This window comes from Momordica charantia (genome assembly GCF_013281855.1).
Source record: "Momordica charantia cultivar OHB3-1 chromosome 6 unlocalized genomic scaffold, Mcharantia_2.0 BLBB01000006.1, whole genome shotgun sequence".
NCBI classification, from domain to species: domain Eukaryota; kingdom Viridiplantae; phylum Streptophyta; class Magnoliopsida; order Cucurbitales; family Cucurbitaceae; genus Momordica; species Momordica charantia.
In genome coordinates, this window is record NW_028275164.1 from 16,135,712 (window position 1) to 16,424,069 (window position 288,358).

Consider the following 288,358-nt stretch of genomic DNA (forward strand, 5'->3'; position numbering starts at 1 on the left):
TTTTTTTTTCAAGTGATTAAAAAATTAAATGAAAAATAAAAAAAGCATCATTTGTCATTCATGACATTGGGGCAGTGCACATTTGCAAATGTACCCATCATTCTTATAAACATCATTTACGATAAGTGCTGCATACTACCATTGGAAGTTCGCATTCTCATGAACACATGGTTTTCATTAATCTTATCGTCATGCGTCAAGTGCGCATCTCAGCATTTAAGTAAGTTTGGGAGGATTTCTAATCATCCAAAATGGGAAATTACATTTTAATCTGTTGGAGCTAGTTTTCTACCTCACACGTGGCACATCCTTATTGGAAGAGAAAAACATGCATGGCTTAAGTTTATGAAGTCAAGTTTTATCACCTCAGTATTTCGACTGTCTATCGAGTCGATGCCTATTATGGTCGAGTGGACCAAGATCTCCTTTGGTCTCATTCCCATTATTTGTTTGAACTGACCTAGATGTGTCTTGCTCAACCACATATTTCGACAAACTCAACGACAGCACGCATTCACGCTTACCTTAAACAGCCGTTGAGGCCTTCTCGGGAATCCTGTCGGAGGCCTTGCCTATATATAGAAACCATTTGCCTCTATCTTAGGTAGTGAACAATGTACTTTCTCTTGTATACAGCTCGGATTCTTCCTGACTTGGGCGTCAGAATGTTTTCTTTTGCAGGTCTCTTGATCAACACGTTTCAACTCATCCTCAAGGTCGTCCTTCCATTCGAGCCAAGTTCGCAAGCTTGGTCATTTTTGTGATCAATCATTCATTTTCGGTTAAATCAAACCCGATCCAAGTTGAGGTCGAAGCCTGTATTAAAGCCAAATCCATTGCATTCTCTCTTTTGGTTAAATCGAGCCTGATCCAAGTCGAGGTCAAAGTCTATGTTAAAGCCAGGTCCGTTGCATTTTTTCTTTTGATTAAATCAAACCCAATCCAAGTTGAGGTTGAAGCCTGTGTTAAAGTCAGGTTCGTTACATTTTATCTTTCGATTAAATCGAACATAATCCAAGTCGAGGTCGAAACTTGTGTTAAATATAGGTCCGTCGAATTTTATCTTTCGATTAAATTGAACGTAATCCAAGTCGATGTTGAAGCTTGTGTTAAAGCCAGGTCCATCATTTTATCTTGCGGGTAAATCGAACACGATCCATAGTCGAGGGCTAAGCCTGTGTTAAAGCTAGGTCTGTTGCATCTTTCGGTTAAATTGAACCCGATCCAAAGTCGAGGTCGAAGCCTGTGTTAAAGCCAAGTCCGTTGCATCTTATCTTTCTGTTAAATCGAACCCGATCCAGATCTAGGTCGAAGCCTGTGTTAAAGCCAGGTCTGTTGCACCTTATCTTTGGTTGAATCAAACCTGATCCAAGTCAAGGTCGAAGCTTGTGTTAAAGCTAGGTCCATTGCATTTTATCCTTTGGTTACATTGAACCTTATCCACAGTCGAGGTCGAAGACTGTATTAGAGCAAGGTATGTTGCATCTTATCTTCGACTAAATCGAACCCGATCCAAGTCAAGGTCGAAGCCTGTGTTAAAGCCAGGTCTGTTGCATCTTTCTATTAAATTGAACCTGATCCAAAGTCGAGGTCGAAGCCTGTGTTAAAGTCAGGTTCGTTGCATCTTATCTTTCTGTTAAATCGAACCTGATCCAGATCTTGGTTGAAGCCTGTGTTAAAGCTAGGTTCGTTGCAGCTTATTTTCAGTTAAATCGAACTCGATCTAAGTTGATGTCAAAGCCTGTGATAAAGCTAGGTTCGTTGCATTTTATTCTTCGGTTAAATCGAACCCGATCCACAGTAGAGATCGAAGCCTATGTTAAAGACAGGTCTGTTGCATCTTATCTTCAGTTAAATCGAACCTGATCCAAGTTGAGGTGGAAGCTTGTGTTAAAGCTAGGTCCATCATTTTATCTTTCGGTTAAATCGAACCCGATTCGAGTCGAGGTCAAAGCTTGTGTTAAAACTAGGTCCGTTGCATTTTTATCTTTCAATTAAATCGAATCATATCGAAGATCAAGGTTGAAGCCAGTGTTAAAGCCAGATCTATTGCATTTTTATCTTATCAGTTAAATCGAACCTGATCCAAGTCGAGGTCGAAGCCTATGTTAAAGTCAAGTCCGTTGCATTTCATCTTTCGGTTAAATCAAACTCGATCCTTATGGAGGTCGAAGCCTATTGTTAAAGTCAGGTCTGTTTCATTTTATCTTTCGGTTAAATCGAACCCGATTCAAGTCAAGGTCGAACCTGTGTTAAAGCCAGGTCCATTGAATTCTTTCTTTCGATTAAATCGAACCCGATCCAATTCGAGGTCGATGCTTGTGTTAAAGCTAGATACGTTACATTCCCTCTTTTGGTTAAATAAAACTCGATTCAAGTCGAGGTCGAAGCTTGTGTTAAAGCCAGATCCATTGGATTTTATCTTTCGGTTAAATCGAACCCGATCCAAATCGAGGTCGAAGCCTCTGTCAAGTCAGGTCCATCCCCCTTATGATGTTGGTTAAATAGAACCCGATCTAAGATCGAGGTTAAAGCCTGCGTCAAGTACAGTTCCTTTGCATGTTAAGATCATGCCTAGTATCAAGCTAGACTCACTATATCGTGCATTCTTTGAATAAAATTTCTGTCTTCCCAATACTTTATTTTTTTGCCCTTGTCTACCCTTTTAGTTCTGCAAGGATACACAAAAGGGGCAAGCTGTAGACAGTGTATTTGGTTCGGCTTAATTTTAATTTTTGTTTATTTATTATTATTTATATTTTACTTTATTATTAGTCTTAAGATAAAGTTCAAATTAACTTTTAAATTAAAAAATGTTAGATTTATTTAAAGGTTTTATTAATAAGAAATTAAAAAATGATTTTATTTAGATTTTGTTTAAATAAAATTTGATTTTATTTAAAGGATTTTATTTTTTTTAAATAAAAAAATCTTGTTTTGTTTTCCTATTTTCCCTAGTCAAAATTTCTTTCTTCCTTCTTTTCCTCCCTCTTTCCCTCTTTTTTTTATTTTTTACCGTTACATTATGTGTGTATTTAAGGGAGAGTAAAGAGCACATATGGAGAACATAAAGAGTATAGAGAGAGAACAAGAATAGAATGGAGCAGAGAAGAATCAAAGAAGATTTTCATTTTTCTAAAAGCCCTAGCCTTCTTCCTCTTCTTCATCTCATTCTCTCCATAATTTTACTATTTTAGTTAAAAATAACATCATTTTTCTAAAAGCCCTAACTTTCACTCTCCAAACACAATATACCCTCAATACTTCTTTTAATAATAATTAAAAAAAAGTTTCTTTTTAGCAAAAGGAACCAAGTTTTTCCCTTTAAAAGATAAACTTCTTTAAAAAAAATAAGTTTTGGAAAATAAAGTAAATTATTTCACAATAAAAGTTTTGGTCCAATAGGATAATTTCTGATAACATATGGTACCGTTTTCGAACGGTTGTCGTGGGGTGCTAACACATTCCCTATGCTAAGTCGACTCCCGAACCAAAATCTATTTTTCGCAGGCCAAGTTTTTTAAAATAGGTGACCAATCACACCTCGTAGATGATTGGTGGCGACTTTAAACCCTTATCTCAAAAGAGACCCTTTAGGGGATGACATCGTCACTCAGCATCGCGATGATGTTGCTACAATTTACATTAGAACTTTGCAATAACTATTAAAACCAATCAAATTTAGCAAATTAAGAAATAATCAACCCTAACAATTAAATATTTTTCAATGATACTTCAATGATTTAGAACAACCCCGCCGAAGGGTAGTCAGTTATTCCTGCACTAAATTTAGACTATCTCAACCAAGCACTATACTAGGATAACTCTTACCCCTATAATGATTAGCTACCATTTCATTTGGTCTAAAAATCATTAACTAACTTAATAATTTCTTGTAAGTGTAGCACTTTCATTTTAGACCCTAAAATTTTGCCCCAACATGCCCACCGAAGGGTAGGACAATACCGTCATAAAAACTTTAGAACCCTATCCATTTCTAGAGTTTGTCATAGCATTGATCTCATGTAAACACCTTTCGAATGGAGGAAGCACCCAAGACACCATGAGGCCGAGCATGAAACCCTTGTTTTGTAAACTAATAAAGGAGACCATAGAAAGTGTTGTCACACGACCTTCTCCCACTTATTTTAAATACTTTCTCCATTCACCTTGATATTGACCCATGCAAACACCTTCCGAAGGGAGGATGTAGCTAAGGCACTACGAGACCGAGCATGAATCCACAGTGTGAACTTCACAGAGAGCGTGAGAGCAAAGGGTATTATACATTGAAGGGATGTGAATCCCGGAGCGGAAGCGGACCATTGTACGTGAAATTTGGGAAACAAAATCAAAAAAGTTCAAGATAAAAATACAGAGGGAAACCATTACCTTTGAAGAACTTTTCTTCAATGGTTTCTACCCGAACACCACCACCGAGTCTTCCTTACTATCCTCTTGAGTTTCGAGAACACGCTTGTGGGAGCGTTTCGTTTGGAAGAATAAGGGATTTTTGAGAGAGATTGAGAGAGATTGAGAGAGATGGGAGTTCTCTGTCTTTTTTTTTTTTGCATGTTTTTTCCTTGGGTGAGCCTTAGCAGAACACTTCTGTTGTGTACCAAAAAGAAGGTGATGTAAGATACCCACATCACCACTCCCCTACGTTTTTTGGGGAGAGGTGATGTTTGGTTTTTTTTTTTCTTTTTATTAATTAAAATCAATTAATTTAATTAACTAATTTAATTTAATTAACTAATTAAAATTAATTAATTAACATTTAATTAATCAATAATTTAATTAATTATTAATCTAATTAATAATTAATCAAATTCAAATATTAATTAAATATAATTATAAGTTTGAATCATATTCAAACAACTCTCTCTCATATAACCTATAGTTTTAATGTACATCGTATGCACATTATTTTTAACCTATAGTTTTAATATGAATCTTATTCATATTAATTTTATTTGAATCTCATTCAAATAATTTCTCTCACAATATATAGTTTTAATTTAGAATTAACTATATATTATAATGAATCAATATACATATAATCCCTTATGAAATTTGAACAGTTCAAATTCTTCCAAAAACTTGATCCTCGTTTTACCCGTTATGAGCTAGCAAGGGGACCTAATAGACCTACAGATTAGAAGCTCCAACGATGCAAGATTAATCGGTCAAACTCATTGACCGAGTTAATCAAGATTCGTTAACTACAGGTCATTCCACTAAAGACCTGCAGTAGCACTCTTCTCACTGCAGAATGTTTTCATGTCCATGGATATACGACCATTAATGACAAGTCAATCCTTCACGAGTGCTCGTAACTCAAGTTGGATCAAATTACCTTTTTACCCTTGAGTTACATCTTACTCCTTAAATACCACTGCTGCTCTAATGAACAACCCGGTTATGGTCCAACCAATAACCGGAAGTCCCTCTCGGGCCAATGAGAGGGTGGGGCCCCTTGTTCAAATCCCGGAGTCAGCATTTAAGAAAGCACTCATCTACTCCCCTAAAGTCGGGCAGGAGTGAATTCCATCTTGTGAAGTTATGTTCCCAGCTCCCCACTCGGTCTCAACCCCAAAATGGTAGGAATATTGAGTCGGCAACTTGGGCCACTTTCACCCATACATAACAAAGGACGAGCCCTCACGGGCAGGAGTCCATAACTCACTCAGGATTGAGAATGAGTTGTCTGGTCATCCTAAGAAACAACAATCTATTAGTTAACGGTGTTACATCTAAAGATTGGCTATTTCGTGGTCCAGTCTTATACAAACTCATTGTATAGGATACCCCCACTCGCATGTCTCCACACGAACGTCCTGGATCGAATCGTCTGTAACCTTTACAGAGTGGGTCGTATCCATAGTGTTGCCAGGATAAGGTACCCAGCCTTATCCATATACTATAGACCCTTTAGGTTATTCACGGGACATTATCCACTTGTATATCAGGGTATATCAAATATATACCTCGTATATCAGGGGTATATCAAATATATACCCAGTACATATACTGTCCCGGTTACACTAAAATAACCTCAGATGTTTAGTTTATTGGATTTTGGACGATGCAATGCTATGAATTCAACAACAAATTTATTGAATAAAACTTTATTGAATATAGATTTGTTTTTATACAAAATACAAACTACGAGTTTAAGGCAACACACCCAACATACATACCTCGTATATGAAACAACTGGTATGTTATAACATACAGTAATCCTCCCACTGAGTATTTTATAACTTAGGGTTTATTATTTAAGAAAAATCGGCTAAAACATTTTTCCTTAAATAAAATCATTTGCCCAATACAACTTGTTCATATTAGATATTTTTACACTAATGTTTTTAGTTTATGAAACGATTTAATAAACTATAACATTGTTTGCATGCTTTTCTAAAATATTGACTAATTCAACCCCTAGGTAGATTCCCAGGTAGAGGTATTTCCTAAACGATCAGCTTAAATACCTCAACCTAGACAGAACATTGCTAAGATAGGATTCCCTTATAGGCAATATTTTATAATCAAGTTTTTCTTAAGAAAAAAACTCTAATCTTATTAGAAAAAACTTAATGTAAGGTTTAATTAATTAATTTTAAAACTCTTTTTTAAAACAGACCCTAAACCTACAATATTAAGCTTTAAACATACATATAACAAATATACATATAGTTAAACTTATAAGGATGCATCAAATGACATCCATAAATATAAGAATTATACTTACTACATAAATGTCATGCTCAATACAACTTATTTTTCCATTAATTAACATAATAATTATATTAATTAAAAGAAAAATACATCATGCTTCATATAATATAACACTTACATTAATACAATGCATGATCATGCTTTAAGGTGGGATTTTAATCTAAATGACATGCTTTTTGTATCATATATTTAATTAAGCATACATTTATAATGCATAATAATTAAATAGAAAAATTGGACCGAATTTTGACATCCTAAGAAAGCAAAATTAAAAAAACATTTGAAACAGATCGAACCCGCAAACCGATGCCTCAGAACCACCAGAGAAGTGCAACACCATAGCGCTCCCATCGCAGAACTTTGTCGTCTTCTTTGCTGTTTTCTGGAAAAAAAATGTCTAATCCGTCACCACGAACACCTTTCAATCGACCTGAACTTACAGACTTCATACATAAACGAATGCCTAAAACAACAGGCCCTTACATGATCAAAATCAAGCAAAATTGCAATTCTAAACGACAAAATTTGAAAACGCCCAATTTGAAAAACCACGTTCATAATGCAGTCAAAAATCCACCAAAATCTGTGTAAATTTAAGCAGAAAATTCATAACGAAAAATCACTCTCTGATACCAATTGAAGGGATGTGAATCCCAGAGCGAAAGAAGTAGAATGCGTTCTTGAATTTCTTTTGAAAATTTAAAATACAGAAAAATATAAAACAGGGAAGAATGTTGGATTTTACCTTTGAAGTTTCTTCTTTGTGTAAACCCAATGAGACAATACGACTTGATCTTCCATGCTAAGTCTCTCGGTTGAGAATCCAGATTGTGGGATCCAATTGCAAGGGATTGAGAGAGCAAGAGACTTGAAAGTTTTTTTTAACATTTCCTTAGGGTTCAACTTACTGGGAAAATCCTAAGACTATGAGGATATCATCTTCTGAATCTAGGGAAAATCACAAGACCATCACGATATCTTCTTTTTTTGAATTCTTAAAAGGAATTCAAAATGTAGAAAATAATGATTTTTCTCATCTATAACATTAGCCCCCACTCTTAAAATATATAGTATTAATTTTGAATCTTTATCCAAATTTAACATATATTTATATAATGCATCAAAATACATTATATACATTCACTTATATAATTTGAATATTTCAAGCTATTTCATAATTCTTGATCCTCGTTTTACCCATTGTGAGCTAGCAATGGGACCTAATGGACCTACAGATCAAAACTCTAACGATGCAAGATTAATCAGTTAAGCTCATTAACCGAGTTAATCAACATCTGTTAACTGCGAGTCACTCCACTAAAGACGCGCAGCTGCACTCTTCTCACTACAGAATATTTTTGTGTCCATGGATGTACGACCATTAACGGCAAGTCAATCCTTCACGAGTGCTCTAACTCTAGTTGGGTCAAATTATCGTTTTACTCCTACGTTACATCTTGCTCCTTAACTACTACTTCTCCTTTAATGAACAACTCGGTTATTGTTCGACCAATAACCGGAATTCCCTCTCGGACCAGTGAAAGGGTGGGGCCCCTTGTTCAAGGCCCGAAGTCAGTATGTAAGGGAACACGCATCTACTTCCCTAAAGTCAGGAAGGATTGAATTTCATCTTGCATAGTTATGTTTCTAGCTCCCCACTCGATCTCATCCCCAAAATTGTAGGATTAATGAGTCGGCAACCCGGGTCACTCTCACCCATACAAATCAAAGGACGATCCCTTATAGGCAGGAATCCATAACTCGCTCAAGATTAAGATTACTTGGTCATCCTATGAAATAACAATCTATTGACTAACTGTGTTAGAGCCAATGATTAATTATTTCGCAGTCCGATCTTATATAAACTCATTGCATGGGATACCCCAACTCACATGTCTCTACATGAACGACCTGGATAAAGTCGTTTGTAACTATTACTATTACAAAGCAGGTCGTATCCATAGTGTTACCGGGATAAGGTATCCAACCTTATCCATGTACTATAGACCATTTAGATTATTACTGGAACATTATCCACTTATGTATCGAATATATACTGTATATATCATATATTTAATATATACATTGTATATTAAATATATACTGTATATCAAATATATATTATTTCAGACTTCTATATCGAATATATACTGTATATATACTGTATATCAAATATATAAATTGTATATTAAATATATATTGTTCAGTTACATTAAATAACCTTGGATCTTAGTTTATTATAATACAAGTAATGCAAAGAAATAATAAAAATAACTTTTATTAATAATAAATAAAATGTTTACAAATTACAAACTCACGAGCTCAAGGCACTAAACCCAACAGCGTCAATGCTCACGGTTTTGGGAGCAAAGAGGAAAGCTCAAGATTATTTTAGTTTATCAAGAATCCAACCTCTCAAATGTACAAGAAGAAGCCTATATTAGGCAACTTGATTTTCCTAAAATAAAAGGAAATGAAATTTAACTAAACCTAGACTAAACTAGTTACAAAGGTACGTAACTAAGTTACACAAATTGAAGGAGTTTCTCTAAATGGGCCTCAAAAGTGCATAAAACCTCATTCTTGGCCTAGGACCTATTAAATAAATTATACATGAAATCCAAAAGAATATTAAAAAACTAATTACCTGAAAACACTACTTTAAGACTCAAACCCTAAATAACCTCTAAATTGGAGCTCTCATGTTTAGTGTCTTCATATTTCCTTGAAGTTCCTTTCTCTACTTGTTCTCCATCTTTATGAAGCTTGATAGTTCTCATCATGTTGAAGTGGAAAGCCTCTTCTTCATTGGTTGACCCTAATGCCATGATGTGCATTGCTTGAAGCATATCACTCTCCTTTTTTAATGTGGCAGCAGATCTTGTGGTCGACGCTGACAAGAACTGGACCGCAAGACGAACCGACGGATTGGTTTGGTTGAGGCGAAACGGGGCAATGTTCGATGTTGTAGTTGAGTTTCGGCGGCAACTGGCCGGAACGGGACAGCATCCGGGCGACGTGTGGACTGAAACTTCTTGGCAGCGACTGGCAGACAACGACAGCAGATGGAGATGAAATCTTGGGGGTGTGGGAGCAGCCTGTAGATAGGGGCGGCGTGGGGGCTCCTAGTGCAAAAAGAAGGAGGCTCTGCAAACTCTAAATCACAATGTTAGAATCCTAGTTTTTCTTTAAATTTCCCAATAAATAATAATATTTACCCCCTACTATCTAGGAATTTTAGTTTTTAAATCTACAAATTTCAAAATCTACCTTAACAAATTTTTAATAATTTAAAAATCTACTTTCAAAATTTGAGTTCAAAATATAGAGTATCAATTTTAAATTATAGTTAAGTTGGTTAAATTTGATTTTTCATTATTATATTGTTTTATTAGATACAATTGATTCCCTACAATTAAGACTCATTGTTTTTTATATTCGTTCTATCAAATAAATCTCTAAAATTAAGCATATATACCTATAGTTACAGGAGTACATTGGTCTAAAATATTTATTTATTTTTTTAAAGAAAAATCCCACTTAGTCACCATTTATGCAATATCTGATATGTTTCGCCATTTTTTAAAACGCGTTATTTATTTTGGTCATTCCTACCATCGCCCTTTAAAATAAAGCACCCACGTGATGGGCTTAAACAACTAATGAAGATCCATTTGAGATATTGTTTGAGATAAAAAAAAAAAACATCTCGCAACTTGATGAATATGCCACCAACATCTTGAGATGATACATAAAAAATTAATCAAACATTTGCCTTTTTCAAGATTGAATAATATTTGAGAGTAATAATTTGAGAGATAAATAAATAATGAAACTCTAAGTGTTGTGAAAAAAAAAATGGTGGAAGGAAGTCTTTTTTTAGTAGCAGAGAATGAAAAAACAAAACTTTAAAATTCTAGTATGAATTATAATTAAGAAAAATAATTTTTTTTCTACAAAAACCATTTGCATTATAACCTTTTAAATTATATACATTTACTAGCATTGATAATTAATAATTAAATATTATTTATAATAATTATTATTATAACTAAAATAAAAATTTTATGTGGTAGGAAAACTTTTTAGCATGGTAACATTTAGATCTTATACATTTATTAGTATTAATAATTATTAATTAATTTAATATTTATAGTAAATTATTAATAGTATACGTTAGTAAATTAAGAAAGGGATCAAAGTGTCCAAAAATATTTTTCCTACATCTTACCCTAAATTATACGTAGTGTAATAAAATAAAACAATTATTTATGTTAATTAAAACTTCATTTATTTAAATGTTTCAATAATATATGATTCATACATCAGGTTCTTCAATAACTTTTTTTTTGTTACTATATCTTCTTTTGTCTTCTATTGCTTCCTCCATTAATTCTTCAATGTGTGTGACATCATTTAGACGACTACCACATCAGGACTCAAGTCAATCAACACGAGTCCAACCGTCATAGAACAATCATCTCAGGCCTGACCACCCTAGGCCGACCATCTTGGTCCCGACAACTTCGAGCCTACCATTGAGGGTCGAGGGCAAGTGCTATTTATAAAAGAGAACCAATAATTGCAACTGGCTGCAATTATTGATTTTCTTACTATTGTCTTGACACTTGTCTCAACTTAATTTGATACAATAACAGAGATAAAGATTAGCCGACAAGACAAGTCCTTGACTGGCATCTTATCTCTTTGGAATCTACTTTATAAAAGCAAAGATAAGCGTGGCCGACATGGGGCATCTTATCTTTTAAAAAGTAAGAAAAGAAATAAAGTAAAGCAAAAAATTATTACAAACTAACAAATTAAAGTAAAGATAGAAAGTGAGAGCTGATATGACTGTTTTGGACTGGAATCTTGCTTCAGAAGTTTGATGAAGTCACCCGGCTTCTTCTGATTTAGCAAGGATTGCGGATTCTGTATATCATCGTATAAGCTTCTCCGGCGTTAGATTAGGTCGTTCCATCCAGGGTCTTACTCACGGCCTCTCGCCTAAACTGCCCAAGGAACACCTTCGATTTTCGACCAGGGTTGCTTTATGAGATATAGAATCCTCTCAACTGAGTCAATCCTATACGCTAACTGCGCTGCCTCGTGGTTGGTTACTTCACATCAGAAGCTTGCCATCTACTGCATCTCAATTTCTTCTGCAAGTCCTTCACAAAAACAGACTGGGATAGTGATGATAAGATCGGAATACAATGATGTTATCCAAAAACAAAATTTAAACAAATTAATTTACATTAATTTACAATAAGAAAAATAAATTAAACACTTGAAATATCTAGTTTCAGTATCAGCTGGGCTGTGAATCTAGATATGGATCATTGATGTCGTAGCCTTCGAAGGGATCGAAGTCGTCTTCGTCGTCTTCAACATCATTGTTGACAGAGGCGGAGGAATCAACATCCGTCTGAACATCGTCTGGATCAGAGATCTGAACCGCGACTGTATTGAGAACTGAGTTGAAGTCGGCTTGAGATCCGGCTCCAGCTAGTGAGCTCATGACGGCGTTCTTGGCTAGAAGGAAACTTTCGTCTTCTTGCCTCGTCATGTCTTGAAGATGAACATCGGTCTTGAACCAGTTCTTCATCTTCTCAGCTTCTAGGTAGGAATAATCAAATTTTTCCCACCATTTGATGCGTAAAGCTTTGCTTAACGCTTTAAAATTTCCATTGGGTCCTAGCTGAAAATTCCAGCAAAAGATCCATGGTATTTGGAAATACAAAGCAAATCTAAACGTCTTAGAGAAGGGAGACAAGTAGATACTTTGTTGGAAGAGATGGTACGATCTTTGAACTTCAACCAGAAAAATTTCCTCGGAGAGTCCAAAGTATGTCCACCAACTTTGAAACCAGTTCAGGAAGTGAGATTTGTAAGCTTGCTTACAAAAAGTCACAAACCAAGAATGGTTGTAACCTTGCAGCCAAAAAACAACATACCACGCTTTCATGTAGTCGCGATAGTTGTAGGTCTGAGGCTGGAAGGTCCTCGTCAGTTTCTTACCTACAAACATACCCTTTTTCCAGGCGGAAGGGGTAAGGATGTGGAAGATTCTGAGTTTTGAGTAAATCGTCATGGAATGATCATTTCTATCTGGAACATGAGTGATTTCTACTGATTTTGAAGATCCTCTGGCAAAAAGTTAAAGCCATGAGGAAATATTTGCTTACAGACTTCTTGGACCGAAGGTCCGTCGAATTCTGGTTCGATGGTTGAGTCCACCAGGGTAGTCTTGGTGAAATAACCATTAATTGGAGGCCTCGGTTGAAAAACTTTTGGCCTTACGATTTGAGAGAATGAGGAAGGATTCCTCAGAACCGTAGGTTTTGAAGAGGTGGCTGCTGTAGCAGGGCGCCTATTTCTCGTTGTATTGCCGAAGGACCGTAACAACGTGCTTGAGGGAATGGGAAGGCTAGAAGGGCCTGATTGAATAGACAAGGTTTTTTGTGAAGAACCTTGCTGACGTCTGGATACAATTTCGAACTGGATATCCATGGCGTAGTTTTCTGCACTCATCGGAGATGGTACAGATGATTGAGAAATGGGCCTTTTGCCCTTTGAGGTAGCTGCTCTTGAAGAGGATGCTACAGTTTGAGGAGAAATGGTGGTTTCATTTCTCGGCGACGGGGTCGCTGGTTGTTTTGCGGCGGCGGCCGCTGGGTGTTTGGCCGTCTTCGGCCGGGAGGAGGTTCCATTGGGAGGAAGAGAGGTCAGAGTTGATTTAGGGGTTTTCAAGAGGTGTTCTCTTGAGAGGAAATCAGCAAGGGAATTCTCGCTTCCTTTTATAGGCACGATTTTGAAATCGAAGCAAGACAGTATGGCCTGCCACCTAGCAAAGATTTGTTTTGAGACCAGATTCTTTACATCTTTTTCAAAGATGAATTTACTCGCTTTTGAATCTATTCGGTTGGTGAAATCTTTGTTGATAAGATCTCCTTGGAACTTTTGAACGCAAAGTGCTCTTGCCAATACTTCTTTCTTCACCGTGGAATAGTTTTTCTAGGCACTATTCCAAATGCCTGAATGGTAACGGATAATCATAATTTTTCCGTTAACTTCCTGTTTGAGAATACCGCCGTAACCGATTTCTGATGGATTGGACTGATCATCCACTAGAGATAAGCATGGGATGCTTTTCGCCAGAGATTTGACGGATTGGACTGCGCGTGTATGTTCTACAGTCCATGACTTTGGATTTTTCTTCAATCTGTCATATAGTGGCAGACAGATTGTACGGAGATCTTTAATAAAGTCTCCAATGTAATTTACACAACCAAGAAATCTCTGTAGCTGTGTTTTGTCTTGTATGATATCTGGGAATTTATCCACGAATTCTAGAGACCGTTGGATTGGTTTGATAATTCCTTGATTAATATCATAACCGAGGAATCTAACCTTCGTTTGGAACAACTTGATCTTTGGCTGGGAAACCACAAGACCATTTGATCTGATAATATTGAGGAATAACTGGAGATGCTTGAAATGCTGATCTACAGTATTCGAGAATACCAGAATATCATCAATGTAGACTATTGTGAAATCTTGGTATTTGCTGAAGATGTCATTCATAATCTTCTGAAATTCAGAAGGAGCATTCTTCAATCCGAATGACATTACGTTCCATTGAAACTGTCCGAATGGAACATTAAAAGCCGTCTTGTAACGGTCGCTTGGATGAATCTTTATTTGCCAAAACCCAGATTTTAAATCGAACTTTGAAAACACTTTTGCTGAAGTGATTCTTTTCAGCAAATCTTGTCGATTTGGTATAGGATACCTAATCCATTTGAAAACTTTGTTAAGAGGCTTGTAATTTATCACAAGCCTGGGAACTCCCCTCTCTTTCTCAGCTTGATTGTCGACATAGAAAGCTGAACAAGACCAGAGGCTCTTTGAAGGACTAATGAGTCCTTTTTTGAGTAGATATGTTATCTCGTCAGTACACGTCTTGACCAGATCTTTGCTCATTTGAATAGGCCGAGCTTTAGTTGGGATTTCGGCTTCTTTGAATCCATCAACATATGGCAGATTAACCATATGCCTTTTCCTATCCCAGAACGCATTCGGGGATGTTTGAACAAACTTCCTTTTCAAGCTTTTCCTGGAAGTTTTGAATTCTTTGTTGGACGGATGGCGTATTAATTTGAATTGCCACCTTGCATGTAACGCCCCGAGTCCCTCAGGTTAGTTAGTCTCGACTATTTAAATTTATTGTTAATTAAAATTATTGATTGTTAATTAAATTTATTTTTACTATCGGGCTCTAAACTCCAATTTAAATTTATATTCGTCGGACTTCGGGTAGTGGGCCTTGTTTTAAGGATGGAACGGACTCTTTTCTCCTCTTGGGCTTGGGTATGTTGGGCTTTTGGGTTGGGTTGATTTTAAAACAAAAAGAAAGAAAAACAAAAGGGGAAAACAAAATAAACCCTAAGCTCCATCTTCTTTTCCCCCTCTCCCTTGCCCAGTCGCCCCATTCGTTTTCCGGCGACCCAGCCCCCTCCGACGACGGCATCTTCAGATTCGGCGACACCCAGCAGGCCGCGGCCCTTCTCCGACGTTCCTTGTGCGTGCGACGCCGCGACATTCCTCCGCGAACGGTAAGTCCGATGAGTAGCGGCGGCGCGACCTGGGTTCCACGAGCAGCGGCAGCGCGACCTTCCCCTTGGCGGCGTTCGAGCAGTGGCGGCCGGACACCCGGCGCTTCAGCGGCTGCAAATAGGTACAGCGGCGAGCACGACAGCGTTCTTCATCCCCGACGTTCCGACAGTCTGCAGCGGCAGCGGCGCCCCCAGCGATCTACAAGAACCAGCGTGGCCTCCTCCTCGCGGCGGCGCACGGCGAACGGCGTACAGCAGCGGAACGGCGGCAGAGTTTGAACGTTACAGCGGTGTTTTGGACGTTTGGCGGCGACCCACATCCGTTCGAAGCTCGATTTAGGCTACCCACACCTTGGCGAGTTAGATCTAGGTGACCCACATATATACGAAGTCGGTTTTTGTGGTAAGGCGTCATTCGAACCCTTTTAGAGTTAATTTCGAAGGATAAATAACGTACGTAACATGCTTTATTTTCTGTTTTGGTGTGCTTAGGGTGAGGTCAACGCAAAACTTAAGGGCGCGATTGTGAGCAAATAGCACGGGGGCGGGTGCGTGGGTTGGTGTATGTTATTTGGTTGCCGATGTACTGTCTATGATGCTTAATATTGGTTCTGATACGTGGTTGTGCAGTGTTACTCTTGTTTATGTAGTTTTGTATGCCTGGTTAGTGTTGAATGTCCGTCGGTGTTAATAGTGTGAATTCTGCATTGTTGAACTGCTAAGATCTATTGTAGAATGACGTGTGATTGTAGTGAATGCTCGTTAAAGTGAATTTATTTTGGAAATGTACGTTGTCTGAATTCGTATGAAGTGTTTGGCGTGTCTCATGAGTTTTTATTATATCTAGTAGTATTAAGTGTTCGGATGAATTGTGTTGGGCTCCAATCGTTTGAAATTTGTTGACTATGCTCCGTTATGACTAAACTCACTGTGGCGCTGTTGTTATGATTTGGTATGTTGTGAAAGCATGTTTGGTTTATTGTTTTGCTATTAGAATAATGTTTATGTTGTGGAAGCATGCTGAAATGTATTGGGGAGTTGTGAGATGCATTGAAATCATACTAGTGGTGGTGTTGTTGAGGGCGTGGTGGTGGTGGGTGGTATTAAGGGGTTAGTACTGAAATCTTGGTTGGAGGACTAGAAACGATATGTGGAGTTTGCAAATTATGAAGTGAATGTGTGAGTGTCAGGGCCTCGGGGGTATAAATGGTCGGGGGCTGATACGTCACTAATTGGGAATCGAGGCCTCGGGTATAAATGGGTCGAGGGTCGATAGCCCATATTGGATAAGATGAGCGTCGAGCCTCGGGTATAAATGGTCGGGGGTCGATGCGAGGAGTCTTCCGAAAGGGAGAACTATTGGGGCCTTGGGTATAAATGGTCAAGGGCCAATAGATTGTAAGACATCGAGGCCTGGGTATAAATGGTCGAGGGTCGATGCACTAGTGTCGGGGATCTGGGTAAAAATGGTCAGGGGCCGACACTACCAAAAGAATGGTTTCGAAGAGCTCGAATAACGGAGGTGAACATAGTTGTATGTGAGGTGTTAGGGAGCCAGGGACGGGCAATGATTTTTATATGATTGTGGTTAGCATCGGGTCTTGTAGAGCATGTTTATGGATGAATGATAATGTATTAGTAGAGCATGTGGTTATGGTTGTTCGCATACTGTACTGATAGAGCATGACGATGTATGTTTCCTTTATGGTCATGGGCTTGATGTTGTGTGTGCTTGATGAGGGCTACTTACGGAGTATATTTAATTACTCACCCCCTCTACAATGATGTTTAAGGTGAAGGACTCGTGGGTGACCGTGGTGATGGGACGGAGGAGACCTGACGAGCAAGGACCATAGGCTGCTTAGTTTTCCTGTTTAGTTAATTCAGTGGTTAGGGCCTTATGTGTGGCCAAAAATTGTTTATTTGCATTGAATATTGAGAGATTTTTCCTGTTGTAGTCTTGCTTCAGGTTAGGTGCCTATTTGAGTTTATTCCTTTGTTTAGATTCATATGGATTGATTAATAAACTTGCCTCGTGAGGTGGTCCATGAATGTTGTTGATGTTTTCCATGAGATTGTTTATCGTTAATTTGATGAGGATTGGAACTTGATTTTTATAAGTTATGTGGCACAGAAGGTTGGCAGGATGTAGCCGGGGTTTTAAATTTGATTAGTTGGATAATTAATGTGACCTAGAGGTCGAACCTCGGGGGGGGGGGGGGGGGGGGGGGGGGGGGGGGGAATGAGTAGGTAAAAAAATTGAAGGAAAAAAAAAAAATATATATATATATATATAATATAAAAGTTACCCTGAAACCAGAGGCTGGTTTTCAATACTGCACCATGTATGCGCAGACTGCAATAAATACCCCTTATTTATTTTTTATTTTTTTTAAATAAAATAAGTTTTGGTCGGTTTGGTCGGATATCGACTTTCGACCAAACCACCAACAAATCGGTTTCATATTCAAAAAATTGGTTTTGTCAATTGGATCAGTTTTTCCAAATTATTTGCTCACCCTTAGGTATGAGCGTTAATTTCAAATATAAATTTTAAAGAATGTATTATACCCTTATTTAAAGTTTGAATTGCATCTAAATTCTACACGGGTCAAAACCTTGCATAAAAAATTTGTTCTAATTGCAATTTAAATTTGGTGTAAATCTCAAATTTTATTCCACTATCTTCGTAGAGTTGGTTTTAACTCGAATCAAAATTCCATAAAAAGATGAAGTTGAAAACAGTACTTTGGTGAACAAAGTCGGGTTTCTCATTTCGTGGCTTCATGGAACTATAATGCTACGTAACTATAGTTGAAGTTGTGCATGCCTCAGTTGTAACTATACTTGTATTCTCCTAGCTACTCGTGAAATCCATCTACTTGTTCTTCATGATCCTCAAATTCGTCTTTGCCTCATAGGGTGAAATGGAAATAATGTCTTTAATTTCTCAAGGGAGCTTAAGTGCACTAAGCACTTTAAAAGTAACTTCTTTTCATGATTAACCTTCCCTTTTCTACCTCAATTGTTCTTATCCCCGTGGCTAAAATTGGTCTCCCCACTATGATACGAGCAAGGTGTAGGGCAAGCGGCGATGTCCCGATGCGGATGCCTCCTACAGGTTGACGTGGCGGATCAGCAATTGCCCGAGAACTCGGGTCAGCTAGCACTTTTCCATTCTTCGAATCACATCAAAGTGAAAAGGTAGACTCCCCTTCACCTTGCTCCATTGCAGCCAGGTGCACCTTCACCTCGGTGATGTCAACAACGGCGTTGGCTACGATGGTCTAGTCGACTAGGGGGTCGACACTGTTGCCCGAGCGGGTACAAGTACGTCCCCAATCTCGAATCAATTGGGCTCGTTTAAGTAGAGTCTGTTGAAGCCGACAGAGGAGGGAACTTATCCTCCATATTCTCCTAGAATATAAGGTTCTAGAGTTGTTGAGGATTCACCGAGGGGCTATCGATTCGGCCCCCTTCCCTCTGACCCTCTATTAGGGCGTTGTTCACCATCAAACGATCGACACCTACCTAGCACACCGGGACCTGTTCACTGTAAGTTCCAACGACCTAAGAATAGGTATGGCAGGTGTAAGTTCGACGAGCATTGTTACGATTCCCGCAAGGAGTTAGGGTGCGGGATAGTTGGGGGCGAGTAGGGATCGACATTGATCAGTTCATTGGTGGTAGAAAATGACTTTAAGAAATAGTCATCCCCACAGACGGCGCCAAATGTTTGATCAAAAAATTTACCAACTCTACGAACCTCGGCTTGGATTGAGGATGACCCGGTAGACGAGCTGGAGATGGGTTGAACAGGGAACCTGCAAAACAGAACACACTCCGATGATAAAATCAATAGCTGGCCGAACTAAACTCGAGAGAGAATTTAGTGTTTGCGTACCTGAAAATGAGATCAATGGGTTTTATTTATAGGCGACTCCCCCGAAAATGTCTTCGACAAGTCCTCAACGTCTCTTTAAGGTGGTTATGAATCGTGGTGTGCTGTTGTGGAGTCTGTCGGAGACTAGGGCTGAGCCGAAGTGAAGCTAGTTGGTCCGACCAATAAATGGAAACCAGACTTCAAGGAAACTTAGTTGGCTCGGCCGCGCAAGGCATCAACTCGGTTATAAGAGATGAGACCGAAGTAACAAAATTTAAGGCTTATTAGTTAAATCCACGTGTAACTTTCATTACCAAATCAATACGTGCAATGTGTGAGCTGAAAATCACCTCAAACACTCCCAATGGTTTGTATGAATAAAACTATGGCAATGCACCTGGGCAATGCCATTGGCTCTTTTGTGGACGTAGATTACGATGAAGATGGGTTCTGTTGGGGATGGAGTCTTTGAGAGAAGATTAATATCACTCGACCTCTCTGACGAGGTGTGAAGTTGAACATTGATGGTCCTATGGGTGGTTGTTGGATCCCAATCCAGTATGAACGCCTCCCAAACTTTTGCTATCACTACGGCCTTATAGATCACGTGATTAAAAAATGTGAAGTTATGCTTGATGAATCAGGATGTTCCTCCAAATCTAAACAACAATACGGACAACTGAAGGGATCGAATCCCGCAGCGAAAGTTCATGAACGCTTGTGCTTTGATTTTGTTTTAGGAAGAACTACTAAAAAAGAAAAATAGCTATACAAAGAAGTAGAACCTACCTTTGAAGACCGTTCTTCACCATAGACAAACGCCACCAAAAAACCTTCCTCACTATCCTCTAGACGAGAACCAGTTTGTGCAAACCGTCTTTTGAAAGAGAGAGTTTTTAAGAGAGATCGTGAGACAGGCTACCTTTGAGAGAGTTCTTCAAAATGCATCAACTCTTCTATAATACAAACATTTTTCATTTAAAGAAGAGTGATGAGTGGGGAGCAAGTTAACTCCCCACCTTACAGAGGTGGGTTATTTAGTTAATTAAAAACTAATTTAATTAAATTAAATTAAACAAAACATAATTGAATTATTTAATTAATTATGTTTTTATTTTAATTAAATATCATATATTTAATTAGAACTTTATTCAAATGCACATCTCTCTCGTAACTTATAGTTTTAATGTGTATCTCATGCACATTAATTTAAACATATAGTTTTAATATGAATCCAATTCATATTAAATGTTATTTGAATCTTATTCAAATAATTCTCTAATAACAATATAGTTCAATTTTTAAATCTTTATTAAAAATAAACTACATATAATGTATCATTATATACATTATCGTTATATAATTTGAAAATTTCAAATTCTTAATCCTCATTTTACCCGTTGTGAGCTAGCAAGAGACTTGATGGACCTACAGACCAGAAGCTCCAAGATATGAAATTAATTAATTGAACGCATTAACCATATTAATTGAACTGATTTTCGCCCAACTAGCATGTGTAGTGTATCTTATAAAATTGTTACTAAAGTGTTGGCTAATCGTTTCCAAAAAGTTTTTAGTGATGTTATTTCACAGTCTCAATCAGCCTTCATCCAAGACAGAGCAATAATTGATAATATAATCATCGGTCATGAATGTATTCATACCATCTAAGGGTTGAAAACTAGGTCAATTGGGATGGTAGCCTTGAAGCTTTATTTAAGCAAGGCTTTTGACCGTGTGGAATAGGTCTACTTAGAGAAGATAATGCTAAAGTTTGGGTTTGCTGCAGAGTGGGTTTCTTTAATAATGAGATGCATCTCTTCTACTCAATTTTCCTTGCTTATCAATGGAGAAACTAAAGGATTGATCCATCCTTCAACGGGAATTAGATAAGGTGATCTCCTATCTCCTTATCAGTTTCTTTTTTGTGCAGAAGGGTTCTCTATGCTATTACATAATGCAACAATATCTGGTCGTAACATCAGGGTTTCTTTTGCTTAGCCTAGACCAATTATTTCTCATCTTCTCCCTGCGGATGATAGCTTGATTTTTCTTAAGGCTGATGAATCTGAATGTATGTATCTTAAAAGCCTCTTGGCAGCTTATGGTAAAGCATCGGGTCAGTGTATAAACCTAGTGAAATCAACTCTTCTGTTTTCTCCAAACGTCCATATTGAAAGGCAAATATTTCTACAATCCATCCTTAGGGTCTAGTTGGTTGATCACTTTGGATCTTATATTAGCTTGCCTTCTTCTTTGTCCTGCCGAAAAGGAGAGGATTGATGCTACATTAAGGATAAAATCTGGACGACTATGCAAGGTTGTAAACGAGTTTTTTTCTCTACCGAAGAAAAAGAGGTCTTAATTAAAAGTATTGGCCAGGCTATCCCATCAAACGCTATGAGTGCTTTTCGTCTCCCAAAAAGTTTTTGTCATGAGGTTTCACAAATGTTTGCTCAATAATGGTGGGGAACCACTAATGATCACAAAAAGCTTCATTGGATGAGTTGGGAGAAAATATGCCTTCCGAAGGAGCTAGGGGGCCTACACTTTCGAGATTTAGAAGGATTTAATAAGGTTGTTCTCACTAAACAGATTTGGAGATTTCTTCATCAACCAAATCTTCTGAAGAAAAAACAAAGCCGTGGCACGATAGGAGATATAAAATTGTTAAGTTTGCTTGGGGCCAAGCAAAAAGTCAAGTTTGGGGGTGTGATTTTCCTTGTTTACAAAGGTAAAAAAACTAAATTGGTGCTGTTTTCTATCGTTTTGCACTCAGAAACCATATTTTAAGCTTAGTTTAGTGTCTAAAACCTATATTTCAAAGTTATCTTAGGTTAAACAACCTATAGGACATTTTGACATCATTTAGAGTTGATTTCTAACTGAAATTAAAATTTGGGCAGAAATTTTTTGTACTGGCGCCTTACCTCATACCGAAAGTATCTTTAATGTGAAACGCGAGTTTTGGTATGTTTAGAAACTTCTCTCAGCCCCTGCACGTGTCTTCCATGCAAGGATAAAGGCTAGTTCAATAACCAACTAAACTAAAAAGTTTGTGAAAGGATAGCTCCCCACAAAAGGCTCAACTTCTGAACTGACTTGAAGTTCCCTATAAAGCATCTTCCCTCACTCCATTCATCATCCCAAGTAATCGTTTTCAAGCTTTAGGCACTTTACTCTCAATCTACTATGTTTTCCTTTAGTTATTTAGTTGTTGTTAGTTTAAAACTTAATTTATTTCAAGTTCATTCTTTGTTTGTTAGATTGTTATTCTTTGATTATAAGTTTTTGTTAATATTCATCTCTCTCTCCATCTCTCTACGAAGTTTGTAATCACACAATCATGTGGAATCGACCGAGTATTGCTCCTCAATCTCAAAAGAGAACGAGTATGGGTCATTCGGGTTACAACTCCACCATTTTCAACTTGTTTTAATTGTATTCATCTTTTAATCATGTCATCTATTCACATCTATGTTCAATTCTGTTTCCTCTAAAGTTATGAGCTAAATTTATTTCCCCAAGCTCGGTTATGGATGATTAGCTAAAGTTTTTAAAATTCATTAATGCAAAAGGTGTTTTTCTCTTCTTTTATCACTTAGGGTTGCTTTATGAAGTTAAACTTGTTTTGGCCAATTAACGTTTTAACCAAGCATCAATATTGAAAAACTTGATACATTTCCACAACTTTAATTATTTTAACTTTGAAGAGAAATACTTTAGACATAAAGATTTTGCTCGGGTAGCCTAGACATAGGACCTCGACCTAAGGTTACAGTTGGTCTTTATTAAATTAAGTTCTTTTTTCTAATAGACATATTAGAGATGAACTTATACCTTTAAAATCGCTTAGACATAAGAAGATGATGAAGCAAAACCGATGAAAAATACAGAGAGGCGTCTGGCGCCTAGTTGGAAAAATGTTGTGTATTTTTATCTAATTCGAAATAACTGGACTGGGTTTATTCCATTGAGTTTTCAAATATCAAAACCAACATCATTCTTGATATTGTTACCCCAAAATCAATTGCAAAGTCACCGATCAACATCATTTTCATTAAAAAGGCTTCAACTGTCCCTGTGAATCGATACTCGGAATACTCATTCCATTTTATTACTTATCATAGATGTATACTTGTGCTCTATCATTTATTTTCAATCCAAAATCCCAAATAATGGCTCACTCCAAAGCAATTCGAGAAGGGATCAAATTGGTAATTTCTTTTAGCTGTTCAAGGCTTTTGGTAGAATCGACTCGTTAATGGCTATCAACCTCCTCAATGATTAGATTCATTATATAGGTGAAGATACGGCTTGGCTGCATGACATCCAGATCTTGGCTCAATCTTTTGCATGTTTCAAGGGAGTTCTCTTTTGCTAGGGAGGGGCTCAATCATCTCTCCTCAATCACGTGGTCTTCTTTTTTTCCCAATTGGCTCTTGGGCTTTAATTATAGGGACAATATATCAATGGGATTAGTACATGGATAGCCTATTTAGATATTATAATTACATAAAAGGATTCAAATATACAAAATTTACACGTTTGTCATAAAATAACCCCCTTTAAAATGGTACCCATGGACAATTTACCTTTGTATCTTTTATTTTCACCTAAATATTAATAAAAAGAAGAAAATCAAAATGGTATATTTGGTAGGTTAGATTTTAAATCCCTTATTTTATGCCCATTTACACTTTCCAAAAATAAAAATACCCAAATCTCCAAAAATCTATTTTTCTTCCGCGACCAATTTCAAAAAAACATCATTCATCCGCCTATTTCTTCTTCCTCCGGTTTCTCCTTCTTCCCCAAACACCATTTTCTCCGGTCGTTTACTCCGTTCACTCGCCGGTAGTAGTCTGTAGCAGATCGTCGCGTGAAGCTTCTCCATTCTGTTGCCGGCCATTTACTCCACTTATCCCGTAGTAGCCCGTCAACCTTCTCCCCATTATAAAGTGGAGGTAATTTGTTTCGTCTTCAATTTCTGTTACTCTGTTCAAAAATAAGAATTGATTTCATAATGGTATATTTTCCATACTCATATATCTTTAATGGGTATTTTCGATTTCTAATGGGTATGTTCAATTTCAATGGGTGTAGAATATTCTTGGTCAGTTCTTGAGGTAGCTTTTAGATTATTGAGTAGAATATTCTTTGTCGGCCGCCTACTAGATTGTTGAGTAGATTGTTGAGTAGTGTTTGATAATTTTTTGATGTCTCCCATTAACAGTTATACAACTTTGATGAATATTTGAACCTAAAAAAGCCAGAGTTGAATTCCTACAGCAATCTCATAGGTACATTTCTCTTAATTCACCTACTGTGTTATAGATTTGCATAGCTCAGCCATAAAATTTGTTTCCTAAAAAGTAGTTTTTGAAAATTTTGACTTGGGTATATTGGGTAAAAAACAGAACTAGTTTAAATTCTTTGAATGTTTTGTTGAAGTATTTGGTTTGAATTAGAGTATTAACTATATGAGAAAGTTGTAATTAATTTGAAGATTATGTTAGAAATATCTTGAGGAAGAGTTAAGGCCATTGAATCCCAAAGAACTTGAGCAGCTTGAGCATCAACTGAGACTGCTCAAGCTGGAGACATCCTTGGAGTGCATCAGATCCACAAAGGTATATAAAAATACAATATTAACGCTCACATGCTTGATAACATATATATTATAACTATCCAATTGGTAATTATATGTAGATATAATATATATCTACAACTAATTATGAATTGGATAGTTATAGAAACTCAATAGGTATATATATTATATTTATAACAAATTATTCTCTATAAGTTTGAATAATACATAGTATGAAAGTTATAAAACATGATTAATAAGTATATATGTTGGACGAGAAATTCAACGAAGAAAAAACTCGAATTAATGAACTTGTATTTGTATTTATGTATGTGGGTATTACAATCTCTAACGTATAATCCTCTGATTAATTCTCTCCAACGTAAACTTTGATTCAATGGCTTATGAGCTTTTTCTTGAATCAATGGTTGATGTCTTCAGCTTCTTGCTTGACAAACGATCTTTGAAGTCTTTGGCTTTGAGCTTTTTTGAAGACTTTGACTTGTTAATGAAGTTCTTCGACTTGTAGCTTAATGTAGACTTTGTGAAGTTTTCGGCTTTGAGCTTATTGAAGATTCTTTGAAGTCTTCGGCTTTGCGCTCGTGAAGTTCTTTGGCTTTGCAGCTTGTGAAGTTCTTCGACTTTGTAGATTGTGAAGTACTTCGGCTTTGCAGCATGTTGAAATTCTTCGGTTTTGCAGCTTGTGAAGTTCTTCGGCTTTTATCTTGTGAAGTTCTTCGCCTTTGCAGCTTGTTGAAGTTCTTTGGCCAATTTGATGAAGATTTTGAAGTTTGATGGAGTCTTCAAGTATTGTAGCTTGGGGAGAGAAGATTCAATGTTCTTGAAGTCTCATACTCTTCAAGTCTTGTTGGCTTTGGATGCTTCGCTTGACTCTAAATGATTGTAGATGATTCTGAGTGTTATGAATCTCCAATTCTTCTAGATCTCTTCTGAGAGGTGACCCCCTCTATTTATAGAGTTTTGGTGGGTCTTATATGGACAATGGACTTAATGGGCCATGGCCTTGGGCCTAGTTTCTTCATGGGTTTTGATCCAATTAGTTGATTTCATCGGACAGTCATAATAGAGACACGTGGCATAATTAGATTCGTCAATTTTTAAAATTAATTTTGGACACATGTAATTTTATCATTGGTCTTAAATGTAATTTTAATTTTTTGACGTGGCATTTAGTAATTAGCCGAAATTTCTCATTCAACAATATATATTATATTCATCGTATCCATAATAATATTTGTTTTCAAAAGTCCTCATGGTGTATATGTTATATCCTAAAATATACATATGAATAATTAATTATTAATATTCTATAATAATACATGATATGCAAGTTATATCCTACTTTAAAGACATATATACATAATGTTAATTACATTGCTAATAATAGTTGATTTCAAAAGTACAAGTAGCATATATGTTATAACCTATATACAACATAAACACAAAAATGAAATAATGAAAAAACATGAACATAATTGAATGCATAATAAGAAATATATATATAAACTATAATTTAAAAACAATAACATTCAATCATACTCATGTTTCTTTCGATGTATAGATAAACTTTATTTTCTTCTCCTTTCAATATTGGCGGCAATCAATTCGTGCTTCTCATCACTTATCTTTTGTTAAAGGATTTATCACAAAAAAAATTAAGTACATAAATCAACATCCATAAACTTCTTCTCACAAAAAAAAAACTAAAGTAATACTTCTATATTCTACAATCACCAACCAAAGAAAAGCAAGTGGAAGAATCTTCTTCTCACCAAAAAAAGTTAAAGCAGTAGGCATATTCATAAAATTGCGAGCAGCAGTAAGCCGTGAGTACTTCTAAATTGTGAGCAGCAACCATACTTCACCTTAGTATTAGTGCAATGCATCAGTAAATCGTGGGAAGAAATTGATGTTGAATAGAAGCTCATCTACTCCATGCAGAAAATCGTGAGAAGAAATTGATGTTGGAAGATCGTGGGAAGAAATGAAATGTACAAAAAAAATCGTGGGTAATGAAACTTGCAAAAAATCGTGGGTATATTTTCAATTTGAAATCATTGATAAATCTACACATTCATTAATTTCGAATTTGAAATCATGCTAATCTTTTTGTAATTAATACATGAATTAGTGAATTAACCGGATTATGGAAAAAATTATATGGGGCCCACAATAATTAAAAGGTTATGTTTACAATTTAGGGATTTAAATCCTTTCAATTTCAAACAATAATAAATATAAATGCAATAATAAGGGTAATTTCGATATTATAAAAAAATCCTACATGCAGAAATCTAAAAGTTTAAAATTGGAAAATTTTAGACATTTGTGAAAATAAGTTTCTAAAACAGTCCCCCGAAGATATTAACTCTATATCAACTGAGGCCCAAATGGCTTTTCCTTCAAATGTTAGCCACCTTTAAGGGTGTCCATAGGTTGAGTTGGGTCGGGTTGGGGGTGTTTTTTGGACCAACCCGAATTTTCGGGTTGGAAATTTGTGGGAACCCACGGGTTGTAAAACGATGACCAATCCAACCCAATAAATTCGGGATGGGTTGCTGGGTTCTTCTCTTATAACCCATCACAGCTAATATTACTGCGAGAGAAATAGAACAGATACTAGAGAGAGAGTATACCAAAGCAGCGGCGGCAACAGCGAGAGGTGGAGGTTGGAGTGGCGACAGCGAGAGGTCAAGACGGGAGCAAGGACGGCGACGGTGAGAGGTCGAGACTGAAGCGGCGGCAGCGGCGGCGAGATTGAATCTAAAAAAGTGAAAAAATTGAACTAAGCTTGTAGAGAGAGATGGGGGGGAGGAAGATGAAATTGAAAATGTTAGAGAAGAGAGAGAATCAAAATGGAGAGGAAGGAATTGAAACCTAAAATCAATGGATGGTTGAGATTTAATCAAAATGGAGGGATGAGATTGAATCTAAAAAAAAAATTAATTAGGATAAAATATATTTTGGTGGTTAAGTTTGAGGATAGGTTTCTATTTGATCCCTAAATTTGAAGAAGTGACAATTTGATCTCTAACCTTTAGAAAATAGTTCTAAAAGGTCCCTAGATAAATTTCTGTTAGTGTCACTAAGGGAATGTTGATGTGGCGGGTGAGTTGGATATTTAATAATTTTATATTATTTTTTATAATTAGGTGTTATTTTTTAATTTTCCTTGTTCATTTCTCTCTCTTCCCTCCTCCTCCTCCTCCTTCTCCGGTTCGTTTTGTCTTCCCTACCTCTTTTCCCCTCTCTCTAAAATCCATGGATCGAGGAGGAGGAGAGGAGGACACTAACGGAAATTTATCTAGAAACCTTTTAGAACTATTTTCTAAGACACTAACGGAAATTTATCTAGGAACCTTCTAGAACTATTTTCTAAAGGTTACGATAAAACTGTCACTTTTCAAACTCAATGACCAAATAGAAACTTATCTTCAAACTTAAGGACTGTTTATGCATGGATATGCACAACAGTGTGTTCCAGATTGCAGCTCGAACTCGGCCTCCGGACCGACCTGAATGCTTGGGCGGACCTGCACAAAAAGGTGAGCACTCCGACGATCAAGTCAGTATAGGTCGGATTCCCAGTTTAGTTCGAGGCCAGAAATCATCGTACCTGATCGGGGAGTGAGGCCCTCTATTATGGGTGGTAGTCCCGCTAATCTCGACGGTACATTCGGTAATCTCGGGACCGTCGGTTACCCCGGTAATCTCGGGACCGACGGTTACGCCCGATAATCACGCCGCAGACGGTTGCTCACATCGGCCCCTACCAAGCTCCCCGGTAGGTCAGACCTGGGCCAGGTTCACCTCGGCCCTCATACTTAGCATTTGTCGACGTTAGTGGCGGCCATCTCGGCTATCCGAGCTGGGCATGACTCATGAGCCCTCTTGGAGCACCAATGGGGGTCCTCCACGTGTCCAGTGTATTCCCTTCCCCAAACATTGGCCCCCACTCTGTCTGGTCCGATCTCGACCTGGCAGAGAGTTCATTCGACTTGCTTTGGGACACGTGGCGACTTCCTATTCGTGGGAAAATACAACCGTCGCGGAAGATTCATCGTCGGAATATTCAAATATTCTGACGCTTCGGATCTCAGGGAGGATCCTAGCCGCTCGTTGATTACACGTGTACGGTGGGGAAATTCTTCCGACGAGCTATAAATGTCCCCAATCCTTCAGGTCATACCTTACGTTCCTTGAATTCTTGGAGTTCGATCTGAAGGCAGCTCGAACCCTTGGTAGGTCGGTCTCTTCCCTCTCTCTTTCGAACGTAGTTGCCATGTCGTCCTCTTTTGCAGCAACTTAGGATCCGATTTAGCTTGTAGGTTAGAGTCGAGCTCGAGGAGATAGAAAACTTTAGTTCTCGATGACGGGGAGGATAGTGACGCCTCCACTTCAGGTCAGGGTTTGGAATATACCCTTTAGGATACCTGAGCACTACCTCGGATCCCTTCGTAGGGGGTTCGCTATCCCTGAGAACATCCTCCTCAGGCTTCCGGAGGTGGGGGAGGAGAGAGCTGACAATCCTCTAGAGGGATGGGTCACTCTCTACTTCAAAATGTTTGAGTACGGCCTCATACTTCCCCTTCACCCTTTTGTCCAAGAATTTCTCTTCCGGACTGGGTTGGCTTCGGCTCAAGTGGCCCCAATGGGTGGGGTTGTCATTTCGCTTGGCCATCCTTTTTTGGCTACGAGCTCGGGATAGTGAGGAGGCCGAGCTGTTGGACGTAGACCAGCTCCTCGCGTGCTTCGAGCGAAAAGGATAGCTAAGAAGCCTGGTCGGTTCTATATGTGCGCAAGGAAAGGCGCAGACGGTATAGTTAAGGGGCCGACCTCCATCAAGGGATAGGTGAGGAAGTGGTTCTACGCTTCCGGGGAATGGCTCGCAAAGGACGAGTCAGGTCGTTCCTTCTTTGACGTCCCCACTAGGTTTGGGAACCTAGGTACGGAGTAGTTCTTGCTTTTCGTATTTTCTTTTGTCATTCAGGTCTAACTCGGATTTGTCTTCGTGCAGTTTCAATCCGACCAGTCCCCGAGCTTACGCAAGCCTCTTTCGACACGCTGTGAAATACTACAAGGAGCGCTTTCCGAGGGGTAGGAAGGTCGGAACCCTGGTGACCGACGAGCTGCTGCTTGAGTCCGGGCTGCTAGATCACAACCCTGCAGTTCGTCCCATTGAATCCTCAAGGCCGAACTCTGAACTTGGTATGCCGAGCTTGCCTCACCCCTTTTTCCCTAACCTTTTTGATGACCCCTACTTTATTTTGCAGCCATGGTTTGCGGGTTTGCAAGCAGTGTGAAGTGCAAGTCCAAGGGCCGAGCCCATGCTCTTGAGGCCGCCCAGAGTTCGAAACCTACCACCCCTGTCGTGGCAGGGCCTGCCTCGGAAGATCCAGCCCCAGTGATCGAGCTAGAGTCTTCTAGGGGTCCCTCGAGGGAGAAGCGCCCCAGGGATCAGACCGAGGCAGTGGACGCCCCGCCTTTGGGCGAGGAGGTGAGGGAGGAAGCCCCTCTGAAGCGAAGAAGGAAGAAAAAGAAGGCGATCTCCCCCTCGGAGGTTGGAGCTTGCAGGGTCTTACCTGCAAGTTTCGCAGATCGGGTGGACGATCCTGCGGCCAGGATGGGCGGGACGTCCGACGTGACGGCACGGTTCAGAGTTGAGCCGTCAAGTTCCGGGGGTGAGGGACCAGGTGTTCCGCATCTCAGCTGCAAGTTTGGACCGCTGCCTAAGGAGGACGTCCAAATTTGTGAGCGACCCTGGGTCCGTTCTGCAGAGGACCATCGATTACGCCGCCGAGGTAAGACTAGTGTCCCCATTTTTTGCTTAATCTCGCCCAACAGGTAGTTCGGTCTAACTTTTTCCTTGTACCGTTTCTCAGGCGTTCGTTGCTTCCATTCAATCGGCTCTGGCTGTAAAGGCCGAGCTGGATGGGAGAGAAGTTCTGGCAGCGAGGGAGAAAGAGGAGTTCTCAGCTGCCTTGGAGGCTGCTTCCTCCACCATGAAGGATGAGCTGCTGAAGGCTCACTCTGAGGTGGAGATTTGAAGGCCGAGGTGGAGTCCCAGGCCGAGCTGCTGAAGAAGGAAGAGGACAGGCGCAAGGTCCAACTCCGAGCTGCCCACGCTATCACCAGGGGTGGAGAAGGAGAAGTTCCAGCTCCTGAAGGAGAAGGACGACATGCTCCAGGCGCTTGAAGCGAAGGATAAGGAGCTGGAGTATGCGACTGCCGAGCTGGAGACGGTGAAGGAGCGCCTCAGCAATGGAGTCCTATTGGAGGAATCGTTTAGGCAACATCCTGACTTCGATGGATTTGCCAAAGACTTTTCTGACGCGGGCTTCAAGTTCCTCATGAAGGGCATTGCTTCCGACATGCCCGACCTTCAGATCGATCTCAGCGGTCTGAAAAGGAGGTATGCCGAGAAGTGGGCGTCTGGGCCTGGCGGAACCCCTGGCCCCCAAGCGTTGGTGGATCAATATGTCAGAGATCTGGACTCTGACTACTCCAATCTCGAAGAGGACCAGGTCGGCGCCACTCAAGAGGGCGCTCCTCAAGCAGGCTCTTAGGTGACCACCCTTCACGAGGCTTTTCGCTTGTCCTTCTTCCTTTTCTTTTGTTTTTCTGCTTGTCAGGGCAGAGCTGCAAGGTCTATAAGCCTTGGCTCTGCTCTCCATTAATGAAGAAGCTTTGTTCGATTTTACTTTGGTGTAGGCAACATCTTTCATTTCTTTGCCTTTTCCTTGAACTGCAGCCAATGTCACCTCGCACCTCTTACCTTTGAGGTCGCGCCTTTAGTTAAAATAGTTGTAAGTTTGAGTTTGAATCTCTTAATACATTGCACCAACTCTGGATTTTTAACATTTCACCCTTAACTTAAAAAAAGGTTAAAAGGCTAAAATCCTAAGTCCGTAGCTATTCTTCATATCGTTCCTCGTACCCCCAAGTTCGGAGGCTTGATCATTTTGAACTTTTCACATCGCCCCTTTACCTTGAAGGTTTGAATTTTAAGTTCGTCAGTGGTTTTGGCATCGCACCTCGTACCCTTAGGCTTCGGAGGATTGAATTTGAACCAACTGCTGGAATGTGATCGCGTGGGAGTCTGTGGCCCCCATTTAATTTCTGGTCGAACTCGGAAGCATGAAATTAAATCATCACATTTATTCCGATCATAATTCTTTTGGAACAGTCCTTAAAGATTCATTGAAAATCCTTTTGGCATTTCAAGGATAATAACGCTTCAGGTGCTCCGCGTTCCACGGGTGCGCGATGACGTCTCCTTTCAGATCGGCCAATATGTACGTCCCAGGTCGGACTATGCCCTTGATCTCAAACGGGCCCTCCCAGGCCGGATCAAGGGCACCCACATGCGTTTGGACCCTTCTTAAGACCAGATGTCGGACCTGAAAGGCCCGAGGTCGAACGCGGGTATTGTAATGTCTGGCCATTCTGCCCTGATATTCCGCCAGGCGTAGCTGGCCATTGCTCTTCCTTCTTCCAACAAGTCGAGGTTGAGGAGCAGCTTTTCCTCATTTGTCGTAGGCTCGTAATGCTCTACTCTGTCAGATGGCATGTCGATCTCAACCGGGACTACAGCTTCGGAGCCGAAGGTCAGGGAGAACGGGGTCTCACCCGTCGACTCTCGTTGGGTGGTCCGGTACGACCATAGAACCTCTGGTAGCTCCTCGGCCCACCTGCCTTTCTTGGAGTCCAGTCTAAGTTTGATGCCTCGCTTGATGATCTTGTTGACTGCCTCCACCTGCCCATTTGCTTGCGGATGTGCGGGGGACGAGCTAAGATGACTTATGCCAAGTTTGCTGCAAAAGTCCTTGAACTTGGCGTTGTCAAACTGCTTCCCATTGTCTGTCACTATGGCCTGCGGTATACCAAAGCGACATATGATATTCGTACATACGAAGGACGTGACCCTGGATTCCGTTATGTGAGAGAGCGCTTCGGCCTCGGCCCACTTGGTGAAGTAATCCACAGCAACCACAGCGAACTTGGTCTGGCCCTTGCCCAAAGGGAAAGGACCAATGATATCTACCCCCCACTGCGCGAATGGCCACGGGGCCGAGATGGGGGTGAGCAGCTCGGGAGGTTGGTGGATTATGGTCCGTAGCGTTGGTAATTGTCACAAGTTCTAACGAACTTCTTGGCGTCCTGGCTGAGGGTCGGCCAATAGTATCCTTGTCGGATCACTTTGGCTGACAGCGACCGGGCGCCTGAGTGATTGCCGCACACTCCTTCGTGGATCTCTCTGAGGACGTACAGGCCCTCTTCAGGGGTTAGGCATCTCAATAGAGGCAGGGAAAAGCCACGTCGGTACAATGCCCCATCTCGGACCACGAACCGAGCTGCCCGTCTTGCCAACTTTCTGCGCTCCTTGGGGTCTTGTGGTGAGTTGCCCCTAATGAAGTCTGCGATCGGGTCCATCCATGAGGATTCTGGAGCGCCGATCTCCATCAGATCTGGCTCTGAGATCGAGGCATTATCTAGGATCTCGACGGGGACCGACCTGGCCAGGTCGGTCTCGTACGCCGATGCTAACTTGGCCAAGGCGTCAGCATTAGAATTTTCTGTTCGCGGAATCCGGCTTACTTCGTAAGTTACAAACTGGGCGAGGTACGATCTGACCTTGCCCAAATACTTCTCCATTCGGGTGTCTTTGGCTTGGTACTCGTCCTTGATCTGGCTCACAACCAGCTGGGAGTCACTGAAGACCTTAACACAAGAGGCCCCCAATGCTCTAGCGATTCGCAGGCCGGCAATAAATGCTTCATACTCAGCCTCGTTGTTAGAAGTCTGGAAGCCGAACCGCAAGGCATACTCAAATCGCTCGCCCCCTGGTCCGAGCAAGAGGACCCCGGCTCCGCACCCCTTCTCATTGGAGGATCCGTCGACATAGACTGTCCACGGTAGGTCGGACTCGCTCAGCTCGGAGGGTGGTGTGAGCTCGGCTATGAAATCTGCCGCTGCTCGTCCTTTCAACGCAGTTCTGGGGTTCGAACTGGATGTCGTACTCACTTAGCTCTATTGCCCACTTCATTAGGCGTCCAGAAGCTTCCGGCTTATGGAAGATGCTTTTTAGGGGCAAGTTAGTGAGCACCACCACCGTATGGGCTTGGAAGTATGGTCTGAGCCGTCGGGCCGAGGTGACCAAAGCGAGAGCCAACTTCTCCATCTGAGGGTATCTCGTCTCGGCTTCCGTCATAGCCTTGCTTGTGTAGTAGACCGGGTTTTGCCGCGCTTCTTCTTGCCTGATTAGGACCGAGCTGACGGCACTGTCAGACACTGCTAAGTACAATTGGAGCTTGTCCCCCGGCATGGGCTTGGCGAGCAAAGGTGCCGAACTGAGGTAGCTCTTCAATTGCTGAAACGCTTGCTCGCACTCCGCTGTCCATTCAAACGGCCCTTTCTTTCGTAGGATTTTGAAGAAAGGAAGACACTTATCTGTCGCTCTTGAAACAAACCGACTCAGGGCCGCAACCCTGCCATTGAGACACTGAAGCTGCTTCAACGTCTTCGGTGCCTCCATCTCGGTCACGGCTTTAATCTTTTCGGGGTTGGCCTCGATTCCCCGGTTAATCACCATGAAGTCGAGGAATTTTCCCGAGCAGACTCCAAAGGCACACTTAGCAGGATTGAGCTTCATTTGATATGCCCTCAGAACCTCGAAGGCTTCGGTCAGGTCGGAGAGATGCGACTTAGACTGCTTGCTCTTGACAAGCATGTCGTCCACATACACTTCCATATTCCGGCCGATCTGCTTGGCGAACATTTTGTTCACCATTCTCTGGTAGGTCGCTCCTGCGTTCTTTAACCCGAAGGGCATGACCTTGTAGCAGTACAGACCTTGGTCTGTTATGAAAGCAGTATGACCTTCATTTGGGACATGCATCTTGATTTGGTTGTACCCAGAGTAGGCGTCCATGAAGGTGAGCAGTTCGTGCCCGGCTGTGGCGTCCACGAGCTGATCAATCCTCGGCAGTGGGAAGCAATCTTTCGGGCATGCCTTATTTAAGTTCGTAAAATCTACGCACATTCTCCACTTGCCGTTAGATTTTTTAACTAATACAACATTGGAGAGCCACTCGGTATACGAAATTTCTCTTATGTATTCAGCTTTCAAAAGTTTGTTAACTTCCTCAACAATTACATCACTCCTCTCCTTGTTTATAGGTCTTCTCTTTTGTTTCACAGGTCGGAATGATGGATCTATGCTGAGGCGATGCGTCATAATTCGCGGGTCAATGCCAGGCATGTCCTCATGGGACCACGCAAAGACGTCCGAGTTGGATCTGAGGAAGTGGATTAGCTCCTCTCTGTCGGTGGCCCCCAGCTTGGTTCCTATGCTTACCTGCTTCTCGGGACTAAGCAGAGGAACAAGCTCGAGCTCCTCAGTGGGTGCGGCAAACTCCTTCCTCGGCAGGTCGGCCTCGAACTCGAGCGTCCCATCCCTACCGGCGAGAGTTTCGAGGGCGCAGACCGATGAGCCTTTGAGTGCGGAGGCATAACACTCCCTCGAAGCGGTCTGTTCTCCTCGGACCATGCCCACGCCATTGGGGGTGGGATACTTCAAAACTTGATGAAGTGTTGAGGGAATGGCCCGAAATGAGTGGATGATGGGTCTCCCAAAGATGGCATTATAGGCCGATCTACCGTCAATTACCACGAACTCGGCCATTTGAGTGACCTGAGTTCAGTCCTGCCCCAGCGTGACCGGCAAGTCGATGCAACCCTCTGGGATGACCGATTCTCCAGAGAACCCAACCAGCGATGTCGGGCTTCTCTTCAATTGCGACCTCGTCCATCCCAAGGCGAGGTAGGTCGGTAAGGACAGGATGTTAGCGGATGCGCCCCCGTCTACCAGCACTCTCCCGACCACCACATGATCAATCAAGGGAGCAATCACAAGTGCATCATTGTGGGGCAGGTGGACCTCCTCCAAGTCTGCACCGTCGAAGGTGATTGGGCAGGTCGGCCCCTGCTCTCGATGATGCACACCTCGCGCCTGGCTGCACGGGCTAACTCCTTTCTTTTATGTCCGGACTGACCCCCGCTTGGCCCTCCAAAAATGGTATTGATGACCACAGGTCGGTCGGTGCGTCGGGGTGGCGTCCTTGAACGCTTTCGCTCTTCCTTTTTCTCTGCTGAGCTGGTCCTGGGCTTTCCCACAAACTTCTTGAAGTAGCCATCTTGAATTAGATTCTCAATTAGGCGCTTCAACTCCCAGCAGTCCGACGTGTTGTGGCCGTGCTCCCGATGGAAGCGGCAATACTTGTCCTTGCTGTGCCTCTCCGGGGCTCCCCGAAGTTTCTCAGGACGCTTGAGTAGTTTTTCCATTCCAGACTCCTCGATGTTCGTTAGGATCTTGGAAATTGGAATCGTGGTCGGGGTGAAGCGCTCGTAAGGTCGGCTCCTGGTAGGTCCGTTCTCCGCCCTTCGATACTCAGCTCGGCCGCTGGAAAGGGATCCCTTGTCCTTGGACTTGGGATCTGCCCCTTTCTACATCTCTTCCACTTCTGCCCCCGGCCGATCTTTCGCTCTGGTCGGCCGGTTTTGGTTCGGAGGAGCTCCTGTCCATCGATGACTTTCTTCGCCTCTGAAGCACCTCGGCGAAGGTGGTCGGGGCCTCCTCTCCAAGTTTTCACCGTGAGGGCTTCGTCGGCTAGACCGGTGAGGAAATAGCACATGGCCGAGTCATCGGAGCAGTGTGCAACCTTCAACTGCTCCTCCTGGAATCTGGTGACATATTCTCGCAGCGTCTCACCCTCCTTCTGCCTGATGTGGCGAGATGGGTCGCTGTCTTTTGTCATAGTGCCGAGAAGAGAACTGGGCGAGGAACTCCCTTCTCAGCTGAGAGTAGGTTGAGATCGACCTGGCTGGCAATCTCCGATACCACAATCGCGCGCTGCCAGTAAGCGCGATCTGAAAGGCGCGGCACTTGATTGCGTCTGATGCCGCTTGGAAGTCCATGAGGCCTTCAAAGACCTCAACATAGTCCTTGGGGTCCTTCGTTCCATCATAAGGCTTCACGGTAGGGGCTTTGAACTTCGGAGGGATTGGTGCTTCCAAAACGTCCGAGGTGAAAGGCGATTCTCCCAAGTCGCCATCGTTCAGTGAATCGTCTTTCTGCTCACATTTGGCCTTTAAGGCCTCCACCTGAGCATCGAGCTCCCCCCTCAGCTGGTCCAACTCCTCCCTTGTGATTATCCCTACGGGATTGTGAGAGGATTCAGCCTGCTGGTTGGAGCTCCTGTGTGAGCGGGATGGTGACTGCCCTTTTCGGAGAGACGAGCCTCTCTTTCTGTTGAGATGCTCACGGAGGTCTCCCCTCTGGCGAGTGTACCCCTCACTCTCGTTGTCTTCGGGACGTTCCTCCTCGGCTGGGCCGAGGTGGGAACCCCTTTGCTCGCGTACGTCCACGCGCGTCACTCGATTTTCAGATCGGGACACTGCACCTGCAGCTAGCATCATTTCGTTATACATTTCCTCCATGGAGCGCATTTGTGTGCGCATTGCCTCCATCTCTCTATTGAGCGCATCAAAGTTCTCGCTTGTTAGAGCCGGGGCTGGACCCCGGGCGCCCTTCTTAGAGGTCCCACCTCGGCCACGGGTGGCCTTGGACATCCTCAGGTGCGCAGGCGGTAGGGCAGGCGCGGTGATCCGTGCCGACCTGCGGAGGGGTTCCGCTGCTAGGCCGTCGTGACCTTGCCCCTCTACCGCTGCTGCTCCGACCTCCCTCTGGTGGGCATCGCTGGCAGCTAGAGTCCTTCGATCTGTCGTATTGGTCGAGTTCGCTGGTTGAACCATGTTCGCTCGCGTGTTGGTTTAAAAGAATTAGGATGACTTAGATTGTCGTCCCCACAGACGGCGCCAAATGTTTATGCATGGATATGCACAACAGTGTGTTCCAGATTGCAGCTCGAACTCGGCCTCCGGACCGACCTGAACGCTTGGGCGGACCTGCACAAAAAGGTGAGCACTCCGACGATCAAGTCAGTATAGGTCGGATTCCCAGTTTAGTTCGAGGCCAGAAATCATCGTACCTAATCGGGGAGTGAGGCCCTCTATTTATGGGTGGTAGTCCCGCTAATCTCGCGACGGTTACATTCGGTAATCTCGGGACCGTCGGTTACACCCGGTAATCTCGGGACCGACGGTTACGCCCGATAATCACGCCGCAGACGGTTGCTCACATCGGCCCCTACCAAGCTCCCCGGTAGGTCAGACCTGGGCCAGGTTCACCTCGGCCCTCATACTTAGCATTTGTCGACGTTAGTGGCGGCCATCTCGGCTATCCGAGCTGGGCATGACTCATGAGCCCTCTTGGAGCACCAATGGGGGTCCTCCACGTGTCCAGGGTATTCCCTTCCCCAAACAAGGACCAAAAGTGTATTTTATCTTTTAATTAATAATTATTAATTTATTATGTATATGTAATATTAGATTATTAGTAATATATATATATATAATCTCGGGTCAAGTCGATTTGACCCGGGATTTTCAAGGGTCAACCTGAGACCCGACCCAACTCGATCGGGTTGGGACTTTTCCAACCCAACCAGATTGGGTTAGGTTCGTCGAATTGTCGGGTTCCCTGAACACTCCTAGCCACCTTGGCTTTTTCTCATTAATTCTAATTTTTTTCCCTTAAATAAAATACAAAAAAATAATAATTTAACTCAAACAAACATACCCTTTTCTAAAAATATTTTTATTTAAAATAAAAAATTAGAAGTAATATTTTTCTTCCTAATTAGAACTTTGTTTGAAAGTAAATTTCATTATTAGAAACATAATAATAAGATTGTGAAGGTATGACAAAATAATTAAGAACATGTTAGGGCCAAAGCGAGCATAACTCAGTGGTAATTGGCATATATCCAATCAAGATGTTGTGAGCTCGATCCCCCACCCCTTGTACTAAAAAAATATAAAGATAAACAAAAAACGGGAATGTTACCAAACGGGCCCTAAACATTAAATAATTTATTTTTAATTTATTATATTTATTTAAAAATAGAGAATAAAATGAACCTCCCTACCTTCTCCAATTAAAATATTGACTTTTAAAACTCATAATGTGTTTCATTTGAAAATAATTAATTAGACTTATAGTAAAAGGTTTATAATTCTTTTAATTTAAAATAGCATTTAAAAAATAGTCCTTAATTTCAAAAATTACTAAATAATTATTACAAACCCGCACATCCCATTAAATTTTGAATTTTTCTAAAATGTTTATTTTTTTTCAATAATGCACGCTAATAATTTTAATGATCACTAATGTATTTAGATAATTTTTTAATTTTTTTTTATTTTAAATAGAAAACGAAATAAACCATTCTACCTTTCATAATCAAAATATTGGTTTTTAAAATTAAATTTATATTAATATATATATAATTAAATTAAGATACCGCGCACATATTAAAATACTAGTATTACTAAAAAATATTGCTAAAAGTTTAATTGCCATAAGAAAACTTAGCCAACAACAAAATAGTTAGTTAAACTTCACATTAAAAACCATATATAAGTTTAGCAAAAAATTAATAAAGGGTTAATGTGGTGACAATTGAAACAATTTGAAAATAGGAAGTCCTTTGGTCTTCTTCTCCAAATATTCACTTACTCTAAAACTATAATTTCCCCTTTTCGAATGTAAATTCTCCTCTTGTTGAGTGATTTATCCACCGGAAAAAAAAAAGACTTCGATTATCACATATCAAAAAATTGTTTAGTATGGGTCAAATAATACATAATATTTCATAAATTTCTATTATTTTAAATAGTTACCGATCTAAATGTCCAGATTTGATTTTCAATTTTTGTCTCTAAATTCCCTCAATTAATACCAATTGATTTTATGAGATTTATTTTATATTTGAATAACTAGATTTAATATCGATTCAAAATTTTCCATATGAATGTAAGGAATTGATTTTCAATTTTCCGAGGTCTATTTCTTTGATTTTTGATTTGGGGGCTCATTGATGCTTCGTGGAGACTAATTTCAATAATCTGACGAGATTAATTTCAGTTTGATCAACCTCTATTAATTTTTCCAGCGGAGATTAATTCCAATTTTTATTCTTTCCGAGTCCTTTTTCCGGCAGCAATTATTTATTCCGTCCAATATTTTTCGTCAAGCCATACAATTGTTCAGCGAATTGAATCTATTTTCCGACCACCATGAGTTATTCGTCGTCTCAAATTTTTTAAAATTCGAGCGACCATTATATAATATATTTTCTATTTTATTTAATCTAAAATGTATAATAAACATATACTCGTCTAAAAGATTATATAATATATATTTTTTATTGGTATATATTTGTTGGCGGAGATATTTCGACTAATCACTAAATGTCACCTCACAAAATTAAAATTACATTTAGGACCAATCACAAATTTACACGTGTCCTAAATTAATTTTTAAATCAAGAAATCAAATTGTGCAACGTGTGTATCTTTATGGTCGTCCGATGAAATCAACTAATTAGATCAAAACCCATGAAGAGACTGGGCACAAGTCCATGGCCCATTAAGCCCATGACTCATAAAAGATCCACCAAAACTCAATAAATAGAAGGGTTACCCCTCATTTGAGAGAGGAGCAAGAAGAAAGAAGAAGAGCCAGAAGAAAGAGGAATTCAGAAGAAGAAAGAAGAAGAAGTCAGAAGAAGCTAGAAGAATTGGATTCAGAGTCAAGCGAAGCATCGAGACTTGAAGAGTACGAGACTTCAAGAACATTGGATCTTCTATCCCCAAGCAACAATACTTGAAGACTCCATCACACTGTAAAGTCTTCATCAAATTAGCCAAAGAACTTCAACAAGCTGTAAAGTCGAAGCACTTCACAAGCTACAAGCCGAAAAATTTCACAAGCTGCAAGCCGAAGAACTTCAACAAGCTGCAAAGACGAAGCATTTCACAAGCTACAAGCCAAAGAACTTCACAAGCTACAAAGCCGAAGAACTTCAAAGCCGAAGCACTTCACAAGCTGCAAAGCCGAATAACTTCACGAATGCAAATCCAAAGACTTCAAAGATTCTTCAATAAGCTCAAAGCTGAAGACTTCACAAAGTCTTCATCAAGCCACAAGGCCAAAGAACTTCATCAACAAGTCAAAGTCTTCAAACAAGCTCAAAGCCGAACACTTCAAAGATTGTTCGTCAAGCAAGAAGCTGAAGGCATCAACCATTGATTCGAGAACAAACTCACAAGCCCTTGAATTAAAGTTTACATTTGAGAGAATTAATTAGAGGATTATACATTAAAGATTCTAACACTCACATACATAAATACAAATACAAGTTCATAAATTCGAGTTTTTTTTCTCTTATTGAATTTCTCGTTGAACAAATTGGCACGCCCAGTGGGACATCTCTACCTCTCATCTCTTTCTCTCAAACCTAAATAATGGTATCCAAGGAAGCTCCATCCACCATGGAAGAAAAGTTGGTAGAAATGGAGTAGAAACTCAACATGCTGACAAAAATGGTCGAAGAGAGAGACTATAAGATTGCTTCCCTTATGAACCAGATCGAAATTCAAGATGTTGCGAATGTTGCTGAGTCAAGCCAAAATCAAATTGCGAAAGTCAGCAACAAAAGAAAGAACATCATGCAAGAAGAACAACTGGAACACTCTGTTTCAATTGCTTCACTATCTGTCTGGCAGCTCCAAGATATGATCACAAATTCGATTAGAGCTCAGTATGGCGGATCTTCTCAAAGCTCCCTCGCGTACTCCAAACCGTACACCAAGAGGATGTTGGCTTTTTGGCCTTAATCTCAAATTAATTAATTTTAATTAATTAATTAATTAATGTTTTGATGATAACAAACTTAATTTTATTTATTGACATTTTTTGTATTTTAAAGTGTCCACAGTGTAGGGCTCGTTACAACGATTCCAACGACTGTTAGATCATTCAAATCGGGAGCTCAAACGGAGAACTTACGATCGAAACAAATTGGAAGGAAAAATACCTGAGAAGATGACGTGGACAGTTCGTAAGCTGACAAGTTACAAGCTTCTTTTTAAAGTATATATATATATATATATATATTGAAAAAGAAAAGAAAAAGATTAAAAAAAAAAAAGTCAAAAGTTACCGTTCGTAACTTTGTTAAAAAAAAAGGTCATTTCACATTAAATGCTGTCAGTTTAAAAAAAAATTTGAAAAGTTACCGTTTTCTCACATATATATATATATATATATATAATTAAAATAACTTGTCACATCACTTTATATATATATATATATATATATATTTTTTTTTTTTATTATCATTATTATATATATATTATTCTTAATTTATTTTTTCCAAAATTATCTCAACCCTTCATTCTTAATGATTAAGATCTAATGGTTTAAAATTAAACTTGATTTTTTTTACCATTTTCTTCCCTCTATTTAAACTAAACTTCTCATTCAAAATTATATAACAATTGTCTTATTCTCAATCCTCCATAACTTCAAAATTCTCATTTGCTAATCTCTCCAAGTTCTCAATTTTTTCTTTCCATCTTATTTGTGAGAGAAATTTATTGTTGTGAGGATTGAAATTTTTGTGAGCTCAAATTTGTATATTTACTCTATTTGATAGTTTGTAAGTGTGTGTTTCAAAATCTTCAACTCATTGTAACGGTGTGATCCTCACCGTGGAGAGGATCGTCTTTGCTCTTGTGAAGAGCAGTGTACCGGTTTGACTCCTACCGTGGAAAGAGTCAGAATTTCAATTTACAACCCAAGAGGTGCTTGGGAAGTGGAGTAGGACAGTTGTGCCGAACCACTATAAAAATTCCCGGTGTCAAATTTCTCTAACCTTCTCTCTTATTTATTTTTGCAATTAATCTTAGAATTTGATTGTTTGCTTTAAATTTCTCTTGTTTGCCTTAGAATTCATTTTATCTTACTTTATTAAAATTGCATATCTCAAAAAGTGTATTATTTTTGTTTAAATTGGGCCCATTTATTAAAAAGTTTATATTTTGTTAATTAAACCCTATTCACCCCCCCTCTAGGGTTGCCATACCGATCCAACAGAGGATCGACAACTTGATAATGCCTATGGGATATCAGCCTCCAAAGTTCCAATAGTTTGATGGAAAGGGCAATCCTAAGCAACATATTGCTCATTTCGTTGAGATATGTGAAAATACTGGCACTCGAGGAGATCTGCTCGTCAAACAATTCGTCCGAACACTAAAAGGCAATGATTTTGACTGGTACACAGATCTGGAGCCTGAATCCATCAACGGTTGGGAGCAATTGGAAAGAGAGTTCTTAAATCGCTTCTACAACATAGGGTGAACCGTAAGCATGATGGAACTCACCAACACTAAGCAACAAAAAGATGAATCTGTTGTTGATTACATCAACAGGTGGGGAGCTTTGAGTCTCGACTGCAAAGATCGACTAATGGAATTATCTGCTATCGAGTTGTGTATTCAAGGTATGCATTGGGGACTTCTCTACATCCTTCAAGGAATAAAACCCCGCACGTTTGAAGAATTAGCAATCCGCACCCACGACATTTAGCTAAGCATTGCTAATCGAGAAGATAAAGATCTTTTAGTCCATAACTTAAAGAGAATAAACAAGAATGCTGAGACGACTCTTGAAGAATCAATGGTTATCAACACAACTTCTCTCAAGTCTTCTTCAAAAAGAAAGGATAAGAAGGTCGAAAACCGACAAGAAAATGAAAGTCGTCGTCTAACTCTAAAGGATAGACAAGAAAAAGATTATCCTAATTCTGACATATCTGACATGTTAGAACAACTACTAAAAATGCAATTGATCGAACTCCCTGAATGCAAACGACCAGAAGAGATGGGAAAAGTAAATGATCTCAACTACTGCAAATATCATAGAGTTATTGGCCATCCAGTGGAGAAATGCTTCGTCTTAATTCTAAAGTTAGCTCAAGAAAGAAAAATTGAGTTGGACATTGATGAATTAGCTCAAGCAAATCATATTGGAGTAGCGACAAACACATGCAATCAAACATGCTTAAAGTCATTTCATGGTCAAAATGTGGAAGAATTTGCAAGTACACATTACATAAATGTGGAAGAGGTCGACGATTGAAAAGAAATCAAACAAAAACTTCTGTCTTTGATCGCATCAAGCCTTCAGCTACTCGAGCTTCAGTCTTCCAAAGAATGATTATGGCCATGATGAAAGAAGAAAATCAATGTTTGACTCGACTTTCAGTCTTCCAAAGATTAAGTGTCTCCACATCAAGAAAAAATCAAGCTTCAACATATACTTTGGATCGTCTTAAAGTGGGAGCAAATGATCGAAACAAAGGAAAGATGAAGATATTGGAGACGAAAAAGTTTTATGGCAAAAAGATTCACAGCCTTGTTCCTTCACGTATGAAGAGAAAATTATCTCTTGTCATAAGTACGAAAAGTTGTTTGAAGGTGAAGCAAAGTCCTGTCATTTCAACCAATCCTACAAATGAAGGATATGGTCAAAATCATGACATTTGAAATGTAATGCTCCTTATCGCAAGAGCCTAAACTGCATGATACTCTTACCCCACATGAGTTTAAAAGGTGAATGGCCAAAAAAAAAAATTGCAAGTGAACTACGTTATGACTTGATCCTTTTGTTAGAGGGTATGTAGGCAGCTTAAATTAAAACTTTAAGTTCAGTCCAAGTTCAAAAAAATAATAATAATAAAATCCAAGTTCAAAAAAAAAAATCAAGTTCAAAAAAAAAATCCAAGTTAAAAAAAGATCAAGTTAAAAGAAATCCAGGTAAAGAAAAATGGTCTTTAAAAAAAATATGGCGACACCACAATGACGCTGCAAGATGCATATGTACAACCTTCCCAAGGATGATGATACGGTGCTCAACCCTATTGAAGAATAGCTCTGCAGCATAATGAAGGATGGTCACCGGGGCATAAACCATCAAATTAGGTTTTGCTCCTTATGATGGCATCATCCCCCAAACAGAGTCTTCACTCGATCATTGGTGAAGATGTTGCACCGCCTCGATCGTTGGCGAAGACGTTGCACCCCCTCGATCGTTGGCGAAGAAGTCGCACTCATTCGATCGTTGACGAAGAAGCTGCACTCACTCGATCATTGGCGAAGAAGTTGCACCCGCTTGATCATTGGCAAAGAAGTTGCACCCGTTTGATCATTGGCGCTACACCTGTTGGATCGTTGGCGAAGACGTTGCACCCCTCGATCGTTAGTGAAGAAGTCGCACTCGCTCGATCGTTGGTGAAGAAGCTGCACCTACTCGATCATTGGCGAAGAAGTTGCACCCGCTCGATCATTGGCAAATAAGTTGCACCTGTTTGATCGTTGGCGCTGCACCCGCTGGATCGTCGGCGAAGACGTTGCACCCCCTCGATCTTTGGCGAAGAAGGGGCACTCGCTTGATCGTTGGCGAAGAAGCTGCACTCACTCGATCATTAGCGAAGTAGTTGCACCCCCTTGATCATTGGCAAAGAAGTTGCACCGTTTGATCTTTGGCGCTGCACCCGCTAGATCATTGGCGAAGACGTTGCACCCCCTCGATCGTTGGCAAACAAGTTGAACCCCCTCGATCATTGGCAAACAAGTTGCACCCATTCGATCCTTGGCGAAGACGATGCACCTGCTCAATCGTTGGCAAGAGAGGTGACCATGCTGACCTAGGAACGCTTCAACCAGCGAAAGAGGCATTAACCTACTCAGTAATGAAATCATTGCAAGGAAGGTGACCATTTTTTCCTAGGAACACTTCAACCAGCGGAAGAAGCGCTAACCTACTCAACAATGAAATCACTGCAGGGAAGGTGACCACCGCTAACCTAGGAACACCTCAACCAGCGGAAGAGGCGTTAACCTACTCAGCAATGAAATCACTACAGGGAAAGTGACCACCGTTGACTTAGGAGTACCTCAACCAGCAGAAGAGGCATTAACCTACTGAGCAATGAAATCACTGCAAGGAAGGTGATCACTGCTGACCTAGGAACACCTTAACCAGCGGAAGAGGTATTAACCTACCCAGCAATGAAATCACTACAAGGAATATGACCACTGCTGACCTAGGAACACCTCAACCAGTGGAAGAGGCATTAACCTACTCAGCAATAAAATCACTACAAGAAAGGTGCCCACTGCTGACCTATGAACACCTCAACTAGCGGAAGATGCATTAACCTATTCAGCAATGAAATCACTGTAGGGAAGGTGACCACCGCTGACCTAGGAACACCTCAACCAGCGGAAGAGGCATTAACCTACTCAGCAATGAAATCACTGTAAAGCAAAAGAAGATCCACTGCTGCTTAAGATAGTTGAGCGCTACAAGAAAGAAAAAAGAAAGAAAAGAAGTTGTGTTTAGTAAATATATATATATATATATATATTGTTGGCAAGTGTAAACTTGAGAAAAAAAAAAGTGGTCGGCATTAAAAAGATATATATAAAACAAAGAGAGAAAAAAATATATAATACAGTTTGGCTAAATTATTATTTTGGTTATTTGGCATAAAAATCAAGGTCAAATTTTATATTTTGATTATTTGGGCAAAACAAATCATAAACCCTTGTCAAAATTAATAGGTACATCAGATTACAATTATAAACCACACTTTATATTTTGGTCAAATGTCGCACATTACTTTTTCGAGATCCACACACATACATACGTGCATAAATCTCAAAAATGGGGCATTTGTTGACGGAGAAATTTCGACTAATCATTAAATGCCACGTCACAAAATTAAAATTATATTTAGGACCAATCACAAATTTACACGTGTCCTAAATTAATTTTTAAATCAAAAAATCAAATTGTGCAACATGTCTCTCTTATGGTGGTTCGAGGAAATCAACTAATTAGATCAAAACCCATGAAGAGACTGGGCTCAAGCCCATTGCCCATTAAGCCCATGACCCATAAAAGACCCACCAAGACTCTATAAATAGAGGGGTCACCCCTCATTTAAGAGTGGGAGCAAGAAGAAAGAAGAAAGAAGAAAGAAGAAGAGCCAGAAGAAAGGGGAATTCAGAAGAAGAAAGAAGAAAGAAGAAGAAGCTAGAAGAATTGGATTCAGAGTCAAGCGAAGCATCGAGACTTGAAGAGTACGAGACTTCAAGAACATTGGATCTTCTCTCCCCAAGCAACAATACTTGAAGACTCCATCAAACTGTAAAGTCTTCATCAAATTGACCGAAGAACTTCAACAAGCTGCAAAGTCGAAGCACTTCACAAGCTACAAGCCGAAGAATTTCAACAAGCTGCAAAGCCGAAGCACTTCACAAGCTACAAGCCGAAGAACTTCAAAGCCGAAGCACTTCACAAGCTGCAAAGCCGAATAACTTCACGAACGCAAAGCCGAAGAATTCACAAGTCTTCATCAAGCTACAAGCTAAAGAACTTCATCAACAAGTCAAAGTCTTCAATTAAGCTTAAAGCCGAACACTTCAAAGATCATTCATCAAGCAAGAAGCTGAAGGCATCAACCATTGATTCGAGAACAAACTCACAAGCCCTTGAATTAAAGTTTACATTTGAGAGAATTAATCAGATGATTATACATTAGAGATTGTAACACTCACATACATAAATACAAATACAAGTTCATAAATTCGAGTTTTTTTCTCTTATTGAATTTCTCGTCGAACTATATTAAACTACTAAATTATGTAATATATACTTTTGAATCTAACCTACACTATGATAATAATATACCCGCCTAATTTCTTATATAATATATACATTTTATTGTTACATTATCATACCCACTCAATCTGTTATATAATGTATACCTTTTATTGCTACATTCTAAAATATTAGATTATATAATATAGGTTAAAATTCTATTTTGATCTTTATACTTTGAACTTTATTTTGATCTTTATATTCATTTTTTGTCCCTGTACTTTCAATTTTGATTCATGTTAGTTCTCATATTTTCAAAATGTTTGTTTTCTATGTACTTTTAAAAAGTGACCATTTTTGTCTCTATTTAAAAAATTTTAAAACAAATTCTATATGTTAGAAATTCTTTAATATAAAATTATGGTTATATTTCAATAAATATATTGGGTGAAAGTGTTGTGCTAAAATTGTGATAGAAAAAACAATATTAAAAATAAAAGTAAAGGACCAAAATGGTCACATTTTAAAAGTATAAGGACCCAAGTGAATATTTTGACAACATAAGGACTTAAAGGAACTAAAGTTGAAAGTAAATGGACCAATATGAACATTTTGAAAGTACAAAAACCAAAATGAACTATAGCTCAAAATAAATTAACCAAAATAGTATTTTAACCTATAATATATACCTTGAAAGTATATACTACAGATACCCAAAATATATTCTATATTAACTCCATACTGTGGTCGGCTTCATCCTAAATAGGATGAGGCTATCTTTAGATACACATGATGTAATTATATTTTTTAAAGAGTTTATCTATCTACTTAACCCTTAATAAATCAAAGAAGTTACTGACAATAGGATGTACTATTTTTCTCCAAAAGTTTGTTGTTGTCGAACATAAACCCAAATATGTAAGGGTTGGGTTGTCTATTCCAATCGAGTCATTTGGATTAGTGAATTTACCCGCTTGAAAATTCAGTTTGATCCATAAAACATCTTTAAATTGGTCCAACCCAAACCCAACTCGTATATAGTCCTACAAGGCATTGTTATTAGGGACGACAACAAGAATAACCAAAATAAATAACGCGTTTTAAAAAATGGCAATATCAGATATTGCATAAATGGCTAAGTGGCATTTTTTCTTAATCCTGAATAAATATTTTAGATCAATATACCCCTATAACAAATTAGGTATATATGCTTAATTTTAGGGACTTATTTGATATAACGAATAACAAAAACAATGAGCCTTAATTCTAAGGCATCAACTATATCTAATAAAACAATCAAATAATGAAAAATTAAATTTAAACAACTTAAATCTAATTTAAAATTGATACACTATGTTTTGAAATCAAATTTTTGGGACTTATTTGATAGAACGACCGCTGTTAGTCACATCGATCCGCCAACCCCGATCAAGATCCATTGCATGTCACTTAGATCCGTAAGTCCTCCTATCTTGACCCAACCCGCCGTCTAACGCTCCAATTTGGCACTCACCGCCTTGACCCACCACGCCAATCGTCAACCGACAGTAACCATCCACTATCGTTCGACAGTCTTCGTCTGTCGTTCCAGTCGCCTCTTCAACGGTTGTTCAAGGAAGGTAAGTTCAACAGCCTTTTTGTCTTGATTTTTGGACTTTGAATGATTGAAAACGAGTTTAAAAACTTGTTTGTTTGCCTTCACGTATTTTAGGATATTTTAAAAATAAAAAATAGATGTGAGACCGACCACATGAATGTGTCGTTTAGAATCAAATATAAGGAGTATATCTAGTTAAGTCCAACTACTTTCTATATTTAAATAAATTAAAATCTAAATAAAATTAGTAGATATGGTCAAGGTTAGAAGAGTAACATCTCGACGATCAAGTGGAAGATTAAAAGCTACTGGTATAGTTTAGAAAGCGAAGAAGAGGTATAGCTTCAATAGTTTATATATAAAGTGTCTTGTTCGTTTTTACAAATATGTGTTATCTTTATATATACAGACTGAATAATCAAGAACCCAAGGGAAGGCTGCCATGAATACTGGTAATGTAAGGATATTCAGAAAAGGAAAAATAATAAATTGAATGACACTGGCCAAAAAAGGGCGGGGGAGACTTAATGGGAGGTGAGGGAGAACAGGCTAAAGTTGACCTCAAAAGAAATTTGTGTTCAAGTAAGGAGAAAGAGGTAAGTCGTGAACCTACCAAAAAGGTAATAACTTAAGGAGTCTTTGTGTTGAACAGTAATATTTATAAATTAGAACCACTAAGCTAATTGTACTTTTATATTTAAGGGAAAAGGAAATGGTCTGAAGGTAGTGGAGGAAGAACTTGTTATTAGTGAGGTAATCAATATGCTTCATTATTATTGGTATGTACATGCGTTGACCTTCTAATTATGATAATTGAGTTGTATAGTGATATATACATGTATTGACCTTATTTTGATAATACTTTAATTACTATACATATATTAACCTTCTAATTTTGATAATTGAGTTGTGCATTGTGATATATACATGTATTGATCTTCTTATTTTGATAATTCTTCAATTGTTATATACATGTCTTGACCTTCTAATTTTGATAATTTAGTTGTACATTGTGATATATACATATATTGATCTTCTAATTTTGATAATTGAGTTGCATTTTGATATATACATGTATTGACCGGCGAGATCAACATACATTAATACATGTATTATTTTACTACTGAACAAACTTAATTTCAAGATCGTCCTACGTACCAACATATTTTTCAGTAAATCGTTGTACACATTAAAAAATCCCGTGAATGTAGGAAAAGGAACTTGTTTCAAATAAAGTTTGTTAGGTGGTTGAATATGAGAAATGACCCAAAAAAACATGGTCAAAAGGGTAAAGTTGAAAAAGGGACAACGGCAGGAATGACTAAAATAAATAACAAGTTTTAAAAAATGACCAAACATATCAGATATTCCATAAATGGCCAAGTGGCATTTCTTAAAATTCTGGATAAATATTTTAGACCAATATACCTTTATGACAAATTAGGTATACATGCTTATTTTAGGAATTTATTTACTAAAATAATAGCAAAAAACCTTAATAGTAGGGACTCAACTGTATCTAATAAAACAATAAAATAATGAAAAATCAAATTTAAACCACTTAAAATTGATACTCTATATTTTAAAAGCAAAGTTTGAACATAGATTTTAAAATTATTAAAAATTTGTTAGGGTAGATTTTGAAATTTATAGATTTAAAATCTAAAATTTCTAAATAGGAAGGGGTAAATATGAATAAATCTAGGGAAATTTATGAAAACTTATGATCCTAACCTTGTGTTTGAAGGAGATGAATTTAGGGTTTGTATCGTAGCAGCTCCCTCCTTTTTGCCCCACATCTCCATCTCTCCTCCAACTTTCATCTCCACCTACAGTCTTCCACGGCCCCACTCGGGCCGTTGGTCAGTCCTCATTGCGTATATCATGTTCCAGTCAGTTGCCTTCGTCCCATACCGATCATTGTCGTCCCATTTCATCAGTTTCTCCCAGTTCCATTTGGCACTCAAGCTATCGATTTGTGACTCGCCCCCCAAATCTAGTTTGCACGTTGTTACCGTCGAAATCTGCCCCACGTCCAACTTCACCCAACCCAATCTAGTGTGACTCGCCCCCCCGATCTGCCATCGTCAACATCGACCGGTAGTCCACAATCATCCAGCTGCCTCTTCAACAACTTTTTGAGGGAGGTAAGTCCAACAGTATCTTTGTTCTGGTTTTGCGACTTTGAACTATGGAAAACGAAGAAAGGAAAAGTTTAAAAGCTTATTTTTTGTCTTCCCATAATTTAGAGAGAATTTAAAAATAAAACTTAGTTTTTTGCCTTCACATAATTTAGGGAGAATTTTATAATAAAAAATAGTCGTGGGACCGACCACATGAATGTGTCATTTAAAATTAAATCTAATAAGTATATATGCGTAAGTCCATCTACTTTCTATATTCAAATAGATTAAAATCCAAATAATTATCTTTAAATATAAAGACTGAATCATCAAGAACCTTCCAAGGGAGGCTACCATGAATACTGCGGAATGTGAGGATGTTCAGAAAAGAAAAAAAAATTGAATGACACTGGCAAAAAGAGGGACAGGGGAGACTTGGTGGGAGGTAAGAGAAAACATGGTAAATGATCTTTGTGTTGAACAGTAATATTTACAAATTAAAACTATTAATCTAATTGTATTCATATCTAAAAAAAACTGTATTTGTATGTTTCAGGGAAAAGAAAAGAGTATATAGGTAGGGAGGAATAACCTGTTAGTATGCTTCAATAGTATTGGTGTATACGTGTATTGACCTCTACATTTATTGACCTCTACATTTATTGACAATTGAGTTGCATTGTGATATATACATTTATTAACCTCCTAATTTTCATAATTGAGTTGCATTGTGATATATTTGTACTGACCTCTTAAGTTTGATATTTGAGTTGCATTGTGGTATATATTGTATTGACCTTCTAATTTTAGTAATTCAATTCCATAGTGATATATACATGTATTACACTTCTAAATTTCATAATTCTTCAATTGGTATATACATTTATTGACCTTCTAATTTTGATAGATAATTGAGTTGCATAATGATATATATTAGGGGTGTAATTATGGTGGGTCGGGTCGGTTTCTAGTGAAAATCAAACTGACCCGAACACAAGTCGGTCCGGGTCGGTTTCATATCGGGTTGGGTCGAGTCAAATTTAGTTTTTTTCCCTCCCTCCCTCCTCTTCTCGGAATTGAGTTTCTCTCTCTTTGCCGATCTTAAACTTAGAGCACTCAACAATTTGGAATTAAATTTTTCTCTCACAAATCTTAAATCCAGATCTAATATTTAGAGTACTCAAATAATAATTGGATTTATTTCTCACAGATTTGGGATTTGGATACTAAAAAAATCTCTCTCATTTAGAAATTGGGATAAAAAAAAATATGGAAATTGGGAACTTGCCTTGGTTCGGGAGAGGGAGAAATTAAAAGTAGGGAAAGAAATATTCTTCATCCACTGCACCTCTTCTTCTACTTTTTCTACCGCAGAAAGATTTCATCATAGAGATTCTTCTTCGTGGGATTTCGGTGAGGAGGAAGAAATTGAGATTTTTCTGTTGGAATTAATATAATAATTAATTCATATGTGGGTAACAAATTAAAGAGAAATTATATTTGAATTATTTAATGGACATATAAATGATCTTGATTATGGGCCCATGACTTCCCATTTAGTGGTGTGGCTTGCTGGGTAGAAACCAACCCATTAATCCTAGGGGATTATGGGAAACCCTAGGATTAACCTATAAATATATGGTTATGGTCCCCAATATACTATACTTTTCGAACTTCCTGTTCCCCATCAAACAAAGAGAGTATTGCCCATATTTGGTCTGCATAGTTGAGGAAGATCACAAACCACACAACTTCTTGCAGATCATGGTCAATTTATCTAATTGTTCAAGGTAATTCTAATCTCTTTATAGATTTTGGTTTTCTTCCATGCTTAGATCCTTGGTCTTGATTGTTCTGGAATTTTATGGCTTTTATTTCAGAATAATCATGAATTAGGATTTGTTTAAATTTTCCAACAAGTGGTATCAGAACAGGTTTTGCATGAATGATTACTGGATCTTTAGAATTATTTGGATGTATGAATTGTTGAACAAATTTTACATAATTTAGTTTGAAATTTATTCAAATTTATGGCGGCTTGATTGGATAAAGTTTACTATATTCTTCGTTTTATTAATCAATTATGAAATGTGATGTTTTGGATTAAAAAACAAGAGTATATATATATATATATATATATATATATATATATATATATATATATATATATATATATATAAGTTTATTTGCGGCTTGTAGCACCCCAATGCCGCTAAGTTATAAACGGCACTCCAATACATAGCACTCCAGTGTTATGTAGCTTGCGACATAAAAACTTGAGGACATTGTGCTAGGATTCCCTCCCTAGCACCGTTAATCCTATAGCAACCTAAAGATGTTAATAGCTTTCTTTTAATTTTTAAATTCAATTTTAAGAATTATTTTATAACATTCTTTTGGGAATACATTTATATTGTGTTTATTAAATGTTGATTATTACGGTGAATAAATTTTTATTTTATCAATACTTGCCACAATTTTTAATTTCTATTAATCTTTTGGTGGAAGAAAATATTGTTGTTAATTACTGAAAATTTATTTTCATTAGAAAACAATATTTTATGAAATTTTTAGTGTATGTTGTTGTTTATGCGAATTGTGATCGGCCCAAAGGAAGGTCACAATTTGGCCAAATAACAAATACACTTACTATTATGGAATTAATTATTGATATTTGAATATTGTGTGCTACAATTAGTGATCCGTAGTCTATGTTGAGTTGTTGATTAGTTAAAATATCATTAAAATTCCTTTTTAGGCAATTCAGTTTTGATTCTTCTTCCTGGATTTATAAATTGTTTAGATGACTTTTCCCATTATTAAATTATGCATATAAAGATATTATGATTAATTTTGAAAATAATTTTGGTAATTTTATTTTCATAAAGATAAAATTAATAATAATTAAAGTTACATATGTTGCATAATTGTCTGATTATTTTGGTTGGTGTTAATTTGATGAATTTATGCTGCTAAAGTAGCCTCTGATCTATCATATTGATATCTTTCAAAATTATCAGATGTTTGTGGGTCTGTGTGTTTATGCGCTCTGTGGTCGACCCAAAGGAAGACTTCAGTTTGGCCAAATAACAAGTCTGCATATAGTTAGATGGTGATAAACATGGAAAATATAAAGTTTTGCCATGTGAGTGATTGTCGACCCAAAGGAAGGCTTTCACTTGACAGGATTGGTTATCAATGTTTAATCACCACATTGAAAGTACCACTTGCAAGTTGATATTGTCAGCCCAAATGAAGGTTATCATTGTTGTGCTAGGTATCTTGTTGTCCTCATTGAGTTTAAATATAAAGTATTTTTATAAATACTTAAGGTTAATTTCAAGCATGTTTTATTATTGAATTAGTTATTGTTAAATATTATTTAATTGCCTTATTGTGTAATTTAAGAATACTTTTTATTCAAGTTTGCATGAACTTTTGATAAAGAAAGGAAACACTTCAACTTTTGCAAATCAATATCCCTCTAAGGTTCAATTGGGATTTTGAAAAGTAGGAGTAACCTTAATTACATAAGTATTATATCAGTGTTTTGCAACATTCAATGGAATTATGTTTATGAGGAAATAATTAGGAAAGTTCCTTAAAGATTGTTTTGAAAATTACAAAAGGAATAGACTTTAAATTTTTGTTGACTATTTCTTAATAAAGAATAAATGAACGATAGTGAGTACACTAAATGATCCAATGCACAAAATTTAAAATATTCAAAGAATTTACTTGTGCATTTGATATCATTTAAGGCATTATAGAGTAGGTATGTGGTGGGTTATAATACTTATAAGGGTAGATATTGAACTTTTAATAACCTAATTTTTGACCGCGTGTTTTTTAGGAAAATGAGTTAAGTAAGAAAATACAAATTGTACTCATTAATGGTTTATTTTCTTAAAGAAAGAAATTAAAGTTGGTACTAAGGTTTATTTGGAACATATGTTCGCCTAAACCACAAAAGAATCAAGCTTAGAAATTCTTTTGATATTTTTTAGGAAATTTTAACACATAGAAAAAAATATGTTCCAAATACATCGTCACATAGAGTATAAAGGAAATATGGCTTCTCACTTTGGTATTTAACAAGCTGGGCTTGCATATGAAAACTTATCTTATGTGTTGAATAGACTTTGATATTTTTATTCATTGCTTATTGGTTCTAAAGATTAAACAGACATTCAAGTCTGTATTAGGAATGATCAAGGGGACATAACTGGAATTGTCAAATTAGGTACTATTGAGAGCTTTAGTATTTTAGAACATTAATTTATAGCCTATTCAATATGGCTTCTTTAAATGTTTAACAACATTGCATAAAGTTATAAGAATTTTACTCTCGTTAAGGGCACCGATATTTGATATAGGAGAGGTCCTTATTCCTAAATATCTTAAAAGTCATCATATATCAATTCGTAGTGAATGAAAAATCATTATGAAATATGATGGATTGAGAAGACAAGGTCTAGGACATTTGATAACTCCTTTTAGGATTTATAGAGCTAATAAGTAATATATATTTTCAGGCAAACTTGGGATGTATGTTGCTTATAAAATGATTCAAAGTCCAAAAAGGTGTGATAAGAAATACGACAAATCATTTTTCCTTACCCTAAGTCTATTTGGAGAAAGCACTCAAGATTGTTATAAAAAAGTTTAAGTGGTGTACCAAATAAGGAATCAACTAAAATCAGTTGCAATTAAAGGTTTTACGAGACTTGGACTTAAGGGTTTTACTTGTCACTCTAGATACACTAGTCTTTCAATATATGTAATTTCTAAAATTAGTTCCCACCTAAAGTTGATGTAGATGAGATCTTAAAGTTTCTTAAGGATGTTGAGTTTGGGGGAAGATAAAGTAAAGAATGTTGTATTTAAGAGAAATTTAGTTATTTGCTCTTTATAACATATTAGTAAAGAATAAAGATCCTCCCCATTTTAGTAAAACAATCTCAACATCACTAAAAATGTCATTTATGAGAAATATGATTGTAAAGATTTAAGTTTGATAAAAGAGTATATTCTCTACCGTCAAACGAAGTCTTATCTCTTAAAAAGGAAAAATGAATGTCATAAAGAATGTGTTGAAACAACAAACAACAAAGATATTTTACATTTTGTTGTATTGCTTTGAAAAGACAATGTTAACAAATATAAGACTCATCTTGTTGTTATGATTTCAATTCTTAAGGTTGACATTAATTTTACAGATATTTTCTATGACTTCTCGAAAAGTTCTTTCAAGTAAATGACAATACTTATAACTTTTTTTTGAGTTGTGTCAGATAAATATAAAGATTGGTTTCTTAATTGTATAATTTATGAAATCAATCATCTTGTATATTTTGGAGACTTTTGATCTAGTAACACAAAGTTTCAAAAGGTTTATATTCATCTGTGATCTCAATGAAGAATTTTTTATCTGTGATTTCATAATATTGATTACATGGTGATATTATCACATGTAATATCGGAAGGTAATAAAAATAATAATTATGAATTACAGGTTTAGTGGGAGTACATTTATTTTCCTAGTATAATATGTCTGCAACATAATAAAGATTTTGTTAGAGGATGAAAACTTGAATGAACATAACTCTTTTATATTGTGAAAAGATATTGTAAGATTCATCTCAAGTAACATTGATAATTCACAAAAGAACTATGTTGAAAGGTATTGCAAGTGCTCTAGCATAAAGATTTATGCATTAAAGGATATTGAAATCACTAGTAGAGATAAGTTCACTGTCAATAGAGGTCCCTTGAATAATAAAGTAAAATAAAAAATTTATGCTTAAAGTTTATATGCTTCCGTTGCAGTATTCATATCAATAATTAAAGGAAATTTTTTTATACATCTTAATTGGATCTAAATAGTTATAAGGTGTTTAACAAAAAAGGTTACATGCTCACTCATCAAAATCATATTAATTATATATTATAAGGCTATTTGATTTTGATATTTTGAGTTGCCATCTAGATCCACCTTTGAGGCTATATTCACTAATAGGTTAAAGGATACTACTATCTCGTGGTAGAGAGTCACTTTAGTCTCTTTCACCACTAAAGTTTGTGTTTATAGTATTTTGTATGTGGCAGCGAACATAAGAATATGGTTGCAAATTTTGTCATTAGGTTGTTTTAATAAAGATATGTATTTTCCCATATTACAGCAACAAAAGCTTTTGTATGAATATTTAAGTTTCAGTTGATAAAGAAAATTCTGAGTATTTTTGTTTAAAGAAATGCAACTCCATCATTGCGGATCCGCTCATTAAGGACTTTCACAAAAGTTTTACGAGCATAATGCTCATATAGATGTGAAAATTATGGTATGTCAGTTGAGTGGGAGTTTGTGTTTTCTTAAATTAGACACGTGGTTTTTTTTTCTGTAATTATATTTGAGCTATTTAATGGGCATATGAGTGATCTTGATTATCGGTGCATGACTTCTCATTTAGTGGTGTGGCTTGCTGAGAAGAAACCAGCCCATTAATCTTACGGAATTATGGGAAACCCTAGGATTAACCTATAAATATATGGTTATGGTCCCCAATGTATTGCCCATATTCTGCATAGTTGAGGAAGACCACAAACCACACAACTTCTTGCAGATCATGGTCAATCTATCTAATTGTTCAAGGTAATTCTAATCTGTTTATAGATTTTGGTTTTCTTCCATGCTTAGATCCTTGGTCTGGAATTTTATGGCTTTTATTTTAGAATAATCATGAATTAGGATTTGTTTAAATTTTCCAACATTTTCTTCTTCCTCGTGACATCTGAGAGAGAGAATGGATTGGATTTATTTTTCAATCTGGGGTTTCGCTGCTGTGTACTTCGCCTGCAACCATTGGAGTCGTCGGTGGCTACCATTGAAGTAGCCGTGCCGTTGGGTCACTGCCGGTGGAATTGTTGGGAGAGAGAGGACAGTGGTGGATTTGTGAGAGATAGGGGAAGAAACAGGTTTGTTGAGAGAGAGGATGAGAAGCGGCGCAAAAATTAGGTCAACTTTTAAGTCGATTTTGAAAGAACCGACCGACTTATGTCATAACCGAATCAAATTTTAATAATCTGTTTAAAAGGATGACACAAACTCTGATGAAGAGAATGAAATGGTGAATGATGAGTCTACAGATGAAGATAAGAGAAATAAGCCATCGCCAAAAGAATATTCAAAAATTGAATCTGATGATGATATGTGTTCAAAGAACTCTACAGATGTAAGGGCAAATGTGGTAGAACAAAATAATTGAAATAATTAACTTAAAATCTCTTGAATGTAGGAAAAACAATTTGAATCCAAATCAAAGTTTGTTAGGCGGTTGAATATAAGATGGACAAAAAATATGGAAAATGGTAAAGTTGGAAACTCATCCTTATTTTTTAAACTCTTGAAATATCATTTAGCCATTTGTGCAAAATTAAAAACTAATGGATATTTTTAAAATGGGGATCAAGATTTAGCCACCCACCTAAATTATCCAATCATTTTTTTTTAACTCCTAAAATATGTTTTAGCCATTTGTGCCAGAACTAATGGCCACTCTTTTAAAATTTTAAAGAATTTAGGGGGAATGAGTTAGGATTAAATATCATATGAATTTAATTGATAGCAGGGTAATTGTCTAGTAAGATTAGTCGAAATGCAGGTAAGCGGGGCTGGACACTCACAGATTAAAAAAAGCATTATTATTGTTATTTTTAAATATAACATTTGAACCAATCTATTAAATTCATGAAGAGTTGTTCCACATAATCAAAATGGCCAATTATTAATGGAATTCCTTGTCGACTCTTTGTAAAATACTCATTTGGACGTGAGCTTTCAAAAACATCCTAAGCTAAACCCATGCTAATGAATGCTTGTGTAGCAACATTTTGCATTAAATTTGGGAATTAAGGAACAAATGACTAACCTAAATGTAGCTCAATTGAAGAGATAAAATGATCGAATCCTCACCCCACGTGTTTTACTCGAAGTTTTAAATGTCGATGTCGATAGAAGTATCGAAGTCTCGGGAATATCCATAAAATGTCGGTATCGATAAATAGTTCTATAAAAGTTAGAGAAATTAAAAAATCATAGAAAATATTTAAATTAACCGATAAATATTTTTCTATTTATAAATAAGTTAAACAAAACTAATATTAATATTATGTAGTATTAGTGACATATTATTTATATTTTCCGTATTTCGTCAATTTTTTTTCAAGTATGGAAATGTCAGCTTACTTTCATGTAACTCATAGATACATGGATGAGTTCATGGAAATATCGATGGTAATCTTCAGGCTTGGACAAATATCTAATAACATGGTTTTACTAAAAAAACCAATAAAATGACAAAATATTTGTGGCATGATTACAAAACCCTCATTTAGCTATCTCCGTTCCCCTTCATTTTCATTCTTGTCAAAAACCCAAGAAATCGCCGTGTCCTCCTCCCTCCTAAAACCCCACACAGCGCTTCTTCACATGGTCATAAACTCCCAAAACTCTTTCATCTTTGACTCAATTTCAAACAAACTTCCCTTAATCTCAACTTTTTTCCGTCTCCATTTCTCCTCTTAATCCGTTCGTTCGTCTCTCACAGCTACTTTTTCAGTGTGAATCTAGTGTTACAAGAAAAATTTAATCCGGACATCTAAATTGCGGTTGTCCGGTGTTGAATCTACTGTACGGCGATGCAAGGTTTTCAAGATTCCAGTGGGCCTCCGAACGTGGCTCAACTTCAAGCCACCATGCAAGCCATTGAGCTTGCCTGCGCTTCTATTCAGGTTCTACTCTTACTGGCTACTGTTTTTTGGTTGCTCAGAAAATGATCGGATGTGGAAAATGAATGAATGAAGATGGGTTTTGTAATCATGTCTATTCCCAGAAGGTTCGATGTGATGAAATTTATTGTCACTGTACATGTATAAGGCTCAAGAATCAATCCATTTGGCTTTAGTTTGATGTTGTACTAATGTGACCGATGGGATTGAAGTTAATGACCTGCACTTGCTTGTCAACTATTTGGTTGAGAGAAGCTAGGATTGATTTCTTTTCCATGACAAGATAAAAGAGGCTTGATTCTTTAGAAGTGACGCACTATAGAGTTCTAATATAAAATGTTTAACCATTGTCGCTACCATAGTTAACATTGCCGAGTCAACAGTTTTTAGCCTAAACAGTTCTTAATTATTTTGATGGAAAATAGAAAGTTTCAAACTATTTGAGTCTTGTGCGTGTGAAAACTTATGATAGCTTCTGAAAACCTTTTATGGCACATTTACGGCCTTTTGAATTGCTTTAACCTGGTTTCAATTTTATGAATTCCAGAATGGTACTTTTCATGTTCACTCTTCACTATGAATAGGCTTCAGGCTACTATAGTCAATATAACTGTTTAACTGTTTTTAGCCAAAATAGTCTTTTATTATTTTTATAGTAAAATAGAAATTCTATATACATTTGAGTCTTGTGTGTGGGGAACTCTATGATCATTTATTTAAAAAGGTGATCATTTCTTAAGAGCATTTTGCGGCACTTTATGTCTATATTTGAATTGCCATAACCTGTTCTGATTTTGCCGGTTCCAAATTGATACTTTTAATGTTCTTCGTGAACGTGCTTCAATGGTCAAGCTAATGCTGCTCTCTAAGCCTTTTTTGTTGTAATGTTTGCACAATCCATTATCACGGAAATGCAATTTTTTGTGCATATTCTCTCTTAGATGCATATCAATCCATCTGCAGCTGAGGCAACTATTTTATCACTTCGCCAGTCGCCTCATCCATATCAGACATGCCAGTTCATCCTTGGTACGTTGGTTTGCTGGAGAAATTTTGAATTATTCTTAAGCTGAAAAAATGCATTTTTGAGACTGCACAACATGGAGTAGGACTGCAATATGTTCTTGAACTTGAACATAAGGATTGTGTATTAGACAACTTATGATAGGAATCATTTTATAATCATTTTTTTTAAATAAGATACTAAAATATATTGATAAATCACATGGAGTACAAAAATAGGGGAATAAGAAATCCAACCCAAACACCAAAAGGGAGTTTGGTTCACCTATTAAGCTTTGCAAAGTCGGGAGTTTGAGAAATCATGCCTAAATTTGGTTTGCGTATCTTGTTATCCCAAGATATAGGTTTTCTAGTCCCATGAACTAACTTTTGCCAATTACAAATCTACAAATCAAACGTAGGCTACAAGGCTACAAAATACAGGCTTATGAAATTTACCCTTCTATGCAATTTTGTAGCCTCTTTAGAAGAAAGTGAGGCCAAAGTGAGGCACAAAATCGCTCTTCATAAGAAACACAAATCCTTCCTTTCACCCAATTGGTGCATTATGAAGAAGCACACACTTTAGTTTGGGTAACGTGACTATGTTCGATACCTGTCGGATACTCCGACACTCATTAGACACGTATCAGACACTTGATGTGTGTCATGTAATAGTTGTACAAAAGGAATATGGATTTGACATTAGTTAGGCACGTATCGAACACTTGGAAAACATAAAAAATAGACAAATAGTCAAATTGGACATAATAATAAATTTTGAGAGCAAAATTCATCAAACTCATTTTTTATGCATAACAACGCATAGGGTTATTGCGCCCAAGGAGCAACTCAACTGGCAAGGACTTAGGGTCTCTCGATCATATCGGCTTAGGGATCTCAAGTTCAAACCTTCCGATGTGCTTAATACCAAAAAACTTTGATATCTCCTAGGTCCGGGCCTTAGGGTTGGCGGGGTGCCCCTGGATATAGGGTAGCAAAACTCCAATTCCCATTCCCAGTTACCAAAAAAAAATTAAAAGAAAAAATGCATAAAGTTAATGACTTTGAATTTATTCCTGTATTAAAATGATATATATTTAAAAAAATGTCTATTTAGCAAACGTGTCTTTACCATATATATGTCCTAGATTTTCAAAAAATAATATGTCATCGTATCCGTATACGTACTTCTTGGTGTGCATTATGTGTAAGAGGCATTCTAAGGAATTTTTTTTTGGTAAAAGAAACAACTTCATTGATGTATGAAATTACAAGAGTGGCCCATAAGAGGGAATTCTAAGGATCATTCTCATCTTTTTCTTTGGTGCCCTTTTGCTGCTATTGTTTGTGCTAATGTATTATGTATTTTTGGAATCAGTTTGGTTTTCCTAAGGCCATTGGTGAATAGTGTTCCACTTGTTTGGTTCTTATTTCAAGGGTCAAGGTGGTGTAATTCGGTCATATTCGGTAGCTGCTATTCTAGCATGAAAGAAATTAGAGGAACTTAAAAGGACATGAGTCCAGTATTGAGGACTTGTGGGAGCTTACTAGATTCTTCTCATCTTCTTGGTGCTCCCTTGGCAATGATTTTTGTAATTATGAGCTTTTACATACCCATACCAGTTGGGAATCATTTTTGTAATCCTTAGTTTTTTGAGGATATCTCATCTTCCTGTTTTGTATTCTTGACTCTGGTTAAGAATATACATAGGTAATATAAGTCCTTGTGCTGTGGTCTACACACCTTCGTTAGTTCTGCAATATAAAAACATTTGATAACAGGAGTTCAATGTATTTCTCTTCAATAACCCAATATTTCTTTTGGCTGCCTTATTTAACGCCAACTTACTTGTATTTTGCAGAATACATTGTTTTTGTTTCTGCTTTTTATGATCTCCATCTTTCCTGAATCCTGCTAACTATTTAATTTCTTTGAGTCTTTGCATGTACTTCAAAGGGCTATGAAAACTTATATACATGGACATTTCTTATTATGGTGCGAAAGATGGTCTATCAAACTTTAATGTTGATTTTGGTCGTTCATGTTTTATTCAGAAAATTCTCTGGTGGCTAATGCACGGTTTCAGGCTGCTGCTGCAATTCGAGATGCTGCCATTAGAGAGTGGAGCTTTCTTACGGCTGATGTTAAGAAAAGTTTAATTCGGTCATCTCTTAATCTTATGAAACTAGAAATTTCTTACTTGTATTGCACATGTAATGTATTTTAACATGTTTCTAAATTTTAGGGTGAATTGCACAGTCTGCCCTTGAACTACTGTGATTGTCTTGAGATTAGTTGCACTGTGTGCATGTTGGTTCAAACATTCAAAAATATAGAAAAAGGTGAAAAAAGGTGGTGAGAGAATGGAGGAGTTGTTAGATTGTGCCAAGCTAATTTTTCTTAATGGGTATCTTTAGTAAGGTGTTTGAGGGACATTCCATTTCTGTTTTGAATGATAATCAGGAAAGTTTTTTTTAAATAGCTTTGTATGTATCGTGGAAATTTTATCAGGTGTGGTTTTTGTGTTTTTATTGTAATATGTTGAGAATACTATACATTATCTTTTAAACTTATTTAACTTTTCATTCCATATCAATGAAAGATTCGTGTTTTGTTTCAGAAAGTCCATACAAGTATTTTGTTTTGTGTGTGAGTTAAGCAATCCTCAACTTGTTTTGTGTGTTGTTGAGCAGTTATCTATTTATTTTTGTAAAAATAAATATCTACTTGTAATCAAGCATATTTTTTGGATAAATATGTCAACGTGCAGTTTCTGTCTCTGCTATATTATGCAACATGCGAGCTCACCAGAGCGCTATGTTCAAGCAAAGGTTTCTGCTGTGGCTGCTCAATTGATGAAAAGGGGCTGGTTAGCTTTCTTATCTTTCTGTTTCTCACAAACTTTAGATACACATTTCTTATACACAACTATGCGATATTAGTTGTCTAGTGTATCTTAATACTATTACAAAAAAGATCCTAGGATTCCTTCCAAAGGGATGAAAAGGGGTTTGGTCGGAATGCTTTTGACTTAGCTAAGTTCAAAGCTTCGCAATGGTGCTCCTCATCCTCCTTGTTCAAGACTACTCTCCCGGCTTGATCTCCGATTCTTAAAACGCCTCTATTTAGCCCTCTTAGTTTCGTGATATTGTCTTGTATTTAAATTTGGGTTATGCTCTTACTTGCTGTTTTTTCTATCACTCCGAGTTAGTATCTTTGAACACTTTTGATTATTTTCATTCATCAACGAGAATTTCGTATCTTGTTAAAAAAAAAACTTTCACGATGATTGGTTAAAATTTTTTGAAATTTTTTGACAAGTGATAGCCTTGGGGTGTGGTATGAATTTTTATTTTTATTTTTATATTTTTGTTTTGTTTTAAAATTTTTGAAATACTAAATAATAAATACCTTAAAATTTAAAATATGTAAAACTAAATTTTGAAATCGAACCCATAAATGTGGAAGACTAAAACTAACGGTTTTTTATTTTATTTTATTCTTTTAAGATTTTTGGGCTTCTCTTTCTATAGTTCTCTGCTTTATTTTTCTTCTTCTTCCTCAACTCTTTTCTTCTTCTTCCTTGGCCCTTTTAAATTTTTGGGGTTTCTCTTTCTATACTTCTCTACTTTATTTCTCTTCTTCTTGCTCAACTCTTCTCTTCTTCTTCTTCCTGCCCGCCTTTGTCGCTACCACCACACTGCGCTGTCTTCGTCCCCGCCGCCACCACCACACCCCGCCGTCTCCACTATCGGTGACACATCACCCTGTCTTTTCCACTACTGCCGCCTCCACCTTCGTTTTTTTCTAGCCAACCCAAAAACTGCCCAGTAAGACCCATAAGAAGGCCTAGTTAACCCAAAAGTTGCAAAATCAAACCAAACCAAACTGAATTTCTAAATTTCGATTTCGGTTTGGCCCTAAAACCAAATAAAACCGAATCGTGAACACCCCTAATGAAAGCTAAGACTACTTTTAGGTTTAATCTCATTTTTTTAACAAGATACAAACTTTTCATTGATTGATGAAACAGAACAAAAATTGTTCCAAGTACACCATAAAGAAAAAAGCTAACAAGGAGATATAAAATCCTCCCGATTCCAACAAATCACGCTAGGAGAGTATTTAGCAAATAAATCAGAAAGCACACCATTGAGAGACTTTAAACTTAGTAATGTTGAAACAATCTAGGTAAGACCTCTATTTTCCTTCGAACACCCTTTGGTTCCTTTCAAACCAAAGTAATCTCAATTTTTGCAACATATTTTTTTTGGAACAATAAACAACTTTTCATTGATATATGAAAAGGAGAAAAAGTTCAAGGATAAAGGAGAGAGAAAAAGAGAAAAGAAATAAAATAAAAAGAGGCCGATAATGAAGAGACCATAAAAGCCAAAAAGATCATGCCAACTATTAGCAAAAAGATCCATCAAGATGCAAGGACAAAAAAAGAGAACTTTAAGAATCTTTAACTTTGGACCAAAACGAGCATAGTTTAGCGGTAATTGACATATATCTCACAACCTCTTTTGATTCCCCATCCCCACATGTTATGCTCAAAAAAGAATCTTTAACTTCGGACTCGCTAGCAACTTCATCAATGTCTTTAACTTCTAGAAAAAGGACATTGAGATCTTGAGAAAATTTGGCTCGAATTTCAGCTGTTTCTCTTTCCCGATCAGCTTGAATCGCCAACGTATTGAAAGAGTTCTTCTCTAGTGAAGGGAGAATGAGAGCAGGACATTGAACTAGCTTAGGGAGACCCAAAGAAGGCCTGGCTCCATGACAAAAACATGAGAAGAGGGATCGATTGAAGAGGTGCCTCCAATCAGGATTGGTCATCATCAAACATAGAAGAAACACCATCTTTGAAGGGCTCTTCATCAATATTTTGATCATCATGAAGCTGATTTTTTGAAGCAATGCTACTAACACTAATAATGGCCTCATCGAAATCCTCATCCCCATCCCCGTCGTCCACTAAACATTTTTGATTAAGTTGTCACTAGTTGAATTATTATAATTATAATTATAATTATAATCATTTATTTATTTTTATCACATGTCCTTGGTCTAGGTTTATTAATACATGTATCATTTTTACTTTACGTGGATTATGTAGCTATTTCTGTTTTTTATTTTTTTATTTGTTTAGGTTTCTTAACTCCTTTTATCATGAATTTTATTTTGTACTTTCATCACTCGTTATGAGTCTCTTAATTTCATATGAAAATAATATTTTTAGTAGTTTTAGCATCAACCTTTAAGGTATCAGTCAACTTGGCTGGTCTGAAGCACAAGTTTTCTAGTGAAATAATTCAAATCATCACTAAATGTTGACATATTTAATGTGTAGGCTTGATTTTGAGGCCTCTGAGAGGGAGTCTTTTTTTTATCAGGTATCAATATCAATATGCCTATGTCAATCTGTTCATATTTTGTTCTTTATATTTTTGACCGTTAGTGTTAAATATTTTCCTTTTTAGAAATGTTAGACGTAGATATTGTTTGTGCATATTTAATCTTATATTGGTTGTACTAATTAAGTTACCATTATTTTTTCTTTTCTTTCCTTGTTCGGTAATTGGTTTCTCTCCTACATAAGAAGACATTTGCTTGCTTATTAAAACAAGTGTGCCTAATAATGGAAATAAGCTCCATCAGAGTTGTGAAAACTATTGGAAAATTCTTGGGAAACCTCGGATTCGCCCTTGGGGTAGGTGCTGGTGCCCTTGGGTATAGGGGAGCACAACTCCCACTTCCTGTTATTAAGAAAAAAAGAAAAAAATTATGGTGAGAACTGTATAGTTGACTGATGCCTACTATTTAATAAGTAGTAAATTAATTTCTCTTGAACTTGCTAAAGACCAAATTTTCACCTTAAGGGCCTTTATTGTTGGGAGAGAGATTTTGGATCAACCTGTTATTGCTAATGAGGCTATTGAGAATTATAGGAGTTGTAAATAGGAAGGTCTTTTTAGATTGATTTTGAGAAAAGCTTATGATTATGTAGATTGAGATTTCTTATGCAGGGTGGTTTGGAAGGAAGGTTTTAGGTCTAAGTGGAGTTCTTGGACTTAAAATTGTATAAAGACAGTTAAATATTCTATCATTGTCAATGGAAAATTGGGGTAGGGTTTTCGGAGGCCTTATACAAGGTTGATCCTCTATCCCCTTTTCTCTTTTGACTGGTCGTGGATAGTTTTAGCAGATTGGTCTCTAGGGGGAGTGGAGAAGGATGTGTTCTTGGACTTGAGGGGTTTTGAGTGGGAGGGGTAGGTAACATCGTTTACATCCCGATAATGTGATTTTCTTCTGCCTGGTTCAAGATGCCTTTGTTAATCAATGGTTTAAACCATGATCAATCTAACTTGGCCTTTCTTGTGAGATGTGAGATGGGTAGCTTCCCTTCGTAATGTTGTGGCCTTCCTCCATGCCACGATCCTAATAGCTCGTCGTTTTGGAACTCTATTTGGATAAGATCCAAACACGGCTTCCCTTCTAGAGAAGTTCCTCTTGGAGGTAGGTTGACCTTCATCCAATTTATTTTAAGCTAGATTGCCACTTTCTTTCCTTGTTTAGGACCAATGTTTTTGTCATCAAGAATCTCAAGATGTTTACGAGACACTTTGTTGTGGGAAGGAGTTGACGAGGATAAGAAGGTTGGTTGGACTTGGGATTTTGGCATAGGTAATTTTTTTTTTGATAAGAACCTGTCACCATATATTCTACACCAAAACAAACAAAAGAAAAAGCCTAAAGGCAGGGTAGAGAAAATCCTCCCCAAAGAGCTATACAATCACAGTTTTCCAATCACGTATCATCAATTGAAGACTATAGTTACAAAAAACCTTCTTGTGGATTGTAGCCCACCAAGAAGCTGTATGCTGTATATTCACACAAAAAGAATCCACCTACTATTCCTTTCTTTCTAAAGGAGCCAAAGTAAGGCTCTTGCAGCACAATTCCAAAGGATCTAAGCTTTACCCTTGAGGGTTGCTCCCCCTAAACCTTCAGAAATAAAGTCATCTAACTTTTTAAGGAGACACATGGAACCATCCAAAAGGGAAGCATATGAGACCAAGCAGTAGAAGCGACCGGACAGTGAATAAAGAAATGGTTCACCGATTCTGAATCTCTTAGGCACATAGGACAAATAGAGGGAGTAAGGGCCCAAGGGGAGGCTTTAGCTGGAGCTTTTTTGCTGCATTGACCCCTCGATAGGAAAACGACCAAGAGGAACACTTTCACCTTTTTAGGAACCCTGAAATTCCAAATCTGATTTGCAGTGGAGGATTTCATTCTTGGGGAAGGGGACGTTAGAGCCAAGAAAGCTGAGTTTGCTGAAAAAACTCCAGTTGTATCCACCTTCCACCACAATCTGTCGAGTCCCTGCCCTAACAGCAATCCATAAAGGTTCTCTGCAAACAAAAGCCCACCTCTCTCTATATTCCTCTCAAAGAGGTTTCTTTTGAAAGCCAGATCCCACATCAAGGCCTCTGAATTCCTACAATCAGCAATTGACATCCCTTTCTTAGAAGACAAGTTGTAAAAGTTTGGGAAAGAGATGGAGAGTGGGGACAAGTTTACCCAAGTATCTTCCCCAAAAATGGACTCTATTCCCCGATGATACCTTTAACCTTAAAAAGCGTGAAATTAAAAAAGGCCCTACGAGTGCTTTCTATATCAATCCATGGCCTAGCAGCTGAAGAGCCTTTGCTGATTTTTGCCATCCACCCAAAAGAATCCCCCCCATAGATAGCTATGATCACCCTCCTCCGCAGTCTTGCATCTTCCAAAGCAAACCACCACAGCCACTTCATTAGGAGAACTTTATTTCTAAGATGGAGAGAGCCAATTCCTAATCTTCCCTGCATAGTAGGTAAGGCTGTCCAAGACCATTTGATCAGATTCCCTACCAGCATAGGTAATTTGAAATTGCGTAATGAAGCCCTATTAGCTAAGTGGTTATGACGTTTCCTCCTAGGGCCTCAGATAGGGAAACCCTATCTTCTCTTTCCTCTTCACCATTTTGGGAAACTCCCTTAACCGCTCCATTCATTTTTGTTGTAAAAAGGGTTCCTTAGAAGCACCCTAATAGGTTATTAAGAAGTGGCAGTCATTCACCTCCAATATGCTGATGTCACAATCATATTCTGCCAGAATCATGAAAACGACCTGTCCGATCCAGATGGTGGACTTTTCTCATGGTTTTTCTGTTAGGCAATGGGCTATCTGTTAATCTTGAGAAAACGTGGGTATCAACATTGAGAGGGATGTGCTGAATTTTTATGCTGCAGAAATAGGGTGCAAAGTAGGTAGGCTCCCCATCAAATATCTTGGCGTTTAGCTGGGAGGCAATCACAGAAAAGCATCATTGGGATCCTATTGTTGATAAATTCTGAGCCAAACTTGACAAGTGGTGGAATCTTATCCTATTTAAAGGAGGTAGACATAGACTCACCCTTGCCCTCTCAAATTTTAGTAGTATCCCTCTTTTTGCTTTCTCCATCTTTTAACACTCCTGATAGAGTGTTGTCAGAAATCGGGAGGATTGTAAGAAATTGCTTTTAGAATTGGAAGAGTTGCCACCCACAGCACATTTGGTGAGTTGGGACCGTACTTCTTTCCTAAAGTTTATGGAGGATTAGGTCTGGGTGCTTACAAATCGTGTCCTGGGGGAGGTTGGTGACTTTTCAGATGCACCCCTTATTGATAAATCTGTTGGAGAAGGAAAGAAGATTCCTCCAAAGTTGTTGACGGAGGTTGAAGTTATAACTGCTCTGGTGATGCATGACCTTTCGCTTAACGAAGCATTTATTGAGGTTGGCAGAATCAAGCGCAGTATTAATGATCAGCCAACTAAAATCCTCATTAAAACCCAATTAGAAAAAAGGTTCTCCTATTCCAAATAGCGTTAAGGATACCACAAACTCCTTCATTAGTGCTTACTCTCACTATTAAACGTGGAAAAAAGGGCCAAAGAATGTGATTATTGCTTTTATTGCTTACTCCCATCAAGTGGTTATAATGTTTTCTTTCAAAGCCTATTACTTTGTGACATAGTATTGTTTTGAGCAAATACAGGGCTCTTCCTTTTGGGTGGGTTTGATTCTAATTTCTACGGCTAGGCACTTGCATTGAGGGCCCTCTGGCTTTGATTATTTTTCTAAATTTGTTAAATTTTCAGTTGGGGGTGGCCTGGTCGACCATTATTTGGAGGGTTGTTGGTTAGGAAAGTCTCCTTTTTATCTCATGTTGATTTGAAATTCGGTTTCAGGGTTTTTAAATCTTCTTTTCACCAGGATCCGAAGATATTTTTACCCAACTGGTTCCTATCTCAAAGTTTTTATCTTGCTTCAGAATTGTGAAACCCATTGTTCTCTATGCGTAACAGATAAATCAGTCTATTCATGGTGCTCATGGTTCTGATGTGCAGTTTTGTGGAATTAACTTTCTGGAGTCATTGGTAAGAAATATTTTCTTGAATTTGCCTATTTGACATGTTTTCCTGGTTGTATGTTTTTCTATATTTGTGGACTCTTTTGTATATTTCATACCATCATTGAAATATCAGTTTCTTACCCAAAGAATGTTTTCTAAAAATTACACTGGCTTACATTTTCTTGTTTTCTAATCTACTTCGAAAATGTTAGCCAAAATTTTAAAACTAAAAGAAAATTTGTTAGAATTTGTTTTTGGTTTTGAAAATTTGCCAGTTCAAGGTTATTATAAAAGGTGGAAGATTAAATAATAATATTATTAGTAGACCAGGTTAGTTTTAAAAAATGGAAAGCCAAAAAAGAAAATCATTATTTAATGGACCTTTATTAATGGAAACTTTATTTCTTTACATGTGCCTCAACATTTTTTTCGAAGGTTTAACATTATAATGTTAACTACTTCCTCCTCAATAGGTATCAGAATTTTCACCGTCTACATCAAGTGCCATGGGTCTTCCTAGGGAGTTTCATGAGCAGTGTAGAAGGTCATTGGAGTTGAACTACCTCAAGGTTCTTGAACTTATTTTGCTCCTTTTCTTATTTTGTTTAAATTAATATTACTACTTAAATGTTTGTTCTTGCAAGCATGTCTTTGGTTCTTTTGTTCTTAATTTGACATTTTATCATTCATTCTCTCTTTTTATGACTTAAATAATAGACGTTCTACTGTTGGGCAAAAGATGCTGCTGCAAGTGTCACCAGCATGATAATTGATTCTCAGACTGAGGTTCCTGAAGTCAAAGTTTGTACTGCTGCTTTACGTCTGATGTTTCAAATCTTGAATTGGGATTTTCATAATACCGTTGCTGCTAAGGCCAGTATAAACTTTTACTTTGTTGGAGTCAAGGATCATGGTGATTCAACCAAGCGATCCGAGTATAACTTGGTGCAGGTGAACAAATTTCTGCTATTGTTGATTATTGTTGTTATTGATTTTTTAACTTTAGGCAAATTGAATTTTCATGTAACCAAATAGTTGTGATGCAACCAAGAATGTTTGTTTTAGTTAGTTAGAACATCTTTAGTTATAAAGTTTGTTAGGCTTTAACCATTCTGTTAAATAGCCATGGCTATTTTCTCTTCCCTTGTAATTCTACAGCCTTCCTCCTATTAAAGGAGGCTGCTCTAGTTCATTAAAAGGCATTGATTCATTTAACAAAATACTCACCAAGTTGCTTTTGAAGTTTGTCAAAAAAAAAAAAAGAATGTTGCTTTCAAACATGTTTATAGATAATCAAGAAGAATGTACTTAAGAGTGAAAGTGGCATTTTTAAAATAGAGATCAAACGACCATGTAAGAACAAAGTATTTACATGAGTACAGGAAATTTTAGGATTGTTATCATGAAAACAAGAAAATTTAAATTTTAGGGCACTCATGAATCCCACCTGTATCTTTAGTCGAAGCACTTTGATGTCCTATCATAATCTAAAAATCCCAACTAATATGATCGGACCTTTTCACAGTCAATTTGAAACCCAAGAATCTGATAGAACCTCCGAATATATTGAAGGATAAAAGATAAACAAACTACAATAGCTACCAAGTATTAGAGAGGTACTTGGACCCTCCCCTCTTGAGATATCACTCAAGTCTAAATGATGTATTCGTTGATAGTTTTACAATAATTAGTTTAGTTATCTTATTAAGAAGTTAGTTGGTAATTGGTTAGTTAAGAAGTTAGTTGGTAAATTGGTTAGTTAAGTTGGTTACCCTTCCAACAGAAGCCTATAAAAGACATCTTTCCCTTCTGTTTGATTCATTCAGAAAATCAATAAAGTTTCTTCCTTTGGTTATACACCAAATTGGTATCAGAGCCCTGAGCTAAGTTCCCTCGGATCTGATGGCTGGAAAGACCGCAGCGCCTTCCGGCAAGGTACCCACAGCGGAGACCACAGCAAATCAGCCACTGTCGCCAAGATCGGCTACCGAACGTTTACTGTTGGTAGAGGACTCTTTGGGCGAAGTTCGTGCCAGTGTGCAGACAATCTATGGGTTGATGGAAAACTTGTCGAAGCACTTGGAGAACATTGCGATCGAACAAGAACGACTTCGGGATGACTTGGGCGGTCATGGCACTGCAGGTGGTGGCCAGCACGCCCAACGCAGCGATGGAATCATCCAAGAAACATCCAAGAGATAGAAACAGATCATCCAATAAACAGATCTCAAACGGCCGATGCAGCTGGTCGTGAACGGGGCCTTGAGCGTCGATTCCAAGACTTGCAGTTACGCATTCAAGATTCCGATTCTTCGGATGCTGAAGACAATTTTTTTCGCGCCAATCCTAGGCGCGATCGGGAGGAGTACCATCATGGCGGGGATGTTCGTCTTGATTTTCGAATGAAGATAGATCTTCCAACTTTTAATGGGAAGATGAATGTCGAAGGGTTCTTGGATTGGGTCAAAAACGTTGAGAATTTCTTCGATTATACCAACACGGCTGAACATAAGAAGGTTCGTCTGGTGGCCTTCAAACTTCAATCCGGAGCTTCCGCCTGGTGGGATCAAGTTGAGATCAATCGCCGCCGTTTAGGAAAACAACCCATTCATAGCTGCCCACGGATGCTCCGTCTGATGCGTGAAAGGTTTCGGCCAGCAAATTTCGAACAACTGTTGTATCAACAGTATCAGAGATGCCGTCAAGGTTCGAAGACCATCACAGATTATGCTGAAGAATTTCACCGGCTTGGTGCAAGAACTAACTTGGCCGAATCAGAGGACTACAAGATTGCGCGATTTGTAGATGGTCTTTGAGAGGACATTCAAGATCAATTGGATGTCCAACCCATCAATATGTTGACCGATGCAATCACCATGGCTACCAAGATTAAGAGAAACTTGAGCGGAAACGATTGAAGCCTCCTATACGTCGGACGACTTGGGACAGAGCATCTTTATCCAAAACTGCTCTTCTTGAGTCAAGCAAACCAGTGGGCACCGGGACTTCATCCACTCCTCCTCTTGCCAAAAATCTTGAAGAGCCAGCTAAGTCTTCTTTTCCTTTTAAATCTCCTGATCAACCAACACAAAAAGGTACTAATCAATATACCCGCCCTACTTTGAGAAAATGTTTCCGTTGTGGGCAAGTCGGGCATCTCTCCAATGAATGTCCTCAACGACGTGCGATTGCCCTGGTTGATGAGGATGAACCTGATGTTCCGGAGGATGATGACATCTTGTACAATGATACGGCATATGTCGAAGCCGATGAAGGTGATCTTGTCAACTGTATGATCCAAAAGATCCTTTTGACTCCCAAAGTTGAACTCCAACCGCAGAGACATTCCCTCTTTCGGATCCGTTGCACCATTAACGGTAAAGTGTGTAATGTGATCATCGACAGCGGTAGTAGTCAAAACATGGTTTCTCATAAACTTGTGTCTGCTCTTAACCTCAAGGTGGATCCACATCCTAACCCATATAAGGTATCTTGGATACGAAAAGGAGGTTAAGCTACTGTAAATTCAGTATGCACCGTACCTCTTTCTATTGGCAACCAATATCGAGATCAAATCATTTGTGACGTCTTGGAAATGGATGCCTGCCAACTTCTTCTCGACCGTCCCTGGCAATTTGATCTCCAAACAATCCACAAGGGGAGGGATAATACATATGAATTCACGTGGATGGGCAAAAAGATTATCCTCTTACCTTCCACCATCGACCTTAAGCAGAAACGTGACAAGAACATCAATCTTACACCTTTGTTTTCCCTTATTAAAGGCAAAACCTTCATCCAGAAGGAGGACTCTGTCGTTTTGGCTTTAGTGGTGAAACATGACACACCTGCTCCCTTTGCCGCTTTTGACCAACCTGAAATCCGGGAGTTATTATCCGAATTTCCCATTTTAAGCCAAGATCCTATTGACCTCCCTCCTTTACGGGACATACAACATCAGATCGATTTCATTCCGGGAGCTACTTTACCCCATCTTCCTCATTATCGCATGAGTCCTAAAGAGTATCACATTCTCCATGAACAAATTCAGGAGTTACTCAACAAAGGTCACATCTGGCCAAGTTTGAGTCCCTGTACTGTTCCGGTGTTGTTGGCTCCTAAAAAGGATGGTTCGTGGCGTATGTGTGTGGATAGTCGTGCCATGAACAAGATAACTATAAAATATCGTTTTCCTATTCCTCGTCTATCTAATTTATTGGATCAGTTACATGGTGCCCAGTTTTTTTCAAAGATAGATCTAAAGAGTGAATATCATCAAATCCGTATTCACCCAGGGGACGAATGGAAGACAGCCTTCAAAACCAATGAAGGTCTTTTTGAATGGCTCGTCATGCCTTTTGGGTTATCCAACGCCCCAAGCACCTTCATGAGGTTAATGAACCAGGTTTTTCTCCCTTTCCTTAATCACTTTGTCGTTATTTACTTTGATGATATCTTAGTTTATAGCAAAACTCACGAAGACCACATCACTCATTTATGCACAGTATTTCACACATTAGAAACACATCAACTTCATATTAACCTTAAAAAATGCTCCTTTCTTCGTACTGGGATATCTTTCTTAGGATTCATCATCTCTAGATTTGGTATTTCGGTTGACCCGGCCAAAATTGCAGCTATTACACATTGGCCTACCCCTACAACTGTCCGAGATGTCCAATGTTTCTTAGGCTTAGCTTCATTCTATAGGAAATTTCTCCGTAATTTCAGCACCATTGCCGCTCCTTTAACAGCTTGCCTTAAGAAAGGATAGTTTACATGGGATACCGATCAAGACCAAAGCTTTCTCAACCTCAAAGAAAAACTCAGTACCACACCCGTCCTTGCTCTTCCTGATTTTAGTCAACCATTTGAAATAGCAGTGGATGCTTCGGGCTTGGGGATTGGGGCAGTTTTATCACAACGACACAATCCTATAGAGTTTTTTAGTGAAAAATTAACTCCCCGTAAACAGAAGTGTGCACATATGAACAAGAATTATATGCACTAATACGGGCACTCAAGCAATGGGAACACTATCTTGTCGGTAAGGAATTCATTCTTTTTACCAATAATTTTTCACTAAAATTTCTTCAAACACAAAAAACCATTAATCGAATGCATGCTCGTTGGATATCGTTTATTCAAAAATTTGACTTCGTTATAAAGCACAAAGCCCGTGTTACTAATAAAGTGGCTGATGCCCTTAGTAGAAAAGCAAGCCTACTTACGTTGTTAGCTGGACAAATCCTTGCTTTTGATCACCTACCTACATTATTTCAAAGACATTTGGACTAAGTGTCAGCAACATGTCAATTGTGAAGACTTCCATATCATGGATGATTTTCTTTTTAAGAGTGATAAACTCTGTATACCACACACATCTTTACGTGAAGTCCTAATAAAAGACTTACATGCTGGCGGTCTGGCGGGACATTTTGGGACCACTAAAACATTTGAACTGGTGGCTGACCGATTTTTTTGGCCGCAAATCCGAGAGGATGTCAATAACTTTGTTTTACGCTGCATTATATGTCAAAAATCCAGAGGCCAATCCCAAAATACAGGATTATATACACCATTACCAATACCAAAATCTATATGGGAGGACTTGTCTATGGACTTTGTCCTAGGCTTGCCAAAGATACAACGTGGCTATGATTCGGTATTGGTAGTAGTGGATAGATTTAGTAAAATGTCTCACTTCTTACCATGTAAGAAAACTTCCGACGCCATATACGTGGCCAATCTGTTTTTCCGTGATATAGTACGGCTACATGGGATACCAAAAACTATTGTCTCGGTACATTTCTCTTGTTCTCACTTGTTCATATTACGCATTTCTGCAAGTAGCAAAACGTAAGTAGGCTTTGTTGTCGCTCCTCTCTCCCCCCCTTTTCGGTTCCCTTTTGGTGATTTTTCAAATTTTTAGCGTGTTATTAACTTATTATTTTCTTGGAGTGTGAACCAATTGTTTATTGAAGAATGGAAGTTACTAGCTGTTGTATTGATGATAAGTTTTTCTGCATTTGGGCCGTGAATGGTTTGTTCATGTTGGAGAATGTTGCTAGGAAAACTCTGGTTCCCTACACTCTTCTCAGTTCCTGTGGTTTGAAAATCACATGGTTGAGATAAATCAGAAATTAGTTCATGCTCAATCTTGCCATGGACTTCATGGGGGGCTCTGCCTAAGTCACAAGGGCAGGACACCATACTGGTGGTTGTCGATCGTTTGACTAAGTATGCCCATTTCCTACCCTTGAGTTTGACTAAGTATGCCCATTTCCTACCCTTGAGTCATCCTTTTACTGCCAAAACGGTAGCTTCTCTGTCTGTGAAGGAGATAGTCCGGTTACATGGATTCCCAAGATTGATTGTATCTGATAGAGACAAAGTCTTCATTAGTCATTTTTGGATTGAGCTTTTCAGGCTTCAGGGAACTAAACTTCAGAGGAGTACAGCCTGTCATCCTCAAATGGATGGCCAATTCAAAATTGTGAACAAATGTCTGGCAGTGTATCTTCGTTGTTTTTGCAGTGAAACTCCGCGACAGTTGGGCCAGTGGCTGAGTTGGGCTGAGTATTGGTATAACACTACGTACCATAGCTCCATCGGTCTCACCCCATTCCAGGTAGTCTATGGATGGGCTCTACCTCTGCTGATCATGTACGGTGATCAGAGGACATCTAATGCCAACTTGGACTAGTTACTAGCTGAGAGAGACACGACCCTTGAGCTTATTAAAGATCATCTTCGACTGGCGCAAGAGCGGATGAAAAGACATGCTGACAAGGACAGACGAGAGGAAGAGTTTGAGGTCGGGGATTGCGTTTACCTGAAGATACGTCCTTATCGGCAGAAGTCCCTTGCTAAAAGGCGAAATGAGAAGCTTCGACCTCACTTTTATGGGCCTTACACCATCCTCCAGCGTGTTGGTAAGGTAGTTTATCACCTAGATTTGCCCTCGGACGCGGCCATACACCCTGTCTTTCATGTGTCAGAGCTGAAAACGGTGCTTGGAAATGCTGCAGCCTCACCACAGATTCCTATCAAGTTGTCTGAGGATTTGGTTTGGCAGGCTGAAACTGATGAAATCTTTGCCTTTTGAACCAATGATGAGATAGGGGAACAAAGAGGTGCTTTTGAGCTGGAAGGGACTGCCGGAGGAAGAGGCAACTTGGGAATCATTCCAGAACATGTGCAAACAATTTCCAGATTTTCACCTTGAGGACAAGGTGTTGGTGAACCCGGGGGATATTGTTAAGCCTCCCATACTTAACACTTATAGTAGGAGGGGCATATTGGGAAATTGACCAGAGGCCTTAACGGCCAAGAGAGAGAAAATAATGTAAGGGCCATAGTAGGGAATATAGGGGGAATGGAGGTTAGTTAGGAGCATATCGAGTATTTTTGTATTGCTTGGCAAGCCTTAGGAGGAGAGATCACCCACCCTCTCGAATTGGTGGGTTGGCTGTAATCCCTTTGGGAAGTTTTCATATCCACGGTTGATTCTAGTGAGGAGATACCTGACACATTTCTCTTGTTTAAGACTCTAAGCCATGTTATTTGAAATGTTAGAAAATATTTTATTTTTTCTGCATTCTCCAGTGTGTCTGCTGGCATTACACAAATTTGTTGGATTGAAGTTAGTTATTGTTCATTTATTTTTTGATTTATCGTTTCTTTTAGTTAGGCTTTTATGCTTTGCACTTCTTTTTTAAAGGTGTATGCTGCACAACTATTATTTTCTCTTCTTTGGTGCTTGTAGCCTGGTCCTGCTTGGTGTGATGTCTTGGTTTCAAGTGGCCACATTTCATGGCTTTTGAATTTATATGCGGCACTTCGACAGAAGTTTTCATGTCAAGCGTTTTGGCTCGACTGCCCTATAGCTTTATCGGCTCGAAAGCTAATCGTACAATTTTGCTCTTTGGCAGGAACAATATTTCATTCTGGTAAAGCTGCCTTCTTGCATATATATCAAGTTGCCACGTGATTTATTTTTATATCCTTGATATTATTATTTTTATCTATATAACAAAGTAATCTTGTTGTATCAGATGAAGGCCTTACTTGAATTGAATCAGTTCTATAGGTTGTAACACTGTGTCCTCGAGTTCTAGCGAAGTTATACACTCAACAACCATAAATTTTACAATTGATGAATTGGTAATTTTAAAATTACATATGTGAGAGTATCTTGCATAATTCCATCATTGGTAAAATGGATAATTAAAGAATTGGGCTCACTTATGGAGTAATCTCCTTCCACATTTTTTTAAAACTTACTATTTGGGTTTAGGATTTGTTATTCACTTTGTTCTTTCAAATTTAGAAGTTCCTTTATTGTGGGGCATAAAGTCGGTAAGTGTTTAACTGCAGTTTGCAGAAACACCTTTGTGTTAGTGAAAAGCAGCGACTGGAGTTCCATAGATGTGTCTGTCTCAACAGTGCTTTGTTTTCCTTTCCTCCCTCTTAGCAGCTAGGGTTTTTTGCTTGCCTAGTAACTAGGTATTAAGAAGAGAAGCAACTTATACTATTTATCTACATGGAAGAAATTTAAGGTTGAAAAGTAATGGTAAAGTAATTATTAACATAAATATGGATAATTAGTACATTACTAATATTTGCATTAAATATAAAGTAATTCAACAATTTTAGCTTGTGGCATCAATTTCCTTCACGGAGGCCAAAACCTTGAGAATTGAGAATCATATCTAAGTAGCCTTAGTCAACTTTGTTGAAAGCGTTTATAGGTCAAACTTCTTTTTTGCAAGAAACAACTTCTCATTATAGATGAAAAGATACAAATTGTCCAACTCCTGGAGAGAAAAAAAACCAATAAACAACAAAAACAACTGGGTCAAAAAATTAGCCTCGGAAGATAAAAGACCAACTTAAAAAGGCACCAAATCAACAAACTAACCAACGACAAACTAAACAAAGGCCAAAGAAAACACTCAACAAGCTAAATAAACCAAGCAATAAAAAGTGTCCAAGAGGCTCTAGAAGATTACTTTTTTTCAGATTATTCGGAGGATCAGGAAGTCAGTCTTAGTAGCATAGAGTAAAATTTACAATCTGGAAGCGACTTCTTTAGAAGCAGGAAGCGACTTTGGATATTTTTCTTCTTTTCGTTCTTCCTCTTTTTCAGAGAATTCTGTCGACTTTTTAGACATTATTGAAGATCTTTTTTTTCTATTCAACCCCTCAGATGTTTGATGGTTCGTTTGGTGGTTGTTCTGACTTCTCTTTAGCAGGCGTTCGTTATTACTTTGCAAGCCTCGAAGAAGTTTTTTTTTCTTCAAGTCTGCTCATTCCAACTTTGGCTTTAGGTTTAGTGGGGTTGCTTTTGCAATTTGTAGTGTGGTTTTGGCATTTTGTTCTATTCTCTTGTATATTTTTCATGGTAGTTCTTTGTTGGGCGTTTTTTCTTTTTTCGCTCCCTTTGGGAGTTTGTATCCTTTAACATTTTCTTCCTTTTCATATTATCAATGAAAAGTTTGGTTCTTGTTAAAAAAAAAAAACCAAGCAATAAAAAGCAAACTAAAGATTTGCTCCTATTGATAAGAAAAGAAAATAATTCTTCCTTGATTATTCCTAATGATTGTTAGTTTGCTCCTGTTGATTGATAAGAAGAAAATAATTCTTCCTTGATTATTCCAAATGATTGATACAAGGCTATATAAATAGCAGTCACAAAGAAGAAACTAACAAGAAATTCTTGCCTATTAGGATAAGGAAATACTTACCTATTAGAATAATAAAATCCTAACCTAAATAAAATAGGAAACCTTTAAAATAAAATAAACTATAATTTAACACTCCTCCTCAAGGTGGTGAATGAATATTTTCTATTCCCAACTTGTTAACCAAATGCTCAAAGTTGTTGTTCAATCCTTTTGTAAGAATATCTGCTATTTGATTGTTTGTTGGTACAAATGGAGTACATATGAGGCCGCTATCTAACTTCTCTTTTATGAAGTGTCTATCAACTTCAACATGCTTGGTTCTATCATGTTGAACCGGATTATGTGCAATACTGATGGCAGACTTGTTATCACAATAAAGTTTCATAGGCCCTTTCCATGGAATCTTCGAATCTTCTAAAATAATCTTTATCCACAGTAATTCGCAGATGCCCAATGCCATTGCTCTAAATTCCGCTTCTGAACTTGATCTTGCAACTACATTTTGTTTTTTACTTCTCCATGTCACTAAGTTCCCACCTAAGAAAGTACAATAGCCAGAAGTGGATTTTCTATCATCTATCGATCCTGCATAATCTGCATCTGTATAAACTTCTAGATTGAGTTTCTCGCCTTTCTTAAACAACAATCCTCTCCCAATGGAGTTCTTCAAATAGTGGAGTATTCGGTACACAGTTTGAAAATGAATTTCTTTTGGACTATGCATAAATTGACTTACCACTCCTACAGCATACGCAATATCTGGTCTCGTATGAGAAAGATATATTAATTTTCCAACTAACCTCTGGTAAGTTTCCTTATTTACTGAAAGACTCTCTTCAGATGCACATAATCTATGGTTTTTATCAATTGGCGTTCCTATCGGTCTGCTACCAAGCTTTCCTGTTTCAGAAAGTAAGTCAATCACATATTTCTCTTGAGATAAGAATATGCCTTGGTTAGAATATGCTACTTCTATCCCAAGAAAATATTTCAGTCTTCCCAGTTCTTTAACTTCAAACTCTTGGATTAAACAATTTCTCTTAATAACTTCATCTTCCAAGTTCCACCTACCATGTTGAAGTTCCCAACCATATTCTTAAAATTTTGAGGACGTATGCGAGAGATCAATAAAAGAAACCGATTGTTCACCATTAATGTCTCCACCCACGGCACATCATGCAGAACACCTATTAAATTCACATGTTCACCAATGACATATAATGCAAATCACCAACTAAATTATCAACCCCATTCATCGGCACTTTCATGTAAGTTCCCCACCAACAGCCCAAGCTGTCCTCCAAAGCAAAGTTGATTTGGACTAATGCAATTAGAATGATTATTTCCGAAATTTGGTTTGAAAAAATAAATTTATTTTTTAATTTTTTAAGATAAACACCTCACACAGAATGACCAGTTTAAATTAGCCAAATCCAAGACATTGCAGTGGTGCTCTCTTTCTCTATTATTTGGTAATTATTCTCCCAATGATATTTGTATCAATTGGAGGGCTTTTACCTTTGACATTAATTAGTTATAAAGGTTTGTAATCTTCTTCACCACCCCCCACCCCCCACCCCACTTTGGCTTCTTATACGACTTTGTATCTCTGAAGATACTTGCGACTTTTCAACCATCAAATTTGTTTCTTGCTTAAAAAAAAATCAAGGAGAAATGAAGTTTGTTCTTCAGAATAATTGTGTTATGTGACAAGCTACGATTATTTGGTCTAATGCACCATACAACTTTTCTTTGGAGATTTCTGGTTTGAAAGAAACAAGAGATTTTACAAGGGGAAGATTCTTGTCATGATAGTTTATGGGATCTAGCTGTGACTTTTTGTTTCTACTTCGTGCTCTCTCTTGAAAGATTATTCTAATTATGATTTCTTGCAAATCATTGCCAATTGGGAGTCTTTGTTTAATCTACTTGGCTTGTGGGGATATCTCATCTCCCCTGTTTTTTGTATGTCCCCTGTTTATAATGAGACTTTTTTTTCCCATAAATAAAATTATGTTATGTGATTTTCTTTTGATCTTTTATTGACCAAGTGTTCTTGTTGATAAAATTTCCTGTTTTAGTAAGAAAGTTGTGTAATGATCAGATAATGGGCAGATGCATGAAAATCATCTATTACAACTTCTTTTGGGGATAATGCAGTGGATTGATCCTCCTGATGCTGTTTCGAGAGCAATTGAAAATGGAAAATGTGAAAGGTTAACTTGCACTCTTAATTGCCCTATTTTTTTTTTTAATTTTTTATTTACTCTCTTTCTCTTATGTATATTCTCTTTTTGTTTGGTTTAGTGAGATGCTTGATGGTTGTCGTGCATTGCTGTCCATCGCAACTGTGACAACTCCCTTTGTGTTTGACCAACTACTTAAGTCAATCAGGTCAGTAAAAGAACATTCATTTAATTCAGTAACTCATTTATTGTCATGCTTGGAAACTCTTCCACTTTTTAATTTATAATTCTTTAAATGTTTTATGCAATTTGATTGGATTCTTTTCCAATGACATTCAGGCCATTTGGCACTCTTCAACTGCTATCTAGTTTGATGGGTGAAGTTGTCAAGGTTCTTATGACCCATAACAGTGATGAGGAAACATGGAGTTGGCAAGCTCGTGATATATTACTAGATTCCTGGACTGCCCTTCTCATAGTATGTCGTAATCAGTATTTAATAATCATCCTGTAATTATGTAAAGTTTGAACCATTGAACCAGTCAATCTTCATTATGGACAAAATTGTTGTTAAGATGTCTTGATTTTTTTTTTCTTTCATGTTTCTTTGGAGATGGATTATTACCCCTTAAGATATTTACGAGTAAAGTGCTTTAGGACTTCAGCAATGGCTAAAACATGTACATATTATTTTCAACCGAATGTCTATCTTGCCACAAACATGCTCAGACAGACATTCGACATGCCTGATGCCTATACATGAGTTAACATACTATGAGACGTTTTCCCCAGGAACATACTAAAACTTTATATAAAATATTTGGAGGGTTTGTGTTTCTTCACAAGTTTATGGATTGCGCTAGAGAAGATATATAGGCATAGAGAGTCAACTGTGAGTATCAATTAAGAATATTTCAAAGGGAAGTTTTCTTTCTATTTCTTATAGCCAAAGTGGTTGCCCGAATACTAAGAAAAGTTCTCACTTCATGATTAATTGCTTCCAAGTGGCGTTTGTTCAAGGGAGATAGATTGTAGATGCAATCATCTTGGCAAATTAGCTCCTAGGGAATTCGAGGAGAAATTGGAAAAAGGGGTACATTCTTTAGAAATCTAGAAAAACATATGATAATGTGGATTGGTGTGGGTTGGAGCTTTCCTCGTGATATATTAGACAAAAAAGGTTTAGGTTTTGGCCGGAAGTGAAGAAGTTGGATTCTTGGATGTGTTTCCTCCACAAACTAACAGAGAGGTGAACTTTTGGCTTCGAGAGGTTTAAGGCAAGGAGATCACCTTACCCTTTTCTTTACTTGAGTTGTTGGTTCCTTTAGCGGAATGGTGGGCCTTTGTAAAAGGTTGGGAAAGATTGAAAGCCTCCATGTGCCAAGGACTTTGTTGAAATTATTCACATTCAATGTGCAGATAATGCCTTCCTCTTTAGATTTTTCAAAGAGGCCTCAAGATTGAGATGAGACTAAGGTTATGGAGATGCATTCAATGTGCAGATAATGCCTTCCTCTTTAGCTTTTTCAAAGAGGCCTCAAGATTGAGATGAGACTAAGGTTATGGAGATGGCATTGTTTTTTATTGCATTTTGCAAGAAGGATAAATTCCTGTTGGATTACCTTGGCCTTTACGTTGCTTTCTTTCATTCCCTTTGGGTGTTTGTATTCCTTAACATTTGTATTACCTTTTCATTATTCAAATGAGAAGTTCGTATCTTGTTCAAATTAAAAATAAAAAAACTCACTTTTGTTTTGTTAAATTATATTTGTTATCTTTTAATTTCCTATTGTATTTAGGTTTTAATAGGTTAGAGTTTCCTTGTTATAATAGGAAAGTGTTTCCTTATCCTAATAGGCAAGAGTTTCATTTGTAGCTAGAGAGATGGAGCCTTTAACATCTAGCACATTTGTGCCTTAGACTCTTGGAAGGAAGGATATTATAGCTGTGGCTCTAAAAGAAAAGTTCTCTCAAGACTGTTAGATTAACCCGTTTTTGGCAGATAAAGGGCTTTTAAGGTTTGAAGATGGTAGATTGTTTGTCAGAACCTGGATCGTGGAATATGATTGGCAATGTGCAGGGTTGTATCTTCTTCAAGCAACGCGTCCTTTACCAACAAAGAGAAGTAATTCATAGTTCTATCTTGTCGTGAGTCCGCTTGTGTTTATGTCTTTGAATAATTCAAATAAAGATAGTCTTGTCATGATGCTGGACTATCGTCTAGGTCATCCCAATTTTGCGTACCTTGAACGTTTGTTTGCTTCTTTATTTCTCAATAAAAAGATTCATTTCTTTCGGTGCGAAATTTGTCAACTCTCCAAACACACATGCTCATTTTTCACCTCATATTTATTCTCCACCCAACCTTTCTCTCTTATTCATGGAGACATTTGGGGCTTTCAAGCGTAATAAATATAAATTGGGCACGTTGGTATCTTCTCTTCCTTGATGATCACACCTGGTTTAGTTGGACATTCCTTATGAAAGATAAATCTAAAACTAGCCACCTATTCATCGTCTTTCATAAAATGATCCAAAATTAGTTTCAAGTTAATATAAAAGTACTTAAAACTGACAATGCTCGTGATTTTTTCAACTCTACTCTTGGACCCTATCTTCAATCTCATGGTGTTGTTCACTAGAGTTCTTGTTGACACACCCCAACAAAAGGGTGTAGTTGAAAGCAAAAATCGCCATCTCCTTGATATAGCCCGATCCCTCATGCTCACATCACATGTTTCAAAAACCTTTTGGGGTGAAGCTATTCTAACAGCTACTTATCTCATAAATCGGCTATCCTCCCACATTCTCAAATTCAATACACCTTTACAAAGTTTACTCACACTCTATCCTATGTCCCATCTTGTGTCTCCATTACCACTAAAACTATTTGGATGTACTGATTTTGTTCATATATATCCTCAGCATTGTAGTAAACTCGATGCACGTTCCATGAAATGTATCTTTATTGGATACTCATTGAACAAGAAAGTATATAAATGTTATCATCCTCCAACTCACCAATTCGTTCGTACCATGGATGTCACCTTCTTTGAGAATCAACCATACTTTTCCGATTATGTCATTCTATAGGGGAGCATTATGATCTTGGACCACATAATTGGTATTGCATTCATAACTTTCCTGACATTTATTTCAACCCATCTCCTAAAAGTCCTCCAGTGTCCTCGTCTGAGCCAAATCCTATATCTATCCCTGATCCTGAATTGCAAGTTGATTCGCGAAGAGTAAGACAACTTTAGAGGAATGAGATACAACCTACAAAAGTTCAGAAAAATCAAGATCTACACAAAAATCCCAGTGTCCCTGAGAAGACAAGAGATGATTTGGACAGACTCATTGTTGTACAAAAAGGTGTTCATTCATGTACTCAACATCCCATACGATATCATTTATCTTATACTAACCTATCACTAATTTTTAGTGCTTTTGTGACTTTACTAGGTTAGATACAAGCTCCCAACATTGTTCAAAAAGTCTTACAGCAGCCTTAATGGGAAGTAGCCACTATAGAGGAGCTTCAAGCTCTTGAGAAAAATGAGACATGGACCCCAGGTAACCACACAGTTGGATGTAAATGGATTTTACGACCAAGAAACAAACCAGACGGCGGTATAGAACAATTCAAAGCTCATTTTTTTGGCTAAAGGATTCACTCAGTCGTCTTATGAGATTGATTATCATGAAACCTTTGCTCCAGCCGCCAAGTTAAATACTATTTGAGTACTTCCTCTCTATTGCAACAAACCAAGATTGATTATTGTTTCAACTTGACGTGAAGAATGCATTTTTAAATGGTGATCTAGTGGAGGAAGTGTACATGGATATACGTCCTGGACTTGAGGAAAGTATACTAGAGGAAAGATGTGTGATCTCAAGAAATCTCTCTATGGACTAAAGTGGTTGCCACGGGTCTGGTTTGAAAAGTTTACGAATGTGTTGAAACAAGATGGATCTACTCAATGTCAATCCGACACACTCTTTTCATCAAACATTCCTCGCCGAGTAAGATTACTGTGTTAATAGTATATGTTGACGATATTGTTCTCACCGGAAATGTTTATGAAGAAATAATTCAGCTGAAACAACTCCTCGAGAAAACATTTGAGATCAAATACGTTTAATTTATTTATGGACTATTAAATGTGTCAACATCTATCCATATATATTAAAATTTTTTAAAGAACGTGTCTTCAACTTAGCTTGTTGTTTCCTACTTTTATATGTCTATATCTTGTCGTGTCTGGCTCTCGGGTGGTTGTTTTAATGCGAAAAGGGTGTTGTTGACTATTGGCTCCCAGAAACACTTGCTTGCGCTTGTTTAAAGACTAGTTGCAGTTTTTTAATTGGCCTAATACATATGTATATTTTGTATATTTCTATCATTGGATGATTTTGGTACTAAAGATTGCATTTACTAGCCCAAAATTTAGATATTTTTCCCCTTGCCTTCTTCAGCCACTAGAGAGGTCTGGTCAGAGTTCATTGCTTCCACACGAAGGTATCAGTGCTGCAGCTAATCTGTTTGCTTTGATTGTGGAGTCAGAGCTAAAAGGTGGTAATGGTTTCCTACTATTTTTTAGCAATCCACTTTTTGAAGTTACTTACATTATTAGCTAATGGTGATATGCTTGCAGTAGCATCTGCCTCAGCATCAGATGACAATGTCGAAGCAGAATATTTTCAAGCTTCTGTTTCTGGTATGAGAGAGTTATAGCGATCTAATTTTAGAACAAATATTGTCCTTGTCAGCATTCTTGTTGTTAATATTTTATTCATTATTTGCATTTTCTTGCCTTCTACAGCCATGGATGAAAGGTTAAGTGCTTATGCTCTTATTGCAAGGGCAGCAATAAATGTCACAGTTCCCTTCCTCATAGGACTGTTTACGGAGCGTCTCTCTAAGCTTAATAAGGTTTCTTTTTTCAAGCATTAAGGATATCTTTTTGATGCACATTATATGATGCCCAACTGCATATTATGGATATAATGGGGGTTTTGTTCTTTTATTTCAACATTTAGAGGTGAAAATAAAGGATTAGACCTTGCTGGATTCATAGCTTTACCGGATTAGTAATTCAAGTTCATCAATCCTTCAAGCCATTCACGAGACCAAAAACAAATACGTTTGCCATTGCCAATGTGAAAGGAGCAAAGATGCTCCACTTTGTCCCAAAGTTTTGCAAAATATTGAACCAAGGACTTCAAGTGGTGGACTAGTAAGCTTGTGGCCAAATGGGGATACCAGCTCCTTGGTTCGAGCCCCGTAGGGTGCGTAGCTGGGGCTTCCTCCTTCGGGGATGAGTCCCACAATGCCGGTTACAGTGTTTGGTGGCTGTCGACACCCCCCGGTTATAGGGATCCAACTAGCGAAGCCACTCGACATCGATTTCGGGTTATTAAAAAAAAAAAGACTTCGAGTGCAACTTGGCTTCTTCTCTAACGTCTTCCAATCAAAATGATCAGAACCATAAATACTTTTTTTTGAACGAGAAACAACTTTTCATTGATATATGAAAAGGAGAAAAAGTTCAAGGATACAAACTCTCGAAGGAGAGAGAAAAGAAAAAGAGGAACAAAAAGAGGCCCAACTAGGAGCAATACGGATAATGAAGAGACAATAAAGAAAACTTTAAGAACTTTAACTTCGGGCTTGCCAGCAACTCCATCAACATCTTTAACATCTTGGTAAAGGACATTGAGATCTTGAGCAAATTTTGCTTGAATCTCAGTCTTTTCTCTTTCCCGATCAGCTTGAATCACCAACACCTTTCTATAGTGCTCTTCTAAGTTCTAACATCTACTCCCATTCTTTGCGAAGCTTGATAAGCTCGGAGTCAAGAAAGACTAAGTATGCATCCAATTTCAAAAGCGAAAGACTAGAGATATACTTGAGGGTAGCAACTATGAATTATTTAGAAACATTTAATGGAGTATCTTTATCCATGCTGCCAAGGAAATCTGCTCAAATCTCTTAATAACAAAGAAAAACCTTTGCTATAAATAAGAGAAGCAAATACAAGGAAAGCCTTTTCAACTTCTGATTCCAACGGAGAGAGAGGGGGGATAAAGTCCTATTGGGAATCTGAACCATCAACGACTGAATGCTCCACGAATTAAATAAAGGAAGTCTACAAAGTGACTTTTTGAACAGAACCATAAATACTTGCAATCACCTTTCTCAATATAGAAGGAGTTTCATTGCAAAAACGCCACCCCCACTTGGCTAACAAGGCCTTATTTTGCTGCTGAATTCCACCAATGCCCAAGCCTTCTTCCTCCATTGCTGAAGATATCTATTAGCCACATGTTTTCAAGTTTTAAAGGTGACACCCCCAAATGGAACTAGTATAGCAGAGCAATATAAATTGTCCACCAAGTGCAAAATTCAGAAACTGATAAAGCTTAGAATAAACCCTTTGTTGTCTATGAGAAGAAATGAAATGGTCATTCAGAAGGTGCTTATCTTCAAGATTTTAGTTTTGAATCAACCATATCTTTCTTGTAACTTTTCAAATTTTTAACCATCATCACCTGCTAATAAGTTACCAAAAACCACCACTTGTCGGATAAAACATCTCTTCAGCTGAAAAGATCTTAATGCATCTTTTGGTATATTCTTCCTGTCGATGTATGTGTTAATTATTTTCATTTAACTAATAAAACAAAGAATACTCCCCTGTGATATATTTTTGTTGCATATGAAAATAGTCCCCAAGGGACAGCTTGGTTGACAAGGATTTGGTGTCTCTTGATCATACCGGCTTAGAGGTCTCAAGTTCGAACTTTCCAATGAGTTAATACCAAAAACCCTTGATGTATTTTAGGTCTGGGCCTTGGGGCAGGCGCGGGTGCCCCTGGGTATAGGGGAGCAAATGTGATTCCCAATTATAAAAAACAAGAAAACAAAAAAACAGGAATGTTGCACATGAAAATATTTAAAATGGGGGGTTAAATTAGTATCAAGCAATATATATTCCCAAGGGAGCTTATGCGAAACTCTACTTTCTTATAATATGAACCATTCACTTGCGACCCTTATGTATTTTTTTTTTCTTAAATGAGAAACAACTTATATGCTTCTTCTAATTAGCACTGGGAAATATTCAGCTCTTTTGGCATCCTCTGCACCTGTGCTAAAAAGACTTCTTTCTCAACAATTTCTTTTCTTTTTTTGTTTTTGTTTTTTTTTTCCTGTCTGCACATAGTGTGAAGATTTATATACAGTCCATGGTGTTTGTAGGGCAGGTGCATCATTGATCTAACTGAAACTCTGGAAGAAATTTACTCACTTCTGTTAATAATTGGGCATGTGCTAGCTGATGAAGTGGAGGGGGAAACACCCTTGGTAAGCCTTTTTTTGGGCTAATTACTGTAGTAGTTCTATGGTTCCTCTTTTTGTTTCGATCTATATAGAAAGTTTCTTTGTATTCCATAATATTTACAATATAACGCCATTTTATGTACAGTATCGCTGTACCCTATCTTTATTATTTTTGAGATATTCAGTTTAAGGATTGAAGAAACTTGAAAGAAAGGAATATTCACTTTCATTTCAGAGGATTGGTTGTCTGCCGTAGTTTGTGATCTTTACTATAGGACTTCTGTTTCTATTAAATTTTTTACATCATTTTTCATTTATTGATGCCATCACTTATCAAAGAAAAAGTTTAAGGATTGGAAAATTATAAGTGAAATCATTTCCTTGTCTTGTGCTGTAACAACCCGTATTTTTTAATACGGTCATTCTGACAAAATGCGGAAACGTAACTTTCAAGAAACTTTAAGAACTAAAATTATTCAGCAGAAGCAATTTTTTTACAGAATTTTTCTAAACTAACCTAACTAAATAGGAAGATGACTTTCAAACTCATGCCAGTACGCTAAACTTCATCTTCTACCAGAACGATTATTCAATCCTTCATCTGAAAAACATTTAGGAAAACAAAAATGAGTACAAAAATACTCAATAAGCAATTTCCATATCGAATTTCGAAATTCATTTTCGTTTCAAAACATTCGTAAACAAAAATACGAACAAATCAAAACTTATAAAGTCCTTTAAAATATTTAATACAATTTTCAAAACTTTCAAAACAAACTAGATTTTTAGAAACAAAGTCTTCAAATAAGATAAAATTTCCAGTTAATCAAAACAAACTTTCATTCTTTCAAAACAAACCTCCATTCATTCAAAACGAACTTTTAATTATTCAAAACAATCTTCCATTCATTCGAAACAAACTTTAATTCAATCAAATTTCAAATCCTTCAAAACAAACTATCTTTCAATAAAAACTTTCAAAGTTCCTTCTAATACATTTGGTACAACTTTCAAACTTTCGAATAACTAAATCATTCAAACATTCAAAACAATGTTACATTCATTCATACTTTCAAAATCAGAGTAGGAGGTTGCATTATTTGGGTAACCCACAGAACATATGTGGTTACCCGTCGGTAACACCAATCAATCAGAAGCTTCTATCAGAGTTGTCGAATTAATATCGACCAGAACAGAGTTGTCGAAATAATATTGACCAGATCAAACAGAACGATTACTTAAGTGTGAGGCCATGTGAGTGAATAACACACACATTAATCTTCATTCCCAAGCAATGTCAAACAACAAAAGTGCCTTCCCATAAATAAGCCAGAACAGAAATCCATCAATTTCAAATTAGGCTACTACCCCAAATAAGCAAAACATTCATCAAAACAAAAATCATAGCATATCTGGATACCCGTATCAAATCAATCAAAATATCTTTCAAATAAAATGCAAAACAAATACTTACTTTCAATATTGAATTAATTCAAAACATTGAACTAATTTAAAACAAGCTTTATCAATCCTCGAAAACTTGATTTCAAATATTTCATAAATAAATAAAATATCAATTTCAAACCTTTATATAAATCTAAACAAAACTTTATCAAATCATTATTAGAATACTTAAAATACTTTGCAAATAAACATAATATAAATTGTCAAATTAGTTTTCAAATCCATAACAAAACTTCAATTTCATATGCAAGATATCAATTTCAAATCTTCATATCAAATGCAGAATACATTTTAGTTTTGGAAGGGATATGACAAATTACTTATAATACTTTTCGAAGGGATACGGTAAATCACTTATAATACATTTCGAAGGGATATGGTAAATCACTTACCTCTTTTAGAAATCCTACGAATCTAATTAACTTCTTCCTTGGTAGTTGTCAACTTAGTGGCCTAGAAACAACCAATATCCAAAATTAATCCTTAAATCCTAACCAAGATTTAAAATTGAACCAATTACTAACCAAATCTTATCTACCCAATTTTCCCATTCAAAACACTTTTTTATGCAAAATAATTAGCAAAATTGTGGATTTGGGGCTATACAACCAGATCTGAAAACTGGGTTAAAAAGCCTCTAAAATTAACAATAACAAACTTTAAAATTACAAGAATCGGTATGAATTAATACGGACTAAATTTACAAAATTTTCTCAACAAAACGAGTTTAAAAGCCTTATAATTAATTGAAAAATTGGGGATTTTAAATCTGGAAAATTTTCTGTTTTATAAAATAAAATTTCCAAGAATTTTGCATAAAACAATTAACAATTTACTGATTTTTATAGAAAAAATCAGATCTGAAAACTGTATAGAAAACCTTTAAAACTTGGTAAAAACATATAATTTTTCATGTAAAAATCAGAACAATAAACTATAGTCTATAGGATAAAAATAGATAAATTTTTTATGCAAAAAAAAATCTCAAAATAGTCCAAAAACAGTGTCATAAACAAAAAGATTCAAACAAAAAATTCTGGAAAATTTTTAGGGTAAAAAGTTCTTTAAAATCTTTTATTCTAAAAAACAAAGACCTCAAAACTTTGCCCAATAAAGTGAATTAAAGAACTACAGATCAAGAAAAATAAAACTAAAATAATGAGGAAGAAAAACTTACCGATCTTTGAGAGAAAATACCAAAACTCTTTTTCTTTTCTTTTTCTCTTTCTCTTAGAAAACTAGGTCTAGCAGTTTAAGAAAAATAAAACCTAGGGTTTAAAGGTTTTTATAACACACCCTAAAGAAACCTTTTTTTAGAAGGATAACATAAAAGGATAAAGATTTAATAAAATTCTTTCTTTTTAGTTTTTTTTTTTATTCTTTGAACAAATTATCTTTTAAAAATAATTTCTAAAACAAAAAGGTTTATCTTTGAGAAAATAAAAGAAAACAACTAAAAAAGATAATAATTTAAATACATATATATTTTTTTCGGTTGTTACATGTGCTCATTTCTTGGAAGGGTATTGTTGCACTAGAGAATTCTTGCTTATCGTTATGTATAATATGAATACTGGTTCTTGCTTGAATACTAACTTGTTTATTCTATGTAAAACTCAGGTTCCAAATGCCATACAATCCCAATTTACTAATGTGATGGAAGCAGATAAGCATCCAGTTGTTGCACTATCTAGGTGAATATTTGTTATACTATTAAAAGATATATTATTATTATTGTAATTATGTAATAGAAGTTGATAATATTTTTTTAACAAGAAACAAACCTTCCATTGATAAAATGAAAAGGAAAGTTGATAATATTTTTGCGATAAGGAAATTTATTTGTTGCTCTGTTTCAAGTCTTGCAACGAGAGAGATCTTTTTATAGTTTTAAAGTTGTGAGGGGCAGAGCTGGGTAAAAAATGCTATCTTCTCTCTTAGGTCTCCTATTTCATCAGCACCTGTTTGATAGTGGAAAGGTGGAAACTTAAGATTGTCAGGCGTTAATCAAGTTAGAATCAGTTATCAGATTGCTAGCAGGTTTCTTGCTATTCGATTTCAATTTTTGTCTTCTTTTGCTTCTTAGTTCGTTTTCGCAAAAATGGAGATTAACAGTTATTATATTGATAATAGTCATTACCGTATTTGGTTCGAAAATGATTGTTATTTTATTGAGGAAATGTCCATTAAAGCTGTGGTTGCATTTTTCTTATCTGGTGTGGTTCAAAAAGCATTTTGTTGATTGGTTGCAAGGACTGCAAGTATACTTCTTCAAGCAAGTAAGAGACGAGATGGGAACATGTAGATTTAGTAAATTCAGATATGAGTCAAGGTTGTATGTTGAATATGTTGTCTGGCCAACCTCCGGGGAGGAGGAGAATCAAGATTGCAGCAGTTTGTTAAGGACAACGGTGCCCCAAGTAACTCGAGCATCTCCACAATGATATGATATTGTTCGTTTTGGGCATAGTCCTCACGGTTTTGCTTTTGGTTTTACCCAAAAGGCCTCACACCAATGGAGATAATTGTCCTATCTTATATACCCATGATCATTCCCTTCCCTAGTCAATGTAGAACTTTTTTTGTACTCTTCTTATAAACCCAACAATCCTCCCCTCGAATAAAGTACCATTGAGCCTCCCCTCAAGTAGTCACTCATCCGTCTACTCTCGGAGGTCAGAACGAGAGCTTGCTTTTATCCAAGGCTCAAGGATGCAACATAACCTGATAGAGCATACCCATGGATTACACCATGACTGCACCTTCCGAGACTTACTACTTCTTTGTTCGGAACTCGAGAATTTCACCGACACAACTAGGTTTTAGACTCTGGCTTTGATATCACTTATTAAGGACGTACCCCAAGTACGCCGACTATCTCCACAATGGTATAATATTGTCTGCTTTTGGCATATCTCTCATGACTTTAATTTTGGTTTCATTCAAAAGGCCTCACATCGATGGAGATAATTGTCTTAACTTATATACCCATGATCATTCCCTTCCCTGCTCTTATCCAAGGCTTCCGACATACCTTGAAACAGGGCAGTTGCGACGATCTTCCATGATATTCCTACGGTGGCGGCGAGCGAGATGGATATGAATAGGCGGAGATTACGAATGGGAAAAACGATCAAGGAAAAAATCTATTGAATCCAAAAAATAGCAGGAAATTGATTAACAATGACTGTCAATCGAAAAATTGATTGGCAATGAAGGCCAATCGAAAAAGCCACAAGGCTCTGATACCATGTTAATGGATAAGAAAAAATAATTATTTCTTACTTCCCAAGAATTGGATTGATACAAGACTATAAATATGAGCCAAAAAGAAGAAGAGAAAAAAAAAACCCTTGCTTATTAGAATAAGAAAACATTCGAACAAGGAAACCTAACCTAAATACAATAGGAATTTAAAAGAAAACAATATAATTTAACAGGGTTGGATAAAAGCGGATGGAGAGCCTTATGGGACATGTTAAAAATACGTCTATCAAGACCTAAAGATAACTCATAACATTCAAGTTTAGGGATAAAGATCTCTTATGCTGAGGGTCTGAAAAGAAAAAGAAATATGCTCTAATGAAAGTTAATAGAGCAGACAAGAACTGAGATAGAGTAATTCGTCAACATTAAATAGGGTAGAACTCTCAGCTACAAATTTGAAGACAAATCAATATTGGGTCAAGAAAGAGTAAGAAGTTTTGGAGCCAGATTGGGGTAAGATAATAATTATTACCAAACTGTTTGCTCACGATGAATGAAAGGAAATTATCTATGAAATCATGAGCCATTTCTCCCAGCCTTGTCAGTTAAATCCATTTATGGAGGATAAGGCCTTGTTGAAATTTGTAGATGAAAGGTCACTGAATAAGAAATTGCTTTCAGGCAAATGGAGAAGGAAAGACAAATATCATTTGAAGATAGAGACATGAGATTTTGCTAAGCATAGCAAAAAGGAAGTTATTGAAAGTTATGGGGTTGGCTAAGAATTTGTGATTTACCTTTGAAATTTTTGGCTCGTCAACGTTTTGAGGCGCTTGGTAATCTTTGACATCTGGTGAACATATCGTCCAAAACATTTAACTTGCTTGATTGTTCTGACGCATTGATTCATGAAGTGAAATCCAACTAGAAACAATTTGCTTTGAAGAGTTTGAGAATGGCAAGCCTTGATCTTTGTAATCGTACCAATAGCTTGGACGTCCAAAGAATCCAACAGGTTTTGGAAGACGAAGGGTCCTTGAAAAGCAAATCTTCGGCTTTTAGAGACGAAAACCCTGTACTACCAAAGAAGTCAACTAATGATAAAGAAAAATCCGAAGGACAAGGAAAATGAATAGTTCTTCACTCATGTTAGAGTATATAGATTAGCTTGTATTAATATTAATTTGTCATTTACCTTCTCCTTATAGGATTAGGTCAACCTTGTATATTTGTCTATATATATATAGACTTTAATAATGAGAATACATTACGTTGGATTCTCTCCAACTTTAGTCTCTACATGGTATCAGAGTCTTGGCCTTTTTTTTTCGGCCTTTATTGCCGATCAATTTCTTATTACTTCAAATCTATTTCTGGGTTTCTTCCTCTACTATTCAGACATCATCAAGTTTGTCGATTTCGGATCTATCGTCTGTTTCGTTTCTGTTCAGTGCCACCATCATCTTTACTGCTCGCCAGTGTTCCAAGCTCAAATTTGTTCGTGCTGCTGCTCGCTTTCGTCATCGGAGTAGACATTGAATAGGAGCCGCTGCCGTGGAAGGGTTGTTAAGCCGTATGCCCTTGCATCAGCTTGATATTAAAAATGCATTCCTCCATGGTGATCTTCAAGAAGAAGTTTATATAGAGCAACCACCAGGTTTTGTTGCTCAGGGGGAGAATGGAAAGGTATGTCGCCTTCGTAAATCTTTATATGGATTGAAACAAAGTCCGCGAGCATGGTTTGGAAAATTCAGTCAGGTGATTGAGAATTTTGGAATGAAGAAGAGTAAGTCAGATCATTCTGTTTTTTATAAAAGATCTGAGTCTGGTGTTATCTTACTAGTGGTATATGTTGATGATATTGTGATTACTGGTAATGATTCATCAGGCATCCTATCACTCAAGTCGTTTCTTCATAGTCAATTTCATACTAAAGATTTGGGAATGTAGAAATATTTCTTAGGAATTGAAGTAACAAGGAGCAAAAAGGGGATCCTTTTGTCACAAAGAAAGTATGTACTTGACTTGTTAACTGAAACAGGAAAGTTAGCTGCTAAGCCGCGTAGTATCCCAATGATACCTAATTTACAACTTACAAAGGAAGAGGAGTTGTTGAAAGATCCTGAGAAGTATAGGAGGTTAGTAGGGAAGCTGAATTATCTTATGGTTACGAGGCCAGACATAGCTTATCCAATCAGTATTATGAGTCAGTTTATGAGTTCTCCTACGACTGACCATTGGATCGCATTGGAACATATTCTATGTTATTTGAAAGGTGCTCCTGGATGTGGCTTGTTATATAAAGATCATGGTCATCTTAATATTGAATGTTTTTCAGATGCTGATTGGGCAGGTTCTAAGGAAGATAGAAGATCAACCTCAGGATATTGTGTATTTGTCAGAGGTAATTTAGTTTCTTGGAAAAGTAAGAAACAAAACGTGGTGTCGCGTTCGAGTGCTGAATCAGAATATAGAGCTATGACACAGTCGGTGTGTGAATTAGTATGGATACATCAGCTTCTAACTGAATTGGGATTTGACATCATCACTCTAATGAAACTTTGGTGTGATAATCAAGCAGCTCTTCATATTGCATCTAATCCAGTATTTCATGAACGAACCAAACACATTGAAGTTGATTGTCATTATGTACGTGAGAAAATACAACAAGGATTGGTGGCTATAGGGTATGTGAAGACTGGAGATCAGCTAGGAGATATGTTTACTAAAGCATTGAATGAAGCACGAATAGATTATTTGTTCAACAAGTTGGGCATGATTAACATATATGCACCAACTTGAGGGGGAGTGTTAGAGTATATAGATTAGTATATTTTATATTCTTGTATTAATATTAATTTGTCATTTACCTTCTCCTTATAGGATTAGGTCAACCTTGTATATTTGTCTATATATATAGATTTTAATAATGAGAATACATTACGTTGGATTCTCTCCAACTTTAGTCTCTACAACTCAGACAAACCCTCTGGGGCAGATCTGTTAATCAATGTCTGTCTTAATGTCACAAAGGAAAACCATACGGTAAGCCTTAATGGCGATCCTTTAAAGACAACATGAGTGGCTATTCCAAACAAAATCCTCTAATTCTGTTTCAAAGAAATCTTATTCGAAATTCTTTCCAAGTAGTCTGTCATTAAGAAGCTTTATTAAACCCTTAACCCTTTCATGTCCCAGGCGAAAATTCAAAGTTTATAAAGGTTTTCCTTTTATAAATGGGGTAGTTTCCATCAAATTAAATTTACTTAATGCATTTAATGATAAAAGAGGAGAACCTAGTTCCAACCAGTTTAGTATGCCGAGAAGAGCAGCAATTAATTTGCCAGATGGTTCCAATTCTCTCTTCAAAGGTGAAATTAATTCAACAAATGCGGATCCTTATGAAGAAAACATGGTCACAGATTTTTCAGATCTCGAGGAAGGATTAAATGATAGTATTAGCAGCCCAAATTCGCCTTATAATCCCGCTTTTTCTATGACTTTATGATAGATTATTCAGAATTTAGTTTCCATGAGGAGCTACATAATTTATTTAACTTATAGAGAACATCCTAACTCAAGGTAAAAGTGAAGCTCCTGCATTGAAAAAAATGGATACACTCAACTCCTTCTAAATTCGTCCCTTCTTTAGTAAATGCAAGCATCCTTAATATCTTGAAGACACTGGAATCTCCGTTGTTCCTTTTGAAAGAAGAACATAAATATTTTGTAATGGAACATCTACGGTCTCGACAATCTTAAAAAAAGGTTGGCTATCAAAAAGTTTATTTGAAGCAGTTGCCCTGACATTGTTCTCTTTCACAAAACTAAGCTGCAATCTTTTCATATTAAACTTATGAAATCTCCATGGAGCCAAATTCGAGCTAAATTCTCTCGGGAGATCAAAGACCTATATCCACAAGACAACGATGGGGAACCCGAAGCTAAAGACTCATAAAATTTCTCTTTTGCGTCATCACATCTTGGTGGATCTTTTTATTTGTAGTTAGCTTGATCCTATTGTTGGCTTTTGATAACGCTCTTATTTTAATTGTATTGCTCCTTGTTGAACCTATTTTCTGCTTTCATCTTTTCTTTCTCTCACTCCTTTGGGAGCTCGTATCATTTGAACTTTTTCTCCTTTTCATATATCAATGAAAAGTTGTTTATTGTTAAAAAAAAAAAAATCTCTATGGAGCTCCAAATATGTGGGCTGGGTGGAACCCGATTCATTTGCTAAATCTAGTGGTATTCTCACTCCATCCTTTTGAAAGCTGGCAATTTCGTTCAGGGGTCGTGCCATTTCTGATTCTATAACTCTTGGCTTATTGGGAGTGAATGCATTGAATTGATTGAAAGCTCAGAAATTTTGAAGCCTCCCTCAAACAATGGAACATTCAGAATGATAGGAATAAAATGGCAAAGGAACATTTTACTATAGAAGCAATTGTAGCCATTGACTCTATGGAAAAAATGTGTGGTATTTTGCCGAGAAGTGATTCAGCATGCCTCTCTGAAGGAAGACGTACTGGAATTTTGGTTTTTTTTTTTGGAGAAAACAGATTTGATTCAGAAGTGTACAGTTCTTTGGCGTAAAGAAGGTGATTGCTTCTAGAAAGAGAAAGACCGTTATTTCAGAATTTCACAGTGATCAAGGTTCTGTATTTGTCAATCAATCAGAGATTGATGGAGAAATTTTAGGCTTTTTCAAAAAATTGTACAGAACTAATGATAGTCCTCGTTTTTCGTGCGGGCCAATTTCCCTCTTGGATTGTGTTTTGGAAAGCAATTTTGAAGAAATGGAAATTCTGTAGGCTTTGAAAGGTTTGGGGAAAAATAAAGCCCTCGGTCCTAACAGCTTTACCACTAAATTTTTTCAGAAGTTTTGGAAGATTTTCAAAATTGATTTTGTTAGAATGTCCATGGAGTTGCACCAAAATGGGCACATGAACCCTTGCCTTAAAGAGAAGTTTTTATGCCTCATCCTCAAAAAAGAGAGAGCCCTAAGGGTCAAAGAGTTTAGGCCAATTTGTCTCACCACTTCAATTTATAAAGTGCTTGCAAAGATCCTTATAGTGAGGCTTAAAAGGGTAATTTCTTCAATTATTTATCCGAATTGAAGTGCATTCATCAAAGGAAGACAAATTTTAGATCCTATTCTAATTTCCAACGTATTAGTGGAGGAATACAAAAGTTTTAAAACAGAGTGGCTGGATACTAAAGATCGATATTGAAAAAGCCTTTGATATGGTGGATTGGGATTTCCTTCAAATTATTTTGATTCAAAAAGGCTTCGGAGCAAGATGGGTGAAGTGGATTGGAGGATGCATGTGGTGAACTAAATTTTCAGTTTTTGCACAAAGAGGACTAAGGGGTAGAATCACTACATCAAGAGGATTAAGACAAGGTGGTCCACTCTCACCCTTTCTTTTATCCTTAGTTGGAGATGTCTTGAGCAGTTTTTTTGGAAACATCCATTCAAAAGGCCTATTTGAAGGGTTTGTGGTAGGTCAACATGCTGTTCGTATCTCACACCTTCAGTTGTGGATCATACGATTCTTTTTGTAAGGATATGACTCCATGATGAATTCCTTAATCAAAACCATTGAAGTTTTTGAATTGTTCTCCAGTTTAAAAGTACATTGGGAAAAGTCTTCAGTATGTGGTATTAATTTGGATAACTCCAGAATTGCTCAGTTAGATTCAAGACTACATTGTAAGGTGGATGCTTTATCTCTCTTTTATCTTGGCTTGCCCTCGGTGGGTTTTTGATGTAGTTGCAATAAGTTTGTTTTTTCTTGTCGAGATTGGGTTGGGTACCTTGCTATTACATAAAAAAGATGGACTATCAAACCTTTTTTCTCTATTCAAATCCTTAGTTATAATGGGATTCAAAATCAGTACCTTTTGAGATTTTGAGAAGACCTCCTTTTGGATTCTCAAAATTTCTCTCATCCATCCCCGCAGGGGCATAGAACCCATCACTGTCTCAGTTGTACCCACCATCTCCCCGCAACCTATCCAAAGGTTTTAGAATTTTTGCAACCTGTTTGCCACAAAATACTGAAGAAATTAGATAGATGGAGGCGTTCCAAATTTCTCAAGGTGGAAGGCTCTCTCTTTGTAATGCTGTTTCAGCCAATACTCAAAATTTACTATATGTCTTTACTTGCTCGCATCTAAGCAGAGCAATTTTTTTAGTCTACAAAGCTTCATTGTTCTCGTTCCCCACTTTGCCTTCCCATGCCATTGGATCCATTGTTACTGGCGAGTCTGAACATTAAGAATATAATTGCATGGAGCGCCAGACCGGGCTATCGAAGAGAGAGATCATTTTTCAAAAACAAATTGAAAAGAGTATGAGGATCTTGTTTTGGGAAAGGCAACTCAGATAGAAAATTGAAGCATTTAGTCCGATGGGATATCTCTTCCCTTCACTTGAAGCAAGGTGGTTCGGGTGTTGGTAATCTCAAACAAAAGAATAATGCCCTTTAAGCTAAATGAGGTTGGTGTTTCACCCAACAACCTACTTCTCTTTGGCGTTTTAGTTTTGGACAGCATCTATGGTTCGGGTTCACATAATTAGCATTCATTGGAGAAGAAAAATGGTTGTTCTAGATGCCCCTTGTTCAATATTTTCCAATACTGGAGAAGTGTTCACCATCATTCCTCTTTCAGTAGGAAATGGCAGACAAATATTTTTTTGGCAAAATGTTTGGCTCAGCGATTCCAATTTCAAGGTTCGTTTTTCTCACTTGTACAGGATTATTAAATCTTCTGTCTATTCCATTTCCGATAATTTGGATGGTCTTACATCCTCTTGGAATATTGAAACCCGTAGAAGTCTTAAGGACTTCCAGGTTGAGGAGTATGCTGTTCTCCTTTCTTTTTTAAATACAATATCCATTTCAAATGAAAGTGATCACACTCGGTGGAATTTGGAGTGCTCTGGGATATACGTAAGATATTATTCAAAGGAAGCTCCTCACCTCGTCTCTCCAACCTTCTATATGTGTTATGTGTTATTCTTGTCCTGTGAAATCAAGGTTGCCAGAGATTCCCAAGCTATATTTTTTTTATAATATAGGAAGCAAGACACAGAAGTCAGTCAATCTCACCTAATCAAACTAGGTAATGGTGATCATTGCTTGTGAATTAAGAAGAAAGGCATGAGCTCTAAAACAAGGAATTATGAATGTTACTACTACTTATAAGTTATAACATTTGGAATAGTTTATTCTGAGAAATTTACTCGTACACAAATATAGATTGGGATAATGTCAAAATGTCTTGGAAAAAATTAAGCCAATTAACAGGTTTATTTGTCAAATTTGAGCCAACAGGAGGGAGCGTCCATGCAACTAAGCCAATTATATCTCTAAGAGAAGCATTCCATATAGCCGAGGGAAGTAGAACTGTAGGTAGAATGTTTTGAATCCAAAGAATATCGAACTGAAGGAAAATGAAGGAAATAAATTATAGAGGTTTCAAATTCCTACGAAAATCTTCAGGTGATAGAATTATGGAGATGTTAAATTTAGCGTTGCTATTTTTTGTGAGTTCCAAATTTTGATAATCTAATGTTGACAGTTGTTTAAGCTTCTACGTAGTTGGATTGATTTTAATTTGTTTAATCGTTTATCTAGAATTTGTTATCCTTCCTTTGATTTTTCTTCATATCTCTTATACATTCATTAACAACATTGTTTCTTATAAAATGAAACTAATGCTTTTGTCTTCTCCTATAGCTTAATTATTAGGTTTGGTGAGCAAAGTTTGGATCCACAAACTAGGGCATCAATTTTTAGCCCTCGGCTTATGGAGGTAGAGTTTACTGCTTTTGCCATAATAGGCCTTCACATTCTATTTCTCTTTCACTTTTTATAACGTTTTTATGACTCCCAACACACTATATGTTGTTGTGTGGACGTAACATAAACCTAGGCAATTGCACAAAATTTCCACTTAGAAGCACGTAAGTAATAATAGGTTTGTAAACCACACCGTCAAAAGGACAATAAACTACCACCCTAAAGCACCCATGCCTCAACAAATATACTTCCAGTGGTGCAAAAGATAGCAGAGTTTGTACACGATGTAGTGCAGTATGTTTATGGGGGAGAATTCATTGAGATGAAATAACATCCACGAACACTTTTTAGTAACGAACAATAGAAAACAAATGCTCTTGACATTCACTGCTTACATAACATAGAACACAAATGAAGGGCTGTAGAAACAGATTAGGAAGCGTCTTTTGAAGAGTATCCAACATATTAAAATTCCCGAACAAAATAATCCAAGAAGGAACATTCACCATCTTTGGACGATCGTATTTCTGTAAGGCAGCAAGTAGTACATCCTTTGACATAGTGTGCACCGAACCATTCAACTTAGAAAGAGATTTGACGGAAAACTAACTTGAAGCTTCAATATTCCATCATAAAAGATACTGTCTTTAAAACAAATACAGCAAACTCTATTGACACATTGTTGACAGAGAATAATTACAAAAGGAAGAATGTAAAGGACTCCCAAGAGATGTACATTCTAAGATCGTCCTAAATATTTCTATTTGTCTCGCTACCGCTTCACTAGGGGCTGTGGAGTAAATTTTGGATTTGTATTATTGTCTTGGCAAAAGCTGTGACACAAAAGAAGAGCAAACATGAAGATGATTGCTGCTTTGTTTACCTTTCTACACATGCACGTCACCCATGGGACTGTAATTTAAGGATGTTGGACAGAACCAAAGGGCATGGAGGACAAATTTGTTTTGGCTTTTGCTGACTATTTTTAGGGAAGAATTTTTATTTAGGTTTATTTATTATTTTAAGGACGTAAGTGAATATTAGAAGCATATATGGAAATTTTAAGAATTTTTAACAAATTGATTATTGAGAGTTCGAAAAATTGAAGACAATGTTTTCAATTAGATTTTTTTAAAAAATTTTTAAAATTTTTTTTCCTTCTGTTGGAGTTAATATTTTGTGTATGAGACATCCCAGCCTTCCTCTTTTTGAACTTGAAGACGAGTTATTTTTTACTTTTTATGAGACACTCCTATCCCCTTCCTCTCCTCTACCTTCACCGGATCTTTTCAGAAAGGTATTATGCCTGCTTTGAGGGAACGCCCGAGAAAGAGGCTACAAACGTTGGGCAAAAGCTGATTTTGGTAGAAGTGAGCCCCTTGAATCGTCAATCTTCAGAGACAGAGATGGCCTTGGAAGGGATTGGTGTGACAGACAAGGCTGTGCACACTCCTCTAGATGCTCTCCCTTACACAAAAAACTTAGTAGTGGCTCTATGGGAAAATAATCTGTGTATTAGGCCTATTCCTTATAAAGGTAAGGTGGGTGGAAAAGGGAGCAAGAGTAATAATTTAAAAAGTGGAGAGTTGAAAAACCTGCTGGCTACTTGGGAGAATGAAGCTAAGGTAGCAAAGCAGAGAGTAGATGAGGGCCTCGAGGTTGCTTTATGAAGATCATTTCGTGGAATGTCGGAGGCCTAGGAGCAGCCTCCAAAAGAGCTCTGGTGAAGAATTTGCTCAACGATCGGATCCTGATTGAGTTTGTCTTCAAGAAACTAAAAAGAGTGAGATTGATAGAAGTTTTGTTAAGTCCATTTGGAGCTCTCGGCAGGTGGGTTGGTGGTCTTAGAAGAGAAGGGTTCAGCAGGGGGAATTCATCTTTTATGAAACGAGCAGAAGCTGACGTTTCTTGATTCAATGGTGGGTCGTTTCTCTCTAACCATTTCCTTCTCCTTTGTTGATGGTAGATTCAGTTGGTTGACAGGTGTCTATGGCCCATCCACAAGTAGAGAAATCTTATTTTTGGAGAGAGATAGAAGATCTTGGGGGGTTATGTCAAACTCTTTGGTGCATTGTTGGGGATTTCAATGTGGCTCGTTGGTTATCACAGAAAAAACAGAGTAGAAATTTAGGGAGAATCACTCGTAGTATGAGGAATTTTAATACTTTGATAGAGGCTTTAGACTTGTTGGACCCACCGATGGACAACGACTCCTTCACTTGGTCAAACTCCAGAGCTCTTCCCACCCTCTCAAGGTTAGACTGTTTTTTGGTTACTAAAGATTGGTTACTTTCTTTTACAGAACAGAGGATTGCACGCCTCCCTCGCCCCACCTCGAACCATTTTCCTATTCACTTAGCCTCGGCAACTCAGAAGTGGGGCCCCACACCGTTCGGATTCGAAAATGCTTGGCTCGAGTCTCCTCATCTGCTCCCTCTGGTGGAACAGTGGTGGTATTCACATCCCTTACGAGGATGGCCAGGCTTTGACTTTATGGAGAAATTGAGAGGCCTCAGATGTGTTCTCTCCTGGTGGAATAAGGACGTGTTTGGCAACGTGGGTATGAAGAAGATGTCTCTTCTGAATGAAATAGAAGCTATTGATAGATTGGAGGATGAACAAACCCTTTCAACGGAGGAGGTGCATAGGAGAAAGAGTTTTAAAGGAAGATTTAATGGAGTCAATAATCAATTATTTGTGAACAGAGGATGTGAGCTCAGAGAGGGAAACTTGAAGTGGTTGACAAAAGGCGACAAAAATACGAACTTCTTCCATAGGTGGTGTAGTTTTGTGAGAAGGGTTATATTTTTCTTATTCTCATTACAACCCATTTAGGGGTAAATATACAAGAAGACCTTTCAACAAATAAGGAATTAATCTAAACCTATAAGGAAAACAATAAAATTACAGAATATACAGAGACATAATGTAAATTCTAATAAGGAAAAAACTTAATTTACGGCTTGATTTTCTACACTCCCCCTCAAGCTGGATGATATATGCTTGTCATTTCAAGCTTTGAGATTAATCTACTAAGGCTGGGTTGATGCAATGCCTTAGTTAAAATGTCAGCAGCTTGTTCTTGGGAAGATACATATCTCAGATTGATAGTATTTGTCTCAATCTTCTCGCTGATGAAGTGACGATCTATTTCGACATGTTTCATCCGATCATGATGTATTGGATTTCTTGCAATGGCTATGGCAGATTGATTGTCACACAATACCTCTATAGTACCTTCTGTCTTCACCTTGAGTTCAGTGAGAAGACGTTTCAACCAAACTCCTTCACAGATCCCATGGGCTAATGATCGAAACTCAGCTTCAGCACTACTTCGAGCTACAACTTGCTGTTTCTTACTACGCCAGGTTACTAGATTCCCCCATACATAGGAACAATATCCTGATGTTGACTTACGGTCAATAGGAGATCCAACCCAATCTGCATCCGTGTAGACTTCAAGAGCTCGATTTGTGGTTTTTCTGAACATCAGTCCTTTTCCAGGATCGTGTTTGAGATATCTCAATATTCTATACACAGCTTCCATATGCTCCTTTGATGGTTTGTTCAGAAATTGACTTACCACACTAACAGCAAAACTAATGTCTGGTCGCGTATGAGTTAAGTATATTAGCTTTCCAACTAGGTGTTGATATCTACCTCGATCAACTGGTTCATCTTCAAGATTAACTCCAAGTTTTGAATTTGCATCCATAGGAGTGTTTGTTGGTTTACAACCACTCATCCCGGTCTCTATTAGGAGATCTAACGTGTACTTTCGTTGAGTGACAGAAATCCCTTTACTAGATCTTGCTACTTCCATACCTAAGAAATACCTTAGGTGTCCCAAGTCTTTGATCTCAAATTTTTTCGAGAGGAGTTGCTTTAGACGAACCATTTCTTCAGAGACATTTCTTGTAAGTATTATATCATCAACATATACTATTAATACAGTGATCTTACTTGGTGAGAAGTGCTTGATAAAGAGGGTATGATCGGATTGACACTGAGTATAGCCGTCTTGTTTCAACACATTTGTAAATTTTTCAAACCAGGCCCGAGGTGGCTGTTTTAGTCCATACAGAGACTTCCTGAGTTTACATACCTTTCCCTTAGTATATCTGTCATCAAATCCAGGAGGTATGTCCATGTACACTTCCTCTACTAAATCACCATTTAGGAATGCATTCTTCACATCAAGTTGAAACAATGGCCAATCTAGATTTGTTGCAATGGAGAGAAGTACCCGAATAGTGTTTAGTTTGGCAACTGGAGCAAAAGTTTCCTGATAGTCAATTCCATAAGCTTGGGTGAAGCCTTTAGCCACCAGGCGAGCTTTGAATCGTTCTATACTGCCATCTGGTTTGTGTTTGGTTGAGAAAATCCATTTACATCCAACCGTGCGCTTACCTGGAGGTAAGTCTGTAAGGATCCATGTCCCATTTTTTTCCAAAGCCTGCAATTCTTCTAGAGTAGCAGCCTTCCATTCAGGTTTCTGCCAGGCTTCTTGAACTGTGTTGGGAGTTTGAACCTGATCTAGTGAAGTCACAAAAGCTCTAAAATACGGCGACAGATTAGTGTAAGACAAGTGATACCGTATGGGATGTTGGGTACATGAGCGAATACCTTTCCTGATAGCAATGGGTCTATCATGTCCTGATGTCTCGTGTGCTATCTCAGGGACATTAAGATTTTGGTTTAGATCTTGGCTTTGCTGAACTTGTGTAGGTTGTATTTCGTTTCTCTCAGGTTGTCTTTTTCGCCGCGAATAAACTTGCAGTTCAGCCTCAGAGGGAGATACGTGAGTTGGCTCAGAATGAGGTACAGGTGAACTCTCAGAGAATGAAATTGGCTCAGAATCAGAAGAGGGTACAAGAGAACTCTCAAAGGATGGGTTTAAAGAGAAGTCAGGAATGCAATCCCAATTTTGTGATTCAAGAATAGAATTCTCCCCCTGAAGGACAGAATTTGGATAATATGGTTGATTTTCAAAGAAGGTGACATCCATGGTATGAAAGAATTGTTGAGTGGGAGGATGATAACACTTGTATCCTTTCTTATTTGGCGAGTATCCAAGAAAGATACATTTTATGGATCGTGCATCAAGCTTACTACGATGCTGAGGATATATATGAACAAACGCAGTGCACCCAAATATTTTTAATGGTAATGGAAACACAAGATGGGATGTAGGATAAATTGAGAGTAAACTTTGTAAGGGTGTGTTGAATTTGAGAATGCGGGATGGCAAACGGTTTATAAGATAGGTAGCAGTTAGGACAGCTTCACCCCAGAAAGATTTTGGAACATGGGATGTGAGCATGAGAGAATGGGCTACATCGAGAAGATGACGATTTTTGCGTTCAACAACACCATTTTGTTGAGGTGTGTCAAGAGCTTTGGTGAACAATACCATGAGATTGAAGATATGGACCAAGGGTAGAGTTGAAGAAATCACGAGCATTATCAGTTTTAAGTATTTTTATATTTTTATATTGGGAAATGAGCGCAGATCCATTTTGAGTAGGAGGATGTTCGGTTTGTCCCAACATGACTTGCTTTCGACTTTCCTCCCCTACGGACTTCGAAGAAGACTTCTCGAAGACTCGGTAATGGCTTAGTACCAAGAATGCGACCACGAACTTCATCAAGTGATTTATTCAGAACCATCAAAAATTTGAAGATCCTTTTTGTCTCCACAAATTTTCGAAAGAGGATACGATCATTAGAACATTTCCATTCATGAGTTTCAAATAAATCTAGTTGTTGCCAGTAACGAGATAAATTGGAGTAGTACGCTGTAACCGTTGAATCACCTTGTTTAATGTCTTGGAGAGTAGTCTCTATCTGGAATAGCTCAGCAGTGTTTTCTTTATTGGAAAATGTATCCTCAGCAGCATCCCAAATTTCTTTGGCAGTAGAAAATAGGAGAAAATTCTCACCAATTTCAGTGGTCATGGAATTTATTAACCAGCTCATGACTTGATTATTTTCAGCCCTCCATTTGCGAAATGTTGAATCATCGGATTTGGGTGATTCCACTTTACCGATGATATAGTCTTCCCGTCCACGACCATACATGAACATCATCACTGATTAGGTACTGAAGGTAATTGTGGCCATTGAGTTTGTGACATGTTATCGGATTATTGTTGCTTTCGGAAAAGGACGAGACGTTAATTTGTGATTCTGAACGTGCCATTACAAAAAAAAAGGTGTAAGGAGCTGTGATTCGGAATAAGTACGGGTAGTAGCGGCGGCAGCGAGCTCGGCGGTGGCGCGGCGGCGGAGAGCTCGACGGCGGCGGCGGAAAGCTCGGCGGCAGCGGCGGACACAGCAGCAGAGAGGCGGGCTTTTGCGAAAGACCAAAGCTGCGATGTGCGATGACCGGAGCTGCGACGTGCGACGAGATCTGTGATGGGGTGATGGCGCCTGAGACGAGAGTTGCGGTTGGGATCTGCAGCGGAAGCGGCGGCTAGGGTTTTTTTCCAAATTGTGACGGCGCCTGAGACGAGAGCTGCGGCTGGGATCTGCAGCGGAAGCGACGGCTAGGGTTTTTTTTCAGATTCTGGCGGCTAGGGTTTTTCAGATTCTAGGGTTTTTCTAGCTCTGATACCATGTAGTTTTGTGAGAAGGGTTATATTTTTCTTATTCTCATTACAACCCATTTAGGGGTAAATATACAAGAAGACCTTTCAACAAATAAGGAATTAATCTAAACCTATAAGGAAAACAATAAAATTACAGAATATACAGAGACATAATGTAAATTCTAATAAGGAAAAAACTTAATTTACGGCTTGATTTTCTACAGGTGGTCCTCCCAAAAACAGAACAGGGCCTTCATAGCTGAGATTGAAGATGAATAAGGGAAATATTTTGACCAAAGAGACAGGGCTGATAACCTTCGGTTTTTCCCCTCCTTGTTAAGTTCGACAGTGGACCAGTGCTTGCTCTTAGATAATATGGAGTGGGTTCCCTTCCAGTGGCCCAAAGCTCACAGTTAACTGTCCCCTTTTCAGAGGCGGAGATCAGCAGGGCAGTGAATGATTTGGGAACCTTAAAGTCTCTGGGTCCAAATGGGATAAGCAACGAATTCTTGAAAAAGGCTTGGAACATCTTTAAATCCGATTTGGTGAAGGTGTTCCAAGATTTTTTTGAGAAAGGGATAATAAACAATAGCACAAATGAAACCTATATTTGTCTCATCCCAAAAAAGAAAAATCCTTTTTCGGTGAAGGATTATAGACCAATAAGTTTGGTCTCCTCCCTGTACAAGATAGTGGCAAAGGTTCTTGCAGCCCGCCTGAAGAGAGTTCTACCCTTGATAATCTCGGATTCTCAATCAGCTTTTGTAGAGGGTTGCCAGATCATGGATGCGATTTTAATAGCCTCAGTGGCAGTGGGAAAGGTCAATACTATGGATACTCTTAAGAAGAAAACACCTTCAATGATGTTGCAACCTTTGATATGTTCTTTGTGTAAAGCAAGTGGGGAGTCACAAGGGCATGTTTTCTTTTTTGCCCCTATTCGGCACAATGTTGGAAGTTTTTCTTCTCATTATTCAACATGTCATGGGTTTGGGATTTGGAAGTCTCCCATAATATTCTTCAGGTTCTTTATGGTTTGCGGATCAATTCTAAAGCCAATCTCCTTTGGATCAATGGTTTTAAAGCTATCATCTCTGAATTGTGGTTCGAGAGAAATCAAAGAATATTTGAAAGTAAAAGTCGCTCTTCTCTAGATTGTTTCTCAATCGCAAAGTTTAAAGTTTCTCAATGGTGTGTTCTTTCCGATATCTTTTCCTCTTCGATATCTTTTCCTCTTACTCTCCTAATATGCTATGTATGAATTGTGAGGCATTTAAAACTCCCCCCTAGTGGTGTCCTTTAACTTTTGTTGTTTATTCTGTGTTTGTCTCTTTTATTTTTCTTCACTCCTCACGGATTTTGTATCTTTGAACATTTTTGTTCCGTTCCTTTTCATTAATCAATGAAAAGTTCGTATCTTGTTCAAAAAGGAAAAAAAAACATTGAGGATGAGTTGTTTTCGAAGAGGGAGGGAATTGATGTAGTCAAATTAGGAGCAGCGTTGTAGTTTTGTTTTTGAGTTTGCCCCTGTTGTTAGTTTCTAGTTATTAATTTGTTTTAGTTAGTTTCTTAGTAATTGGTTTACTTAGCTATAAATGGGGGATTGTCTCTTGGATTTTTACTACTTTTTGAATAGTATTTTGAGAGACTATTCTCTTTGATGCCAGATTATATTAGTTTCTATTGGAAAATTAAATTGTTAGGCCTTGAGTTTTTTGTTCCATATTCTCAAAAGTTGCAATTTAGTTCCCAAATTTTAGGAAATAGGTCAATTAAGGTCCTCATTTTAGTTTTTTTGTAATGATTGTTGACACACTAATTTTTAATTCATTTATAACACGGGCATATTAAAAAATATCCCAAGCTACCTTCGAGAGAGTCATTGACACACTAATGATTGTTGACACACTCTATCAAGCTACCTTCTTCTGATCCCTAAATCCCAAGCTTGAGACTCTGTCCTTCAACAATCAGTTATGAAAGCCTCTTTTTTAGAGGATAAAGCATAAAACTCTGAGAAAGTCATCGAGAGAGCAGCCTCCATTACCCAAGCATCTTCCCAAAACTGGTCGATTGCCATTGTCAACTTTGAACTTCACAAACGCCACAAAACTGTCCCTATATTTATCACCACCCATGATTTACCTCTAGCTGATCCTTTGGCACCATTCATGACACTACCCCATATATTGTCACAATGACTCCTCCTAAGGCTCCTATCCTCTTGAGTAAATCTTGAAAGCCATTTAAGGAGGGTTCTATTTCTTTGCTTAAGAGATCCCGTCCCCAACTGAAGCGTATGAAGGGAAGCATAACTCAATCTCACTAATTGACTCCCTGTTCTGTAGTGATCCTTGCTACATATGAAGTTCGTCTTCAATTTTTATATATTGCCCATCACTTTGCTCGGAGCTTCTTAATAAGGAATAAAAAAAGTAGATAGGCGGCCCATTTAAAGCAGACTGATCCAGATTGAGCCTACCACCCTTAGCAACAAGCTCCATTTATTCAATGAGGCTAAAGATAAAGAAATTTCTTGTTTACCATCTGATGATGACTCATTGCGAGAGTTATTCAGTGAATGTTCGGTCCCCAAAAATTTGTCAGATTATTTCAACCAAGTGGGCATTACTCTTGTTCTGTTATACAGAGCTAAACTTCTTTTTCCAAGACGACACGTTGTTCTTAGCTATGTTTCACATTTTTTTTGAGGTTTTGGTTTGCTATTCATTTGTTAGGTTTTGTTAAGTTGGAGTTGTATTTAGTTCTGGTTAGTTTGGTGGTTTTCTTTCTGGTTTTTTGGTTTGTTTTTGGTTTTTTCTTATGGGAGCTGTTTTGGTTTTTTTGTTTGGATAGTAGTTGGTTTTTGTTTTTCTCCTTTTGGAGGTTGTATCCTTGAACACTTTGTATCGTTTCATATTATCAATGAAAAGTTGTTTCTCGTTAAAAAAAAAAAAAACACAAACTCGATTTATTCAGTCCAGCTCTGAACTTATCAACTAAAGGCTCCCAGAAAGACAGATCTCTCTTATTACTTCCAAGAGGAAAGCCAAGGTAATTAACCTGCAACCCTTCCATTTAACAACCCAATTGCAGAGCCATACTTTCCTCATTGGGCATAACATATACCAATCAAATAAGTCTTCGAGAGGACATACCCAACCCATGAAAAGAATCTTCAGAATCTCCCACCAATTCAAAACATCAAAGTGAAGAGGAAGGGAGAAAATGAGTCCCCTTGTCTAGGTCCTCTATTCGCAAAGCTCTTTCCTCTCGGTCTCCCATTTATAAAAATTGAGAAGTTAACGGTTGAGATTCAACTATTATGGAAAAAGTAATATGTCTTCTCCTTGAAGAAAGAGTTGAGCAGATGTAGAGGAAGGGGAGAGAGAATATGTATATATTTCTTTTTATTTTGATATGTGATGATATATATGAACATTATGAATGAATTAAAAATTATAGCATCTGGAAAAACTAATGTGAGGGACTGCATGACCTATTTCTTGAAACTCAAAAGCTAAATTTGGACTTTTGAAAACGCAAAGACTAAGGTGACCTACAAGTGAAAACTCAAAAGACCAAAAGAGTAATTTTCTCAATATCTTCTGTTCTTGCATTATATTTGTATATTTTGCCTCAATGATTTTTTCTTGTAATTAATCTCAATAATTGTTATTTACCTCTAATAGTTTTCATGTTGTATCAGTTTGTTTATTTCTGCCAATGTTTTGGTGCAGTCAGTTGTCTGGTTTCTATCAAGATGGTCATCAACGTATTTACTTCACCCTGAAGAAATTATCACTAGCAATTGCAACTATGGTAAAGAACATGATCACGAGTTCCAGCCACAGCATACAAGGAAAGTTCTTTACAGCTTCTTTGGAGAACATGGCCAAGGATTACCTATACTTGACATTATTGTTCGCATATCAGCAACTACACTTTTGTCGTATCCTGGGGAAAAGGATTTGCATGTATGGTTTTCCTCTTCAATTTTCAATGCTGCTTTAATTTGATCAAACATTTTATCATTTGTGATAATGAATGTGTGCAATTATTTGTAAATATCACCTCTTTAGGAGCTTTCCGAGGTATATTTTAACTACATTCTTGATTACCATGAAACCAAGGACAGAATAACTGTTCTGAACATGACTTCTGAAATATTTTTAATAATTTTTTGTGACAAGTCAAACCAGGGAAACCATAAAATTATTGATTAGTTTGGTTTTTGGGTCATGTATGACAGGCAATGCTCTTCAGTCTGGAGCATGAACTACAAATTTTTTATGTCATTTTATAGTGAATCGACTATTATTATTTTTCCTTACATGATAATCATCAATGACACAAACACAAGCATTTTAAATATAATTCTATGAAAATAAAAATAAAAAACCGGGATGTTGAAAGGTCCTTGTAGCTATTCTCTGTATTGAAGCCATTCCATCTCAACCTGTAATCCCTTCCATGCAGATAATATCAATTTTTCCATTAGCGATCTTGATCAGGCTCATCTCGTGTGCCACAACAAGCATCGGGTTTGTAGTTTGTTTTATCCTGGCTTTGAGAAATGGGATCCTTCCTTGCATGCAGTAGAAAAACAAAAAACTATGCCATGCTATGGAGGTTGGATTAACCTTCGAAATAGACAGGCGATGCTTTCAAAGGCTTTTAAATTGTGACCTTTAAAATATTAAGAACTTAAACTTCATAGAAGCTCTCATCAAGATCAAAGCTGTTATCATAGATTTATTCTGGCTGAGATTGGTGTGAAACTGGAAATGGCAGCTCTGGAGTAGTGGTCATTGTTCCTTCGGAAAGTGGTAATTGGTCGATTGGGAGGACCCTCACATGGAAAGGTACTTTCTCTAGAAATGCAGCACCTTCTTTTGATGAGTTGGACTCAATGTTAGATATCTCCACCCTCTTTCGTTTAGTTGGACTCAATGGTAGTGGTTGATGTCTGCACCCTCTTTTGATGAGTTGGATTCAGTGGTACATGTCCTTCACCTCAAAGGAAATGTGGCAGTAGGTAAAGAGGATGAACCCTTGGTTATGTGTGAGCAAACAAGATGAGTCTTCTGAGCAACCTGAAAATACAGTACATGGAATAGAAGAAATGCACGGATTTGACATTGTAAAATAGAGAAGCCAAAGTCGTTTAACATTATTTGTTACAAAAGGAATAGGAAAAGTGGTGGCTGCTTTTGAACCTAACTAAAGGGACGACAGACTCCTTTTATCATATATCCACATGGTCGACATCCTAAAAATAAACTAGAGCGATCCAGTAAAAGCCCAAGTGCTATGCTGAAAAAAGAAAACTGAATACTTAGAACCAACTAACAGATAATTATTTTATAGTTCGAAGAACGCAAATCTTATTCCCGATCTTGCTCAGAAGCTGGCTCTTCTAGTTTCGTCTTAAAATATTTAACCACATCTCAAGGATGAGTAAACCACCAATCTAACCCAAAATCTTAAGCTTATTGGTCGGGTAAATTTAATTCATATATCTCAACACTCCCCCTCACTTGTGGGCTTGAAAAATTACAACAAGACCTAACAAGTGGAAATCAATATAAATGGGGAGGAAATAACAATGCAGGGGTTCGAATACAAAACCGCTCTGATACCATCTTAAGGATGAATAAACCACCAATCAACCCAAAATTTTAAGCTTATGGGTTAGTTAAATTTAATTCATTTATGGATATCTCAACACCGCCAAATGAAGATGGTTGATCAAGCCTTAAATCCATATCCCCAAAGAGACTCTCTTTTTGTTATTTTGGAGAATGATTTTCGCTCTCTCTTCCAAGTAGACCAAGCAGAAGCTTCAAGAAGCTCCTCTAATCTTTGGGAGTGAATACAAGAAACGTCCTAGCAAAAGGAGAGTAAGGCTGATAAAGTAGAAGTAGATCATACTTTCTAGGCTGTGAATTTGAGCATTCCATCCCTTATGCAAGTCTGTTAAGAAACAAAGTTATGCAGGTTGGATATGTTGTTGGCGGAAGGGAATTATGGTAACCAACTTTTGGTTACCAAAAACAGAGGATGATTTCGGGGTTGTGGGTGGGTGGTGTGGGGCAAAGTGACCTCCTCCAACATCTCATGTGTCAACGCCTCTTGACAAAAGAACTGAAGAAACCATACTGAATATTATTTCTTGCTCACTTTTGGTCGTGTAATTTTGTAAGAATTATTGAAAGCAAGGCATATTAGCATTTCATTCTTGAGTCTAATAGTTTTTCTTAGTTAATGATGTTGCATGAAGCTGCTCTCTTTGGGAGAAGGGACACCTTGTCCCTTGTTAGGTCTTCACCTTGGCGTTTTTTTGAATGGAAGTGTTGCTATGTTCCTTAAAAAAAAAAAATGATGTTGCGTAAATCTTCTCTCTGTTGGTCCTATATCCATTTATTTTGTTATGACTATAGTAAGTAAAAAGGGCAGAGGAGCTTGAATTCATGCGTTAGTTATTGTATTGTTTCTTTATAGCATTTATTGTTTGTAATGTTCCTTGTGTAATATTTTTTGTAATTTAACAGGCACTCACATGTAACCAACTGCTTCATGCACTTGTTCGCCAGAAACATATTTGCAATCATCTGGTTGCGCTGGTGAGTTAGTGTCAGACACTGTCATATGGCCGGCTCTATTTCTTCTTTCCATGCTTAGAATTCTGCCTATAGAAATAAGTATCCATCTAAGTTTATGGTTGTCCATAGACATGAAGATATTCATTTCTATGCCAGTTTGAAACTTCTTTTGTCATGCTCTTAATAATTCTTAAAGGTGCATAATTGTCTTTAATGCTTGAATAAATGATTTGACTGCTTTTCATGTGTTTTTGATTGTTCAACTAAATTCTTGTTTTTTAGCCATTTGCTTAGGTTACACTAATCTAGTTTCTCAGTGAGCTTTGATTGTTGACATTGTAGAGAAATTTATGTGATAAAAAGGCTTAAAAGTAATTATGCAAAATAATCACTCAAAAACCACTTGAAGGTAGAGTATTTTAACATCTGGTTTCTCTTTGTAATACAAATCAGTTTGGGAAGGATCACTACTGAATGTGATTCATTTGAGAAGTTCATGGCATAATATAATTTCAAAACTATTTTTTCAGTTAAACGAAACCAAGGAAAAGGAGCTCTTGACAGGATGGTCTTGATCTATGTGACATGTTCTCAAATTGTTAGCTTGAGTTTCATTGCTGCTGATTATTTGAGCCATTCACTAGAAAGGCAGCTAGTAAGGGTTTCATTTTAGGCTTCGTGATTGGAGACAGCAATGTCCCCGTATCATCCCACCTCTGCTAATGACACTCTTCTTTTATCCTCTTGAATGACTTCACTAGAACTAACTCATAGTGTAACAACCGAAAAAAAATATAAATATATATATTTAAATTATTATTAATTTTTAGTTGTTTTCTTTTATTTTCTGAAAGATAAACCTTTTTGGTTTAGAAATTATTTTTTGAAAGATAATTTGTTATTAGAATTTGAAAAAAATAAAAAGAAAGAGTTTTATTAAATCTTTATCTTTTTATTATCCTTTTTAAATAAGGATTCATTAGGGTTTGTTATAAAAGCCGTCAAACCCTAGGTTTTATTTTCTTAAACTGTTAGATCTAGTTTTCTCTCAAAGAGAAAAAGAAAAGAAAAGAAGAAGAGTTTTGGTATTTTCTCTCAAAGATCGGTAAGATTTTCTTCTCATTGTTTTAGTTTTATTTTTCTTGATTTGTGGTTCTTTAATTCAGTTTATTGGGAAAATTTTTGACGTCTTTGTTTTCTAGAATAAAAGATTTTAAGGATTTTTGCCCTAAAAATTTTCCAGAATTTTTGGTTTGAATCTTTTTGTTTATGAGATTGTTTTGGGCTATTTTGAGGCTCTTTTTACATAAAAAGTTTACATATTTGTATCATATAAATTATAGTTTGTTGTTATGATTTTTACATGAAAAATTATATGTTTTTACCAAATTTTAAAGGTTTTCTATAAAGCTTTCAGATCTGATTTTTTCTATAAAAATCAATAAATTGTTAATGGTTTTATGGAAAATTCTTGGAAGTTTTATTTTATAAAACAGAAAATTTTTCAGATTTAAAATCCCCAAATTTTCAATTATTTAGAAGGTTTTTAAGCTGGTTTTATTGAGAAACTTTTTGTAAATTTAGTTCGTATTGATTTATATCGATTCTTGTAATTTTAAAGGTTGTTATGGTGGATTTTAGAGGCTTTTTAACTCAGTTTTCAGATCTGGTTTTGTAGCCCCAAATCCAGACTTTCTTAATTATTTTACATAAAAAAGTGTTTTGAATGGGAAAATTGGGTAGATAAGATTTGAGTTAGTAATTGGTTGAATTTTAAATCCTTGGATAGGATTTAAGAATTGATTTTGGATATTGGTTGTTTCTAGGCCTCTAAGTTGACAACTACCAAGGAAGAAGTTAATTAGATTCGTAGGATTTCTGAAAGAGGTAAGTAATTTGTCATATCCCTTCGAAAAAGTATGGTAAGTAATTTACCATATCCCTTCGAAAAGTGTTGTAAGTAATTTGCCATATCCCTTCGAAAAAGTATTGTAAGTAATTTACCATATCCCTTCGAAAAGTGTTGTAAGTGATTTGTCGTATTTCAAAAACTAAAATGTATTTTGGATTTGATAGGAAGATTTGAAATTGATATCTTGCATATGAAATTGAAGTTTTATTATAGATTTGAAAACTAATTTGGCAATTGAAATTATGTTTATTTGTAAAGTATTTGAAGTATTCTTAAATGATTTGATAAAGTTTTGTTTAAATGTATTTAAAGGTTTGAAATTGATATTTTGTTTATTTGTGAAATATTTAAAATCATGTTTTGGGATGATTGATAAAGTTTGTTTTAAATTATTTCAATGTTTTGAATTAATTTAATATTGAAAGTAAGTATTTGTTTTGCATTTTATTTGAAAGATATTTTGATTGATTTCATAGGGCTATCCGGATATGCCATGATTTTTGTTTTGAGAAATGTTTTGCTTATTTGGGGTAGTAGCCTAATTTGGAATTGATGGATTTCTGTTCTGGCTTATTTGTGGGAAGGCACTTTTGTGGTTTGGCATTCCTTGGGAATGAAGATTCATGTGTGTGTTATTCACTCACATGGCTCACACTTAAGTAACTCTGTTCTGGTCGATATTATTTCGACAACTCTGTTCTGGTCGATATTAATTCGACAATTCTGATAGAAGCTTCTGATTGATTTGGTGTTACCGACGGGTAACCACATATGTTCTGTAGGCTACCAAAATAATGCAACCTTCCAGTCTGATTTTGAAAGTATGAATGAATGTAAGATTGTTTTGAATGTTTGAATGATTTAGTTATTCAAAAGTTTGAAAGTTGTACCAAATGTTTTAGAAGGAATTTTGAAAGTTTTGATTGGAAGAAAGTTTGTTTCGAAGGATTTTGAATTTGATCAAATGAAAGTTTGTTTTGAATGAATGAAAGTTTGTTTTGAAAGAATGAAAGCTTGTTTTGATTGACTGAATAATTTTAGTTCTTAAGGTTTCTTGAAAGTTACGTTTCCGCATTTTGTCAGAATGATCGTATTAGAAAATACGGGTTGTTACACATAGTTAAATTCATTAAAGGTGGAACCCTAAATGAGTAAACATTTCTAATTCTATGTTTAATTTAAAAGGTTGAATCTATTAGGTTACTTGTAGAGGGTAAATTTTGATCCCCCTTTCTGTCAATAACAACAGAATTGAAGCTTAACTGTAAATTTCTGGGGATCTCACGACTGCAGATTTAGTAGTCTTTTGAAAGAGCATTTTACTCTCTGTTGATTGACAAGGCATCCGTTTAATATTTTGTTTGGTAATAAAATTTTTTAAGTCTGCCATCTAAATTATTTCCATTCGAGCTGTTCATGGAGTATGCAGCTTAAAATTAATTCCTAAAAGACCCTGTTGGTTATTTTACAGGATTCCTGGCGCAACTTAAACAAATGCTTTTGATAATGAAAAAAAATTGTTCTTGCTAGATTTCACTCACCAGGTAATATGGTTTGTATAGTTGGGACTCTCCAGCTTACCTATACCTTCCCACTTGATGACAGCCATTTTCTTTTTCCTTCAGCGTTCACTTGCTCAAACATTAGTGCGTTCGGCTTCTGGTGTGAGAAATATAGAATCATCAAACCAGTGAGTTTTGAAATCTTCCTCATTTGGTTTCTTGTTCATTTAGATTTTTCCCTTGATCATGCTTTGGATTTCATAAGGTATGTGAGGGACCTTATGGGTCATACAGCAACACATCTGGTAGAAACGGCTAGCAGGAAGGATTTAACAAGTATTGCTGAACAACCTGACGTTATGGTGATGGTAAGCTTTTTCTAAATAAACATACTTTGTATAGAGAATTTGCAGCTTTTTATCAGAAAAAATGATGATGATTGCAAGTTTTTGGCTGCGAACATTAATTTTTTTCGAAAAAATTTTATGGGTCTAATGATGGAGAAGAATGGTGGTTAATTAATTAACACGATTCGTTATATTTGCAGATAAGTTGCTTGTTGGAGCGGCTTCGTGGTGCTGCTTGTGCTTCAGAACCTCGGACCCAGAGAGCAATTTATGAGTTGGGATTTTCTGTCATGAACCCTGTTTTAGTTCTTCTTGCAGTTTATAAAGATGAGGTACAAAAATTGATGCATCCATGTTGAACAGTATGGTTTCATGCATGCATAAACTATGTTGAGGTTCTCTCATTTATGCATGAAAAAATTTATACACAGTTTGAAATAGTTTAAAAAGAAAAATAGCAAGGGAAGTCGAGGAATGTTATATATAGAAAGGTGTTCTGTATTCATCCTAAATATGTTCACAAAATGTTGTCTTAAACTTATATGTGGTTGGTTAAATGATTTTAAATATTTAAGTGGTGAAAATTTGAATAGTTGGTTTAAGTTAAACAATATAATTTTATATTAACTTCATGTATTTTATGTGATAATACTAAACTTTGACTTATTTCATAATTTATTCTAGTCATCCATTCTTTTATTTCCTATATCAAGTATCCTTATCCTTAGCGTGAAGGGGAAGTAATGGGTTTATAAAGGGTCAAATTTTAAAACATAATTTAAATAGAATAACCTTTTATATGCCTTCAACTTCTTCTAGTGTTAGAGAATAGTTTACCTAAAGCTAGTGTGCACATATCCTACATTAATTATATTCGTTATAAAAACAAAACAAACAAATCATTGCTTTTGGGCTCACTGTGATATGCCTATATTTGAAGTTATGTCAAGTTTGTAATATTCATTCATAATCTTCTCACTGGTGATTCTCTTAGTTTGTCAAGGTGCATTTAGGTGGAAAGATATACACCTACAGAATCACTAGTTGCCTTAAAAAGACTTGTGCTGATTTTATATTTTCTTATATATACACTGATTAATGATGATTTCTTAGTCTGCAGTTGTTTATATGCTACTGAAATTTGTGGTTCACTGGGTGGATGGACAAATTAATTACTTAGAAGCTCAAGAAACAGCTATTGTTGTTGATTTTTGCATGCGTTTGCTTCAGCTGTATTCATCACATAACATTGGCAGGGTAAGTTGCTACTTTATCTGATTAGTTTGCAAATGTTCTCTGATTAAGTTGAGCATTCCAGTTAAATAGAGTTGCTAGTGAATTAGTTCAGATAAATCTAGCATCTGCTTCTTCGGAACTGCTGTGCTCTTAACCCCTCTTCTGTACTTGGGATATCAGTGATGTTCATATATTGCTTGGTCCAGGGAAAACTATTTTCCTTTTTTGCTTTGTAGTCGTAATGTACATTATGAGTGGAGGTCATGGTCATCACGTACATTTTTTTTTTTGTCGTCATGGACATCATGAATAAAGAATAAAGAATTATTCAAGATTCTTGAGGTGTACATCATGAACATTGGTGGGCTAAGATATCAATGTCTTCATGTACATTATGATCTAAGATTATTGTTACTAGAATTAATTGTTCTTCAAGGTTGAAGATCCTTGTGGATTGACAACCAATAAAGGCTCATTTTGATCCTGGAGATGAGGATCGAATTGCTTCTTGATCTTTACAATCATTCCATGATCATAAAGGTCACATTGCTTATAGATCTTTATAATCGTTACATGTACTATATGTTATAGTGGTGATTGATCGAACTACTACTAATATTTCATCACCATTATAACAGATATCATTAAGTCTTTCAAGCAGCTTACTTAATGAGGCAAAAACTGAAAAGTACAGGGACTTGCGTGCACTTCTTCAACTTCTGTCGAATCTGTGTTCAAAAGATTTGGTAAGAAATTTGTGGCAGATTGTGTGTATTATATCTATTATGATTTTGTTAACAATAAAAAATCTGCTATTATAGGTTGATTTTTCATCCGATAATTCTGAAGTGCCAACAACTGATATTTCTCAGGTAGGTTGTTTGGTTGCTTGTGAATTGAATTAATACATAAAATAAAAATGTTGTACTGAGTTTTCAGAACAATGTTCTTGCAGGTTGTGTACTTTGGTCTCCACATTATTAGTCCTTTGATATCTTTGGATTTGCTGAAATACCCAAAGCTTTGCCGGGATGTGAGTTCTTAGTTTGTTGAAACAACAACTATTTGCATCATTGTTTCATAAGAGTGATGTATACTCTGCTCCTCTGCAGTACTTCTCTTTGTTGTCGCATTTGCTGGAGGTGTATCCTGAAACAGTTGCAAAACTGAATCCTGAAGCATTTGCTCAGGTTCTTAGGACTCTCGACTTTGGTCTCCACCATCAGGTAAATAAATGTTTGGCAATGATTTCCAAGTAGGACATGGATTTATATCATTGGTGTTTGGTTACTGGACTTGAACTTAAATTGAAAACTTGATTATGTGATAAGCATTAACATTAATATGTAATATCAAGTAAGCATATAGACTTCTACTAATCAAATCGATTAGAATGACACTTCCAGCCATAATTTTATTCGATCAGTGTCCGTGTAACCAAATGCTAGAAAAAAATTTATGAATTACATCGAAATTCATATTCCTCCCAATCTATTGGTTTTCTTCTATTAAGGCTGACCAAATATTGGAAAGAAGATTATAACTTCAGTATCATTTTCCTATTATTTTGATTTAGCATTGCTAATTATTGCCGTACATTCTAGCACCATAATGTCCTTGAGTTTTCAAGTGCTTGTCCATCTTTCTCACTCTTTTCCTGATTTTATAGGACACAGAAGTTGTTGATATGTGTCTCAAGGCCCTAAAGTCTCTTTCTTCATACCACTTTAAGGAAATTTCTGCTGGTAATCCTGGTTTGGGCTCCCGAGTAATTATCCCAAAGGATGCAGGTGAAGCTGCACAGGAAGGCGTTTTTGAGTGGGTTCCTTAAGTCACTACTGCAGTTACTTCTTTTTGAGGATTACAGGTAAAATGGACGACCATGACATGTCTGATATTTAAGTAATTAAATGTAATCCTGAAGACATGTTTTTCTAATCATATTGGCCCCTCTCAAAGCAAGGTTACATACTCTTGGTGAATGACTTCATCCGAGATTTCACTAAATACTCTGATTTTTAGGGCACTTTTACTAAATGCAAATGCCAGGGGAAAGAATTACAATGAAATTTACATAAAGGAGGTTAAAATTTTCAGTAGTATGATCAACTTTAGTGAGAATCACTGTTGATGCTGTTTGTTAATTTACTCGCTGATATTTGTTCTATTCTATGTGGTCTCAGTCCTGACTTGGTGGGGAATGCAGCAGACGCACTGTTTCCTCTAATTCTCTGTGAACAAGGACTATACCAGGTACCTGCATTCTAACAGTTGCCACATACCTTTTTTAATTGACATTGAAATATCTTGTAATGAAAATGAGAACGGGAGATTCATTAGAAATGCCGTTAAAGAGCCAAAAAAAACCAACCTAAAGGCCTTAGGCCAAAAGGGAGTATATATTTATTAGGAAACATGGAACATCACAAGAATTGAAAAAAGGATAAAGCTTGTCTGAGAAGATTCTTGAATTTGTTTCTTTCCAACGAATCCAAAGAAGAGCTAACCACATTTGACCAAAGGATTTTGGCCGTCCTGAACCTGGACCAGTCTTGACTTTTCTTTTAGCTATGAAATGTGATTTTACATATGGTTGGCTTATATGATCTCCTCATACCATGCGCTTCGTTAAATCAATATTTTCTCAGAAGCTTCATGGAAATTTCTTTTTATTGTAGAAATTAGCTACGGAGTTAATAGAGAGGCAGGTTAATCCAACATTCAAGTCGAGGATTGCAAATGCTTTACATACTCTGACCAGCGCAAACCAGCTTTCTTCCGTGCTTGATCGCATAAATTCCCAGAGATTTAGGAAAAATTTACACAACTTCCTAATCGAAGTTCGTGGCTTTTTGCGGACGGTTTGATGTCTTACTAGTCCCTTGTCGAAACATCAACTGGTTCGGGTATGATTCAAGGTGCATACTCCAAAATCTAGAAGTTAGAAGATATGAAAGTGCCACAGCAGAGGCTGGCAGGATGCCTTGGAATGAAAATTGGGCATTAGAAGACTTGAGCCAACTGATCTCTTGCAAGGAGATGCACTATTGCGATTTCTGCTGCGCTTGTTTCAGGTGAAAAAGTGCTTCAAAACTTCAAAAGTTACTGCAGAGAAAGCTTCAGTGATCTCACCAAGTCTGAATATGGTGTGGTTTTGGCTTTGGCTTTGGTTTGGTTTCGGTTTCGGACAATCCCATTTTCTGCTGCTTTTTGGGTGTGGTAGGCTGAGGCTGGAATATATTGTAAGTTCAGTGGCAGTTTAGAACATTATTGTTGCTAAATGCACAGTTTGAAGGTGATGTGATTGTAAAATTTTGATCTTTATAGTTTTCTTTCCACTGATAATGAGAATAAGGATGTGCATTGATGTTTCAATATTATCAAAATTGTTGGCAAAATTTTTTATTTTTTTATTCAAATTAGTTTCTTGTTCTTCTAATAAGTTTGAAGTTTGCTGCTTGTGATGTGGCAAATATGACTCGAAGTGCCAGAATTAATTTCTCGAAAGTCATATCGGGTAGAGGAATTAGAAGAGGATACCGAAAATTGAGAAATAGCAGGATCAATAGTGATGTTATCTGTTCTGGGTGCTGATAGACGATAATTGAGTAAATTCAATAATTGAGAATGTTGATTTGTACTCGAAATTCAATAAAGATGCCTATTTTTGAATCTTTTTATCTCAACACCGTTACACTCTCTCTTCTGGAAGAGATTGGCTTGCTGGTTGCAGGACTGTTTTGGTGCCTATGGATCCCAATTCTCGGCTCTAAGTTGCTACTGATGATAATCTTCTTTTTGATCTTGCATTTGTTGCGTTATTTGAAGAATGCATCAGGAAGGGCATTTTTTCTTTCGACTACTGATTCATTTTAGCTTCGGGCTTTCTCAGATGCCGATTGGGGCTTCTGTCTTGACATTAAGCATTTTACCATAGGTTTTTGTGTTCCTAGGTAATGCAATGGTGTCTTGGATGGCCAAGAAGCAAACAATTATCTCTTGTTCTTCAGCGGAGGCCATTGGGCTCTGGCCACTACTACATGTGAGCTGATTTGGTTGTCTAATCTTTTATTGGAGTTGCACGTTCCTTTTTCGTCGCGGACCTTATTCTTCTGTACAATCAAGTCGACATACACATTGCTTCGAATCCTAATTTTCATGAGCATACAAAGCATGTTGAGCTTGATTGCCATTTTATTAAGGACAAAGTTTTCAATGGTTTTATTCGATTGAGGTCTATTCGGATTGATTCCCAACTTTCAGATGCGTTCACTAAACCACCTCCTGCTGCTATTCTTAAGTCTTTTATGTCCAAGATGGGTCATCTTTGACATCTATCATCCATCTTGAAGGGAAGTATTAAGTTATATGATTTTTACTAATCTATTAAGTATTACTTATTTAGTTTCTTACTTCCCAGTTAGTCTTACAGCTGGTATATAAATACCATGACTTGAAATATTATTAAGCGAAATTGAAAAATAACATATAAAAATAGGGACGAAATTATGTATTTAACTTTTTTAACAAATATAGGACAAGAAACGTGTTACGAGTTTATAAACAACAGCATATGATATGGGCATGAAGATTGTACCCGAGGTGCACGCAAAGTAGGATATCAAAAAAGAAAAAAATAAGCAAAAATAAAAACTAACAGCATTAACCGTTGCACAAATGAGAGTAAAATTTCCTCTCTTCTTTATTTTGAGAGAGAGTGGAAATTCTGTAAATTATAATTAGTTGCTATTTTGAAGTGATATTCCATGGGATAAAAAGAATTCAACGAAGTCAAACAGAAACATTCCCGTTAAAGCGAGCATAATTTAGTGGTAATTGACATATACCTCCAACTATAAAGTTATAAGTTCGATAGATTACACATCAATGTGCTAATCACACATACTGAAGCATATTAAGAAAATGGAGTTTCGAGAACAATTAGTTAATTCTTGAAAATGAAATGATACGTTAATTCTATAAGTCAAGAACTCTCAACCAGTATAAATGTGAAAGTTTAAGAATCAATTAAAAACTTTTAAAGTACAAGAACTAAATTGACAGACTTAAAAAATTTAGAGACCAAATTTGTAGCTTCTATTTTTTTTTTATCTTTATTTATGATTTCAATCTTATTTTGCATTTTTTTTAAAAAGAATTTTAAAGATTTATTTTTAATATTAAAATATATCTTTTTTATTCATGAAATATCTAATTTTCTAGTGTCAATAATATTTTAAAATCTAACCTTTTTTTCCTCGAAATTGGATAAATATTTTTTTTACAAAAAAAAATTGGATAAATATCTTCAACAAATTAAAGTCATTTATAATTTTAACATTGTGAATAGATAATATTTTGTAGTTGTTTTTGGTTTTGAAGGTTGTATTAATATCTATATTTATCCTATAAGCTATCCTTTAATGTAGGATTTATTATTAGAAAAAGAAGCTATATTTTTCATTCACTAAATCAAATCCTTGTTTCACATTCACTAAATCAAACGAACTTAATGAATATCTATTTGTTTTAAGATTATGTGTAATTTTGAAAATTCAAAAAACAATCTCTTTTATGTTTTCATTGTTTTCTGATTTTGAATCGAACTTATTTCATTTTTGTAAAAAAATAAAATATGTAAACTATAATATAAATCATATAACATGGTAAAATACTAATTCTACAAAAATTTATAGCATTTATGTAGGCAACCAATGACTTACAAAATACTTTTTGATTATTTTATTTAATTTTTTAAATTGAGATTCAATTTTCATATGTACTACCAAACACATATTTAAAAACATGAATACAGCTTTGTTTTCGTTCAATCAATTATTTTAAGATTTCTATCTTACCAAAAACACCATTAATCTTTTAGTCAAGAATATATGTCTTAATCCGTCGAGGTATACTCAAGTGGATAAAGGACATAATATTGTGAATATTTTAAAATTTTAAAGTTATTGATTAACGTGACATGCTTATATGATTTGATATAATTTGAATTATTTTAGTACTGGTTTCCTTTTGTATTAGGTCTCGAATTATGATTTAGATATAATTTAGGATATGATTTAGATTTCCAATTCCTTGATTTAGTTATCTAAATTTATTTGATTAAGATATTTCGTTTTAGTTATCTTCATCCTATTATTAATGGCTGGGTAGGGTTGCATCCAATTTGAGGATTTTGGAATCAATAAAATTACTTTGGTTATTTTACCTAGGTATTTTTCTAGAGCACTTAAACTTTTGTGAATCTAGTTTCCACCGTTGTGACTGTTTATTTGCCGCTGCATCGCCGCCCGGTTGAAGTCCTCCAAAGCTTGTTGTTGTTGTGGTAGGCCACTCCTTCACTGGCTCTAATCGGTGGAGTGGTGGCTAGTTTAGTTTGTTTGTGATTCAATGATGAGTTTGTGTGCTGATGTTGTTTGACTTGATCCTTGTTCGATTGTTTTTTTTTTTTTTAAATCGAATTGATGTTCATTCGTATTTGATTTCGTGATCTCTCATACTAGAAAATTGAGTACATGGTCCCACGTGCCAGAAAATCGGGTCCATGGTTTCCCGTACAAGAAAAACGAGTTCGGGATATGGTCATCGTGATTGTGTTATGACTTACAAGGATTTGATCTTCTTCTTTGCAAGTGGGGCATGCATGACTTACATGCTCCCATTTAAGCAAGAGTGATATGACACGAAGAAGGGAGAGGAGAGGGAAAAACTATTCCATTGAAATATATATATATATATTTATATAGTCGAACTAATCAACAAAATAAAATTGTAAAAAAAATACTCAAATTGAACCGAATCTTTAATCATAGTACATTAGATAAAAATAGTTTAATATGGATTACTTTTTTTTCTTTTAATGAGAAAGTTTAGTACTAAAAGTTTTATTTATATATTTTATTTATAATACTGGTTATTTGATTGTTTTATTGAATTTACCTGAAAATATTAATTATGTTCAAATTAAACAGATATGAGAAGTAAGAAAGAGGGTGGAAAGATGATTTTATTGAGATATCATAAGAAAGTTAAGAGATATTAAATATGGAAAACCTTAGGTCAAAGCAAATTGCCATAATGAGAGAGGTAGGTATCAGCCAACCATTTACCCAAAGCAATCTCAGTCTTAGTATTAAAATGACCACGATCCAAGTTAAAACCTTCTGAGGTGGTAGTGTTCACCAATTTCAAGGAGTCGATGGTCACCACGTTCGGTAACTCTCGTTGAACTGCATCTTGTGCTGCTCTCACTGCCGGTAAATCATGAGTATCATGCTTCATAAATGTGTCGTAGACAGCACTTTGTACAACAATGATGGGTAAAAATCGGGGCTTGACATCATTGCGGATGTCGGTGAAAAATTTCTTTAAGTTGTTTTTATATCTATTTGCAGTGTCCCTGCTGGCTGCATCGCTTGCCCCTTGAAACCATAAAAGAGCACGCACCACTCCACCTTCTCGATCTGACGCTTGGATTCGTTCAATGAAATTTTTGTAAAAAGTCGCACTAGTATTACCTGGGTTTTTTAGCCATTGTTCGATTAGAGTGCCACCTCTAGCACAAGGAACTAAACCCACAGAGCCGACCTTTGACCCGCCTTTGGCCTGCAGCTGGTGAGCAAATGAAATTGCTGGACCAACTCCGACTGTCTTGTTTATGTCAATTCCCTCATGGACAGGCTCTCGTGCTACCTCCCATTGGCGGTCAGGGTTCAATCGAAGGATTGATGGGTCGGGTTGAGCCTCGGGTGGGACATACCTATCCCACACGAGGTGGCCTGGTCGATCATTCTCAACCCCACCTCGACCAGCCATGTTGCTCTGACCGGCGAGGATGAATATGTTCTTGGGAGAAGTAGCCCCTGAAAGGGAAGTGCCACGTAGCATCATACAAAGTAAGATCAATAGTCTCAATAAAGCCATATTGACCCTTTGTGTCTGTGCAAATAGACACGGAAGGAAAGCGTAAATGGATGAAGTGACTTTTACTTGTCTAATAAAATGTAAACTTTCCTTTGCGTCTATTTGCACAGACACAACTACTTTCCCTCGAAAAATCTAATCACTTTTATTTTTATTTGGTTGGCTAATCCTTGCCTCTGTCTTTCTCCATTATGAATGCTCACTTTTTATACTCAATTTTAGTTCTATTATTAGTATGATATACCTTTTAAAATTAAATTTTATTAGTTAATATTTGTGGAAGTGAGTGTTTATCGGCCTAAATCATTTTGGATTCCACCCGGTTTGTTAAATATATAAAAGAAAAGAAAAAAAATATAGTACTAAATGAAAACTGCAAAGACATTTTAATTTGATTTTGGTTAATTTTTTAGTTTTGACAAAGGATAAAATTATAAAAACGACATTCTAAACCTGTTTTGCAGGAGATTTATCCATTTTGTATAAGGTTTAAAAAGTTCAAGGAGATTTAGAACGGCTGGTTCTTTCTTGAAAAGGGCTTTAAGATGGACGACATGCAAAACTTCATGAAATCGATGGTGCAGCAATATAGATGGTCGAGTAATCCTCGTTTGGGTAAGGGAATTTTTGTGGGAAAAATTACTAGTCTAGTAATTTATTTTAATTATTTTTAGAATTCAAAAAATAAAAAAAGAGTAATAAATATATTACAATTATTATTTACTAGTATAAATAACTAGTTTTAAAATATATTTAGCATTTTATTCTTAATTTAGAAAAATAGTTATAAAATATATATTTATTATTTACAAAATGGAATTGGAGATGGGGTTGGACCGTGGTGGTAAATGCATTCTCTTTTATTGGAGCTGGATATTTTTATGATCCCTAATGGAAAGACTTGAAAGTATTTAGAGAAAAAAATATTTTAAAGATAACTGTAATAGAGAGCAGGTCTAGAGAAAAAAAAATTAAAGAAAAATATTAGTGAGAGAAAAGATAAAGAGAACAAGAGAAAATTTTAGAGAACCATAGTTATAAAATGAAAGAAAAATTATAATGAGAAAAAAATTTAGACAAAAAAATTCGAGAAATAATTGTTAGAAAAAAATAAATAAATAAAAAGAGAAAAAAATTATGATAAAATATAATTGAAAAAAGAAAAAATTAGATGGAGAAAAGTTTGAGATATATTTGCTAAAAAAAACCTAGATTAGAAAGCGAACTAAAAGTCATTAAAAAGGTGAAATTTGAGAGAGAAAAAAGTTTGGGACAAATATTATATTTTTAGAGAAAGAAAAATGGGAGTGATATATTAAATTTAAATACATATGAAAAAATTGGAGAGAGAAATAATAATAAATACATATGAAAATTTGAGAGGGAGAGATTCAATGACGGATGAATATACATAGAGCTGTGATTAAGCAAAATAACTTGGGGAACCTACTCCTTTAGCTCTCGGCAAAGGTGCAATAAGGTGTAAATGGATTTACCATATTAAGAGAAATTCTTGTGGTAATATATCTCGCTACAAAGCACCCCTTGTTGCTAAAGTTTATCACCAAGAGGAGGGTATCAATTATGGCGAGAACTTTAGTCTAGTGGTTAAAAAGTCTACTGTTGGAATTATTCTCTCATTGCTAGCTCAGTTTGATTGGTCTTTACAACAGCTTGATGTAAAAAATATCTTTCTACATGGTGTTCTTCGAGAAGAAGTTTATATGTAACAACCTAAATAATTTGTTCATTACTCTCGCTCTCATTTTGTGTGTAAGTTGCATAAATATCTCCATGGTCTTAAGAAGCACCTCGAGCATTCTTTGAGTGCTTTACCTCTTTATCTCCTTGTTATTGGCTTTGTTCTATCAGATACTAATTCTTATTTGTTTATAAGGCATTGAAATGGTTCTATTACTTATCCTTTGCTTTATTTGGATGACATTATTATAATCGGAAGTCATCCTTCTTAATTGATAGTTTAATCTATGAACTACTACTTCAGTGTCTAACATGGTTGATCTTGATTCCTTTAAATTTTTTCTAGGTCTAGAAGTATCTTGTACATCTGCTAGAATTTGTGTTAATCAAACCAAATATTCTATTGACGTGTTAGCCAAATTTGGAATGCTTATGCTAAGGCATGCTCTATGCCTTGGCTTCTAAAACAAGTTACTTGTAATAATTCTTTCTTCTTGTTTGCCAAATAATGCATGCACACAAATTTCAAGTTATTATTGGTGCATTATCCTACTAAACTTTTACACGACCCGATATCTTTATATGCTAAACTTTCTTTTGTAATAGTTCTTCTTGTTCGCCAAATAATGCACACAAATTTCGATCTATTATTGGTTCATTATCCTACTCAACTTTTACACGACCTGATATCTTCATATGCTAAACTTTCACAAGAGTTGACATGACGAAGAGGCATATTGCGATGCTCAAGGGACTGTGCTTGTGAGTGAAGTTTATGAGGAGACCCGCCCTTACCCTAAAATTTCTAAGCCGTTTGAAGTGGGGCACATGCAAGAGGAAGAGGTTAAGCATCAAGGATGCAGAAGAAGAAGAAGGCAGTTGACAAGCCACCCAGTAGGATGGGGAAAAAGGTCAAAACCTCCTACACATCCTCCAAAGCATGCACCATTCAGATGATTCTCCACCTCCTCCACTACCAACAGCCAAAAACCACCGTCATCAACCACCAAAGGGAAGTAGAAGCTAAAAATGAGAAAGATCGTTTCTTCATCTTAGGGGAAACAACATTCTAAACCAGTTTTGTAGGAGCCATTGCTAGAAGCGAAGAAGAAGAGGGTGAAAATCATTCCCCCCACGGGGCTGACTGGAAATGGTTTACCCATGTTGGGATTGTTGGGTGTGTTGCCCTAAACTCGTAGTTTGTATTTTGTAAAAACAAATGCCTATTTAATAAAGTTTTATTCAATAAATTTGTTGTTGAATCATAGCTTTGCATTATCCAAAATCCAATAAACTAAACATCCAAGGTTATTTGTGATGTAATCGAGACAGTATATATACTAGGTATATAGTTGATATACGAGGTATATATTTGATATACCCCTGATATATTAGTGGATAATGTCCCGTGAATAACCTAAAGGGTCTATAGTATATGGATAAGGCTGGGTACCTTATCCTGGCAACACTATGGATACGGCCCGCTCTGTAAAGGTTACAGACAACTCGATCCAGGTCGTTCGTGTGGAGACATGCGAGTGGGGGTATCCTATACAATGAGTTTGTATAAGACCGGACCACGAAATAGGCAATCTTTAGTTGTAACACCGTTAACTAATAGATTGCCATTTCTTAGGATGACCAGACAACTCATTCTCAATCTTGAGTGTATGGACTCTTGCCCGTGAGGGCTCGTTCTTTGATCTGTATGGGTGAGAGTGGCCTGAGTCGCCGACTCAACATTCCTACCATTTTGGGGACGAGACCGAGTGGGGAGCTGGGAACATAACTTCACAAGATGGAATTCACTCCTCCCCGACTTTAGGGGAGTAGATGAGTGTTCCCTTAAATGTTGACTCCGGGACGTGAACAAGGGGCCCCACCCTCTCATTGGCCCAAGAGGGACTTCTGGTTACTGGTCGGACCATAATCGGGTTGTTCATTAAAGGAGCAGTGGCATTTAAGGAGTAAAATGTAACTCAGGGGTAAAACGATAATTTGACCCAGCTTGAGTTACGAGCACTCGTGAAGGATTGAATTGTCATTAATGGTCGTATATCCATGGATACGAAAACATTTTGCAGTGAGAAGAGTACAACTGCGGGTCTTTAATGGAGTGACCCGTAGTTAACGAATGTTGATTAACTCAGTCAATGAGTTTTACCGATTAATCTCGCATCGTTGGAGCTTCTGATCTATAGGTTCATTAGGTCCCCTTGCTAGCTCATAACGAGTAAAACGAGGATCAATTCTTTTGAAAATTTTGAAATGTTCAAATTGCTCAAGAGATTATATGTATATTGATACATTATAATATATAGTTAATTTTAATTGAAACTATATACTATGAGACATTATTTGAATAAGATTCAAAGAAAAATTAATATGAATAACATTCATATTAAAACTATAGGTTAAAAATAATGTGTATAAGATGTACATTATGACTATAGGTCATACGAGAGAAACGTTATAGAATATGATTCTATTTTTGTAATAAATAATTAGTGTTAATTATTTATTTGATTTATATATATATATATGTATATATATTAATTAATTGTTAATTAGATTAATAATTAATTAATATTTATTAATTAATATGATTAATTAATTAATTATATTTATATATATATTAATTATTATTAATATTAATTAATATTAAAGAACTGTTGTGCTTGTTTTTTTTATGAAGTTCCCCATGCATCTCTCTCAAGAAGTGTGCTCTCTCAATCTCCCTTGCAACTTAGCTCCAAAATTGAACGCTCCCACAAGCAGGATCTCGAGACCCAAGAAAATAGCACGAAAGGCTCTTTTGGTGGTGTTCGGGTGGTGATTAACTTGAAGAACGGTTCTTCAAAGGTAAAGAAACAACCTTTCCCCTTATTTTTATCTTTGCACTTGTTTGATTTTGTTTCTCAAAAATTCATGAACGATGATCCGCTTCCGCTCCGGGATTCACATCCCATCAATTCCTACTACCCACAACACCACCATAACCAAATAAAGGGTCCTGCTGCTAACGTGTATTCTAGAAGGGTATCTATCGACGTAGGGAAGATCATTTAGGGAAATTATTTTTCCTTAGTCTCATGATGAGGCCATGCCTACGCAAGGACACCCTGATGGTTAATAATGAAAAGTGCTTGCTAAAATGACGAAAATGGATGGGCTATTACTGAAGCGTCTAATGCTTCCAGAGTAGGGCTGTAGAGGAGGACCACCGATTGATGGTGCTCCAGAAGTAGACGCTCAAGCATCTTGAGCGTATGTAGGTGACTTAGAAGATGTTATTTGAATATTCAAATAAGAGAGATGAGGAGCTCCAGAAGGCTCTACAGCGTATACCATCCACCTCGAGTACCAAATTGCCTGCGTTTCCTTTTTTCCCTCGACTAGTATTTTGAGGAAGAAGAAGATAACAAAGAGGAAGATTAGCCCACGGACGACTCTTCAGGTGATGAAGATGATTAAAGTAGTGATTGAAGCTCTAGCTCTTCGGGTAATCATGTGAAAACAGACTTGTTGTTGGTGATTACAAACTCCTCAATAGGCTCCTTTCTCAAACTCTCTTTCACTTGCCTTGAACCACTAGCTTTTTTATTACTTGTCTGAACTTTCAACTAGGGGTTTCTAGCTCTTCTTAATCCAACAGCCTCTTTGAGTTAAGAGATTAAAGGTTTGCAATGTCTTCAATGCTGGTTTCAACTTGTTTATTTTTTTAAATAATAGGGTTGAATTAAAGGATTAAAAAGACTAATAGTTGTACAAGACATAAGCTAAAGGTTGCTAAAGGCGATAGAGGGAACTCGTACAACCACAAACTCCCCCCCCCCCCAAACTAGTAGCTAAGAAAAAATGAATGGATGAGAATATTTTCACTAAGCTAATATGTATTGTGTGTGTACGTAAAGAGTGTTGATATCTAAGGGGTATGGGTCCAAAATAGTAAGACTAAAGTAGGGCTTGGACTTGGATAGACGATGTATTGAAATTTTCAAACTAAGAACTCATAGTTTATGAGACGTACTAATGGGGTGATGCTAGGACTTCGATAATAAAATTTAAACTGGAGAAAGAACGAGAACTGTTGCTACCCACAACTGAAGCCTTAACATAAGCAAAACTTTTCATAATGACAAATGTCTAATGTAATGCCCCACGTTCTTGCACTTGTTTAATTTAAGATTTAAATTGTACCTTCAGATTTTTCCCCTAACCTGATAATTTTAGTTGTTGGATTTTGTAAATTTAGAGTTCTAATTTTAGGTAAGTTAGAATTTAAATTAGAATTTAAAGTTTAATTTTTCTGGATTAAGACAAATTAAGTTTTTGAATTTTGTAGGAGATTTTTAATTAAATCTTAAATGAAAGGTTTTTGGGAAATTTCATTTTTACTTTTTTTTTTTGATTTACCGGTTGAGTTTTAAGTTAATTATTTTGTCATGGATTGTTGTGAGTTTTAGTTTGGTTACTAAAGTTTAATTATTGGACTTACTTTTAGTGGGTTATTGGGCTTTTTAATTTTCAAAACACAATAAGTGGATTGAAAAAAAAAGGGAGGTAAAATAAAACAAAAACAGAAAAGAAAACGAAACAAAAATAAAGGAAAAGAAACTATAAGATACCCATTCATCTCCTTCTTCTCCATTTCTCTCAGCCCCCCAAGACCGGCGGCGTCCAGCACTACGCGGCGTCCAGCAGTAGTATCCCGACGGCCATGAACAACTTGAGCGCAGTGGCGACGTGCGTTCTGGTGTACCAGCAGCGCTACAGTCACGACGTTCCTTCGTCGTCACGACCTTCGTCAGCGACCCGAACACAGATCTGTAGAAGCTTGAACACCCGCGGTGGTCTAAGCATAGAACCGGCAGCAATTCTGCACCAGGCGCAGCGGTTCGAGAATCCATAGTGTTTCCGACAGTTTTTCAGCATTTGGCGACGTTTCGGTTGTTTGGCGACGTTTCGGTTGTTTGACGACAATGCACGACCCGTAGCAGCCGGGATTTTGGTGGCTCGTGTCATGTTTTCAATGTCCAGCATCGTTGGTAACGGATTCGGTGCATTTTCCCATACTGCAAAATGTGGACAACAACGCTTTTCTGGCATTTATCATTTCCATTGATATTCGGCATTACCCATTGCTTTTCAGCATTGGATCAGCAAGCCCGAAGCCTTTCAAACTCAATTTTAGAAGCTCGAACCTTTTCCGAAGTGACCCAACCATAACCCAAGTTTTTTTGGCGTGTAACGAATCACCCAAACTTAGTTTCGATGCAAATTAAGTGTTTCTAAAGTGAACTCTAACCCAAGTTTGGTTGTTTTTGGATTTAGGAATCCTTCGGCGAGCTTAGTGGCACGTAAGGACCTTGTTGTAAGTAGTTCTTACTTGGGGGATGTTTGTTGCTTGAATATGTATGTATTGTTCGACGTTTTCTATGTGTTTTATTATCAATAATATGAATGTTGATTATCTCTTTGTGAATGTTAATGATTATGAGTATTTTGGATGAAAACATCTTGGTTCTAACGGGATGTGATTGATGATTAGCTTTGTGTTCTTGCATTTGATGCTTAGTTGTTGTTATGAAAGCATACTGAAATAATTTAGAATCATTTTGGTTCTGACTGGATGTGACTGATTTAACCTCGTGTGGTTGGTTTCGATGCTTAGTTGTAGTTATGAAAGTATACTAAAATAATTTAGAAACATGTTGGTTCTTACTGGATGTGATTGATTAGTCTTGTGTTGTTGGATTCAATACTTAGTTGTAGTTACAAAAGTGTATTGAAATAATTTAGAAACATGTTGGTTCTTACTAGATGTGATTGATTAGCTTTTTGTTGTTGGATTTGATGCTTAGTTGTAGTTATGAATTACTGTGAGACGTTTGAGTCATGGGTTATGACTTAGAAACATGTAGGACTCTAGTGAGATTTTTGAGATGCTATGAAGTGAATGGGTGAGTATCAAGGCCAGAGGACTGATCGTCACTAGTTGGTATCAAGGTTTCGGGTACAAAGGTTAGGGGTCAATATGTCAAACCATGGACAAAGATGAGTGTCGAGGTTTCAAGTACAAAGGTCGAGGGTCGATGCGATGAATCTTAGAGAAAGACAAGTATTGGGGTCTTGAAAGGAAAGGACAAGGACCAATATGTTACAAAGTCATCGATGCCTTAAATATACATGGTTAGGGGTTGGTGCAACAGTTCGAGGCATTGGGTACAAAGGTCAAGGATCAAACACCAAGCGCCATAGAGAAGTGTTGAGGCCCTGGGTACAAAGGTCAATGCTCGATACGACTCGAAGGAATAAGTCTTGGAGGAAGAAGAAGGAGAACTAATGAGTTTAGAGAAGTGTCGAGGCCTTGGCTATGCATGGTCAAGGGTCGGTGCAATAGTTCGAGGCCATGGGTACAAAGGTCAAAGTCAATCGCCAAACGTCGTAGAGAAGTGTCGAGGCCCTGGGTACAAAGGTCAGGGGTTGATACGACTCGAAGGAATAAGTTGTGGAAGAATAAGAAAGAAAATTAGTGAGTTGTGATGTGAGGCTTGGGTCTGGCATGTAGGTTGCATGTTAGAGCAAGCATTTGCATAATCTGTTCTGTTTTATGTAAAACATGATATTAATAACGAGCATGATGTGGTATTGTTGTGTAAGCATGTTGGTTGTGCCTGACCTTTTAGGTAAGGGTTGCTTACTGGGTATCGTGGTTGTACTCACCCCTTCTTTTTCTCCCAGATTTTGCAGGTAGTGGGGTAGCACACGCATATGGTGATGGTGCGGAGGGGTCTCGAGAAGAACGACTGTAACTAGCTTTTGTTTAGTTCTAATTTGTTTAGAATAAGTTTTGTTAGTGGTTCTTGTTGTTCCAGTTTATGTTCTCTATTAAGCTTTGGTTTTTTTAATAGTTTCAGGTGGTTAGTGGAATGTTTTAATCGATTCATTCTTTGGTTGGATTTTTACTGAAAGGTTAGATGGTTGGCTTTGTTGGTTTTGGTTTTGGGAACATTTAATAAAGTTGTAACTTTGTTTTAGCTTTATTACCTTTTTTTAACGATATGGAGGTTAGTATTTGCTTAGCCTTGTTTGACATTAGTTGTTCTTGCTTAAGTCCTTTTGTTGTGTTTTTAAATGTTATTATCATAGTAGTGCAGTGGAGGTGGTGGTAGGATTTGCTTAGTTCGAGTTGTTAGTGGTCTATTTCTTTAATCCGAGTGGGACTTTTAGGGCGATTTTAGTAATGGTCCCGTTTGGATGTTTAAAATCCTGGGGCATTACACCTCACATCGCCAATAAGAATATGTGCAAGATGCAAGTCATAAAACAATGATAGAACATTATCGTTGCCAACATGAGCATAACTTAGTAGAACATGTACTCCGATCCTTCCCTTGAGGTTGGAGTTTAAATTCCCACAATCCGACCCTTATTTGTTGTTCTCAAAAGGAAAAGAAAACTAATACAAACAATTTTGGTATAGCTTTGTGCGATGATAAACGTTTTTAATTAATTTATAAGTACTTTTTAAAAATTACTATTGAGGAACACATGTGATGCACATGAAATTTATTTTTTTCTTACTATTACCTTAAGAGTAAAGTTGTCATTCAAATATATACCCTACTATTTTATCTCTCAATTCTTCTAATTTTACCTCTTTCTAAATACTATCTCTCAATCTTTACAAATCTCTCTCACTCGATCCCGAATCTTGTAATTTTTTTTCTGATTGTCTCTCTCTCTAAATACTATATCTTCATCTTTACGAATTCCAAATAAACTTAAATAAATGATAATTTGAGTAAGGACTTTGGATTAGTGGAGAAAAAAAAGAGTCTAAAGAGTGAATGAGAAACAAAAATAATGAAAGGATTGAAGGAGAGATAAGTAAAGTTTTTTAGAGAGAATTATTTGAGAAAAGGGGAATTTGTAGAGGTGGAGATAAAATATTTGGAAATTGAGAGGAGTGACATGGGAAGAAAGGATGGAGATAACTGGTGGAATTTGAGGGGAGGGCAAGAGATTAAATAACAAAATTGCCATCAAAGAAATTTATAAAATTGTTAAAATTAGATGGCAAATTGAAGAGATTAAAAAATTTCACCTTTTATATGGTATAGATTATGATATTTCATTATAAATATATACTTATAGAGTTAATTTTGACCATTCTAAAAGCACTTAAAAAGAAACAGACAACTTAAAGTTGTGCTTCTTTCCAATATACTAGAAAAGGCATTTCACTCAAAATTTATACTCCAAAAAATCAAATCAAATTAAATTTAAACATTAAAGAAAATTTTGATTGTTGAGATTTTAGAGTTGACATTTGATAATGGCAGGATTTTATTCAAAAACACATCATTGCTAAATCGACACTTAGTTGCACGTGCCAGTCCCATGGGATAAGTTTGGAAGTTAGTTCAGATGCGGCAAACTATCGAACTAAGGCAATTATGTGATAGATGTTTCCGAACTTAATTTTACCATTTAAATGCATAACCGTGCAACCGTATTTCAACCTCAATGTGTATCGCATGCCTAAAATTCTAGAGATAGCCGTGGGTTTGAATCCATGATTCCAATGGTTATCTACCCTCCATATAAATATGCTGAAATTAAATGAAAGAAGTACACAAACTTTGATATTTGTGTTTTTTGCATATTGAATCCTATATTGACAAAACCTCGGAGTACTAACTTCTTTTCGTAGGATGCGATTCTTATCTTCGAGTGCTCTTAGAGATCTTAATGCTTTAATCGAATTTTTTCAGTTAAAATATTTGGCACCATCTGTGGAACGAAAGTTCTTCGATTTACCAGCAAATTCAGACCTTTATTATTTGAAATCACTTTTCACTTACGGCAGACAACATTTCTCAATGGTCTAGTGTGGATACGAGTTATTCTTCAAACCGTACTTGTGTATGTGGAAGAGGGTGTCCACTCCTTGCAAAGGAGGATTGGCTCGAAGGAATGTAACCCGCCCAAATTCATCAAGCTCCACAAGGAGGATGGAGCAAAAGTTGGCTGGATTGAGGGCAGAGTTGAATGATATTTGGGCCGAGTTGGGTGGAGTCGCCCACTTCTGTGTAGAGATAACATAATTGACAATCGCTCTATGAAAAAACAAGTAGATACTGAGGTAACAAGAGATCGCGAAGATAGAAAGCCAAGTTATGATAAACGACAGACATGATTAGAATATATTATGTAACGACCCAGAATTTTCCGCACACCTCTAGGTCACATTAACTACCCAACTAATCAAATTTAACCCCGACTACAGCCTGCCAACTTCCTATGCACACAAACTTATAAAATCAAGTTTCAATCCCCATCAATCTAACGATAAATCAATCTCATGGAATAACATTCAACAACATTCGTGAACCACTTCACGAGGCAAGTTTATTATTCAATCTATATGAAACTAAACCAATGGAATAAAACTCAAACAGGCACCTATCCCGAAGCAAAACTAACCACAAGGAAAAATCTCACAATTATTCAAATACAAATAAACTGTTTATTGGCCACAACATAAGGCCTTAACCAATGACTTAAACTAAACAGGAATAACTAAGCAGCCTATGGTCCTCGCTCGTCATGTCTCCTCCGTCCCATCACCGTGGTCACCCACGAGTCCTTCACCTAAAACAATCATTGTAGAGGGGGGTGGAGTGAGTATATAAAATATACTCCATAAGTAACCCTCACCAGGCACACACAAACATCATGCTCATAACCATAAAGGAAACATACATCGTCATGTTCTATCATTACAGTATGCGAATAACCATAGACATGCTCTACTATTTCATTATACATTCAACCATAAACATGCTCTATAAGACCCGATACTAACCACAATCATATAAAAACAACTACCGTCCACATGGCTCCCTAACACCTCAAATACATCTATGTTCACCTCAGCTATTCAAGCTCTTCGAAACCATTCTATTGGTAGTGTCGGCCCCTGACCATTTATACTCAGAGCCCCGACACTAGTGCATCGACCCTCGACCATTTATACCCGAGGCCTCGATGTCTTACAATCTATTGGCCCTTGACCATTTATACCCAAGGCCCCAATAGTTCTCCTTCCGAAAGACTCCTCGCATCGACCCCCGATCATTTATACCCGAGGCCCCGACGTTCATCTTTATCCAATATTGGCATATCGACCCCCGACCATTTATACCCAAGGCCTCGATACCCAATTAGTGACGTATCAGCCCCCGACCATTTATACCCGAGGCCCTGACACTCACCCATTAACTTCATAACTTTCATAATCCCACATAACATTTCTAGCCTCCAACCAAGATTTCAGTACTACTTCCCTAACAGCACCAACCACCACAACGCCCATCAACAACACCACCACTAGTATGATTTCAATGCATCTCTCAGCTCACCAACACAATTCAGCATGCTTCCACAACATAAACATCATTCTAATAGCAAAACAATAAACCAAACATGCTTTTACAACATACCAAATCTTAACAACAGCGCCACAGTGACTTTAGTCATAACAGAGCATAGTCAACAAATTGCAAACGATTGAAGTCCAACATAATTCATCCAAACACTTAATATCCAACGTCCATATTCAATAAGCACTGCTAGATATAATAAAACTCATGAGACACGCCAAACACTTCATACAAATTCAGACAACAAACATTTCCAAAATAAATTCACCTTAACGAACATTCCCTACAATCATACATCATTCTACAACAGATCTCAGCAGTTCAACAATACAAAATTCCCACTATTATCACCGACATACATTCAACACTAACCAGGCATACAAAACAACATAAACAAGAGTTACACTACACAACCACGTATCAGTACCAATATTAAGCATCATAAACAGCACATCGACAACCAAATAACAAACATCAACGCACGCACCCACCCCCGTGCTACTTACAAACACTTGTCCTAAAGCTCCTAAGCTCGATGAACACTTCCTACTACAAAAGAGCATGATCTCGAGGTTAGTAGCCAATTAGAAACATTTAGTTATAAACGAAACCGAGTTTAGGTAGAGTCGTTACCTACTAACTCACACTAAACAACTTGGGTTAGGAGTGGGTTGACGTCGAAGGGGTTCGGGCTCCCAATCTGAGTTCAAAAGACCTTAAGCTTGCTGTCCCGACGTCTAAAAGTGATGGGTAACTCAAGTCAACCTTCGTTTGGGTGTGGGTCAATGTCAAAATGTGTCATGATGAAGACGTTTTCGCGAATCTGCTACTGTTCGCGTCAGATTGTAAAAAGAACGAGTCGACGGAGATGCTGTTCGTCGGAGGCAGCCGTTGGGAGTTACGCACGTCGCCGGGGTTAAGGTTAAAGCAGCAGGTCGACGGGACCGCCGTGGAGCTGACCCGTGCGTCGTGCGCCGCCGTGACGGAACGCCGCCCGTCGCACACCGCCGCGAGTAGCGCCGCCGTGGAGCTGCTGTTGCGCTGCCGGATCCGACCCGAGCCCGTCGAACTCCAACAGACCCGTTTAGGTGGGGCCGAAAACGTGGGTCGTCGCGAATCTGAGGAACGCGGCCGCGGTGGGTCGGACACCGTCGTTCGTGCGCCGCCGCGAGCTGCTGCAGGAGGACGCCGGCGTGGAGATGCTGCTGCTGCTGTGCCGCTTCGCCGGAGAAGAAGGGCCGCCGGCTGGAATACTCCAACAAGAAGAAGAAGAAGAAGTTTTTTTTTGGGGGGGGGGGGGCTGTCGGCTAGGGCTAGGAATGGGGAAGAAGAAAAGGGAGAAAAGAAGAAGAAGAAAATGTTAGGGTTTCCCTTTTGTTTTGTTTTAAAACAATTTTCCCTCAATAAAAGGCCAATCATCCAAGCCCAATGAAGAAGGAGTCCATTCCCTCAAAACAAGACCCAACATACCAAGTTCGGTAAATATTAATTTAATTGGATTTTTAGAGCCCGATAAATATAGATAAATTCAACTAACATTCACTTTGAAATTTAAATGAAAAAAATCTCCCGATTCGAGACTAACTAACCTGAGGGACTCGGGGCGTTACAGACTTCCCTCCTTCAAAAACTTTCGTCCTTGGAAGTTGACTATTCTAACAGTTCAGGCTATCTCGCCTTGATATCGTCCTCCCGCTCCCAAGTAGCTTCTTCCACTTGGTGGTTCCTCCACAAAACCTTAACCAAGTGAATCGTCCGGTTCCTCAACAACTTGGTTTCTCTTGCCAAAATTCTGACGGGTATCTCCTCGTAGCACAAGGACTCATCCAGTTGTAATGGTTCAGGGTCCAAGACGTGTGAGGGGTCATGAATGTACTTCTTCAACATAGACACATGAAACACATTGTGAACTGCTACCAACGATGGTGGCAAGGCCAACCTATACGCGACTGCCCGATACATTCCAAAATTTCAAAAGGCCCAATGAACCTTGCGCTGAGCTTGCCCTTCTTCCCAAATCGCAAAAATCCCCTTTACGGGTGCCACACGAAGAAACACCCGTTCGCCTACCACAAACTCGAGCTCTCTACGCCTGACGTCTGCATAACTCTTTTGACGGCTCTGTGCGACTTGTATGCTTCCCCTGATTTTTTGAATGGCACTGTTAGTCGCCTGCACCAAATCCGGTCCCAAGAGAACTCTTTCTCCGACTTCATCCCAATTAACCGGAGATCGACACGCCTTCCCATACAGTGCCTCGTATGGGGCCATCCCAATCGTGGCCTGAAAACTGTTATTATAAGCGAACTCTATTAGGTAGAGATACTTGTCCCAACTACCACCAAAGTCTAACATGCAAGCTCTGAGCATGTCCTCTAAAACCTGGTTCACGCGCTCCGTCTGACCATTGGCTTGGGGGTGAAACGCTGTGCTAAAGTCCAACTTAGTACCCAGGGACTTGTGTAGACTCCGCCAAAAAGTCTAGGTGAAACGCGGGTCTCGATCGGACACTATGGATACCGGTATACCATGTAGCCTGACAATTTCATGCAAATACAGTTCCGCCCATTTTTCTACTGTATACGTGGCCTTGCCGGGAATAAAGTGAGCAGACTTGGTTAAACGATCTACAACTACCCAAATCACAGTGAATCCCTTAACCGTCCTTGGTAGTCCTGTAATGAAGTCCATAGCCACATCGTCCCACTTCCAGACTGGTATGCTCAAAGGTTGCAGCAATCCAGCAGGTCTCTGTCTTGAAGCCTTTACCTGTTGGCAAGTCAAACACTTGCTAACAAACTGAGCTATTTCCCTCTTCATGTTATGCCACCAGTAATGTTTCTTTAGGTCTTGGTACATTTTGGTACTTCCTAGATGGACCGAGTAGGGAGTATTGTGTGCCTCTCCCAATAAGTCCTTCCTCAAAGAATAATCTTTTGCCACACACAACCTTCCGTGAAAAAGCAAAGCTGCCTCACCTGAGAGAGTGAAATCCCCATGGCCCACCATACTAAAGCCTTTGGCCAAGCTAGGGTCTTCCTTTTGGGCAACAATGATCCGCTGCCTCAGACTGGGTTCCACCGAGAGTCGAGCCAACAATGCGGAGACATCATCCACCGTCAGCTCTACCTCCAAGCGTTCCAACTCGCTGTGCATTGGTCTGCAGATCGCAACCAGAGATGCTACACTTGCCGCCCTTCTACTAAGAGCATCAGCCACCACGTTTGGTTTACCCGGATGGTAACTAATCTCACAATCATAGTCCTTCACCAACTCTAACCACCGCCTCTGTCTCAAGTTAAGCTCCTTCTGAGTGAAAAGGTACTTCAAACTCTGATGATCCGTGAAGACCCGAATTCTCTCTCCGTAAAGGTAGTGCCTCCACAACTTTAAGGCGAAGACCACTGCTGCTAGTTCTAAATCATGAGTGGGATAGTTAAGCTCATGCACCTTCAGTTGTCGAGAAGCATAAGCTATAACTTTCCCATGTTGCATCAGCACACATCCCAAGCCCCTTCGCGAGGCGTCGCTGTAAACCACCAAACCTCCCGTCCCATCGGGGACAGTTAACACCGGTGCAGACACCAAACGCTTCTTCAGTTCTTGGAAAGCCTCCTCACACTCGCTGCTCCAAGTGAAGGTAGCATTTTTACGAGTCAACTGCATCAACGGTGCCGCTATCCGAGAGAAATTTTGGATGAACTTTCTGTAATAACCAACCAAGCCGAGGAAGCTACGAATCTCTGTAACTGAATTAGGTCTTGTCCAATGGCTAACAGCTTCTACCTTGGCGGGGTCTACTGCAATACCTTCCCTGGTGACTATGTGTCCTATGAAAGCCACTTGGTCCAGCCAGAACTCACACTTTGAAAACTTTGCATACAACTTATTTCCCCGTAGTGTAGTCAAAACCTGCCTGAGATGTTCTTCGTGGCACTGCTCAGTCTTGGAGTATATCAGGATGTCGTCGATGAACACGATGGCAAAAGAATCTAAATACTCCTTAAAGACCCGATTCATTAGATCCATAAAGGCTGCCGGAGCATTTATGAGTCCAAAAGACATCACGACAAACTCCTAGTGCCCATACCTTGTTCTGAACGCCGTCTTCGAGATGTCGGTCTCCTTTAACCTTAACTGGTGGTACCCCGAACGCAAGTCTATCTTTGAGAACACCTTCGCCCCCTGAAGCTGATCAAAAAGGTCATCAATGCGTGGTAGGGGATACTTATTCTTAACCGTAACTTTGTTTAGTTCCCTGTAATCTATACAAAGTCGCATAGAACCATCCTTTTTCTTAACAAAGAGCACGGGCGCACCCCAAGGGGATACGCTTGGGCGGATGAAACCCTTGTCGAGTAATTCTTCCAACTGTAGCTTCAGCTCTTTCAACTCTGCCGGAGCCATTCGATAGGGTGCTTTCGAGATGGGAGCCGTCCCTGGCAGCAACTCTATACAAAAGTCCACTTCGCGGGACGGAGGCAAGCCGGGGAGGTCCTCAAGGAACACGTCAGAGAACTCATTGACCACACGAACCGCCTCAAGGGTCGGCACAACCTTCCTTGTATCCACAATGCTAGCCAAATAGGCTCAGGCACCACGCTGGAGAAGATGGCTAGCCTTCAATGCCGACACCACCCTCGGGACCCCGGCCTTGACTCCTTTAAAGGTAAAGTTTTGTCTGGAGGGCAAGCGAAAGCTAACTTCCTTCTTCGAGCAATCAATGTTAGCCCGGTTGGCAGCTAACCAATCCATGCCTAGTATCACATCGAAATCCTGCATATCCAGTTGGATTAACTTCACCTCCATGGTCTGACCATCGAAAGAGAGCTGGCCTCCTTTCACCACTTGACTAGTGACCAACACAGATCCTGACAGAGTGGATACCGACAGCAAACAGCCTAACGATTCTAGCTCTAGGTCCGCATGCCGAACAAAAGTAGAAGCAATGAAAGAATGACTAGACCCCGAGTCAAATAAAGCGTAAGCAGGCATACTGAGTACTAAAACGGTCCCTGCAAAAGTACCACGCATGCAATAAAACACAAGCATATACACACAGCTCAAGACTCGCAAAGAGAAGGTACCTGTGACCTGATTACGCTTGTTTACATGCGTAAAAAGAAGGTTTTAGATGCTGTTTTTACTATGTTTCAGCTTTGTTTCGGATTTTTCTCGATCGTTTGAGTTTCAATTCATGCAAAATTCATATACTATGGTTTGTGGATGGCTTATGTTGTATTTATGACATTTTAGGACCATTTGGGAGTGCAAATTAATCAAAAGAAGCGAAAAGACGAAAAACACCTCAGGAGGCGCCAGGCGCCTGGGAAGCCTGCAGAAAACAGTTTTTCTTCCAACTTTGCCCTTAATGAAACGCGTCTTCCAATGCGTTTTGGTGGTTCCAACCGATGCATACGTGTAGAAGAAGTGTTCCACTATCAAATTGAGCACGATTTGGTCAGTCAAAAGAGTTGGAAATGGGTGATTCACCATCGTTTTAGGACCTACCTAACCAATTCTGCACAGCTATAAATTCCAGCAACTTCTCCACCAAAATCATCAAGCCTTGCTTCCTTCTCTTGATCATTTTTAGTGTTTCTTTGTTGCTTTCTAAGTACTTTTGAGTTGCTTTCATTAGTTGCTTTTGGTTTTTAAATCCCGAGTACTTTACATTTTATTGAGCTTTGTTTTGTTTCCATTTGTACTTAGTTATTTTCTACTTATTCAAATATATAAAATCTAGCACTTTGCTTATTCTCTCTTTGCCTTTATTTATTTTAGTTAAGAGAGTTGTGTTTTTGGAGGAAAGAGCACGTGACACTCTCCCTTGCTTGAAAGAGAAGGGCGAAGCTCTCAATCCCGATAAAAACTCTCCATTAGTTAACTTTTGTTTTTCACACATGCATTCCACATTCAACCATTTTACTTGCTGTATTTTCTTCAATATGTCTTTCTAAATTCCCGTCTCTAGCCCGGTTATGGATAGTTAGTCTTTTATGTCTAAAAAGGGTTGCTAAGAAGTAGTGTTTTTACTTTCCATTCATTGCTCAACATGTTTTCCCAAAAAGTTAGGATTTAGAGAAGGCCACTGTAAGTCTTAACAAGTCAATACTGAAAAGGTTGCTTATTTGCATTGTTGAGTGATTAAACCGAGGAGAGGAGCGCCTTAGACATAAGGGTTCCGCTTAAGTAGCCTAGACATAGGACCTTAACCCGAGGTTGCGACTATTTCCATCCTAAAACTAAGATATATCTCATAATAGACATATTAGGGAATGTCTTAGGACTTTGAACTTGCTTAGACATAAGTAAAGTGAGAAGCGTAGTCGTTAGTTTCTAAAGTAAAATGCATATTGTCCTTAGCATGTCCTTGATTCTTTGTTGGCTAACTTGAAGTAAATCGGGCTAGGTTTTATTATTATAAGTCCAAATCCCAAATCCAAACCATTATTTGTGACCGCTTCCCATTTTACAAGAATCACTCATTCCAACATTCACTATTCTTTAAAACTTTAGAGTTTGGAAATTGTTTAGAAGTCCTTGAGGATCGATACTTGGATACTCCATCCATTTTATATTACTCTGACAGGTGTGCGCTTGCATCTATATAATTGTTACCACGCTTAGCGCGTGCGTTCAGCATAAACATCCCAGTCAAGTTTTTGGCGCCGTTGCCGGGGACTTTAGTTTTAAAATTTTTTCAAATTCTTTTAGTTTTTATTTTTGTGAATTGTTGTTGGGTGTAATTTCCATCCACCGTTTTTGTTCTATATTTTTGGTCGTTTATCTCACAAGGGTAAGTTAAAGTGCATGAGCACAAAATCTTTTCTTCTACCCCTTGACCCTGAGATTGAGCGGACCCTTCGAAAAACTCGAAAGGAGCAAAGACTTCGAAAACAACTAGAAAAGCAAAAAGAGAGAGAAGGTGAAATCAGTCCTGAAAGTGAGGTAGAGAGTACGAGCACATCAATGGCAGATATTCCACCTCGTGATCCGGTTGATCCACCTGCTGTTAACGGTAATATGAGGGATCATGCGAGAAATGATGAATTCAACCATATCCAGATGGCGGACAACAGAGACGTGGCAATGCGAGAATATGCCGCCACGGCTTTTCAGAACTTTGATTCAGGGATAGTCAACCCTATTCCAGCCCACGCAAACTTTGAGCTTAAACCAATGATGTTCCAAATGTTGCAGACAATTGGACATTTTGGAGGGCAGGAACATGAGGATCCACATGATCATCTGAAATCATTCATTCAAATTGCAAATGCATTTCGATTACCTGGTATAACAGACGATGCTCTGAGACTAACACTTTTTCCATTTTCTTTGAAGGACCAAGCTAGAGCATGGCTCAATGCATTTCCACCGGGATCCATCACCACATGGGGGTCGTTAGTGGAGAAGTTCTTAACAAAATTCTTCCCACCTACTCGCCACGCTGATATCAGAGAGGAGATCATCTCCTTTAGACAGTATGATCGTGAACCTGTTCACGAGGCGTGGGAGAGATTTAAAGAACTAATCAGGAAATGTCCGAACCATGGCTTACCGGCATGCATCCAGATAGAACATTTCTTTAGAGGTTTAGATCATCCTACCAAGATGATGCTAAACAATGCTGCCAACGGAGCCTTTACAAAGAAGACATTCAACGAGATAGTTGACATCCTAAATGACTTAGCTTCACATAACGAACTATGGTGTTCGCAAAGATCTAGTGCAGCACCAAAGAAGCAAGATCCAGCTGGAGTTTTGGCTCTGGACATTGCGACCTCGATGCAAAAAGAGATGGTTACAATGAACCAGAGGCTGAAAGAGATGGCATTGGGAATAAAAAATCCATTAGCCACGCCGATACAACCTGTGCAGTCGGATTATTGCACTCCTGCCCCTGTTTGCCAAGTCAACGATCTCATTTGTTCATTTTGCAGTGAAAACCATATTTATGATAATTGTCCACATAACCCTGCTTCTGTTTTTTATGTAGGACATGGGAACAATAGGAACTTTAACCCATATTCGAACACCTACAACCCAGGTTGGAGGCACCACCCTAATTTCTCATGGGGAGGACAAGGAGGTTCGAGCGGTTTTAATCAAGGGCAGAGCCAACAGAACAAGCAGCCCTATGTTCCACCTGCACAGCAATACATCCCACCACCGCAACAGCAGTACAATCAGAGGACACAGACTCCACCAGTTCAAAATAACAACTCAAATCTTGAGAATATGATGAAGGAGTACATGGCCCGAACCGACGCAGTGATACAATCCCAAGCGGCATCAATGAGGAATTTCGAGACCCAATTGGGACAGCTCGCCAATGAATTGAAGAATAGACCACAAGGTTCTTTTCCAGGCCATACTGAATTACCAAAACGAGAAGGGAAAGAACAGTGCAAAGCTGTCACCCTCAGGAGTGGACTGGCATATGATGGACCAACAATGCCAACAACAGATGTACAGATTCCGTCCACTGAACCAATTGTAAAGATACCAGAAAATCCAACAACACCAGAAAAAGAAAATATTAGAAAAGGTAATGAGGACACCCCGAGTGTTCCTCCACAGGTACAGCCTTCTTTTACCCCTACTCCCCCGTTTCCACAAAGATTAGTAAAGAAAAATAATGATTCCCAGTTTAGAAAATTTTTAGATATTTTAAAACAACTGCACATAAATATACCATTAGTAGATGCTCTAGAACAGATGCCAAATTATGCTAAGTTATTGAAAGATATAGTTTCTAGGAAGAAAAAAATAGAGAGCATGAACTGGTAGCCATGACAAAATGTAGTAGTGAAGCTGTAGGCAGCCCGCTATCCATGAAATGTAATGATCTGGCAGTTTTACCATTCCATGTTCCATAGGAGGAAAAAACTTAGGTAGGGCATTATGTGATCTAGGCGCTAGCATTAATCTTATGCCATTATCAGTTTTCAAATCTTTAGGCATAGGAGAAGCTAGACCTACTACGGTTACCCTCCAACTAGCAGATAGATCTATCATAAGACCTGAGGGAAAGATAGAAGATGTTTTAGTCCAGGTGGACAAATTCATTTCCCTGCGGACTTTATCATTCTAGATTGCGAGGCAGACTTAGACGTTCCCATTATTTTGGGAAGACCATTTCTAGCCACTGGGGATACAGTTTTTAATGTGAGGAAGGGAGAAATTACAATGAGAGTAAATAATGAAGAAGTTAAATTTAACGTTCTAGATGCCATGAAATTACCAGGAGACTTTGAAGAGTGCTCTGCTATAAATAGCTTGAATCCTGTTATGTTTGATGAGTTTTATGACTTATTAGTTACAGAGATTGAAGAAGAGCTTGATAAGATAGCAGAAGGACCGGAAGATATGGCTAATCCTATTGAAAAAATACAAAAAGAAGAATGCAAGTCGTTACTTCCGTCCATAGTGGAACCACCCACGTTGGAGCAGAAGCCATTGCCGTCGCATTTGAAATATGCGTATCTAGGGGATAACGACACTTTACCAGTTATTATAGCTTCCAATTTATCACCTACTAATGAATATTCTTTATTGCAGATTTTGGAGAAGCACAAAAAGGCCATTGGATGGACGATAGCAGATATCCGAGGGATAAGCCCGGCCTTTTGCATGCACAAAATTCTATTGGAAGAAGATGCTAAGAACTCTATTGAGAGTGAAAGGCGATTGAACCCGAAGATGAAAGAGGTTGTAAGGAAAGAAATTCTCAAATGGCTTGACGCCGGTGTTATATACCCAATATCCGACAGCAGCTGGGTAAGCCCAGTACAGTGTGTACCAAAGAAAGGGGGTATAACCGTGGTGGCCAACGAGGAGAATGAGCTCATCTCAACCCGAACTGTGAGCGGGTGGAGAGTTTGCATTGATTATCGCAAACTCAACAAGGTAACAAAGAAAGACCATTTTCCTCTCCCGTTTATTGACCAGATGCTCGACCGTCTGGCAGGTAAGGATTTCTATTGTTTTTTAGATGGATATTCGGGTTATAATCAAATTACTATTGCTCCAGAAGACCAAGAGAAGACAACATTTACGTGTCCGTATGGTACGTTCGCTTTTAGACGAATGCCCTTTGGACTATGCAATGCACCCGCGACTTTTCAGAGGTGTATGATGGCCATCTTCTCTGACATGGTAGAAAATATTTTAGAAGTTTTTATGGATGACTTTTCTGTTTTTGGAAATTCTTTTGACGCATGTTTAGTTAATTTGGAGAGAGTATTGGAGAGATGTGAACAAACAACCTAGTCCTAAATTGGGAGAAGTGTCATTTCATGGTACAAGAGGGTATTGTTTTGGGTCACAAAATTTCCAAGCAAGGAATAGAGGTAGACCACGCTAAGATAGACATCATTTCAAAGCTACCTCCTCCTACAAATGTCAAAGGGATTAGAAGTTTTTTAGGGCATGGGGGATTTTACCGCCGCTTTATAAAAGACTTTGCTAAAATTTCTAAACCCTTGTGTCAATTGTTAGAACATGATAGACCATTTGTTTTTGATGATGACTGTTTAAAATCATTTGAAATGTTGAAAGTTGCTCTAAGTTCAGCCCTATAATTATCGAACCTAATTGGGATTTACCTTTTGAGCTCATGTGTGATGCCAGTGATTATGCAATAGGAGCTATGTTAGGACAACGTAAAAACAAGATCTTGCATCCTGTGTATTATGCTAGTAAGACTCTGACCGGTGCACAACTCAATTACACTACTACTGAAAAGGAACTGTTAGCAGTTGTGTTCGCCTTTGATAAGTTTAGGTCTTACTTGATAGGCACAAAAGTCATTGTTTTTACTGACCATTCTGCTTTAAAATATTTATTTGCTAAAAAAGATGCTAAACCACGTTTGATACGGTGGATTTTGTTACTTCAAGAGTTTGATATTGAAGTGAGGGACAGGAAGGGTACTGAAAACCAAGTTGCTGATCACCTGTCTAGATTGGAATCCCCGCTCTGTGATGATGGAACTGTTATTCGTGAACAGTTTATTGACGAGCAACTCTTGCGAGTTGATTCAGTTCCGTGGTATGCCGATATAGCAAATTATTTGGTAAGTCGAATAGTTCCTTATGAGTTCAACAAGCAACAGGTAAAGAAATTTCTAAATGAAGTTCGATGTTATCGTTGGAATGAGCCTTTTTTATATAAGCTAGGACCTGACAATATATCTAAACGCCACGAAATGCCTCAAACCCCGATCCTGGAGATTGAAATATTTGATGTGTGGGGTATAGATTTTATGGGTCCATTTCCATCTTCTAATGGTAAGCTTTATATATTGTTAGCAATAGATTATGTTTCGAAATGGATAGAAGCCATTGCAACTGCTACCAATGATTCCAAAGTTGTCATTCGTTTTCTGCAAAAGCACATTTTTACGCGTTATGGAACCCCGCGTTGTCTGATAAGCGATGGGGGGGCTCATTTTGTGAATAGGTCTATGCAAAAGTTGCTGACTAAATACAATGTGCGTCATAGGGTTGCAACAGCATATCATCCTCAGTCGAATGGGTTAGCCGAAATATCTAATAGGGAGATAAAAAACATTTTAGAAAAAACTGTAAATCTTAACCGTAGGGATTGGTCTTTTAAGCTTGATGATTCACTTTGGGCATATAGGACAACATTTAAGACTCCCCTCGGCATGTCCCCCTATAGGCTAGTTTTTGGAAAAGCATGTCATTTGCCTCTTGAGCTAGAATATAAAGCATTTTGGGCTACTAAGAAATTAAATTTTGATTTGTTGGCTGCAGGTGAAGCGAGGAAGTTACAATTGTTGGAATTAGAAGAACACAGGCACTTTTCTTATGAGAATGCTAAGTTGTTTAAGGAAAAAACTAAACAGTGGCATGATAGGCGTCTTCGGCCGAACAATCTTCAAGAAGGTGATCTGGTTCTGTTATTCAACTCTAGGTTGAAACTTTTCCCTGGAAAACTTAAGTCTAGATGGTCCGGTCCCTTTCAAATTTTTAAAGTCTACCCATATGGGGCAGTGGATCTAGTTGACTCTAAGGGAAATGTTTTTAAAGTAAATGGGCAGAGACTTAAGCCGTATTTTGGAGAACCAGTGGATAGAGGAAAAACCTCTATTCAACTTTCAGGTCAATAAATTTTACGAAAAATGTTTTTTTCCTTCTTATCCGTTTTTGAAAGAACAAAAGTAAAGGAAGGAAGTCTTTGTATCTTGTATTTTCTCTTTGTTTCATTATAAAGTTTTTCTTATTAAGAGAATGTTTTTGAAAACGTTGAAAAAAAAAGAAAAAAAAAAAAAAAGAAAAAAAAACGTTGAAAAAAAAAAAAAGAATTACGCAGGCGCCTGGCGCCTGCTCTTTGCGAAAATAAATCACGCAGGCGCCTGGCGCCTGCCCTGTTTTCCAGCAGTTCGAGTTTCGTTTTCCTTCAAGGTTTGGGTTTTAATTTTCGATAGCATGGGCTTTACTTTGGGTCAAACATTAATCCTCTATGATTTAGCTTTAAGAACTTCTTTTCAAACTCAAATTTTGTTTCCCTAATCCTATTTTGTATTCAAATTTGTTTTCTTTTCCTTTTAGGTTTAGGAAACTTGGTTGAACTTAAATGTCAATCCCTTTCCATTTAGGATTTAGTTTGGGGAAAGCTTTAAATAGACCCATTGCCTAAGCTTTACAACTCCACCAAAACCCACACAACTCTCTTCTTCCCCTTGTTTTTTTCGAAAAAAAAAACCCACTCCCTTCATCACCCTTGTTTTCGATTTTCAGCCACCAAAGAGAAGAAGAAATTTCCAGCATTTGCTTACATCTATGGCTTCTTCTTCTCAACATACTTCACTTCCTACCTCTTCCACTCAAGCTCCAAATGCCACAAGCATTCCTTTTCTACCATTGGAGAACTTCCAACACCACATGGGTTCAGATTCTAGGCTAGCTGCTGTTAGGGGAGGAAACCCGCTTCAAACATTTGAATGTCCTCCATCCCAAGCTCCTACACAACATCCTATAGTGAGCCCACATGGTTATGTTAATTTTCAGCAACTACCCACCTTTAATATACCTCAAAACAGTGAGTTTAGGGCTGAAAATCCTCAACAACTTCCTCCAATGATCAATCCGGGTATGTACCAACCGTTTATGTTTAACCCGGTTCCTTCATATCATTTTCCCTTGTCTCAAATGCAAATTCCAGCTAGTGTTCATCCTTATGGAATGCCAAATCCATCTACTATATTTCCTAGCCTTCCACCTTATTATGGAATGGGTCATTGGGTACCTCCACATAATTATGGGATGCTTTCACCTAGAGTTTCCCCACCACCTCAACTTCCATTCCTAGAAAGAGGACCTCAAGCACCCCAATTGCACCCTAACATATCGAGTACCTTCAACATGGGACAACTAAAACCCTTAGAGCCTCCTAGGATGCCAACCCCAACCAATATGCCAATGGATGCAGGAGATGAGCATGGAGGAGAGCAAGAGAAGAGCCATAGCCATAGGCTAGAGCCCGGGGTTTCGATAGGGCAAAAGAGGAAGGGCAAGGAGGTGATGATAGACCCAGAAATTGAGGAAGATGGGAGTAGTAGGCGTCTGACGCCTAAGGATTCATCTATGGAGAACTGGGACGAGGAGCAGTTTTATTCATCTCCATTGATTATTACATCGGAAGATGGTAATGATGATTTTCTACTGGTTTCACGAGGACATTGTTCAAATATGCCAGAAACAGAGGATACCGAGAACGAAGTGGTGAGAACAGATACTCAGGAACCTTCCCTATTGGATACACCTACAGAAGGAGCGTTTTGTAGTCACCAAGAGTTGCCTACTGGGGCAACTGGATCTACTCCATTGGCAACGGATGAGTATGTCACACCGATGGCCACTCTACCAGGGGTAAGGGATGCTCACACTATTCCTTCTCATACAGTTAACCCGCTTGGGTGTGATACAGGTAGATCCAAGGTTGGGGAGAATAGTACTCAAGAACCTACCAGCGAAGAAGATCCTGAGGAGACGATAAGGGAAATGTTTCAATACAAGAGGCGGGAGAAAAAGAGTTCAAAACGACGTGCAGTTCAGGCTAAGAAGCCAACAGTGCCCATGAATGAACCTAAAACGAGAGCTGCGAAAGCTAAAGCAGCTGAAGCTAAGAAGAAGGTAGTGGCACCTGGGCCAGTTGATACAATTGAACTGGACTTGTCTGAGGGAGAGGAGGTCGAGACGAAATGGAACGCGGAAATTTAGCCACTCGAACTTCATTAATGAAATCCCGTAAGATTATGACAGAATTGGGATTTGATCTCACCCTAGGAGATGTGCCTGATGATTGGAGGGAGACCGCCAGAGACAAAGAATGGAGACCACTCATTCAGCCCATACAATGTGAGGCTTTGGAGTTAGTCAGAGAATTCTATGCTGCAGTCCATCCCCAGTCACATATAGCCATAGTGCGCGGGAAGGAAATACGGTTTGATGCCACTCAGATCAACTACACCTTCAACATTGAGAATACCAGAGATGCTGTGGGCAATAAGATGTTAGTGACTCCGACTCTGGAACAGCTTGATGAGGCTCTAGAATGTGTTGGGAAGCCCTCTGCCACTTGGGCTTTGACTACTCATGGCAAGGTACGACTAAAACCCGAGGATGTTTCCCTAGCTGCTGCAGGATGGTTATACATAGTCAAAAACAGAATTCTGCCAACGGAGCATGATGAGCATGTCACTCAGGATAGGGCATTGCTGGTTTATGCCATGCTAAAGGGCATAGATGTGAATTATGGAGAATTGATCAATACCAGTATCCATGAGTGTGCCCACCGGACACGTGGTAAGCTTTATCACCCACGTTTGGTCACTTCTTTATGCTTGCGACAAGGTGTACAGCTCCCTGAGGATCAAATTAAGAGAGATGCCCCAATTGTGGAAGAGAAGAATATTCGGCGTATTATCGCCCATGCGTTACAAAGAAGGGAAGGTACTGGGATGTCTCCTACATCGGAGATCCGTCGTCTTCGAGAGGAGAACCACCAGCTGCGAGATCAGGTTCGAGAAGTCGTGCAACATATCTACAACTTAAGGGCTTCATTGGATTTTGCGGTTTTACCTTCATGGCCTCCAGCGCTAGCTGCTATCCTTGGTCATCCATCTCCCAGTACTGACACTGATCCTAGTCCACAACCTCCGACTTCATGAAGGGGAGGTTCCTTCTTTGCTATTTTTTGTGTTTTATTCTTTTTGGTTAATGACGTACTTTTCTAGCATTACTACGCATGTTTTTTTTTGTATAGATTATGTTTCGAGCTCAGTTGAAGCATGAATAAATTAGTATCGTTTATCTTCTGATCACTTAAAGTATGCCTTCACTTAACCTTAGTTTAGCTTTTCACATGCCTATTTTGAAGCATCTGTGCTGTGCATGTGATTTCATGTCGATGATGATTATAAGAGATTGTTGAGTTTTCTGTTCTATGCCTGACTAAGCTTTGAGCTATTTCCTGTGTTTATGTGATAAACTCATTTTCTTTTATGTCTTTTTGATCTTTACAGACTTTAAGCTTTTTCTTTGCCCCTATATAGGAAGTCCTTGTCCTTTTTACTGTTAAGCCTTTTTCATCCGATGCAAAAGTCTTTTCCCAGTGAGGACACTGTCTCTTTTAAGTTTGGGGGGGACAGTCGTTGTGTCAGTCGTTGTTTCAGAAAGATAAGGTGTTACTTATATTTAAAAAATCATGCTATTTTCTTTTGAAAAAGAGTCAGTTGGAAAGAAAGAAAATGTTGAAAAAAGCACTTAGCTAAAAAAAAAAAAAAACGAAAGAAAGAAAGAAAAAAGCTGCAAAAGAGTAAAAAGAGTCTTGTTGAGAGAAAATAAGAGTGGGGAAAAGACTTGTGTTAGAAAGAAAAGAGTGGTAAAAACAATGAGAGTTAAAGAAAATGTATTTATGATTTCCGAGTCCTACTGTAGACACCCATTTAGTTTTAGGTTGGGTGTTGACTTTGAAAATAGCAGTAAGGATGGTGATAAGTGACTTCGTGTTTCTCATTGTCGTCGTTTTATGACCTAGCTGTTAGTTCAGAGTCTTTCTACGAGTAGCTGTGGTTGGAACCGATGTTAGTGTGTGAAAACCTCAGGGGCTAGTAGCCGGTCTTTCAGATGTAAAAGTCTTAGTGTAAGAAGGGAGTGTGCAGATTCCTTAGGGGTATTTGAAAACGTTTTCTGTTTTTGAAAGAGAAAAAAGATTTTGAAAGAAAAAGTTTTTATCATTTCAAACTTGGTTTATAGTGACTAAGTTTACAAAGGCAATAGAATGGTAGGCTTTGACATCTTTTCCTTGAGACAATTTATGATTGAACATCTCGGTTGCTTTTGCTTTTCCTTGTCCATGTGTTAGAAAGCTGATTAAAGTTGCTAAGTTTTGCTTGAGGACAAGCAAAAAGTTAAGTTTGGGGGTGTGATTACGCTTGTTTACATGCGTAAAAAGAAGGTTTTAGATGCTGTTTTTACTATGTTTCAGCTTTGTTTCGGACTTTTTCTCGATCGTTTGAGTTCGAATTCATGCAAAATTCATATACTATGGTTTGTGGATGGCTTATATTGTATTTATGACATTTTAGGACCATTTGGGAGTGCAAATTAATCAAAAGAAGCGAAAAGACGAAAAAACACCTCAGGAGGCGCCAGGCGCTTGGGAAGCCTGCAAAAAACTGGTTTTCTTCCAACTTTGCCCTTAATGAAACGCGTCTTCCAATGCGTTTTGGTGGTTCCAACCGATGCATACGTGTAGAAGAAGTGTTCCACTATCAGTTTGAGCACGATTTGGTCAGTCAAAAGAGTTGGAAATGGGTGATTCACCATCGTTTTAGGACCTACCTAACCAATTCTGCACAGCTATAAATTCCAGCAACTTCTCCACCAAAATCATCAAGCCTTGCTTCCTTCTCTTGATCATTTTTAGTGTTTCTTTGTTGCTTTCTAAGTACTTTTGAGTTGCTTCATTAGTTGCTTTTGGTTTTTAAATCCCGAGTACTTTACATTCTTTTATTGAGCTTTGTTTTGTTTCCATTTGTACTTAGTTATTTTCTACTTATTCAAATATATAAAAATCTAGCACTTTGCTTATCTTCTCTTTGCCTTTACTTTATTTTTAGTTAAGAGAGTTGTGTTTTTGGAGGAAAGAGCACGTGACACTCCCCCTTGCTTGAAAGAGAAGGGCGAAGCTCTCAATCCCGATAAAAACTCTCCGTTAGTTAACTTTTGTTTTTCACACATGCATTCCACATTCAACCGTTTTACTTGCTGTATTTTCTTCAATATGTCTTTCTAAATTCCCGTCTCTAGCCCGGTTATGGATAGTTAGCCTTTTATTTCTAATAAGGGTTGCTAAGAAGTAGTGTTTTTACTTTCCATTCATTGCTCAACATGTTTTCCCAAAAAGTTAGGATTTAGAGAAGGCCACTGTAAGTCTTAACAAGTCAATACTGAGAAGGTTGCTTATTTGCATTGTTGAGTGGTTAAACCGAGGAGAGGAGCGCCTTAGACATAAGGGTTCCGCTTAAGTAGCCTAGACATAGGACCTTAACCCGAGGTTGCGACTATTTCCATCCTAAAACTAAGATATCTCTCGTAATAGACATATTAGGGAATGTCTTAGGACTTTGAACTTCCTTAGACATAAGTAAAGTGAGAAGCGTAGTCGTTAGTTTCTAAAGTAAAATGCATATTATCCTTAGCATGTCCTTGATTATTTGTTGGCTAACTTGAAGTAATTCGGGCTAGGTTTTATCATTATAAGTCCAAATCCCAAATCCAAAACCATTATTTGTGACCACTTCCCATTTTACAAGAATCACTCATTTCAACATTCACTATTCTTTAAAACTTCAGAGTTTGGAAATTATTTAGAAGTCCTTGAGGATCGATACTTGGATACTCCATCCATTTTATATTACTCTGACAGGTGTGCGCTTGCATCTATATAATTGTTACCACGCTTAGTGCGTGCGTTCAGCATAAACGCCCAGTCAAGTTTTTGGCGCCGTTGCCGGGGACTTTAGTTTCAAAATTTATTTTCAAATTCTTTTAGTTTTTATTTTTGTGAATTGTTGTTGGGTGTAATTTCCATCCACCGTTTTTGTTCTATATTTTTGGTCGTTTATCTCACAAGGGTAAGTTAAAGTGCATGAGCACAAGATCTTTTCTTCTACCCCTTGACCCTGAGATTGAGCGGACCCTTCGAAAAACTCGAAAGGAGCGAAGACTTCGAAACAACTAGAAAAGCAAAGAGAGAGAAGGTGAAATCAGTCCTGAAAGTGAGGTAGAGAGTACGAGCACATCAATGGCAGATATTCCACCTCGTGATCCGGTTGATCCACCTGCTGTTAACGGTAATATGAGGGATCATGCAAGAAATGATGAATTCAACCATATCCAGATGGCGGACAACAGAGACGTGGCAATGCGAGAATATGCCGCCACGGCTTTTCAGAACTTTGATTCAGGGATAGTCAACCCTATTCCAGCCCACGCAAACTTTGAGCTTAAACCAATGATGTTCCAAATGTTGCAGACAATTGGACATTTTGGAGGGCAGGAACATGAGGATCCACATGATCATCTGAAATCATTCATTCAAATTGCAAATGCATTTCGATTACCTGGTATAACAGACGATGCTCTGAGACTAACACTTTTTCCATTTTCTTTGAAGGACCAAGCTAGAGCATGGCTCAATGCATTTCCCCCGGGATCCATCACCACATGGGGTCGTTAGTGGAGAAGTTCTTAACAAAATTCTTCCCACCTACTCGCCACGCTGATATCAGAGAGGAGATCATCTCCTTTAGACAATATGATCGTGAACCTGTTCACGAGGCGTGGGAGAGATTTAAAGAACTAATCAGGAAATGTCCGAACCATGGCTTACCGGCATGCATCCAGATAGAACATTTCTTTAGAGGCTTAGATCATCCTACTAAGATGATGCTAAACAATGCTGCCAACGGAGCCTTTACAAAGAAGACATTCAACGAGATAGTTGACATCCTAAATGACTTAGCTTCACATAACGAACTATGGTGTTCGCAAAGATCTAGGGCAGCACCAAAGAAGCAAGATCCAGCTGGAGTTTTGGCACTGGACATTGCGACCTCGATGCAAAAAGAGATGGTTACAATGAACCAGAGGCTGAAAGAGATGGCATTGGGAATAAAAAAACCATTAGCCACGCCGATACAACCTGTGCAGTCGGATTATTGCACTCCTGCCCCTGTTGCCAAGTCAACGATCTCATTTGTTCATTTTGCAGTGAAAACCATATTTATGATAATTGTCCACATAACCCTGCTTCTTTTTTTATGTAGGACATGGGAACAATAGGAACTTTAACCCATATTCGAACACCTACAACCCAGGTTGGAGGCACCACCCTAATTTCTCATGGGGAGGACAAGGAGGTTCGAGCGGTTTTAATCAAGGGCAGAGCCAACAGAACAAGCAGCCCTATGTTCCACCTGCACAGCAATACATCCCACCACCGCAACAGCAGTACAATCAGAGGACACAGACTCCACCAGTTCAAAATAACAACTCAAATCTTGAGAATATGATGAAGGAGTACATGGCCCGAACCGACGCAGTGATACAATCCCAAGCGGCATCAATGAGGAATTTCGAGACCCAATTGGGACAGCTCGCCAATGAATTGAAGAATAGAACACAAGGTTCTTTTCCAGGCCATACTGAATTACCAAAACGAGAAGGGAAAGAACAGTGCAAAGCTGTCACCCTCAGGAGTGGACTGGCATATGATGGACCAACAATGCCAACAACAGATGTACAGATTCCGTCCACTGAACCAATTGTAAAGATACCAGAAAATCCAACAACACCAGAAAAAGAAATATTAGAAAAGGTAATGAGGACACCCCGAGTGTTCCTCCACAGGTACAGCCTCTTACCCCCCCTACTCCCCCGTTTCCACAAAGATTAGTAAAGAAAAATAATGATTCCCAGTTTAGAAAATTTTTAGATATTTTAAAACAACTGCACATAAATATACCATTAGTAGATGCTCTAGAACAGATGCCAAATTATGCTAAGTTATTGAAAGATATAGTTTCTAGGAAGAAAAAAATAGGAGAGCATGAACTGGTAGCCATGACAAAATGTAGTAGTGAAGCTGTAGGCAGCCCGCTATCCATGAAATGTAATGATCCTGGCAGTTTTACCATTCCATGTTCCATAGGAGGAAAAAACTTAGGTAGGGCATTATGTGATCTAGGCGCTAGCATTAATCTTATGCCATTATCAGTTTTCAAATCTTTAGGCATAGGAGAAGCTAGACCTACTACGGTTACCCTCCAACTAGCAGATAGATCTATCATAAGACCTGAGGGAAAGATAGAAGATGTTTTAGTCCAGGTGGACAAATTCATTTTCCCTGCGGACTTTATCATTCTAGATTGCGAGGCAGACTTAGACGTTCCCATTATTTTGGGAAGACCATTTCTAGCCACTGGGGATACAGTTTTTAATGTGAGGAAGGGAGAAATTACAATGAGAGTAAATAATGAAGAAGTTAAATTTAACGTTCTAGATGCCATGAAATTACCAGGAGACTTTGAAGAGTGCTCTGCTATAAATAGCTTGAATCCTGTTATGTTTGATGAGTTTTATGACTTATTAGTTACAGAGATTGAAGAAGAGCTTGATAAGATAGCAGAAGGACCGAAGATATGGCTAATCCTATTGAAAAAATACAAAAAGAAGAATGCAAGTCGTTACTTCCGTCCATAGTGGAACCACCCACGTTGGAGCAGAAGCCATTGCCGTCGCATTTGAAATATGCGTATCTAGGGGATAACGACACTTTACCAGTTATTATAGCTTCCAATTTATCACCTACTAATGAATATTCTTTATTGCAGATTTTGGAGAAGCACAAAAAGGCCATTGGATGGACGATAGCAGATATCCGAGGGATAAGCCCGGCCTTTTGCATGCACAAAATTCTATTGGAAGAAGATGCTAAGAACTCTATTGAGAGTCAAAGGCGATTGAACCCGAAGATGAAAGAGGTTGTAAGGAAAGAAATTCTCAAATGGCTTGACGCCGGTGTTATATACCCAATATCCGACAGCAGCTGGGTAAGCCCAGTACAGTGTGTACCAAAGAAAGGGGGTATAACCGTGGTGGCCAACGAGGAGAATGAGCTCATCTCAACCCGAACTGTGAGCGGGTGGAGAGTTTGCATTGATTATCGCAAACTCAACAAGGTAACAAAGAAAGACCATTTTCCTCTCCCGTTTATTGACCAGATGCTCGACCGTCTGGCAGGTAAGGATTTCTATTGTTTTTTAGATGGATATTCGGGTTATAATCAAATTACTATTGCTCCAGAAGACCAAGAGAAGACAACATTTACGTGTCCGTATGGTACGTTCGCTTTTAGACGAATGCCCTTTGGACTATGCAATGCACCCGCGACTTTTCAGAGGTGTATGATGGCCATCTTCTCTGACATGGTAGAAAATATTTAGAAGTTTTTATGGATGACTTTTCTGTTTTTGGAAATTCTTTTGACGCATGTTTAGTTAATTTGGAGAGAGTATTGGAGAGATGTGAACAAACAAACCTAGTCCTAAATTGGGAGAAGTGTCATTTCATGGTACAAGAGGGTATTGTTTTGGGTCACAAAATTTCCAAGCAAGGAATAGAGGTAGACCACGCTAAGATAGACATCATTTCAAAGCTACCTCCTCCTACAAATGTCAAAGGGATTAGAAGTTTTTTAGGGCATGGGGGATTTTACCGCCGCTTTATAAAAGACTTTGCTAAAATTTCTAAACCCTTGTGTCAATTGTTAGAACATGATAGACCATTTGTTTTTGATGATGACTGTTTAAAATCATTTGAAATGTTGAAAGTTGCTCTAAGTTCAGCCCCTATAATTATCGAACCTAATTGGGATTTACCTTTTGAGCTCATGTGTGATGCCAGTGATTATGCAATAGGAGCTATGTTAGGACAACGTAAAAACAAGATCTTGCATCCTGTGTATTATGCTAGTAAGACTCTGACCGGTGCACAACTCAATTACACTACTACTGAAAAGGAACTGTTAGCAGTTGTGTTCGCCTTTGATAAGTTTAGGTCTTACTTGATAGGCACAAAAGTCATTGTTTTTACTGACCATTCTGCTTTAAAATATTTATTTGCTAAAAAAGATGCTAAACCACGTTTGATACGGTGGATTTTGTTACTTCAAGAGTTTGATATTGAAGTGAGGGACAGGAAGGGTACTGAAACCAAGTTGCTGATCACCTGTCTAGATTGGAATCCCCGCTCTGTGATGATGGAACTGTTATTCGTGAACAGTTTATTGACGAGCAACTCTTGCGAGTTGATTCAGTTCCGTGGTATGCCGATATAGCAAATTATTTGGTAAGTCGAATAGTTCCTTATGAGTTCAACAAGCAACAGGTAAAGAAATTTCTAAATGAAGTTCGATGTTATCGTTGGAATGAGCCTTTTTTATATAAGCTAGGACCTGACAATATATCTAAACGCCACGAAATGTCTCAAACCCCGATCCTGGAGATTGAAATATTTGATGTGTGGGGTATAGATTTTATGGGTCCATTTCCATCTTCTAATGGTAAGCTTTAATATATTGTTAGCAATAGATTATTTCGAATGGATAGAAGCCATTGCAACTGCTACCAATGATTCCAAAGTTGTCATTCGTTTTCTGCAAAAGCACATTTTTACGCGTTATGGAACCCGCGTTGTCTGATAAGCGATGGGGGGGCTCATTTTGTGAATAGGTCTATGCAAAAGTTGCTGACTAAATACAATGTGCGTCATAGGGTTGCAACAGCATATCATCCTCAGTCGAATGGGTTAGCCGAAATATCTAATAGGGAGATAAAAAACATTTTAGAAAAAACTGTAAATCTTAACCGTAGGGATTGGTCTTTTAAGCTTGATGATTCACTTTGGGCATATAGGACAACATTTAAGACTCCCCTCGGCATGTCCCCCTATAGGCTAGTTTTTGGAAAAGCATGTCATTTGCCTCTTGAGCTAGAATATAAAGCATTTTGGGCTACTAAGAAATTAAATTTTGATTTGTTGGCTGCAGGTGAAGCGAGGAAGTTACAATTGTTGGAATTAGAAGAACACAGGCACTTTTCTTATGAGAATGCTAAGTTGTTTAAGGAAAAAACTAAACAGTGGCATGATAGGCGTCTTCGGCCGAACAATCTTCAAGAAGGTGATCTGGTTCTGTTATTCAACTCTAGGTTGAAACTTTTCCCTGGAAAACTTAAGTCTAGATGGTCCGGTCCCTTTCAAATTTTTAAAGTCTACCCATATGGGGCAGTGGATCTAGTTGACTCTAAGGGAAATGTTTTTAAAGTAAATGGGCAGAGACTTAAGCCGTATTTTGGAGAACCAGTGGATAGAGGAAAACCTCTATTCAACTTTCAGGTCAATAAATTTTTACGAAAAATGTTTTTTTCCTTCTTATCCGTTTTTGAAAGAACAAAAGTAAAGGAAGGAAGTCTTTGTATCTTGTATTTTCTCTTTGTTTCATTATAAAGTTTTTCTTATTAAGAGAATGTTTTGAAAACGTTGAAAAAAAAAGAAAAAAAAAAAAGAAAAAAAAAACGTTGAAAAAAAAAAAAAGAATTACGCAGGCGCCTGGCGCCTGCTCTTTGCGAAAATAAATCACGCAGGCGCCTGGCGCCTGCCCTGTTTTCCAGCAGTTCGAGTTTCGTTTTCCTTCACGGTTTGGGTTTTAATTTTCGATAGCATGGGCTTTACTTTGGGTCAAACATTAATCCTCTATGATTTAGCTTTAAGAACTTCTTTTCAAACTCAATTTTGTTTCCCTAATCCTATTTTGTATTCAAATTTGTTTTTCTTTTCCTTTTAGGTTTAGGAAACTTGGTGAACTTAAATGTCAATCCCTTTCCATTTAGGATTTAGTTTGGGGAAAGCTTTAAATAGACCCATTGCCTAAGCTTTACAACTCCACCAAAACCCACACAACTCTCTTCTTCCCCTTGTTTTTTTCGAAAAAAAAAAACCCACTCCCTTCATCACCCTTGTTTTCGATTTTCAGCCACCACCAAAGAGAAGAAGAAATTTCCAGCATTGCTTACATCTATGGCTTCTTCTTCTCAACATACTTCACTTCCTACCTCTTCCACTCAAGCTCCAAATGCCACAAGCATTCCTTTCCACCATTGGAGAACTTCCAACACCACATGGGTTCAGATTCTAGGCTAGCTGCTGTTAGGGGAGGAAACCCGCTTCAAACATTTGAATGTCCTCCATCCCAAGCTCCTACACAACATCCTATAGTGAGCCCACATGGTTATGTTAATTTTCAGCAACTACCCACCTTTAATATCCTCAAAACAGTGAGTTTAGGGCTGAAAATCCTCAACAACTCTCCTCCAATGATCAAACCGGGTATGTACCAACCGTTTATGTTTAACCCGGTTCCTTCATATCATTTTCCCTTGTCTCAAATGCAAATTCCAGCTAGTGTTCATCCTTATGGAATGCCAAATCCATCTACTATATTTCCTAGCCTTCCACCTTATTATGGAATGGGTCATTGGGTACCTCCACATAATTATGGGATGCTTTCACCTAGAGTTTCCCCACCACCTCAACTTCCATTCCTAGAAAGAGGACCTCAAGCACCCCAATTGCACCCTAACATATCGAGTACCTTCAACATGGGACAACTAAAACCCTTAGAGCCTCCTAGGATGCCAACCCCAACCAATATGCCATGGATGCAGGAGATGAGCATGGAGGAGAGCAAGAGAAGAGCCATAGCCATAGGCTAGAGCCTGGGTTTTCGATAGGGCAAAAGAGGAAGGGCAAGGAGGTGATGATAGACCCAGAAATTGAGGAAGATGGGAGTAGTAGGCGTCTGACGCCTAAGGATTCATCTATGGAGAATAGGGACGAGGAGCAGTTTTATTCATCTCCATTGATTATTACATCGGAAGATGGTAATGATGATTTTCTACTGGTTTCACGAGGACATTGTTCAAATATGCCAGAAACAGAGGATACCGAGAACGAAGTGGTGAGAACAGATACTCAGGAACCTTCCCCATTGGATACACCTACAGAAGGAGCGTTTTGTAGTCACCAAGAGTTGCCTACTGGGGCAACTGGATCTACTCCATTGGCAACGGATGAGTATGTCACACCGATGGCCACTCTACCAGGGGTAAGGGATGCTCACACTATTCCTTCTCATACAGTTAACCCGCTTGGGTGTGATACAGGTAGATCCAAGGTTGGGGAGAATAGTACTCAAGAACCTACCAGCGAAGAAGATCCTGAGGAGACGATAAGGGAAATGTTTCAATACAAGAGGCGGGAGAAAAAGAGTTCAAAACGACGTGCAGTTCAGGCTAAGAAGCCAACAGTGCCCATGAATGAACCTAAAACGAGAGCTGCGAAAGCTAAAGCAGCTGAAGCTAAGAAGAAGGTAGTGGCACCTGGGCCAGTTGATACAATTGAACTGGACTTGTCTGAGGGAGAGGAGGTCGAGACGAAATGGAACGCGGAAAATTTAGCCACTCGAACTTCATTAATGAAATCCCGTAAGATTATGACAGAATTGGGATTTGATCTCACCCTAGGAGATGTGCCTGATGATTGGAGGGAGACCGCCAGAGACAAAGAATGGAGACCACTCATTCAGCCCATACAATGTGAGGCTTTGGAGTTAGTCAGAGAATTCTATGCTGCAGTCCATCCCCAGTCACATATAGCCATAGTGCGCGGAAGGAAATACGGTTTGATGCCACTCAGATCAACTACACCTTCAACATTGAGAATACCAGAGATGCTGTGGGCAATAAGATGTTAGTGACTCCGACTCTGGAACAGCTTGATGAGGCTCTAGAATGTGTTGGGAAGCCCTCTGCCACTTGGGCTTTGACTACTCATGGCAAGGTACGACTAAAACCCGAGGATGTTTCCCTAGCTGCTGCAGGATGGTTATACATAGTCAAAAACAGAATTCTGCCAACGGAGCATGATGAGCATGTCACTCAGGATAGGGCATTGCTGGTTTATGCCATGCTAAAGGGCATAGATGTGAATTATGGAGAATTGATCAATACCAGTATCCATGAGTGTGCCCACCGGACACGTGGTAAGCTTTATCACCCACGTTTGGTCACTTCTTTATGCTTGCGACAAGGTGTACAGCTCCCTGAGGATCAATTAAGAGAGATGCCCCAATTGTGGAAGAGAAGAATATTCGGCGTATTATCGCCCATGCGTTACAAAGAAGGGAAGGTACTGGGATGTCTCCTACATCGGAGATCCGTCGTCTTCGAGAGGAGAACCACCAGCTGCGAGATCAGGTTCGAGAAGTCGTGCAACATATCTACAACTTAAGGGCTTCATTGGATTTTGCGGTTTTACCTTCATGGCCTCCAGCGCTAGCTGCTATCCTTGTCATCCATCTCCCAGTACTGACACTGATCCTAGTCCACAACCTCCGACTTCATGAAGGGAGGTTCCTTCTTTGCTATTTTTTGTGTTTTATTCTTCTTTTGGTTAATGACGTACTTTTCTAGCATTACTACGCATGTTTTTTTTTGTATAGATTATGTTTCGAGCTCAGTTGAAGCATGAATAAATTAGTATCGTTTATCTTCTGATCACTTAAAGTATGCCTTCACTTAACCTTAGTTTAGCTTTTCACATGCCTATTTTGAAGCATCTGTGCTGTGCATGTGATTTCATGTCGATGATGATTATAAGAGATTGTTGAGTTTTCTGTTCTATGCCTGACTAAGCTTTGAGCTATTTCCTGTGTTTATGTGATAAACTCATTTTCTTTTATGTCTTTTTGATCTTTACAGACTTTAAGCTTTTTCTTTGCCCCTATATAGGAAGTCCTTGTCCTTTTTACTGTTAAGCCTTTTTCATCCGATGCAAAAGTCTTTTCCCAGTGAGGACACTGTCCTTTTAAGTTTGGGGGGGACAGTCGTTGTGTCAGTCGTTGTTTCAGAAAGATAAGGTGTTACTTATATTTAAAAAATCATGCTATTTTTCTTTTGAAAAAGAGTCAGTTGGAAAGAAAGAAAATGTTGAAAAAAAGCACTTAGCTAAAAAAAAAAAAAAAAAAAAAGAAAGAAAGAAAGAAAAAGCTGCAAAAGAGTAAAAAGAGTCTTGTTGAGAGAAAATAAGAGTGGGGAAAAGACTTGTGTTAGAAAGAAAAGAGTGGTAAAAACAATGAGAGTTAAAGAAAATGTATTTATGATTTCCGAGTCCTACTGTAGACACCCATTTAGTTTTAGGTTGGGTGTTGACTTTGAAATAGCAGTAAGGATGGTGATAAGTGACTTCGTGTTTCTCATTGTCGTCGTTTTATGACCTAGCTGTTAGTTCAGAGTCTTTCTACGAGTAGCTGTGGTTGGAACCGATGTTAGTGTGTGAAAACCTCAGGGGCTAGTAGCCGGTCTTTCAGATGTAAAAGTCTTAGTGTAAGAAGGGAGTGTGCAGATTCCTTAGGGGTATTTGAAAACGTTTTCTGTTTTTGAAAGAGAAAAAGATTTTGAAAGAAAAAGTTTTTATCATTTCAAACTTGGTTTATAGTGACTAAGTTTACAAAGGCAATAGAATGGTAGGCTTTGACATCTTTTCCTTGAGACAATTTATGATTGAACATCTCGGTTGCTTTTGCTTTTCCTTGTCCATGTGTTAGAAAGCTGATTAAAGTTGCTAAGTTTTGCTTGAGGACAAGCAAAAGTTAAGTTTGGGGGTGTGATTACGCTTGTTTACATGCGTAAAAAGAAGGTTTTAGATGCTGTTTTTACTATGTTTCAGCTTTGTTTCGGACTTTTCTCGATCGTTTGAGTTCGAATTCATGCAAAATTCATATACTATGGTTTGTGGATGGCTTATATTGTATTTATGACATTTTAGGACCATTTGGGAGTGCAAATTAATCAAAGAAGCGAAAAGACGAAAAAACACCTCAGGAGGCGCCAGGCGCCTGGGAAGCCTGCAAAAAACTGGTTTCTTCCAACTTTGCCCTTAATGAAACGCGTCTTCCAATGCGTTTTGGTGGTTCCAACCGATGCATACGTGTAGAAGAAGTGTTCCACTATCAGTTTGAGCACGATTTGGTCAGTCAAAAGAGTTGGAAATGGGTGATTCACCATCGTTTTAGGACCTACCTAACCAATTCTGCACAGCTATAAATTCCAGCAACTTCTCCACCAAAATCATCAAGCCTTGCTTCCTTCTCTTGATCATTTTTAGTGTTTCTTTGTTGCTTTCTAAGTACTTTTGAGTTGCTTCATTAGTTGCTTTTGGTTTTTAAATCCCGAGTACTTTACATTCTTTTATTGAGCTTTGTTGTTTGTTTCCATTTGTACTTAGTTATTTTCTACTTATTCAAATATATAAAAATCTAGCACTTTGCTTATCTTCTCTTTGCCTTTACTTTATTTTTAGTTAAGAGAGTTGTGTTTTTTGGAGGAAAGAGCACGTGACACTCCCCCTTGCTTGAAAGAGAAGGGCGAAGCTCTCAATCCCGATAAAAACTCTCCGTTAGTTAACTTTTGTTTTTCACACATGCATTCCACATTCAACCGTTTTACTTGCTGTATTTTCTTCAATATGTCTTTCTAAATTCCCGTCTCTAGCCCGGTTATGGATAGTTAGCCTTTTATTTCTAATAAGGGTTGCTAAGAAGTAGTGTTTTTACTTTCCATTCATTGCTCAACATGTTTTCCCAAAAGTTAGGATTTAGAGAAGGCCACTGTAAGTCTTAACAAGTCAATACTGAGAAGTTGCTTATTTGCATTGTTGAGTGGTTAAACCGAGGAGAGAGCGCCTTAGACATAAGGGTTCCGCTTAAGTAGCCTAGACATAGGACCTTAACCCGAGGTTGCGACTATTTCCATCCTAAAACTAAGATATCTCTCGTAATAGACATATTAGGGAATGTCTTAGGACTTTGAACTTCCTTAGACATAAGTAAAGTGAGAAGCGTAGTCGTTAGTTTCTAAAGTAAAATGCATATTATCCTTAGCATGTCCTTGATTATTTGTTGGCTAACTTGAAGTAATTCGGGCTAGGTTTTATCATTATAAGTCCAAATCCCAAATCCAAAACCATTATTTGTGACCACTTCCCATTTTACAAGAATCACTCATTTCAACATTCACTATTCTTTAAAACTTCAGAGTTTGGAAATTATTTAGAAGTCCTTGAGGATCGATACTTGGATACTCCATCCATTTTATATTACTCTGACAGGTGTGCGCTTGCATCTATATAATTGTTACCACGCTTAGTGCGTGCGTTCAGCATAAACGCCCAGTCAATGGGCCTTCCAAAGATGGCGTTATAGGCCGATCTACCGTCAATCACCACGAACTCGGCCATTTGGGTGACCCGAGTTTGGTCCTGCCCAAGCGTGACCGGCAAGTCGATGCAACCCTCTGGGACGACTAATTCTCCGGAGAACCCAACCACCGGTGTCGGGCTTTTCTTCAATTGCGACCTCGTCCATCCCAGGGCGAGGTAGGTCGGTAAGGATAGGATGTTAGCAGATGCGCCTCCGTCTACCAGCACCCTCCTGACCACCACATGATCAAGGGAGTGATCACAAGTGCATCATTGTGGGGCAGGTGAACCTCCTCCAAGTCTGCACCGTCGAAGGGATCACAAGTGCATCATTGTGGGGCAGTAGGAGCTTTGAACTTCGGAGGGATCGGTGCTTCCAAAACGTCCGAGGTGAAGGGCGATTCTCCCAAGTCGCCATCGTTCAGTGGACCTTCTTTCTGCTCACATTTAGTCTTTAAGGCCTCCACCTGAGCGTCGAGCTGGCCCCTCAGCTGGTCGAACTCCTCCGTGGTAATCATTCCTGCAGGAGTTACTGGGTTGCGAGAGGATTCAGCCTGCTGGTTGGAGCTCCGGTGTGAGCAGGATGGTGACTGTCCTTTTCGGAGGGATGAGTCTCTCTTTCTGTTGAGGTGCTCACGAAGGTCTCCTCTCTGGCGAGTGTGCCCCTCGCTCTCGTTGTCCTCGGGATGTTCCTCCTCGGCTGGGCCGAGGTGGGAACCCCTTTGCTCTCGTATGTCAACGCGCGTCACTCGATTTTCAGATCGGGACCCTGCACCGGCGGCTAGTATCATTTCGTTATACATTTCCTCCATGGACCGCATTTGTGTGCGCATTACCTCCATTTCTCTCTGGAGTGCATCAAAGTCCTCACTCACTGGAGCCGGACCCCGGGCGCCCTTCTTAGAGGTCCCACCTCGGCCACGGGTGGCCTTGGATGTCCTCGGGTGCGCAGGCGGTAGAACAGGCGCGGTGATTCGTGCCGACCTGCGGAGGGGTTCTGTTGCCGGGCCGCCGTGGCCTTGCCCCTCTACCCCTGTCGCTCCGACCTCCCTCTGGTGGGCATCGCTGGCGGCTAGAGTCCTCCGATCCGTCGTATTGGTCGAGTTTGCTGGTTGAACCATTTTCGCTTGCGTATTGGTTTAAAAGGATTGGGATGACTTAGATTGTCGCTTCCCACAGACGGCGCCAAATGTTTATGCAAGGATATGCACAACAATGTATTTCCGATTGCAGCTCGAACTCGGCTTCCGGACCGATCTGAATACCTGGGGCGGACCTGCACAGAAAGGTGAGCACTCCGACGATCAAGTCAGTACAGGTCGGATTCTTAGTTTAGTTCGTGGTCAGAAATCATCGTACCTGATCGTGGAGTGAGGTCCTCTACTTATGGGTGGTAGTCCCGCTAATCTCGCGACGGTTACACCCGCTAATCTCGGGACCGTCGGTTACACCCGATAATCACGCCGCTGACAGCAGCTCACATCGGCCCCTACCGAGCTTCCCGGTAGGTCGGACCTTGGCCAGGTTCACCTCGGCCCTCATACTTAGCACCCATCAACGCTAACGGTGGTGATCTCGGCAGTCCGAGCTGGGCATGACTCATAAGTCATCTTGGAGAACCAATAGGGGTCCTCCACGTGTCCAGGGTATTATTTCCCCCAAACATTGGCCCCCTCTCTGTCTGGTCCGATCTCGACCTGGCAGAGAAGTTCATTCGACTTGCTTTGGACGCGTGGCGATTTCCTATTCGTGGGAAAATATAACCGTTGCGGTAGATTTATCGTCGGAATATTCAAATATTCCGACGCTTCGGATCTTAGGGAGGATCCTGGCCGCTCGTTTGATTACACGTGTACGGTGGGGAAATTTTTCCGACGAGCTATAAATACCCCCAGCCCTTCAGGTCATACCTTACGTTCCCTGAATTCTTGGAGTTCGATCTGAAGGTAGCTCGAACCCTTGGTAGGTCGGTCTCTTCCCTCACTTTCTCTTTCGAACGTAGTTGCCATGTCGTCCTCTTTTAGCAGCAACTTAGGATCCGATGAGGATTTGGCTCGTAGGTTAGAGTCCGAGCTCGAGGAGATAGAAAACTTTAGGTTCTCCGATGATGGGGAGGATAGTGATGCCTCCACCTCGGGTCAGGGTTTGGAATACCCTTCTAGGCTACCTGAGCACTACCTCGGATCCCTTCGTAGGGGATTCGCTATTCCTGAGAACGTCCTCATTACGATGTCGGAGGAGGGGGAGAGAGCTGACAATCCTCCGGAGGGATGGGTCACTCTCTACTTCAAAATGTTTGAGTACGGCCTCAGACTTCCCCTTCACCCTTTCGTCCAGGAGTTTCTTTTCCGAACAGGGCTGGCTTCGGCTCAAGTGGCCCCCAATGGGTGGGGTGTCATTTTCGCTTTGGCCATCCTTTTTTGGCTACGAGCCCGGGATAGTGAAGAGGCCGAGCTGTTGGACGTAGACCAGCTCCTCGCGTGCTTCGAAGTGAAAAGGATAGCTAAGAAGCCTGGTCGGTTCTATATGTGCGCAAGGAAAGGCGCAGACGGTATAGTTAAGGGGCCGACCTCCATCAAGGGATGGGTGAGGAAGTGGTTCTACGCTTCTGGGGAACGGCTTGCAAAGGACGAGTCAGGTCGTTCCTTCTTTGACGTTCCCACTAGGTTTGGGAACCTAGGTACGGAGTAGTTCTTACTTTTGTGATAACTTCTTTCTTGTTATTCAGGTCTGACTCAAATTTTGTCTTTGTGCAGTTTCAATCCGACCAGTCCCCGAGCTTACGCAACCCTCCTTCGACACGCTGAAATACTACAAGGAGCGTTTTCCGAGGGGTAGGAAGGTCGAAACCTTGGTGACGGACAAGCTGCTGCTTGAGTCCGGGCTGCTAGACTACAACCCCGCAGTTCGTCCCATTGAATCCTCAAGGCCGAACTCCGAACTTGGTATGCCGAGCTTGCTTCCCTCCTTTTTCCTCTGACCTTGTGCTGACCCCTGCTCTTTATTTTGCAGCCATGGTTTGCGGATTTGCAAGCAACGTGAAGCGCAAGTTTGGAGTGTTTGGCGATGTCTCGACCTTTTAGAAGTGACCCACTACTCATAACATAGACTTGGTGGTTAGTGCTCCTACTTAGTTCCATCAGAGTCGGAGGCGAATTTGGAGTGTTTTCCCTTGTTGTAAAATACAAACAGCAGGGTTTGTGGTGTTTGGCGATTACCCACATCCGTTCGAAGCCCGATGTACCCTACCCACATCATTTCGAGCTAGATTTAAGTTACCCATACCTAAATGAAGTCGATTATGCGGTAACGAGCCCTTTGAACCCCCTTATAATTGATTTCGAAGGCTGTAACATACAATTAACTTGCTATTTTCATTTTTTTAATGCTTAGGTGTGTGGGATCGAAGCAACAATTAGGGGCGTGATTGAAAGGCGAGTGTGTGTTATTGGGTGTTATTGGATGGTTTCATGTTGAACTTCATTATGTTCGTGTGTCTCGTGTATTTAATAGTATTGGACGTGGTTTGTAAATTTCGAATTGATATTGTTGAATTGCATCCTGCTGTTTTCTTTTATATATGTTATGAAAATGTCTTGCATCGTGATTGTTGGGTATGACTTGAAGGTTTCTGATTGATATGATTTAAAGTGATTACTCTTTAGTGGTTTAAAGCATGTTTTGAGATTGAATGAATGTGTTAGTTTTACGTTATATAGTTTTATATTTACTTAGTTGGAAGCTGTTGAGTTATTTCCTTGTTTTGTGGGATGAAAGGCATGTTGAAAAACTTTATTGTGATTAAAAGTGCAAATAGCTTGTTGTTGCTCTGGAGGATATGTTGTGATATGTTGGAGTGCGGAAACAGTAGTGATTTGGAGTCATTACTGTGGTGACTTGGTAATTATGTGACAGTAGAGAACTATGATTGGAATGTGTGGTCTATCGTGTAATAGAATATGGATAGATGAGTTTATTGGCCTCGGGGGCAAATGGTGAAGGCTATTAGGGTGTCAAGATTCCGGGTGCAAAAGGTCAGAGGTTGATAAGCTAGTCTTGGTAGAGATGAGTGTCGAGGCACAGGGTACAAAAGGTTGGGGGTTGGCCCGATGAGTCTATTTGATGAGTAGTATTAGGTCTTGACGTGGTGGCGGTCAAGGACCAATATGCCTAGTAAACGTCGAGGTCTTGGATATAAAAGGTCAAGGGTCGATGCACAGTTCGACGCCTCGGGTATAAAGGTCAAACTGGAATGCCAAGCTTCTGTAGATGAGTGTCGGGGCCTTGGGTACAAAAGGTCGAGAGCCGATACGATTCGAAGACTTCGACTTGGAGGACTAACATAGTGTGATGTGTTAAAAGTAGCTTGGAGCAGCTAGAGACCAGCGGGCCTTATGGTCGAAGTTACGTGAGTCCACGATTACTTATTATCTAATTGTGAGGACTATTGCGATTCAAGCATGTTGTTTTGATATCGATGCATCTTGTCGCGATGTTGATTGCATGTGTGTGTGTTAATGAGTGTTATGATTTATTGATGCGTGAATGCCAATTTAATATTTTGTAACGAATGTTTGTGCTGTCAAACAACATGCTCAGCACAAATATTCATTCAAAATATCAAACTGGCATTCACGCATCGATAAATCATAACGCTCATTAACACACACATGCAATCAATGTAATCGCAACAACATGCATCGATATCAAAACATGTTCGAAATCGCAACAGTCCTCACAATTAGATAACAAGTAATCGTGCACCAATAGATCATAACGGTTAATCAACACACATACACAAGCATCCAATATATCCATACTCATGTAACTTCAACCATAAGGCCCGTTGGTCTCTAATTCCTTCAAGTTGATTCTAAACCATCACATTATGTTAGTCCTCCAATTGTAACTCTTCGAATCGTATCAATCCTTGACATTTATCCTCAAGGGCCCGACACTCCTTCACAGAAGTTTGGCGTTCGACCTTGACATTTATTCCCAAAACTCCGAACTGAGCTCCTCCAGGCTACTTCTAACTCATCACGCTTTGTTAGTCCTCCAAGTCTAACTCTTCGAATCGTATTGACCCTTGTCATTTATCCTCAAGGCCCCGACACTCTTCCACAGAAGCTTGGCTTTCGACCTTGACATTTATCCCCAATGATTCGAATTGTGCATCAGTCCTTGATATTTATCCCCAAGGTCCCAACGACTACATAGCATATTGGTCATCAACAGCCACCATGTCAAGACCCAATACTCATCATGCCGACCCCCGACCTTTTGTACCCGGAGCCTCAACATTCATTTTTACCAAGAATGGTCTATCGACTCTCGACCTTTTGTACTTGGAGCTTCGACACCCAGTAGTGATGTAACAGCCTCGACTACTTGCCCCCAAGGCCATTCCATTCCTGTACTCACTTTTCATTACACGATAGACCACACATTCGAATCACGGTCCTCTACTAAGATTCTATCATATCATTTCCAAGTCACCCACAATAACGACTTCGAACAACCAAATGACTGGTTTACATTACTACCACGGATAAATCACAGAATGAGAAACCTCTAGTCTGTCCCATCACTTCAGCCTACTCCAACCAATCCCTCCAAGGCATCGACAAGTCATTCACACATATAATGACAACAAAACTTTTCAGTATGCTTTTCATGGTATAGAACAAAGAAACAACCCAATATATTTCAACTAAGCGAACATAAAACTAAATAGCAGAAAGCTAACACGTGTATTTTAATCTCCAAACATGCTTTCAGACATCAAAGCTTAATCACTTCCAACCATACCAATCTGTAACTCCCAAATCATATTCATTAGTCATGATACACAACATTTTCATAATATAGAAAAAAAAAGAACAAAAAAAACATTACGAATGCTGCCCAACGATAATAACTAGAAGCCCTCAATCCATGCACAACAAAATCAAAATAGATGAGATACACAAGTATAACAAAATTCAGCACGAAACCACATCAATAACACCCATTAATGCTCGCACCCGCCCCTTGGTGCTACTTACACACGCCTACAAGCTCCTAGCCTTTGCGTTGGTTCGAAACTTAGGCAAAAAAAGAAAATCCAGAATGTTACAACTTAGTTTCGGCTACTAAAATTGAATCCAAAAGGGTGTTCAAGGAGTCCCTTGCCTATAGAACCTCGCTGAATGATGGCGAACGCGTTGGAGCGTTGTAAAACTAATGAAGACAAGGTGTGAGTAAGCGCCGAACAGATGCCGAAGAGGGTGGATATCGCAAATCGGCTTCGTACAAGGGTGGGAATCATGAACTGAGCTTTATTTAGGTGTGGGTCAACACCGAAAGTCGTCGGGAGGAAGAAAACACCGCAAATCTAAGCCAAACACGAGCTCGTCGCTTCTATCCATGTCAAGGAAGGGTGTTTCAGGTACGGGGCGTCGAACAACGTAACACCGAGGGGAAATCCCGTGTCGAGACAGCTGGATCTAGCGAGAACAGCTGCTGCATGTTGTTGGGATGTCACCGCCATGGGGAGTACTGGAATGCCGTAATCCACTAAGATACGATCTGGGACACTGTACGTTTGTCGGGTCGTGTGCTACCGCCGCCAGTTCTAACAGAAAAGCCACCAGAGGACAGGTTACGTGTCGTGGTATGTTATCGGGTTCGAGAGCAATGTGTTGCAAATGTGATCATCGCCAATTTGAGGGACGCTGCTGCAGTGCATTACTGGTGTCACCGGCAAGGGCTACCAGAGAGGAAAAAGAAGATAGGGGGAACGATTACAAGGAAAAGGGAGGAGAAAGAGATCAGATGTTTAGGTTTTTTTTTTGTTTTCTTTTACAAACCTTTTTTTTCAAGCTGTTTTCATATAATTTGCTTTGAAGAAGTAGAAAGCCCAATAACCCAAAATCTAAAAGAAAGCCCAAAAATTCAACTTTAGTAATCGAACTAAAACTCACGATAACCCATAACAAAATAAGGAACTTAAACTCTTAAATACCAAGAGTTAAATTCAAAAAGTGGAAATTAAATTTCCAAAAACCTTGGATTTAAGATTTAATTAAAAATCTCTTCCAAAGTTCGAAAACTTAATTTATTTTAATTCTATGAGTTAAACTTAATTCTTATTTACCCAAAATTAGAACTCCGAGTAACATTTGCCTCCCCTTATTGTCCCTTATTTTTCATAAGAGACTGGTAGGTCTGCAGGTTGTTTAAGAACGTCGTAAGAGTGTAATCCAGCTTATTCAGAACCGCATTGCTGCGGAATGGTAGGAAACTCTTTGGAAGAGATTCCAGAATGAATCAGAGCTGACTCTGGTCGTCTATGACGTCTTCGTTTGACTCTGCCACGTTGAAGTTGGCCATCTGGTTGAGAACTTGTTCTCGCACTGAGGAGCCATCCTTCATGCCAGAGTTGTAAATGAACTTAAGGGCTTCATGTTTAGCCTATAAGGACAGTTATCCAAATATGCTCTACAGTGAGTCCATGATCACCTTAACGGTGATCGTGTCCACGTGCTTCTTAGCAAGCACATCAGATATGCTCGCCAAGATGTAGAATTTGACCTTATTATTGGCCTTGACCCATCGGTCATAGACGTTGCGTACCGCCACAATGGCGTTAGGCGTAGGAACTTGAGGACAATCCTCTTGCAAGACGAACTTAAGATCATCTATCATTAGTATTGTAACGTCCTAGGATTTTTAACATCCCAAACGGTGACCATTACTAAAACTACCTAAAAATTTTCACTTAAACAAGAGAATTAATCTCAACAACCAAGACTAAGCCAGAAAACTACCACATTTCCACTGTGCTGCTCTGACTTAAACACTCACCACAACTTAATACGGACAAACCAACTAAATAATCTATCAAACTACAACCCTTTAAAGTTAGAAAATTACCGAGCAAGCCAGCTTAAACAATTTATCCATGGAATCAACAACCTAACTTTTAACAAGGAACCAAACTCAATAATAAATCAAACTAAGCTTTGCCAACTATCTGAACTTTGTACAACTAGGGTCTCGAATAGAGTACATAAATAGGAAAACTAAACAGCACCAACTAGTAGCATCTCAACTATAAAATGAAGTAACTACAACTATCATAACTAAAACTGAAAATAAATTAATGCAATGTTATATGATCTTTCCAGTCAAGCCTCCTCCTCGCCAGCACCATTCCCGTGAGCGACTTTGTTACCTACAAAACCTGGAGGAAAAAAGAAAGGGTGAGTACAACCACGATACCTAGTAAGCAGCTCTTACCTGAAGGGTCACACACAAACAACATGCTTACCACAGAAAGTTCAAACGACATGCATAACAAATCATCATGCTTTACATAATAAAAATATAAACATATCTAAACATGCAACCTACAAGCCAAACTTATCCTCGCACCTCAATTCACTAGTTTGTTTTTTTGTTTCTCAAAGACTTACTCCTTCGAGTCATATCAATCCCCTGACCTTTGTACCCAGGGCCTCGACGTTTCTCTATGGCACTTGACATTCGATCCTTGACCTTTGTACCCAAGGCCTCAAACTGTTGTGCCGACCCTTGACCACGCATAGCCAAGGCATCGACACTTCTCTAAACTCATTAGTTCTCTTTCCTATAACTCCAAAACTTATTCCTTCGAGTCGTATCGACCCCTGACCTTTGCACCAAGGGTCTCGACACTTCTCTATGGCGCTTGGGGTCCGATCCTTAACCTTTTTACCCAAGGTCTCGAACTATTACACTGATCCCTAACCATGCATAGCTAAGGCATCGATAACTTTACAACATATTGGCCCATGTCCTTTCCTCTAAAGGCACTAATACTTGCCTTCCTCTTAGACTTATCGCATCGACCCTCGACCTTTGTACCCGAAGCCGCAACACTTATCTTTGTCCAAAGTTGGCGTATCGACCCCCGACCTTTGTACCCAGAGCCTTGACGCCTAACTAGTGACGTATCATCCATCTGGCCCTGATACTCACCCATTCACTTTAGCATGTAAGAAATGTCCCCAGAGTTCTACATGTTTCTAAGTCATGACCCCAACATCAAATGTTTCACAAAAATTCAACATGCTTCCTAAACCACAGCCAACATACTAACAAAGAATGATAATACCAATATGCTTCCACAACATAATAATTTTCAATAATAACATGCTTTATAGAGAATGTAGTCACAACATATAGCAGAATCAACAATTATAACATGCTAGAACCAATTACAGTCATCCAGAACATCCAAAGAACCAATTACAGTCATCCAGAACATCCAAAAATTTTTCATAATAGCCAGAACACAACCAACTCAAAATATAACAATAGCCATATGTATAAAGTAGTACCAACCACAAGCAATCCTACAACAACACTCATAGGTACACAAGAAATCAATCTGTTCATAATAACACACAACAAACAACAAACAAATTCCCTCAAGTAAGAAACTACTTACACACGCCTACGCTCTTAGATCTTACGTTGGTTCAGTACCTAGACATTCCATAAAGAAAAAAACAGCATGTTAAGAACTATACTTAAGCCATAAAAATTGGTTCTAAATGGGTTTGAAGTGTCCGTTACCACAAAACCGACTTCGTTTGAGTGTAGGTAACTTAGATCTAACCTGAACAAGCGTGGGCAACGTATATCGAGCTTTAAACCAGTACAGGTAAGTGCCAAATGCCACTAAAATGCTGTTGTCCATAAGTTACAGGAGGGGAGACGCACCAAATCTACTACCGAAAGTTGTTGTATGCGAGTTTAGGTGACGAAGGTGTCGTTCAGACCCGAAGCAGTCGGAAGTCATTGTCAAACAGCCAAGCCGTCGCCGCACACTGTTGATCCATGGCGAACACTGCAGATTCACCGGACTGTCGTGCCTGGTGCAAAAATCGCCGTCGGTGGCTAAGCTCGGGCCACTGTGGGTCGTGCAAATCGCAGCTTGGTCGCTGGAGCTTGTGAGGGAAACGTCAAAAAAGAGATATAGAACCAAAATGCTAGGGAGAATTACACAAAATACCGTTTGGCACGGCTTTATTTCCGTTCAATGCAGTTGAAGAACCCGTCGTTGTCGTCCGTGGGCCGTCGCCGGAGCTCGTGCTTTCTTAGGTTGCTAGAGGGCGTCGTACTGCCATGGGTTGTCAGGGAGAATGCCGGAGGACGTGCATCCGAACACTAGATTGCATCGTCACTAAGAGGAACGCCCGTCATCGGAGACGAGCTAGAGGACGTCGAAAACACGAGGGGGTGGGGGCATCTGCTAGGCTACGAGGGAGGGGAAGGAGATGAACATAGGGTTTTGTTTTGTTTTAAAACTTTTCTTTAGTTATTTCTTCTCTTTTTTTTTTCAAAGAGCGATAGGCCCAAATAAAACAAAACCAAATGGGTTAGCCCTTATAAAAAAAAAGGTATATTCTTCTTAATCATTTCTCAAAATAAGATCTACTTAAAAAGGATTCGAGAAAATAAATTAAGATCTTAACTTATGCTTCAAACCCAATAATAAAATCCAAAATGGAAAATTAAATTTCTAAATCCTTGGAATAAGATTCAATTAAAAATCTCATCAAAAAATCGAAAACTTAATTTAGCTTAATCCGACGAAAATAAACTAAATTCTAATTTAGACAAAATTAGAATTCCAAAATACAAAATCCAAGAATTTAAATTATCTACTTAGGGGAAAATGCAAAGGCACAAATTCAAAATAATAATAAAACTCACCCGAGAATGCGGGGCATTACAAGTATAGTGTTTAGGTTCGATTTTCATTGTTTGTAGTTTTCGTCGTTATGTTTTTCCACGACTAACAAGGCAATAATAGAACTACATGCTCGCCTTGTTAATTATTTCGTCGTTATGTCCCTCTCGGGCCAGTGCGAGGGCGGAGCCCTTTATTCAAGTCCCGAAATCAGGATTTTGATAGAGCACTGATCTACTCCCCTCAAGTCGGGAAGAGTGAATTTCATCTTGTGAAGCTATGTTCCCAGGTTCGCACTCGGTTTCGTCCCCAAAATGGTAGGAATGTTGAATCGGCAACTCGGGTCACTCTCACCCATACAGATCAAAGGACGAGCTCTCACTGGCAAGAGTCCATAACTCACTCAGGATTGAGAATGAGTTGTCTGGTCATTCTATGAAATAACAATCTACTAATCAACAGCGTTACATCTAAAGATTAGCTATTTCATGGTCCGGTCTTATACAAACTCATTGTATATGATACCCCCACTCGCATGTCTCCATACGAATGACCTGGATTGGGTCGTCTGTAACATTTACAAAGTGGGCCATATCCATAATGTTGCCAGGGTAAGGTACCCAGCCTCATCCATATACTATAGACCCTTGAGGTTATTCCCGGAACATTATCCACTTGTATATCAATGGCATATCAAAGATATACCCCGTATATATATTGTTCTTATTACATGATTATAACCTTGGATGTTTAGTTTATTGGATTTAGTCAATGTTATGTTATAAACTCAACAAAAAATGTATGGAATATGAAACCACAACTTTATTGAATATGAATTTGGTTTTACATAATTACAAACTACAAGTTTAGGACAACACACCCAACATTTTTAACATCATACAACCCATCGTAGATATGTTATGATCTATTGTTACTTGAAAGGCTTCTACAAAGCTTTGGAGGAAATCCCCTCAGAGGCTAGTAGCCATTCCCTTTAATGTAAAAGTCTTAGGTGATAAAAGGGAGTGTGTGCATATTCTTTACTGTTGTTAAAAAGTTTTCATGTTTTGAAATAGGGAAAGATTTTAAGAAACTTTTTATTATTTTGAACTTTGTTGGCTTATGGTAATTTGGCTTTTAAAGATATGGAGACAGTAAGGTTGTGATGATCTTTCCTGAGACAGCATATGAAAAAAAAGTCTAGTCTATCCTTATGTTCGATGTTTCTTATGGTTGTTGAATGTGATTTAAGAGATATAATTTGTTAAGTTTGCTTAGGGAGAAGCAAAAAGCGAAGTTGTGAGGTGTGATTTCCCTTGTTTACAAGGATAAAAAGAAACTAGTTAGGTGCTGTTTTCTATTGTTCTTTACTCACAAACCGTGTTTTAAGCTTAGTTTAGTGTCCAAAACCTTTATTTCAGAGTTATTTTAGGTTATACATGCATATAGGACATTTTTACATCATTTAGAGTTGATTTCTAACTGAAATTGTGATTTTGTGCAGAAAAAATCTGAGTTAGGTGCCTAGCGCCTTGTCCAATTTCGAGAATGCCCTTATGTAAAACGCAAGTTTTTGTGTGTTTTGAAGCTTCCCATTGCCCTTCCACGTGTTTTCCATGCATTGATGATCGCTAATTCAACAACAAACCAACTTAAAGATATTTTAAAGGGACGACTCTCCATGAAAGTCTCAACATCCTAACCGACTTGAAGCTCCCTATACATATAGCATCTCCCTCACTTCATTCATCATTGTCAAGTGATCATTTTCAGCTTTAGATACATTGTTCTTAGCTTAATACGTTTTTTCCTTTGTTCTTAAGTGTCGTTATTTTAAACTTAGTTTATTTTCAAGTTCATTTTTTGTTTTACCAGCTTGTTACTTTTCAATTGTAAGCTTTCAATCTTATTAAGTTAAATTCTAGCAAGTTCATTCATATTTATTTCTCTCCCCCTCTCTATCATTAAAATTGTAATCACACAATCTTGTGGAATTGACTGAGTACGACTCCCAAAACTTGAAAGAACATGGGTACGGTCATTCAGGTTACAACTCCACCATTTTCAGCTTGTTTTAATTATATTCATCTCTTAATCATGTCCCTCAATTACATCAATGTTCAATTATGTTTGTCCTCTAAAGTTATGAGCTAAATTTATTTCCCCAAGTCCAGTTATGCATAATTAGCTAAAGCTTTTGAAATCCAACAAGATAAAAGGTGTTTTTCTCTTCTTTTATCACTTACGGTTGTTTATATAAGTTAAAACTTGATTTGACTAATTAATGTTTTAACCAAACATCAATACTAAAAAGGTTAACACATTTTTAAACTTTAATGATTTAACTTTGGAGAGATACTTTAGACATAAAGATTTTGCTCGGGTAGTCTAGACATAGTACCTCGACCTAAGGTTACAGATTGTTTTAATTAAATTAAGTTCATTTTTCTAATAGACATATTAGGGATGACTTTATATATTCAATATTACTTAGACATAAGAAGACGACGAAGCAAAATCAATGAAAATTTTAGAGAGGTGCCTAGTTGGAAAAAGTTTGCATATTTTTAGCTAATTTGAAATAATTGGGTTGGGTTTGTTGGATTAAGTCTAAAAATACCAAAACTAACATTATCGTTCATATTTCTTACCTAAAATAAATTGCAAAGTCACTGATCACGTCATTTTCATTAAAAAGGCTTCAATTGTCCCTGTGGATTGATTCTCGGAATATTCATTCTGTGAAGGGAGAAGAAGAAGGGAGAAAGGGTTTGGGCTAGAGCTTCTCTTTTTTTTTTTCTTTTGTTTTGTTTTAAAACTAAATTACCTCAATGGAGGCCCAATCATCCAAGCCCAAGAGAAAGGAGTCCTTTCCCCTTAAAACAAGACCCAACATACAGAGTTCGGTAATTATTAATTTAATTGGATTTTAGAGCCCGATAAATATAGATAAATTCAATTAACATTCACTTTAAAAATTAAATGAAAAATCTCCTGATTCGAGACTAACTAACCCGATGGACTCGGGGCATTACAGACTTCCCTCCTTCAAAAACTTTCGTCCCCCCGAAAGTTGACTGTTCTAACAGTTCAGGGTATCTCGCCTTGATATCGTCCTCCCGCTCTCAAGTAGCTTCTTCAACTTGGTGGTTTGTCCACAAAACCTTAACCAAGCGAATCGTCCGGTTCCTCAACAACTTGGTTTCTCTTGCCAAAATTTTGACGGGTACCTCTTCGTAGCACAAGGACTCATCCAGTTGCAATGGTTCAGGGTCCAAGACGTGCGAAGGGTCATGAATGTACTTCCTCAGCATAGACACGTGAAACACATTGTGTACCGCTGCCAACGATGGTGGCAAGGCCAACCTATACGCGACTGGGCCGATACGTTCCAAAATTTCAAAAGGCCCAATGAACCTTGCGCTGAGCTTGCCCTTCTTCCCAAATCGTAAAATCCCCTTTACGGGTGCCACACGAAGAAACACCCGTTCACCTACCACAAACTCGAGCTCCTTACGCCTGACGTCTGCATAACTCTTTTGACGGCTCTGTGCGACTTGCATCCTTCCCCTGATCTTTTGAATGGCACTATTAGTCGCCTGCACCAAATCCGGGCCCAAGAGAACTCTTTCTCCGACTTCGTCCCAATTAACTGGAGACCGACACTCCTTCCCATACAGTGCCTCGTATGGGGCCATCCCAATCGTGGCCTAAAAACTGTTATTATAAGCGAACTCTATTAGGTAGAGGTACTTGTCCCAACTACCACCAAAGTCTAACATGCAAGCTCTGAGCATGTCCTCTAAAACCTGGTTTACACGCTCCGTCTGACCATCGGTTTGGGAATGAAACGCCGTGCTAAAGTCCAACTTAGTGCCCAGGGACTTGTGTAGACTCCGCCAAAAAGTCGAGGTGAAACGCGGGTCTCGATCGGACACTATGGATACCGGTATACCATGTAGCCTGACAATTTCCTGTAAATACAGTTTCGCCCATTTTTCTATTGTATACGTGGCTTGCCGGGAATAAAGTGAGCAGACTTGGTTAAACGATCTATAACTACCCAAATCACAGTGAATCCCTTAACCGTCCTTGGTAGTCCTGTAATAAAGTCCATAGCCACATCGTCCCACTTCCAAACTGGTATGCTCAAAGGTTGCAGCAATCCAGCAGGTCTCTGTCTTGAAGCCTTTACCTGTTGGCAAGTCAAACACTTGCTAACAAACTGAGCTATTTCCCTTTTCATGTTATGCCACCAGTAATGTTTCTTGAGGTCTTGGTACATTTTGGTACTTCCTGGATAGACCGAGTAGGGAGTATTGTGTGCCTCTCCCAATAAGTCTTTCCTCAAAGAATAATCTTTTGGCATACACAACCTTTCGCGAAAAAGCAAAGCTACCTCACCTCAGAGAGTGAAATCCCCATGGCCCACCATACTAAAGCCTTTGGCCAAGCTAGGGTCTTTCTTTTGGGCAACAATGATCCTCTGCCTCATACTGGGTTCCACCGAGAGTCGAGCCAACAGCGCGAAGACATCATCCACCGTCAGCTCTACCTCCAAGCGTTCCAACTCGCTGTGCATTGGACTGCAGATCGCAACAAGAGATGCCACACTTGCCGCCCTTCTACTAAGAGCATCAGCCACCACCTTTGCTTTACCCGGATGGTAACTAATCTCATAATCATAGTCCTTCACCAACTCTAGCCACCGTCTCTGTCTCAAGTTAAGCTCCTTCTGAGTGAAAAGGTACTTCAAACTCTGATGATCCGTGAAGACCTGAATTCTCTCTCCGTAAAGGTAGTGCCTCCACAACTTTAAGGCGAAGACCACTACTGCTAGTTCTAAATCATGAGTGGGATAGTTAAGCTCATGCGCCTTCAGTTGCCGAGAAGCATAAGCTATAAGTTTCCCATGTTGCATCAGCACACATCCCAAGCCCTTTTGCGAGGCGTCACTGTAAACCACCAAACCTCCCGTCCCATCGGGGACAGTTAACACCGGTGCAGACACCAAACGCTTCTTCAGTTCTTGGAAAGTCTCTTCACACTCGCTGCTCCAAGTGAAGGTAGCATTCTTACGAGTCAACTGCGTCAATGGTGCCACTATCCGAGAGAAATTCTGGATGAACTTTCTATAATAACCAGCCAAGCCGAGGAAACTACGAATCTCTGTAACTGAACTAGGTCTTGGCCAATTGCTAACAGCCTCTACCTTGGCGGGGTCTACTGCGATACCCTCCCTGGTGACTATGTGTCCTAGGAAAGCCACTTTGTCCAGCCAGAACTCACACTTTGAAAACTTTGCATACAACTTATTTCCCTGTAGTGTAGTCAAAACCTGTCTGAGATGTTCCTCGTCACACTGCTCAGTCTTGGAGTATATCAGGATGTCATCGATGAACACAATGACAAAAGAATCTAAATACTCCTTAAAGACCCGATTCATTAGATCCATAAAGGCTGCCGGAGCATTTGTGAGTCCAAAAGACATCACGACAAACTCATAGTGCCCATACCTTGTTCTGAACGCTGTCTTCGAGATGTCGGCCTCTTTTAGCCTCAACTGGTGGTACCCCGAACGCAAGTCTATCTTCGAGAACACCTTCGCCCCCTGAAGCTGATCAAAAAGGTCATCAATGCGTGGTAGGGGATACTATTCTTAACCGTAACTTTGTTTAGTTCTCGGTAATCTATACAAAGTCGCATATATCCGTCTTTCTTCTTAACAAAGAGCACGGGCGCACCCCAAGGGGATATGCTTGGGCGGATGAATCCCTTGCCGAGTAATTATTCCAACTGTAGCTTAAGCTTTTTCAACTCTGCCGGAGCCATTCGATAAGGTGCTTTCGAGATGGGAGCCGTCCCTGGCAGCAACTCTATACAAAAGTCCACTTCGCGGGACGGAGGCAAGTCGGGGAGATCCTCAGGGAAGACGTCAGTGAACTCATTAACCACACGAACCGCCTCAATGCTCGGCACAACCTTCCTTGCATCCACAACGCTAGCCAAATAGGCCCAGGCACCACGCTGGAGAAGATTGTTGGCCTTCAATGCCGACACCACCCTCGGGACCCTGGCCTTGACTCCTTTAAAGGTAAAGTTTTGTCCGGAGGGCAAGCGAAAGCTAACTTCCTTTTTCAAGCAATCAATATTAGCCCGGTTAGCAGCTAACTAATCCATGCCTAGTATCACATCGAAATCCTGCATATCCAGTTGGATTAACTTCACCTCCAAGGTCTGACCATCGAAACAGAGCTGGCCTCCTTTCACCACTTGACTAGTGACCAACACAGATCCTGACGGTGTGGATACCGACAACAAAAAGCCTAACGATTCTAGCTCTAGGTCCGCATGTTGAACAAAGGTAGAAGCAATGAAAGAATGACTAGACCCAGAGTCAAATAAAGGGTAAACAGGCATACTGAGCACTAAAACAGTCCCTGCAAGAGTAACACGCATGCAATAAAACACAAGCATATACACACATCTCAAGACTCGCAAAGAGAAGATACCTGTAACCACTGCCTCGGCATGCTTAACATCCCCCTGGTGAGAGCGAAGACGCGCGCCCTATGGGTCCCACCTTGAGCTGCTGCTGTCGCAGAGATCCTCTGGCATAAAGCTTCGGTATTCGAGCCGGTCATCGGACACTCCCTTGCGAAATGTCCTTCCTTCTGGCACCTGTAACATATTCTTTCTCCCACCCAGCATGGCCCAGAATGGCTCTTCTTACAAGAGGGGCACACCGGAGGAGTAGTCTGCCTTTGCACATGATGCTGGTGTCCTCTTGAGGGTTGACTGGCGGAGAACGATGCAAATTTCCTCTTGACCCCCGAGTTGGAGCCTATCACCTGCTGAGACTGAGGCTCCTCGAGACATTTGTCCATAACCAAAGCACACCTGACTGCCGCTGCATATGTAGTTGGTTCCTTGAGAACAAGTAGCCCCTTGATCTCTCTACGCAGACCGTCAATGAACTTGTCAATCTTTAATTGCTCAGTAGGAATATACTGCATTCCAAAACGGGACAGCTCAGTGAACTTTCTCTCGTATTGGGCCACAATTAGGCTTTCTTGAGTGAGACGGAGAAACTCTGCCCGTTTTTCATTCCTAACAGTCACGGGGGAAACAGTACTCATAGAGTAGGTCCTTAAATCTTGCCCATGTGATGGGTACGTTGGCGTGATCCTCTGCTGCCGCCACCGACTCTCACCAATTTACTGCTTCTCCCCGAAGCATAAACACTGCTCCCCGGACCTTGAAATCGTCGGAGCACCCCAGATACACATAAAGGGCTTCCAACTCCCTGACCCATTCCTCGGCCCCAGTAGGCCTCTCACTCACCCCGTTGAAAACAGGTGGCCCAAAGCGTTTGAAATCCCTGATAAACTGAACCTCCTCTTGTTGAATCTGTGCCCGGCGAGGCTGCTGCACCTGAGCTCCACCGGCTCCATTCGCATTATCCAGCGATACTTGCAATGCCTCAGCTAGTAATGCCACCTGAGGATTCACCTGGGGAACTCCCTGAGGAGCTGCCGGGGGAACATTTGGATCCGCTGCTCCCTCACCCCTAGGATTCGGATCCTCGTAGTTGTGAGCTCTCGTGTTCCGTCGAAAAGCCATTGTCTAAAGGAACAGAGAACAGAGTACCAATGTCATTAACGCATTAACCGGGCACAACACAAGCGCAAATTTCAAGCAAAGTCTATGTAATGAACCAAGGAAACACGCCGACCCATCTGATATCAGTCAATAATAATATCTCAATCATAAGCAATATGAAACTTTCATGATCGAACAAACAGAACTAGGAAGTGTACCTAGTGATGACGAGGAGACTGACAAGGACCAAACCCTATTGTCCTAGGTTCTAGGACAGTCTACAGGAACGACCCCGCTCTGATACCAATTGTAACGACCCAAAATTTCCCACACAATTCTAGGTCACGTTAACTACCCAACTAATTAAACTTAACCCCCAAATACGTCATGCCAACTCTCTATACAAAACAAATATATAAAATCAAGTTCCAATTCTCATAAATTTAGCGATAAATCAATCTCATAGAATATCATTCAACAACATTCGTGGACCACCTCACGAGGCAAGTTTATTATTCAAACTAGGCAAAACTCAATGAATGAAAAAAACTAGAATAGGCACCTATCCCGAAATGAAATTAACAACAAGGGAAAATCTCCCAATTCTTCAAATACGAACAAATAGTTTATTGGCCATAACATAAGGCCTCAACCAATGACTTAAACTAAACAGGAGTAACTAAGCAGCCTATGGTCCTTGATTACGCTTGTTTACATGTGTAAAAAGAAGGGTTTTAGATGCTGTTTTTACAATGTTTCAGCTTTGTTTCAGATTTTTCTCGGTCGTTTGAGTTCCAATTCATGCAAAATTCATATATTATGGTTTGTGGTTGGCTTATATTGTATTTATGACATTTTAGGACCATTTGGGAGTGCAAATTAATCAAAAGAAGCAAAAAGACGGAAAAACTTACATGGGAGGCGCCAGGCGCCTGGGAAGCCTGCAGAAAAACTGGTTTTCTTCCAACTTTGCCCTTAATGAAACGCGTCTTCCAATGCGTTTTGGTGGTTCCAACCGATGCATACGTGTAGAAGAAGTGTTCCACTATCAGTTTGAGCACGATTTGGTCAGTCAAAAGAGTTGGAAATGGGTGATTCACCATCGTTTTAGGACCTACCTAACCAATTCTGCACAGCTATAAATTCCAGCAACTTCTCCACCAAAATCATCAAGCCTTGCTTCCTTCTCTTGATCATTTTTAGTGTTTCTTTGTTGCTTTCTAAGTACTTTTGAGTTGCTTTCATTAGTTGCTTTTGGTTTTTAAATCCCGAGCACTTTACATTCCTTTATTGAGCTTGTTTTGTTTCCATTTGTACTTAGTCATTTTCTACTTATTCAAATATATAAAAATCTAGCACTTTGCTTATCTTCCCTTTGCCTTTACTTTATTTTTAGTTAAGAGAGTTGTGTTTTTGGAGGAAAGAGCACGTGACACTCTCCCTTGCTTGAAAGAGAAGGGCGAAGCTCTCAATCCCGATAAAAACTCTCCGTTAGTTAACTTTTGTTTTTCACACATGCATTCCACATTCAACCGTTTTACTTGCTGTATTTTCTTCAATATGTCTTTCTAAATTCCCGTCTCTAGCCCGGTTATGGATAGTTAGCCTTTTATGTCTAAAAAGGGTTGCTAAGAAGTAGTGTTTTTGCTTTCCATTCATTCCTCAACATGTTTTCCCAAAAAGTTAGGATTTAGAGAAGGCCACTGTAAGTCTTAACAAGTCAATACTGACAAGGTTGCTTATTTGCATTGTTGAGTGGTTAAACCGAGGAAAGGAGCGCCTTAGACATAAGGGTTCCGCTTAAGTAGCCTAGACATACGACCTTAACCCGAGGTTGCGACTATTTCCATCCTAAAACTAAGATATATCTCATAATAGACATATTAGGGAATGTCTTAGGACTTTGAACTTGCTTAGACATAAGTCAAGTGAGAAGCGTAGTCGTTGGTTTCTAAAGTAAAAAGCATATTGTCCTTAGCATGTCCTTGAGTCTTTGTTGGCTAACTTGAAGTAGTTCGGGCTAGGTTTTATCATTATAAGTCCAAATCCCAATCCAAAACCATTATTTGTGACCACTTCCCATTTTACAAGAATCACTCATTTCAACATTCACTATTCTTTAAAACTTTAGAGTTTGGAAATTATTTAGAAGTCCTTGAGGATCGATACTTGGATACTCCATCCATTTTATATTACTCTGACAGGTGTGCGCTTGCATCTATATAATTGTTACCACGCTTAGTGCGTGCGTTCAGCATAAACGCCCAGTCCGTCCTCGCTCGTCGTGTCTCCTCCGTCCCATCACCATGGTCACCTCCGAGTACTTCACCTGAAACAATCATTGTAGAGGGGGGGGGTGGGTATATAAAATATACTCCGTAAGTAGCCCTCACCAACACACACACATTATGCTCAATAATATCATGAAACAATCGTAGTCATGCCTTTCAACACATTATGCATTCAAACATAAACACATTCCATAAAAATTTAGTGACAATCACTGATTATGTTAATTTTCAGCAACTACCCACCTTTAATATACCTCAAAACAGTGAGTTTAGGGCTGAAAATCCTCAACAACTTCCTCCAATGATCAATCCGGGTATGTACCAACCATTTATGTTTAACCCGGTTCCTTCATATCATTTTCCCTTGTCTCAAATGCAAATTCCAGCTAGTGTTCATCCTTATGGAATGCCAACTCCATCTACTATATTTCCTAGCCTTCCACCTTATTATGGAATGGGTCATTGGGTACCTCCAACCAATTATGGGATGCTTTCACCTAGGGTTCCCCCACCAGCTCAACTTCCATTCCTAGAAAGAGGACCTCAAGCACCCCAATTGAACCCTAACATATCGAGTACCTTCAACATGGGACAACTAAAACCCTTAGAGCCTCCTAGGATGCCAACCCCAACCAATATGCCAATGGATGCAGGAGATGAGCATGGAGGAGAGCAAGAGAAGAGCCATAGCCATAGGCTAGAGCCCGGGGTTTCGATAGGGCAAAAGAGGAAGGGCAAGGAGGTGATGATAGACCCAGAAATTGAGGAAGATGGAGTAGTAGGCGTCTGACGCCTAAGGATTCATCTATGGAGAACAGGGACGAGGAGCAGTTTTATTCATCTCCATTGATTATTACACCGGAAGATGGTAATGAGATTTTCTACTGGTTTCACGAGGACATTGTTCAAATATGCCGGAAACAGAGGATACCGAGAACGAAGTGGTGAGAACAGATACTCAGGAACCTTCCCCATTGGATACACCTACAGAAGGAGCATTTTGTGGTCACCAAGAGTTGCCTACTGGGCAACTGGATCTACTCCGTTGGCAACGGATGAGTATGTCACACCGATGGCCACTCTACCAGGGGTAAGGGATGCTCATACTATTCCTTCTAATACAGTTAACCCGCTTGGGTGTGATACAGGTAGATCCAAGGTTGGGGAGAATAGTACTCAAGAACCTACCAGCGAAGAAGATCCTGAGGACACGCAGACGATAAGGAAATGTTTCAATACAAGAGACGGGAGAAAAAGAGTTCAAAACGACGTGCAGTTCAGGCTAAGAAGCCAACAGTGCCCATGAATGAACCTAAAACGAGAGCTGCGAAAGCTAAAGCAGCTGAAGCTAAGAAGAAGGTAGTGGCACCTGGGCCAGTTGATACAATTGAACTAGACTTGTCTGAGGAGAGGAGGTCGAGACGAAATGGAACGCGGAAATTTAGCCACTCGAACTTCATTAATGAAATCCCGTAAGATTATGACAGAATTGGGATTTGATCTCACCCTAGGAGATGTGCCTGATGATTGGAGGGAGACCGCCAGAGACAAAGAATGGAGACCACTCATTCAGCCCATACAATGTGAGGCTTTGGAGTTAGTCAGAGAGTTCTATGCTGCTGTCCATCCCCAGTCACATATAGCCATAGTGCGCGGGAAGGAAATACGGTTTGATGCCACTCAGATCAACTACACCTTTAACATTGAGAATATCAGAGATGCTGTGGGCAATAAGATGTTAGTGACTCCGACTCTGGAACAGCTTGATGAGGCTTTAGAATGTGTTGGGAAGCCCTCTGCCACTTGGGATTTGACTACTCATGGCAAGGTACGACTAAAACCCGAGGATGTTTCCCTAGCTGCTGCAGGATGGTTATACATAGTCAAAAACAGAATTCTGCCAACGGAGCATGATGAGCATGTCACTCAGGATAGGGCATTGCTGGTTTATGCCATGCTAAAGGGCATAGATGTGAATTATGGAGAATTGATCAATACCAGTATCCATGAGTGTGCCCACCGGACACGTGGTAAGCTTTATCACCCACGTTTGGTCACTTCTTTATGCTTGCGACAAGGTGTACAGCTCCCTGAGGATCAAATTAAGAGAGATGCCCCAATTGTGGAAGAGAAGAATATTCGGCGTATTATCGCCCATGCGTTACAAAGAAGGGAAGGTACTGGGATGTCTCCTACATCGGAGATCCGTCGTCTTCGAGAGGAGAACCAACAGCTGCGAGATCAGGTTCGAGAAGTCGTGCAACATATCTACAACTTAAGGACTTCATTGGATTTTGCGGTTTTACCTTCATGGCCTCCAGCGCTATCCTTGGTCATCCATCTCCCAGTACTGACACTGATCCTAGTCCACAACCTCCGACTTCATGAAGGGGAGGTTACTTCTTTGCTATTTTTTGTGTTTTCTTCTTTTTGGTTAATGACGTAGTTTTCTAGCATTACTACGCATGTTTTTTTTTGTATAGATTATGTTTCGAGCTCAGTTGAAGCATGAATAAATTAGTATCGTTTATCTTCTGATCACTTAAAGTATGCCTTCACTTAACCTTAGTTTAGCTTTTCACATGCCTATTTTGAAGCATCTGTGCTGTGCATGTGATTTCATGTCGATGATGATTATAAGAGATTGTTGAGTTTTCTGTTATATGCCTGACTAAGCTTTGAGCTATTTCCTTTGTTTATGTGATAAACTCATTTTCTTTTATGTCTTTTTGCTCTTTACAGACTTTAAGCTTTTTCTTTGCCCCTATATAGGAAGTCCTTGTCCTTTTTACTGTTAAGCCTTTTTCATCCGATGCAAAAGTCTTTTCCCAGTGAGGACACTGTCTCTCTTAAGTTTGGGGGGGACAGTCGTTGTGTCAGTTGTTGTTTCAGAAAGATAAAGTGTTATTTATATTTGAAAACTCATGCTATTTTCTTTTGAAAAAGAGTCAGTTGGAAAAACAAATGCTATTACAAAAAGAAAGTGTTGAAAAGAATAAGTGAAAAAAAAACAAAAAAAAAAAAACAAAACAAAACAAAAGTTGCAGAAGAGTAAAAAAGAGTATTGTTGAGAGAAAATAAGAGTGGGGAAAAGACTTGTGTTAGAAAGAAAAGAGTGGTAAAAACAATGAGAGTTAAAGAAAATGTATTTATGATTCCCGAGTCCTACTGTAGACACCCATTTAGTTTTAGGTTGGGTGTTGACTTTGAAAATAGCAGTAAGGATGGTGATAAGTGACTTCGTGTTTCTCATTGTCGTCGTTTTATGACCTAGCTGTTAGTTTCAAAGTCTTTCTACGAGTAGCTGTGGTTGAAACCGATGTTAGTGTGTGGAAACCTCAGGGGCTAGTAGCCGGTCTTTCAGATGTAAAAGTCTTAGTGTAAGAAGGGAGTGTGCAGATTCCTTAGGGGTATTTGAAAACGTTTTCTGTTTTTGAAAGAGAAAAAAGATTTTGAAAGTAAAAGTTTTTATCATTTCAAACTTGGTTTATAGTGACTAAGTTTACAAAGGCAATAGAATGGTAGGCTTTGACATCTTTTCCCTGAGACAATTTATGATTGAACATCTCGGTTGCTTTTGCTTTTCCTTGTCCATGTGTTAGAAAGCTGATTAAAGTTGCTAAGTTTTGCTTGAGGACAAGCAAAAAGTTAAGTTTGGGGGTGTGATTACGCTTGTTTACATGCGTAAAAAGAAGGTTTTAGCTGTTTTTACTATGTTTCAGCTTTGTTTCGGATTTTTCTCGATCGTTTGAGTTTCAATTCATGCAAAATTCATATACTATGGTTTGTGGATGGCTTATGTTGTATTTATGACATTTTAGGACCATTTGGGAGTGCAAATTAATCAAAAGAAGCGAAAAGACGAAAAAACACCTCAGGAGGCGCCAGGCGCCTGGGAAGCCTGCAGAAAACAGTTTTTCTTCCAACTTTGCCCTTAATGAAACGCGTCTTCCAATGCGTTTTGGTGGTTCCAACCGATGCATACGTGTAGAAGAAGTGTTCCACTATCAGTTTGAGCACGATTTGGTCAGTCAAAAGAGTTGGAAATGGGTGATTCATCATCGTTTTTAGGACCTACCTAACCAATTCTGCACAGCTATAAATTCCAGCAACTTCTCCACCAAAATCATCAAGCCTTGCTTCCTTCTCTTGATCATTTTTAGTGTTTCTTTGTTGCTTTCTAAGTACTTTTGAGTTGCTTTCATTAGTTGCTTTTGGTTTTTAAATCCCGAGCACTTTACATTCTTTTATTGAGCTTTGTTTTGTTTCCATTTGTACTTAGTTATTTTCTACTTATTCAAATATATAAAAATCTAGCACTTTGCTTATCTTCTCTTTGTCTTTACTTTATTTTTAGTTAAGAGAGTTGTGTTTTGGAGGAAAGAGCACGTGACACTCTCCCTTGCTTGAAAGAGAAGGGCGAAGCTCTCAATCCCGATAAAAACTCTCCGTTAGTTACTTTTGTTTTTCACATATGCATTCCACATTCAACCATTTTACTTGCTGTATTTTCTTCAATATGTCTTTCTAAATTCCCGTCTCTAGCCCGGTTATGGATAGTTAGCCTTTTATGTCTAAAAAGGGTTTGCTAAGAAGTAGTGTTTTTACTTTCCATTCATTGCTCAACATGTTTTCCCAAAAAGTTAGGATTTAGAGAAGGCCACTGTAAGTCTTAACAAGTCAATACTGAAAAGGTTGCTTATTTGCATTGTTGAGTGGTTAAACCGAGGAGAGGAGCGCCTTAGACATAAGGGTTCCGCTTAAGTAGCCTAGACATAGGACCTTAACCCGAGGTTGCGACTATTTCCATCCTAAAACTAAGATATATCTCATAATAGACATATTAGGGAATGTCTTAGGACTTTGAACTTGCTTAGACATAAGTAAAGTGAGAAGCGTAGTCGTTAGTTTCTAAAGTAAAATGCATATTATCCTTAGCATGTCCTTGATTCTTTGTTGGCTAACTTGAAGTAATTCGGGCTAGGTTTTATCATTCTAAGTCCAAATCCCAAATCCAAACCATTATTTGTGACCACTTCCCATTTTACAAGAATCACTCATTTCAACATTCACTATTCTTTAAAACTTTAGAGTTTGGAAATTGTTTAGAAGTCCTTGAGGATCGATACTTGGATACTCCATCCATTTTATATTACTCTGACAGGTGTGTGCTTGCATCTATATAATTGTTACCACGCTTAGTGCGTGCGTTCAGCATAAACACCCAGTCAATCACAACCAGTAAACACATTAACAACCAACCTCTAGTCTCCCTAACACCACAAGTACCTCCATACTTATCTCATCTATCCTAACCTTCCACAGTTATCCACTTCGAATAGAGTCGGCCCCTGACCATTTATACCCAGGGCCCCGACACTACTGCATCGGCCCTCGACCATTTATACCCGAGGCCCCGATGACTTCACCGTCTATTAGCCCTTGACCATTTATACCCAAGGCCCCAATAGTCATCCTTCCAAAAGACTCCTCGTATCGACCCTCGACCATTTATACCCGAGGCCTCGATACTCCGTTAATGACGTATCAGCCCTCGGCCATTTATACCCGAGGCCCTGACACTCACTCCTTCACTCCACTAGTGACGCATCAGCCCCCGACCATTTATACCCGAGGCCCTGACACCCACTCTTTCATTCCTTCCAAAAAATCCAACCTTCACCAGAGTCTTACTATACACTTCCTTTTACCACTAACCCTGCATCTTTCAACTCACGAATACAGTTCAGCATGCTTTCACAACTTTATCAACTTTCTAATAACGAAATAAGAACCCTATGATGCTCAATATCCACATCATTATTTAACCAGTATTACTAAGAATAGCAGCTCGCTAAACACGCCGAACAAAACATACATATCCAGGCAGAAACATTACCAAAGTAACAACCCAATCATGCTCAATATCCCGCATCATTATTTAACAAGTATTACTAAGAATAATAGCTCGCTAAACACACCGAACAAAACATACATATCCAGGCAACAAACATCACCACAGGAATACTCACAATTTAGCAAAGCAGAAAACTCACCATTTTTCATCAACAAATACCCAACACCATTCCAAGTATATCGACTACCACAACGAAAATTATTTAGCACAATGACACCACAAAATTAGCATTAAACGTCACAAAATCAGCACGTTAGAGACCACCGAGCAAACATTAACACACGCACACGCCCCTTGTCTACTTACCCACAACCGTGCCTTTAAGTTTTGCGTCGACCTCACCCTAAGCAGACCAAAACAGAAAATACAGCATGTTACGTACGTTATTTATCCTTCGAAATTAACTCTAAAAGGGTTCGAATGACGCATTACCACCAAAGCCGACTTCGTATATATGTGGGTCACCTAGATCTAACTCGCCAAGGTGTGGGTAGCCTAAATTGAGCTTCGAACGGATGTGGGCCACCGCCAAACGTCCTAAACACTGCTGTAACGTACAAATTCTGCCGCTGTTCCGCTGCTGTACCGCCGTTCGCCGTGCGCCACCGCGAGGGGGGAGAGGCGGCGTGTTGGGGCAGATTGAAGGGGGGCGCCGCTCGCTGCTGCAGGCCGTCGGGCGCCGCCGCTGAGAGGAGGAGGGGGCCGCGACGCCACCGCTTTAAACGATAGAGGCAGCAGCTGGAGCGCCGAGAGTCGCTGGCCGCCGCTGCTCGAACGCCGCCAAGGATAGGTCGCGCCCGACCGCCGCTGCTCGAACGTCGCCGAGGGAAGGTTGCGCCGCCGCTGCTCGTGGAACCCGTGCGCAGAACCGCCGTGATGTCGCACGCAAAAGAGAACGCCGGAGGAGGGAGGCTGGGTCGCCGGAAAACAAAACGGGGGCGGCTGGGTCGAAAAAGAAGAAGAAAATCGGGGGGGGGGGGGGGAGAAAGGCGGCTAGGGTAGAAGGAAGAAGAAGAAGGGAGAAAGGGTTTGGGGCTAGGGTTTCTCTCTTTTTTGTTTTTTTGTTTCTTTTGTTTTGTTTTAAAACTAAATTACCTCAATGGAGGCGCAATCATCCAAGCCCAAGAGAAAGGAGTCCTTTCCCCTTAAAACAAGACCCAACATTATAGAGTTTGGTAATTATTAATTTAATTGGATTTTAGAGCCCGATAAATATAGATAAATTCAATTAACATTCACTTTAAAAATTAAATGGAAAATCTCCTGATTCGAGACTAACTAACCTGAGGGACTCGGGGCGTTACACTATCAACTTCCAGGAGGAAAAGGTAAGTACCCCCAACCAAGATGAGAAGGCCGAGAATCTCAAGGTAAGTTCAAATGAGGTTGACCATAAATTGCCTTGTGATGATATGCATGAAAATTATATTTTATTTGATTGCAATGACTTACATGATTCTATGCCTATGGTTGAAAAGGAAAGTAGCGAACTTGTAAGTTGTAAGACCATGCATGACATTAATTATTCCAATAAAAAACAAAGAAATGCATGATGTTTTGCCACTTGCCGAGGAGGAGATTACTAGGAAGGTACTTTGCGATTAAATACACTATACCATGGTCCTTTACCTATTGAAAATTTTTGTGATTATGAAGTATCTAAGCTTGATCAACCAATTCATGAAGATCCACAAGTTGAATGTGAGTTGAAAAAAAGTAGCTACGGAAAGAGAGAAGAGAAAAAGAGAATGGTCCACACTATCGTGCCTCACAAGCTAAATCTTAAGAGACTGTTGAAGAATGATCCTTACCTTCAAAATCACTTACCTTATTCAAATGTTTGTATCATTCTTAAGATTTTTGTAGGATGGTATCAAGATGGAGTTTCATGGACTTGTCCTACCAATTTCTCACAATCTCAAGATCACCTTACAAGGTACGTATATGATAAATTTTAAGTTGAAAGGTAATAACTTGTTTCGTTTTTGTGAAGGTGATCATGAACAAGTAAAGGTATGGCCAAGCATCATGAAGAAGTCCCTCGAACAAAGTCATGGCCAAGAACACAAGTTACTGCATTGGAGGATTATTAAAATACCAAGCACCAAGTGGAGGCCAAAGAATTTGAAGCAACATGTCCACAAACCAAGTGAATCGGCTTGGAAGTCCTTCTGAAAAGAACGAGAATGCTTTAAAGAGACATTCAAAGGAAGCCAATAGGAGAATCATTATCACAAGATTTCAAGATTCCTCAACAAGGTAAGAGTTATGAATTAGAGAAAACTAATTTGCTTTGTTTATGTGTAGGTGACCGCTTTGATTCAAGGACGAATCCCTTCAAATGAAGAGGTGATGTGGTCATAATTGGGCATAGGGTCCAAGAATCAAGCTACATCAATGAAAGAAAGATAAAGATGGGAGGCTCCCTAAAACGAGGAAGGGGGAGCCCAGGAAGGAACTAAGAAACCGCTCATGGCAAGATGGAAAGCTTATTACACGCAGATTTTTGCCCATCGCACACAGCCCGCGCGCGTTAACCTCACAAGGTCGCGTCCCGCGTGCGCATGCCTACGCCCTTTGACTGCCTGTGCGCGCTTTTGCATTGTAGCACGCCATGCTCGCGCCCCACTAGTCGCTTACTATGCCACGCCAGCGCGACCCTACCGCCAATGCCTCCACACCAAGCACTCATGTCGTGCTAACCTCACAAGAGGCCAGCGGCCCCGCCAGCATATGCGTTCGCCTGATGCCAGTGGCCAGAGCCTCCGCACGCCAACCACCCGCGAGGCCACCCGCCTGCAGTGCTAACCTCGCAAGCGTGCGCTCTTGCCGTGCTAACCTCACAGCGCCCCACCGTGCGCCAACTTTTGCAAACACCGCCTGCCCATCCGCGCCTTGCTTGCCGCCCACGCCTGCACACCACGACCTGCCGCCCGCACGCGTCGCTCGCTCGCCAACACCCCTGCCACCTATGCCGCTCGCCTTGCTGCCCATGCCGTCTGCCTACTACCATGCTGCTCAGCGCCCACGTCGCCCGCGCCATGCCACCACCAAGCTCCAGCAACCATGCCGCCCTCGTGCCAGCGCTTGCCTCCAGCGCCTACCGTCCACACCGCGCGCCCCTGCCGTTTGCCCATGCCATGCCACCCACACGCCCATGCACGCCGCCCTACATGTCGGCGCACCTCACGCCCTTGTATGCCCATCAGCACCGCACCGTCGCCCATGGACACCTCCACCGTGGATGTTGCCACCCCCATTGGTGCCCTCAACTTGCCTTGCCACCCACTCCATTCTTTTAATGAAGAGATTTCCTTATTATTTTGGATTATTTGGGAGATTTGATGTAGGATTTTATCTTTAATTTCTTTGTTTTATTTATCATTTTTAAAATTCACTTTTAGGCAAGTTTTAGACTTTTTAGGAATTTATCAATTTTAATTTTGCTTTTAATTTTGTTTATGTTTCTTAAAAGGCCAAGGGTCTTCGTCTATTAATAGGCTTGTACCCCTCAATTGTAACAACATCTTGGAATTTTCTTTTGAATAAAATTGAGTTTCTCTCATTGCCGTGTGCAAACCCCCTTTCAAATCTCGAATCCCTTTGTGTGGTTGAACTTAGGCCTTCGTGTTTGAACCCTTCAGAGTATGCTTATTTGATTGGTCATCAAACTCGTGGAGTGTTTCCGGCCTCGAGCATAGTGAGTTATCTGTCTGCTCAAGGTAACGACACAAAGGTAATCCTTCTAATATTGACCTTTTGGGTTGAACCACTATACGATTGGATTCAAGTGGCTTGTGGCTCGAGTAGCTCAATACACTTTGGTTGTCACGTATCACTTGTAGGTTATTGCTTGCTATTGTTATAGTATTGATTCGCCATGAGCAATTAAGTAAACATCTTGAGGAGAGGGTATTCACACGATGACTACCTTACCTGACAAAAGGGAGAGAAACCGAGAAACCAAGTGAGGGAGAGAATTGAGAATTATATTCTTTTTTTACTAACCATGACTTTTGTAGCTATGGAGCAACAAATGAGATCTTATAAATCTCAAGGAGAAGAAATAAGTCACCAAAGCAAGAATTATAAGAACCAAGTATTTAATGTAGCTCATCAAGTGAAGAAAGATCACCACATTAGTGGTTACATTAGACACTTAACCCCTAAACTTCCTAATTTCCATGGAAATATGAAGCCACACGAATATCTTCATTGGGAGAACCAAGTTGAAAGCATCAATGCAAAACACCATTCGAGTGAAATCATCAAGGTAAATCTTATTCACTTGTCTTAAAGATTATGCTATAACATAGTGAGATGCTTAGTTTTTTCGTAGGAAAAAGAATCGAGAAAGTCGAATTACCTCATGGAGAGAACTCAAGCCCATAATGAGGAGACAAATTGTTCCGAAGTCATGAGTTAAGTTTAAAAACTTGAGACAAAACAACAAAAGTGTTGAAGCCTACTACGATGAGATGTGCTTATTGCTTGAGGAACTTAACATTTATGAAGAGAGATCACCATGGATCGGTTCTACAATGGACTCAATGGAGAGATTGTCAAGGTCATTGAGGAAAGAGAAGAAATTCGACCTTGTACTAGGTTGGAACAAATGTTACACCTTGCCAAGAGGGTTGAAAGAAGGCATCAAAGAGAATCTTCAAGATATACTAATCCTAAACCTATTACAAATTAAAGTCCAACTTTAGGAAATGTTAGTTTGCCTACATTAGTCCCAATAGTAGAAAATGAAGAGTATGACAAACTTTGTGGAACTATGTATGGTATGCCTACTACTAGTGCTATGAAAGTAGTACTAATCCTTTGTGATGCTATGCATGTTGATCCTATTCCATTAGATTGCAAAGTATTACATGATTGCATGCCTATTGATAAAAAGGTAAGTGGTACAATTTTAGATAAAACACCTTGTGAATCCAAACATGAAATTCCTATTCACATGGATTACAAGTTGTTGCATGACATCTTACTCATTGTTGAGAAAGAAGGTGATGAAAAATAAGACATGCTTTTTGCAACCATGCATGAAATTTTTATTCCCATTGGTAACAAAGTATTGCATGAAGTTGATGAGAATGAAAGTATTATTGTTGAAAGAGTGATTCTTAATGATTCCATGCATAACAATATTAATTATTTAGATCACAAAGTTTCTTTTCATTGTGAGATGTCGACTTTTGTACCATTAATGTATGATGAAACATTTGTTGATACATGTGAGTGGAGGCAAATTAAGGAAAAAGAAGAAGAGTTGAGAAAAGAGTATGTAAATGAGGTGGAAAAGAAAGAGAGTAAGATCCAACATACTTGCCCTTACCAGTCAAACCTCATGGAAGTATTGCATAAAGATCCTTACTTACAAGCTAAAATGTTTTATCCTAGTGCTTGTACTATTTTGGGACATTTGCATGAACTTCCAACAATCATAGACAAGGACAAGGAATGTTGAAAACTATGGAGAGCCAATACAAGATGGAGACAATAGAACTTGTTCCCCCATCTTCTCATGATCTTGAGATCACCTTACAAGGTACGTATAGGATAAACTTTAATTTTAAAGGTACTAACTTATTCCCTTTTTGTGCAGGTGATCATAAAAATGTATTGTTCTTGCCAAGAGTCATGGGGAAGTTATTGTCCAAAAAGCCCTCTAAACAAAGTCATAGTCGAGAACACCAATTGTTGTGTTGGAGAATTCAAATGCCAAGCAACAAGAGGTGGACAAAGGGATCCAAGCATAATGTTAACAAACCAATTGATTAGATCTGGAACCATTTTTGGAAAGAACGGGGATGTTTAAAAAGGAAATTAAATGGAAGACCAATGAAAGCATCATTACCAAAAGACTTCAAGAAAGCTTTACAAGGTAAGTATAATGTACATCATGAAGTTACTAACTTGCTTCCGTTATGTGTAGGTTACAAATTTGATTCCAAGACGAATCATTTTCAAGGAGGAGACGGTATGATCATATTTGGCAACGAGTCATTGGAACCACATTATGTCAAGATGAGAGCACCACTGCACAGTCAACGCCATCAACATTGCATGAACCTCACAAAAAGTTGGACCATGCACACCCACAAATGCCATCAATAGCCCTAGATGCGCATACAACGTCACACTTTGCATGCGGGCAAATGTTCTATTGCTAACCTCCATGCGCGTCCACGTCAAGTGTAGGCATGCCTGCACCAACGCATAGCCCTGCGTGTGTACCCGTGCTTATGCATGCCTAGCAACACCATTGCGCGCGGCCTTACCTTGCTTGCGTTTGTACGCTCCTGCACATGACCTTACCAACACGCCCAACGCCCAACACACACCGCCCATGCGCCCCCTATTGCCAACGCTCACGTGCGCCCCCGCCATGATAACCTCATAAGAGGCCATCGCCCCTGCCAACGCGCACGCCACCTGGCTTTGCCCACATGCCACCCCACCCCCCCATCGTCTGCCTAGCACATGCCCACAATTTCGCAAGCTCACCCATGCATGTGCTGATTTGATTCTACAAGCCCCTCATGGGGCGCCACCCCCTTTGGCGCCAAAATTGGTTCCTTGCCGCCCAGTCTTATACATGTTAGGAAAAACTTATTTTCTTATTTGAATACAATCGTGGGATTTGTTTTAATTGCTTTATAGGTTTAGCAAGTATTTTCTATTTCACGAAAGGATTGCCTTACTCGATTAATTTGCAATTATGCTAAATATTTTCTCAATTATTTATTTTATTTAATTTTTAGGTTTCTTTGTATTTTACAATTTCTTTATAAAGGTCATGGGCCTTAGCCAATTGTGAGAGTTTTCTCTTATTTGCCGTGTGCGAAACCCCTCCACTAAAATATCGATTTCCTTTGTGTGGTTGAACATAGGATCTCATATTTTACTCCCTTGAAGCATGCTTGTTTGATTTGTCACCAAACTCGTGGAGTGTTTCGAGTCTTGAGCATAGTGAGTATTCTGTCTACTCAAGGTTAGGACTGCAAAGGTAATCCATCTAACCCTTAGCTTTTCGGGTTGAACCTCTTATATAATTGGATTCAAATGGCTAGTGGCTTGAGTAATCCATACGTTTGGGTTGTTGCGTATCATAAAAGTTCTTCGAGACAAGTCGACCGACCAAAATTAAGGATTGAAACTCTCACTATCTTCTAAGTTTGAACGAGAAGCCCTAAGGCAAAGAATCCTAGGAACCTGAGCTATAGGAAAAGCTTGAAAGGAAGAAGGTCTATATGTATTAGGATTGAAAGTTTTTCTCTTAGCCATTAATCGACTAAAGTTGAGAAACCTAAATAAAGACTGGTTAAGAAATGGACAGAATATAGGTCAGAGAATTACCTAGAAACATAAAAGATAATGGAAATCGAACTAATCCTCTTTGTGAACCCAATAGAGATGACGACGAATAAGGTTTTGCCCTAGTGAAACGAAGCGATTCAGAGAGAAATCGCACAAAGAAAACTGGAATGAAAATTGAGCCTTAAGGAGGCACTACTTAAACTTACATAGTTAGCAACTATGCACTCACAGTTCGTAAAAGGGGAAAAATTCATAATTCTAATTGATGGTGTGGATAAGTGGATTACATATACAGAAAAAAAAACAACTTTAGTAAAGTCGAATTATCACGAACATTTCTGAAGTTGGGGCTAATGATGAAGACATGATTTTATTCAAAGCACACATCATTACTAAATTGACACCTAATTGCATGTGTCAGCCCCGCGGTGTAAGTTTAGCTCGTATGAGTCGAACGGAAAACTACCAAACTAAGCTAATTATGTGATAGAGGTTTCTGACCTTAACTTCAATGTTTAAATGTGTAACTGTGCAACCCTATTTCAGCCTCAGTGCATAGTTCACAACTAAAATTCTGGAGATAATTATGGGTTTGAATGCATGATGGCAACGGTTATCTACACTCCTATAAACACCCTGAAGTTAAATCAAAGAGGTACACGCATCCTTCAATATTTGAGATTTGTGCATATTTAATCCTGTATTGACAAAACATTTGGAATGTTAACTTCTTTTTGCAGGATTCGATTCTTTATCTTCAAGTGTTGTTGGAGATCTTAATACTTTAATCAAATAATTCGGTTAAAACAACGTTGATGAGCTTTCTTGCATGAAAAGAACGCCATTTGCTTTCAAGCTTTCACGTAGTAATGCTGTTGAGATTTTGGAATCCTTTTCTATTTCAACTTTTGGTCATGGAAAAAAATAATAATAAATAAACATCATATTTTTATTAGAAATTTTACTTGATAACATAAATTTAATATATTTTTAAAAATGTCAAAACTTTTTATTTATACATACAGAATAAATTTGGACTCTTATTTAAAAAAAAAAAACGAAGTTGGTGTTTTATATTAGAAATAAATTTGAGTTAATTATGTTGTGTTGTTTTTTTATGATTTTAATCATTAGCTATTTTTAATTAGAGAATAATGTAGTAGAGAGCACCTTATGAAATTAGTGATAGATTTCTCACGTTTCATGTGCTCGTGGTTCTTTCCGTTTATAGTAATCCTCAGACGACCAAGAAAGACATCGTGTTCATAGTAAGGCAAGGATTGTCGCCGTATGATATTCTGGCGAGTGATTAAGGGACATCCTTGAGGCGTGGCGGTAGGATGGAAAGGCCACACAAGTTTAGAGAGATGTAGAAAATGAAAGGCACACTTTGTGTTAAATCAAAGCTCTAAGGCATTAAAAAATAGCACCAACACATTACAGAGAGTTTCCAACCCCTCCTCGAAGAAAGGAGGTTAGTTCATAGTGGAGAAAAGAAAATAGAATGGAAAGGTATAAGAATGATCCATCACTGAAGGTAACAGAAAGAAAATTGAGAGCTTCCTCAGGTGAACGGTGTGAATCCCGAGCAAGAATCTGTCCCTTCTTTTCCTTCGTCGATGGAAAAACACGTCAATCAATGAACATTCCCTGAAATCGATGTGTCAAGAAGATTACAAACGGTCTGTCTTCTCCCTTGTCGGCTTGTGCCTTTTTCCTTAAGTACCAGGCCTTTAATTTAGGGCACCCGCAGAACCTTACGCAGATACTGTACGGACGCTGTACGGACGCAATAACAGAAAGGTTACTTAATCGGGTTACTGCTCTAGCCTTCACTCTGTAGCATCCAAAGCGCTTGCATGCTCTCAATTTCAGCATTTCCTTTCTCAGCTTCCAGCAACATCGCGTTAACCTGCTAGCGCCTGAACTACTCCGAATGCACCATGCTTTTTCGTGCATAAAACATAAAAAAATTTAGCATTATCTCAATAATTTGGATGAATCTACAATTATCTATGCATTCAAGGCTCTCACTGAAAATTCTTACATTCTCACATTCTCACAGGTTAATTAACATTAATATCACATTTCCATACACAAATGCCCTTAATTTGACCCATAAACTACTCTCTATTTGAGAGTTATCACCTGTCTAAGGAAGGTTTTGTCTATGTTGACTGTAAGGGAACTCCTCTACCTAGGAACTAACCTGGAGGTTGAATTAGTCAATATTTTATGCATGCAATAGTGTTATTAGTTTATTTCAACGTTCGATACATAAAAAAAATTATTGTACAACTTCCAATATAAATGGTTATATTGGGCCGACTAAAAATTCACTTAGTTAATTTCACTTAGCCGGGATTTAACTAAGTAATATACCATAGTCTTAGAATAGTAAGTGAGAGCTAAAGATAATATGCTATATACCACGTATTTTTTTGATATATGACATATTTTTTCTCTCACATTTCTCCTTAATGTTCACTCTATGAGTCCCATGCTCGGCCTCATGTCGCCCTGGGCGCAGCCTCCCTACGAAGGGTATTTGCATAGTTCAATATGGAGGTGAATGGAGATAGTATTCATAGTAAGTGGGAGAAGGACGTGTGACAGCATATCCTATGGTCTCCATCATTAGTTTGCACCATGAGATTTCATACATGACCTGCGTGTCGTCCTAGTGTGATCATCCCTATGGAGGGTCCATTTTATGGAATTGGAACGAAGGCAAACTCTAGAAATGGATAAGAGTTTCTTAGGTTTTGTTCCAATATTTTCCTTCCCTATGACGGGATTATTGGGGCGAACCTTTGAGGTCTGAAAATGGTGGGTCACACTTACGGGGAGTTCTTAAGCAAGTTAGCAATTTTCCTGACCGAATAAACGATGACTAAAGGTTATATGAATAAGAGTTATTATGGTGTAAGATTTAGTTGAGAACGTCTCAATTCAGTGAAGGGGTAGTTATCTGCCCTGTTGTGGCTGTTGCTCTAAATCACTGAAGCATCGCTGCAAAACAATTTTGTTAGGGTGTTTAATTGCTTTTGCTAAATTTTGATTGGGTTTAAAGGATAATGCGTGAAACTAATATAGGTTTGTTTTTATTTACGGCATGCCTACTTCTACTATTGCCTTGTTAGCCACAGAAAAACTTAATGGTGAAAACTACAAACAATGGAATTCGAACCTAAACACTATACTAGTGATAGATGATCTTAGGTTCGTCTTCCAAGAGGATTGTCTTCAAGCTCCTGCTCCTAACGCCATTGTGGTGGTGTGCAACGTCAATGATCGATTGATCGAGGCCAAGGTCTATGTAACAACCAAAAAAAATATATAAATATATATATATATATATTTAAATTATTATTTTTTAGTTGTTTTCTTTTATTTTCTCGAGGATAAACCTTTTTGTTTTAAAAATTATTTTTAAAAGATAATTTGTTCTTAGAATTCGAAAAAAAATAGAAAGAAAGAGTTTTATTAAATCTTTATCTTTTTATTATCCTTTTTAAACAAGGATTCATTAGGGTTTATTATAAAAGCCCTTAAACCCTAGCTTTATTTTCTTAAACTGTTAGACCTAGTTTTCTCTCAAAGAGAACAAGAAAAGAAAAGAAGATGAGTGTTGGGTATTTTCTCTCAAAGATCAGTAAGATTTTCTTCTCATTGTTTTAGTTTTATTTTTCTTGATTTATAGTTTTTTAATTCAATTTATTGGGAAAAGTTTTGAGGTCTTTGATTTTTAGAATAAAAGATTTTAAGGGTTGTTGCCCTAAAAAAAAATTTTCCAGAATTTTTAGTTTGAATCTTTTTGTTTATGAGATTGTTTTTGGGCTATTTTGAGACTCTTTTTGCATAAAAAGTTTACCTATTTATATTCTGTAAATGATAGTTTGTTGTTATGATTTTTACATGAAAAATTATATGTTTTTACCAAGTTCTAAAGGTTTTATATACGGTTTTTCAGATCTGATTTTTCTATAAAAATTAGTAAATTGTTAATTGTTTTATGGAAAATTCTTGGAAGTTTTATTTTGTAAAATAGAAAATTTTTCAGATTTAAAATCCCCAAATTTTCAATTGTTTAGAAGTTTTTAAGCTGGTTTTATTGAGAAAGTTTTTGTAAATTTTGTTTGTATTGATTTATATCGATTCTTCTAATTTTAAAATTTGTTATTATTGAATTTAGAGGCTTTTTAATCTAGTTTTCAGATCTGGTTTTTTAGCCCCAAATCCATACTTTCCTAATTATTTTGCATAAAAAAGTGTTTTGAATGGGAAAATTGGGTAGATAAGATTTGGGTTAGTAATTGGTTGAATTTTAAATCCTTGGATAGGATTTAAGAATTGATTTTGGATATTGGTTGTTTCTAGACCTCTAAGTTGACAACTACCAAGGAAGAAGTAAATTACATTCGTAGGATTTCTGAAAGAGCTAAGTAATTTGTCGTATCCCTTCGAAAAAGTATTGTAAGTGATTTACCGTATCTTTCGAAAAGTATTGTAAGTAATTTGTCATATCCTTTCGAAAAAGTGTTGTAAGTAATTTGTCATATCCCTTCGAAAAAGTATTGTAAGTAATTTGTCATATCCCTTCGAATAAGTATTGTAAGTAATTTACCGTATCCCTTCGAAAAGTTTTGTAAGTGATTTGTCATATTTCAAAAACTAAAATGTATTTTGGATTTGATAGGAAGATTAGAAATTGATATCTTGCATATGAAATTGAAGTTTTATTATGGATTTGAAAACTAATTTGGCCATTGAAATTATGTTTATTTGCAAAGTATTTGAAGTATTCTTAAATGATTTGATAAAATTTTGCTTAAATTTATTTAAAGGATTAAAATTGATATTTTGTTTATTTGTGAAATATTTGAAATCCTGTTTTGGATGATTGATAAAGTTTGTTTTAAATTATTTCAATGTTTTGAATTAATTTAATATTGAAAGTAAGTATTTGTTTTGCATTTCATTTGAAAGATATTTTGATTGATTTCATAGGGCTATCCGGATATGCCATGATTTTATTTTGAGGAATGTTTTGCTTATTTGGGGTAGTAGCCTAATTTGGAATTGATGGATTTCTGTTCTGGCTTATTTGTGGGAAGACACTTTTGTGGTTTGGCATTCCTTGGGAATGAAGATTCATGTGTGTGTTATTCACTCACATGGCCTCACACTTAAGTAACTCTGTTCTGGTCGATATTATTTCGACAACTCTGTTCTGGTCGATATTATTTCGACAACTCTGATAGAAGCTTCTAATTGATTTTGTGTTACCGACGGGTAACCACATATGTTCTGTAGGCTACCCAAATAATGCAACCTTCCACTCTGATTTTGAAAGTATGAATGAATGTAAGATTGTTTTAATGTTGAATGATTTAGTTATTCAAAAGTTGGAAAATTGTACCAAGTGTTTTAGAATGAAGTTTGAAAGTTTTGATTGAAAGAAAGTTTGTTTTGAAGGATTTGAAGTTTGATTGAATTAAAGTTTGTTATGAAAGAATGAATGTTTGTTTTGATTGACTGAAAATTTTATCTTATTTGAAGACTTTGTTTCTGAAAATCTAGTTTATTTTGAAACTTTTGAAAATTGTATTAAACATTTTAAAGGACTTTAAAAGTTTTGATTTGTTCGTATTTTTGTTTTGAAAGGAAAATGAATTTCGAAATTCGATATGGAAATTGCTTATTGAGTATTTTTTTACTCATTTTTTTTCTATTTTCTAAATGTTTTCAGATGAAGGTTCAAGTGACTGCTCAGATAGTGATTCAGGAATAGCGTTCTGCCATGAGGAGTTGATATCTTTAGTATTTTCCATTGTTTTTTAGCTTATGAGAACTTAGTTAGTTCTGGTTGTTATTCTTTGACTTTAATATAGTGTAGGTTTTTTTTTTTGTTTCAAAGTTGGACTTGTCCTTATCTTTTTGTCATAGTATCGTATTAAATAAAGAATTCTTTCCGTTAATTTAGTGTTTAGTTGTTTACGCTTCCGCATTTTGTCAGAATGACCGTATTGGAAAATACGGGTTGTTACAGTCTACATCTTGGCAAGCCTATTGATGTGCTTGCTAAGAAGCACGATGACATGATTGTTGGGTGTGTTGCCCTAAACTCGTAGTTTGTATTTATGTAAAAACAAATGATTATTCAATAAAGTTTTATTCAATAAATTTGTTATTGAATTCATAGCATTGCATTGTCCAAAATCCAATAAACTAAACATCCAAGGTTATTATCATATAACCGGGACAGTATATCTATTGGGTGTATATTTTATATACCCCTAATATACAAGTGGATAATGTTCTGGGAATAACCTAAAGGGTCTATAGTATATGGATAAGGTTGGGTATCTTATCCTGGCAACACAATGGATACAGTTCATTTTGTAAATATTACAGACGACTCGATCCAGGTCGTTCGTGTGGAGACATATGAGTGGGGGTATCCTATACAATGAGTTTGTATAAGTCCGGACTATAAAATAGCCAATCTTTAGATTTAACACCGTTAACTATTAGATTGCTATTTCTTAGGATGACCAAGCAACTCATTCTCAATCTTGAGTGAGTTATGGACTACTGCCCGTGAGGGCTTGTCCTTTGATTTGTGTGGGTGAGAGTGGCCCGAGTCGCCGACTCAAGATTCCTACCATTTTGGTGACGAGACCGAGTGGGGAGTTGGGAACATAACTTCTCAAGATGAAATTCACTCCTCCTCGACCTTAGGGGAGTAGATGAGTGTTCTCTTAAATGCTAACTCCGGGACTTGAACAAGAGGCCCAACCCTCTCATTGGCACGAGAGGGGACTTCCGATTATTGGTTGGACCATAACCGAGTTGTTCATTAGAGGAGCAGTGGTACTTAAGGAGCAAGATGTAACTCAGGGGTAAAACGCTAATTGGACCCAACTTGAGTTACGAGCACTCGTGAAGGATTGACTTGCCAGTAATGGTTGTATATCCGTGGACACGAAAATATTCTGCAGTGAGAAGAGTGCAGCTGCAGGTATTTAGTGGAGGTGACCCATAGTTAACGAATGTTGATTAACTCGGTCAATGAATTTGACTGATTACTCTTGTATCGTTGGAGATTCTGATCTGTAGGTCCATTAGGTCCTCTTGCTAGCTCATAACGGGTAAAACGAGGATCAAGTTTTTTGAAGAATTTGAACTGTTCAAATTGCTCAAGTGATTATATGTATATTGATACATTATAATATATAGTTTATTCTAAATTAAACTATATATTATGAGAGATATTATTTGAATGAGATTCAAATAAAATTAATATGAATAAGATTCGTATTAAAACTATAGGTTAAAAATAATGTGCATAAGATGTACATTACGACTATAGGTTATACGAGAGAAATGCTTTATAATATGATTATATTTTTATAAATAATGAAGTGTGAATTATTTATTTGATTTATATACACACACACACATAAATATATTAATTCATTATTAATTAGATTAATAATTAATTAATATTTATTAATTAATATGATTAATTAATTAATTAATTATAATATATATAATATTAAATATTAAATATTAATATTAATATTAATGTTAATATTAACACTCCTCTACTTAATTGAAGAGGAGTGGGATGACAGTTATGACGTCGGGAGTTACCCCACGTCATACTTTTGGGTGATGCATAATTGTTACGCAAAAACACTACCCAGAAGAAACAGAAAAAAGGTTCTCTCAAAATTTTCTCTCCATCTCAATCTCTCTCAATACTCCCTATCGTTCCAAACAAACGCTCCCACAAGCACGATCTCGGTACCCTGAGGATAGCACAGAAGGTCTATTGGTGGTGTTCGTTGGTTTAGTCCATTGAAGAAGTGTTCTTCAAAGGTAAAAGAAAAGTATTTTCCCCTGTATTTTCATTATTGGATGTTTGATTTTGTTTCTAAAAAATTCATGAACGATGATCCGCTTCCGTTCCGGGATTCAAATCCTATAAATGGTCACCGCAAAGAAGATTATGGACTTGCTGCAGAGCATGTCTGGACAATCATCCTCACAGGCTCGACATGAAGCCCTTAAGTTCATTTACAAATCCTGCATGAAGGAGGGTCGTCATAGACCAGCATAAGTCAGGTCAGCTTCATTCTGGAATCTATTCATAAGAGTTGCCTGCCATTCCACAACAATGCGGTTATGAATAAGTTGGGGTACACTCTTACCGCACTTTTAAACGAGCTACAGACCTACCAGTGTCATATGAAAAGTAAGGGACAAAAAGGGGAGGCAAACGTTGCCACCACAAAGAGGTTCCACCGAGATTCGTCCTCTAGAACCAAGTTTGTGCCCTCTTATTCTAAAAGTAAGACATTCAATAAGAATAAGGCTGCTGGTAAGGGGTCTAAACCTGACTTCGCTACTGCCGCTACCAAGAAAGGCAAAGCCAAGGCTGTAGATAAATGAAAATGTTTCAACTGCAACGTAGACAGGCATTGGAAGCGCAATTGTCTGAAATACCCGGCCGAGAAGAAGAAAGCCAACGAAGGTAGATATGATTTTGTATCGCCTTGGCGTTTTGAGTAGTTTGACCAGTCAACTTTAGAGATTCTGGAAGATATGTTGAGGGCCTGTATAATGGACTTCAGTGGTGGTTGGGATAAACACCTGTACTTGATAGAGTTTGCTTTCAACAATAGTTATCGGTCAACACTTGGTACGACGTTGTAGGAGGCCTTGTATGGGAAAGAACTGCGGATCTCCAGTTCATTGAGGACAAAAGTTTTTTAAGGGGGGAAATCTGTAATACCCCGCTTTACTCAGGATTGATTTAATCTCAACTCTCTAGGTTCTGTCCCAAACTTATTTAAATTATATTCAAATAATTTATTTTACTTTACTTTAATTCATTTTGGTTGTCAAGGTGTTGTATTGAGTTATATTTTATGTTTTGAAGGCCACTATTGGGCTTTGTTTCGAGAGCGTTGGACTTAATTATATTACTTCGATTATTTGGAGACCGTTAATGACTTGAAAAATATGGGATTCCAAGTTCTATTAACCGTTGGGCCTTGCTTTAGAGTTGGGTAATTGGGCTTTTATCTCAAATCCAAAGGAAAAGAGAAACAAAAAAAGGGGGGGGGGGGGAACGAAAACCTAGCCTCCTCCTTCATGCACACATACCCTCCCCTCCCCCTTGTTTTTCTTCCTCTCATTGGTAATAGGTAGCCACCAGCCACTCCCAGACGAACCACCACACCGACGACTCCTTTCCCCGACGACCCACACCGGCGAACTGTAACACAGGCGTATCGGCGGAGTGCTGCTCAATTTTTTATGCGGCTGGGGGCTGCTACGTCGTTTTCAGTAGTTGTTCGCGACGTTTCGACCAGTTACTAACGACCCACAACCCATAACACCTAGTCTTGGTGGTCCGTGCTCCTTTTGTAGCGGCCAGCAGCGTTGGAGATGTTTTGGGGTTTTTGGTTTTTTTCCTGCTGTAAAGTGCAAATAGCATAGGTTCTATGTGTTCGGCAATTACCCACTTCCGTTCGAGGCCGAATTCACGTTACCCACACCTATCCGAACTTGATTTAAGCTACCCATACCTAAGCGAAGTCGTTTTGTGGGGTAAAGACAGAAAAACGAAGCCCTTCGAACCCTCCTTATAACTGATTTTTATGATCGAAACTGTCTTTTTAAAATGCTGTTTTTTTTAATTTGAATGCCTAGGTGTCGAATCAACGCAAGAATTAGGAACATTGGGAGTGAGTAAGTAGTTCTTACTTGTGGGGGTGTTTGTTGTTTGAATATGCATGAATTGTTTGGCTTGTTTTATGCATTTTGTTATATCTGGTAATGCTTATTAAATATTGATGCTGGGTGTCTTTCTACGAGTGTTGGATATTAAGTGCTCTGCATGAACTGTGGTGCGCTCTAATTGTTTAAAAATTTGTTCACTATGCTATGTTATGACTAAACTCACTGTGAAGCAGTTTTTAAGAATTATTTATGTTGGGATAACATATTGACATTATTGAATTACTGTTGGTGTGTTGGATATATTTTGGATTATTGATAGTCGTATTAGTGTAATGTCGTGTTCATAAAAGCATACTGAGTTGTTGAAAAAATTGATATATTGTGAAAGTATGATTGGCATATTGTTTCATTGTAAGAATGTTGTTTATGTTGTGGAAGCATGCCGAATTGTATTTGTGAGCTGAATGATGCATGAGTCATTGCTTAGAAAGCATGTAGTAGGACTATGGTGAGAGTTTGGTTATGTTATGAAGTGGATGGGTGAGTATCAAGGCCATAGGGCTGATACGTCACTAATGTGGGTATCGAGGTTCCGGATACAAAGGTCGGGATCGATATGCCAAACTGTGGACAAAGATGAGTATCGAGGCTTCGGGTACAAAGGTCGAGGGTCGATGCAATGAGTCTTAAAGGAGACAAGTATTGGGGCCTTGAGAGGAAAGGACAAGGGTCAATATGTTTCAAGGTCATTGATGCCTTAGCTATGCGTGGTTAGGGGTCGGTGCAATAGTTCAAGGCCTTGGGTACAAATGTCAAGGAATCGAATGCCAAGCATTGTAGAGAAGTGTTGGGGCCCTGGGTACAAAGGTCAGGGTCGATACAACTCTAAGGATAAGTCTTGGAGGAATAGGAAAGAGAACTAATGAATTAAGATAGTTGTCGATGCCTTGGCTATGCCTGGTCAGGGGTCAGTGCAAACAATTCGAGGCCTTGGGTATAAAGGTCAAGGGGCGAATGTAAAGTGCAGTAGAGAAGTGTCGACGCCCTAGGTACAAAGGTCAGGGGTCGATACGACTCAAAGAAGTAAGTCTTTGAGAAATAGGAAAACAAGCTAGTGAATTGAGGTGCGATGATGGGTTTGACATTTAGGTTGCATGGTTAGTTTGTTTATATTTTATTATGTAAACCATGATGATTTATTATGCATGTCGTTTGAACTTCCTGTGATGAGCATGCTCTTTATGCGTGACCCTTCGGATAATGATGCTTACTAGGTACCATGTTGTACTCACCTCCTTCTTTTTCCCCCAGACTTTGCAGGTAGCGAGCTAACTCACGGGAACGGTGATGGCGAGAGGGAGACTTGACCTGAAAGACCATTTAGCATTGCGTTGTTAATTTACAGTTTGAATAGGATAGTTAAAGTTGTTTTCTTTGTGGGTTGAATTTGATAATTGTTTAATAATTTGATTGTCAGTTTCATGATCAAAGGATGTTTTAAGGTTGTCAATTCATTTTAGAAGTTTATTTTTGCTTCGTTGACATTCGAGATGTTTAACATTCGTTTAGTGGATGGTTATGGTTAGTAAAGGTTTCTTTGAGAAGTTTGGATAAAGTGAAGTTGGTATGAAATGGATTATCTGTAAATGATTTGAGTTTTGGCTAAATCTTTAGTGTTGTTGTTTTGTTTGTTCAAGCTTTCGTGAGTGTTGAAATCAGAGTAACGCAGAGGAAGCGTGGTGGTTTAAATGTTTAGTCTTGTTGTTGAAGTTAATTCTCTTGCTTAAGTGAATTTTTAGGTAGTTTTAGTAACGGTCCCCGTTTGGAAATGTTTGAAAATCCTGGGGCGTTACAGATTTACTTGTTTTGGAAACTTGTTTAGCGGAGAATGATTACTCTGCCTGGATATTGATTCAGGATCCACTAACCATGTTATTTTTCATTTCAGGGAATTAGTTTATAGAGGCAGCTTGAAGCCGGAGAGATGACTCTCAAGGTCAGAACGGGAGAAGTCATCTCAGCAGTGGCAGTATGAGACCTTATGTTGTTTTTAGACAAGAAATCATATATTTTTATTAGATAATGTATATGTTGTTCCTAAAATTAAGAGGAACCTAATTTCTATTTCTTGTTTATTAGAACAATTGTACTCTGTTTCTTTTTCTATGAATGAAGTGTTCATTTCGAGAAAATGGTGTTAACATTTGTTATGCCAAATAGGAAACACTTGAATGTGCTATGACCAGCCGTAACCAAAGCAGTTTAAATACTTAATTCTTTAAAAATGCAAAAACTCTAACTAAAAGGCAAAATGTTTTCCCAAAGAAAATAGCTATATTTGACACTTATGATTAGGTCACATTAATCTCAATAGGATTGGGAGGTTGGGTAAGAATGACATTATTCTAAGACATTTGAATTTTAAAGACGACTTATAAAACAACGATTGAAATTTACCGATTGTCTTGAAAGCAAGATGACTAAACAACCTTTTATGAAAATGTTAAGAGTAAAAGAGCCCTTAGAACTTAATATATTCAGACCTTGTTGTCCGATGATGTTAAAGCTCGATGAGAGTATAATACTTCATCTCTTTATAGGTGATTATTCAAGGTATGGTTTTCTATACCTAATGTAACACAAGTCCGAAGCCTTGAACAGTTTAAGGAGTACAAGATCGAAATTGAAAATCAATTAGGTAAAACCATTAAAAACACTTCGATCTGATCCGGAGTACAGAGTATATGGACTTGAGATTCGAGTACTATATGATAGAACATGGAATCACGTCCCATTCTCAATCCCTGGTACACCATAACAGAATGGTGTATCAGAAAGGAGAAACAAAACACTGTTGGACATGGTTCGATAAATGATGAGCTATGCTTAGTTGCCTAACTCATTTTAAGGTTACGCAGTGGATATTGCGGTTTATGTTTTGAATGTAGTTTCTTCAAATAGTGTTTCTGAAAATACCCTTTGAACTATGGAAGGGACGTAAAGTTAGTTTATGCCACTTTCGTATTTGGGGATGTCTGGCACACATGCTCGTGACTAACCCAAAGAAATTGGAGTCTCGTTCAAAAGTATGCCTATTCTTAGGTTACCCTAAATAGACGAAAGGTGGTCTTTTCTTCAATCCGCAAGAAAACAGAGTGTTTGTATCGACAAAAGCTCTTTTCTTAGAAGAAGACCACGTTCGAGATCATAAACCAGGAAGTAAGGTAGTGATAAACGAGGTTTCCAAAGAGGCTACAACACGTCAACAAGAGTTGTTGATGAACCGACACTTCAACAAGAGTTGTTGATGAAGAAGAACATCACGTTAGTCACATCCACTTCAAGAATTGAGGGTGCCTCTCGCGTATTGGAGGATTATGTCACAACCTGACCATTATGTGGGTTTAACTGAAACCTAGTTGTCATACCTGATGACGACATTGAGGATTCATTAACCTTCACACAGGCAGTGGAAGATGATGACAACGACAAATGGGTCAAAGTCATGGACTTGGAAATAGAGTCTATGTACTTCAATTTTGTTTGGGAACTTGTAGATCAACCCAACGTGGTAGGACCCATAGACCCACATAGAGTACAAATAGATCTATAAGAGAAAACGAGACGCTGAACAAAAGGTACAGACCTCTAAGGGTGCTTGTGGTGAAAGACTACACACAAAGGGTGAAAAGATGAGAATCCCGAATTGGAACAAATTTTCGTTGCTGATTTTGGGATACAAAATCGAATTTTAAAGAAGAAAAATACAGGGGAAAAACAAACCTTTGAAGAACGTTTCTTCAGTGAATTCCCCTCGAACACCACCACCGTATCTTCCTCGCTATCCTCTTGGGTCTCGGGATTGTGCTTGTGGTAGCACCTTGATCGAAGAGAGGGAGAGATTGAGGAATTTGAGAGAAATCTGGGAGTTTCTTTTCTTCTGTTCTGTTACCAAGTTGTTCATCTCCTTCTCCAACACTTGGAGAAGAAGAAGAAGGGTGACGTGGGGTAACTCCCCACGTCACAACACCTCCAACTCCCCTGCAATTTTGCAGGGTAGTTAATATTAATAATAGATATATATAATATAATAATAATTAAAATAGAATATATAAAAATTAAGATATATATAAAATTAATTAATCAAATTAATTAATATTAATAATATTAATCCAATTAATAATTAATAAATATATATATACTTAAATAATTAACACTTAATTTTATTATAAAATTAGAATCATATTTTAAAACATTTCTCTCGTATAACCTATAGTTTTAATGTACATCTTATGCACATTATTTTTAACCTATAGTTTTAATATGAATCTCATTCATATTAATTTTATTTGAATCTCATTCAAATAATATCTCTCATAATATATAGTTTTAATTTACAATTAACTATATATTATAATGTATCAATCACTACAACAAATCTGCTATTTCATGGACGGGCATTGCCCGACATTAAACATTAACCATGTCGGTCACTGACTGACATCTATACGAGTGTCCTTGTTTCCTTTCATGTCGGACAGTTTTAAGGTCGGGCATTGCCCGTCATGTATATTTTCTTTCTATTCGGACATGGCCGTCATGAAACGACCCTTTTAAGGTCGGGCATTGCCTGTCATGTATAGCGTTTTCCATGACGGACGTGCCGTCATGAAAGAATAACCATGACGGGTGAAGACCGACATCTTTATGACTGTCCTTTTTTGTGACCGTCATTGTATGTGCGACATTGTTTGTACGCCATTGTTTGTACGTCATCTCTTTGTATGACATTGTTTGTACGTCACTGTATCTACATCGATATGTGCGTCATGGAATGACTATATTTCGTGATAGATATTGACCGTCATTATTTCGTGAATAAATAAATAAAAAAAATTGTTGGTTACCCAGAGTGGCTAACCAACTATATATATTTCCTTCACACCTATGATAATTCTGAATATGCAACTAAAATTTTTAACACATTCATCCATGATAAAACAATATCTATTCTAAAACTTAACTCAAAAACTACCTTAGACTCAAAACACAAATAATCAAAGTACAAATTTCAACATAATCTCTCCACTTTTAGAATAACTCAAAACTAGCCAACAATATAATACTCCCTTCCAACCTATTTCTATAAAAGCTTAACATAAACACAAACAATCAATAGTAAGTACGAATTTCATCATGACCTCCCCACTTTAGAATAACTCAAAAATAACCAACCAATATATCTCATTCCAACCTATTCTCACAAAATAAATCTCAATATTATTGAAACTCAAAAACTAATATGCAAGTAAAACTAATTTCAACCATGATCTTCTAAAAAAAACTAAAAACTAACCTTAGACTCAAAACACAAATAATCAAAAAGTACAAATTTTCAACATAACCTCTCCACTTTTAGAATAACTCAAACTAGCCAACAATATATCTCTCAATTCCAACCTATTCTATAAAAGCTTAAAAAAAACAAACACATCAAGAGTAAGTACAAATTCATCATGACCTCCCCACTTTAGAATATAACTCAAAACTAACCACCACCAATATATCTCCTTCCAACTTAACTCAAAAACTAACCTAAACTCAAAACACAAATAATCAAAAGTACAAATTTCACATAACCTCTCCACTTTTAGAATAACTCAAAACTAGCATGGTTATAAACAAAACCAAAACTTCTATATAAACACCCTTCCACACAAGAACAAATCGGACCGCCCGTCCCTCCAACAAAACTACATTCAGCATAAGAATCCAGACTTCAGCATCATCCAATCAAATACTTCTATAATAATCGAAAACTAATATGTTATTGCAGACATTTCAAACTTCAAACTTCTACATATTAATAAACAAGACAAAGTATTTCTAATCTACCAATTACTACACAGAAAGTAGTCTGAACCAAATACTTACATCAAATAAACACAACTAATGAATCCATAGGTATTACACAAATCGTCCAACAAAAGATGCCCATTCTATTCCAACTTCGTCGATTTCTTCTTGTTGATAGGCACTTTTTGTATTAAACTACAAAAAAAAGAAAAAGAAAGATAATACTAATATAATGACAAATCATATATAAACACATAAAGATATATGATAATACGTACAAGTTCAGTAATAGGAGTATGAGGGTTCCGCACTATTCTCGTATATACTTTTGCAAATAGTACCCACACTCGGTAGAACCTAGTTGTCGAGGACACTACATATAGAAAATTTGAAAAATAACAAAATTATGAGTTATACAAAGGATTTACTGCGACATTGTTATGAGTTATGGCAAATTTCCTTCACAGGTTTCCAAATTGTAGTACTGCGAGATTGTTGAGTAGAATGTTTGGCTTGCCACATTTTCAATGATCTAAATAATTTGAAACATTAGAATAACATAATTGTAAAATTTCAACTATAAGAGTTCATGGCACTTATGTGTTTATGATTCCCTTATAATTTTCTTCAATCCTACTCCTTAGAGAGTCCAATACATAAATACAATATCTCGGAGATGTATAACAAACAAACTTCTAGTGAAAACTATAATAAACAACATGATAATATTATCATTCATGCATGGATAAGGAAACTATAAATAAGTAAAATGAAGTTAAATTGCTAGCTTACCCGCTAACAAGGGTTATTCTACTTGTCGGGTTTTTTCCTATTATGTTGGTTCTACTGTTTTGCTTTTTTTCACCGACAAAATTATTGTTTCAGACATTTTCACAAGCTTGCCTATGGTGGTTTCACAAATGTACACAGAGGTGGATTTGAGAACAAATATGATGTGTTGAGAACTGAGAGCAAAAGAAAAGGATAAGAGATGAAAAGAAATAAAAAAAAGTATAAAATCTGATGAGACAAGATTCAAAGAAGAAATGAGAGCTTGAAAACAACAGCCATGGAAGGCAAAACAAAGCCCTTGTTTCTCAAATTCCGCAAGAATTTTTTTTTTCTTCTTCTTCTAATTTCAAGAATCGAGCAGCAACAAAATTTGTAGAACTCAAAAGGCAAAGAGAAGAGAAATTGTTCTACATATATATATACTACACAAGCTCAGATGTGGAACAAATTTCAATACCCACTACACAAAACTCAAACTTAAACAGAAACTCAAACTCATTCATGCAATATAGATGAAAAAGAGCCAAATCGATGAATAACCCAAACTCAAACCACAAGAAATTACTTATCAAACTAGAAGAAGATAAAAACGAACGAATATGAGGGAGATAAAAGGAACTTCGATATTGTCGCCGCCGCTGATATTCGTTGTATATTCACTGCCTCCACCGTCGATTGTCGCTCTCTGCCGCAGGAAATTGCTCCTCATCGTTGGGTCTCGCTCGCGCCTCCCGTACGTGGTCGTTTGCTCCCCTTCCCCCGGCATGGAGCAAGGTTTGCGCCGGTTTCACGAGAAGGTAGAGAGGGTTTCTCTTCCAACCTATTCTATAAAAACTTAACAAAAAACACAAATAATCAAGAGTAAGTACAAATTTCATCATGACCCTCTCCACTTTGAATATAACTCAAAACTAATCAATCAATATATCTCCTTTCAACCTATTCACAAAAATAATTCTCAATATTATTGAAACTCGAAAACTAATATGCAAGTAAAACTAATTTCAACATCATGATCTTCTAAGACTTAACTTAAGAACTAACCTAAACTCACAAACCACAATTATTTAAGAGTATATCAAAGAAGTACAAATTCCAACTGACCTCTCTACTTTAGAATAACTCAACACTAACTTGGAAAGCAATAATTACTATATTCAGCAACAATCAAACACTTCTATATTAACACCATTCCACACCGGAGCAAATGAGACCGCCCGTCCCTCCAACAAAACTACATTCAGCATAAGAATTCAGACTTCTATATATTATAAACAAACAATCCAACATATTCAACATCAGTCAAATACTTCTATAATAATCCAAAACTAATCTGTTATGCAATACCATATATACAAAATTCAAACTTCTACCTATTATAAACATGAAAAAAGCATTTCTAATCTACCAAGTACTAGACGAAAGTAGTCTCAACCAAATACTTACATCAAATAAACAAAACTAATGAATCCATAGGTACAACACACATCGCCCAACAAAAGATGTCCATTATATTGGAACTTCGTCGATTTCTTCTTGTTGATAGGCACTTTTTGTATTAAACTACAAAAAAAAATTACTAATATAAGGACAAATCATATATAAACATATACAGGTATATGATAATACGTACAAGTTCAGTTATAGGAGTATCAGGGTTCCGCACTATTCTCGTATATACTTTTGCAGATAGTTTCCACACTCGATAGAATCTGATTGTCGAGGACACTACATATAGAAAATTTGAAAAATAACATAATTATGAGTTATACAAAAGATTTACTGCGACATTGATATGAGTTATGCAAATTTACCTTCACAGGTTCCAAATGTACTACTGCCAGATTGTTGAGTAGAATGTTTTGCTTGCCACATTTTCAATGATTTAAATAATTTGAAACATTAGAATAACATAATTATAAAAATTTCAATTATAAGAGTTCAAGGCACTTACGTGTTTATGATTCTCCTTTACAACTTCAATATGCAAAAATCATTTTCGCATTCAAACATCATAATTATTTTCTTAAAAAATTTATGCTCTTTCCATATAAAAAAAAACACAGAGTTGGATCTTCTCTAAGAAATCGTTGAGAAATCAATTATTATTATTTATTTATCACGAGTATATAGAATTATCTCAAATATGCACATAAAAATTAATTAAGGAAATTCAATACCTTTGACCATTAATTAAGACTCTTCCACACCAGAGGGTCAAGGCAAAGTGTGTATTCATTAATTTTGGGCATTGAGTTGTACTGTATTGAATTGAATTGTTAGATCACATGACCAGTCTATGCTAGGGCTCTCAACCTGTTTAATATAGAGAAACATTCCACAGTATAGATGGTTCAATTCATTCTTTGCATAAATCACCTAAGAATTCAGATTGATTCTTCCAAGAAAAAAAATTAACCAAAATAGTTACACAAACACACAGAGATCAGAAAAATAGACAGCTGATCAGAAAGATGGAAACAAAGGCAAGTATATCGGGCTGCCAGAGCATTTTAACTAAGACGTGCAATAAATCAAAACTCAAAAGCATATTGCTATATTACATGTTTCCCACATGAGAGCCCGTAAATGTCAGTTTCCCGTAATATTTTTCGGCAAAAACAAGAGTTTCACGACTTTCTAATATCTGGGCTACAAAACCCCTCCCACCACATTGAAAGACCAAACTTGAGATTTTGTCTTTATATTTTGGGGGAAAATGAAACCAGATTGAAAAAATTAGGGTAGTTCAGTCATGATTGGACTACCTGTTCAAATCCAAATTTTGAGGCTATGCTATTTATTTTTTCTTCTTCTACTTTTCAACAACTGGGGAGCAACAAAATCTGTAGAACTCAAAAGGTAAAGACAAGAGAAATTGTTCTACATATATATATACTACACAAACTCAGATGTAGAGCAAATTTCATTTACCCACCACACAAAACTCAAACTCATTGTGATGAAAAAAAGCCACATCGATAAATATCCAAACTCAACCATAAGAAAATTACTGATCAAATTAGAAGAAGATTGAAAAACGAGCGAATATAAGGGAAGATGAAAAAAACCTTCGATATTGTCGCCCCTGCCGTATATTCGCTCCCTGCCACCGAATCGAAGGTCACCGCTGCAGATTGTTGCTCTTTGCCCGTCGAAAATTGCTCCTCACCGTTGAGTCTCGCTCGCGCCTCCCGTAAGTAGTCGTTTGCTCTCCTTCCCACAGCAATGGAACAAGGTTTTGCACTGGTTTCACAAGAGGGTAGAGAAGGTTCGCATGACAAAGGGAGCTGGGGAGGCAAAAATTTTCGGGTTGTAAAAATTTTGGGTCAAAATTTTAATTTAGGGTTAAAATTGGGCACTTTTCACGGCGGGCCAGGCCCACCATTAAATTAAAATTACAATGTGGGGCTAGGCCCGACATGGATACTTAAAAAAATTTGAAATTAAATTGGGCGTGTTTTTAGTGTTGTCCGTCATGGTTTGCCTCCGTGTTTTTCTAGTGCGACATCATTTCCTCCGCATTTTTTTGTCCGACATTAAAACTAAGATTTGTTGTAGTGAATATACATATAATCCCTTAAGTAATTTGAACATTCAAATTCTTCAAAAAATTTGATCCTCGTTTACCCGTTATGAGCTAGCAGGGGACCTAATGGACCTACAGGATCCGAAGCTCAAACGATGCAAGATAATCGGTCAAACTCATTGACCGAGTTAATCTAGATTCGTTAACCACGGGTCATTCCACTAAAGACCTGCAGTTGCACTCTTCTCAATGTAGAATGTTTTCATGTCCATGGATATATGATCATTAATGACGAGTCAATCCTTTAACGAGTGTTCGTAACTCAAGTGGGTCAAATTACCGTTTTCCACCTGAGATACATCTTACTCCTTAAACACCACTGCTCCTCTTAATGAAACAACCTAGTTATGGTCAAACAAATAACGGAAGTCCCCCTCGGTCAATGAGAGGGTGGGGTCCCTTGTTCAAGTCCCGTGAGTCAACATTTAAGGGAACACTCACCTACTTCCTAAAGTGGGGGAGGAGTGAATTCCATCTTGTGAAGTTATGTTTCCAGCTCCCCACTCGGTCTTGTCCCCAAAATGGTAGGAATGTTGAGTCGGCGACTCAGGCCACTCTCACCAATACAGATCAAGAACGAGCCCTCACGGGCAGGAGTCCATAACTCACTCAACATTGAGAATGAGTTGCTGATCATCCTCAGAAATGACAATCTATTTGTTAACGGTGTTACATCTAAAGATTGCCTATTTCGCGGTCGGTCTTATACAAACTCATTGTACAGGATACCCCCAATCGCATGTCCTCCACGAACGACCTGGATCGAGTCGTCTGTAACCTTTACAAAGTGGGCCGTATCCATAGGTTGCCCAGGATAAGGTACCCAGCCTTATCCATATACTATAGACCCTTTTAGGTTATTCACGGGACATTATCCATTCATATATCAGAGGTATATCAAATATATACCCCGTATATCAACTATATACCCAGTATATATATTGTCCCGATTACATAAAAAATAACCTTGGATGTTTAGTTTATTGGATTTTGGACAATGCAAAGCTATGATTCAACAACAAATTATGAATAAAATTTTATTAAATAGACATTTGTTTTTTACAAATACAAAACTACGGTTTAGGGCAACACACCCAACAAAACTCCCGCTTGAACTAAACTCGAGTGGAGTGTACATTATCATAAAGCAAAGGGAAAATACACTAAACTAGGGCATACACTATACCCAATTACATTTCTCCCACTTGCCCTAGAATAACTGTACAAAACTCGTAAACCTAGACTTTCTAGATGGCCCTCAAACACTTTAGCTGTGAGTGCCTTTGTAAAGGATCAGCAATATTGTGCTCTGTAGGATCTTTATGACAATCAATATCTCCTCGCTGCACTTTTCCCGTTATAAGGTGGTAGGTGGTACTTCCTTTCGATGTGTTTGCCTCTCTTATGGCTTCAAGGTTTTTTAGAATTTGCCATAGCACCACTGTTATCACAATGAAGTGTGATGGGCAAGTTCATGTTTGGAACGACTTCCAGGTGTCAAGAACTTTCTAAGCCAAACCGCCTCTTTGGCTGTAATGGCCCCGAGTCCCTCAGGTGGTTAGTTAGTGAAATCAGGAGATTTTTCATTTAATTTTTAAATTAATTGTTAATTAAATTTATCTATATTTATCGGGCTCTAAACTCCAATTAAATTAATATTTACCGACTCCGTGTGGTGGGTCTTGTTTTAAAGGGGGATGGATTTCTTATCTTTTGAGCTTGGACTTGTTGGGCCTCTATTGGGTTAATTTGGTTTTTAAAACAAAGGAAAAAGAAAACAAAAAAAGGAGGGACTTCATCTTCTTCTTCTCCTTTCCTTTTGCCCTAGCCACCATCACACCCACCCTCTCCTTCTCGTTGAAAATTTTCGGCAGCCACAAGTTCGTTTGTTTTCGGTGGCGAGCTGCATGACGGCGACCGACGACACCCACGAGCAGTGGCGCTTTTTCGGATCAAAATGAAGGCAGCGGCGGCGCTCCTTCGGACCCCGAATAGCAGCAGTCGCGGCGCTCCTTCGGATCGAACAGTAGTAACGGCGGTGCTCTTTTCGTCGAGTCGTCGACGGCAGCAGCGGCGCGCTTCTTCTTCTGCAGTGGCAGTGCCATTTCTGCGGCGTTCCGACGAGCCCTTGGCCGTGCGCGCTCCGACGACCACCCACAGCCCCGATTTGTGGCCTTTGCTTCCCCTCACAACTTTAGACGCTTACCCACACCTGTCCGGAGTTCGATTTCGCGGTACCCACTCCTATTTAGACTTAAACAAGCATTGCCCATCGCTTTTGGCATCGAAACAGCAAGCCTAAGGACATTCGAACTCAGTTTTGGAAGCCCGAACCTCTTTGGCGTTGGACCCACACCTGTACGAAGTTTCGGTTTTGGTGGTAATGAGTCATTTGAACCTTTTAGAATTGTTTCGAAGGCTAATTAGTGTCGTAACTTGTGTTGTATTTTCTGTTCTAGTGCTTAAGTGTGAGATCGACGCAAAACTTAAGGGCGCGGTTGTGAGTAAGAGACAAGGGGGTGTGCGTGTGTTAATGTGTGTTAAATGGTCCCTAATGTACTGGTTTTGTGGCGTTTAATATTAATCTTGATACGTCATTTCGCTAAATAACTCTCATTGTTTAGTCGATATACTTTGGAGAAGTGTTGGATTCTTTGTCGGTGAAAATGGTGAGATTTCTGCTTTGCTAAAACTGTTGAGTATGCTTGTGGAAATGTTTTTTGTCTGATTATGCATGAATTGTTTCGACGGTTTTAGTGAGTTATTATACTTCGTCATGCTTGCTAAAATTTTGATGTTGGATGTTAAGCATGATTGGTTATATTTCATTAATAGAAAGTTGTTATGTTGTGAAAGCATGTTGAATCGGTTTGTGAGCTGAAGGACGTATGGGTCATGGCTTAAGAAAGTATATAGTAACCTGGGAGAGTGGATTCTTGGAGAAAGTGAAAGGGAGTGTGGAAAGTGAGGGTAGGGTCAGGGCTCGAGTATAAATGGTCGGGGGCTTGATACGTCACTATTGAGTGTCGAGGCCTCGGGTAAAAATGGTCGAGGGTCGATGCGAGGAGTCTTTTGGAAGGGAAGTATTGGGGCCTTGGGTAGGGTAGAAATGGTCAAGGGCCAATAGATGGTGAAGTCATCGGGGCCTTGGGTAAAAATGGTCGAGGGCCCGATGCGGTAGTGTCGGGGCTCTGGGTAAAAATGGTCAGGGGCCGACTCTACTCGAAAGGAGTTAACTGTGGAAGCCTAGGATAGCCGTGATAAATGTAGAGGTACTTGAGATGTTAGGGAGACTAGAGATTGGTAGTTAATGTATTCCTGGCTGTGGTGTTTGTGACCGGATTTTATAGAATGTGTCTATGTTTGAATGCATATGTGTTGAAAAGCATGACTATGAATGTTTCATGATTTAGTTGAGCATGATGTGTATGTGTTGTTGATGAAGGCTACTTACGGAGTATATCTTATATACTCACCCCCCCTCTACAATGATTGTTTCAGGTTCAAGGACTTTGGCGACCATGGTGATGAGAGGAGGAGACATGACGAGCGAGGACCATAGGCTACTTAGTCACTCTTGCTTAGCTTAAGTTATTAGTTAAGACCTGTTATGGTCAATAAACTATTTGCTCGTATTTTTAATAATGAGAGGTTCCCACTTGTTGTTAATTTTATTTCGAATAGGTGCTATCTCAGTTTTCTTCCATTCATTTAGTTTTGCCTAGTTTGAATAATAAAATTTGCCTCGTGAGGTTGTCCACGAATGTTTGTTGTTGATTTTTAATGAAAATGATTTATTGTTGAATTGATGAGAAGTGGAACTTGATTTTATATAATTGTTGTCTAGGGAGTTGGCATGACGTGTTTGGGGTTAAGTCTAATAAGTTGGGTAGTTAACGTGACCTAGAAGTGTGTGGGAAATTCTGGGTCGTTACATTTGCTGCTTTACTAGCCGCAACATATTCAGCCTCCATGGTGGAGTCTGCGATACATCCTTGTTTGATGCTCGCCAAACAACCGCTCCTTCGTTAAGAGTGAATACTGACCCCGACGTGGATTTCCTTGAATCCTTGTCTGTTTGGAAGTCAGAGTTAGTGTATCCTGTAAGGATCAAATCCTTAGCGCCATACACGAGCTTGTAATCCCTTTAACAACAATTTAGTGATCATATCCTGGGTTGGATTGGTACCTACTGACTATCCCTACCGCCCATATAGCAAATGTCAGGCCTAGTGCACCGCATAGCGTACATCAGGCTGCCCATGCTGAAGCATAGGGTATAAGTCTCATATCCTCAACTTCTTGAGGTGTCTTAGGACACTGTTCCTTAGACAGATGAAATCCATGCCTGAAGGGTAATAAACCTTTCTTGGAATTCTGCATCGAATATTGAGCAAGCATCTTGTAGATATAAGTTACTTGAGACAGGGGAACGTTCTGTTCTTGGCGATCCCTTAGAATTTGGATGGCAAGAACATACTGAGCTTCTCCCAAATATTCATTGGAACTCAGTCGCTAGCCACTTCTTTATATCAGTAAGGTATGCTACACTTCCCAATGAGTAGAATATCATCCACATACAACACTAAGAAGGCTAAGGTGTTGTTGACGATCTTTTTGTATACACAAGGCTCGTCAACGTTTGGTCAAAACCATAAGATTTGATCGCAGTAGTATCGAACCTTATGTTCCAAGATCGAGATGCTGTTTTAGTCTATATATGGACCGTTTAAGCTTGCAAAACCTTTTGCTTTTGACCTTGTTCTATAAACCCTTCGGGTGAGACATATAAATACTTTCTTCAAGATTGCCATTCAGAAAAGCAGTCTTGACGTCCATTTCCATATCTCATAGTCGTGATATGAAGCAATGGATAAAAGTATTCTAATAGACTTAAGCATAGCTACAGGGGAGAAAGTTTCTTCATAGTCCACCCCTTCCCTTTGTGTGTAGCCTTTTGCTACAAGTCTCGCCTTATAGGTCTGTACCTTTCCTTCGGCGTCTCGTTTTTCGCTTGTAGATCCATTTGCACCCTATGGGTTTACCCCGTCAGGTTGATCTACAAGTTCCCAAACGGAATTAAAGTACATCGACTCCATTTCCAGGTCCTTTGCTTTGACCCATTTGTCCTTGTCAGTATCTTCCATTGCCTTCTTATAGGTCAATGGATCCTCGACGCCGTCATCAGGTATGACAACTTGAGTTTCAGTTAAACCCACGTAACAGTCAGTTGTGACACAATCCTCCCACTACGTCGAGGCACCCTCAACACTTGAGGTGGATGTGACTGATGCGATGTGCTGGCTTCATCAACAACTCTTGTGTAGTGCCAGTTTGATCAACAACTCTTGTTGACATGTGTTGTAGCCTCTTCGGAAATCTCGTTAATTACTACCTTATTCGTGGTTTATGATCTCGAACATTGGCCTTCTTCTAAGAAGTAGCATTTGTCGATACAAACACTCTGTTTTCTTTATGATCGAAGAAGAGACCACCTCTCATCTCTTTAGGGTAACCTACGAATAGGCATACTTTTGAACGAGGTTCCAGTTTCTTCAGGTTAGTCATGAGCACGTGTGCCGGGCATCCCAATTGAGAAAGTGACGTAAACTAGGTTTACGACCCTTCCACAGCTCAAAGGGTGTTCAGAAACACTCTTTGATGGAACTACGTTCAAAATATAAACTGCAGTCTCCATGCATAATCCCAAAACGAGTTAGGCAACTGAGCATAGCTCATCATTGATCGAACCATGTCCAACAGGGTTCTGTTTCTCCTTTCTGATACACCGTTTTGTTGAGGTGTACTAGGGGCTGAGAGTTGGGACGTGATTCCATGTTCTATCATATAGTCTTGGAATCTCAAGTCCATATACTCTCCACCCCGATCTGATCGAAGTGTTTTAATGGTTTTACCTAATTGATTTTCAACTTCAGTCTTGTACTCCTTCAACTTTTCAAGGCTTCAGACTTATGTTGCATTAGGTATAAAAACATACCTTGAATAATCATCGATAATAAAAAGAGATGAAATATTCATACCCTCCTCGAGCTCTAACATTCATCGGACCACAAAGGTCTGAATGTATAAGTTCTAAAGGCTCTTTGGCTCGATAACCTTTTCCAGTAAAAGGTCTTTAGTCATCTTGCCTTCAAGACAAGACTCACATGGTGGTAAAGAATCGTCTTCTAACTCACTTACTAGAATGCATTCTTAACCAACCTCTGAATCCTATTGAGATTAATGTGACCTAATCTTAAGTGCCAAAGATAGGTATTTTTTTTTTAGAAACTTTTTTGCCTTTTATTTTGAGTTCTAGCATTTTTAAACAACTCGGATTTAAACTGCTTTAGTTATGGTTGGTCTTAGCACATACAAGTTGTTTTCAAGTAAAGCTGAACAAATATTAACACCATTTCTTGAAATGAACGCTTCATTTAAATGAAATGAAATGAATACATCTGTTTCCAACAAACAAGAAATTAAAATTAAGTTCCTTTTAATTTAGGAACAACGTACACATTATCTAGTAATATATACATATTCTTGTTTGTAAACAAACTTGAGCTCCCCTACCGCCACAGCTGAGACGACCTCTCCCGTCCGACCTTGAGAGTCATCTGTCCGGCGTCAAGCTGCCTCCAGGAACAAATTCTCTGAAATGAAGAACAAACGTGATTAGTGGCTCCTGAATCCAGTATCCAGGCGGAGTCATCATTCTCTCACTAAACATGTTTCCAATACAAGTAAATCATATTTACCTTCGTTGGCTTTCTTCTTTCGGCCAAGTACTTTGGGCAGTTGCGCTTCCAATGCCCGTCCATGTTGCAGTGGAAACACTTTCCTTTCTCTGCAAACTCGACCTTGCCTTTTTGAGCAGCAGCAGCTGAGTCAGGTTTAGACCCCTTACCAGCAGCCTTCTTCTTCTTAAAAGTTTACTTCCAGAAGAAGAGGGCACAGACCTGGTTCTGGAGGACGATCCTCTGTTGAACCTCTTTGAGGTGGCAACATTTGCCTCCCCTTCTTGTCCCTTACATTTCATAATAGACTGGTAGGTCTGCAGCTCGTTTAGGAGCGTGGTAAGAGTGTACTCCAGCTTATTCATAACTGCATTGCGCGGAATGGAAGGAAACTCTTCGGAAGAGATTCCAGAATAAAGCTGACCTGACTGTTCACGTCTATGACGGCCCCGTTCGACTCAGCCACGTTGAAATGGACCATCAGGTTGAGAACGTGTTCTCGCACTGAGGAGCCCTCCTTCATGCGGGAGTTGTAAATGAACTTAAGGGCTTCATGTCGAGCCTGTGAGGACGGTTGTCCAAACATGCTCTGCAGCGAGTCCATGATCTCCTTAGCGGTGACCGTGTCCTCGTGCTTTTTGCAAGCACATCAGATATGCTCGCCAAGATGTAGACCTTGGCCTTGTCATGGGCTTTGATCCACCTGTCATAGGCGTTGCGCACCGCCACAGTGGCGTTAGGCGCAGGATTGAGGACAATCCTCTTGCAAGACGAACCTAAGATCATCTATTCACGAGAATAATGTTTAGGTTTGACTTCCATTGTTTGTAATTTTCGCCATTAAGTCTTTGCGCGGCTAGAGTGCATAATAGAGTAGACATGCTGAAAGTAAAAACAAAATCTATATTAGTTTCATGCATTAGCCTTTCAAACCCAATCAAAATTTTAGCAAAAGTAATTAAGCACCCTAACAAAATTGTTTTGCAACGACGCTTCAGTGATTTAGAGCAACAGCCACCGTAGGGCGGACAAGTATTCCTTCACTGAATTGAGACATTCTCAACTAAATTTACACCAGAATAACTCTTATTCCTATAAATTTTAGTCATCGTTTTATTGGTCAGGAAATTGCTAACTAACTTAACAACTCCTCGTAAGTGTGACCAACATTTTCGAACCTCAGAGGTCCACCCCATAATCCTGCCGTAGGGAAGGAAAATTGGAGCAAAACCTAAGAGACTTCTATCCATTTCTGGAGTTTGCCTTGGTTTTTGTTTCCATACAATGAACCCTCCGTAGGGATGGTCGCTCCAGGACGACACGCAGGTCATGTATGAAACCTCATGTGCAAACCAATGGCGGAGACCGCAGGATATGTTCTCACACGTCCTTCTCCCACTTACTATGAACACTATCTCCATTCACCTCGATATTGAACCATGCAAACACCTTCCGTAGGGAAGCCACGCCCAGGGCGACACGAGGTCGAGCATGGAACTCACAGCGTGAATTAAAAGGAGAACGTGAGAGAGAGAGTAAAGTATGTTATATATACTTTGTATATCAAGTATATAGGCTGTATATTACATATTCTCTTTTGCTCCCACTTAGTATTCTAATACTAGGGTATATTACTTAGATAAATCCCGGGAGTGATGAAATTAACTAAGTGAATTTTTAGTCGGCCCAATATAACTATTATATCGGAAGTTGTACAATAATGTTTTAGTTCGTTAAACACTTTAATAAACCAACGACATTATTGCTTGTATATAAAATATTGACTAATTCAACACCCCAGGTCGGTTCCCAGGTAGAGGTGTTCCCTTACGGTCAGCTTAAATACCTCAACCTAGAAAGAACCTTTGTAACGCCCTAGGAATTTCACCATTTCCAACATGGACCGTTACTAAGCCTACCTAAAATTTTCACATAACAAGAGAATTTTCTTCACAACAATACTAAGCAATAGAACTACCACGCTTCCGCTGCGCTACTCTGATTTATAACACTCACGAGAGCTTGAACAATTAGAACAACAACACTAAAGTTTTAGAGATTCTCAAATCCTATACAGATAAACCATTTAATACCGACTTCACGTTAACCAAACCCTTCAAGGAAACCTTTACTAACTATAAACCATCCACGAAATGAATTTTAACATCTCGAATGGCAATCAAGCAAAAACTAATTCAAGTACGAACAACTTAAACGATGTATTCATAAATATCTATGTAGATTACAATCCCGTAGTTCAAGAGGCTAACAAAGTTAATGCTCTAAAAGAATAATGAATCGGCACCCTTACAATCATCCTTTAGACAATAAAACTAAACAAAACCAACCACTACCAACTCAACTACAAGACTAAATGGCCACAACTATCCTAACTAAAAGAAATTAGTTTCACGCAGCATAGCTAATGGTCTTCCGATCAAGCCTCCTCCTCGCCATCGCCATCCCAAGAGCTAGCTCAATACCTGCAAACTGGAGGGGAAAAAGAGGGATGAGTACAACCACAGTACTCAGTAAGCAGCCCTTATCTGAAGGGTCACACACAACAGCATACTTATCAAGGAACAACGTGTCATGCTTATTAAAGAATCAACACACACACATCATGCTCAACCAAATCATGAAACATTCATTGTCATGCTTTTCATCACATTATGCATTCAAACATAGACACATTCTATAAAATTCGTTGACAACCACAACCAGGACACATTAACTACCAACCTCTAGTCTCCCTAACATCTCAAGTACCTCTACGCTTATCACAGTTATCCTAGCCTTCCACAGTTACTCCTCCGAGTAGAGTTGGCCCTGACCATCTATACCCAGAGCCCCGACCCTGCAGCATCGGCCCTCGACCATTTATACCCGATGCCTTGACACTCACCCATTCACTTCGTAACTTTCATAACTCCATAATCCTTCTACCCTCCAACCAGATTTCAGTACTACTTCCCTAATAACACCAACTACCACAAAGCCTAACAACAAAACACAACCATAGTAAGATTTCAATGCATGGGTCTCAATGACACAAAGTTGACAACAACCAACCTGCTCACAGCATAGCGCACACAAAGCTTCAACAAACAACCCTATGACATTCTTCCCATAATGCTTTTCACAACATAACAAATCCTATCACTTCCAACCAACCATACAATATCAGTAAGTTCCTAAAGTTGCAGACAACAAACATGAATACCAGTCATATACATATCCAATAATAAAATAACCGCAAGTTACATAACAGCATCGACCTCACGACCTGTCAACAATTAAAATATTAGAAAAACATGTTTATAATGTAAAATCAGCAAGAACAATTTCTATTACACCATCAACGCACACACCCGCCCCCGTGCTACTTACTTTGTTATGCCTCAAAACTCTCACAAGAGTCCTACTTGCTTCTACGCCATGCCTCGTGCATCAATAATCTCATAACAGTCCAGTATGCGATACACCAAATGATCATATGTAAACCAATCAAATTTAAAATAGTCCAACGTGATCCAACGCTTCAACAGGCTTCGTTCACAGAAAAGGCACAACAAAACTTAACCAAAATATAATTGATAGATACCCAACATTCATCAAACACAACCAACTTCTCAGAAACATCAACATGCTTTCGAAACAACAGCTTATAGTACCCGGTATACAAGTTTCATCATGAAAAACCAATAGAACATAACAACATTCATCATAGTGATCCAATATTACTTAACTACAATTTATTCACACAACCACATAATTTTCCCAAGATATATCAACAGTTTTATCAACAATGACGTTCACTAAGTGATAACAACGACAAGCAACATGCAAATATGGGCACACGAGCAAACAACCATATCATATCAGCACACAACAACCATTCCTCCAGTAGAAACTACTTACACAATGGCCATAACACTACTAAGCTCGCCGAAGTATTTCCTAAAACAAACGAGATTACATTTGCATTAGAAATCCATTGGAGACACTTAAATTAATTGAAACCATGAGGTGATTCGTTACTACTAACTCACATTAAAAACTCTTGGGTTAGGAGTGGGTAGATGTCGAGGAGGTTCGGGCTCCCAAATCCGAGCTCGAACGGCCTTATGCTTGCTAGTCCGATACCAAAAAGGAATGGGTAACGCTGATTTAGGTCCGATTAGCGGTGGGTCAACGCCGAACCAATGTCAAATAGAGGGGTATCCCAGAACTGATGTCTTGAGGTTATGGTAAAACTTCGTTTAAAACGATGTGGTAGAAAGCAACGGCGACTTGAAGGACATGATCTACTGTGGATTCTTACACCCACCATTTTTTATTATATAGGAATGAAGATGCTCTTGACTCGGACATCGTTTGTTCTGTTCCACTCGAGCTCTCATTTTTTGCGGGGTTTTGATGTAAATAGTAACATGATGGAGCTCGAGTAGAAAGTATTGATTCATTTATCAAGGGCAGAGATCTAGGGTTAGTGTCAATCAATAATGAAACAACTTCGTAAGTATATGTTCGATATAGAAATCGAAAGGATCCAATCGAGCAAGTTTCAAATTCAAACGTCAAATTTGATCAAAAGTGTATCACGCGAGAATCCATTATTTATGATTCTTGATAAAAAGAAATCACAAAAAATGGTATGTTGCTGCCATTTTGAAACGATTAAAGATCACCGAAGTAATGTCTAAACCCAATGATTCAAGGCAAGGATAAAGGATTCTGGACAAAGGAAAAACCCTTTTTTAATTGTCTCAATAACTAAACTAGATCTGAATGAAGAATCGAAATAGATTTAAGGGAGACAGGCAAAAATAAAGGGGTAGAGACCGCTCAATAAATGAAATGCTTAAGCTTAAGGTTTTTTCCTTTGAGTGAGAGTTATACAACTTGAGTTATGTGGGATAAGAATGAGTTTTTTTTTCAAAAAGAATAAAAAAATTAAACAAAGAATAAGAAAAAAGTATTTAAATCATAGTCTAATGATTAATAATCTATGGTCTATTTGACATTAATTAGAATTCTATACATAACTTTGAATTTCCTCGAGCCGTACGAGGAGAAAACTTCTTATACGGTTCTGGGGGGGGGTATTGTAATTTACATCTATCCCAATGAGCCGTTTATCGAATCTTGCAATTGATGTTCGATCCCGAGAGAAGGAAGGGATCTTCGTAAAGTGGGTTTATGATCCGATAGAATCAAACCTATTTAAATGTTCCTGCTTCTATTTTTCCTTGAAAAGGCGCTCAACCTACAGGAACTGTTATGATATTTTAAAGAAGGCAGGGGTTTTTTACGGAACTTCAACTTAATCAATAACCGAAATTCCATTAATGAATAAAAAAAAAAAAGAGGGTGTGGATAACTTGTATATAGCTTTTGATAACCTTTTCTTTATTATTTCCCCCCTCTCTTGTTCTATTCCATACTACAACTTATTCACCTTAAAATTCGTCTTCGATGATAACGACAAAAATCTATTTTATTGTATTATATAAATGATCTAAGATGAATAGAAAAAAGATCAAGCAAGTTTAAATAAAGAACTATTGGTTCTATCTATAAATAAAAATTGTACATTACCCCATCAAGAGGGTGATTTTGTTGCAATCTATGAACAAAAAAAGGGGGATTAAGTTTTTTTAGCTATTATATTTATTTATTGAAAAATCCTATATATTTTTTTTATTATTCTTCGTTAATTTTGCTTTCGCCTACATCTTTATTTCTATCTATTTTGATTATCTCTATAGTGCCAATCCAATACAAGTCCGTAGTTTTTTTAATTATTTTTTCTTATATCTAATACTATATCTATTTATTATATAATTATTTATATATAACTAATTTTAATATATAATATAAATGATTATTATTAGAATCTTTTATCTTATTATATTTTTATTCTTATCTATTTAAATTTTAGCTTTATCTATTTAAATATTAAAAAATATATTTATTTATCTGTTATATTATATAGTAAATAATTATTAAATATATTCAATTAAAATTGTTATTTCCATTTGTTTTTTATTCATTTAAATTATTTTTTTTATTTGTAGTCGTTTTTCACTATCACATTCATATTGACAACAGTGTATCAAACAAATTAATCCGATCGTGTATAAATGAAGCTAGTTATCTCCGTTTCATGACCTTTGATTTTCACTCACATGACGGTCTCATTGTATTTTCTGTGATACAAAAAGTTACTTTTGTGTGATTTTTTTTATGTGGAATATTTTGATTACGTCGTGTAATTTAATTTCTTTTTTCATTTGATTACGATTGTATCTACACAGAAAATTTTATATTTTGTGGGCGTTGCTAACTCAATGGTAGATACTCGGCTTTTAAGTGCGGCTAGCATCTTTTAACATTTGTATGAAGTAACAGATTGTCCATACTATCGGTAGAGTTTGTAAGACCGCGACTGATCCTGAAAGGAATGAATGGAAAAAAGCAGCATGTCGTCAGGATGAAATTCTAGTAATTTTTTTACCTTACTAGATTGGGCCAAACCTTGTTTGAATTCTTGATGCGGAAAAAAAAAGTCAAGTCAAGTCGGGTCGAATGAATAAATGGATAGAGCCTATGCTCCAATTATAGATAAATAAAAAGTAACGGGCTTATGTTCTAATTCGAATGATTACCGATCTAATTAGACGTTAAACTTACTGGTCCAACATCGGGAGCGGTGGGGTAACGATAATAGCTCCTAACAAGCGTGGGCAACACGGAAAATCGCCGGAATGAAGAAACGTCACGGAAACTGGGCTGTTCGGGCTGAACGTTGGATGTCACCGGAGGAGGTCGTGGTTCTCGTCGTCCCGCATTATCCGGTCGCTGGGTATCGTCGTTGTTCGTGGTGGTCGCCGCGGACGGCCACGATGGACGCCAAAAATCGAGTCGCTGCTGCTTCGATGGTGGAACGGGCTGATTCGTGAGAATGCATTGCCAAGGAACTTGCCGCGAATCGGGTTGCCGCGAAGCTGGAGCAGACTCCCATGGTGGTCGCCGAAAAAACCCGAGCGTCGCTGAAGCCGGTACATCAGACGCATACTTCGCCGCTGCTAGGGCTCTTCCTTGTCACCGTCGGAGGAGAGCTGGGTCGCCCGAGGGAGCCGTGCTGGTGCTGATTCGTCGGAGAAGAAGTTCGGGGGGGGGGGGGGGGGGGGGGGCTGGCGGCTGCAACAAGAAAGGGAAGGGGAAGAAGAAGAGGAAGAAAAACAAAATGGGCTAGGGTTAGTTTGTTTTAAAAACCCTTTTCTTTAACTTGTTTCAAAACCCTAAAAGCTCAAATTTATCTTGAAGGGTGGCCCAACTAGATAAAAACAATGACCCAAAACAAAAGCCAATAAATTATACTTTAGAAATAAAATAAACCCCACAAACAACCCGAAATAAAATAGTTAACTTAATCTAAAACCCAAGAATAATAATTCGAAGAAAAGTAGAATTTAGGAAGGAAAATCCTAAAACTCGTGAATTTAGAATTTAACTAAAAATCTCCTACACAGGTCGAGAACTTAAATTATCTTAATCCAAAGAAATTAAACTTAATTTAATTAGCCAAAAATTAGAATTTCAAAGTTAGAAAATCCAAGAATTAAAGTTATCAACTTAAGGAAAAATCCAAAGACACTATTTATCTCTTAAATAAACGAGTCAGAGAACGCGGGGCGTTACAACCTTCCTTAGACAGGGTTCCCTTATAGACAATATTTTATATTTAGTCTTTTATTATTTCATTTTAAACCTAGTTAAAACAAATAAAAGACTACCCTAATCACATTATAAGATATAACCTAAGGTCTACTTAATTTTAAACCCCTTTAAAATTAATTAACTTATACCTTATGTTGCATGCAACTTTTTATTATAGATTTTAATTTTATCTACCACATTTTATAACTCTTATAAAATTTAAGAAATTAAAACTATAAACATGCATTGAAAGCATACATAATATAACAATTATATTATCCAAAATATGTCATGCTCAATGCAACTTTATTTTCATCTAATTAATACAAACTTATATAATTATGAAAATAAAACATGCATTCATACATTATAACATTATAACTATATGATGCATGACCATACATACATACTATATATCAAAACATACATATTATGCATGTAACCTATGGTGGGATTTTAAACATATGGCATACAATATGCAATATGATTTTAATTAAAATATACATAAAATAATTAAATAGCAAAGTTGGAACGGTTTTTGGCACCCTAAGAAAAAAAATAATGCAAACTAAGAAAAAATCGACTGCATCTGCCCTCGAACCGCGAACCGGAGCCTCGAAACCGCGTCGAAAAACACCTGGGACAGCGCCTCGGCACCTAAGGCAGTGCCGCGGCGCCCTGGCATGTGCGCCATGGCGCTGTTACAGCGCCGCGGCGAACAGTGCAGCGCTTTGTGGCGCTATGTGCTGTCCGCAGCGCCATGGTGCTGCCTGCGCAGTCTGCTTCGTCTTCTTCGCTGTTTTCTGCAACTTTTGCCCAATCCGACGCCACGAACGACTTTCGAGCAACCCGAACTTACAGAAACAAAATAGAAACATAATGCTCAAAACACCGGGCCCCTACATGATCGAATCAAGAAGAAGAAAAACGCTATCTAAGTGCCAAAAATCCGGAAATTTTCCAATCCGCAAACCCTTATTTCGAAAATATGAAATCACCCACCAAATCAGCGATTTTGATCCCAAAAAATCAGAACTACAACCGGCTCTGATACCAATTGAGGGATGAGAATCCTGGAGCGGAAACGGATTATCGTTTGTTGATTTTGGTATACAAAATCGAATTTTAAAGAAGAAAAATACAGGGGAAAAACAAACCTTTGAAGAACGTTTTCTTCAGTGAATTCCCCTCAAACACACACCAACGGATCTTCCTCGCTATCCTATTGGGTCTCGGGATCGTGCTTGTGGTAGCACCTTGATCGAAGAGAAGAAGAGATTGAGAGAATTTGAGAGAAATCCTGGGAGTTTCTTTTCTTCTGTTCTGTAATCAAGTTGTTCATCTCTTTCCAACACTTGGAGAAGAAGAAGAAGGGTGACGTGGGGCAACTCCCACGTCACAAAAATTCCCACTCCTTGCATATTAATATATATTATATATAAATAGATTATAATAATAATTAATATATATATAATAATTAATATTATATAAAATTAATTAATCAATTAATTAATATAATTAATTATTAATCCAATAATAATTAATAATATATATATACTTAAATAATTAACACTTAATTTATTTATATAAAATTAGAATCATATTCTAAAACATTCTCTCGTATATCCTATAGTTTTAATTTACATCTTATGCACATTATTTTTAACCTATAATTTTAATATGAATCTCATTCATATTAATTTATTTGAATCTTATTCAAATAATATCTCTCATAATATATAGTTTTAGTTTACAATTAACTATATATATTATATTGTATCAATATACATATAATCCCTTAAGTAATTTGAACAATTCAAATTCTTCAAAAATTGATTTTTGATTCTACCTGTTGTTACCTAGATAGAAGGGGACCTACATGGACCTCAGATCCGAAGCTCCAACGATGTAAGATTAATCGGTCAAACACATTGACCGAGTTAATCTAGATTCGTTAACTACGGCTCATTCCACTAAAGACCCGCAGTTGCACTCTTCTCACTGCAGAATGTTTTCGTGTCCATGGATATATGACCATTAATGACGAGTCAATCCTTCACGAGTGTTCGTAACTCAAGTTGGGTCAACTTACCGTTTTACCCCTAAGTTACATCTTACTCCTTAAACACCACTGCTCCTCTAATAAACAACCCGGTTATGGTCCAACCAATAACCGGAAGTCCCTCTCGACCAATGAGAGCGTGGGGGGCCCCTTGTTCAAGTCCCAGAGTTAGCATTTAGGAAACACTCACTACTTCCTAAAGTGGGGGAGGAGTGAATTCCATCTTGTGAAGTATGTTCCCAGCTCCCCACTCAGTCTCGTCCCCAAAATGGTAGGAAGGTTGAGTCGGCGACTCGAGCCACTCTCACCCTACAGATCAAAGAACGAGCCCTCACGGACAGGAGTCATAACTCACTCAAGATTGAGAATGAGTTGCCTGGTCATCCTCAGAAATGGCAATCTATTAGTTAATGGTGTTACATCTAAAGATTGCCTATTTCGCGGGTTCGGTCTTATAAAAACTCATTGTATAGGATACCCCCACTCGCACGTCTCCACACGAACGACCTGGATCGAGTCGGTTGTAACCTTACAGAGGGGGCCGTATCCATAGTGTTGCCAGGATAAGGTACCCAACCTTATCCATAACTATAGACCCTTTAGGTTATTCACAGGACATTATCCATTCATATATCAGGGTATATCAAATATATACCTGACTGAGGTTATGCTGAACGCACGCACTAAGCGTGGTAACAATTCTATAGATGCAAGCGCACACCTGTCAGAGTAATATAAATGGATGGAGTATCCAAGTATCGATCCTCAAGGACTTCTAAATAATTTCCAAACTCTAAAGTTTTAATGAATAGTGAACGTTGTTGAAATGAGTGATTCTTGTAAATGGGAAGTGGTCACAAATAATGGTATTGGATTTGGGATTTGGTCTTATAATGGTAAACCTAGCCCGAATTACTTCAAGTTAGCCAACAAAGAATCAAGGATACGCTAAGGACGATATGCATTTTACTTTAGGAAACAACGACTACGCTTTTCACTTGACTTATGTCAAGCAAGTTCAAAGTCCTAAGACTTCCCTAATATGTCTATTATGAGAGATATCTTAGTTTAGGATGGAAATAGTCGCAACCTCGGGTTAAGGTCCTATGTCTAGGCTACATAACCGGAACCCTTATGTCTAAGGCGCTCCTCTCCTCGGTTTAACCACTCAACAATGCAAATAAGCAACCTTTTCAGTATTGACTTTGTAACGCCCCGAGTCCCTCAGGTTAGTTAGTCTCGAATCAGGAGATTTTTCATTTAATTTTCAAAGTGAATGTTTAATCGAATTTATTTATATTTATCGGCTCTAAAATCCAATTAAATTAATATTTACCGGATCCCGTGTGGTGGTGGGTCTGTTTAGGAGGGGCGTAGATTTATATCTTTGGGCTTGGACTTATTGGGCCTCCTTTGGGTTATTTTGGTTTAAAACAAAGGGAAAAAAGAAAGAAAAACAAAAAAAACAAAACCCTAGCCCAAATTCCTTCTTTTCTTCTTATTTTCTTCTTCTTCTTCTCCGTAGCCCCCCCCCCCCCCCCGTTCTTCTTCGTTCCCCTCCCTTCGTTTTCCGGCAGCCCCTGCGACGCTCGACGCAGCACCGGTGCTGCTAACCACTCCGACCGGGACGACGACTCGTAGCAGCGGCGGACGAAGAACCACGCGCGGCGGTCGGCGACCGAATCTAAAGCAGCAGCAGCAGGCGGCGCGACCTCGACGTTCGGGCAACCTGCAGCAGCGGCGGCGCGTTTCCCCCGGCGTCGGCAACGAACCAGCGTAGCTCCTCTCCACGGCGGCACACGGCGGCGGCCCAGATCTACGGCAGCGCACGGCGAACGGGTGTACAGCGGCGAAACCGGCGGCGGTCGGCTGCTACGATCTGACGGACAGTGACTCCAGCGGCGGGATTTGTACGTTACAGCAGTGTTTAGGACGTTTGGCGGCGACCCACATCCGTTCGAAGCTGATTTAGGCTACCCACACCTTGGAAGCTAGATCTAGGTGACCCACATCCATACGAAGTCGGTTTGGTGGTAATGTGTCATTCGAACCCTTTTAGAGTTGAATTTCGGAAGCCAAATAGGTTGTGTAATGTGCTGTATTTTCTTTTTCGATGTGCTTAAGGGCGCGGTTGTGTGTAAGTAGCACGGGGGCGGGTGCGTGCGTTGATGTTTGTTATTTGGTTGCCGATGTGTTGTTTATGACGTTTAATATTGGTTCTGATACGTTGTTGTGTAGTGTAACTCTTGTTTATGTTGGTTTGTATGCCTGGGTATTGTTGAATGTCCGTCGGTGATAATAGTGGGAATTTTGTATTGTTGAGTTACTAAGATCTATTGTAGAATGATGTACGTTTATAGGATGTTCATAAAGTGGATTTTTTGGGAATATTTGTTGTCTGAATTTGTATGAAGTGTTTGGCGTATCTCATGAGTGTTAGTATATCTGGCAAGGCTTATTGGATATGGACGTTGGATATTAAGTGTTGTATGAATTGTGTTGGGCTCCAATCGTTTGCAATTTGTTGACTATGCTTTGTTATGACTACACTCATATGGCGCGGTTGTTAAGAATTGATATGTGGTGAAAGCATGTTTGGTTCATTGTTTTGCTATTAGAATGATGTTTATGTTGTGGAGCATGCTGAATTGTGTTGGTGAGATGAGAGATGCATTGAAATCATACTAGTGGTGGTGTTGTTGATGGGCGTTGTGGTGGTTGGAGTTGTTAGGGAATTAATACTGGAATCTTGGTTGGAGGCTAGAAATGTTATGTGGAGCTTTGGAAGTTATGAAGTGAATGGGTGAGTGTCAGGGCCTCGGTATAAATGGTCGGGGGCTGATACGTCACTAATTGGGTATCGAGGCTTCGGGTATAAATGGTCGGGGGTCGATACGCAAATATTGGATAAAGATGAGCGTCGGGGCCTCGGGTATAAATGGTCGGGGGTCGAGTGCGAGGGTAGTTTTGTGAAAGGAGAACTATTGGGGCTTTGGGTTAAATGGTCAAGTGCCAATATGTTGTAAGACATCGAGGCCTCGGGTATAAATGGTCGAGGGTCGATGCACTCGTGTCGGGGCTTGGGTATAAATGGTCAGGGGCCGACACTACCAACAGAATGGTTTCGAAGAGCTTGAATAGCTGAGATGAACATAGATGTATTTGAGGTGTTAGGAAGCCAGGTGGACGGTAATTGTTTTTATATGATTGGGGTTTGCATCCGGTCTTATAGAGCATGGTTATGGTTGAATGTATAATGTAATAGTAGAGCATGTCTATGGATGTTCGCATACTGTAATGATAGAGCATGACGATGTATGTTTCCTTTATGGTTATGAGCATGATGTTTGTGTTTGTTTGGTGAGGGCTACTTACGGAGTATATGTTATATACTCACCCCCCCCCCCCTATAATGATTGTTTCAGGTGAAGGACTCGTGGGTGACCATGGTGATGGGATAGAGGAGACATGACGAGCGAGGACCATAGGCTGCTTAGTTTCCTGTTTAGTTTAAGTCATTGGTTAGGGCCTTATGTTGTGGCCAATAAACGGTTCATTTGCATTTGCACGATGGAGCGATTTTGCCCTTGTTGTTAGTTTTGCTTCGGGATAGGTGCCTATTTGAGTTTTATTCCAATTGTTTAGATTCATATAGATTGAACAGTAAACTTGCCTCGTGAAGTGGTTCATGAATGTTGTTGAATATTATTCCATGAGATTGATCTATCGTTAAACTGATGAGGATTGAACTTGATTTTATAAAGCTTGTGTGCATAGGAAGTGGCAGGATGTAGTCGGGGTTAAATTTGATTAGTTGGTAGTTAATGTGACAAGGGGCGTGCGGAAAATTCTGGGTCGTTACAGGACTTGTTAAGACTTACAGTGGCCTTCTCTAAATCCTAACTTTTGGGAAAACATGTGGAGCAATGAGTGGAAAGCAAAAAAACACTACTTCTTAGCAACCCTTTTAGAAATAAAAGGCTAAACTATCCATAACCCGGCTAGAGATGGAAATTTAGAAAGACATATTGAAGAAAATACAGCAAGTAAAATGGTTGAAATTGAAATGCATGGGTGAAAAACCAAAGTTAACTAACGGAGAGTTTTGCTCGGGATTGAGAGCTTCGCCCTTCTCTTTCAAGCAAGGGGGAGTGTCACGTGCTCTTTCCTTCAAAAACACAATTCTCTTAACTAAAAATAAAGTAAAGGCAAAGGAAAGATAAGCTAAGTGCTGGATTTTTTATAAATTTGAATAGGTAGAAAATAACTAAGTAACAACGGAAAACAACAAAGCTCAATAAAGGAATGTAAAGTGCGGGGATTTAAAAAAATAAAGCAACTAATGAAAGCAACTCAAAAATACTTAGAAAGCAACAAAGAAAACACTAAGAATCATCAAGAGAACGAAGCAAGGCTTGATGAATTTGGTGGAGAAGCTACTGGAATTTATAGTTGTGCAGAATTGGTTAGGTAGGTCCAAAACGCTGGTGGATCACCCATTTCCAATCCTTTGACTGACCAAATCATGCTCAAATTGATAGTGGAACACTTCTTCTACACGTATGCATCGGTTGGAACCACCAAAACGCATTGGAAGACGCATTTAATTAAGGGCAAAGTTGGAAGAAAAACAGGATTTTGCAGCCTACCAGGCGCCTGGCGCCTCCAATGATGGTTTTTCGTCTTTTTGCTTCTTTGGATTAATTTGCACTCGCAAATGGTCCTAAAATGTCATAAATACAATATAAGCCAACCACAAACCATCATATATGAATTTTGCATGAATTGGAACTCAAACGACCGAGAGAAAAAGTCCGAAACAAAGTTAAAACATATAGTAAAAACAACATCTAAAAACCTTCTTTTTACGCATGTAAACAAGCGTAATCAATACCCCGTATATAACTATATATACCCAGTATATACACGTCCCGATTACATCAAAAATAACCTTGGATGTTTAGTTGGATTTTGGACAATGCAAAGCTATGATTCAATAACAAAATTATTGAACGAAACTTTTTATTAAATAGACATTTGTTTTTACAAAATACAAACTATGAGTTTAGGGCAACACATCTAACAAAGGGAAGGGGTGAACTATGAAAAAACTTCTCCCATGTATCTATGTTCAAGTCTATAAGAATACTTTTGTCCATTGTCACATATTATGACTATGAGATTTAGCAAATGGACATCAAGACTGTCTTTTGGATGGTAATCTTGAAGAAAAGTATTTATATGTCTCAACCTGAGGGGTTCAAGGTCAACAGCAAAAGGTTTGCAAGCTTAAACGGTCCATATACGGATTGAAACAAGCATCTTGATCTTGGAACATAAGGTTGATATTGTGATCAAATCTTATGGTTTCGACCAAAACGTTGATGAGCCTTGTGTATACAAGAAGATCGTCAATAAAACAATAACCTTCTTAGTATTGTATGTGGATGATATCCTACTCATTGGGAATGATGTGAGATACCTCATTGACATAAAGAAGTGACTAGCTACTTAGTTCTAAATGAAGGATTTAGGAGAACCTCAGTATGTCCATGGCATCCAAATTCTAAAGAATTACAATAACAAAACGCTAGCCCTGTCTCAAGTAACTTATATCAACAAGATGCTTGTTCGATATTGATACAGAATTTTAAGAAGGATTTATTGCCTTTTAAGCATGGAATTGACATGTTTAAGGAAAAATGTCCTAAGATACGTCGACGAGAAGTTGAGGATAAGAGACCCATAAACTATGTTTCAGTAGTGGGCAGCCTGATGTACGCTATGTTGTGCACTCGGCCTGAATTTGCTACGCAATAGGGATTGTCGTAGGTATCAATCCAACCAGGATATGATCACTGGACTGCTGTTAACGGAATCCTCAAGTATCTTCGGAGAACGAGGGACTGCAAGCTCGTATATGGGTCTAAGGATTGATCCTTACAGGAGACACTGATTTTGACATCCAAATAGATAAGGATTCAAGGAAATCAACGTCGGATTCAGTATTCACTCTTAATGGAGGAGCGATAGTTTGGGAAAGCATCAAACACGGATGCATCGCAGGCTCCACGATGAGGGTAAGTACGTTGCAGCTTGTGAAGCAGCAAAAGAAGCGGTTTGACTTAGGAAGTTCTTGACCGATTTGAAAGTTGTTCCAAATAAGAACTTGCCTATCACACTTATTGTGATAACAATGGTGTTGTGGAAGATTCAAAATAACCTCGAGCCACAAGAGAGGCAAGGACATAGAAAGGAAGTACTACCTAATACAGGAGATAGTGCAATGAGAGGATGTGATCATCACAAATTGCAAATGGGAGGATGTGATCGTCACAAAGATCACTTCAGAGCATAACATTGATGATCCTTTTACGAAGGCTCTCACGGGTAAACTTTTTCAGGGTCATGTGTAGAGAGTATAGGTCTACGAGCATTGTACGATTAGTCTATGGCAAGTGTGGTAAGTGTAAAGGGTATAGGTGTATGCCCTAGTTTATTGTATTTTCCCTTGCTTTATGATTATGTACACCCCACTCGAGTTTAGTTCAAGTGGGAGTTTGTTGGTTGTGTTGCCCTAAAATCATAGTTTTGTATTTATGTAAAAACAAATTTATATTCAATAAAGTTATATTCAATCAATTTGTTGTTGGGGAGCTAGGAACAGAACTACACAAGATGACATTCACTCCTCCCATACTTTAGAGGTGTAGATGAGTGTTCCCTTTAGTGCTGACTGTAGGACTTAAACAAGGGGCCCCAATTTTTCACTAGCTCGATAGGGACTTCTGGTTTTTGGTCGGACCATAACCGAGTTGTTCATTGGAGAATCAGCGGCACTTAAAGTACAAGATGTAACACAGAGGTAAAACGGTAATTTAACCCATGTGGTTATGAACACTTGTAAAGGATTGACTGCCATTAATGGTCGATATCTGTGGACACAGAAAATATCTATAGTGAGAAGAGTTCAGATGCGGGTTTTTAGTGGAGTACCCTATAGTTAACGTATGTTGATTAAGGTGGTTAATGAGTTAAACCAATTAATCTCCTAACGTTGGAGCTTCTGATCTATAGGTCTATGAGGTCCCTTTGCTAGCTCGTAAAGGTAATTAAGAACATGAAATCATGGAAGGAATTTGAATTGTTCAAATTAAATTAATGGGAATTTGAGTTAATTGTGTATGATACAATTTAATATAATATATGATGATACATTATAAAACTATATATTATGAGAGAATAATGTGAATAGGATTCATATTAAAAATATAGGTGATTTTGGGGAAATGTATATTTGAATATGATTCAAATATTTATTGGTTTAATTAAATTATTTTAATTAATTAATTAAATAAATATAATTTAATGATAAATTAATAAATTTATTAAATTAAATATATTTAAGTATTATATATATAATTAACACACACACATATATATATATGTAATTATGTTAATGTTAACATTCACCACTTCCCCACATTTTTAGAGGGGAAGTGGTGAGGTGGAGAGTGGGAAGTTATTCCCACACTCTCGCTCTTCCCACATACGTAACACCATTGTGTTTTTTGTGGTTTTTGTTGGTTGTTGCAATTTGGAGATTTTTTTTTGCATATAACACAAAAAACTTTCTCTCTCACAATATCGGTTTTGGTTTCTCTATACGTTTCCTTCTCCAAGAAAGGATCCCACCATCTTGTTTGATCCTTCAGAAATATCAACATAACGTAGTCATAGTGTCCAACTTTTGGGTTCTTGAAGTCGGGAATGTTGTTCATGTGAAACAAATTTTGTGTTCGATTAAGAAGGTTGTCAAGGTCTTCAAACGTGGTCGATTTACTTCCTCTGATAGAGTCGTGTTTACTTCCTCTGATGGGCTTAACCTCTATTTAATAGAAACGTTCTGTTTCTAAAAATCGATATCGATTCGTTTCTAATTTGAGTTGAATCACAAGCAATCAACCGCTTCTGCTTGGGATTCGATCCATTCAGCATTTACTCTTGATAATGCTGGCAAGTTAGTTATGATTCCTACATAATAGTTTGATAAGTTCCAACAGTATCAAAAGTCATTGACGACATCATCCTCTAATCAAATATACCCCATCGCTGAGTTAGGTATCACGAATAAATGTCTCCTTTCATCTCCAACAAAATGGGTCGTTGACTCTGGTGCTATAAATCATATGTCAGGTAACCATAACTTATTTGCTACCTTTTTCCCCATCTACAACTTTGTCTAATGTGACCATAGCAGATGGCACCACCTCTCATGTTCTTAGCTGTAGCACAGTTCATTCACCTCTATTTTAAATTTACCACATTTCTCTTTTAATTTGATATCTCTCAGTAAACTTACTCGTGATCTCAAATGTTGTGTCTTATTATTTCCTGGTTATTGCTTATTTCATGATCGTACGACGAAAAAGACTGTTTAGTAAAGGGTGTGAATCTGATGGCCTATACACATTTGATACACAAATACCTATAGCCACCGTTTGTACTCGATTGCGTCTTCTTTCGAAGAACATTGTCGTTTGGGTCATCCATCTCTATATGTGTTAAAGAGTTCTCGATCCACAATTTCATAGTTTACATTATTTAGATTGTGAGTCATCTTAACTTGCTAAGTTTCATCGTCTCAGTTTGTATCCTAGAGTCAATAAATGAGCTAATGCTTTTGAATTAGTTCATTATAATGTTGGGATCCTTGTCCTTTTGAGTTTAAAAGTGGTTTGGTCTTTTGTTATATTTATCGATGATTTTCTCGTGTAACTTGGTTATATTTAATGAAACATTATTCTGAGTTACTTTCTCATTTTTGTAACTTTGATGCTGAAATCAAACTCAATTCGTGTGGCTTTCTTAAAGTTCTACACAGTGATAATGCTATAGAAAATTTGTTTGGTACTATTCACTCCTATTAAGGTGAACATGGTATTCTTCATCAATTCTCATGTGTTGATACCGTCTCCAAATGAACATGCATAAGGAAAAGTGGACATTTTCTCGAAACAGCAACGGTCTTAATGTTTGAAATGCATGTTCCTAAATACTTTTGGGCCGATGCTGTTTTAATCGCTTGCTTCTTGATTAATCGTATGCCGTCATCAATCTTAAGGGTGAGATACTTTATTGTACTCTATGTCCTACACAACCTTTATTTCATATTAAACCTAAAATATTTGGTTGCATTTGTTTCTTTCAGGATGTTCGCCCCCAGTTCACCAAATTGAACCCTAAGTAATTGAAATGCATTTCCTTCGTTATTCTTGTGTTCAAAAAGGATATTGATGTTATTGTCCCGATTTCAATAGATATATTGTATCTCCTGACATTACTGTTAGGCTTAACTTTTTACTGCAGGAATATGTGTTAGTAGGCCTGTTTGACCACGATTTTGAATCCTTTCCCATCATTATTTGCAAAAAATATAATATATTATTAATATAGAACATGATAGAACATTTCTGGATAAATTGAAATGTATGGTACTTTAGGAAAAATATGAGAAAAATGCAGTCGAAGTTGGAAGAAAATAACAGAATATGTTTTGCAAGAATTGTGCCTGACGCAATTTTGGAGTCCAACTTTGCCAAAACGTGCATTTTGATAATGAGGGGCAAGGGGAACATTTTCTACATGTTTGAATCAAGCTACAACTGTGAGTCTAAGTCAAACAGGGGTTGTTAGGTGATCTCATCTCTTTCATTTCCACCTAAAAGATGGGGAGTTCAACCAACTCAAGGACCTATAAAATAGAGTCTCTCCCTCAGCTTCAAATCATCCATTCCAAGCTCGTTTTCAGACTTCATTTCATTCCTTCTTCATTTAGAACTCGTTCATATGCTTTAGATTTAAGTTTAGTTGTTATTTCCTTGTATTTTCATACTTTTGCTTCCCGTATTGCCTTTCATTCAAGTTCTACATTTTGTTCTTCATTGATTTGTTCTTCTTACGTTCTTTATTGAGTTTACACTCCCCTCACGCTCGAAGAGATGAGGGTCGAGATAGAACTCCTTGCACGACTTATTTATTTTATTTAATTCAAAGAAAAATACTTCCTTTTATGTTTCGTGAATTTTCATTCCTTTAATCATGCACTAGATTAGTTATCAACGACTTTGTGGACGACCTTAGTCAAAATGATTTGATTTTCAACACGCTCGAGATTTTGCCTAGAATTGCACTAGAACTTTTTTGGGTTGGTTTCTAAAAACTTCTCTTTACGTCTTTTTTTCAATTTGGCCAGTGAGATCTTGATTTATACACTAAAGCCCAACCCTGAGAATTGTGAGTTAGGTTAAATAATATAACCAATATGGGATCTGACTTAGACAAAAGCACATAAAACATGGTCCTAGACGTAGGTCCTCTGACCCATAATGCAAATGAGTTGAGAAGTATTCTCTAGGATTCTAATCACACATAGAAATATGATTGTAGGTTAGTCTAGTCTCTACAGCAACCAAAAGCGCTAGCGAAAGAGTAGAACTTAGTTTCCCAATAAAACCAGAATTCGTTTGGGGCATTTGTCCCAACAACGTGTATTTCCCATGTTTGTGCATCAAAACTAAGGTAGGAAGCAAAAAAGTTTAGTTTTAAAATCCCACATAACACATTCATCACTATTTTCTTCGTAAACCACAATTGCATTTTGAACCATTCACTTCATTTAAAACTGTTTTGAAAAGTAACAAGTCCCTAAAGATCGACCTTGGATTACTCCCAAGTATTATTTGTGAATCAAGTACGCTTGCACGAGTCTCTAATATTTTTAAAGGTACAAAAAGTCCAACAAGTTTTTAGCGTGTTGCCGGGGACTTAGTTTTCAAATTATATTCTTTTAAGTGAATATATTTCATGTGTGATTGTTGCATACCTCTGTCATTGGACTCAATTGTGATATCTAACATTTAGGGGAGTTGGGTATGACCATAGAGTCTGGTTGGTTGATCTTTGATTGAGAGATTGAAAGAACCTTAAAAGAATAAGGCGTGAGTAGAGGTTGAGAAAAGAAGAAGAAGAAATCAAAAAGAGAAAGGAGTTGAAGGAGTAGAACTTGAAGAAGAGACCATCGGATGAATCGAAATTGACAAGATCCTCCACGTCCAAAAAATCCACCTGTGAATGGAGATATGGCAGGTGATGGAGCATCAACTGAGTATGAGAAGCTCATAATCCCAACCTTCTAGCAGATAACCGAGATGTAGCCATGCGAAACTATGTAACTCATGCTGATGCGATCATATTGACCCCACACTCCAAAATACCACCTACACCAAGAACGAAGAGAAGTTGAGGAAAGACCCATCAAACTAAGAAGACTTCATTGGACACACCAACAATTTTGACCATATTGAAGGCAATGAAGAACCTACTAGGGTCAAGAGGAAGCATGGAGAGGGAAGAGAAGCCAAGCGAGTGGCCCACTTCAAGGACAAGCCTATCGAGAGGCCACCCGTACGCACGCTACACGCATACGCCTTGCCGCGCAAGCCATCATGCAGCGAGAACCTCACAGCAACGTCCCCTGCCGCGCACGGTCCTTGCGCGTGATGCGAGCCCAAGCGCCCATCGCCTGCCGCCCCACGCCTGTACGCCAGTGCTTGCCGCCTGCACCTGCACGGTTACGCTTGCACCAAGTGCCCGCACGCCCACGTCTGCCCCAGCGCCCACCTGCTCCCTTTCCGCCCAGCGCCCATTGCACAGCCCAGCCTGTCCGCAGGCCAACACGCCATCAATGCCCACATCTGCGCTGTCTGTAACGCCCCGTTATCTTTCAGGTTAGTTTAAATCTCGAACTATGAGGTTCCATTAAATTCTAAATTTATTTTATTTAAATTTTTGTATATCGGATCGCGCGCGATTGGTTTTATCTCAGGTTGGGATTGGGTTATTGTTTTAGTTGATCCTTCTTTTGAGTTTGGTTTGTTTTTAGTTGGGTTGGTTTGGTTTTTTTTTTTTAAAACACAAAAGAAAACCAAGAAACCCTAATTTCTTTTCTTCTTCTTCTTCCCTTCCTCCCTTTTTGTTTTCAGCCGCCTGCCCTCTCCCAAATTTCTTCTTCTTCTTTGTCTTCTTCTCCTTCTTTCTTCGCCGCCCACCACCACTCTCTTCTTCTTCTTCTTCTCCGGTTGGCATCCAACGGCGGCGGCAGCGAGCCTCTCCGACGACGACCCACGGCATCGCAGCATCACAGCAGCGGCAGCACCCTCCAACGACGCCTGCAGCGCGCGGCTCACGGACCCGACGGTGACCCACGGCGATTGCAACCGTTTCTGCACCGTCCTTCAGCACTCCTCCGGCGGCGCACGACGAACGGCGTCCTCACGGCGGCATACACGCGCGAGATCAGCTCCACAGGCAGCCCGACGATCTGCTGCTACGGCCTCAACCTCGGCGACGTGCGCAGCTCCCGACGGCTGCCTCCGACGAACAGCAGCTCCGGCGACACATTCGTTTTGCAATCCGACACGAACGGTAGCAGATTCGCGAAAAATATCTTCGTTCCGATACATTTGGCATTTACCCACACCTACATGGACCTTGAATGCATACCCATCCCTTTTAGACATCGGATCAGCAAGCCCGAAGCCTTTCGAACTCGATCTTGGAATCTCGAACGTTTTCGGAAGTGACCCAACCATAACCAAAGTATTTTGGCGGGTTCGTAAGTACTGAATCATTCAATTTAGTTAAAGGTAAATTAAGTGCTTACAAAATGAACTCTAACCCAAGTTTGATTGTTTTCTTTGGATTTAAGAACCTTGCGGCGAGCTTAGGAGCTTTAGGAACAAGCGTTAGTAAGTAGCACGGGGGTGGGTGCGTGTATTGGTGTTTATTTAGTTGTCGATGTACTATTTATGATGTTGAAGATGGTTCTGATACGATGTTGTGCGGTGTAACTCTCGTTTATGTTGGTTTGTATGCCTAGGTAGTGTTGAATGTTCGTTGGTGATAATAGTAGAAATTTTGTATCGTTGAGCTGCTGAGATCTGTTGTGGAATGATGTGTGTTGCAGGGAATATTCGTAAAATAAATATTATGGTGGGATGTTTGTTGTCTGAATCTGTATGAAGTGTTTGGCATGTCTTATGAGTTTTTATTATATCTAACAATTCTTAATGTTTGCGGATGTTGGATAATGAGTGCTTGGGTGATTTGTGTTGGACTGCTGTCGTTTAAAAATTGTTGACTATGCTCTGTTATAACTGAGCTCACTGTGGCGCTGTTGTTGAGAATTGATATATTGTGAAGGCATGTTTGGTTTACTGTTTTGCTATTAGAATGATGTTTATGTTGGGGAAGCATGCTGATTTGTGTTGGTGAGCTGAGAGATGCATTGAGATCATACTAGTGGTGGTGTTGTGATGAGCGTTATGGTGGTTGGTGTTATTAGGGAAGTAGTACCGAAATCCTGGCGGGAGGCTAGAATTGATATGTGGAGTTATGACAGTTACGAAGTGAATGGGTGAGTGTCAGGGCCTCGAGTATAAATGGTCGAGGGCTGATATGTGACTAATTGGGTATCGAGGCCTCGGGTATAAATGGTCGGGGGTCGATACGCCAATATTGGTTAAAGATGAGCGTCGAGGCCTCGGGTACAAATGGTCGGGGGTCGATGCGAGGAGTCTTTCGAAAGGAGAACTATTGGGGCCTTGGGTATAAATGGTCAAGAGCCAATAGATTGTAAGACATCGAGGCCTCGGGTATAAATGGTCGAGGGTCGATGCACAGTTCAAGCCTTGGGATAAATGGCAAGGTTGAACGGCAAGCTCTGTAGATGAGTGTCGGGCCTTGGGGTAAACGGTAAGGGTCGATACGATTCGAGGAGTTAGACTTGGGGAACTAATAAGCCAATGGATTGAAAAGACGTCGAGGCCTCGGGTATAAATGGTCGAGGGTCGATGCACTAGTGTCGGGGCTCTGGGTATAAATGGTCAGGGGCCGACACTACCAACAGAACGGTCTTGGAAAGGTTGGATGGATGAGATGAACTTAGAGTTGCCTGAAGCGCTAGGGCGCCATGTGAACTGTAGTTGATTTGTTTACAATTGTGGTTAGCATCGGGTTATATAGAACACGTTAATGATTGAATGTATGATGTCATTGTGGAGCATGTCTATAGTTGTTCGCATACTGTAATGATAGAGCATGACGATGTATGTTTCCCTTATGTTTTGAGCATGACGATGTATGTTTTCTTTATGGTTTTTGAGTGTGATGTGTGTGTGTGCTTGATGAGGGCTACTTACGGAGTATATTTTATGTACTCACCCCCCCTTCTACAATGATTGTTTCAGGTGAAGGACTCGAGGGTGACCTTGCTGATGGGACGGGGGAGACCTGACAAACGAGGACTATAGGCTGCTTAGTTTTTCTTATTTAATTTAATTCTTTTGTTAGGGCCTTATGTTGTGGCCAATAAACGGATTATGTACCTTTGACTAATTGGGAGATTTTTCCTTGTTGTTAGTTATGCCTCGGGTTAGGTGCCTATTTGAGCTTTATCCCATTTGCTTAGAATCATTTAGATTGAATAATAAACTTGCCTCGTGAAGACATGAGTTTGGATTTTAAAAATTGAAACGAGCAGTAGTTAGATGCTTGGTTAGCAGATCCGCCAGTTGAAACGTATAAGAGACAAACTTCAAATCAAGATCCTTCCGAACAACCCTTTCACGAACAAAGTGAAAGTAAATCTCCACATGCTTAGTTCTTCCATGAAACACCGGATTGCGTGCCAACTGAATTGCAGATACATTGTCACAATATAGCAGAGGGGGTTGAGCTCCAATAATAAACGGATCCTTGAGGAGTTTTCAAATCCAACAAAGCTCTGCTGTGGTAACAACCAATGTTCTATACTCAGCCTCTGTGGAGGTACGAGATACGATGGATTGCTTCTTGGCTGCCCATGAGATGGGATTAGTGCCTAAGAAGATAACAAAACCGGTGGTGGAACGACGATTAGAACAATCAGCTGCCCAATCAGAATCTGAGTTGGCAGTCAAACTCAAGTATCGAAGAACTGAAGCAAAACCTAAGAGACCCTTATCCATTTCTAGAGTTTGCCTTGGTTTTGATTCCATACAATGAACCCTCCGTAGGGATGGTCGCTCCAGGACAACACGCAGGTCATGTATGAAACCTCACGGTGCAACCAATGGCGGAAACCGCAGGATCTGTCGTCACACGTCTTTCTCCCACTTACTATGAATACTATCTCTATTCACTTCGATATTGAACCATGCAAACACCATCCGTAGGGAGGCCGCGCCTAGGGCGACACGAGGCCGAGCATGAAACTCACAGTGTGAATATAAAGGAGAACGTGAGAGAGAAAGAAAAGTATGTTATATATACTTTGTATATCAAATATATACTCTGTATATTACATATTCTCTTTTGCTCCCACTTAGTATTCTAAGACTAGGGTACATTACTTAGATAAATCCCGGCTAAGTGAAATTAACTAAGTGAATATTTAGTCGGCCCAATATAACTATTATATTGGTAGTTGTACATAAATGTTTTAATTCATTAAACATTATAATACACCAACGACATTAATGCATGTATATAAAATATTGACTAATTCAACCCCGAGGTCGGTTCCCAGGTAGAGGTGTTCCCTTACGGTCAGCTTAAATACCTCAACATAGACAAAACCTTCCTTAGACAGGGTTCCCTTATAGGCAATATGTAACGACCCAGAATTTCCCACACACTTCTAGGTCACGTTAACTACCCAACTGATTAGACTTAACCCCAAACACGTCATGCCACTCCCTATGCAACAATTATATAAAATCAAGTTCCACTTCTCATCAATTCAACAATAAATCAATTTCATAAAATATCAATCAACAACATTTGTGGACAACCTCACGAGGCAAATTTTATTATTCAAACTAGGCAAAACTCAATGAATGGAAGAAAACTTAGATAGGCACCTATTCCGAAATAAAATTAACAACAAGTGGGAACCTCCCAATTATTCAAATACGAGCAAATAGTTTATTGACCATAACATAAGGTCTTAACTAATAACTTAAGCTAAGCAAGAGTGACTAAGCAGCCTATGGTCCTCGCTCGTCATGTCTCCTCTGTCTCATCACCATGGTCGCCAACGAGTCCTTCACCTGAAACAATAATTGTAGAGGGGGGGTGAGTATATAAGATATACTCCGTCAGTAGCCCTCACCAACAAAACATACACATCATGCTCAACTAAATCGTGAAACATTCATAGTCATGCTTTTCAACACATTATGCATTCAAACATAGACACATTCTATAAAAATCCGGTGACAACCACAGCCAGGGATACATTAACTACCAACCTCTAGTCTCCCTAACATCTCAAGTACCTCTACACTTATCACGGCTATCTTAGCCTTCCACAGTTAACTCCTTCGAGTAGAGTCGGCCCCTGACCATTTTTACCCAGAGCCCCGATAGTGCTGCATCGGCCCTCGACCATTTTTACCCGAGGCCCCGATGACTTCGCCATCTATTGGCCCTTTACCATTTTTACCCAAGGCCCCAATAGCCTTCCTTCCATAGGACCCCTCGTATCGACCCTCGACCGTTTTTACCCGAGGCCTCGATACTCAATTAGTGACGTATCAGCCCCCGACCATTTATACTCGAGGCCCTGACACTCACTCATTCATTTCATCCAAGAATCCAACCCTTACCAGAGTCTTACTATATACTTTCTTAAGCCATTACCCCTGCATCTTTCAACTCACAAATACAATTCAACATGCTTCCACAACATGAACAACATTCTAATAATGAACTAATAGACCAATCATGCTCTCACAATATAACTTTTCTTAACAACGGCTCCACAATGAGTTTCGTCGCAACAAAGCATAACCAAACAAATTTTAAACCATTGGAGTCCGACATAGTTCACCCAAAACACTTAATATCCAGCATCAATATTCAATAAGCATTACTAAGTATAATAACTCACAAGGCACGCCGAACAACTCATGCATATTCAAACAACAAACATTTCCATATCACTACTCAACAGTTTAGCAAAGCAGAAACCTCACCATTTTCCACCGACATATATCCAACACTACTCCAAGTATACCGATTAACACAACGAGAGTTATTTAGCACAATGACGTAACAAAATTAATATTAAACGCCACAAAACCAGCACATTAGAGACCATTTAACATACATTAATGCACGCACACGCCCCTTGTCTACTTACTCACAACCGCGCCCTTAAGTTTTTCGTCAATCTCACACCTAAGCACTAGAACAGAAAAATACAGCAAGTTACGTACACCATTTAGCCTTCGAAACCAATTCTAAAAGGGTTCAAATGACTCATTACCATCAAAACCTACTTCGTACAGGTGTGGGTCAATGCGAAAGAGGTTCGGGCTTCCAAAACTGAGATCGAATGTCCTTAGGCTTGCTCTTTCGATGCCAAAAGCGATGGGCAATGCTGGTTTGAGTCTAAATAAGAGTGGGTACCGGGAATCGAACTCCGGATAGGTGTGGGTAAGCGTCTAAACTCATCGAGGGGAAGCAAAAGCCACAAATCGGGCCTGTGGGTGGTCGTCGGAGCGCGCACGGCCAAGGGCCACTGTCGGAACGCCGCAGAAACGGCACTGCCACCGCAGACTGAAGGCGCGCCGCTGCTGCCGTCGACGACTGCCGAAGAAGCGCCGCCGCTGCTGCTGTTCGATCCGAAGGAGCGCCGCCGCCGCTGCAGTTCGGTCCAAAGGAGCGCCGCTGCTGCTGCTGTTCGATCCGAAGAAGCGCGGCCTATCGTGGGTGTCATCGGCCGCCGCTGCACCTCGCCGGAAAACGGACTTGTGGCTGTCGAAAGTTTTCAACGAGAAGGAAGGGGTGGGTGTGACGGTGGCTAGGGCAAAAGGAAGTAGGAGAAGAAGAAGATGAAGTCCCTCCCTTTTTGTTTTCTTTTTCCTTTGTTTTAAAACCAAATTAACCGAATAGAGGCCCAACAAGTCCAAGCCCAAAAGATAAGAAATCCATCCCCCTTTAAAACAAGACCCACCACACGGAGTCCGGTAAATATAAATTTAATTGGAGTTTAGAGCCCGATAAATATGTATAAATTTAATTAACAATTAATTTAGAATTTAAATGAAAAATCTCCTGATTCGAGACTAACTAACCTGAGGGTCTCGGGGCGTTACAGACTTCCCTCCTTCAAAAACTTTCGTCCCCGGAAGTTGACTGTTCCAACAGTTCAGGGTATCTCGCCTTGATATCATCCTCCTGCTCCCAAGTAGCTTCTTCCACTTTGTGGTTTCTCCAGAAAACCTTAACCAAGCGAATCGTCCGGTTCCTTAACAACTTGGTTTCTTTTACCAAAATTTTGACAGGTACCTCTTCGTAGTACAAGGACTCATCTAGTTGTAATGGTTCAAGGTCCAAAACGTGCGAAGGGTCATGAATGTACCGCCTCAGCATAGACACGTGAAACACATTGTGAACCGCTGCCAACGATGGTGGCAAAGCCAGCCTATACGCGACTGGGCCGATACGTTCCAAAATTTCAAAAGGCCCAATGAACCTTGCACTGAGCTTCCCCTTTTTCCCAAATCGTAAAATTCCCTTCACGGGTGCCACACGAAGAAACACCCGCTCACCTACCACAAACTCGAGCTCCCTACGCCTGACGTCTGCATAACTCTTTTGACGGCTCTGTGCAATTTGCATCCTTCCTCTGATCTTTTGAATGGCACTGTTAGTCGCCTGTACCAAATCCGGTCCCAAGAGAACTCTTTCTCCGACTTCGTCCTAATTAACCGGAGACCGACACTCCTTCCCATACAGTGCCTCGTATGGGGCCATCCCAATCGTGGCCTGAAAACTGTTATTATAAGCGAACTCTATTAGGTAGAGGTACTTGTCCCAACTACCACCAAAGTCTAACATGCAAGCTCTGAGCATGTCCTCTAAAACCTGGTTCACATGCTCCGTCTGACCATCGGTCTGGGGGTGAAACGCTGTTCTAAAGTCCAACTTTGTGCCCAGGGACTTGTGTAAACTCCGCCAAAAAGTCGAGGTGAAACGCGGGTCGCGATCGGACACTATGGATACAGGTATACGATGTAGCCTGACAATTTCCTGCAAATACAGTTCCGCCCATTTTTCTACGGTATACGTTGCCTTGCCGGGAATAAAGTGAGCAGACTTGGTCAAACGATCTACAACTACCCATATCACAGTAAATCCCTTAACCATCCTTGGTAGTCACGTGATGATGTCCATCGCCACATCGTCCCACTTCCAAACTGGGATGCTCAAAGGTTGCAGCAATCCAGCCGGTCTCTGTCTTGAAGCCTTTACCTGTTGGCATGTCAAAAACTTGGAAACAAACTCAGCTATTTCCCTCTTCATGCTATGCCACCTATAATGTTTCTTAAGGTCTACATTTTGGTGGTTCCTGGATGGACTGAGTATGGAGTATTGTGTGCCTCTCTCAGTAAGTCCTTCCTGAAAGAATAATCCTTTGGCACACACAACCTTCCGCGAAAAAACAAAGCTGCCTCACCCGAAAGAGTGAAATCTCCATGGCCCACCATACTAAAGCCCTTGGCCAAGCTAGGGTCTTCTTTTTGGGCAACAATGATCCTCTGTCTCAGGCTAAGTTCCACCGAGAGTCGAGCCAACAACGCGGAGACATCATCCACCGTTAGCTCCACCTCCAAGCATTCCAACTCGCTGTGCATTGGACTGCAGACCTCTACAAGAGATGCCACACTTGCCGCCCTTCTACTAAGAGCATCGACCACCACGTTTGCTTTACCCGGATGGTAACTAATCTCACAATCACAGTCCTTCACCAACTCTAGCCACCGTCTCTGTCTTAAGTTAAGCTCCTTTTGAGTGAAAATGTACTTCAAACTCTGATGATCCGTGAAGACCTGAATTCTTTCTACGTAAAGGTAGTGCCTCCATAACTTTAAGGCGAAGACCACTGCTGCTAGTTCTAAGTCATGAGTGGGGTAGTTAAGCTCATGCACCTTCAGCTGTCGAGAAGCATAAGCTATAACCTTCCCATGTTGCATCAGCACACATCCCAAGCCCTTTCGCGAGGCGTGGCTGTAAACCACCAGACCTCCCGTCCCATCGGGGACAGTTAACACCGATGCAGACACCAAACGCTTCTTTAGTTCTTAAAAAGTCTCCTCACACTCGCTGCTCCGCTTTGATACGAATTGTAATGACCCAGAATTTCCCACACACTTCTAAGTCACGTTAACTACCCAACTTATTAGACTTAACCCCAAACACGTCATGTCACTCCCTATGCAACAATTATATAAAATCAAGTTCCACTTCTCATCAATTCAACAATAAATCAATTTCATAAAATATCAATCAACAACATTCGTGGACAACTTCACGAGGCAAATTTTATTATTCAAACTAGGCAAAACTCAATGAATGGAAGAAAACTGAGATAGACACCTATTCGGAAATAAAATTAACAACAAGTGGGAACCTCCAAATTATTCAAATACTAGCAAATAGTTTATTGACCATAACCTAAGGTCTTAACTAATAGCTTAAGTTAAGCAAGAGTGACTAAGTAGCCTATGGTCCTCGCTCGTCATGTCTCCTCCGTCTCATCACCATGGTCGCCAACGAGTCCTTCACCCGAAACAATAATTGTAGAAGGGGGGGAGGGTGAGTATATAAGATATACTCCGTAAGTAGCCCTCACCAACAAAACATACACATCATGCTCAACTAAATCATGAAACATTCATAGTCATGCTTTTCAACACATTATGCATTAAATCATAGACACATTCTATAAAAATCCGGTGACAACCACAGCCAGGAATACATTAACTACCAACCTCTAGTCTCCCTAACATCTCAAGGACCTCTACACTTATCACGGCTATCTTAGCCTTCCACAATTAACTCCTTCGAGTAGAGTCGGCCCCTGACCATTTTTACCCAGCGCCCCGACATTGCTGCATCGGCCCTGAACCATTTTTACCCGAGGCCCCGATGACTTCACCATCTATTGGCCCTTGACCATTTTTACCCAAGGCCTCAATAGCCTTCCTTCCAAATGAACCCTCGACCGTTTTTACCCGAGGCCTCGATACTCAATTAGTGACGTATCAGCCCCTGACCATTTATACCCGAGGCCCTGACACTCACTCATTCATTTCCTCCAAGAATCCAACCCTCACCAGAGTCTTACAATATACTTTCTTAAGCCATTACCCCTGCATCTTTCAACTCACAAATACAATTCAGCATGCTTCCACAACATGAACAACATTCTAATAATGAACTAATAGACCAATCATGCTCTCACAATATAACTTTTCTTAACAACGGCTCCACAATGAGTTTCGTCGCAACAAAGCATAACCAAACAAATTTTAAACCATTGGAGTCCGACATAGTTCACCCAAAACTATGCATCAATATCCAGCATCAATATTCAATAAGCATTACTAAGTATAATAACACATAAGGCACGCCGAACAACTCATGCATATTCAGACAACAAACATTTCCACAGCACTACTCAGCAGTTTAGCAAAGCAGAAACCTCACCATTTTCCACCGACATATATCCAACACTACTACAAGTATACCGATTAACACAATGAGAGTTATTTAGCACAATGACGTAACAAAATTAATATTAAACGCCACAAAACCAGCACATTAGAGACCATTTAACATACATTAACGCACGCACACACCCCTTGTCCACTTACTCACAACCGCGCCCTTAAGTTTTTCGTCGATCTCACACCTAAGCACTAGAACAGAAAAATACAGCAAGTTACGTACACTCTTTAGCCTTCGAAACCAATTCTAAAAGGGTTCAAATGACTCATTACCACCAAAACCGATTTCGTATAGGTGTAGGTCAATGCCAAAGAGGTTCGGGCTTCCAAAACTGAGTTCGAATGTCCTTAGGCTTGCTGTTCCGATGCCAAAAGCGATGGGCAATGCTGGTTTGAGTCGAAATAGGAGTGGGTACCGCGAATCGAACTCTGGACAAGTGTGGGTAAGCGTCTAAAGTCGTCGAGGGGAAGCAAAAGCCACGGATCGGGGCTGTGGGTGGTCGTCGTAGTGCGCACAGCCTAGGGCAGCCGTCGCAACGACGCAAAAAGGGCACTGCCACCACAGACTAAAGACGCGCCGCTGCTGCCGTCGACGACTGCCGAAGGAGCGCCGCCGCTGCTGCTGTTCGATCCAAAGAAGCTCGGCCGCTCGTGTGAGTGTCGTCGGCCGCCGCTGCACCTCGCCGGAAAACGGACTTGTGGCTGCCGAAAGTTTTCAACGAGAATGAGGGGGTGGGTTGTGACGGTGGCTAGGGTAAAAGGAAGAAGGAGAAGAAGAAGATGAAGTCCCTCCCTTTTTTGTTTTCTTTTTCCTTTATTTTAAAACCAAATTAACCCAATAGAGGCCCAACAAGTCAAAGCCCAAAAGATAAGAAATCCATCCCCCTTTGAAACAAGACCCACCACACGGAGTCCGGTAAATATAAATTTAATTGGAGTTTAGAGCCCGATAAATATGTATAAATTTAATTAACAATTAATTTAGAAATTAAATGAAAAATCTGCTGATTCGAGACTAACTAACTTGAGGGGCTCGGTGCGTTACACTTTAGAGGAACAAAGAGAGAACCTATTCCATACTAGGTGCATAGTAAACTCCACCTCATGTAGCATTATCATTGATAGTGGGAGTTGCACTAATGTTCCCAATAACGATCTAGTGGAAAGGTTGAATTCAGCCACCACACCCCACCTCGACCTTATAGCATACAATGGTGGAATAATAGTGGGGATGTGAAGGTCCAAAAACGAGTTCAAGTTTCATTCAATATAGGTAGGTACAAAGATGAGGTCACTTGCGATGTTGTACCTATGCATGCTGATTACGCTTGTTTACATGCGTAAAAAGAAGGTTTTAGATGCTGTTTTTACTATGTTTCAGCTTTGTTTCGGATTTTTCTCGATCGTTTGAGTTCCAATTCATGCAAAATTCATATACTATGGTTTGTGGATGGCTTATATTGTATTTATGACATTTTAGGACCATTTGGGAGTGCAAATTAATCAAAAGAAGCAAAAAGACGAAAAAGTTACATGGGAGGCGCCAAGCGCCTGGGAAGCCTGCAGAAAAAACAGGTTTTCTTCCAACTTTGCCCTTAATGAAACGCGTCTTCCAATGCGTTTTGGTGGTTCCAAACCGATGCATACGTGTAGAAGAAGTGTTCCACTATCAGTTTGAGCACGATTTGGTCAGTCAAAAGAGTTGGAAATGGTGGGTGATTCACCATCGTTTTAGGACCTACCTAAACAATTCTGCACGGCTATAAATTCCAGCAACTTCTCCACCAAAATCATCAAGCCCTTGCCCTTCTCTTGATCATTTTTAGTGTTTCTTTGTTACTTTCTAAGTACTTTTGAGTTGCTTTCATTAGTTACTTTTGGTTTTTAAATCCCGAGCACTTTACATTCTTTTATTGAGCTTGTTTTGTTTCCATTTATACTTAGTCATTTTTCTACTTATTCAAATATATAAAAATCTAGCACTTTGCTTATTCTCTCTTTGCCTTTACTTTATTTTCAGTTAAGAGAGTTGTGTTTTTGGAGGAAAGAGCACGTGACACTCTCCCTTGCTTGAAAGAGAAGGGCGAAGCTCTCAATCCCGATAAAAACTCTCCATTAGATAACTTTTGTTTTTCACACATGCATTCCACATTCAACCATTTTACTTGCTGTATTTTCTTCAATATGTCTTTCTAAATTCCCGTCTCTAGCCCAGTTATGGATAGTTAGCCTTTTATGTCTAAAAAGGGTTGCTAAGAAGTAGTGTTTTTACTTTCCATTCATTGCTCAACATGTTTTCCCAAAAAGTTATGATTTAGAGAAGGCCACTGTAAGTCTTAACAAGTCAATACTGAAAAGGTTGCTTATTTGCATTGTTGAGTGATTAAACCGAGGAGAGGAGCGCCTTAGACATAAGGGTTCCGCTTAAGTAGCCTAGACATAGGACCTTAACCCGAGGTTGCGACTATTTCCATCCTAAAACTAAGATATCTCTCATAATAGACATATTAGGGAATGTCTTAGGACTTTGAACTTGCTTAGGCATAAGTCAAGTGAGAAGCGTAGTCGTTGGTTTCTAAAGTAAAATGCATATTGTCCTTAGCATGTCCTTGATTCTTTGATGGCTAACTTGAAGTAATTCGGGCTAGGTTTTATTATTATAAGTCCAAATCCCAAATCCAAAACCATTATTTGTGACCACTTCCCATTTACAAGAATCACTCATTTCAACATTCACTATTCTTTAAAACTTCAGAGTTTGGAAATTGTTTAGAAGTCCTTGAGGATCGATACTTGGATACTCCATCCATTTTATATTACTCTGACAGGTGTGCGCTTGCATCTATATAATTGTTACCACGCTTAGCGCGTGCGTTCAGCATAAACGCCCAGTCACATGCTAGTGATTTCTTGCTAGGGAGATCGTAGCCATTGGATAAGAAAGTGACTTTTGATGGTTTTCATAACCAATATTCTTGTGAGCATCAAGGTAAGAAAATCACGCTTGTACCTCTTTCTCTGAAGGAAGTACACATTGATGAGTTAGAATTGGAAGAAAAAGGTTGGAGGCCAAGAAAAAGGAAGTTATTGAATTCCAAATTAAAAAGAAGGAGAAGGCCCTTAAAACGAATGAGAAAGTTGTGACCCTCATGACTAGAAGAGATGAAACAGAGCGAGCTCTATGTGCTACACAATCGCTTCTTCTATACCTACATGAAGGTCATGATCTCCTAAGTAAAGAAAGAAGAAATACTTTGCCTAGTACTTGTGTTTAGTTTTTATATGATATCGAGGAGACAATGCCCGAAACCATGCCATACTTGGAGAGAAAAATGGAAGAAGAACAAGGAGAGCAACAAGCTCTTTTCAGCCACACACTCAAGGATCCCAAACATGTCAAGAGGCCAAGCCACATGAGGAGAGCCAACATCGCAATTAAGTGGAGATCTTTGAGAAGAAATAAGAAAATGAAGTTTTTCAACTTCATCAAGGTAATTGTCTTACTATAGATGCTTATCATTGGACTAACTTGCTTCATTTGGATGTAGGTAAACAACTTGATTCGAGGATGAATCCAATTGAAGAAGGAGGAGATGATGTGATCATAGTTGACCCAACACTCTAAAAGACCACCTACACTAACAATGAAGAGAAGCTTAAGGAAAGACCCACAAAACGGATGAGACTTCATTGGACACACCAACAAATTCGTACCATAATGAAGACCAATGAAGAACCTAACTAGGGTCAACAGGAAGCATGGAGATGAAGAGAAGCCAAGTTAGTGGCCCAGTTCAAGGAAAAGCCTATCAAGAGACCACCCGCACGCAAGCATTGCCAGACGCAAACCACTACGCACGCGAGCCCCTGCTGCCCACCCCATCACTCTGTGAGAACCTCACAGCACGCCCCCTGCCCACGCGCCTCAGCCTTGCTAACCTCATAACGCACGGTCCCTACGCGTGCTGCCAGGCCGCTTATTGCCTGCCGCCCACGCCTGCCGGCCGTGCCTGCCACCCATGTCTGGACACCTATGCCTGCACCAAGGACCCGCGCACCCACGTCTGCCCCAGCGCCCGTGCGCTCCTTGTTCGCCCAGCGCAGACCCACTTGTCCGCACACCTCACGCCAAAGCGTGTGCGCACCACACATGCCATCAGCGCCCACATCCGTGCGCCCCACGTGCCCATAAGCTCCCACACCAGCACCAAGAGCCTTTTTCCGCCGCCAATGCGCACACCCGCCCGCATCCAGCACCTCTGTCCGTCGCCCATGCGCGCGTCCGCCAACACCAGCCACGCCCTGCGTGCTCCAACCGCCTGGCCACCATGCTTTGTCGCCCACTCCATCCCACTTAAGGAAAATATTTTCCTTGATATTTTGTTTATTTGGTGGGATTTTATTTGAATTTGATTCTGTTTTATTTCTTTTTAATTTAACAATTTCAAATTTAAACTTTGGGCAAGTTTTGCACCTTTTAGGAATTTAGCAATTATTATTTTCTTTTTATTTTTGTTATTTTCCTTAAAAGGCCAAGGGTCTTAGCCTATAAATACGCTTGTACCCCCCTCTATATTGAGGCATCTTGGAATTATCATTTGAATTGGAAAATCGAGAGTGTTTCTCACCTTGCCTTGTGCAAACCCCCCCCCCCCCCCAAATTTCGAATCTCTTTGTGTGATTGAACTTAGGTTTTCAACTCCAAAGGTAATGTAACACCCCGCGTTACTCAGGTTAGGTTACTCTCGAGTCTCGGGGCCTCCTTTGTTAGAAATCTTTTTAATTTAATTCAAGTGTTTCATTTTATTTTATTTCGAGCTGCTGCGGTAATTGTTATGAGTTATTGGCGTGTATGTACTTATTTAATAATTCTTTAACGAGGAGTCCGCTTTCTTTGGCAATTGTCGTGGGTAATTGGACCAACTACATAATTCTATTATTGGATATTATTAAGCTTAAGGAGGTTGGAAATAGGATTATAATTTCTTGGTCGTGGGCTTTGTTTTGTTTTAAGAAAAAGTAATTGGGTAAGTGGGCCTTCCTTATTTTAAAACAAAAGGAGAAGTAAAGGGAAAACCCTAGCCCAAGTGGGTTTTTTGTTTTAAAACAAAAGAAAATGGAAGAGAAAACCCTAGCCCCCAAACCCATCTTCTTCGTGAAACACCCACCCCCCCGGTTTTCCTTCTTTTCGTTCTTCCTTCTACCGTCAACCCATTCCTCCTCAAAGCAAGCTCAACGGTCGGTGACCTCGACGCAGCGGTGCCCATCTCCGGCGGACAGCAGCAGGCGGTGCGGCTCGGGCAGCAGCAGGTGCACGACTCTGGGCAACAGCAGCGCGCGACATCGGACAGCAACGAACGTGCAGCTTCGGGCAGCAACAGGCGGCTATGCGGCGGCGGTGCTGTTTCCGGGGCATTTTCCGGCGGCGCAGCCCCCCCCCCCCCCCCGGCGAACGGGTTCGGTCTCCCTTGGTGGCCGGAAAACGCGATGCGGGTTGACTGGGCGTTTATGCTGAACGCACGCGTTAAGCGTGGTAACAATTATATAGATGCAAGCGCACACCTGTCAGAGTAATATAAAATGGACGGAGTATCCAAGTATCGATCCTCAAGGACTTCTAAACAATTTCCAAACTCTAAAGTTTTAAAGAATAGTGAATGTTGGAATGAGTGATTCTTGTAAAATGGGAAGTGGTCACAAATAATGGTTTGGATTTGGGATTTGGACTTATAATAATAAAACCTAGCCCGAATTACTTCAAGTTAGCCATCAAAGAATCAAGGACATGCTAAGGACAATATGCATTTTACTTTAGAAACCAACGACTACGCTTCTCACTTGACTTATGTCTAAGCAAGTTCAAAGTCCTAAGACATTCCCTAATATGTCTATTATGAGAGATATCTTAGTTTTAGGATGGAAATAGTCGCAACCTCGGGTTAAGGTCCTATGTCTAGGCTACTTAAGCGGAACCCTTATGTCTAAGGCGCTCCTCTCCTCGGTTTAACCACTCAACAATGCAAATAAGCAACCTTTTCAGTATTGACTTGTTAAGACTTACAGTGGCCTTCTCTAAATCCTAACTTTTTGGGAAAACATGTTGAGCAATGAATGGAAAGCAAAAAACACTACTTCTTAGCAACCCTTTTTAGACATAAAAGGCTAACTATCCATAACCAGGCTAGAGACGGGAATTTAGAAAGACATATTGAAGAAAATACAGCAAGTAAAATGGTTGAATGTGGAATGCATGTGTGAAAAACAAAAGTTAACTAACGGAGAGAGAGCTTCGCCCTTCTCTTTCAAGCAAGGGGGAGTGTCACGTGCTCTTTCCTCCAAAAACACAACTCTCTTAACTAAAAATAAAGTAAAGGCAAAGAGAGAATAAGCAAAGTGCTAGATTTTTATATATTTGAATAAGTAGAAAATGACTAAGTACAAATGGAAACAAAACAAAACTCAATAAAAGAATGTAAAGTACTCGGGATTTAAAAACGAAAAGCAACTAATGAAAGCAACTCAAAAGTACTTAGAAAGCAACAAAGAAACACTAAAAATGATCAAGAGAAGGAAGCAAGGCTTGATGAATTTGGTGGAGAAGTTGCTGGAATTTATAGCTGTGCAGAATTGGTTAGGTAGGTCCTAAAACGATGGTGAATCACCCATTTCCAACTCTTTTGACTGACCAAATCGTGCTCAAACTGATAGTGGAACACTTCTTCTACACGTATGCATCGGTTGGAACCACCAAAACGCATTGGAAGACGCGTTTCATTAAGGGCAAAGTTGGAAGAAAACCAGTTTTTCTGCAGGCTTCCCAGGCGCCTGGCGCCTCCCATGATACTTTTTCGTCTTTTTGCTTCTTTTGATTAATTTGCACTCCCAAATGGTCCTAAAATGTCATAAATACAATATAAGCCATCCACAAACCATAGTATATGAATTTTGCATGAATTGGAACTCAAACGATCGAGAAAAATCCGAAACAAAGCTGAAACATAGTAAAAACAGCATCTAAAACCTTTTTTTTACGCATGTAAACAAGCGTAATCACAAAGTCCTCGGCAACGGCGCCAAAAACTTGACTGGGCGTTTATGCTGAACGCACGCACTAAGCGTGGTAACAATTATATAGATGCAAGCGCACACCTGTCAGAGTAATATAAAATGGATGGAGTATCCAAGTATCGATCCTCAAGGACTTCTAAATAATTTCCAAACTCTAAAGTTTTAAAGAATAGTGAATGCTGAAATGAGTGATTCTTGTAAAATGGAAAGTGGTCACAAATAATGGTTTTGGATTGGGATTTGGACTTATAATGATAAAACCTAGCCCGAACTACTTCAAGTTAGCCAACAAAGACTCAAGGACATGCTAAGGACAATATGCTTTTTACTTTAGAAACCAACGACTACGCTTCTTACTTGACTTATGTCTAAGCAAGTTCAAAGTCCTAAGACATTCCCTAATATGTCTATTATGAGATATATCTTAGTTTTAGGATGGAAATAGTCGCAACCTCGGGTTAAGGTCCTATGTTTAGGCTACTTAAGCGGAACCCTTATGTCTAAGGCGCTCCTCTCCTCGGTTTAACCACTCAACAATGCAAATAAGCAACCTTGTCAGTATTGACTTGTTAAGACTTACAGTGGCCTTCTCTAAATCCTAACTTTTTGGGAAAACATGTTGGGCAATGAATGGAAAGCAAAAACACTACTTCTTAGCAACCCTTTTTAGACATAAAAGGCTAACTATCCATAACCGGGCTAGAGACGGGAATTTAGAAAGACATATTGAAGAAAATACAGCAAGTAAAACGGTTGAATGTGGAATGCATGTGTGAAAAACAAAAGTTAACTAACGGAGAGTTTTTATCGGGATTGAGAGCTTCGCCCTTCTCTTTCAAGCAAGGGAGAGTGTCACGTGCTCTTTCCTCCAAAAACACAACTCTCTTAACTAAAAATAAAGTAAAGGCAAAGGGAAGATAAGCAAAGTGCTAGATTTTTATATATTTGAATAAGTAGAAAATGACTAAGTACAAATGGAAACAAAACAAGCTCAATAAAGGAATGTAAAGTGCTCGGGATTTAAAAACCAAAAGTAACTAATGAAAGCAACTCAAAAGTACTTAGAAAGCAACAAAGAAACACTAAAAATGATCAAGAGAAGGAAGCAAGGCTTGATGATTTTGGTGGAGAAGTTGCTGGAATTTATAGCTGTGCAGAATTGGTTAGGTAGGTCCTAAAACGATGGTGAATCACGCATTTCCAACTCTTTTGACTGACCAAATCGTGCTCAAACTGATAGTGGAACACTTCTTCTACACGTATGCATCGGTTGGAACCACCAAAACGCATTGGAAGACGCGTTTCATTAAGGGCAAAGTTGGAAGAAAACCAGTTTTTCTGCAGGCTTCCCAGGCGCCTGGCGCCTCCCATGTAAGTTTTTCCGTCTTTTTGCTTCTTTTGATTAATTTGCACTCCCAAATGGTTCTAAAATGTCATAAATACAATATAAGCCAACCACAAACCATAATATATGAATTTTGCATGAATTGGAACTCAAACGACCGAGAAAAATCCGAAACAAAGCTGAAACATTGTAAAAACAGCATCTAAAACCTTCTTTTTACGCATGTAAACAAGCGTAATCAGATGTCCTGGGAGTTCCGGTGTTTGGATGCTTATATGGGAATGTTAATCCACTGTTATGATCTCTTGTTGCCTGTTTGTTTGTTTTTGCTATTGTGTTTGATGTCGCTGTGATTACGAGCATGCTGTTGTGATTAGTTAGGGAGGGCTACTTACGGAGTATTTTATATACTCATCCCCCCTACCTTAATTGTTTCAAGTGTGAACAGGGCCCTCGACCGTGGTGATGACGTGGAGGAGGCTTAACCGAGGAAGGATCACTAGTTGTGTTGGTTAGGATAGTGGAAACTGTCGTTCATTGCGAGTAACATTAGAAACTTATTGTTAGGGGTGTACTAGACATTGGGTTGACTCACGGAACATTTTCTTTTTCTTTATTCACTCTTCATAGGCGAACTATTGTTTTGCGATTATTGTTATTATTCGAGTCACTGATGCACTTTGGATTACTGGACCAAATGGTTGTTTTCTTTTAATTGAATTGCTAGCCACTGAGGCGGGCATGAACTTTTAGGAATTGGTTGTGTTATGAGTCCCTGATTATCTTTAAAGTAACTGTTTCACGTCCTTGGGTTGAAGGGGGAAAGGACAGGGGAATGATCGCATTATCTCAATATTTCAGGTTGTATTTTCGATGGCATTACACTTTACGTTACCTTTATTGGGAAGGGGGTGAATAGGTAATATAGTGACGTTATCTCGTTATACGTAGTGAAATTTGGGGGCGTCACAGGTAATCCCTCTAACTCTTAACCTTTCGGGCTGAACCAACTATACGATTCGATTAAAGTGACTTGTGGCTCGAGTAGCTCAATACGCTTGGGTTGTCGCGTATCACATGCGTTCCATAACTTAAATACATGGATAAGTAATGCTTTACCCCAAGCCGCACAGTTCGAGCTTAAGCCAGTCATGTTACAGATGTTGTAGACGATGGGCCAGTTTGGATGATTGACTAACGAATTGAAGGGATGTGAATCCCAGAGCGGAAGCGGACCGTTGTCTTTGAAATTTGGGAAACAAAATCACAATGTAAAGAAGGAAACCATATCCTCTTTGGTTTCGAGAACTGTACTTGTGGGAGCGTTTTGTTTGGAATGCCAGGGAGAGTTGAAGGAGAGAGCTTGATTGAGAGAAATCACAGAAGTTCTTCGTTGGGGCCTTTTTTCTGTTGCATAACACTTCTGCAAAAAAATTGATATGATGTGGGGATAGCTCCCCACGTCATAACTGCCCCCACTCCCCTGCAATTAAGTAGGGGAGTGGTAATATTAATATTATTATTAATATTAATATTAATAATTAATATATATATATACATATAATATATATAATAATTAATATATATATATATATATACAATTAATTAATTAATCATATTAATTAATAAATGTTAATTAATTATTAATCTAATTAATAACTAATTAATATGTATATATATATCAAATAAATAATTAACCCTTAATTATTTATCACATAAATAGAATCATATTCTATTGCATTTCTATCGTACAACCTATAGTTCTAATGTACATCTTATGCACATCATTTTTAACCTATAGTCTTAATATGAATCTTATTCATATTAATTTTATTTGAATCTCATTCAAATAATTTCTCTCATAATATATACTTTTAATTTAGAATTAATTATATATTATAATGTATCAATATACATATAATCCCTTAAAAAATTTGAACAGTTCAAGTTCTTCCAAAACTTGATCCTCGTTTTACTCGTTAAGAGCTAGCAAGGGGACCTAATGAACCTACAGATCCGAAGCTTCAACGATACGAGATTAATCGGTCAAACTCATTTACCGAGTTAATCAACATTCGTTAACTACGGGTCATTCCACTAAAGACCCGCAGTTGCACTCTTCTCACTGCAGAATGTTTTCGTGTCCACGGATATACGACCATTAATGACAAGTCAATCTTTCACGAGTGCTCGTAACTCAAGTTGGGTCAAATTACCGTTTTACCCCTGAGTTACATCTTACTCATTAAATACCACTGCTCCTCTAATGAACAACCCCGGTTATGGTCCAACCAATAACCGGAAGTCCCTCTCGGGCCAATGAGAGGGTGGGGCCCCTTGTTCAAGTCTCGGAGTCAGTATTTAAGAGAACACTCATCTACTCCCTTAAAGTCGGGGAAGAGTGAATTCCATCTTGTGAAGTTATGTTCCCAGCTCTCCACTCGGTCTCGTCCCCAAAATGGTAGGAATATTGAGTCAGCAACTCGGGCTACTCTCACCCATACAGATCAAAGGACCAGCCCTCACGGGCAGGAGTCCATTACTCACTCAGGATTGAGAATGAGTTGTCTGGTCATCTTAAGAAACAACAATCTATTAGTTAACGGTGTTACATCTAAAGATTGTCTATTTGGAGGTCCGGTCTTATACAAACTCATTGTATAGGATACCCCCACTCGCATGTCTCCAGACGAAGGACCTGGATCGAGTCGTCTGTAATCTTTACAGAGTGGGCCGTATCCATAGTGTTGCCAGGATGAGGTACCCAGCCTTATCCATATACTATAGACTCTTTTGGTTATTCACGGGACATTATCCACTTGCATATCAGGGTATATCAAATATACCTCGTATATCAGGGGTATAACAAATATATACATAGTATATCAAATATATACCGAGTACATATACTGTTCCGGTTACACTAAAATAACCTCGGATGTTTAGTTTATTGAATTTCGGACGATGCAATGCTATGAATTCAACAACAAATTTATTGAATAAAACTTAATTGAATATAGATTTGTTTTTACACAAAATACAAACTACGAGTTTAGGGCAACACACCCAACACGAATATCTCTATTTCCATCTCAAATCTTTTATAGAAATAGCTAATGTATTTAAACTTCCTAGTGTCTATTAGGATGCACTAAGACTAAAAATGTTTCCTTTCTCTCTCAGGGACGGTGCAAGGACTTAGCTAAATGTGCTAGAACCAAATTATATTACCACGTGGGTGGAATTGACGGATTTTTTTGGCAGAGTACCATACTTTGACCAGGAATGCAGACCTTCGAGAAGACATTGTGTCTTTTCGACAGAGGGAGAACAGAGCAGTTCAAAAAGCTTGGAGCGTTTCATTGCCAAAGAAACAAGCATCAGTCGGAATCTTTGAGTTAGACATACTAGCCTCAATGTAAGCCCAAATGGCGACAATGAATCAGATGTTGAAACAACTGACAATGGAGAAGGAAACCAAAACCGCCACTTCAGAGACCATGATAAAAGAATACGTGACAAGGAATGAAGTTGCGATGAGAAACTTGGAGATGGAGATGCAAGTGGGGTACATAGCGAATGACCTAAAATCTATACCACAAGATACACTGCCAAGACACATGGAGAATCCGAAGCGAGATCGTGAAGGTAAGAAGCAGTGTAAGGCGGTCATCACAAGAAGTGGACTGAGTTATGATTAGATGACATTCAGATGGGAATTATAGCAATTTCTAGACATTTATGGCTTATTTACGTGCATTTACAGGATCAAGCCATTAAAAAGAATTGGAGCATAAGCAATCAATTGAGAGGAAAACTAGAGCAAAAGGGGAGCTTAATTCAACCACATCAGCACCGTAGTGCCATCATGTAGCACCATGGTGCCTGCAGGTCAAAATTGGGAGCAAAATCTGGAAGAAGCAGCGCCACAATGTTAGTACACAACACCATGGCATCTGTAGACAAAGCTTGGGCCTCTTTCCGTGATGACAGCGCCACAACACTGTAATGTAGCCCCATGGCGCTACGAACTTGCGCGTCCATCACAAATCTGGGACAGCGCCATGGCGCTCACTAATGGCATCATGACACTGTAGCGATGCCCTCATGATTACGCTTGTTTACATGCGTAAAATGAAGGTTTTAGATGCTGTTTTTACTATGTTTTAGCTCTGTTTCGGACTTTTCTCGGTCATTTCAGTTCCAATTCATGCAAAATTCATATATGATGGTTTGTGGTTGGCTTATATTGTATTTATGACATTTTAGGACCATTTGGGATTGGAAATTAATCAAAAGAAGCAAAAAGTCGGAAATACCTACGTAGGAGACGCCAGGCGCCTGGGAAGGCTGCAGAAAACAGTTTTTCTTCCAACTTTGCCCTTAATGAAATGCGTCTTCCAAGGCGTTTTGGTGGTTCCAACCGATGCATACATGTAGAGGAAGTGTTCCACTATCAGTTTGAGCACGATTTAGTCAGTCAAAGATGTTGGAAATGGGTGATTCACCATCGTTTTAGGACCTACCTAACCAATTCTGCACAGCTATAAATTCCAGCAACTTCTCCACCAAATTCATTAAGCCTTGCCTCCTTTTCTTGATCATTTTTAGTGTTTCTTTGTTGCTTTCTAAGTACTTTTGAGTTGCTATCATTAGTTGCTTTTGGTTTTTAAATCCCGAGTACTTTACATTCCTTTATTGAGCTTTGTTTTGTTTCCATTTGTACTTAGTTATTTTCTACTTATTCAAATAGATAAAAATCCAGCACTTTGCTTATCTTCCCTTTGCCTTTACTTTATTTTTTAAGAGAGTTGTGTTTTTGGAGGAAAGAGCACGTGACACTCCCCCTTGCTTGAAAGAGAATGGCGAAGCTCTCAATCCCGAGAAAAACTCTCCGTTAGTTAACTTTTGTTTTTCCCACATGCATTCCACGTTCAATCATTTTACTTGCTGTATTTTCTTCAATATGTCTTTCTAAATTGCCGTCTATGGCCCGGGTATGGATAGTTAGCCTTTTATTTCTAATAAGGGTTGCTAAGAAGTAGTGTTTTTGCTTTCCATTCATTGCTCAACATGTTTTCCCAAAAAGATAGGATTTAGAGAAGGCCACTGTACGTCTTAACAAGTCAATACTGAAAAGGTTGCTTATTTGCATTGTTGAGTGGTTAAACCGAGGAGAGGAGCGCCTTAGACATAAGGGTTCCGGTTAAGTAGCCTAGACATAGGACCTTAACCCGAGGTTGCGACTATTTCCATCTTAAAACTAAGATATCTCTCATAATAGACATATTAGGGAATGTCTTAGGACTTTGAACTTGCTTAGACATAAGTCAAGTGAAAAGCGAAGTCGTTGGTTCCTAAAGTAAAATGCATATCGTCCTTAGCATATCCTTGATTCTTTGTTGGCTAACTTGAAGTAATTCGGGCTAGGTTTTATCATTATAAGTCCAAATCCGAAATCCAAAACCATTGTTTGTGACCACTTCCCATTTTACAAGAATCACTCATTTCAACATTCACTATTCTTAAAACTTTAGAGTTTGGAAGTTATTTAGAAGTCCTTGAGGATCGATACTTGGATACTCCATCCATTTTATATTACTCTGACAGGTGTGCGCTTGCATCTATATAATTGTTACCACGCTTAGTGCGTGCGTTCAGCAAACCACCAGTCAATTTTTTGGCGCCGTTGCCGGGGACTTTAATTTTAAAATTATTTTAAAATTCTTTTAGTTTTTATTTTTGTGAATTGTTGTTGGGTGTAATTTCCATCCACCGTTTTTGTTCTATATTTTTGGTCGTTTATCTCACAAGGGTAAGTTAAAGTGCATGAGCACAAGATCTTTTCTTCTACCCCTTGACCCTGAGATTGAGCGGACCCTTCGAAAAACTCGAAAGGAGCAAAGACTTCGAAACAACTAGAAAAGCAAAACAAGAGAGAAGGTGAAATCAGTCCTGAAAGTGAGGTAGATAGTACGAGCACATCAATGGCAGATATTCCACCTCGTGATCCGGTTGATCCACCTGCTGTTAACGGTAATATGAGGGATCATGCAAGAAATGATGAATTCAACCATATTCAGATGGCGGACAACAAAGACGTGGCAATGCGAGAATATGCCGCCACGGCTTTTCAGAACTTTGACTCAGGGATAGTCAACCCTATTCCAGCCCACGCAAACTTTGAGCTTAAACCAATGATGTTCCAAATGTTGCAGACAATTGGACATTTTGGAGGGCAGGAACATGAGGATCCACATGATCATCTGAAATCATTCATTCAAATTGCAAATGCATTTCGATTACCTGGTATAACAGACGATGCTCTTAGACTAACACTTTTTCCATTTTCTTTGAAGGACCAAGCTAGAGCATGGCTCAATGCATTTCCACCGGGATCCATCACCACATGGGGGTCGTTAGTGGAGAAGTTCTTAACAAAATTCTTCCCACCTACTTGCCACGCTGATATCAGAGAGGAGTTCATCTTCTTTAGACAGTATGATTGTGAACCTGTTCACAATGCGTGGGAAAGATTTAAAGAACTAATCCGGAAATGTCCGAACCATGGCTTGCTGGCATGCATCCAGATAGAACATTTCTTTAGAGGTTTAGATCATCCTACTAAGATGATGCTAAACAATGCTGCCAACGGAGCCTTTACAAAGAAGACATTCAACGAGATAGTCGACATTCTAAATGACTTAGCATCACACAACGAACTATGGTGTTCGCAAAGATCTAGAGCAGCACCAAAGAAGCAAGATCCAGCTGGAGTTTTGGCTCTGGACATTGCGACCTTGATGCAAAAAGAGATGGTTACAATGAACCAGAGGCTAAAAGAGATGGCATTGGGAATAAAAAATCCATTAGCCACACCGATACAACCTGTGCAGTCGGATTATTGCACTCCTGCCTCTGTTTGCCAAGTCAACGATCTCATTTGTTCATTTTGCAGTGAAAACCATATCTATGATAATTGTCCACATAACCCTGCTTCTGTTTTTTATGTAGGACATGGGAACAATAGGAACTTTAACCCATATTCGAACACCTACAACCCAGGTTGGAGGCACCACCCTAATTTCTCATGGGGAGGTCAAGGAGGTTCGAGCGGTTTTAATCAAGGGCAGAGCCAGCAGAACAAGCAGCCCTATGTTCCACCTACACAACAATACATCCCGCCGCCGCAACAGCAGTACAATCAAAGATCACAGACTCCACCAGTTCAAAATAACAACTCAAATCTTGAGAGTATGATGAAGGAGTACATGGCCCGAACCGACGCAGTGATACAATTCCATGCGGCATCAATGAGGAATTTTGAGACCCAATTGGGACAGCTTGCCAATGAATTGAAGAATATACCATAAGGTTTTTTTCCAGGCCATACTGAATTACCAAAACGAGAAGGGAAAGAACAGTGTAAAGCTGTCACGCTTAGGAGTGGACTGGCATATGATGGACCAACAATGCCAACAACAGATGTACAGATTCCGTCCACTGAACCAACTGTAAAGATACCAGAAAATTCAACAACACCAGAAAAAGAAAATATTAGAAAAGGTAATGAGGACACCCCGAGTGTTCCTCCACAGGTACAACCTTCTTTTACCCCTATTCCCCCGTTTCCACAAAGATTAGTTAAGAAAAATAATGATTCCCAGTTTAGAAAATTTTTAGATATTTTAAAACAATTGCATATAAATATACCATTAGTAGATGCTCTAGAACAGATGCCAAATTATGCTAAGTTTTTGAAAGATATAGTTTCTAGGGGAAAAAAAAAATAGGAGAGCATGAACTGGTAGCCATGACAAAATGTAGTAGTGAAGCTGTAGGCAGCCCGCTACTTATGAAGTGTAACGATCCTGGCAGTTTTACCATTCCATGTTCCATAGGAGGAAAAAACTTAGGCAGGGAATTATGTGATCTAGGCGCTAGCATTAATCTTATGCCGTTATCAGTTTTCAAATCTTTAGGCATAGGAGAAGCTAGACCTACTACGGTTACCCTCCAACTAGCAGATAGATCTATCATAAGACCTGAGGGAAAGATAGAAGATGTTTTAGTCCAGGTGGACAAATTCATTTTTCCTGCGGACTTTATCATTCTAGATTGCGAGGCAGACTTAGACGTTCCCATTATTTTGGGAAGACCATTTCTAGCCACTGGGGATACAGTTTTTAATGTGAGGAAGGGAGAAATTACAATGAGGGTAAATAATGAAGAAGTTAAATTGAACGTTCTAGACGCCATGAAATTACTAGGAGACTTTGAAGAATGCTCTGCTATAAATAGCTTGAATCCTGTTATGTTTGATGAATTTTATGACTTGTTAGTTACAGAGATTGAAGAAGAGCTTGATAAGATAGCAGAAGGACCGGAAGATGTGACTAATCCTGTTGAAAAAATACAAAAAGAAGAATGCAAGTCGTTACTTCCGTCCATAGTAGAACCACCCACTTTGAAGCAGAAGCCATTGTCGTCGCATTTGAAATATGTGTATCTAGGGGATAACGACATTGTACCAGTTATTATAACTTCCAATTTATCACCTACTAATGAATATTCTTTATTGTAGATTTTGGAGAAGCACAAAAAGACCATTGGATGGACGATAGCAGATATCCGAGGGATAAGCCCAGCCTTTTGCATGCACAAAATCTTATTGGAAGAAGATGCTAAGAACTTTATCGAGAGTCAAAGGCAATTTTCTTATGAGAATGCTAAGCTGTTTAAGGAAAAACTAAACAGTGGCATGATAGGCGTCTTCGACCGAACAATCTTCAAGAAGGTGATCTGGTTCTGTTATTCAATTCTAGGTTGAAACTTTTTCCTGGGAAACTTAAGTCTAGATGGTCTGGTCCCTTTAAAATTTTTAAAGTCTACCCATATGGGGCAGTGGATCTCGTTGACTATAAGGGAAGTATTTTTAAAGTAAATGGGCAGAGACTTAAGCCATATTTTGGAGAACCAGTGGATAGAGGAAAAACCTCTATTCAACTTTCAGGACAATAAATGTTTGCGAAAAATGTTTTTCCTTCTTATCTGTTTTGAAAGAAGAAAAGTAAAGGAAGGAAATTTTTGTATCTTACATTCTTTTTGTTTAATTATAAAAAGTTTTTCTTATTAAGAGAATGTTTTTGAAAACGTTGAAAAAAAAAACGTTGAAAAAATTTTACGCAGGCGCCTGGTATCACGGTCGTACATTTTTCAACCGTGCGGCGCCATGATCTAAGCTAGACCATGGCCAGCCTTACGAGGAACTCTAGCTCCAATCCACTTTTCACGCCCTTTCGTGGCTTCGTCGGACCTTAGGCGAGGTTCTTTCTTCCTCGACCGAGTTTCACTTACAGCGGAATTCTCCCTTGACTCGGCAATGCACGTCGCCCGTACGTGCATTTAAACTCTAACGCGACTCTAGCCGGCTTGCCTCTACACTAGGCCAAGTCCCACGGCTCTACCTTGCCTCTACTCTAGGCCAAGGTCTTCTGAACGCGACGTCGCAACTTGTTTTCAACCATCTTGGTTCTCGGTCACTCGATCGTCCTGCTCCTACGATGAGCCAGGACCTTACCGGGATGAGTTCTGACCTATAACGAGGCCAGAACGAGCTTAAAACGCCAACCGGGTACAACCGGGACATTCCTGCCGCTTAACTATGTCGGAACTAGCTTATCGGGCCCATCGGACGCCTCTAAGACCATTCCTGCTGAGAAACTATTCAATAACGGGCTAAACGGCCTTACCGGGTACTGCCGGGATGATTCCTGCCGACTTCCGGACAAGGAATGACTAAACTTGGCAACGGGATGAGTCTTGCCGCTTACCGGGCCAAGACTAGCTTTTTCTCACTTACCGGGTGCCCACCGGTACTTTAGGATGTCACCCCGAGCGTCGGGATGTCATCGGGCTTCACTGCTCACTTGGGCACGCATACCGAGAACCGACCCATGTGCTTGTCTTAATGATCGGGACCTTCCGGACATCCAGCCATCCGGACACTATCGTGGCACGACGACTTTTGCGCTCGTGCCGTGTCGTTTGAGCATACCGTACCGCATAGGGACCCCCGTGGTGCAACCTCCGACACATGGACCGAGGCGCAATGCCGGCACCACCCGTGCCGCCCGACACTGTCCTCGAGTTTTTCATCCTCGACAGAAGTCGCCCAAGACACTCGTCTTGTAGACGCTCGCCCTCGCCATGACACACGCATGTGCCATGGGGTGGCTCACTTAGGCCCTGACATGGCCCAGGGGTGGTGGAGAGCCAACACCATGCCTCCCCCTAAGGTACATTCTAAGGCAAACTTGACTTGGCAGGCATGAACGTCGAAAGTGGCGAGGAGTCACTCGCCAACGTAGAGTGCACGTTTGAACTCCGATTGACACGAAACTTGGCGTGCTTACATATCTCACTAATATGCATCTAACTTTAAAGCCGCTCGTCCAAACTCTTGACGGAACCACAACTTCTAGGGTCGTGGCCCGGGGCCCCGACTGGCCCCCGTTGAGCTTGTCACCGACACCACTGACGTCGCCTTCGCTTTGCATTCTGCATATGCCTTCTCTAGGCATTCTTGAGCACATCCATATGGTGTGATAGGTGATGCACCATCCTCCTTGGTCGCATCACGGCACTACACTATCGGCCCTTGACATGGCCCGATGGGCGACATATGCTTGTCGCTGACACTTGTACACTACGTGGGCGTCACAACCTACTCTCTACTAGTATGGTTGTGACACCTGGCGCCTGCCCTTTGCGAAAAATAAAAATCACGCAGGCGCCTGGCGCCTGCCTTGTTTTTCCAGCAGTTCGAATTTCTTTTTCCTTCGTGATTTGTGTTTCATTTTTCGATTTTTATGGGTTTTATTTCGGGTCAAACATTAATCCTTTGTGATTTAAGTTTCAAATCTCTCCTTAAACTAAAAAATACTTCAATTCTTGTTTCCCTAATCTTATTTGGAATTCAAACTTATTTTTTCCTTTTAGGTTTAGGAAACCTAGTTCAACTTAAATCTCAATCCCTTTCCATTTAAGATTTAGTTTGGGGAAAGCTTTAAATAGACCCATTGCCTAAGCTTTACAACTCCACCAAAACCCACACAACTCTCTTCTTCCCCTCGTTTTTTCGGCAAAACCCACTCCCTTCATCACCTTTGTTTTCGATTTTCAGCCACCACCAAAAAGAAGAAGAAATTTCCAGCATTTGCTTACATCTATGGCTTCTTCTTCTCAACATACTTCACTTCCTACCTCTTCTACTCAAGCTCCAAATGCCACAAGCATTCCCTTTCCACCATTGGAGAACTTCCAACTCCACATGGTTTCAGATTCTAGGCTAGCTGCTGTTAGGGGAGGAAACCCGCTTCAAACATTTGAATGTCCTCCATCCCAAGCTCCTACACAACATCCTATAATGAGCCCACATGGTTATGTTAATTTTCAACAACTACCCACCTTTAATATACCTCAAAACAGTGAGTTTAGGGCTGAAAATCCTCAACAACTTCCTCCAATGATCAATCTGGGTATGTACCAACCGTTTATGTTTAACCCGGTTCCTTCCTATCATTTTCCCTCGTCCCAAATGCAAATTCCAGCTAGTGTTCATCCTTATGGAATGCCAAACCCATCTACTCTATTTCCTAGCCTTTCACCTTATTATGGAATGGGTCATTGGGTACCCCCAACCAATTATGGGATGATTTCACCTAGGGTTCCCCCACCACCTCAACTTTCATTCCTAGAAAGAGGACCTCAAGCACCCCAATTGAACCCTAACATATTGAGTACCTTCAACATGGGACACCTAAAACCCTTAGAGCCTCCTAGGATGCAAACCCCAACCAATATGCCAAGGGATGCAGGAGTTGAGCATGGAGGAGAGCAAGAGAAGAGCCATAGCCAGAGGCTAGAGCCCGGGGTGTCGATAGGGCAAAAGAGGAAGGGCAAGGAGGTGATGACAGACCCAGAAATTGAGGAAGACGGGAGTAGTAGGCGTCTGACGCTTAAGGATTCGTCTATGGAGAACAGGGATGAGGAGCAGTTTTATTCATCTCCATTGATTATTACACCGGGAGATGGTAATGATGATTTTCTACTGGTTTCCCGAGGCAATTGTTCAAATATGCCGGAAACAGAGGATACCGACAACGAAGTGGTGAGAACAGATACTGAGGAACCTTCCCCATTGGATACACCTACAGAAGGAGCATTTTGTAGTCACCAAGAGTTGCCTACTGGGGCAACTGGATCTACTCCGTTGGCAACGGATGAGTATGTCACACCGATGGCCACTCTACCAGGGGTAAGGGATGCTCACACTATTCCTTCTAATACAGTTAACCCGCTTGGGTGTGATACAGGTAGATCCAAGGTTGGGGAGAATAGTACTCAAGAAACTACCAGCGAAGAAGATCCTGAGGACATGCAGACGATAAGGGAAATGTTCCAATACAAGAGACGGGAGAAAAAGAGTTCAAAACGTCGTGCAGTTCAAGCTAAGAAGCCGACAGTGCCCATGAATGAACCTAAAACAAGAGCTGCGAAAGCTAAAGCAGCTGAAGCTAAGAAGAAGGTAGTGGCACCTGGGCCAGTTGATACAATCGAACTGGACTTGTCTGAGGGAGGGGAGGTCGAGACGCAATGGAACGCGGCGAATTTAGCCACTCGAACTTGATTAATGAAATCCCGTAAGATTATGACAGAATTGGGATTCGACCTCAATCAAAGAGATGTGCCTGATGATTGGAGGGAGACCGCTAGAGACAAAGAGTGGAGACCACTCATTCAGCCCATACAATGTGAGGCTTTCGAGTTAGTCAGAGAGTTCTATGCTGCTGTCCATCCCCAGTCACATATAGCCATAGTGCGCGGGAAGGAAATACGGTTTGATGCCACTCAGATCAACTACACCTTTAACATTGAGAATATCAGAGATGCTGTGCGCAATAAGATGTTAGTGACTCTGACTCTAGCACAGCTTGATGAGGCTCTAGAATGTGTTGGGAACCCTCTGCCACTTGGGATTTGACTACTCATGGCAAGGTACGACTAAAACCCGAGGATGTTTCCCTAGCTGCTGCAGGATGGTTATACATAGTCAAAAACAGAATTCTGCCAACAGAGCATGATGAGCATGTCACTCAGGATAGGGCACTCCTGGTTTATGCCATGCTAAAGGGCATAGATGTGAATTATGGAGAATTGATCAATACCAGTATCCATGAGTGTGCCCACCGGACACGTGGTAAGCTTTATCACCCACATTTGGTCACTTATTTATGCTTGCGACAAGGTGTCCAGCTCCTTGAGGATCAAATTAAGAGAGATGCCCCAATTGTGGAAGAGAAGAATATTCGGCGTATTATCGCACATGCGTTACAAAGAAGGGAAGGTACTGGGATGTCTCCTACATCGGAGATCCGTCGTCTCCGAGAGGAGAACCAACAGCTGCGAGATCAGGTTCGAGAAGTCGTGCAACATATCTACAACTTGAGGGCTTCATTGGATTTTGCGGTTTTACCTTAATGGCCTCCAGCGCTAGCTGCTATCCTTGGTCATCCATCTTCCAGTACAGACACTGATCCTAGTCCACAACCTCCGACTTCAAGAAGGGGAGGTTCCTTCTTTGCTATTTTTTGTGTATTACTCTTTTGGTTAATGACGTAGTTTGCATATTCTAGCATTACTACGCATGTTTTTTTTGTATTGATTATGTTTCGAGCTCAGTTGAAGCATGAATAAATTAGTATCGTTTATCTTCTGATCACTTAAAGTATGCCTTCACTTAACCTTAGTTTAGCTTTTCACATGCCTACTTTGAAGCATCTGTGCTGTGCATGTGATTTCATGTCGATGATGATTATAAGAGATTGTTGAGTTTTTTGTTCTATGCCTGACTAAGCTTTGAGCTATTTCCTTCGTTTATGTGATAAACTCATTTTCTTTTATGTCTTTTTGATCTTTACAAACTTTAAGCTTTTTCTTTGCCCCTATATAGGAAGTCCTTGTCCTTTTTACTGTTAAGCCTTTTTTATCCGATGCAAAAGTCTTTTCCCAGTGAGGACACTGTCTCTCTTAAGTTTAGGGGGGACAGTCGTTATTTCAGAAAGATAAGGTATTATTTATATTTCAAAAATCATGCTATTTTCTTTTGAAAAGGAGTCAGTTGGAAAAACAAATGCTATTACAAAAAGAAAGTGTTGAAAAGAAAAAGAAAAAAAAACACAAAAAAAAAATAAAAATTTGCAAAAGAGTAAAAAGAGTCTTGTTGAGAGAAAATAAGAGTGGGGAAAAGACTTGTGTTAGAAAGAAATGAGTGGTAGAAACAATGAGAGTTAAAGAAAATGTATTTATGATTTCCGAGTCCTACTGTAGACACCCATTTAGTTTTAGGTTGGGTGTTGACTTTGAAAATAGCAGTAAGGATGGTGATAAGTGACTTCGTGTTTCTCATTGTCGTCGTCTTATGACCTAGCTGTTAGTTTCAAAGTCTTTCTACGAGTAGCTGTGGTTGAAACCGATGTTAGTGTGTGGAAACCTCTGGGGCTAGTAGCCGGTCTTCCAGATGTAAAAGTCTCTATGTAAAAAGGGAGTGTGAAAATTCCTTAGAGGTATTTGAAAACATTTTCTGTTTTTTAAAGGAAAAAGGATTTTGAAAGAGAAATTTTTTATCATTTCAAACTTGGTTTATAGTGACTAAGCTTACAAAGGGAATAGAATGGTAGGCTTTGACATCTTTTCCTTGAGACAATTTATGATTGAACATCTCGGTTGCTTTTGCTTTTCCTTGTCCATGTGTTAGAAAGCTGATTAAAGTTGCTAAGTTTTGCTTGAGGACAAGCAAAAAGTTAAGTTTGGGGGTGTGATTACGCTTGTTTACATGCGTAAAAAGAAGGTTTTAGATGCTGTTTTTACTATGTTTTAGCTTTGTTTCGAACTTTTCTCGGTCATTTGAGTTCCAATTCATGCAAAATTCATATATGATGGTTTGTGGTTGGCTTATATTGTATTTATGACATTTTAGGGCCATTTGGGATTGGAAATTAATCAAAAGAAGCAAAAAGTCGGAAATACCTACATAGGAGGCGCCAGGCGCCTGGGAAGGCTGCGAGAAAACAGTTTCTTCTTGCCAAAAAGCCAAATCAACCAACCACGCGTCTTCCACCAGGTGGTTCCAACCGATGCATACATGTAGAAGAAGTGTTCCACTATCAGTTGAGCACGATTTAGTCAGTCAAAGATGTTGGAAATGGGTGATTCACCATCGTTTTAGGACCTACCTAACCAATTCTGCACAGCTATAAATTCCAACAACTTCTCCACCAAATTCATCAAGCCTTGCTTCCTTCTCTTGATCATTTTTAGTGTTTCTTTGTTGCTTTCTAAGTACTTTTGAGTTGTTTTCATAGTTGCTTTGGTTTTAAATCCCGAGTACTTTACATTCCTTTATTGAGCTTTGTTTTGTTTCCATTTGTACTTAGTTATTTTCTATTTTCAAATATATAAAAATCCAGCACTTTGCTTATCTTCCCTTTGCCTTTACTTTATTTTTTAAGAGAGTTGTGTTTTTGGAGGAAAGAGCACGTGACACTCCCCCTTGCTTGAAAGAGAAGGGCGAAGCTCTCAATCTCGAGAAAAACTCTCCGTTAGTTAACTTTTGTTTTTCCCACATGCATTCCACATTCAACCATTTTACTTGCTCTATTTTCTTCAATATGTCTTTCTAAATTCCCGTCTCTAGCCCGGGTATGGATAGTTAGCCTTTTATTTCTAATAAGGGTTGCTAAGAAGTAGTGTTTTTGCTTTCCATTCATTGCTCAACATGTTTTCCCAAAAAGTTAGGATTTAGACAAGGCCACTGTACGTCTTAACAAGTCAATACTGAAAAGGTTGCTTATTTGCATTGTTGAGTGGTTAAACCGAGGAGAAGAGCACCTTAGACATAAGGGTTCCGCTTAAGTAGCCTAAACATAGGACCTTAACCCAAGGTTGCGACTATTTCCATCTTAAAACTAAGATATCTCTCATAATAGACATATTAGGGAATGTCTTAGGACTTTGAACTTGCTTAGACATAAGTCAAGTGAAAAGCGTAGTCGTTGGTTCCTAAAGTAAAATGCATATCGTCCTTAGCATATCCTTGATTCTTTGTTGGCTAACTTGATGTAATTCGGGCTAGGTTTTATCATTATAAGTCCAAATCCCAAATTCAAAACCATTATTTGTGACCACTTCCCATTTTACAAGAATCACTCATTTCAACATTCACTATTCTTTAAAACCTTTAGAGTTTGGAAGTTATTTAGAAGTCCTTAAGGATCGATACTTGGATACTCCATCCATTTTATAGTACTCTGACAGGTGTGTGCTTGCATCTTATAATTGTTACCACGCTTAGTGCGTGCGTTCAGCAAACCACCAGTCACCTCACACAAGTAAAATATTAGTGCGCCATTTTTTGGGGACCTTTGGAGATTCTCACATGGGAGAATTGGAGTTTTGAGAGGTTGGGCTCGAGAGTTGAAGCAAGGAAGGCGATGAGACGATTTTTGAAGCCTCGTGATCGTGGAAATTCAGTCCGAGACGGTCAATCGACACTACGACTTTAGTTTCTCTCCTTTCTCTTATCTTTTGAAGATGTATTATGAAATTCTCAGTTGGATTTTATTGTATTTTCATGAACATGAGTAGTTAATCTTCTTGTTGTAGGGATTGTTCTAGCCGCTAGATTTATGAGTTGGATTTATTAACAATTGTATTGATTGATTTGTATTTAATCTATTTGTGCATTTATTCGCTTAATGCTTTTAATCTCTTGATCACGAATTAATTGATTCTAATTCTAAATCTTACCCTCGGGAGAGGTGGTTTAGATTGAAACTCGAATGCATGACTGGGGTAGTTATAGGATCAGGTGATTTAGAATTATCTTAGAGGTTGATAAAAAAATAAAATTTAAGGCCTTGCTTGTTAATGAAACTAGATAGGGATATTGGTTTGTTAATAAGTGGGAGAATTAACTGTGCTCAAGAGAGACAGTTATAATTCTTGATTTCTTGACTTATAGATTAATTGCATATTCAATCTTGACATGTTTAATTTGTCCGCTTGTAGGTTCAGTTGGTGAAATCACTTCCCTAGAACTCGTTCTTCACAAGAGTTTTCTTTAGACTCTTTTATTCGCTTTGTTATTTGATTTTTGTGTGTCAAAAGATATTCCTTGTTGTTTCTCTAGACAAAATTGAACAATTATATCTGTAGTACCCGAGTGACTAGAAACCCAATCTAGTGGACGATATCAGTAGTTACGTACCATTTTTATTAAAACTTGACCTATACACTTGCAGTAAGCATTTTCTGCTAAATCTTTTTTGGCACCATTGCCGGACATTGGCCATTATTTAGTTTCACTTGATACTGTGGAGAATTTGTTTGATCATTCTTTAGAGTTGTTTTTAATTTTTGTGTCTTTACTTACTTGTTATTGTTTTTCAAGGAGTTCGTTTGTATGAGCAAGGACAAAGACACATTTTAGTCTCTTTTGATCCTTCAATTGAAAAAACCAATAAAAGAAATGGAAAGGAGAAAAAGAAGACGACCGAAGAGATGAATCCACCACCACTTTTACAAATTGTTCGATCTATGGAACGACGCCAATTAGAACAAAATAACCGACGGACCATTAGAGATTACTGCCAGCCAAACTTTTCCAATCATGTTGGCGTAACCAATTTGCCTATTAATGCCAACAATTTTGAGTTGAGACCTGGCCTCATCAAGATGGTTCGTGAAAATACATTTAAGAGCAATGCTATAGAGGATCCAAACAATCATTTAACAATCTTTTTAGATGTTTCTGGTACTGTGAAGATGAACAGAGTAACTGATGATACTATTCGCTTATGCGTTTTCCTTTTTCTTTGCAGGATAAGGCGAGAGATTGGTTGAAATCCTTGCAACCAGGCAGTGTTAATTCTTGGTAGGAGATGGTTCAGGCGTTTCTCACAAACTTTTTCCACCTGCCAAGACAGTTCAACTTATAACAGTGATTTGATAATTCAGGCAATATGATTATGATCAATTGTT

At 38.8% G+C, this 288,358-nt stretch overlaps 2 protein-coding genes, 3 long non-coding RNA genes and 2 other non-coding genes across 7 annotated transcripts; 3 read left to right on the plus strand and 4 right to left on the minus strand.

The window, feature by feature from the left end:
* Positions 1-23,973: 23,973 nt before the first annotated feature.
* Positions 23,974-26,025, plus strand: LOC148210782 (uncharacterized). The gene is made up of 3 exons (XR_015791851.1): positions 23,974-24,206; positions 24,476-24,542; positions 24,759-26,025. It is a non-coding gene; the product is annotated as an uncharacterized LOC148210782 (long non-coding RNA).
* Positions 26,026-59,627: 33,602 nt separating this feature from the next.
* Positions 59,628-123,712, plus strand: LOC111024872 (uncharacterized). The gene is given in 35 exon segments (XM_088126000.1): positions 59,628-59,697; positions 59,813-59,996; positions 60,935-61,022; positions 63,054-63,162; positions 63,770-63,868; positions 66,356-66,398; positions 70,397-70,468; positions 70,917-71,012; positions 71,161-71,394; positions 78,212-78,395; positions 82,237-82,348; positions 82,440-82,526; positions 82,658-82,796; positions 86,798-86,894; positions 86,977-87,039; positions 87,145-87,254; positions 89,583-89,687; positions 92,748-92,821; positions 102,083-102,158; positions 112,476-112,712; positions 115,290-115,361; positions 118,724-118,741; positions 118,743-118,796; positions 118,878-118,942; positions 119,020-119,122; positions 119,302-119,433; positions 120,215-120,358; positions 120,976-121,083; positions 121,159-121,209; positions 121,293-121,370; positions 121,450-121,563; positions 122,007-122,150; positions 122,152-122,204; positions 122,521-122,590; positions 123,016-123,712. Coding segments are annotated over 34 exon segments (3,513 nt in total). The 5' UTR covers positions 59,628-59,697; positions 59,813-59,903; the 3' UTR covers positions 123,205-123,712.
* A 3,628-nt stretch (positions 123,713-127,340) lies between these two features.
* On the minus strand, positions 127,341-128,447 carry LOC111024870 (putative carbohydrate esterase At4g34215). Its single transcript, XM_022302673.2, has one exon. It carries the CDS (start codon positions 128,276-128,278, stop codon positions 127,415-127,417), a length of 864 nt encoding a protein of 287 aa, XP_022158365.1. The 5' UTR covers positions 128,279-128,447; the 3' UTR covers positions 127,341-127,414.
* Positions 128,448-134,566: 6,119 nt separating this feature from the next.
* LOC148210783 (uncharacterized) lies at positions 134,567-137,025 on the plus strand. Its single transcript, XR_015791349.1, has 2 exons — positions 134,567-135,353; positions 136,724-137,025. It is a non-coding gene; the product is annotated as an uncharacterized LOC148210783 (long non-coding RNA).
* Positions 137,026-147,882: 10,857 nt separating this feature from the next.
* Positions 147,883-147,989, minus strand: LOC148210784 (small nucleolar RNA R71). The gene has a single exon (XR_015792004.1). It is a non-coding gene; the product is annotated as a small nucleolar RNA R71 (small nucleolar RNA).
* An 11,262-nt stretch (positions 147,990-159,251) lies between these two features.
* On the minus strand, positions 159,252-159,358 carry LOC148210785 (small nucleolar RNA R71). Its single transcript, XR_015792022.1, has one exon. It is a non-coding gene; the product is annotated as a small nucleolar RNA R71 (small nucleolar RNA).
* An 18,469-nt stretch (positions 159,359-177,827) lies between these two features.
* Positions 177,828-180,206, minus strand: LOC111025321 (uncharacterized). Its single transcript, XR_002603505.2, has 3 exons — positions 179,491-180,206; positions 179,320-179,357; positions 177,828-178,071 (listed from the first exon to the last, which is right to left on the minus strand). It is a non-coding gene; the product is annotated as an uncharacterized LOC111025321 (long non-coding RNA).
* Between the last annotated feature and the right edge of the window lie 108,152 nt (positions 180,207-288,358).

Bases quoted from the DNA above. Each gene is read 5' to 3' on its own strand.
- LOC111024870 (XM_022302673.2), bottom strand. From the start codon at position 128,278: ATGGCTTTATTGAGACTATTGATCTTACTTTGTATGATGCTACGTGGC.